Below are 280,259 nucleotides of genomic sequence, written 5' to 3' on the forward strand. Positions count from 1 at the left end.
CATGGTGTTATGAAGAAACGTGACACATTATTTCCAACAAAATTCCCTCCAAACATGTGGAGCATAAACTAATTTAGCTAAAAAAAAATCACCCGATGTCCTTCCTTTCGCATGCATAAAAAGATAACTTGATAGAATTATTTCTTGATGTTAAACTCATTCTCAAGGATTTGGGAAAGTATTTTGTATCACTCTCAGCCGTTATACGGCTTTAAGATGTTCAAAGGGGGATTCACTATTAAAGGATTGTGTATCGATTGAGAGCTGTGTGAGTGACAGGTGCAGTGCGCTCCTCTCTGGTCTTATTCATTGGTCGTTTAGCTCTTTGACTTGATGGTTCAAGAAATACTGAGGACTTGGAAAGTTGCTCAGTGCTGACCACCAGAGGCTCGTACCAAATGTTGACTCATCAAAGGCTCATCAATCACTTCCAAGAACTGTTCTGGGAATACTTGTTGCTTGTTGATAATGAATAGGTTCTTATAATTCGTGTTTGGGACAGGTTTAATTAGGCTTACAGTATCTTTAACACTATGAGTAACCACTATAGGGAACAAAGAAAATTGCTTTTAATTCGGGTGATTGAAAGAACAATGGAAAATTGACTTAATTGATTTATTTGTTACATCCATGAGACTTTTCCTTTGTGCAAGACACTTCCCATCACTAGAGGATGACTCACACCATCACATACCGGTATAGTATAAGGACCACTGAGTCATAGATGTTCACTGCTACTGAAAATGTTATCTCATGGCTTCCAATAATGTGATGAAGACAGATCATTGAACACAACAAATGACTCTGGATATGGTTAAACTGATTGAAGAAATCTGATTTAAACCTCCTTTGAATCACTTTAGTTACACATGTGCTAAATTAAAGCCATACATATACTCTATACATTTTATTGACTACATTGAGTACATTATTCATGACACGTTAACGACAGTATTGTACTTGTAGTAATTGTACTGAAGTGGGAGATCCAGTACAATGCAAAATGCACCACTGGTATTGATGGGTTTAAAAGGAATAGGAATGTAATACGAATTGTACTCTTGTGCCATTTTTTTTAACTCCTTCTTTGTATATATATTCATTAACATGCTTTTAAATATGTAGCTGTAAGTGTAAATGTGAAGGAAAGTTGGCTGCCGGTCATTGCAATAAATTTTTTTAGAGCAAAGATGGCCTATTTAAAGTGCCGCAGCAATCTCGTTGATGAGCTGTATCAGTTAATAGAGAAAGTGCAGGGTGTTTTGACCTCACTGGCTTTACTATAAGTCTGCTGCAACTTGGCTAAATTGTCTTAAATCTTCTTAAAATGAACTGACAAAGATAATGGCACTACTATTCTGGCATCAAAATTTGAGTCTCAAGGAGAAATTGAATGGCCTTTCACTGTTGAACTGAAATTGTAGATTAATAATGGCTCGTCAAAGGCATTGAACCATATTAGAACAAATTCTCTTGACAGGATTCTTATGAGTAGAACCTCAAAATCATTTATACCAGGTGGGGGCAGTCAAACTCTTTAAATGTGTACTGCAGCTTACTACACTCCACAAACTGCTTAGCTACATGTTCTTCAAGATTGGGGAGAGAGAATAGGATGCAAATGACAAATGGGGGCGTTTAATTCATAAGAACCAAAGAAGCTCTGAATGATGTGTCACACTTATTATTGGTTCATATTATGTTCTATCCAAACAGACCGGGCTCTAGTGTGCATTTAACTAATGATGAATTTACTTTTACTGTAAAGCCAGTTACAGCTCTCTGTTATTGTCTACAATCACACAATACCCTAAACATGAAAATGTAATAAATTCTTGTTTGATCTAAAATTACAGACACTTTTGATCCTCACACCTTGGTTGCTTCATATACATTGGCATCTTCCCCTGCTGCAACATGCCTCCACCCACACAAAGATAAGTCATCACTGTCTTGGGATAAAGCCCAGGCTTCTGATTCCAATACACTTCATCTCTCATTATAAAACCACTAAACAACTCAATGCTGAAGAAGTCGATGCAATATCAATTAAAACACAAACACAAAACACTTGACATTTGAAAAATATAAATAATTAGAACTTACTTGAATTGTTGTTGAAATGTGATTTAAAAAAAACACAACTCAACAACCAAGGGTATTTGATTTATTTTTTTTATTTTCTTCTCCATTTGGAAATTGCAGGGTCAATATTTTTTCATATATCACATTACTTGACATGATGCACCAAAATTTTTACTCTGTTTACAAGAACACACTATTAGAACACAAGGTTTCACAATGGATACACGACTGACGCTTGCCCATTGCACTTACAACAGTGAATGACAGATATTTTGCTTCATAATCCTAGTTTACTCTTCCTCTCTTTATGGATTATATCCATATTCTTGTACACCTCTGGATGGACTGACAAAGAACTTTGCTATTGTCACGGAGGTCTTTTTACAATCACAATATGTATAATAAAATCTCTATATTGACCGGATAAGCTTCTTAGTACAGAGTTTGTTCCACTGTTGAAAAGCTTCATTACATGTCAGCCAAATACACTATGCAATAATAATAATCATATCATCATCATCATCATTATAACCTCTTCATTATGATAATAAATATTCTTTTATTCACAAAAAGTTGGCAGCAATTACATCATGGGGATGCACATGTATTCAAAACAAACTGTACAGAAGAATGAGTATTTACATTAAGGATGTGTGTCTGTCTTTCTTTGTCACCACAGGTGGTTGTATCCCAGACATTTCGTTCACTTGCATTTTTAATTCCATTTTTTGCACATTTTATCCATGACAGCTCAGTCGGAGGCACTGTTCTCTATCCTTTAATAGTGCTACCAGTCAGGCTTGTGCTTTCGAGAAAATGACATCATGCCCTGATTTAGTGAACGACTGGCAAAAAACACTTTGCTCTTTAGTATTCTCTATGTTGGCCTTTGAAATTTCAAGGTTTGTTAGGAAAACCTTACATGAAAAACATGCCTCACTTCCGGATAGTATAAGTTCAAATCATGCACCTTTTAAAGATGGCTTGGCTGTTTTTAAGTGAACAATGAAATAGTCATTAGAAGCATTCCATTCACCCCACAGGATACACTGACACCAATATGTACAATGACACAGAGTTGATGGAAGTGCTAACCATCTGTATCACAGCTTCATAGCAGCATGAACAGCTACTGCAAGCCAAACAATGTGGAGCCCAGGTCAGCCAAGTGCACAGAAATTAGGGATTTGAGAACAGCCATACAAAAGCCAAGCAAAAAACTCCATGCTTCAAAGCAACATGATGGTTGACATTAACAAAACGTCAAAAACGACACAATTTACCCTTTGGCAACAAGTCCCACCAACTAGTGGGTGAGGGGTCAAAACATGCCACAGAAATTAAAACTAGTTACATATTTAATATTTAAAGTCGTACAGACAAGTTGTAAAGTAAAAGCGTTTTCAAGACCTATCCGAATGGTTTGAGCCTTGACGTTGTTGTCTAATGAACAGAATGATGATAATTAACTGTCTCAGGCTAAATCTTTTCCACGTTCAAAATGAGTCATTGCATAGAATATCTGATGTTTTAATTGCTTTCATATTGTCCTGTTATATATGGTAGGTGTTTGTTGAAATAGGCAGTGGAGCCAGCTTGAGAGAGAGAGTTGCAGAACATGGTCTGTGTATAAGTGAGAGAAAGTAACTTTACCTGTCTCTACATGCTTTTATGCCTTCAAACTTACATGCATGTGGGGGACTATGGTTGTAAACCCGCCAACAAACTGCATTACTGCTATTTATAGATCCAAGTGTTTCATATTCCCACCACTAATTTATAATCATTGTGCTATACAACATTATCTGCATGCTATTGCTTATAAAATAAACAAGCAAATGATCAAATGCAAGAAAACAATGATTTCAACAAAAAGTACAAACAAAGTGTCTCTTGAACATGATTCAAAAATACACAAATAACAAATTTACACAATTTGATTTGGTTTATGTACATACAATAATATACAGCTGTGTAAAAAGAAAAGTGTGACTATATGGACATTTTAAAACATAGGAGGTATACAAGTAAAACATACTGAATAAGGCTCTTCCATTCAGTGAGGCAAATCAAAAACAAAGGAAAACGTGTCCCAGATGAGCACTGGGACAAAAACAATGGCTTTGTGATGGCTAATAAAACGCCATGGCCACTCTTTCATTTGGTCCTCTCGATGTGGACAGCACATGTGTGGGCACACTGGTAGTAATCCCTTCCCCCAAACCTACAACTAATAACTAGTGGCATCTCAGAGATGAAAAAAGTAACAATACTTTCAGTCTCTCATTTGTGCGTGCATCCTGATATCCACATTTACACAATGCATTTACAGAAAAAAACAGAAAGGACAACATTCAAAAAGAGATTTTTCCCCTTAAATGGAATGTACCGTAGAGATCAGTAAAACCAAGCATTCATGAAGTGATGCCAGGCTTTGTCTTCATTGCCGTTATACACCTGTTGCAGGTGTGGGATGTCTTAGTAGTAATGGAAAAACCCATAAAATTGTTATTATATCTTCAGAAAACCTCAAGCTGCTATCCAGTCCCCTTGACAGATGTACAATCCCCATATATTCCAGTAGAGGGCATAATAAGGTACCCTTTGGCAAAAAAGATCATGCACGGCTGAGCACTTTCCTAATGTGCTCTGCCTCAAGTTGAAGACTCTTGCCATACAGCACTGTTAGAGACAGAGAGAAAGACATTTTATTAAAATGTATTACATGTATTATCTTCTCAACAAATGCAGGAAATGTATACATTTACAGAATACATTAAATATACATGTTTATTAATGGAAGCTGGCTTAACTTTCAAAGTGAGAGCAGACCCTGCTCCACTTACTCACAGTTGTCAATCCAAGCACCCTGGCAGTAATCCACTAAGCTGAGCAGGACAACCTTCCACTTTAAATCGGGTTTAGCTGCACATTACTCCAGGGAATCCCTCGACTGACCAAGACGTGCTGCTTGATTTCAATCAAGAGTCACAAGACCAGAGTAGCGTCATGTAACTGTGGGCATCATCAACTCAATATTAAATGAGTTGTGATACAGGGCAATGCTCTTAGATAGGCTGTCTATGGCTGCTGTGTGCGTGTGCATCATTGAACAGAATGAGTTGGTTTATTGTACCATGTAATGAAGGATGATGCTGACCCTGAGTCATGATTCTGTCCATGCCGTGAGCTGTCGCTACTAGTCTTCACATGTGAAATTAAAGCTAAACTATAGTTAAAGCTCCATGCTAATTATAGCACACAGCTTGCCCCAGATTATGTGTGAAGTCTAAATGCAAACTGTGTTGATCTTAGCGTTGATGTTTAGTGCAAGGTTCATGAACTAAAGCAAGGAAGGTATAAGAAAAAATACTCACTAGGTTGAACTGATTTGCTTCATAAATAATGTATATCTTATTTTCATTAGAGGACTAAGACTAAGAGAGTTGAGTTCATAATGATGACATCTGACAAGCCAAAATGTCATGCCTAATCAAATAACCACAGAGGACAGAGGATCTGACAGAGCACTGTACCCATTTCTCATTGCCCACTTTCATTTGCATTTCTCACTGTTTAAAATGCTAAAATAAATACTTAAATTAGAATTACATAAGGTCCACTTACCTTTTAGTCTGTTGGCTTCTCTGCTGATGTTGTCAAATGATTTAATTATCTTCAATTGTTTCCATTGTCAGGGGAATTCTTGATTCCAGCTCTGTTCAATACAAAGGTAATAGAGAAATAATGCCAGCTGTTGATGTTGTTCAACTAATTTGACATGAACTCTAAGGTATATTTTGAATAAAACAATTTCATATATGCACACTCACTGATGAATTCAGAAGTATTTAACTTGATGCTTGAGATTATAATTTTTAAGGTTTTTCCAGTACAAAGTCGGTGTTCATGTTATTGAATATGCTGAAAAGAAAGCATGAATGGTCAACTGTTAGTATCCCTTTCAAAATATATTTCAGAAAAGCTAAACATAAACATACAGTCACTTGCCTTTAACTATTCACTTCACCACAAAGAAGTGAACTTCTTTCCAAGGCCAGACAAGGCTAGATAAAAAAGAAAACAAAATCAAACCACAATTACAAATTACAATAGATTGCTTTTTCTTGTTGCTACAATAATTATGGTCCTACCATCCCCTAGTTTCCCAGCCTGCTCTGCGGCCCCTCCTTGCAAGATCTTAGTCAGGACATTATCTCCTTCGGCTGGAGCCTGTCCTGCCGCAGCAATGCCAATACCTCCAGGTTTACTGCCAATGCCAACCGGAGCAGCTTTGGAGCCTGTAAAGAACATTGCAATCAGTTCATCAAAATCAACTACATGTTAACAGACAAACAAAACGTACCAATGCCTGTTAGAGGAGGAGTAGCTATCTTGGTTGGCTGTGGTGCTGGTGGGCCCATCATCGTTTTAGAACCTATTACGCTCGGTGGGAGAGTAGAATCCATTTTGGTCTGAAATCGATTAAAAACTTCAAAGATGGCAACTTTAAAATTTTCATTTAAAATTATTTTTTGTGTCTAAGATTTCCTGATTCATGTATATAAACATTTATAGTTTAGGTGTGTGTAAATTACACATCATCTTTGGATAGGTTTTATACATGAACTAAATTATTTTTACAAGATCTTTCTCATATTTGTATTACCGCAGTGGAAGTTGGTGGTCCTGTTGCCATTCCAATGCCAGGTTGCCTCCCTGGAGCTGAGGCTGGTGTAGGTTTGGGTTGTTGTGCTCCTCCTGGTCCTGCAGTGGCCATTGTCCGTCCGTGCTGCATCGGGGGCTGTTGCTGCTGCTGTTGTTGCGGTTGTTGTTGCTGTTGTTGTTGTTGTAGTTGTTGTTGTTGCTGTTGCTGTTGTTGTTGTTGTTGTTGTTGTTGTTGTTGTTGTTGGGCGCTCTGTTGTGGTGGTGGTGTGCCATCTGTTGATTCAGGTCCAGGATGTCTACCAGCCTGCGGTCCAGCCCGCTGCTGACCTGGAGCTGTCTGCTGCTGTGGATGCTGTTCCTTGGGCCCTGGTGCATTGGGGTCTTGTCTCCTGGATGGTGGACGGTCTCCTTGTGTTCTTTGCCCCCTCCCATGATGATGTCCTGTGGGTGAATCTCGTGAAAAGTCGCCTGAGTTTCGTGGGCTTCCGGTGGAGGTACGGGAGTCTGGGTGGGCCCTCCTCTGCACCCCTGAAGAGGTCCTGCCTTCAACGCGGGCAGATGGATCTTTGGTGTGGGTTCGGGAAGAACGGGATGACCTGGGATCCTCTGACGTGTGGCGGGATGAGCTGTGTCTCCCAGAGCTGCCGCTGTGATGACGATGTTCCCGTGTCGAAGTGTGGCGCTGTTGGTTGTGTTCATCTGGACCATATTCCTCAGGGGGTTCATCATAGTCATGGTAGGTGTGCTTACCGCGTCTACCTGTGGATGAATGTCCACTACTGCCATGATGTTTTGAGCGTGCTTCTCGTGGTTTCTCAAACCAGTCCGTCTCCTCTTGGCCCAAATGATAGGCTTTTAAATCAAACAAAATATCAACAGTCAGTCTTTTTGTATAGGGTAGGATTAGCATGCAGATTGAAGGCATGCATATTGGAAACCATGCAGATTGTAGAGCCAAGCACATCACTATGTGAACAGGCAAACTTCTATACAAATAGCATGCAAAATAGTAAAAAAGATGTTGCTGTTTTTAGTTATAAAAAGTAATCCACAAAATCATAATACACAATAAATGCAAAAAAAAATAGTTGAAGAAAGAAAGAGATATTTATGCTTCTTAATACTGTACATTTGGCATGCAGTGTTGTCACAGATGGCACGAGGCAGGATAAACGAATTAGCACCAGTTACCTTCACTGTCAGAAACTGCACAGTGCATGTCATCTACAAGGTAAGGATCATCAGGTTTATAGACATGACTTCTAGGAAGATCTTTTTTGTGATGGTCTTGAACATCTGGCAGTGAATGGCTCGAACCATACTGGTTTCTAGCGTCATAGGCATCAGCTGCAGCAGAGCTCCTGCCTATGCCAACAGGTTTCCCTACAGGACTGAGAGGACTTTCCTCTTCTGAATTTTGGCTACGCATTGGAGGTCTTCCACTACGACTGCTTCTTTGAGAGCGCTCCATTGCATCTCTTTCATAGGATTTACTTCTGTGGCCTGCGCTATCTCTTGATGAAATCTTGTCCATACCATACCCAGTGGACCTGGACCTTCCAGCTGTGTACATGTGATCCTCCTCCTCCAGTCCCTCTCGACTTGTCCCATAGTATTTCTGCTGATCATAAGAATGCCTTTTCCCATAAGTACCATCTTCCTGCCCTTTCTTGGACCTGGTCACTACTGTACAGCTGCCTCCTGTTGATGTTGTCATGGTGTAAGAAGCTAGATCAGATTCAACATCTCGCGCTTCTTCTATTGGGGAGAATTTAGAAATCTTCTGTTCCATTCCTTGTTTTCTGTGCTTACTTCTTTTTGAAGAAACTCCAGGGGTGAGATTCTTGGGTGTTGTTTTATGGCTTCCAGAGCCACCTCTTGTTCCATGTTTATAGTCATCATAGTAATAGGAGGAGCTCCCACTTACTGTTGTACTGGTACGACTATCAGCAGTACCTGTTGGTCTGCCATAAGCATCCAGGGTCTCCTCTTCAGGCCTTCCATAAGCAGGACCATTCTCAGAACGATAACGTACACCCGTGGGATGTCCAAGTGCATCAGTAGTTTGACCAGTATTGTCTTTTGTCAATTCACTTATGTCATCTATCATAACATAGTTTCGAGGAATATTCTGCTCCAGATTGGAAGTGTACATCCCATCTGTGCCATATGTGTTCATTGGATTTTCATTAGAGTGAACCAGGCCAGGCTCAGGGGGGCGGTATTGTCCATAAGCATTACTGTACATAGAGCCATAGCTGCTGTCAGGTGCAGATGTGGCCACTGACACTGCAGGGTTACTGATCACTTCATAGTTAGTGGGGTGTTTTTGCTCTAGATCAGCCAAAGATGTCTGTCGGGGTCTTTGATGAACAGTAAGAATGTCAGCTTGTTGTTGGTAAGGGAGACCAGGTTGGAAGGGACTACTTGGATAAGGAAGGCTTTGACCAGGCATTGGTTGGCCAGAAGGATGGAATCCCTGGTGGTTATGTTGCTGCATACCAAGATCTGTATGATACGAAGACTGACCATAGCCACGGGAGGAATAACCTGCTTGATTTGGATACAGTGGTCCTGTAGGGGGATGGGGTTGAAACGTTCCAGGTTGGGGAGCTGAAGTTGGATAAGGATGAGTTTGGAACCCATAGGCAGAGGCTGGTGGCTGAACTGACGACTGACTTTGAGAATAGGGGTACGACATGTAAGAGGATGTTGAGGAATACTGGGAAGTTGCATTGGGGTCATTAGTAAACTGGCTGAGTGGTGCTGTGCTGGGTCTAGTCAGAAGGCCATTAGGATCAAAAGTTCCAGTTGCAGCAGCCATCCTCAGGTTATTGAGCTCACTGTCCGACATGTAGTCTCGAGCATCACCCATACATCTAAGATAAGCCAGCTCCCTTCTTTCCCTATCCTTTACCATTGTTTCTTTGCGCTGTGTTATGCCAAGCTCCAAACAACGGAGCTTGGCATCAATTTCTTTTTCTTCTTCCTCCAGTTCGGCCTGTTGCTTACGAAGCTTGGATGACTCTTGCTCTACTGCTTTGAGCTCATGTAGTAGCCCAGCTTTAATAACCCCCTGGGCAGAGCGTGGCAGAACTCTCTGGGACATGCTAGGGGAGCTGTACATTTGTGCTGGAGTGACAATAGGCAGTGGGCTCTCCTCTGGAGGCGGACTGGGGAGAGTTCTCTTCACTTTCTTCATCAGAGCGTTCTGCTGCTGCTGCAGAGAGACCATCTGTTGAGAAAGGCGCAGACAGTCTGCATTATGTACATTGAGTAAGTTATTACTGCACACTGTTGTGTGTGCACTGTACAGTGCACAGTGCACACACAACAGTTGGCTTATTTACTGAACATAGAGTAGTTGATTGACAATAAATTAATAAAAGTAGGGCTGTAGTCGACTAAAGAAATTCTTGGTTGTCAAAACTATCAAGTATTTCCATGTATCTGACCCAAAATGCAAACAACTGGAGTCCATGCAAAAACTATTTATACAGAAAAGTGTATTTTTATATTATAGATATTTAAGTTATATTAAACTCACAATTCACGCAATTCTACCGAGCCTATTCAACCCTTTAATGGGCTATTAGTCTCCCCTTTAGCCCATTAAAGGGTTGAATAGGCTCAGTAGATACCTAGAGGGTAAGTTTCTGTTGAAACAAACAACTCTTTCCTCTTTAGGAAGGCGCCTCCCAATGGGCTGGACTTACCACAGAATAGTATAAATATCGGAGTTCTCGACCTAAATTCTTTTATTGACAATGACTCTTGGATGAGAGTCGAAACGTCTATTTTTTCTAACTGAGTCCAGATGACTACAACTGAAGCTTTTTCTACTATGGAACACGCCTGGACGAATGAGGGATTACACCGATGTATTTTGTGTAGTTAATATAGTTATTCTCAGTTCTTACCTGACTGTTGGACAATGCTTGTTGATGGTATGGAGAAAATCTGTTCTTGGTTGGATCTTCTGATGTGGGGCTGAGAGGTTTGGGATCTGACATGGACCGCTGTACACTTTTAATGGGTCTTGGTAGTGACTGATGGCGCTGGGGTGATTCCGTTGTAAAGGCTTTCTGCTGAGGAGTGACGTGGGCCTTGTTGAGTTTCTCCTGCGATGCAAATGTGGTCTCCAACATACGATGTGGAGACAGAGGAGACACTGGTGAGTAGAGTACCTGGGGAGACTTGGGTGGCTGACGTGCATCATGCTGTTGATAGCTGATGTCCAGAGGGTCCGGCTTTCTCCTCTCAAATGTTGCCACCCCTTGGAGTCTTGGAGAGGCCGCTTCAGCTGTGTTTGCTCCAACCATGTGGAGGCTTGTGGAGTAGGGACTGATGGTTGTAGGTACACTGAGCTGAGGTGCAACTACACCCTGAGACTGTGATTCTGGCTCCGTTTGACAAGCCAAACTTTCTCCTTTGTGTGTTCTCTCGGGAGCAGCTATATAATGTAAAAGGTCAACTTTTGATGTCTCTGCCATTGTAATATGGATTGCAGGAGAAATCCTGCCAAGCTGGTCTGCTTCAGTTTGACATGAGGAATCGTTTGTGGTCTGAATAGCTATACTGGAAGAAACAGATTTACTTTCCATGCTGGATTCAGAGTGCTTTGATGCTCGTGATCGCCTTCGCCTTACTGGTTGTTGATCCCAGTCTCCTTGGTCCTCTTCATCCGTTTGAACACTGCAGTCTGCGATGCGCCTTGTTCGTCTACGCCGGTTCATAAATCTATCCTCTCCGTCTTCATCATCTGTTTGTACACAACTGTCAGTTATCTTCTTAACAGAGTCCTCCTCTGTACCATCCCTAAGTCGAGGCATAGAATTTTGTTTTCTCATAAGCTTTGAGTCAACTTGTTTGTCACTGCTTCTTAGTGACATTTCAGATGCAGAAGTTTGAATTGGCCGACCAGCAACTAATGCTTGCACCACCTGACCATCTTGCCAAAACTGAACACTCTGACCTTCTTGTTGAATGACTCTGCCAGTGTGATCACAAATAATAAAACCATGCGGTGCCCCTCCAACAACTCCTTGTAGGGCTCCTTGTGCCGATGTGGCTGCTGCAGCAGCAGCTGCAGAGGCTGCTGCTGCCTCCGCTGCAGCAACAGCAGCAGCAGTTTCCACAGCGGCGGTCTTTTGCCGTTTCTGCTCCTCCAGCTGCTGCTGGAGCTGATGCTGCAAGGACTGGATTTGTTCAAGCTGCATACGCTGCTGTGCCAGTTGTTCTCTTTGCATAATGAGTTGTGTTTCACGCTCTGATTGCTGCTGCTGCAATACTTGTTGTTTGATTGTTTGAAGTTCTTGAATTTCACGCTGAACAATTAACTGTTCTTTTTCTCTGTGCCTCTGAAGCTCCACGCGATCTCTTTCAAGTTCCTCGTGTAACCGCTGCTGGCGTAATTTCTCCAGTTCAACTCGTTCTCGCTCTAGCTGCAGTATATGCTCTTGCTGTTGACTCATTTTCTCATCCTCCTTTCCTTTTGGTATTTCAGCAGGAGGAGAAAGTTTATTAGTTGGAGTACCAGTGGCTGCTATTTGAGGCTGGCTTGTTTGTTCACTTGTAGATGGAACTTGACACTGTGTCAAAGATAGTGGTTCTGTTTGAACTGGTTGGATTGAAGCAGGTTGGCCCTGAGCTACAAGAGGAGCTGCATGAGAGGTAAGGTGAGTTGCCTGTTGATCAGCTGTAGCCTGGAGACCAGGGGATGAAACTTTGTGTACTCTGTGGGCTGCAGGTGGAGAAGGTGAAACTGGTGCATTTATTTTGGTAGTGTCTGGTGTTGACTGTTTTCCAAGGTACATTGGTGTTTCTTGAGGCATGGTATTTGTAATAGCTTCTGGAGTAGCTGATGATGTATACTGGTTAAAATATTGTCCTTGCGTGGGATTAGGCATTCTAGGAGTTACTTGAGGTAACCTTGTGAGGCTAGCCAGTGGTACTGCAGTTACACCTGCAGGGTATGGTCGGTATATGCCTCCGGACATGGTCCGGATGACGGGGGCTGGCTGGGTGGTAATAGGCAATGTAGAAGCTATAGGGGTGTTAATGGTGGAATACATCATACCATCACCACCTCTTACAGCTGCTGGGTACATTGCACATAGACTTGCTTGTCTAGCATTAATCAAATTTGTTAGGGCTTGGCTATTTGGTGTTGGTCTTCCATCTGGCCCGTATAATAGAGTGGCTCTTATTGATGCCAAACTCTGCTGGAGATTTAATCTTCCTAAGGAACCACCTCGTCCTACTCCATATGGGACCAATTCAGTGCTGTGTCTGTATCTTCCCATGTGGTCTGCTGTATTAAGAGCGGCACACATGCGACTTATCTCTCGTGCAGTTGTGGCACTGTATTGGGCAAGATTTGAGTCCTGGGACCCAGATAGGTTTTGTGCATTGTAGTTATAATCAGAACTGATATTAGACAAAGAGCCATATCTGCGAAGTGGTAGAGAGGAGGTTGAATAATCTTGACGCAAGTCTGTGAAGGAGCCATATTGTGCACCCATGCCAAGGTATCCACTGTCATATGGCTGATTCATGCCCGTAAGATCAACTGCTGCCCCTCCTTGCACCCTACCTGGGTGTTGACTGCCATCTGTCATTGAAGGTAAGTTGGTATCAGACATGGAGGGTTGAATTCTAGCCAGGGCAAGTACAGGTGGTTGATATGTTTTGTGTTCTTCTGTCATTGCTGTTGAAACTTGCTGTTGTTGCTGGCCTATACTTAAATGTATAGGTGATTGATTAGGGGTATGGGCAGGATTTTTGTCTGCTGTGTTTTGCCCAAATGTTCCTGAGCAGGAGCCAGCAAATGGTAACTTGTAAACAACATCACAACAGGCTGCTTGGTTCTCTGGTTTAAGCTGCCCAGTGAGATCCAAGACCTGGGGAGGGGGCTCTTCTTGCTTTATTAGTTGAGCAATTGTGGTACTTTGTGATGCACCGCCCTCATCAAGTTGTACCATCATGACATGAGATTTTCCGGTGGACAGGTTTATTGCTGTTGGCTTGTTTTTCAGTTCTAAGGCAACTCCACCATAGATTTCTTGGGGAGCCGTGGTTACAGCTCCAGACACTGAATGTGGGATTGTTGGTCTAGTTATGGCACTTACTTTCTCTACCGTTTGACCACTACCTGTTTGACTCACTACAAGATCTTTTGTCATTATCACTGGTGGTACTTGATTTGCTAAATTGTACCGAGCAAAGGAAGTGTGATGTTGGTGTTGCTGAAGCTGTTGTTCCAGAAGTTGTTGCTGTTGAAGGAGTTTTTGTTGCTGTAACTGTAACTGCTGTTGTTGTAGACCTAGATTCTCAAGGCAAGCATCGATTTTAGGTATAGATGGGTCAGTGATTGGGGATTTACTTTGACTCAAACATACAGCTGAGCCAACACCTTGCCCCAAGTCAACACGATTTTGCAAAGGATCTCCATATATAACTGGTGTCTTTGATGGGGACATGAACACAACACCGGCCACAGTAACACTAACAGTTGTAGGTGTAGATACTGAAACATATGGCTGTTCTTGTGCGTTTAAATTCATAATAAGAGGCTGTACAGCAGTATGTCGACCAGAAGGCTGTTCCACTCCTCCAGAGTATCGCCTTGTATCAGAAGCTAAAGATGTCAAGTCCATTCCCTGATCCGTCATTATGATTGGAGCAGACCGTATTGGGGCTCTCAGATCCACCACATTTGAACTTGAAGAGCATGCAACGTTTTCCATTGAAGTTGATTCACGATCATTTATAGTGCTAATGCCAACATTTACTGAATGTTTAGAAGAGCCTGTGGGTGGAAGATGAGTGCTATACAAGGTTTTATAATTGGCTTGTGTAGGGGATGACAATGGAGAAGTGGAAGAATTTACAGTCTGTGGCCTGGCAGAGCTGGTTGTTTCAGAAGCCAATGTTATGACCATTACTGGAGACTCCTGAGAGGACTGCTGGCGGGCAAGCCTTGGTGACATTGCTCTTTGAGGTGATTGTGTTGCTGCAGCTGAAGGGCAACCAGGCACTGAGGGCAACTGTCTGCCACTCAAAGGCCGGACAGATGGTGCATGTGTTGGGCTTTGGGCTGGGGAAGTAGTGGGCGATATGGGAGGACTGGGACCTTTGAATAGGGAGAAGACCTTGGAGGTGAGGGAAGATGAGGCAGGTTCTGGTGCTGTTTGTGCAGCCCTTTGTGGACCACTTTGTCTTGTCGTGGAGGGTTGAACTTTTGTTGTGGACACTCCAACAACACCTTCGATTTTGGCACTTTGAGTCATTATCCGGTTTTGTGTTTCTTTTGACAGCTGTCCGGCTGGGATTCTAGGGTCTGTTGAGGAGAATGAGACTGGAGCTGAAATCTGTGTAGGACTGGAGCCCGGAGTTAATGCACCACCAGGTTCGAGAGTGAACTTGCTTTCAGTTCCTTTCTGGTGAATCGTTTGCCCTTGTCTTTGCATAAACTGAGCTTTTCTCATCATCTCTTCATAGACCTCTTCAGCACTTTTGAGCGTTTTATCTGGTGGTGACACTGCAGTCTTTTCTGTGGGTGAGTAGAGTGTTGTTAAAGTTGGAAGGTTGTACTCATTACCAGATGTATACCTCTTTCCAGCAATCACCTCAAAGCCCTCAGCCTCAGAGTCCATTGAAGGGGAGTATTCAGAACATGAGGATCGGTGAAGTTCTTCCATCTCAGCAGCTTGTCGTAACTCTTCTGTTGGTGATGCATCCTCAATTGGAGAGAGGTTACTGGGAGGAGTTTTAGATCTTTCCCTGCGTCTCTGTGCCCGCAGCTCCTCCTTGTCTCGTTTGGCTTTCCGAGCTGTACTCCTGATTCTTTGCTGTTCTAAATCCCTCATTTGTTCTTGTTCTCTGAGAAGTTCTTCCTCCTCCCTAAGCTCGTCTTCTTCAGATGAGTCTTCAATAGTGGGGAGCAATGGACCATGGGAGCGGTGTCTTGCCTTTCTCTGCTGCTTTGCCTCCTCTAGTCTTGCTCTACGACTTGGACTGCTGTCACTGTCATCCTCCATTGAAGATACAGATGTGGGGGAGGTCCCAGAGGTGTAGCTGGGTGTAGTGGCAGGCAGAGTGGATGAATAGTCTCCCTTGGACCTCTCCTCTGGCGAACCAGTCAGGCTTTCCATTTCAAGCTCTGGCTCTCTTAAGTCATGCTCAGTGCTAATTTCAATATCACTATGGTTATAACTGTTAGTATTATTGAGCTCAATTGTCTTGAATCTTCTGAGGCCGCCTTGAGCCATTAAACCGTCTTCCTCTGTCCTAGCTTCTGCTGCCTTGGGGTCATCTTCAAAGCTGTTTGACTGGTGAGATAATTTTCGTCGCTCTTTACCCTGATCAGCACTGCTTTTGTGGATTCTTTTGGCTTTCTGCGTTCCATATTCTTCCGTTTCATCTTCATCAGCACTCATCTCCATGATTTGCCTCCTCATGTATTCTTCATCAGTAAGGTCTTTGTGTGACTTCTTCTGTCTGACTGGTAGCGGCGAGAGACCACTTTCACTGCTGTCTTCCACATAATCATGTCGAAGTTTGCAGCTTAGGTCATCTTCTGATTCATCTCTCGCTCCATCATCTTCTGGACTGTAGTCTCCCACAGATAGGGAGTGGGGCCTGTTCTTCATCTCTGGCTCCAGTAAAGGCTTCATAGAGCTCTCCAGTTTGGTGATATCTGAGGGCACTGAGGCATTGAGTTTAATGCCTTCCTCCTGGATTCGGCCCGTGATCTCACCCAGGGAGCCAGAGATGCCATCTGAAGAGTAGCCCGTGTCACTCAAACTCTGTGTACTTGATTTAGTGTAGTCCTGAAAAAGAAGAAAAAAGAAAAACTGTGTTAGAAAAGAAAAAAGGTCAATTCCCTTAACCAGTGGTTCTCAAATTTCCATAAACGGTGTTTAGTGTGTTTCGTTAAAAAGGTAACTTGTATAATGTAAATGGATGCATATTAGGCACACAAGCGTGCTTCTGACTGTTTTGGTCACTCAAATCACTTCATCACATCTGTGTGATGTGATGAAGTGTGATGTGACTGAAACTAGATAGACTGAACTGAAACTGAACTGAACTGATATGTAAATAATAGTTTTACAGAAAAAAAAAGAGAACTACTGATCAAGACAAGATTCATCACAAAATTGAATATCATATACACTTCCAACCACTTAAAAGCAAAATCAATCACATTATTTATTTATTATTTGTTAAGTCTAAGAACACATAAGTCAACATCTTTTTATTTAACTCTAAGAATGAGTAAACCTTTAAGTGGTTAATATACATAAATTGAATGTAACATTCAAGACATTTACAAAAAGATACATTTTTGGGTGCATGCATTCTCCATCAGATTCTTTGAACCATTTTAGAAAAGTGACCATGCTATGAATGCTTCAAAAGTCATCATGTGGAGTGGAGTCACGCTGAACAGACAAAAAATAAACTATATTTCACAAACTTTTTTTTTTCAAGTTAAGTGAAGATTGATGATGATGATGATGATGATGGTGGTGATGGCAATTAAATGAAAACAAAAATAAAAACTCTCAGAGAATGTGAGCAAAAAAAAAAACGTTTTTGCACAAAAGTGTAAAAAAAGACTATAAAAAAAAAAAAGACAAACAATCAAAAGGATGAATCGACAGGTGATATTTGCCGGTAGCTCACTTGGTGTCTTGACATCTGTGTATCTTCATCAATTTTGGTGTCTTTTGGTGAAGTGACTGGCTCTGCCATTGTCTTCTTTGGTGGAGTCTTGACATCTTCTTTTGAGGGTTTACTACTGGCTTTAGTAGTCTTCTCCTGACCCTGGGGAGGTTTACGGGTTTGACTATTGCATGTGGTTTTGGACTGAGCAGGGGTAGTTTTGTATGGAGCTGTCTTCTGAGGAGCCACTTTCCCAGAGGCAGGGGAAGCCTTTGCACCAGAGGGCTGAGCAGGAGCCTTAGCTGGACCTTTAGCTGGGCCTGGGCCTTTCACTTGAGAAGTGGGCTGGGCTTTAACTTGGTCTGGAGTTTTACTCTGAGAAGGGGGCTGTGAAGTTCCCTTACTCTGAGCAGGGGATTGTGTTGTGCCCTTGGTCTGGGTGGGAGCCTGTGTTGTGCCCTTGGTCTGGGCGGGGGGCTGTGTTGTGCCCTTGGTCTGGGCGGGGGGCTGTGTTGTGCCCTTGGTCTGGGCGGGGGGCTGTGTTGTGCCCTTGGTCTGGGTGAGGGTCTGTGTTGTGCCCTTGGTCTGGGCGGGGGGCAGGGAAGAAGGTTTAGATTGAGGAGAAGCTTTACTCTGAGAGGAGACTTGGCTGGACCCCTTAGTCTGTGGGGCACTTACTTGGTGACCCGGAGCTTTCTGTTGGTGAGGAGCTGTGGGCCTAAGCCCTGAGGCCTGAGTGGGGATTTGCTTCACAGGTGGATGTTGATTGGCTGGAGCAGGATGTCGTGGTGACCCCATCGGCTGTGGAACAGGCGTAGGAAGATCTCCCAAACTTCCTGAGAGTGCCCTCTGCGTCTGGCAGTTCAAGCAGAGCCATTCTTTCTTCTGAAACACAAATTATGACAGATCAATATTAGTGAGACAAAAAGTTATTTTAAGTTGTAATTTTAAAACGGTCTGTCAGACTGTGTTGCATGTTTCCATTGTTTAAAACCATGAAAGTGATTTTTGAGCTCAGTAGCCTAGACAAAACTGATGCAGAAGCTTCCCATGTGGAAGGCAATATTATTCAATATTTTATTTTAAAATAACAATATATCATCATCATCATCATCATCATATGTATTCCTTATATTAAGTACACAAAAGAGTAAAACATTATACATCCAAAGTGTTGCCATCTTCTGATGCACAATATAAAATATAAAATACAGAAATGCAATTTGCTGCTAGTAGACAAATCTAATGAGGAAAACAATGTAATAATTGTATTTTTTAGTTATTTCTCACCTTTTGAACCAAAACTCAATAAACCTTTCTCACAAGGGACAGTGACATGCTGGTGGAGCCATTATGCTGCCAAACAGACAGACTTGCTTTGTTTTTATCTCTATCAAGTGCTTCACTGAGGAGCTATATATAAACAGGTGTAGTCTCTGAAATGGCCATCTGTGCCATTCTTTCAAATGGAAAAAAGTCTGTCTCTAACCAGTTTCCAGAGTGTTTATAGCACCACAAGACACTTTTCACCCTCTCCAAGATATGCTACTATTAAGGTGGTTCATATGGGACATGAGATTCTACTGAAATTAAACTTAGAATTATAGATGACTTACATGAACTTTAAATATATATATTAATTGGCTAGGACAGTATAGCATAAAATGGAGGGGAAAAGCAGCAAAATTGTCAGAGTCAGGAATTGACTAGCACAGAGCCTGGCAGATGTGCTGCTGCATAGACCACATGACCACAAGGCAGCACTATTTTACCATTTTATAATCTTTACCTGAATTAAAAGAATATTTAGGATGTTGAATATTACTGTTTCTTAACTTGACTTTGACTTTATATATAACTAATTGGTTAGTGTTTTATTTACATTTTTGTAAGTCGAGGATAAACACACAAATGTTTCTTATATTTTGCTTTAGCGATGTGGGGAGTACTCCTGAATCAGCATAACATCTCACAGTGGGTGATGGGGAGAGAGCGATGAGGTCAAAGCAGAGCTGGGAGTAGCAAATTATTCACGAAGAGTACTTAAGCTTGTACAGCGCGCAGCAACTCCACATTCACAATGTGAAGAGGCTGTGGTGTTGTCCATGTAAAAGAGGACCCTCCCTGCACCTCTGGGCCATTCTGTATCCTGCTTTCACTGCAACAATCACTCAATGAATCACAACCACCAGTCCTCACTTAAGCAACACATATTAAGTAGGCATTTATTTCATTCCATTTTCTTGACTATATTTTTATAAAGGTGGCTTTTTTTTCTTCTTTTTTTAATACAAGCACAAGATCAGATGTGTTGCTTGGTGACCAATTCAAATTGGTGCATAATATATGATTGCAAATACACAAACACTTATCTGTTTGCCAAGGAATGCTTCACCAAATGTTCTTGCGCAACAAAAGCATGGCAATCAGAACCTGATATGAATGCTTAATAAAAAACGTTGCACCCTACGACTGCTCCTGTTACTGCTCAAGGCTGACTGTGCTCGGACTATGGCACCAGTGTACAGACGAAACATGTTCAGGGGTTTATTTTGTCAGCAGTAACATCGGTGGAGATTTAACACTGCTATTAAGCCTGACTCTGATCTGAACTTGTGACAAGACATCTCCTTATGGAATCTTTCTATTAATAATCCCGTCTGATTCTTCCAACTGATAAAAAATATTACAAAGTGCGATTTGTATGATCTTACATCAGTTCATACTTGTGATAAAATATTCGAACAATAATGGTTTGATTTTCTCTCTATGCAAGAAAATAGACTTATTTTATATTTCACACAATAACATTTTACTATACATACAGTACAACCAATCAACTCACTTGACTCTATCTCAACTATGGGCAAAGAAACATGGCAAACAAAGACACACACACTTGATTAATGTACTTTACAACATAGAACAATATTTTTTTTAACACTTAGTTACTAATTAAAGCAGTTAACCATACATGTAAGCAGAACATTTATTGGTATATCTACTTGAACATCTTTTTTAGTCTTAGTTTAACTGTTTATATTGGGAATCAGTGTTTAACATGCCACTTTACTCTATTTCTAATGCAGACTATTCATTTTCAGAAAGGTTTGCGTCTGTGCTCTTGGGTAAGATATTAATTCTTGCACATTTCCAAATCCATCTGTTAACATTAACAGTGGGCCCAGCTCGCCTCCGACGGTCCCTCATCTGCCTGAAGAGTGGGTCCAGCTCGACTCAGTCGGTCCCTCATCTGAAGAGTGGGTCCAGCTCGACTCAGTCGGTCCCTCATCTGAAGAGTGGGTCCAGTTCGCCTCAGTCGGTCCCTCATCTGAAGAGTGGGTCCAGTTCGCCTCAGTCGGTCCCTCATCTGCCTGAAGAGTGGGTCCAGCTCCAGTCTCCTCGTGTCCGTCTGTCCGTCTGTGAGAGTCGGATCTCTCCTTCACTGGAACTCCTCCAGGTTTCTACGCTTTTTTCCCAAAGATGTTTTTTTGTAGTTTTTCCTGGCCGAGAAGGAGAGTCTAAGGACAGAGGACCCTGGGACATCGTCCCTCGCCACCACAGACATTGTCTGACTCCCTCGCCACCACAGACATTGTCTGACTTCATCGCCACCACAGACATTGTTGATTCATTTCTCCCTGTGGCCCTCAGAGGCAACTGTTGTTGTGATTTTGGGCCTTACAAAAATAAATTGATTTGATTTGATTTGAACATGATGAGTGTAGCTAACTGGAACAGCTCCGTTTGCATCAAAAAGCTAGCATTTGAACAAACAAGCTGTTTGTCAGAAGTGTTGTGTGTCTGTTTATTTTGACAATGTCCTGGAGGAGTGTTCAAAAAGCAGGTGAAGAGTGTTGGGCAGGTTCTTAAAAGTGGTTATATAATATGGATGTCTATAACTCCATCTTGTCGCCATTTCCTTCTCAAAATAATGAGATTGAGCACTGCTGGTTAGTGCTGGGGTAAAGGTCACACAAACTGATGCTGGTATCATAGAGACCAGTGACAAATAAAAGGCCTGATCACTGACAGGATGTCTACTTGTATCATATCAGAGCAAGCATAAACCAATAACACACTAGACAAGCCAAAATGGATTAGATTGGCAAATGACAAAAAATAAATAAAAGCATTCAATATTGTGTTCAATAGTCTGGCAAAACCCTATATTCTTTTCTTTTGGCGATGTCTGCCTTTTTCAGCTTGTGAACAAAAAGTTGCATTTAGTCACCTAATCCAGACTTTTTTTATTTATTAATTTTAACATATCTGTCTTAATCCGTATGATGAAAAAGTAGTAGTTCTCATGTAGTGTTTCTATATGTTATTCACAAGAGGGGACAGACAAAATGGCCTCATGTTGTTTTCACCTAAAGTAGGCCAATCTGACAATGTAATTGGAATTATATAATGAATCCTAATTTGGTTCATATTTAGTTGTACTCTATTCAGAAATGGTCTATTCCTCAAAAATTACCAATGTGTCCTAAGTTAAAAGATTCCAGGATAAAATTTCAAAATAAGACGCTTGTATTTCAGTGGGCTTTCTTTACCTATGCATCAAGTAGAATTTAAATATCTGTAAATGAAATAAGACAGGAGCGCATATAACAAGGCTCCAATATATTCCAACCATTTTTACTTTTTATATTATGGGCAACCTGATGGCTCAAATTTATTTTTAGTTGCTGTGATGTGTTTTCTGTTTGTTAAGCTTCAAATGCTGTGTGTTGTATTACAAACCAACTAATATTCACTGAGAAATGAGTCTCATTGCAGCGAGACCCACGATTCAAAAGACAACCGGCGTGGGTAAATATCTATTTTTACAACGTGGACACCTGCAGCTTACTGACTTTCTTGTTTCTTTGTAAATGTTGTTGGTATATGGGTGCCGACAGCATAAAACACAGTGCGACAGCATAAAATACAGAAGCAATACAGCATGTTCTTTAGATTAGTTATTCTAGCATAATGATTGTAAAAGTGTTGCAATTTCTACTTCCTATGACCTTTTTTTCTAAACAAATTCAGTGAAAAGTAGGTCTACATCAATGGTCCACATAGCTTAATAAGGAATCATGGGATAGCCTATATACTGTATAGCTGGAGAGAGATTGTCCCAATGGACTTTATTATCCTGTCAAGATCTCACAGTGCTCTGAAACCGGTCCAACATCAAGATATAAATTAATTCTATAAAAGATATGTTATTAAAATCTGTGACCATTAATTAACCAAAGGTGTGCTACAAAGCTGCCAATAGAGGGAGCCAAAGAGTGGAGAATTTGAAAGACCCATGGGAGCACACACCCACACAATAGCATGAAGGAACAGAATGTTAATCAAGAACAGACTGTTATCTGTGAACTTTTTAAACAATCTTTTGTCGAATGGACTGCAACTTTAACCTTAAGCACTTAACTGTTTTATTTTCTGTCTCACATTTGCAGTTCATCAACAATGTACTACAGTATGTGACCAAATCGAAAACCTATTTGTAGTGTTGTCTGTCAGTCAAGCACAGTGAGAGCCTTTCCTCCCACATGACAGCACGGTCAGAGGAAGACCACAAGCAGAGATCCAGAAATGTCACCTGTCATTAAACGCACCACTAAGATGATTTACTATCTTTTTTCAGAAGCTCCATCATGCTATTACTAAGATTAAAGAGGCAAATTTGGAGGGCTGGTTGATTTCAGTTTCATTGATAAATTCACATGTACATGTAGTTGTAGTTTTTCCTGGCCGAGAAGGAGAGTCTAAGGACAGAGGACCCTGGGACATCGTCCCTCGCCACCACAGACATTGTCTGACTTCATCGCCACCACAGACATTGTTGATTCATTTCTCCCTGTGGCCCTCAGAGGCAACTGTTGTTGTGATTTTGGGCCTTACAAAAATAAATTGATTTGATTTGATTTGACAATGAAATATTCCACAAAAAAGAAATTGGAATGTGGACCATTTTCAGTATAAAATGATACTACACTAGACATCAATGATGATTTTATCCATGTAACATTGTGCTAATGTGCTAATTTGATCCCTTTTTTCCAATCCAGTGTTATAAACTGCATGGCCATAACTGGTCAGCAATATTGTAAAATAAATAAATAACGTACCAATTATTAGTTATAATTAAATGTTTCGAGTTTAATTTTAATTCTTTACCAGAAAACACATACAATATATACACCAACTTAGTGTGAAAATATGGCCATTTAAACTAACCAAATCACATTTGAATTGTATTAAAGAATTAGAGTTCTACAGTATATTCTTTATTTTAAATACCAGTATTCCAAACATTTGATTATCATCTAAATAAAGGTATTTCTATCTAACTTTCAGAGTACCAAACCGTCAGCTGTAGCAAGGGGTTAAATAGAAAGTACATGACAACAGCAGCAAAAGACTACCACAGTCCAACATTTGCAGCTCTTCAGAAGCTCTAATGAGGCATACAACAGCACAGGTCAGGAAAATTTGTCAGCAGTGAAGGTTAGGGAGCCACCGGGTCAGCCTATATTATTAATGACCGAGTGCACACAGGAATGATGCCAAGCAAGCATGTGTGAGCCGTTGACAGTGAGGTGAGCGTGGGAGGACCTCTGCAATAGGGAAACACCTGGTCAATACTGCTGCTGCCGCTAAATGCAAGCGAATGTACTGCTGCTATTATCTAATTACTAACACATACTCACAGTGCAAAGTGGTGCTCGATGCAGTGATGTTACAAAATCTAACCATCAGCATTATTCATATTACAACATGGAGTGTGCCAAAAGCGCAGTGGAGAGCTGGGCACATATCCCAGTGTCCCGGGACGAGCTGTTGTGTGTCACTGAGATGAAAGCGGGCAGTAAGAGTAAGCAGGTATGTAGGGCAATCCCACGGGTCTACTCCTTCAATGGGGACACGTGTGCAGGACTGTGGATTAGAGAGGAAATGAAGGATCATCCACTGAGCAAGTTCGCAAGTGGCGCTTGCTCAGTGTATGACTGCTGAACAGCAGTCATACAGGTTTTGATATTCAGGTATGTTAGCCCCGCAAATGTAATGATACCAACCTAAAAACTCCTCCAAACGTTATTAAATGTAATGTAATAAACACATAAACTATTAATTTCCCACAAACATAATAGTCATTTACCACCACAAATGTAATAATCAAATTTCGTGGGTCCAGGTCCTGCAAATGTAAGAACTTCCCACAAATGTAATAATACAATGTTCATAGAGAATTTAGAACAAATAGATACCAATTATAATATATTATAAGCTATTAATATTTCACGTTGTTATCGTAACATTAAGCGAGCTGAAGGACGAGAATCGTTGGAAATCACGAAAATCAAGATGTAAAACAAGAATAAACATGCCCATCTGGTATCATAAATTAGAACTCAGTAAGCTCTAATGTTGAGCCCCAAAAATATATATCTTTAATGACGGTGCTACCTAAATATCAAATTAAATGGGGCCAATGGGATCCCAGACAGAATAAAAGTCCCAGTAAAAATCTGAAACATGGCCAGAAATCATGTCATGACATTGTAAAATTGTATTATGACCCTAACCTTCGGGTAAGTTGGCTATTTTAGATCAAACCCGAAACCGACAAAAGCCCACACCAGCATACTTTTGATCTCTCTTTTTTTTTTTTTTTTAATCATTTTGTAATCATTTTGCTAATCAATTAGATTAGGAATTATTCTTTTGATTGATCGAGTAGTTGTTTAGGACACAAAAGTAACATGATGAAAAGATTTTTACTAAATTTGACAAGATTTTTTATTTATTTTATTATTTTAGGACATAGCATTGGAAGAACCAGATGCAAAGTTTTAAGTGTATGTAGCAGAATATGCTAATTTTCAACACCTGGACCCAATTTAGAGTTGCCAATTTTACCTAACACATGCATGTCTTTGGACGGTGGGAGGAGCCGGAGAACCCGGAGAGAACCCACGGTAACACGGGGAGAACATGCAGACTCCACCCAGAGAGATCATGTGATGTTGGTCTGGTCCGGGAATCGAACCCACGATGTCCTTCTTGGGAGGCAAGAGCGCTAACCGCCTTTGCCACCGTGCACCCCATATTGTATTTAAATTGTTTAATTAATTTAAACGTTATGACTGTGTATACATTAAAAAATACATTAAAAAATCTCACCCTCCACGGGTGGTCTCATCTGTTTTTCTAAGCTCAGGTCCTCTACCAGAGGCCTGGGAGCTTGAGGGTTCTGCGTGGTCTCTTTGCTGTTCCTAGCACTGCACTTTTCTGGACTGAGATTAGTTTCCAGGGATCTGTTGTAGCCACTCCTCCAGTTTGGGGGTCACTGCCCTGAGTGCTCCCATGACCACGGGCACCACTTTCGCCTTCACCTTCCATGCCTTCTCCAGCTCTTCTCTGAGCCCTTGGCATTTCTCGAGTTTCTCGTGTTCCTTTTTCCTGATGTTGCCATCACTTGGTATTGCCATGTCAACCACAACAGCTTTCTTCTGCTGTTTATCCACCACCACAATGTCTGGTTGGTTTCCATTACCATTCTGTCAGTCTGTATCTGGAAGTCCCACAGATGACAGTGTCTGATACCTGCATGCTCAGACATTGATGGCTGTTGGATAACTTTTTTTAACCCTGATCCTCTGTCTCATTTCACTTTTAGCTTTAATAGTGTCTGTGCAGATCACTGGTCCTCCCACAGAGAGTGCTACAAGACAGCAGTGTGTCATGTGACAACAGTGTGTGTGTCTGCTGTCCCTCGGAGGCTGCTGCTCAAGCTCAGGTCATGAATTCTGACCTTTATTTACTTATTCTGTCAACTCCCATTTGTTTCAACAGAAGCAACGGGTGCCATGTTTTAGCCAGGCCCACAAAAGCTGACCGCTGGTGATGAGGATGTTCTAAGATATAAATAATGACCCTGGCTATAGCTGCACATACAGATGATCCCGCCGGGCCTTCGTTCTGGAGACCTGTCTCTGAGCCCTCTGGATACAGTGTGCAGAGTGTCACAGCAGTAAAGAGGTGCTGTTTATAGAAGCCCCCCTGTGTGGAGGAAATCACTGGAGAGAACTTATAAAACAGCAACCTGATCCAAGACCCAGGGGGTGAACCTGGCCTTTTGAAAAATTTACCCAGCAAACATGTATTTTGGTTTTAGATTTAAGAATAAAGTAGAGTGAAAAATGTATAGACATGAACAAGAACAAGTCTTTGACAAAGAAGCTGCTTCAATAACTGGACTGAAAAGTAAATTGTACTCTATTTGGTTTGATTATTTTTTAGCATCTTCATGGTGACATTGTGCCTAACCCAGCTTTGAGCAACCGTAAATAAAACGTTTTAAGTAAAATTGGGTTACTCAGCATATTTCTTTATCAAAACCACATTTTACTCTGACAATTCTGAAAGTATACTTATATATATACTTATATACTTATGCTCATCTTTTACAAGATCTTCAATACTTTTACTTAAGCATTTTTTTTTTATTGTGATAAGTAACAAATTGATTTCTTCTTCCACCACTGGCTGTATGTGCAACTGTCCATTGATCCTCATTAGCTTTATACTACTTTGTCCCCTTCTTCTACTTGGACTGGTCAACCCATCTACAGCCTGTGGATAAAATGAAAGACCCTTGCTGCATCCTAATTACACTATTGCATCCCTCCATTTCACACTGGTGCACCTTAACAGGATTTGATTAACATCTGACTGGTGGATAATGAGACTGCGAATTCCACAGCAGCTCAATGAGATTTAGCTGAATGAATGCATTTGTCCGACAGTACGGCTGGCAGCGGCATCAAACAGAAGACGTTGGCGCAAGAGGTAATTTGCTGGGGATGAAAACAGGGATGAAAGAGTGCAATTGCCATAGAGAAAGAAAAATACCTCCTAAAAACAAGGCATAACAAAGTCAAAACAAAAGTCAAAAGCACACATCTGGCAAAATCAAAGCATTTACACAGCGCTGTCAGCTCATAATGCTCCTGAGAGGGTAATCTATGACTGCCCGAGACATCCAGTGTTGCTCACATTTATCTTAGAGAGAATGACCTACTGAAGTTGAACCTTATTGCAGAGTCACAAGTTAATTTGCACACAGTTAGTGGATATATAATGTTGAAGGTGGCTAAGTGTTAGTCAGGTGGTTTATTGCCGCTGTCCCTTGTATGCATGTTTCCACTTTTATCGGAGTATTATACGTAAATAGACAGAACATTGGTGTGGGTGGAAAAATAATGGGACAAAGTCAAATTCAACTTTTTATGGTAGTGATTATGTCGCTTACCACTGTGTCTTAGGCCTTAACTTCCATTTAAGGCATGTCATTGTCATTGTTGCAAGTTTTAACAACAAAACTCAGATGAAGGGTACGTCCTAAGCTTCTGCACTTAACAAATCTGCACATGTTTTCCTCCAGAAATGATGTGTAAGGCAGCCAAAGAACTGCCTTACACATCATTTACAAACCCCCATAAAAGTCATTTTTCATAATTGTATTTTTGATTCTCCTGACCCTGCCACAGAGCTTCTGCGGCTGACCTGTAGCGACATGTACTACATAAAATGATTGTGACCTTGGCTTGAATCCAGCTTAAGTCAATTTGCTGTGTGTCATTCACCTCTCTATCCTTCGACATTCCATCTTCTACCTGCACCATCAATGTTATCAACACTCAGCAGTTGGCCTGTGCTAACAATCACAGAAATCAGAACTTCTATCAACAATATTCATTTCCCAGTATATACAAATATGTGCAGATATATTAATATTATTATTTATTATTATTTTATTTATTTATAAAGGGAAAAAACACAACTTTATTACACGAGCACCCTGTCAATACAAAACACAAACAGCAACAGAATATTTAGTAACACAATCAATGAAAGAAAATGTATAAAAGGAGGAAGTGTCCTCCTTGTCCTCCTTTGTTGCTATATAGTAGACTTTAAATAATATTACTTTTGTAGCCGTTGTGAACATTTAACCTGTTTATGATTTTCTGTCCCAACCAAAGCTCCACTTGAAGCAGTCTTCTGGTGAGCATTTTCACTGAAGGAAGACGTGGGAGGGCCTTTCTGCCTGAGTGAAAAAGTTGTCAGGCTGTATTTTTCTACTGCCGTTCTGGTCTTAAAGCAGCAGACATGACTCTCACAACTAGGATTACTCTGGACACAACCATAATCATTACAATCACAACTTCACGAGGGTAAATCAACACAAAAAATATAGACTATACCACATCTTAAACAGGAAGTAAAAAAATGTCCAAACCAGGAAAATGCATTTTGTCAGCCGTAGAGATGACAGAGACCACCCATGTTATTCCAACGAGAAAATCACCACATCTCTGAAATTTAACATCCTTACACTTTATACTTTTACTAACTCGTCCTAGGGTGTTAACCCAATTAACCTGACATTTGGTGAGACTCATCTTCAGGAGTGGAGCATTAAAAGTTATCCAAAGTTTTCTATAAAAAATGATGATCATTGTGCGGCACAGCCTCAAACTTTTCCCAAAATATTGAAATTTACAGTACACAATAATGCCCCTATTTGTAAAGCAAAGGGGAGAAGGTCTAATAGCGCCACGGATTCGGCATTAAGTGTAATAAAAGGAGGAAAATTGAGGCGCGTTAGCCCTCTTCTTGCGGGGCGGTGGCGGGCCGGTGGCGGGCTAGTGGTGTGGTGGCGTATTATTATTAGTAAGATCCATTTGGAAACAATGGGCAAATTATGCAGTGTTTTGCTCCTTATTTCTAACAGTGACAAACAGCACTACAAACAGTTGGACATAAATAGGCTACAGCGATGACAATTTGAGATTTCATATATTTTAAGTTATGTAGCCTAACAACAGCATGATAGTTTCTTTTTATCACATGTGGACAAAAAGGAATAAATAAATAAATAAGAAAAACTCTGAGGGCCCATTGGTGGGCCCACCTCACTTCAGATCAGACGCTCCAGACACTCTGCTGCATTAGTTCAGGTGATACTTATTTTTCTAAATATGCAAATGGATTTTTGTGGGCTCCGTAATGAACTCGCCATTCCTGTTTCTATCTATTTTCATGATTCAAGTATCCTGCCCCTTGTCCCTTTGACAAATGTTTTGTGTTTGTAGAGGGCATAACCCATACTGTACTAATACAAGCATTAGGGAATATTGAATGCCTGAGGTGGTGCATGCTGGAGATGAGGAGGCTGAAGTGATGTGATGAGGCCTAGTTGGAGAGGAGGGCCGCTTGCTCAAACTACCGCTGCTCTTCTCACATTGAGATGGACACATCACTGCGGACTAGCCCGGACTAGCCCATGAGCAGAGCAGTTAGCATAGCAACCAGACCATGAAGATGATGACTTCTGAAGAGGTGATTAAGCCCCCTTGTATAGGCTTCAAAGCACAGTGGCTCATAAGGTGGGATAAGAAGGGCAGCAGAAAATAGAAGAAATGAACGAGTAATTCAAGTTCAATATGGCCACTGTGCAGCTCAGATGGTAATTCATCAAAGGGGTGATATTGCTACAGGAGCAGCCTTGGTTCTGGGATGGGTCGAGGTCGAGTTCAAAGACATCACCTGAAAAATGAACACTTGCCCGTGGTGCACAGAAGCAAATTCAAATAAAAGCATATTGTAACCTCCAAAACACATTTTTACATGTAACTGAGTTATGGGAGGTACTTTTCTGTGGTGTCTGCTACTTGTCTTCATGGAGATGTTATTGCATTTGCCAGGAATTGAACTAGCTCCATGAAGGGAAGCATGATGCAACGACAAGTTACAGGTCAGATCTTTTTTTTTTTTAGCAATTCCAACCCCTTTGATTTGATTAAATGCAAGATAGTTCAGTGCCATAGTGAGGAACATCCAGGCAAAGCTTTGGCTTTCACAAGTTTACTTAATTTCATTTTTACTTTGATTATAACTATTTTATTAATTCATTTAATGTAATATTTTTGTTTCTAAAATGCCTTTGATTGGCTAGCAAATGTTTGTGTTTTGCACTAAACCCTTAGCTTTCCCTTAAAGATTTGCTGTGAATGGATTTATTTTTGTGAAAAAAATGGAGCTCCTCTTGATACAACCCTCTTCGTTTATTTGGACTTTGGAGGGGTTGCGTTATGGCTTTTAGACACCTATTGTCCTTTCTTCCTGCGTGTAACTGCCTCTTCAGTGTCACCTTTGACCTTTATGAAACGCGGCCAATCATTGGTGAGGTTCCATCTGTGCAGAATGATGACACATAAATACTGCTAGGGCTGTACATAACATATAATTTGTAAACAACATACTGTATTTTTAGACACTAGGAAGGGAGATTGCCTCTAGAATTTGAATTATATCACAACTTATGGCTTGATATAGTCCACAGCCTGTTGTGTTGTTAAATCATACTCTTGTCTCTCAGGACACTCATCTGTGTAGGTGGATGTTGGCAGTTGCAAGCTCGTATCAAACTCAAGGGGATCGCTCAAGTCCCTTGTCCAGGATTAGAGCCTGTCACAGCTATTAGCTCCCACAACACCCCCCACCACTTCATACTTCTAAATACACCTCACTCTTGTACTCGCTTTAGCCCGTTGTTTGCTGAAAAATCAACAAAAAGCAGACTGAATTAGGATGGCTCAGTAACCATGTAGCAACGTCAAGCGCTTGTGATTCAACCAGAAGTAATTGCCAATTCAATCAATGTGTCAACAGCGGGCCGCCTCAGACTAATGCATGCAGACACGAGGCGGAGGGATGCAAACGAATGCAGTGAAACATGTGAGTGGAGATTGTACTTGTGAATGTTCGAGTGAATATACGCCTTATAGAGTCTGCTGTAGTGTAAGAAACGACCTGTCAGAGAAAGATGAAGTGCACCTCAGCTGTCACCAGTCCAAAATTACTGATCGGAGCAAGAACACACTTGGAAAAGACCGCAAGAAATCAAGTTCAAGCCAGTAAAAAAATATAGTTCTGCCCTTGGAATAAAATGATTTTTATAGCAAAGCAAGTCCGGATCTAAGAATCACAGAATCACAGTCACAGAATCTAAGTAGAAGTCAGGAAAAGCTGAATTGTGTGCGTGTGACTCCAATACAAATGTGTAACATTATGGCCACTGACAGGTGCAGTGAGTGTCGATGATGATCCCTTCTTCATGGCACCTGCTAGTGGTTGATTTAAGACAGCAGCTTTTTGCCCTTGAAGGTGATGTTTTAGAAGAACTAGAAAAATATGAGTTTGACAGGATTCAAATTGTGAAAACGACTAAAAAACTTATTCAAATTCCTTCCTGGGATTTCATGATATAACATTTGAGTGATTATTGTGAGAAGAAACATTTTACAATTATTACATGAGATAATTAATTTCCTTTATTTCCATTCATTGCAAGCCATATAAAGTCAGTCAAATTAATTATTTTGTCCCATAAAGAGTCTTATTATGTTTCCGTAAAGATTAAACAGAAAAGACTAATCTGAGCTGCCAACAATTATCATGATTCTGATTTATTAGTCCTTACAATTATATTGTGACCTGAATAATTACTTTTATTGATTAACTGAATAATCTTTGCATTCCTAATTCCAACTGACAAGCTTTGTTGCACTCCATTAAAAATATACATAATGACCAATACCAATGATGCAGGTGGTCTTATTTTGCCAGTATGACAGTAGGACATATCTAATAGAAGAACACAAAAGTCTAAAACAGCTCGATGTATGACAATCACAATTATTTACACGGCAGAGGAAGAGGCTTCAGCTCCGAGTTTGTGGGTGTCTGTGATCGTGCAGCACCAGGAGCAGCCAGGCCCAGCGCACCGCGGCAGGCGGTGGAAACACAAAGCCCAGGGCCATCTGGCTTTATCCATGGAGGTCCTGAGGGAGCCTGTGCCAGTCTTCAGAAAACACTTCCAGTGGGTTCAAGAACGAGACGGACTTGTTCCTCTTTATTTAGCACAATGTAGGCAGCTCTCTGTGGAGCTGTGATGACGCAACAGCTCTCACGTGTCGGACATATGTCAACACTGACTGCAATTAGATCAAAATGCTTTTCTAGTGCATTTGTAGTGTCACAGTGGAATGGATTTGATACAGATTGATTAAGCACCGGGGAAATCATTTGGAATTTGGACTTTACCTAACTATATTTTATATAATCTATATGCACTGTACATAATCATAGTCAGAGCCACTTATTGAAAATAATAATGTTGTAGCCTTATGTTTTTGCTCTACCTGCACAGTCTGTATACCGGTATTTAGGACAAAGGTCCTTAATAATCATCTTAGTAAATTTTGAATAATTCAGTCTGTTTACAATTACACTTAGAACATGTTACAATATACTACTAGTCAAAATATAGGGCTGTTCTTATGGTGAATACAGTGTTATAACATGTATATATATATATATATATATATATATATATATATATATATATATATATATATATATATGTATATATATGAAAAATATAGGTGGAAACCAGCCATTTAATTGTTGTTTATGCCCAGCTAGTGCACAGTGATATTTAAAGGCATTTGGCTCATTAGTTTAGCAGAGACACAAAGAAAAGCTTTAGTGTCTGTTTGAGGAACATCAAAGTGCAGCAGTATGGAGCTGCTGCAGACTAAGTTACAGATGGTGGAAGGTCTCTCTGCACACACTGACTGTAGCTGCAGAGCATAAAGCAGAATGAAGCCCTGACAGTGCCTCTGTGTGGGCGTCACATGCCCGACCTGTAGGTGCACGGCTAGAATGCACTGAAATCAAAATAATAAACAGAAAAGCTTAGATTGCGGAAAAAAACTGTTATGACAGACTTGACCTTGCATATTTAAAATGTAATTAACATTATTTGTCAAACTATTAAATACTGCTAAATGTGGGCAGTGGAGGTAAAACTGGCTTAATGTTTGGTAAGTAGTAGTAGACATTAGACAGTAGACATTAAAATTGCTCATCATTTTTGTTATCATGTGTCATTCCCCAGTTTGAGTCATTTATCATGTCTTGTCTGACTATGTTGTTTTCATTATTTTACAAGCCAGAAAATGGTTAGAAATTATATCTGTCAGTTAGTCTTATAGTTTGCCAGTAATTTAAGTTAGTTAATCATGTATCATATTAGTGCTACCAAAATAGTGCTACATCAATTTTATGTAGCACTATTTTGGTTCCTCAAAAACGCTTCACATTGCATTATTCATTCAGTCCACACTCTCCGGTGGTAAGCGACTATTGGAGTCGCATCTTCCCTGGGGTAGACTGACAGATGCGAGGCGGCCAATCTGTGCCTTCGGCCTCGCCGACCACCACCAACACCTGACCCATACAAGGAAAAGTGGGTATAGTGTCTTGCCTAAGGACACAGCAACATTTCCTCTAGTCGCCCCACTGGTGTTCCAAGTACTAACCAGGCCCTGCCCTATTTAGCTTCTGAGAGCTGACTGGATCAGGCATGAACAAGCAGTTTGCCAAAAGGTTATTTTTTAAGATAAAGAATATAAAATGTTGTTCTTGTAATTACCAAACAAATTCAATATTTCACTCAAGTCGGTTGACCTCTGTGTTTCTCTGCTCTGATCTAATTGTGTTCGGATGTCAAAAATGCTAAAATGTTGTGTTTTCACAAATGTTGCGCGTATATTTAACGTTAAATAGTCTATACATGTTTAAAGTGAAATTGACTGCATATCAAATGTATTTTGTCTGTGTTATTAAAGAAGATGAGCTTGGGATGTTGGCATCACAGTATATTTGTATTACTGAGAACAAGATGCCTTTAATGTTAGGATACTTTGCATACAAACATGTCTGTGCAACACGGTTATACTGCATTTTTGTATACAAATTTAATATATGATTGGTCTTGACTTATTGACATATATATATACACATGATATCATACATATCCATGTTCTGTTTCCTATTTATTGTTTGGTAATTGGCCTTCTTATTGATTGACTGTTTCTACTACTGAGTGACAGAGCTATAGATATGAAAAAATTTGACCATTAACCCTTAAAAATTACAAGTCCAAAAACAACGCATTTATAGCTTTACTTTAATACAATTTGGTATCTGCCTTTTTGCCGGTCTCCACTCTGTACACACAGTCTTTTTAGTCACTATTTACTGACAGTAATTGGATAATTTAGTGGACGAGAATGACGCCATCGTTGATCTGGTACAGTATGTTCAGAAGTACAGCATGTGCCATAGTTACATATCCACAATATGCATTCAAATAGACTGACCTTACTTTCTCTGCAACACTCAGCATAAACTATTTATAATGCTCTTCCAGAGTCAATTATTGATGCACTATGTTTTCACTTCTTGCCTTTTTAGACACTTGAGAGAGAAATGTGGCTGTTTTCCTAATGACCATCCTGGGCCACAACCTAAAAGAACACTGGCAGCACACTGATGGTTTATGATGCAGTAGATCATAGAAATGGGGAGTGGGAAGGTGCTCCAGCCCCACCGTGGGAACAAAATGTCTGGTATGTGGGAAAATTGGCAATGGGAACAATAATGTTGTGGTGACACTGCTGGGAAAATAATGCATTGTGTCGGATCCTTCTCTCATTGTAATTAGCAAAGCCGTATGTATGCTAACAGCTAACACAGTCGGAAATTAATCTTCATCAGTGTTATGAGTGTGTCTCACCATGGAAAAGGTTTGTTTGCGTCAACACGCTGGGGATTTCTGTGGATGAACAGGTTATTTAAAGTTTGAGTGTACTATTTCTTACTGCAAATAATTACTAATGCATTTGCTAAATAGCACTTTTGTAAACGTTTTACTGCACAATTCAGTCCACATCTGCCACACCGACAGAAGCTAATATTTTCTATTAAAGTCCTGAATTTCAGTAACAAACCTTCATTGCCAAAGCCATCAGTGCTCTGAGGAGCTTCTATTTTTGTGTGAGAGAAGAGTGTGTCACAGAGCACAAGTAAAACAAATTTAGCGGAAAATAAAGCCAAGCCTTATGTTCCTTTTTTTTTTCTTTTTTTTTAAGATGTTCTTGTGTGGATTTGGTCGCTCAAGCCATGGCAATCCTGGTGAAGTATCTTTCCCAGGACAAAATGACAGAATGCGGTGGTCCGAACTAGCATCATATATTGGTGAGAATAGGTTCTTACCACATCGCAACTGCAGTCTATAGTAGCAAAACACTTTGATATTCCCTGAGTAAATGAGAATGTAACATAATGTAATAGTCAAATTGAGTAGCTAGAAGCAAGATGGCTGTGACAGAGTCTCCAAAACTGCAGCTCTTTGGACAATTGAAGAAGCATTTATCAACATGGATAAGGCCATGTGGGTCTGATTGATATTGCTGTAAAAATATGATGAAACAGTCCTAAATCTGACTCACTGATCACACTGTAAAAAACATTGATTAAGGGTCATTTATTTGTTTTCACTTCTTCTCTTTCTGCCAGTTTATACCTGGGGCGTAAGGCCCAATACTTATTAGCAAAAAAAACTAGGATAAACATAGACAACAAATCAACAGTTACATCGATTTCTAATGAGAACACCATAGTAAAATATAGTAATAATAAAGTAATTCTGGGGAGTACGGATGATTAACAAGTTATTTGAATATCATTAAAAAGTGTAAATTTGCCAAAACAAAAACTGTAATTAGCATAGCTCTGGATGCTAACAGCTAACACAGAATTTAATAATTATAGTTAACTAGGGTTGAGAGGAAAATATCTCTTTATATAACATGTTTAGGGAATACTGGTGACTAACAGGTTATGGGAAAATAGTTTCCACACAGGGCATGCCATTTATTTGAGGTGTCTGGTGACTGGAAACTAAAGAATATCTCTTGTTCTATTTACCAGCAGTCTTTCTCTGAACAGCAGGCACAAAAACATGCCAAGCAAACAGAAACAGTGAAGGAAAATATTTCCGACTAATGCTGCTTATTTAGTAAATTATTTATTGTCTAGGTCTATTTTTGCGGACTTTCTGATGTGAGATGCCTTAAGGGACACATTGTAAGTACCAAGTCTGTGCTTCAGCCTGTAAAATGACATGTTTTGCATATCAGAAGCGGTCTAACCTTTACTGCTTTCTCTATTACTTTAATTAATCTGTCATTACAAATAGATGATTAATATAGTAAAAACATACAGTATAGGTTTGCTGACACTTGAGAATGAGAAGAACTTAAAAACAGTCATATAATAAAATGAATTGCACCACTGTGTGTAATTTAATAAACATAAATGTGTTAGTAATTGCAGATCACAGTTTACTGTAAGTGGACTGCACTTTAGGTTTTCAGTATAGATTTGTTTATTTTCGTGTTTTTACACAGTTCTCACCAAACTCAGAACCAACCTAAAGGATAGAGGAAAAAAGACTGTATGTTTTCAAATCCATCAGAGCAATAAATAACATTAAAATGTGATTAAATTATGATCACATATTATCATACATTCCAGGCAATACAAGAATGTAGATGGCGGACTAGAAAAGTTACATAGGTCTAGTGCACATTTGATTTACACAATAAATACAGACTTTTCACAATGTAATTGGATGAACTCTGTAGATTCAACACTTTAATATTAGCATACAAATTCCTGGCGTCCCTGACCTTGACACAGGCTGTTAGGAGCAGCACCATTAGAAATGGTTAATGCCTAATGGAATACGGGTTTAAACGTACACGATGACATGAATCCTTACAAACAAAAATAAACTAAATAAACTATTTGATTTTTCCAAAATGATCTAATATCCATTGTAGGCCATTACAATCAGTCTCCTATCATTCATTTTCAGCAAGCTTTTTCCTCACAATAATAATCAAAAAAATAAATAGTAATAGTCCTTATGTCACTGCTGTGATAAAACCTTGAGTTCAAAATCACTTAAGTAGGTAGCAGACCGGAACATGAATGGATGGAAAGAGCCAGCCATAAGGAAAAATGCGGACGATGAGAAAGAATGTACCAAGCATCCAAGCATCACACCGAGCACTCAATCCAAAGCACAAAGCCTCACGCTCTCTGCAAATTGTTGTTACCCATTCCACTGCCACAACGTCAACACACAACGACAATAGCTCACACCAACCTGATATAATACTGTATGTCCCCTTTAAGAAAAGTTTGGAACGCATTATATGTGTTACTTCTAAAAAACATTTTAAAACAAGACACAGTTTACTTCAACCTGATTATAATTTAGTAGTTTTGTGGTTTACATACATAAATGTGTTATTCTGGAAGCTGTATTTCTGTGCTGTAAAACTCATCTAGTTTTAACAACCAACATTTTGACAGCTACTTTTAGAACTTAAATGGAAGTATTTTGAATTATATGATCTACTTTAACCACCTCTGACAGGAAGAAGATGCCTGACTAACATTGAATATGTGGGAATGGCCTGTGTGACAACAAGATCCCTACAAAGACAAGGCTGGCCATAAAGAGACAGCGCTCCACAGAAAGCTGTTATTAGTGCTATCATTCAGTGGGATGCATTTGCATAATTAAACCCTGTTATTGCTCGAGTCAGGGACAAATGTCTCCTCCTGATTCTTGAGTGCCACGGCAGAGAACATAAAAGACAGCAGCCTCGTCTGACCTCCGTGTATGACGAGTCAATGTTAACATTATTACATTTGACTTGAAAAGCTTCCTGCTGCACATGGTACGTCTGTGCTAGCTCAGGGGCTAACACTCACCATTTGAATTAATGTCCAGCTAACTATATCAATGACAGAAAAACTGTGTGTGGTTCTCAAACTGTGGTCCAGGTATACATGTGATGAGATGCAGGAATATTGTGGCCACATCCAGTTGTAATTTAGCTGGAGGCAATTTTAATTTACTTTTTGATTGAAGTCACATCGTGTTCTTGGTTTAGTCATTCTACATTTTGAAAGCCCAACCTCCTCTGATCTCAGAACAGAAGCTTTAGGGTTGGGCCTGGTTGGTACTGGGATGGGAGATCGCAATTCCTTATTCACTTTTTGTTCGAGTACTCATACATTTTGCACTCAGAATTATGAGCACTAGGAATCAATCTGTTGACTATGGTAGTATTTCATCAATTAAGACAATTGTATTTTCTTGTTTTAGGATATTGATGTCTAAAATCCAAAATATTATATTATATAAGGTGTACTTACAAAGATTTTTTTTCTATTGAAATATGATTCAGTTTCATCTTCTAGTGAAGTTCTAGATAGTTCTACATCATTCATAGTATAATTAATAAAGTGTAACTAGTATAACTAGTATAACTACCAGGACCAATAAGTCCTGGTTTTAGTTTATATATTCTCGCTTTAATTCTCGCTTTTGTTCAACCCTTTGCGCTTAGGGGGCTATTTTTCCAAAAACGCTTGAATCCTGAACCCTTTGGAGTACAAACAATTAGCTGGAGCCTTTGTGAAGATGAGACTCTGTAGTTTTTGGACTCTAATTATAAGTAAAAACAAGCTCGGCACAGAGGAATTTGGGTTTTAAATTCCACCTAGGTTTTCTTTGTAAAATATATGAATGGTAAAGCTGGTTCCTGTAGGGATCGGCTGATTGACACTAATATGTGCATTTGTTGGTTTTTTTACCATTCTTTTTTGAAAGCTGAAGGTAAATTAACTAAAAATGAGTCTTAGGGACTTGCAATGACAAAAAAATGTCCAAGCAGAATCCATATAAAAGTCCTATTCATTTTAATTGTATTATTTATATTTATGTACAACATATCAACAGCAGAAACTTCCCTTATAGAAGATGGTGGACAAAGTGGAATAAATAAATAAAAAGTCCAATGTCCCATGCGTGGGGCGCGCTAAGTGCAAGGCCAAATGGCATTCTTTCCCTTTTTTTGATAAATGATATAATAAAATATGTATTTCCGGGGTAGACTTCACAAACAAAGGGGAACAAACGGCAGATGTGATTTAAGGGCAGTTCCTAGACTTCAGAAATGCTGTAACAAGATATTGACTGACATTGAAAACAAACAACAACTAAAGTCAGGTCAATACCCAGAATGCAGCTGATCTACACAGCAATACCACAACAAATGTCAAACATTAAGAACTCATAAGAATTCACCTAAGTGCACTATCTGACTTATGACCCAACATTTAAAAAAAAAAAAATCTTCACACTGAAGATGAATGACTCAATGACTCATGGAATCAAATTACTTGAATATTTCAAACTTGCAAAATGGCAGATTATAGTTCTCCATTTCAGCACGCTCACAGAAAAAATTTAATTATAGGCATCAAATTATGATAGAATGTTATAGTGTTAAATAATAGTTGGCTCTTAGTGAATATCAAAAAACACACAAAAGCCCCAAGAGAAAGCACCCGTTTCATATTAATTTTATAGTGTAATCTATAGTCATATAATTAACAGAAAGCTCTGTTCTGTGCACAACTGTAATTTGAAAAACGTATATAATCCAAGGATATCAATATTAAATGCAATAAAACAGCCTCTTACCTCAACTATATGAGGGGTGGGGTTGAAGCCACACATGTTGCACACTTGGGCGTGGCACTGTGTGCACATGTTGTAGTTGGGCGCCTCTGCTGTGCTGCCCACATTTAGCGCCGTCTTACACAGAGGACAACACACTTTGTCTTTAGCCTCTTGTGGCGGGGGCTGCTGCTGCTGTTTTTGCTGGGGGCCCCTGGGTGCTTGTTGAGGGCCTGGTGCTTTCCCAGCCAATGACCCAGTACTTGGGCTGGGTTTGGGGGCAGGTTTGGGGGATTGCTGTTGTTGGGGTTCAATCGTCTCAATGGTTTCTGATATGAGATTGCTGGCTTGGTTTAACAGAGACGCACCGAAGCCAAACAATTTCCCAAAAGTCTGCTCTGGTGGAGGGGGTTGCCGTGACGGTGAGCTCCCCGCACTCCGGGTTTGGTTCTGTCGAGGGGCGTGTGGCTGGTGGGCCGGGGAGTTGCGAGATAGGTCTGGTTGAGAGGGTGCCTTCGCCATGTTAGCGGGGAGCCTTATTTGCTGCTGCTGCTGCTGCTGCTGTTGTTGTTGTTGTTGTTGTTGTTGTTGTTGTTGTTGTTGTTGTTGTTGTTGTTGTTGTTGTTGTTGTTGTTGTTGTTGTTGTTGCTGCTGCTGCTGCTGCTGCTGCTGCTGTAGTTGGGGTTTGGGGCTGGGTTGCATCTGTGTTTGGGGGGGCGGTTGAGATTGGGGTGCAGGATGTGATGGGACGTCCGATTTGGCTGCTGAAGGAGAGTGGAGAGACTGCTGACTCTTGGAGCGCGGTGTGTTCATGTCCATCCCCATGGCTCGCTGCATCTGACAGTTAAGACACAGCCACTCTTGCACCTATAAAAACAGACAAAAATACACATTAGACAAAAGGTCAAGGAGTTATCTATCTCTATTTGCAATTCTGCTACCAATTGTCCTACTTCTACATGAAAATACAGCTAAAAGCCCAGGAGAATAACATGGCCATACATTAGTGAATAAGAAGACCTACAATATAGAATGAGGATGTTGGCGTGATCCCTCATTTGTCCAGGAGTGTTAGGGTTATGAGGATATTCATGTTCCAAATCTATGTTACAATACTAGGAATTTTGTAAATTTACAAATACAAGTTCATTTCGACATTCTGTTTGCTGTTGGCTATACAATACACGATTTATAGAATAGAAAAAGATCACATATTAGTTCTATTCTACTCAGACGACAAGATTAATATTCTTAAGAAATTGCATAATTTTTGCAAATCTCTTAATTCTCTTTAATTCATTCTGATTTCAGTCAGTTCTTATTTGTTAATTTTTTTGGAAAAAGCTTGATAGCTTGCAGATCAATTCTTCATCAAACATAAATAAATACTCTAATATGAATAATAATAAAACTTAAGCAGCCTGTCCAATGTTTTCTGTGTATTTCCCATGTTATATTTCGCTCTCATTACAGACACATCCACCACTCCTGTCTCCTCTCTCCTCCTGTTGTCTTTCCTTCACATTTCCTCAGTCCTGCTCTTTTCAAATATGAAGCTGAAAGTGACAAAGCAGCACCAGTGACTTTGTGTTACTGTATGGTTTGTCGTAATTGCAATCCTGGTGCTCTGACAGCTGCCACGCCATTGTAGTTCACTGTAGTCCTGCTCATTACATAACAATGTGATGCATTATAAATGTGGTCAGAGAAAACCTTTCAGGGTGTGGGCTGTGATGGATGTCCAGGGCACAAAGATTATTTAAGTTGGACCTGTAATATGTAGGGTTATAATTTTCTCAGCTAAGAAGTATATAAGAGTTTGCAGAAAGAAAAGACAATTATTAAAAAACAAACATGTCTTCACTCCTGGTGTGGACTCAAAAGTCTCTGTGGGTCTGAGGCTGTGGAATTGATCCACAAACAAAGCCTCAATGCTGCACTCCATACCACAAAATGGCCTTCACAATATCTGCCACACAGACAAGTAAAGTGTGCATCATTCCCCTCTCATAGAATTTATCACCTTAACCAACTGCAAAACCATCCAAGGTTTAATATTATTGAGCCTTTCAATAGAGAATACTGCCATTGACTGGTTTGTTAAAAGTAGAACTATTTCAGTCAATTGAGCAACCTTACCGCTCCTCAGAGCTGACCTGTACCTTGACTTGGTGGCAACATTGCAGGCTAATAATGTTACTACATCTCCATGGTGGTGGACAAAATAGTGTACCTTTAAAATGTCCAGTAAAATTATGTTTTGTGCTGCCCGGTAGCACATAGTAGCACATGTGCAGCCGGCCACAGTGTTATGAGTCCAATAAAGCTTATGGGCCAAAATATATATGTATATATATTTCATTTAAAGGTAGTCAGTTGGTAGCTACTATATTGTCAAATTGAGTTAGACCCTAACCCAACACATTTACTCACACAATGTTGAATGAACTGAACTATAATAAATATGAGATATCAGAATCACATCAGAATCAGTTGTATTGCCATTGTTAGTGAACAATTCACAAACTAGCAACTTGCTTCAGCGTTAAGGTGCAACATGAAACAGTGTATAATAATATTGATAGTAAAAAAGTATATACTATGCTAAAATAAGATAAAAAGGGCATGCAAAAAATGTGTAATGCAAGTGATTTAAATACAATGTATATATGAGATCAGAACGATGCAAACTGGCAGTGCAAAAGAGTGGTATAAGAGGTATAGGTAAAGTATTATTTACATGTTGTGATTTTTGAGTTGCAAAAATGAAATTGAATTGAAAATTGAATGTAATATTAAAGTGAAGCATTATTTACATTAATGAATTAAGTAACAAGTGTTATTAAGGTGGTATGAAGTATAGCAATATAGACATGATGTATGCGGTTATCTACGGTGTTAATACTTGTAGTACCGCTGTTTGGAGTATTTCTAAAGAAAAGGATGAAGGGTCTACTGCTTTAAGTTACTATGCTTGAAGGATTGACAAGAGCGTTTAAGTAATGTGAGTGTGTCTGGAAGTGCATTAGCCACACCCAAACACGAGCAGCTGAGTAACAACACTATTCTAGCTGCAATTCTTCTACTGAATATACTTTATCATCCGGACACAACCAAAGTGTTTAATTTTTATACCCATGCAATGTTAAGCAACAGCCTGTCCGTCATTATAGTAGCAGAGTGAGAACTGGTCGAAGGCTTGTCTTGCTTTTCACTGTCAATCAAAGGCAAACTGAGAAGCTGGGAGCAGAGGTGCACCCGGGGGACAGGCAGCGTATTTGTGGACAGTGAGATAAGAAACACAACACTACAACACTGGAGCCTTTATCCAATCACAGCGCCACGAGTGCCACCTCCTCATGCGGTCATGATTATTGACCTTGATTGTCTTTGTTTTTTTCTTTGAGGAAATTACAGTTGCTCTAATCAAGTTATGCATATTGGTTAAACGCAAAGAGGAAAAACAGAGAAGGCAGCTACAGAGAGAGAGAGAGAAGAGAGAGAACTGCGATTCATCAATATCAGTGACTCTCCTCTGCCGTAACCTGTCCCTGGCTACGTCACCCACGTTACCAGGAAATCATGTGGAAATGTGAAATCGTATCATAAAAACACACATACTGCCATTTCTCCTCAAGGGGTTGTACAATGCAATGTATTAAATGTAATACTTTGTCATAAGTGCAGCAAATTGTACGTATGTTCATTTGGCAAACTGATTTTTTTTTTGTGCTAGACTATATTGCTCAAGCATAATTATTTATCTATATTATTAGGCCCGAGCGCCACAAGCTGGCGAGAGGCCTATTAGTCTCGTAAGGCCGTAGCACGGCTGCGAACGTGCGCACGAAATCGAGCGCGAAGCGCTCGCCCACTTCCAAACACTCACTAACGCACTCCTCCACTCATGCACGCCCCGTGCATACTAATTAGTAGTAGGAAAATGGAACATTACCGTTGTAAACGGGCGAAGCCCGTGCAAAAGTGCGCACTAAACGAGCACTTTACATTCGCGGTCGTCATCCCCATATAAAGCACTCATTTGCGCTCACGAGTAGTAGCTCACGAATACGTTCCCCATCTCTTGCATGTTCCGTGCATATAAGCATGTAATGCAAAAATTGAACATTATTACTGTATAGAGGGCCAAAAACACAAAGTGGGCGGAGCCCACTCAAAATTAACGAAAGTACCCGTCAGTGATCAGGGACCCACACCATGAGGTAGGAAAGCGCGAGCGCTTTCCGAAAATGTATAGTTTATGATATTTGAAAAATGGGAAACATTGTTTTCGCATCAGAATATTTAGGCCCGAGCCCCAGCAGGGCGGAGGGCCTATTGCTCCCGCAATGCTGCCGAAGGCAGCATTGCAACTGTCTGACCAAACATGCGGGCGCAGCCCGCATGTTTGGTACCCCGTCGGGGTACCAAACCCGTCGGTTTGGTACCCCGTCCTGCTATGACAGAAATAGTCAACAATTAGTGAATGGGCGTAGCCCATTCACTAATTGTTGACAACAGCAGCGCGAACCCTCCTGGCATCGTCCCGTACGCGAGAATCCATGCCGCAGGCATGGGCCATGCTTGTATCTGCTCAAATCAATGGAAGTCTATGGGGAGAGGGCGGGGCATCCCGACGGAATAGGGACTGACGAGCGCGTAAGCGCTCGTAATGATGATTCCACCCCATGGCGGCATCGGGAAGGCTTAGAGCTTTCAAACGATGTATAATTTGTTGTTACAGTGAAAACGGCTATATTGCTTTTGCTAAAAATATTATTAGGCCCGAGCCCCAGCAGGGCGGAGGGCCTATTGCTCCCGCAACGCTGCCGAAGGCAGCGTTGCAACTGTCTGACCAAACATGCGGGCGCAGCCCGCATGTTTGGTACCCCGTCGCCCCTGGCAAGTACAGTGAACTAGCCCATGCCGAAGGCATGGATCATGCATACTTACTCCTGCTATGACAGAAAAAAATGCTTGTATCTGCTCAAATCAATGGAAGTCTATGGGGAGTGGGCGGGGCATTCCGACGGAATAGGGAGTGACGAGCGCGTAAGCGCTCGTAATGATGATTCCACCCCATGGCGGCATCGGGAAGGCTTAGAGCTTTCAAACGCTCTACGCCCATTCACTAATTGTTGACAACAGCAGCGCGAAGCGCTGCATTCCTTCAAAAACCCTCCTGGCATCGTCCCGTATGCGAGAATCCATGCCGAAGGCATGGGCCATGCTTGTATCTGCTCAAATCAATGGAAGTCTATGGGGAGTGGGTGGGGCATCCCGACGGAATAGGGAGTGACGAGCGCGTAAGCGCTCGTAATGATGATTCCACCCCATGGCGGCATCGGGAAGGCTTAGAGCTTTCAAACGATGTATAATTTGTTGTTATAGTGGAAACGGCTATATTGTTTTTGCTAAAAATATTATTATTTTTATTAGGCCCGAGCGCCACAAGCTGGCGAGAGGCCTATTAATCTCGTAAGGCCGTGCGAAGCACGGCTGCGAAAGTGCGCACGTAGTGCGCACGAAATCGAGCGCGAAGCGCTCGCCCACTTCCAAACACTCACTAACGCACTCCTCCACTCATGCACGCCCCGTGCATACTAATTAGTTGTAGGAAAATGGAACATTACCGTTGTAAACGGGCGAAGCCCGTGCAAAAGTTCGCACTAAACGAGCACTTTACATTGGGATGACGACCGCGAAGCGGTCGTCATCCCCATATAAAGCACTCATTTGCGCTAAGTAGCTCACGAATACGTTCCCCATCTCTTGCATGTTCCGTGCATATAAGCATGTAATGCAAAAATTGAACATTATTACTGTATAGAGGGCCAAAAACACAAAGTGGGCGGAGCCCACTCAAAATTATCGAAAGTACCCGTCAGTGACCAGGGACCCACACCATGAGGTAGGAAAGCGCGAGCGCTTTCCGAAAATGTATAGTTTATGATATTTGAAAAATGGGAAACATTGTTTTCGCATCGGAATATTATTCTTTCTTTCTTTCTTTCTTTCTTTCTTCTTCTTCTCGGGACCAACCCCCCTATTTTTCACCCAGTGAACATTGACGAAAAGTCACAAAAATTTGCACACCTCTAAAAATCGTGCCTCTCTACATTCTGGCTATTTCCCTTTTCTAAAATAAAAAATATTGGCGCGTCAGCGCCACCAAATGTACCAAAAATGCATTGAGAGATGGGAAATGACCCAAAAAAAATCTGATCGTAGAATCATGAAATTTGGCGCAGAGGTAGATGGTGACAAGAGAAGTAAAAAATATTATTACGGCAACGCCGTCCCCCGAACCAAATGTCGGCCATATTGCTTCAAAAATGGCTAAACATGACTTCGGAGTCTTTCCAAACGTCGTACTTTTGCGAACTCCTCCCAGGGCGTTGGCCCTAAAAAGCTGAAATTTGGTGAAAATGCTACTGAGGAGTGGGACATCAAAAGTTATCCAAATTACATTGATACCTCTCACGGTCTCTGTGCGGCGAAGCCGCAAACTGTAACTAAAATTTCAGAAATCTCCCATATTTAAAATTTCTGCCGTTTGCGCAGATAAAGTCCGAATTGCGTCAAATTAGAATCAGTTGTTAAACTCTTTGCCCTAAACCTACTTGAAGTGAAATAAATTCATTTGGCGCCACAGCGCCCCCTACAGATTTTATATGGAGGTTAAATGTTTAGTTTTGCGAAATTATATGAAATTTGACACACAACTCAATTTTAGCATCCCCATCAAAAAAGTCAATGAGACCCATGTCATAATTGTTATGGCGTTGCCGTAACGATGACCGAAACCTCCCATGTTATTCCAATGGGGCCAGAACATGTTTACACTTTAGACTTTCACAAACTCCTCCCAGGGCGTCAGCCCTATTAACCTGAAATTTGGTGAGACTCATCTTCAGGACCATCAAAAGTTATCCACATTTTCATTCAAAGAGTCACGGTGTCTGTGCGGCAAAGCCGCACATTTTGCCAAGAATTCAAAATAAAATTGCTTTTTGATGGTAAAACAAAGGGGAGAACATGTGACAGCGTCACAGATTCAGCAGTAGGCGTGATAAAAGGACAATTGGGGCGCGTTAGCGCCCCCTCCTCTTGCGGCGTGGCGGCGGTGTGGCGGCGGCGTGGCGAGGGCCGATCATTGCCGCTTGCGGCTATATTTTTTATTATTTTTCTTGTTCTTCTGCTTTTCGAGCTCTAATTTGACCCCCTGAACATGCTCAAAAACTCACCAAACTTTGCCCAAAATTCAGAATCGGCGAAAAATTTTATTTTTTCTGGGCCATTTATTTTTTCGTTAAAAAATGGCGCGACAGCGCCACCGACAAAAGTCAAAATACATTGCGCCTATGGGAGACGCCCCGAGGTCAACTTTGGCGTAAAGCTACGAAATTCGGGACACGCATTCCTCTCGTGAGGACGAACAAAAAAAATTATTGTGGCCACGCCCCCAGACTTACCCTATGGCCGCCATCTTCCTTTGAAAATGAAAATACGCTGTGTTAGTCATTTTGTTCACGTCAAACTTTGACGAACTCCTCCTAGGGCGTTTTGCCCACCGACTTCAAAATCGCCGGACGTCCTCTGGACAAGTGGGGCATCTAAAGTTATTCAATTTTTTGAGATACCTTTAACGGTCTGTGTGCGGCGCAGCCGCAAAGTTGGACAACTTATTTTGGAATATTGCAGATCTAAAAATTGCTCCCATTTGATCAAAACCAGTCCGATTAGGACCAAATTTGAATCAGTTGTTAAACTTTCTAGTTTGGACCAGTTTAGGCTGACAAAATTGAAATGGCCGTGATAGCGCCCCCTACAGAGTGACCTTTGAATTAACATTGAAGGTCAAAAATTAGTTTTACCAAAATTGTCTAAACTTTACCCAAAATTCTATTTTGCCGTCCCGATCACAAAAGCCAATCACAAAAATGCCTAAATTTTTACGGCGTAGTCGTAGCGATGACAGAAACCTCCCATGTTATCCCTATGGGAAAACCGCAAAATCTCTCAAATTACCACATTTTTATGTTTTACACTTCAACGAACTCCTCCTAGTGCGTTTTGCCCACCAACCTCAAAATCGGTGTACGTCCTCTAGACAAGTGGTGCATCTAAAGTTATCCAAATTTTAAGGATAACTTTTACGGTCTCTGTGCGACGGAGCCGCAAACGTTTCCCAGAATTCTGACTATTTGGCCTTCAGAGTGGCCTATAAACAATAGAGTTTTTCCAAATGACATGACATTTTGCACTAAATTCTAATTTGCCATCCTGATCATACAAGTATGAGAGCCAAAGTCATATTTTGTACGGCGTAACCGTAGCGTTGACAGAAACATCCCATGTTATCCTTATGGGAAAATCGTAGAATCGCTCAAATCACCACATTTTTACACTTCACACTTTAACAAACTCCTCCTAGGGCGATTGTCCGATCAAGCTCATATTTGGGGAAAATCATCTACACAAGCGGGCCATCAAAAGGTATCCATATTTTGATTCTAAGTGCTACGGTCTCTGTGTGGCGGACCCGCAAATATATGTCAGAAATGGGAAAACAGCGAAATCTCTAAAATGACCACATTTTCACGCTTCACACTTTCACCAACTCCTCCTAGGCCGATTGCCCGATCAAGCTCATATTTGGGGAAATCATCTACACAAATGGGGCATCAAAAGTTATCCATATTTTGATTTTAAGTGCTACGGTCTCTGTGCCGTGGAGCTGCAAATATACTGTCACAAATGGGAAAAACGCCAAATCCTTGAAATGTTCACATTTATGCTTCACACTTTAATGAACTCCTCCGTGGGCAAAAGCTCGATCAAGCTCATATTTGGGAAAAATAATCTACACAAGCGGAGCATCAAAAGTTATCCATATTTTTATTCCAAGTGTCACGGTCTCTGTGCGCTGGAGCTGCACATTTGACCGACATTTGTGTTCATTTGCACTGGTTAAGCACAGCATTGTACATGTCCAATGTGTCGCTGTCTTAGTTCTTAGACAATTGCGTTAGCGCCATCTCTGTAAAATGCAGAGAGCAGAGTCTGAAGGCCGGCGGCCCGCGAGGGCCGTTGGATGCCGCTTGCGGCTTTAATATTCTTTCTTTCTTCTTCTCGGGACCAACCCCCCTATTTTTCACCCAGTGAACATTGACGAAAAGTCACAAAAATTTGCACACCTCTAAAAATCGTGCCTCTCTACATTCTGGCTATTTCCCTTTTCTAAAATAAAAAAAATTGGCGCGTCAGCGCCCCCAAATGTACCAAAAATGCATTGAGAGATGGGAAATGACCCAAAAAAAATCTGATCGTAGAATCATGAAATTTGGCGCAGAGGTAGATGGTGACAAGAGAAGTAAAAAATATTATTACGGCAACGCCGTCCGCCCAACCAAATGTCGGCCATATTGCTTCAAAAATGGCTAAACATGACTTTGGAGTTTTTCCAAACGTCGTACTTTTACGAACTCCTCCCAGGGCGTTGGCCCTAAAAAGCTGAAATTTGGTGAAAATGCTACTGAGGAGTGGGACATCAAAAGTTATCCAAATTACATTGATACCTCTCACGGTCTCTGTGCGGCGAAGCCGCAAACTGTAGCTAGAATTTCAGAAATCTCCCATATTTAAAATTTCTGCCGTTTGCGCAGATAAAGTCCGAATTGCGTCAAATTAGAATCAGTTGTTAAACTCTTTGCCCTAAACCTACTTGAAGTGAAATAAATTAATTTGGAGCCACAGCGCCCCCTACAGATTTTATATGGAGGTTAAATGTTTAGTTTTGCGAAATTTTATGAAATTTGACACACAACTCAATTTTGGCCTCCCCATCAAAAAAGTCAATGAGACCCATGTCATAATTGTTATGGCGTTGCCGTAGCAATGACCAAAACCTCCCTTGTTATTCCAATGGGGAAATCGCCAGAACATGTTTACACTTTAGACTTTCACAAACTCCTCCCAGGGCATTAGCCCTATTAACCTGAAATTTGGTGAGGCTCATCTTCAGGGGTGGATCATCAAAAGTTATCCACATTTTTATTCAAAGAGTCACGGTGTCTGTGCGGCAAAGCCGCACATTTTGCCAAGAATTCAAAATAAAATTGCTTTTTGATGGTAAAACAAAGGGGAGAAGATGTGACAGCGTCACAGATTCAGCAGTAGGCGTAATAAAAGGACAATTGGGGCGCGTTAGCGCCCCCTCCTCTTGCGGCGTGGCGGCGGCGTGGCGAGGGCCGATCATTGCCGCTTGCGGCTATATTTATTATTATTTTTCTTGTTCTTCATCGCTTTGAACTCTAATTTGACCCCCTGAACATGCTCAAAAACTCACCAAACTTTGCCCAAAATTCAGAATCGGCGAAAAATTTTGTTTTTTCTGGGCCATTTTTTTTTTCGTTAAAAAATGGCGCGACAGCGCCACCGACAAAAGTCAAAATACATTGCGCCTATGGGAGACGCCCAGAGGTCAACTTTGGCGTAGAGCTACGAAATTCGGAACACACATTCCTCTCGTGAGGACAAAAAAAAAATATTATTGTGGCCACGCCCCCAGATTTACCCTATGGCCGCCATCTTCCTTTGAAAATGAAAACACGCTGTGTTAGCCATTTTGTTCACGTCAAACTTTGACGAACTCCTCCTAGGGCGTTTTGCCCACTGACTTCAAAATCGGCGTACGTCCTCTGGACAAGTGGGGCATCTTAAGTTATCCAATTTTTTGAGATACCTTTTACAGTCTGTGTGCGGCGCAGCCGCAAAGTTGGACAACTTATTTTGGAATATTGCAGATCTAAAAATTGCTCCCATTTGATCAAAACCAGTCCGATTAGGACCAAATTTGAATCAGTTGTTAAACTTTCTAGTTTGGACCAGTTTATGATGACAAAATTGAAATGGCCGCGATAGCGCCCCCTACAGAGTGACCTTTAAATTAACATTGAAGGTCAAAAATTAGTTTTACCAAAATTGTCTAAACTTTACCCAAAATTCTATTTTGCCGTCCCGATCACAAAAGCCAATCAGACAAATGCCTTAATTTTTACGGCGTAGTCGTAGCGATGACAGAAACATCCCATGTTATCCCTATGGGAAAACCACAAAATCTCTCAAATTACCACATTTTTATGTTTCACACTTTAACGAACTCCTCCTAGTGTGTTTTGCCCACCAACCTCAAAATCGGTGTACGTCCCCTAGACAAGTGGGGCATCTAAAGTTATCCAAATTTTAAGGATAATTTTTACGGTCTCTGTGCGACGGAGCCGCAAACGTTTCCCAGAATTCTGACTATTTGGCCTTCAGAGTAGCCTATAAACAATAGAGTTTTTCCAAATGACATGACATTTTGCACACAATTCTCATTTGCCATCCCCAAAATAAAAGTATGGGAGCCAAAGTCATATTTGGTAAAGCGTAGCCGTAGCGATGACAGAAACATCCCATGTTATCCCTATGGGGAAACCGCAAAATCTCTCAAATGACCACATTTTTACACTTCACACTTTAACAAACTCCTCCTAGGGCGATTACCCGATCAAGTTCATATTTGGAGAATATCATCTACACAAGCGGGGCATCAAAAGTTATCCATATTTTGATTCTAAGTGCTACGGTCTCTGTGCGGTAGAGCCGCAAATATATGTCACAAATGGGAAAAACGCCAAATCCTTGAAATGTTCACATTTACGCTTCACACTTTAATGAACTCCTCTGTGGGCAATAGCTCGATCAAGTTCATATTTGGGGAAAATAATCTACACAAGCGGAGCATCAAAAGTTATCCATATTTTTATTCCAAGTGTCACGGTCTCTGTGCGCTGGAGCTGCACATTTGACCAACATTTGTGTTCATTTGCACTGGTTAAGCACAGCATTGTACATGTCCAATGTGTCGCTGTCTTAGTTCTTAGACAATTACGTTAGCGCCAACTCTGTAAAATGCAGAGAGCAGAGTCGGAAGGCCGGCGGCCCGCGAGGGCCGTTGGATGCCGCTTGCGGCTTTAATTTTTCTTGTTCTTCTTCGGCGCTTTGATCTCTAATTTGACCCCCTGAACATGCTCAAAAACTCACCAAACTTTGCCCAAAATTCAGAATCGGCGAAAAATTTTATTTTTTCTGGGCCATTTTTTTTTTCGTTAAAAAATGGCGCGACAGCGCCACCGACAAAAGTCAAAATACATTGCGCCTATGGGAGACGCCCCGAGGTCAACTTTGGCGTAAAGCTACGAAATTCGGAACACGCATTCCTCTCGTGAGGACAAACAAAAAAAATCATTGTAGCCACGCCCCCAGACTTACCCTATGGCCGCCATCTTCCTTTGAAAATGAAAACACGCTGTGTTAGCCATTTTGTTCACGTCAAACTTTGACGAACTCCTCCTAGGGCGTTTTGCCCACCAACTTCAAAATCGGCGGACGTCCTCTGGACAAGTGGGGCATCTAAAGTTATCCAATTTTTTGAGATACCTTTTACGGTCTGTGTGCGGCGCAGCCGCAAAGTTGGACAACTTATTTTGGAATATTGCAGATCTAAAAATTGCTCCCATTTGATCAAAACCAGTCCGATTAGGACCAAATTTGAATCAGTTGTTAAACTTTCTAGTTTGGACCAGTTTAGGCTGACAAAATTGAAATGGCCGCGATAGCGCCCCCTACAGAGTGACCTTTAAATTAACATTGAAGGTCAAAAATTAGTTTTACCAAAATTGTCTAAACTTTACCCAAAATTCTATTTTGCCGTCCCGATCACAAAAGCCAATCACAAAAATGCCTAAATTTTTACGGCGTAGTCGTAGCGATGACAGAAACCTCCCATGTTATCCCTATGGGAAAACCACAAAATCTCTCAAATTACCACATTTTTATGTTTTACACTTTAACGAAGTCCTCCTAGTGCGTTTTGCCCACCAACCTCTAAATCGCTGTACGTCCTCTAGACATGTGGGGCATCTAAAGATATCCAAATTTTAAGGATAACTTTTACGGTCTCTGTGCGACGGAGCCGCAAACGTTTCCCAGAATTCTGACTATTTGGCCTTCAGAGTGGCCTATAAACAATAGAGTTTTTCCAAATGACATGATATTTTGAACAAAATTCTAATTTGCCATCCTGATCATAAAAGTATGAGAGCCAAAGTCATATTTTGTACGGCGTAACCGTAGCGATGACAGAAATATCCCATGTTATCCTTATGGGAAAATTGCAGAATCGCTCAAATCACCACATTTTTACGCTTCACACTTTAATGAACTCCTCCTAGTGCGATTGTCCGATCAAGTTCATATTTGGAGAATATCATCTACACAAGCGGGGCATCAAAACTTGTCCATATTTTGATTCTAAGTGCTACGGTCTCTGTGTGGCGGACCCGCAAATTTATGTCAGAAATGGGAAAACAGCGAAATCTCTAAAATGACCACATTTTTACGCTTCACACTTTAACGAACTCCTCCTAGGGCAATAGCTCGATCAAGCTCATATTTGGGGAGAATCATCTACACAAGCGGGGCATCAAAAGTTAGTCATATTTTGATTTTAAGTGGTACGGTCTTTGTGCCGTGGAGCTGCAAATATACTGTCACAAATGGGAAAACCGCCAAATCCTTGAAATGTTCACATTTACGCTTCACACTTTAACAAACTCCTCCCTGGGCAATAGCTCGATCAAGCTTTACTTTGGGAAATATCATCTACACAAGCGGGGCAGCAAAAGTTATCCATATTTTTATTCCAAGTGCTACGGTCTCTGTGCGGCGGCGCAGCAAATTTGACTGACACTTGTGTTGATTTGCACTGGATTGGCCATGTCCAATGTGTCGCCGTCTGTCAAGTTCTTTTTTAATTCAACACAATAAGGGCGCCATCTTTATCAAGTCGAAAGCGCAGAGTCGGAAGGCCGGCGGCCTGCGAGGGCCGTTGGATGCCGCTTGCGGCTTTAATCTTCTTTCTTTCTTCTTTCTTTCTTTCTTCTCGGGACCAACCCCCCTATTTTTCACCCAGTGAACATTGACGAAAAGTCACAAAAATTTGCACACCTCTAAAAATCGTGCCTCTCTACATTCTGGCTATTTCCCTTTTCTAAAATAAAAAAAATTGGCGCGTCAGCGCCCCCAAATGTACCAAAAATGCATTGAGAGATAGGAAATGACCCCAAAAAAATCTGATTGTAGAATCATGAAATTTGGCGCAGAGGTAGATGGTGACAAGAGAGGTAAAAAATATTATCACGGCAACACCGTCCGCCCAACCAAATGTCGGCCATATTGCTTCAAAAATGGCTAAGCATGACTCGAGAGTTTTTTCAAACGTTGTACTTTTACGAACTCCTCCCAGGGCGTTGGCCCTAAAAAGCTGAAATTTGGTGAAAATGCTACTGAGGAGTGGGACATCAAAAGTTATTCAAATTACATTGATACCTGTCACGGTCTCTGAGCGGCGAAGCCGCAAACTGTAGGTAGAATTTCAGAAATCTCCCAAATTTAACATTTCTGCCGTTTGCGCAGATAAAGTCCGAATTGCGTCAAATTAGAATCAATTGTTAAACTCTTTGCCCTAAACCTACTTGAAGTGAAATAAATTAATTTGGCACCACAGCGCCCCCTACAGATTTTATATGGAGGTTAAATGTTTAGTTTTGCGAAATTATATGAAATTTGACACACAACTCAATTTTGGCATCCCGATCAAAAAAGTCAATGAGACCCATGCCATAATTGTTATGGTTTTGCCGTAGCGATGACCAAAACCTCCCATGTTATTCCAATGGGGAAATCGCCAGAACATGTTTACACTTTAGACTTTCATGAACTCCTCTTAGGGCGTTAGCCCTATTAACCTGAAATTTGGTGAGACTCATCTTCAGGGGTGGACCATCAAAAGATATCCACATTTTTATTCAAAGAGTCACGGTGTCTGTGCGGCAAAGCCGCACAATTTGCCAAATTGTCTTGCAGCGTGGCGGCGGCGTGGCGAGGGCCGATCATTGCCGCTTGCGGCTATATTTATTATCATTATTATTAGATGTGGGTTTTGAATTGGTCATCAATAAATTAATTTGAACTCTTTTTTTTTTACAGCAAAAGAGTTACTTACTTTCCCACTTAATGATTTTACGGGCCATGTTATGATGCAAAGGTCACCGGGGCCGGAGCCCACGGTTGTGCAGGAAGTCAGTGTGTGCCAACAGGATGCACCAAGAACCTGCTCCAGAAATAGACCTTTAGCAGCAGGGACCACAGAGTATTGGACCCATATCAAACTACCATTGCATTTACGTGTGGACTACATGCAACACGAGAGAACTCATTCAGTTATTACTCCATAACAAGCTAAATTCCAGCATTTGTTGAAACATTTGGTGTTGAATGTATTAATGAAATGTTAATAAATATTGAGATGATCAAAGAACTGTTTTCAATGTTAGTATTCCACCTGAACTCAGAGCTATGTATTTGAGCCTCAAAACTCCTGCCATGGACACCATAAATGGATACCTTTGGAGCATACTTTATGAAAAAACAGACTGCGCCAACAATCAAAGATTGAACCGACACTGGAATTGACATTCAAAATATTTAAAAAATCAAAGTTCAAATTTGACAGACTTTGGACTAAATGTGACAAATATGCAAGACTACATGGTTGTTACTATGTTTGTATGTTCTCTGTTGTTCTGTTATATTACACTGGTGCTCAAGTCCCTTTTTTTCTTCAATGCACTCCCTTTTTGATTCTATATATCTTGTTTTTATTATTGTTCATCGTTACATGTTGCACCGAATCACCAAAGCAAGCACCAATGTTTGTGAATTTTGTTTGTTGACAATGGCAATAAACCTTTTCTGATTCTGATACTGGCTCACTGTCGAGTTTAGAATCAAATGTAAAATTCTCCTCCTGATTTACAAAGCCATAAATGACATGGCCCCATTCTACCTCAAAGAGGCTATAGCACCATATCATCCAAACAGAGCACTTTGCGCTTTTCAGTAGCAATACACAAAATGACACTTAACAATTATAACCTTTCAGTCAACTTTCATACATATAAACAGTTAGTCCTCCATTTTCTTTGATCCGTCCTTTTTTACCAGTCACATCCAGCTGCAAAAGATAAAGCACTGCCTTTCTTAGACTTATCGACAGCAGAGGCTTTCCCTGGAAAGCAACTGTGTGAGGATCAAACATCCAGCTTGAATGGATTGTATTTCCAAAGTGAGGGTAAAAAAGCAGCTGTGTCCACCTGCAGCTCACACTGCAGCATCCCCATCACCACAGCAGCTAACACAGGAAACTGAGCACTACACTTTAGGACCCAGGACGGTGGGAACAAAGCGCTTTGTCAAATCCTTGCAAATTACCCTAAAATACATTGATATTCCTGGCCATGCTTTTGTCCTGCCTCTTTCTCTTCTGTCAGTGTCTTCATACTAAGTACAGAGACATTTTACAAGCAACTAACATCTATACCATTTAGCAGGTGAGTAATACATGGATTTAAAATACTAAATGCTAAAGTGAGAATCTAATTTGAATTCCTGGTCGACTGTCAGGTGTGCCGAGACGGTTACCACCAATGCCGAGTGCTGACGACAGTGAGACGTAATGCAGAGTGGCCGTGCATGAGATTGAATTTGGACCAGTGCAGAACAGGGACAGCTCATAATGAATGCCTTTACAATGTAATGCAGGCAGTGCGCCTCTGCTGCAGCAACAGACAGATTTTATTAGACTTTATGTGCAACTGTGTCACTGAGCCCATTACTGGAAATAACACAGTGGTAAATATTATAAGAAAACATTACATAGACTCAATTACCCAAGAACTGAATAAAAGTGTTACTATTTAATGAGCGCTCCTGTCAACACATTTAGCAGATGTTTTTTATTGCAGCAAAGAAAAACATTTATAATAAACACTGCATATTTCTTAAGCGTAATTACATCTGGTTAGAATTGTAGCATAACAAAATGTGCAGCTTCTGGCTAGTCCCAAACAGTTGTACCTTGCCGTACAACTACAAAGTAAAGTAAGTACATTTTATTTGTATGGCGCTTTTCATAGACATATAGTCATATAGGTAGTCAAGTGCTTCACACAATATATATATATATATTTTTAAAAATACAATAAAATATACAAGATTCAGTTTTGGAAGCTGAGCCAGTAAAGCTAAAAAGTTTTTTTTTTTAAAGTGAGTATTTAGATGCTTTTTAGAGACTGAATCCAAACAATGCAGGAATAGATAGAGTTCATTCTAAAGTGGAGGTGCGACAGCTTAACAAGATCGGCCTCTTCCTGTTTTAAAAGTTCGAGGGATCAGCAGCAAATTCTACCCAGGGGACCTGAGGCAATAGTGTTTGATCAGGTCAGCTACAAACACGAGGCCTGCCGAAAGGTCAAAACCAAGATTTTGAAGTGGACACGATACATAACAGGGAGCTAATGAACATGTTAGGTGTGTAATAAAAACATGGTTTTAGGTGGCAGTCCTTTGTGCCTGAACATTTAAAAATAGATGCTTTGGTGTGTAGGTAGAATTCCAAAAATGGGAAGCACAAATGTAAATGTGTTGATGTTATGGGCTAACCACCAGTGTCCCAGATTTTGTTCTCTGTGCAAAATCGTCTTCTGGTAGAATATGCAAAATTCGTTAAGTAGTGTCTCAGCTGGATTCCTGACCCACTTCATTCTGTTTGTCCACTTGAGTTGTTGTTCCATTTTGGAGAAAGGGGTCTATAAGCGTTTTTTGCACTGGATCTAAACACTGATGATTTATTGATTGGTCCAAATCTGCAACTCATTCTTTGAAAAAGCATGTAGAAAGAAAGTCAGTTCTGAGTTACTTAGTTCATATCTCTTTATAATGGAGTTGTCGAAGGCAGTAAACCATGTGTTATGGTTCAAGCTAAGATCGATAAATTAGACAGCGAACTCTAACAGCCTACAAAGTGGTTTTCTAATGCACTTGTTTTGAAAGAACGAAGCTAGAAGAAAAGATGGCAAAAGGTTATATAAACTGGGCACAAACTTGATCAAATAATCTCTCCAACACATGAATAAGTGTAGTTCATGTTGTATAATATTTATCTTTAACTTGAAAAGTACTGGGTCATAATTCTACATGAAAAATGTGAAACTGTAGTTTGGGCCACACTACAATAGCTCCTTCTATCAACGTCTGGCTCCGACTCAGGCATTAAATCTATCAAGTGCAACTGTAAAATAACAAGCACCTTTTTCTGTCGAAGCTCTTCTGCAGACTCATTGTGTAGGAGTTATTTGTGTCATTGTTTGCAAACTAGACATTTTAGGTAATATTTCAGATTAAACATCACCATTGAAATGTTTCCACAAGGAGTTTTCCAACAATAATTTTTATGCCCTCAATACGCTTTATTTGTGTTGCTTTGTTGCTTTTGTGGTCAGGTCATTAGACCAAAATGTGGCCAAAGTGGAGACTTTGGGAGAGTTTCGTTTTGGTATAGGTTTGGAATTAGTACCGTTGCAATAACTGCACAGTCCTCCAGCTGCATGCAAAAATTCCATGTTTTTTATTAGGAAGACGTTAGGTCTTAAAGGCGGTATGGACGATTTTTCTATGATTTGAGAACGCAGGCGGAAGTGCGCATGCGCACTCCCCCGTGTGGCCCGATACAACACACACGTACGTTTGTTTATTAGCACAACGGAGCGCATCGCATCGCTCGTCTCCCGTAGATTTCTGTCCACTTCTACGTCAGCTCAAACTGTCTTTCTCCGTCTTCATTTTGCCCCGTACACTGAGGGAACTATATTATGATAGATCCATGCGCTTAGGCACGCGGAAACATGGGGACGAGCCTGACGCGGCTGCAGGTGAGCGGTAGGTGCGTTTTATGATTGATACGTGGCAGGACAAATGATTTATCCACGCCACGAGGAAATATGATAAAAAATTTGCTGAAAAAAATCGTCCATACCACCTTTAATATCTGCAGCCTGCATTAAAGGAAGGTCATTGAGTTAGTTTCCTTGTTTTTCATACAAAACAATTACTAAAGTTTTCATCATGGTTAGGCCTTATATAAGAGAGTTTGTCAATCCTGCTACTTTTCAAGGTGAGACATACAACACACACACACGCGCACACACACACACACTCACACACACACGCACGCACACACACGCACACACACACACTCACACACACACACACGCACACACACGCACACACACACACACACACTCACACACACACGCACACACACACACACACACACACTTTCACACAATCTTCACTCTATATCTGTGTTGTGACTGTGGTTTAAAAATGTCAGGCAGATGTTCACATGAAACTGGTGACGTTAATGTATACTCTGTCTCTGTCTCTCTGTCTCTCACTTTCTCTCTCTGTCTCTCTCTCTCTCTCTCTTTCTCTCTCTCTCTCTCTCTCTTTCTCTCTCTCTCTTTCTCTCTCTCTCTTTCTCTCTCTCTCTCTCTCTCTCTCTCTCTCTCTCTCTCTCTCTCTCTCTCTCTCTCTCTCTCTCTCTCTCTCTCTCTCTCTCTCTCTCTCTCTCTCTCGCTCAGCTGTGGCTTTTCAGACCCGTCACTGCAGCAGGGTGTAAGGCCTATAAATAGCCTCTGGACCAATTATAAAGCAGATGTTTGCCCGTATGATAGTGGCAGAGGCTACAGTGTCTGTGGTCTTTTCTCTGTTTCTCCTCAGCTCTTGTTATCTCTGCTCTGCACTAATGAAAGCCTTCAGTGCACATTAGTAATACAGTCAGTAAATGTTATTACACAATACAGTACTGTGCAAACCTAGACAGTTTTGTGCAGAGAGGCTGAATAAAGGAGGGTTTCTCAATGTAGAAACATGTTCTGTCAGGCATTTGTAAAGAGAGTCTGAGCGGGACTCGAGCATTAGTACCGGTAGTGTTGTCGCATGATACTTGTACCAATTTAGATTCCGCAATAACTCCATAACTCTTGAGTATCTATTTTATTAGAATTTTAGTATTAATTTTGGCTTTAGTCGACAAAAGACATACTCCCTCAAAATGTGTCTCTATATCTGACCTAAACTGCACTGATAAGATGACAAGACATACACACGATTATAAATATTTATATCAAAGTATACTTCTGTAAAAACACACAAATCACTCCCAAATCTCAAACCAACTCACTCCACGTCTTCTCTTTTCTGCTGTGAACCATATAAATTACTATAGTTCCAATAAAATAATAAGTCAACTGTGCTGCCTTGTGGTTGAATAGTTAAGGCGGCAGCACACATGCCAAGCGCCATGTGCAGCTGGCCGCAGCGTGTCCTCCCTTCGCTCTCATCCCCATTTCATGCTCAACTGTCCTGTTTAATAAAGCCTACGGGCCAAAATATCCCTAAAAAAATATACATGAATAATAATAATTAGTCAGCTGACAAAAATGTTAGTTGACTAAGACTCCATCGACCAATTAATAGACTAAACTAAAGTAACTTAAGATTTTTTTTTTGACAACTCTTATGATCAATATGGTGCAAAATCCTTGGACTACACAGTGAATTGGAGGCAAAGCAAAAAAAAAGGTATTTCCTTGAAACATGAATGATATTTTTAAATATGTTTTATGAAAAATAACTAAATTGAAGCATTAAATTAAAGTCCATAGATTTTTTCACAGTAGCGACACCGTGATGTGGCAAAATTCAATTCCGAAGCCAAGGAAGCAGATCTTAGTTTTCAATGACACTTTGAAAGGCAGCTCACCTTCTCGCTTGACTGACAGACTCAAAACACGTTGCGACACACAAACACCAATTTGTTGCTATAGCAGTTTTCTCCTCTGCAAATTGCATTTACCCACACCTCCATGTTCAGCACTGTCTCAACCTGCCTTTCAACTATTTTTACACTTCATTACTTCTAGACAGACGCAGAAACATTGCACAGCTTTTGCCAACATAGAACTTTGCTATCCAGACAATCAGTAATGAGTAGTGTTATGATTTTGTTGTCGTACACAATTTAGCGATTGTGTATATTGACAATAACACCATGACCAAACATCATAGAAATTCTTCAGATTCTTCCATTTCCACTATCCAATACATTCTTCTGATATGTGACCAGCTTTTATGAAATCACACTTTCTGAACAATGTTGTAAGACCAAACGTGACCAACTGATGATTAAGCACTTTACATTTAGACTTACGTTTAGGAGTGTAGATTGAACTGAAATTACTTAACTTTGCTTCTAAAAAGGTCAGGATTATGTGAGGATTAAACAGTTCAAACACACTTTTTCTTCTCGATACATGCAATACCATCTTTAAATGTCAATAAACATCAAATAACCTGAGCTTTAGCTCATTCTCAAACTCATCCCGATTGATCATGTATTACGTGTTGCTTAATGTATGTTATTGCACTTGGTTGTATAGCACTTTGACATTTTAGAGTTCTGTGGTTGAAGTGGCAATATTAATCTCTTCAAAAACACATTCATAAAAACGTTGGAGGATCAGTCATAGTAAACATCATTGGTATAAATAACTTGTTCTGGATAAGAGAAAATACATATATCTGTATCAAGTACATTTTTGTAATGATTAATTATGTTTTTACAGGTTTTGATTTTGATTTTAATGCATCTTTTCCTATTATATAAAGCACTTTGTGTACAAATTGGACTCTACACATAAACTTGCCTTGTCTTGTTGTATCTGGTAAGTTTTGTGCTCACAAAAGTGCTGATGGGCTAAAACTGCATTGATATTGTTTTGATTTGTATTGAAGTTTTAAGCGAGCCAACAGCTTTTCCAATGTGTTTGTTGCTTATTTGTATTAATTAGTTATACAGACTTCAATCAATCAATCCTGCGCTCCCAAAAACATACTGGTTCAGTATATCAAATCCTGCCCTCGCTTCATTATCACGGACATTCGCGGCCTTCATCACTTCTGCGATAGGTGATAAGGTTGTGTTGGATACACAAAGTGGGTTATGGGGCTAAATCGCCTGCTCTCCAGGGGCAGAACTCTATCTCTCCCTGTGTGTGTCTCATATACTCTCTCTATCACTCACCAATAACGTCCACCTCTGCTCCTCTCTGCTGCTACGCTCGCCTCCACACACAGCCTGTCCAGATCTGTTCTCGCTACACGTTCATGTCTTTGTCTTCAAGTGACCAAAATACCTCTTAAGAAAGGTGACAATATGCATGTGACAATATGCTATTTTAGTGAAATTGATTGTTGTTAACATGTCTTTAAACGTATTAGTTGAGGTCAGACACAGCAGGTGAATAGGAAAAAAAAAAATCTTAAATAAAAAGAAATGCGATCTGTCAAAATCTTAAGTACAAGATTGCAAAGTCTGGTCTGTGTAGGTGATTCTTTAAGTGGTAATATTTATGCCCCTTTACAAAGAAAAATTTATTTTAATAAAATGGAAGATCAAGTTACAATGTCCCATAGAAATCTATGGACTACTGTGGATTCAATGGGAGCAGATTGGACAATGTTGTTTCCACACGAGCCTATAGTTTGGGAGGGTCTTACCTTTAATTATCAGACAAATTCAAAATGTCTGTAAAGCTTTACTCCACAAGGTGCAGAAATATGTTTTTATTTTTTGATTAGCTCTTTTTGTGGCATTTTTTACTCAATATTCTCAATAAACTTAATATTCATATCTTCAAAACAGCCTTCACAATATCATATGCATTTCGATCTATTGCCCACCTCGAAGTTTGATTACTCAGGTCACAGTATAAACTAAAAAAATATTATTGTGACAATTTTAGAAGCAAAAATGAATTATTTAATTTCAATCTATACTCTTAAATGTAAACCTGAATGTAAAAAAAGAAAAAGCTTTTAGAACTGGTTGTTTATGTAATATTTGATATGTATTATTAACGTGATTTTTCTTCTCACAATAACTATGTATCACTAATCATACATCCCTATTGGTCAGCCACTGGCATGTTCTAAATGTTTTAACCAATCACAGTGAAGCGTGAACATTCAGAAACAGCAGAGGGCTTAAGTTACCTCTACCTTATACAGGAATTGTCTTCAAGTCTGTAAAAAATAATAATTTTGGTTATATTGTGAGGCTTAATAATTTTGATTAGATTTGCTATTTGTGTTTTAACAGATTTCAGTTCAACGTTCACATTTTGAACACGTCCAGGGGCATTGGCCTTATAGAGAGTCAGAAATATGAACTTATATTTTGGGAACCTTTAAACCTTTTCTACGACGGATCACTCCTGGACGAATCAAGTATTAGATGGTAAAGGTCTGAACTACAGGGTTAGTAGGTTTTGTACATATTAAGACACCATATATTCTTCTGAAATAATTGCAGTTGTTGTGATTTGCTGCTCATAACCATTCAAATTCCGAGCGTGATATATCTTGCAGCCCCACCATATTACATATATGTACAAACCTTCTTAAACAATCATAGTTATTTATACTATTGTTTTTTCCATCCAGCTTAACTGAAACGCCATCCCAGCTGCGATTTGGACCATGACTCACCAAACTTGATCTGGAACGTTGTGACAGATGACATAGCCCACTTGACAGTCACAGTGAAGCATAACCTTATTCAAATTAGACTGGAGATTTATTTCAGCGAGGCAAAGGCAGCAGTCTTGGCTATAGGAGGGATGACTGGTCAGATGCAAAGGAATAACTGATGAGGTGAGGTTGCATTAGTTATGATGGGACCGTGTGTGCTTTGAGTCATCTCAGTGACTGCACAAAATACTTGTTCAGATGTGATGGTGAGAGTGTGTATCATCATGACATCATATACTTACATACCAGAACCATTGCAAATCAAAGCCGTGTACAGTAAAATCAATTAAACACAGCATAGTGCCGGTCTGGCTTGTTAACTTCATTTAATTTTGTCCAATAATAGTTCCAGTTCAAACCTCAGCTAACTTTCATATTTTAACTCAATCATTTTATCTAAGCAGTCCATTTGATTATTCCAAATACTCCATTGTCATTAGACAAAATGAGATTTATACGTGTCTTGTTTTCGTTCTGGTTGGGTCCAAGTGTAGTTGTGACTTGGTTGGGTCCTGGTCTAGTCTTGGTTTAGTTCTGGTTTTGATGTGGTGCATGTGGAAGTTGAGCACAGCCAAAGAGAATCAACATATATCAAAACCACTGTCTCTAAACTGCACATCACTGCCGGCTTTGCCAAACTCTTGTTCAATAACTAATAGCTGCTATTGCCCAGAAAATAATTTAATCAGCCAACGCAATTGTTCACACCCCTCTCTCCTACGCTCATGCAGGACATCAAGCAATAAAACCCTGAAACACAACCTACAGACAGAAATCAGAAAAACAATTATGTAGACATTATTAAACACATGACACATGACAGAAACGTGTCACTCTTACACTGACACCACATTGAAACTAGAACGAAACTAGGACTAAATCCAGAACGTGGACTACATCAGGGCTAAACCAGGACTAAAACAGGATTAAACTGCGCTCAAACCGAGACCAATCAAGTGCAAGTGTGAATGCACCCCCAAGGGCTGTAAAACCAATTACCACAACACAATTCCACTCTGGCACCTAATATATATTTATATGACTGTAATGTTCAAATGTCGTATGCACTAGACCTTGCAGTGTGCTTCATATTCTGCTAAGAACCAGCGCTGAGCCTGGGGAATTTGTGTATGAAAAATTACTGCAAGATACTGGTGTCTTCTAAGCTGCTCTTAGTGTTACTAAGGAGCTGCAGTACACTTGGGATACAGTGAATATCAGCAAATATGCAATGATCTGTAGTACTGCCAATTTCAAATTACCGGTAGTAATTTTGTATTTGGCAGCATGGCCAAATCAAATATTAAGGCAAAACTGTACTGCTGAAAAGAACATTACTTATGAAAAGAAAAAGAAAAGGCACATTTTGTATGAACACAATTTTTTTAGGTCAAAAATAATTCATTTTTGACCTAAAAAAAGATTCACCAATTTTGCCAATCCCAATGTTTACTTATTCCATTCAGTAAATACTGAGATAATATTGCTATATTTCCTGTTGAAAAGTAATAGTAATAGAAAGGTTGAAGATTATGAGTGTTCTAAATAATAAAGTTAGTTGTCAAATCAAATCAAATCAATTTATTTTTGTAAGGCCCAAAATCACAACAACAGTTGCCTCTGAGGGCCACAGGGAGAAATGAATCAACAATGTCTGTGGTGGCGATGAAGTCAGACAATGTCTGTGGTGGCGAGGGACGATGTCCCAGGGTCCTCTGTCCTTAGACTCTCCTTCTCGGCCAGGAAAAACTACAAAAAAAACCCTCTTTGGGAAAAAAGCGTAGAAACCTGGAGGAGTTCCAGTGAAGGAGAGATCCGACTCTCACAGACGGACAACCCCGTCTCCATGAGATCACTGACAATGTAGTTATGATCTAGTAATTTTAACATCTCCAAGTAGGGTGGACAATATATTAGATTTTAGATGATATCATGAATTTGTTATTTCAACTACGTGAGCGGAACTATTCTGTTCCGTGAGCGGAATAGTTCCGCTCACGTTTTCCTCTTTTTCCCATGTATCGCCACTTCCGTTGTAATCGCAAAGTAGATTGATTTGTGTGATGTTAATGTCACCAACAAGTCAAAAATGCACCCTTGGCGGCTTGATAACGGCTTTTTTGTCTGTGGAGAACTTATTTCTTTTGAGGTCGGCAGCTCTATGTTAACTAATACAACCGGAAGAAGGATTACGTAGTATGGCGGCGCCCAGACGGGCTTCAAAAAGAGCTGATTAAAAATGAAAATGTAAAAAAGCCATGTTATAAAGATTCAAAGGGTATACAATTATATTTCTGAACTGTTATGAATAATTTTACAAACATTTCCCATTTGTCTTATAATTAAACCTCATCTAATCAACATGTTTCTATGGGATTGATATAATATCTTCTGAATATTGCTATAAGGATATCATTATTTTTGTCAATATTGTCCACCCCTATCTGCAGCTGTTTCTTGGCTTAGTGCTGGTTTTTTTTTTTGTTTTTTTTTTACCTAAATGCAGTACTTTGACTTTGCTCTCTGGTAAATATATTCTGATGCACACAAATTCTTGTCCAGAGCCTTGTAACATATTCCACACATCAAAACATCCAAAACACATCAAAACCCCTTTACGTCAGTCCAGTCTTTAAACTTGATTGTTTTCCCTCGCTTGACCTGCTGAAAGAGCTCTGTGTTTACCTCAGTCAGGTGCGGGTTCGGGTTGAAGCCACACTGGCTGCACACCATGGAGCGACACTGCGTGCAGGTGTTGGCGCTGGGCTTGTTGTCCCCGTTGCCCATCAGGTCTGTGGTTTTGCAGACAGGGCACAGTTTGCTGCTGGGCATTGGGGCGATTTGAGGCACAGAGTAGGGCGAGGAGGGTGCGCTGCGGTCCGGCGACACTGAGGGGGACTTCCCTGTCCTGCTGCCGGCTGCGTCCACCTGTAGAGTCATGCGGGACTTTTGGTCAGTCCCGTGTGAGGCCAGTCTGTCTCCTGTCCCCTGGTGGTCACTGTGAATGGCAGCTTTCGGCCCGGGCTCAGACGGTGACGCTCTGTGAAGATGACACAAGGGGGAAGATCAGGATAAGTACAATCTTTAGGTATTTGTACTTTACTTTTACTTTAAATGTTACAGTGAATGCTTTAGCCTTTCACTTTTACTACATTTGAGAGCAGGTATCCTTACTTTCTACTCCACTACATTTTTAAAAAGGACTACAAGTAAAACTAAATTTCTGTATGGTTTGAGAGGTTATTTTTAGCATGTTTATGATGTTATCCTGCGTAAAGGTTATTAATTCAAGTCTTGGCTTTGAGCAAATAAACAATAAAGTCTAGAAACAGTGATTTCGTCTGTAAATATTCCCCAGCAGGACGTCTTCAAATGGCTTCAGTTTAGCTTTATCCGGGTAAAATGGACATAGACTAATCAATTACCAAAATAATCCTTAGTTACAGCCCTTATCAAATAACACAAACCCATACTTCAGTACTTTTACTTAAGTAGATTTTAAAATATAATACTTTCTCTTTGTAAATTTGTTTACTTTTTCTGCCACTGATACAACACAAACAGTAAATCAGGTGACAGGATTTGTTAATTTGTTCAAACATGTGACTATCATTAATTTAAAATATTCATATGTGTTTCAATATAAATTAACCACACAATACTAGAAGTAATGTATTTACCCCTGAATATACACAGTGACCAACATCATACAGAAGGCTCAGTTGCTCATTCATTAAGTTAAATTATCTTTTCCTCACCTCAAAAAACACTTCCAAAATGGCATAATATTGGCTTGACTGGGAAAATAAGCTGCAGATAAAATAAGGGAACATTGCTAATTCAAGGCTATTCTCTTGTGCTCATAAGCTTATTTTTACCACTGCAGTAAACATATTACAGAGCTTTTACACATAATAAATTTAGATTAATTAATTTAAATTCATGGACTATTACAAATTGCACCTGTTTTATAGAAAAACGCATCTATAGAGAATACATTGGCGCTCATAGTGTGATATCAGACTTCTCAAAAAGCCGGCTAACAGAGACAAATGCTGAATATTTTATATAGCCTCTATCAGTTTTCTCTGAAGTGCTTCTCAAGGCTGGTTTCCATTCTTTGAAACTGTTCTGGCCACATCTTTGACTTTAGTAAAGAACGATTATCAGACCAAATTTATTTACGGACATTTTAGTCACATTTGGGCTCTGAACACCTGCGTCGATTGAAGCTCAGGGCTTGTTTTGTTGTCCCGTGTTGACATTCAAAAGCACCTCCACCTGTGCGCTCAAGTGAAACAAATGTAACAAATGTAAATAGAGCATGGGAGCTATTGTGAGTCATTGCAGATAACTGGAGCTGTTCCACGCCTGCCTCTCTGCTTGACTCGACGCACGATGCCTTCATGAGCTACAAGGAAAAACTGCACATTTCAAACCAGGACTGGCACATGTGAAAGTCTGCGCTGTCCCAATGCTGCGAGAACTGACAACTGACATAACAGATCAATGTTACTACAGTATTATTAGTCCAGTAGAAGTGTTGTCTTGGGTATTGATATTATAGACAAATCTTAACTCTTAAATGTTTCTCTTTTCCTCAATTTAAAGTTTTTGTAAGTAACCAATAAATAGTTAATAAAGGTTGTTAGATGCATAATTGTGGTTGTCAAAAAATCAATACCCAGATACTAGTCGATATTAACAGTAGTATCAAAACTAGATAGTCATTTGAGGTGGTTTTATTACTAAAATAAATCATATAAATAGGACAAAATTGGTCCTTCTCTTTCTATCTGAAGACGTATTCTATTCCCCTTAGTATCAATAGTTATTTTGATACCATTTGCCTTAGTATCAAAAGTTGATTGTTTTAAAAGGGTTTTAAATGTTAGTACACTAGACATTAACTATATCAATAAAATGTTTGTTACAATTTATGTTAATGTATTTTAGTTATTCGAATACATGTTGATAACAAAGCAGCAGTACATGTCTCAGCAGAAATACTCTCTAAGTTCAAATGTGATTTACATCTATAAACACTACGACCGACAATAGGCATAGACTGCACAGCACACAGAGTGATGCACAGCACAACCTAAATACATCTGATTGCTGACAAATGTCTTTCAAATATGTCCCTTGGTACAGAAAAAGAGATCTGATATCCACAGATGTATGGCTTTAATGGAGATACTATATGTCTCTCTGTATTGATTGAACTGCTGTTCACTGGAAATGAAACTGGGTGTGAAAGTGATCCGGCTGCTTCCGTTTTAAAGGTCAGGGTTTGTATCAGGCTTTCACATGCACCATTTGTTCATCATGTTTAGTTGCCTGAAGAAACTGCTGCTAAAATGACAATTCTTGGTCAAAAGATAAACCGTAAAAAGTTATAGAAACTTTTGATTATGTGAGTCTTATGAGTACACTCACCAGAAGACATATGGTTTACACTTTGCAGAAGTATTGATTGTGCAGAAAGTGGTAATTGTAGTATTTCAGAAGAGGGTAACATATAAATTACCAGTAAAATGTCAACACTAAAAACAACTAAAACTTTTTTTTTGTTTAGGCACATTTCTGTTGGATTGCAAAAAAAGCTTCTCTATTACTCAAGGGTGTGTTGAGTACTTTTTTCTCCATGTACCATTATCACTGATAGAAAAAGGAAATATAATTTACATTTTAACAGGGTCAATTGAACTGTGTCCTGTGGTTCTATGAATGTGAGACAAGATCAGTCGAAGGTTTGCACAAGAGCAATCATGTGGAGCCGTGAATTTCTATTACTTCCAGAGAAAATTACAAGAATTTAATTTCAATTAGTTAAATTACTAAAAACTATCTCGACTTCAAAACTATTTTAAAGAAGCACTATGAAAATTTACTCATGGAGGTTCCACGACCTGGTAGTCTCCATGGAAATGTTTTTGCCCTGTCTGGAATATTCCACTGTATGGCATAACAATTATGCTTCTCCATGGAGACAAGGCCACGTTACAGGTTGTCTTTCAAGATATAACCTTTTTAGCTATAAAAGAAAATCTATAATTTAATTAACAAATGCAAGAAAGAGTGATTGATCCTCCAGCAGAAAAGTTACATATCGCTGGCCTCAGCATAACAGCCTAAGTTGTTTTGTCCCAGTCTACTCTTCAGACCCGCTACATCTGATTCTGTGGGTGACATTGGCTCAGACCACAGACCATCAGAAAACACTTCCAAGTCATCTTTATGATATGTTCTATTTTCCCAAAAACCTTGAAAAATTACTTTTATGCTATGAAGCGTGACAATGGTACCTTTAATTTGACCCTGAAAAACAATGAACTGAAATACTATAACTTATTCAATGCTTGGATGGGAGAGGACACATAGAGCAGCAAATCACAAACAGACTGGGAGAAAACTTACATTGAATAAAACAGCCCTGCAAATGAGTTGCAGGGAGCTCAAACTTTAAACCCTGTAATTCACATTAGGAACGTCACACGAAGGTAACGTTAGATACATTTGAATAAACCACTTAAAATGTGACAGAGGTGTTGATTTATTGTCACCATCTCGCTGTCACACTGGAGCGGCTGGAGCAATTGTACTAAATCTTCAAACAAAATGAGAAACCGCATTGTTTATGGTTGTTGGATAAAAGCATACATTTAATAAAACATTTGTGTCCAAGGAAACACAATAAACTGCAAATGTATGCTTTTCTCCCAAAAGTATTGAAATGCTATATGTCAAAACAGTACCAAAGATATTTCACATAACCCTGCACATCCTCTCCTCTCAGGATTTAAGTCTTCTTTCACTACATCCATAAATCTCCTCTTTGGGCTCCCCCCTCCTTCCAGTATGTTTATTATCTGTCCTTTGTGCATGCCCAAAAAGCATATCAATCTGGCTTCTTTGACTTTATCTCCAAAAGAGCTGTACCTGTGATGTTCTGCTGTATTCCTTCCCATCCTCCGCAATAAGAGAAAACCTGCTACATCCCGATTAATTCTTGTCTTTTCCCACAATACTGTCTTTATACCTTTCATATAACAGGTCGACGACATAACATAAACAGTAAAAGGAAATAAGACTATGCACATTGTTGGATAAAGAAGTCTCTATTTAAAAAAAAGTCAAATGCGAGATGTACGTAACAGCTTCTAAACTTGACAGCTGTTCTTTACGTGACGGTTGACTGTATTCAGCCCTAATGTCAGGCTATACATAAAGGATGGCGATGGATAGATTCTGTACATATGCGTTGTGCTCAGGATGTTAGCTGCTTTTCTTGCTGAAGATGAATAAAATATATGTCCAAGCTGTTTTTCATCGTACATAATGTTACGGTTGCATTTACGAGATAGAAAGATTGTCACTGAAAACAAAGCCTGAACCTAGTCTCTAGAATTGAAAAGCGACATGCTAATTGTCACTTACTCTTGAGATAATGATTATTAAATAAATTACAACATAGCTTTGAATGTATTGTAATAAATAGAATTATTAACACTTTTTGTTAAATCATAACCTCTTCATTTTTCTGTTGAAGGTTGTGGCTGACTTCAGGGATGACAATTGTCCAAGCTTGGTAAAGGCCTAAACTGATGGACATCCATTCACTTTCCCGTTCATTACAGGCACTATAGATTCACCAGTGCATGCAGTTGCACAATCCACTCGTGGATTCCCTCAACCCTTTGCTGAATAGAAGATCTCATAGTGGCCTATTCATTATAGTGGCTAGGGCCCATGAGCTTTTAATGTACACTATCAATATAGACCACATGATGGACACTGTGAAACTCCAAAGATGGCCGCCCCAAAGCAATATACATTAACAGTGCTGAAAAGCTTGCACACGTTATCAACAAAAAAACACATTTGATTAATTTGAGGCATAGGCTGGATCTTTGATGGTGTATTACAGTAGAAGATTTTCATTATGTTAGAGAATGGAATATCAGCATCAGGAGTGCAGGAGTGGTAGATGCAGTGCTTCTGAATACCATGCTCTAAAGCCAGAGTAGTTATTGTCCGATTTGCTCACACTGTAATGTCATACCCACAAACTATACAATATTTCATCACATTTTTTCATATGTTGCAGTAGTATTCTAGGGATTTGCTTTCAACCAAAGAGACATTATCTTATCGTATGAAGACGAGTAGGCCTAATATTGGACCCATTAATAAGAGAAATTCCCAGCACATTACATTGGAGCAGGGATACATGAGCTGTGGTGTAACTTCTTCTCACTACACACAGCGTGTGTCACGGTGCACTACGCAGCAGACGCATCACGGGGACGGACTCTCACTCTATCACTGAATTCAAAAATCATGATGAAAGATAGGATAACTGTAATGTGTGGGCTATTCCTATCAACAGACAATCTACCCTGCGTCAAGACTCTAGGCTGCATTTCAGTCGAGTAAAAGGTGCATCATGTCCATTCATGCTTTATCTGGCGCTGCCTTTGCGCACACACACCGTAACAAACGTGGAAATCCCGTTTGTAACCAACATCGGCTCTTATTTAGTATAATCGGCCGCGTATTATATTTGACTGTGACCTCGGCTGATGAGGAATGAACAGTGGTTTCTACCTTTAAGCGACAAAGGTGTCAAAAACTGCGAAAATTGTGTTGACAGGGATATTGAAATAAATAATTCAAGTCTATCTCCGTGCAGCGGGGTGAGCCTCCTAACGCTGTGCAGCTGGAGCCAAACTGAGCCCTGCTCCTGCTTTTACACTTGTGTGTTTTGGAGGAAAAGCGCCCAATAGACAGAGCTACCTGTTAATCCCTAGGCCGGGTGCAGCCCCACTTCCACCAGCTGGCGCTCCGTTACTGGGCTTGGTGAGCTGTCCAGAGTCCGCTGGTGCTGAAATGGAAGCCCCCGCTGAAGGCACGGCGGGCCCGGCCTGTCCCGCCTGTGCCTCCCCCTCCATGCTCGCCTCGTTCCCCATCGTGTCGGGGTTGTTCTCGACGCTGAGAAACGGTGTCGAAGATGGTTGTACAGCGGTTACAAAAACTCAGATGACACTCAGCGTTTCTCCCCTTCCGCCATCATCGCTTACAATCCAGCATCCCGCACAGAGCACGCGCACTGAAGGAGAGGCTGAAGGAGCGCGCTGACGCACAGGGTGGGAACAGTGCGTGCGCGCTCACAACGCTTGCTTCAACGAACAGTGCTACAAACCCTCCGCGGCCCCTGACTGAAGACCACTGGGACCTCACAGCTTCAATCGGATTCTTTTACTCCCTCAGTCTTTGTGGGACAGGCTACAGCGCTGTATAAAATACTGCTACTGGTATTGTTGCAGTTTTATCACAATAACATGGTTTATTAACTATTGTTACATATTAAATCCTCATGTACTGTGAAAACAACTTGTGCATGACCTGAATGAAATGTTTGTGCTCCTGGTTATTACAGTCGAGCCGAGGCAATTATGGCTGATCTCGATCTGCAGTCGAGTCCTGCAGGTGTGAGATGCATTGCTCACCCTAGTGTACAAAAGGTGTCACAACAGTAACATTTTTAAAAACCTCTTTAAAAAAACATTAAACATTGTTAAATGCATAGAACATAATATGTATGTTTATACAAAGACAAGTCAAATCCAGCCATGATTATAATATGCTTTAATGCAACATGAAATGACATGAACAAATAAGAGCTCAAAATCCAGCGGGCCAGAGAACGGATACATATGTACATAACATACAACTGTACAGAAAAAAAAAAAAATCAATGTTTAAGTCTGATGACATAACCTGAAATTTGAACAGGTTTGATAAGTTTTAAAAATACCTTAACAGGATTATACATCATAGCTTTAATAGCTGACAGTGAATAATGCAATATTATATACATTTACCATCGTAATGTGAATGTACCTGAAGTGACAGACAACTGAACTACAAAAACACTGGAAATAAATGTCCTTCATTGGCACCTGGAACTAGTTTGAACAAACATAAAAACATTTAATTTTATTAATTACAATGTAATCAAGATAGTTTTGTGCCACAAATGAGGGTGAGTTGTTAAGTGGAGAGAAAGTTGTACCCAAGCTGAAGGTCCTTTGCCCACAAAGAAACCGACCAAGTACATAGCATGACAGAGGCCATCTATTGTTACACTTTAGATACAGCACCACCAGGATTTATCTTGAATAGTTACTGTCTTTTGGCTTTATAAGGACGAGAGCGTTTCCTGCGGTCAGGCTTTCTTTGTTTGTGTAAACGTCCGATACTTACGCCTTGCCTCCGCCGCACTGAAATGTTCTGTTCCACAAGGCTAGCCAACATTCCTATGGAAGAAAATTAACAAATAAGATATTTACATCGAATTTAAATTGCGGTAGAAAAGCACTACAAAAATCAATAGTCACATCTGTGGTACGACTGAAAATCTAATACAATTTGTCTTATCAAATGAAAGAATGAGTAGAGCAGAGCTTACCTTCTTGGGCCAGCATTGATATAAAGGTACAGATAAATTCATCATAATTGTGAGTTCTCCTCTGATCATCAATCTAAAAAAACAACAACAACATAAAACCCCCAAAACATATTTCCTTTCATATTTTTACAGATATTGGTTAGAAAAAAGTACTCACTTTGTATTTCTTTCTTTTTTCAACTTCCTCCTTCAGGTACACCTCGTAATTTGCTATGTCAGCCTCAACACACTTTAGCAGTGCAAGCAGCTCCTACAAGATACACACAGCAAAATAAATGTTTATTTTTTAATTTGGACATAGCAGAGAGAAAAACATTTCACTATTATATACCGTATATGGCGGACTAATTGTACTTACTTTGGGGGAATATTTATCTCTGGAGGGCTTGGGGGTCGCTATTATCTCATTGAGGTTTTCATGGCTGGGTTTCTCCTCCTTCTCCTCTTTGACTTCCTCTTCCTTCACCTCCACAGATGGACCTTCATCTGGAGATATATCTTCTTTCTTTTCAACAGCAACAATGGCTGCTTGTTCTTTATCTTTTATCTTCTTTGGAGTGCATAGCTGCTTTGTCACATCTGCAGCCAAATCCCCTAAAATGTAATAAAAATAAATCACAATTATCTAGAAATCAGCAGTAGCATTTTAAACATAGATAGTACAAACTGTATGTCAGAAATTATCAAGTCATTCTATATTCAAAATGTGGTCTTTTATAGGATTTATGCATCTTTTCATGGCTTCTCTAAATTAATAATTTCCAATTGGGAATGATAAAGTGATATCTTATTCTAAATGATGGGCCCCTCTTGTCTAAAATAGTTAACAGAATTTGAAAAGCAAGCAGCAGAAAAGTTGCTGTACTGAAATCGTTTTAAAATCAATTCAACACTGTGCTGCCCAGTGGTTGAGAGGTTGGGGAGACGGCACACGTGCCAGGCTCCATGTACGGTGAGTTCAAATCCCAGTTCTGACAATTTTCTGCATGTCCTCCCTTCTCTCTCATCCCCATTTCATGCTCAGCTATCCTGTCTAATAACGACTACAGGTCCAAATAAAAAGTCCTTCACATAAAAAAAAAAAAATCTATTCTACACAAATAATTTTATACACACACTTGAATTAACTCTGAAATCTATTAATGAATTTGACAAGTCAACATAATTATTGTGGCTCTTCTTGTTTACTGACCAGATGGCGGGAGAGCGTACATAACTCCATCCTCCTGTAGTTGCAACAGGGCTATGCTGACAGAAGGACCCAGATCTCGTACGGCACGATTATGTCTTGAGTCTAGCCTCAGCAGCTCATCTTCACCAAAAAGCACTCGTGACAAATGGGACGCAACTGGACTAGAAGGACGTGTGGCAGCTTGGGAGCGAGCAGGCGAGCGCAGAGGCGAGTTAAAAGCGCTGCCAATCTCAGAGGCAGTGTCAGTACTTTCGTTGCTCGGTGTTGGGGAAGGCTGAGAGGCGGATGTGATGGAGATGCCCCCAGTGCGTCCTTCTGTGCGAACTGAAAGGGGTGTATTTAAAGCATCTTTCTTCTGAGCCTCTTTCTTTAGCTTTTCAGCCAAGACGTTGAGGGCAAGTTGACTTTCCATTCCAGTGGTAACTCTCCCTGTTCTTGACCGGAGACTCTGCTTCCTTCTAAACCTACTAAAAAAGTAAAGGCATCATGAAGTAGCAGTAAATTAATCTTATTTCAATAACTTTTATAGCACAGACCTATTGGATGTGCCAGTAGAACCTGTAACTGCCTCCTCCTCATCTTCATAGTCGTCTTCATCATCAGAGTATGAGGGCTGTGGAGGGCCAGAAACCCGAGTGCGACCAGCAGCAAGGTCCTCCTCTTCCTATCACAGGAATACGTGGAATACAGATGGTAAGAGTCAGAAGAAATAAATCCACTGTAAACAGACAAAGCCTTGAGAACCAATCTCTGTTCTACCTGCATTGGAGACTTTGCATAGTTGTGATTGTCCAGGAAAGCAGGTAGGCGTTGTACAATGGGGCATGAACTAGTCACTCCTCCTACAGGGGTGGCAGGTTTGGCCATGACTTTAAAACTTCCTGAAGAACTTGGGGCATCTTTGGAATCGTCCATTGTGTCTAGACAAATATATTAGCTAAAACAGCAGTCCTTTTTCATCAAATGGATTAATTTAGAAGTGATGTTACCTGATGCAGTTTGATCACCTCCTTGGGAGGCAGAAGGCTGGACATCAGCCTCTTTCTTGACTGTAGCTGTGACTTCTTCCGGAGAAGTAGAAACCGGCTGTTTTTTTTCATGAGCAGGTTCCGTCTGTGTTAGCTGAATCATCTAAAATATTAATTATTTCCATTAACATACAATATAATTATAGGGGATAGGGATTAAGAATGCATCAGTCAATGTTTAATATCTGTATGTACATTTACCACTAGTAACCAGATTAAAAAATATGTTTTAGTGTTTATCAAATGTTCTCACCTTTTGTAAACCCTCCAGGACAGTCTGACGATTCCTTTTAAGAATTTCAAGTTTAGACTCATATTTGATTCTGCGGTCAGGTACAACTGCCATCAGGTTGAAGCGGATGTCATGATATGGCTCACTGGGAAAGAAGATGTAACAACTTGAAAATGACAGCACTGACATTTTTTAAAAAGAAAACACACAGCAGTTAAGTGATTTTAGGCTCACCCTGCAGTGGCCAGTCCAATCCTCTCCATGATAACTCGCCGTGCTTTATCAGTCCATTCCTCATCCTCTCCCCAGGGACCTGTTTTTTTAAAAGTATAAAAACCATAGTCTTAACACCAAGTCTATACATAGGTATTGATATAATATTGATTTCCAAATAGCATTAGTTCTTGCCATGGTCAATAGGGTATGCCTTGAGCCCATCCAGCTCAAACAGGCGGTCTTTTATGGGCACATAGCTGACAAAGTGAAAAGCTTCCATGGTCCGCACTGTACTGATCCCATTTTGTTTCTCAGGCAGATGCCTTGGCTCTGGTCTTTAAGACAAAATGAGTATGTGAAAATGAACTAAATACACACTAGGCACTACATGTCCTGAAATAGAACAGCGGTTTGCTTTGCTGTAACCAACCTTGCATGGCTGTTGTGTGCTCTGGCAAGCTCTGGGGCATTTCCTATTGCATATCCTTTGCTCTGGAAAAAAAGGGATGGATGCATGAATAGGAGTAAGACAGGTGAATACGGCATATTTTAAGATGGGTCTAGTACAGTCTTACCTCTGGACTGAAACCTTTTGTGAAAGCTTTTATTCGACTAAGTGTTATGCCCAGTTCAACACCACTGCAGTTTAGAAGCACACTCAATAAAGCATGGGTGGCACATGAGTTAGGGATAAGCTGTTTGTAAAAACACATTTTAAAAGTCTTAGATGCTTCACTTCTTATTTTGTAATGACATTGTATGATTGAGTGTAAGAAATAACTTGTTTTTCACCTGATGAGCAAAGAACATGTCATTAACAATGTCTTCATCAATAACAGAGGTCTCATCAACTAAAGTGTTTACTTTTCTTCTTGAGCGCCGTTCCTCAATCCATTTGAACAAAAAGATGAAGCCATATACAGGACTGAAAGTAGCACATCAGTTTTGTTGTAACACATAATGTATAGAATTTAGATACATAATTTGGATTGACTTGGATTGGGTTGATGTAGACAGAATCATATTCTTGTGAGTTTACAGTCACAAACCTTTGACATTTGCTTTGTAGGTCATATATTTCTTCTACTTGAACTCCCTTGACACCTAGTAAAACACAAAGTTAATTTAAACAAATCGGGAATTTTATTCAACCATGTGAGCAATTTTCAACTTACCAAAATCCTCCACAAGAAGCGTGAACAACCCTAAAATTAAAGGAAATAAACAAAATAAACGTAAGTAAGAGCAGCAGGAGAACTTGACCCAAAAAATAAAAATAAAATTATACTATATTATATTTTTTAAAAACCCGTTCATCTTAATTTTAATCCCAACTGACAGCATAGGTAACAGGACCTGCAAACGATGTTCACCTTGCTTCGTTTATCAGTATTTGGATTTCAAAATCAATCATGTAGAGCGGCTCTGTCTTGAGCTAGCGTTTGTTAGCTGAGGATATTTCTCACCTGGATCACTCTCTAGTTCAAGCCACCCCTTATTCATTTTGAGAATGTTGTAGTCAAACGACTAGGATGGTTTCCAGTCCATATCCAGCGAAAGGTTGGAGAAAATTATTGAGAATGCAGCGTCCATTCAGGGCAGACTAACAGAGCTCAAGATAAACACAAAAGGCATAATTGGTCGCATGCATACTACGTCATCAATAGGGGACTTGCGTGCACAAAACAATGTAGACAACAGCAGAATAATTGTGACAAAAAATTAACTAAGTGGAGAGTAAAGCGATATTTATTCATATACATTGAACACAACAGTTTTCACAGTGCACCTCAAAGTAGGTTAAACCATGATCTTAGAGGAGATACCGCACCCTACAACTATTCATCCAGGCTCTCTCCACTTTATGACACTACCAGCAAAAGTTAAAAAATTAAGCAGAATATCGATAATTGCTATTTTGTGTCTGATAGATTCTAATAATTATTATGTGAATATGTACAGCACTTTACTAAATCGTGTTTAGCCATTTCATTCGTACCCGGAACATTTGGGGTTTCCTCAGTTGTGGGGGAGCGTGTTTATCGTTGCACTGGAAAATTAGAATTTAGCAGCCTTTATCATTTTATTTACCTCGATGCTGTTGGATTAAACGATGGTTTTCGTGTGTACCCCTGGTCAGGTTTCATAGAGATTCCAGTGTAGACGTATGTATGGTAAGTTTTCACAACATTCACTTGTTTTGGTGTAAGAAACGCGCCCTGAAGACTAGCTAGCATTGTAATTTGTGTTAGCGTTAGCTCGTATCTGCTACACATTCGGCATAATATATATATCAATAAAGAAATTCCTTTATATCCACTGGACATAATCAAATTATTCGCGTCTAAATCATTTCTTAAATTCGCCTATGTGTTTTATGGGCCATTTAAGGTTTGTGGGCATTACGTGAACGTTTACAATGTCTGTGATAAATACAAGGCAGGTACTTAACTACTGTATGTAGTAGAGTCAGTGGAGCTGTACTAGCGTTGCTTTTTCATGTGCATTTGTTTAACATGGTGAAGCATAATGAACTAGTTAGTACGCTGTGAAACTAAATGTAAATCTCTGCTGTCCTTTTTGGTTTGGCTAAAGATTAGTGTCCTTTTCATCAGTTTTTGAAACATTAACTGGGCAGGCTGTGCTGTTAAGTTTAAGTGAAGTTAAAAGCGTTTGTCTTTCTCTTGCCATGTCTTCAGCACTCATGAAGATGTGTAGGTAATAGTCTCTCAGCCCTGCATGACACCATGTCTGAAGAGGCTCATTCAGAGAGTGACCTGGACACCAACCCCAGTGAAGAGGAAGATTTTGAAAATGAGGAAGAGGAGGAAAATGATGACCTGGACGATGATGAGGATGAAAACGATGGAGATGATGAGGATGACAGTGTTGGTAAGATGGGACTGATTAAAGTTAAAATGTTTGGTCTGTATTTTTTGGTCTGATCAAATGTTTGTGACATTTTTCAGAGCGGCCTTCAAGTTCTCAGAGCCAACCAGAATCTTCTGAGTCACTAACATCGGAGCCTCCATCTCAACCTCCATCACAGCCAACTTCGCGGCCTCCCTCCAGACCCGAGTCCCGGTGTCAACCTCCAAGCCCAGAAAACTCAAATGAGAACAAAACACCATCAACAAAAACAAAGAAAGTGAAGTCTTCAAGTAAATCAAAATCTACTAAGTCTCCAAAAAGCTCAAAGTCCACCAAACTATCAAAGCCTTCCAACATGAGGAAAAACATCAGGTACATTTTTCTGATCTGTATCTATGTGGTGTACTTTTCTTGCTAACATATTTATTTGTGTTTTGAAGAAAATTGTTGAAAGAGGACCAGCTGGAGGCTGGTACAAAGACTGCTCAGCAGGAAGAGATGGAAAGACGAAAACGTCTGGAGCAGCAGAGGAAGGACTTTCCTTCAGCAGCCCTAGCTGTTGCAGATTCTCAACTAGGTAACTAATTCTCAGCATGCTGTCTCTGTTTGAAGTCATTGTGGTATTTTTGTTACACTTTGTAATCAATTTATTGAATTTCACACATTTAGATCCCTCACTCTTCTCAGCAGAAGAAACATCTGCAATTTTAGGAGAAGTGTCTCAGTTGGTTCCTGATCTTCTAAGCAAGGAAGATGTAATATGTCTGGATAGTAGTGGTGAAGAAGATGAGGATTTAGAGTCAAAGTTGCCTGTACTTGCTGTCAGAGATGGTGATTATTATTATTATGAATCTTATTTGTGGTTTGCGATATATATTGTCCTGTCCCTAAGGTCTAATAAAGTCTTATTTCACAGATGTTATAGAGCTCAGTTCTGGGGATGAGGATTCTTTCCAGATCAGCAGTGAGTCTACTGAGGAGGATGCAGATGCCACTGGTTCAGAGGAGAGCAGTGGAGCTCACATCAACGATGCAGTGAACCTACCTGACGCTCAGGGACGAGTCCTGGTCAACATAAATCACCCTGTAGAAGAAAAAGACATATTTCTTGCTCCACAACTTGCAAGGGCTGTCAAACCACATCAGGTATTGTTATTTCATCAATGTTTACGGTTTTATTTTGTTAATTCCATTCTGTTCTGAATTTTTACTTTTCACATTGTAGATTGGAGGAATAAGATTTCTTTATGATAATCTTATTGAATCTCTGGAGCGGTATAAGACCAGCAGTGGCTTTGGCTGCATCCTCGCTCACAGCATGGGACTGGGAAAGACGCTGCAGGTCATTTCGTTTGTTGACATTTTGCTGAAGAATACTGAGGCCCATACTGTTCTGGCCATTGTCCCTGTAAGTAGGCAGCCATACACATTTTCTTTTACTGCTATTTATTCACCTTATTTGTAATTACTTGTTTGTCCTTATTATAGGTGAACACGCTTCAGAATTGGCTGTCTGAGTTCAACCTATGGCTCCCTCCTCAAGAGGCCCTTAGTCCTGACACTGATCCTGCCATTTTTGCTGGCCGACCATTCAAAGTTCACATTTTAAATGATGAGCATAAGTAAGCATGCTTTTTTATTCTTTTAAGATATTTTTAATTTAATATATCAATCATACTTTTACTCTCTAGAACAACAGTCGCAAGGGCCAAAGTTGTAGAGGACTGGTCAAAAGATGGAGGTGTTTTGCTGATGGGTTACGAGATGTACCGGCTCTTGTCTATGAAAAAGAGTTTTGTGATGGGAAAGAAAAGGAAGTCAAAGAAGCCAGTGGGTCCAATCATCATTGACCTGGATGAGGAAGACCGACAACAAGAACTGATGAAAAGTCAGTAATATATTTATTCTTTCATATTTCTTTCTTCCTTTTCTGATTCTAACTTTTATACCTCTCAGGCATAGAAAAGGCAATAGCGCGACCTGGCCCAGATGTGGTGATATGTGATGAGGGACATAGAATCAAGAACTACCACGCAAGCACTTCACAAGCCCTTAAAAACATCAGGTCTCGCCGGAGGGTGGTTCTGACTGGATATCCACTCCAGAACAATCTCATAGAGTACTGGTGCATGGTGGACTTTGTCAGGCCAGACTTTTTAGGTACACGGCAGGAATTCAGCAATATGTTCGAAAGGCCCATTCTGAACGGGCAGTGTGTGGACAGCACTCCTCAAGACGTTCGATTAATGCGCTACCGCAGCCATGTTCTCTACAGTCTGCTCGAGGGCTTTGTACAGAGGTAATTATTTTAAGGGATTTTAGAAATGTTAATCCAGAATACATAAATATGAATATCACCTTCTTCTGGTTCAGACGAGGTCATGATGTGCTGCGCGATCAACTGCCTCACAAAGAGGAGCATGTCATTTTGGTCCGACTGACTCCTATTCAGAGGGCACTATACACAGAGTTCATGAAACGTTTCAGAGAAGCAGGAAACAGCGGGTGGCTTGGGCTAAATCCTCTCAAAGCTTTTTGTGTATGCTGCAAGGTGAGATTTTCTGTTTATTGCCGAGTATAAGGCCAGTTGTCGGCTCCTAAAATAAAATTATGGACCCATTATTTTCTTTTGCTTATCTCTATACCCTTTCAGATTTGGAATCATCCGGATGTCCTTTATGAGGCCCTGCAGAAAGAGAATCAGGCCAACGATCAGGACTTAGACCTTGATGACATTACGAATAACCCTCGCTGCTCTGCTCCCGCTGGCCTTAAAGCCAAAGTTGCGGATTCAAGCAAAGGGATTGGCAACAGCAACTTGCCACCTCTGAATCCTTCACAGGACAGATCAAATCAAGTGATCACCTATGAATGGGTATGTTAGAACAGTATACTAATTTGATTTGAATTTTTGTACACATTTTTTACACCAGCATCTGTTGACTTGTCTTAGGCTAAGGACATTATGTCGAATTACCAAACTGGAGTCCTGGACAATTCTGCTAAGATGCTTCTACTGTTCTGTTTGATTGATGAAAGTGTACAAAGACGAGACAAGATATTGGTCTTCAGGTTTGTTTCCTTTTTTTCCTCTGCTTTGATCATTAAATATGAATAATCACTGATTTAAAAATACTTTTTGTTTTATTTCATGACTATTTTAATTGCTTTTTCCAGCCAAAGCTTGTCTACTCTGTCTCTTATTGAGGACAACTTAGCTCAAAGACCCATGCCAGCAGACGTCTGCCCTGCTGATGGCCTGAACCACAACTGGGTTCGCAATCTCAACTACTACAGTGAGTCAATTGAAAATAAATATACATTACATGACTGTAAAACACCTTACACCCAGTCCTCATTCCCAGTTTGAATTGGGGCTTCGGAGGTAATTTTGATTTTGTTTGTAGGATTGGATGGTAGTACGTCTGCTACTGAGAGAGAACGCCTCATCAATCAGTTTAATGATCCTGAGAACACCACAACCTGGGTGTTCCTCCTGTCTACACGGTACACATACATATACACCACATAAACATAGCAAACATATTTTGTAGTCACTATATGAATTCCATATTGTAACTTTAGGGCTGGCTGCTTGGGTGTTAATCTGATTGGAGCGAACAGAGTTGTTGTGTTTGATGCCTCATGGAACCCCTGTCATGACGCTCAAGCAGTGTGTCGAGTGTATCGGTACGGTCAGAAAAAACCCTGCCACATTTACCGCCTCGTCTGTGATTTCACTTTGGAGAAGAAGATTTATGACCGACAGGTTTCCAAACAGGGGATGTCTGGTAATGTCTAACTTTTACTATAACCGCCTGTGCAATAAGTTCCAGGTAAATGTATTGTATTATTATTATTAAGGTTTTTTATGCTGTAGATCGTGTGGTGGATGACCTAAACCCAGTTCTCAACTTCACTCGTAAGGAGGTGGAGTCTTTGTTGCACTTTGTTGAGGAAGAGCCTTTGAGCAAAAAAATGTCTCTTGAATCCAAAGAAGAGCTTGAGTTGGTGTTGTTCCAGGCCTGTCATCTGCATCCACACCTCATCACTAAGGTACAGCATGAACACTGAACATTCATGCAGTTGGAGATTTTGCCTTGTTATAAATTGGCAACAAAAATTTGTTTTGGGGTAGCATACCGGTAGTTATATTTATTGAAATATTATATGAACATAAAAGGTCATGTAGTAATGTTGTTGCTGTTACAAAGCAAAACAGATGTAACGCAGAGTTCAACTTTGGTAGAATTTGTTTTTTTAATATATTTTGTTTCAACAGCCACCTTTTCAACACGAGTCTCTGCTGGTGGACCGCAAGGAATCCAAACTGACCAAAGCAGAAAAAAGGGCAGCAAAGAAGAGCTATGAGGATGAGAAACGAGCTTCAGTGCCTTATTCTCGTCCCTCATACGCTTCATATTATCCTAACAGTGATCAAGCGCTTGCAAATATACCTGCTTTTAACCAACGGGGTTGGTAAGTTTGCGTCAAAAAAGTTAGTAGACCTAACTCATATCAACTACTACAATCTTCTACCAACAGATCCTACACCAACAGTTAACAATGTGCAAATAAAGAGCCTATTTTCTATATTTATTAGGGCTGGACAAGTGAACATTTGTCATTATGTCAATACACTAGCACTAGCAATATGCAAATCTCACAGTATGATATTATCACAAGGTTAATTTCACAGTACAATATTTATTTCAATATTGTAGAGCGTCTTAACAGAATTCTAAATATGTTACTTTTTCCGTTTAAAATACCCTGACAAGCCTTTGGTGCAAATAATTTCTGTCTTTTTTTATATTTTTAAATAGAAAAAAAAGTGCTTAACATTTATTTCGTAATGTTTCCTACTCTGAATTGGAGCAAAGGATTATAGTCTGTAGTTCTTTTTGGGTTTTTTTTAGCTGTTGCTACAACAAAGCGATATTTAAGCAAAAAACAGTTTATGTGACAAAGGTGAGAGTTAGGGATGAGTTACAGGTTTAAAAGCGTACTTCCAGTTTCACTGTGGGAAAATTGGCTACCCCAGCTTTAAGTTCTCATTTTCAAGAGGGAGTTATTGACCATAAAACCAGTACTTTCACATTAACACACTTAAACTGTAACAATAGCCTGTAGTTAGCCATGCATGAGCATAGGCTTAGTAAAAGATCCAGGAATTCTCGGGGAAACAGCTGACTGAATCCTTCAAATGCTAAACAGGCCACGTATAATATATTTTATAATAAAAATCTGTGCTATTATTTAGTAATTGATCAGAAGCAATACACAGACTCCTCTGCACGTCAAATATGCAGTATTTATTTCGTAATTCAAATTGAGAGATTGACTTCTTTCCTAGCCAAGTAAAAACTGCACAACACTGGGTGAACTTTAATATTTTTACGGTAAAATAACGAGCTATTTAGAAGCCAAAATACAACACATTTGTCTGTTGCCCTTTGTTATTGTTCATAATTTAAAAGTTTGAATTGCTGCCCAGCACTAATATTTACCAATGTGAACTTTGTACTTTCAGGCGACCAATGTTGAGGCCGGATGAGAAGCCAGTTGCCAGTGTTCGGCCGATTCAGTCAACCCCGATCCCCATGATGCCTCGCCAGGTCGGGATGGGTCTGCCTGGCTCCAGTGGCGGCATCCCAGTTAACTTCCTGCAGAAAGCTGGCGTTTCTGTGCAGAGAATAGTCACAACAACAGGCAAGGCACACTTTCTTTTATAATGCACAAATATTGTATGTTTTTTGTTTATTAATTGTAGCCATTTTGCCTTTATTTTCAGATATTGTAATACCAGGAGCAAACAGTGCCACGGAAGTTCAAGCTAGAATCAGTGCTGGAGAGAGCATTCATGTTATAAGAGGGTCTAAAGGTTGTAAAAGTAATACAGTAATTACATACATCACCCATATAACATGTTAACTGCTGTTAAAATAACCCTTTTTTTTTTACCATAGGCACTTACATCAGAACTCATGATGGAAGGATTTTTGCCGTCCGATCAGGAAAGATTAGCCGCCCTCCAGTTGCAGTGGCTGCGGTTTCAAGAGGTTGGTGTACATTACTCTCTATGTAAACAGTGTTTTTTCTGAGATTAGTTTAGATACAGTAAGGATTGTGGGATTGCATAATTGCATCAGTCTAATCCACATTTAGACATAAGAATTTATTTTAAACACCAACTATGTTTAGTGAAATGCCATTGTTTTAGATATTTTTTTGGATTGTGGCAACAGTTGTCTATTGCTAAAGGTTTAGTTGTTTGAAGTTCCATATACTGTACACTGAGAAGGTTATGCTTGTGCTCCCACAGAACCACAGGGTTCTCTTATGCAGCCGGTTACGAATGGGTGCTCGTCACCTGTGGAGCAGTCTCATCGCTCCCCGAGCAGAGAGCTGCGACGCGACTCTCCCCTGAGCTCTGACCTGATCAGGGAGCTGAGTGGTTTCTCTGCCACGGGCAGAGACTCTTCTGGGCTCAGGAACGAACTACTGTCCCCGTCCGATCCTGTGTCTGGTCCCGTATCAGGAGTTCACAACCAGAACAACCAAACAACAGACCTCAACAGACCACTGAGTGAGGAACTCCTGAGCTCCGCTCTAGACATGCATGGAATAAAACGCAAAAACACTGATCCACAAAGCAACATGTACAGCACTGGGAAACGCACCTCTGCTACAACACGCTTTCCTGGATTTAACATGGGCTCCAGTGGACTAAGTTTTCCCCCAATGCCACTAAACTCGTCCTCTCTATTAGGGAACCTTGGACACATGAGTCATCCTCTACTGATGGGTAGAAGTGGGGGATCTTCCTTTCTTCAGAACCCTGGACAAAACATGGGTGACCTTCAGACCTTGTTCCCAGGTTCCACAGGCTCGGACATGCTCAGGCAGCCTGCCACAGGGAACGGGCATCTCCAGACCCCTTCGTCCTCAATTTTCTCCTCCACCTCCAACACCATTCCCTCCACGGCAACATCTTCCCCACTGTCATCTAGTTCACTGCCTCCCTATCTGATGAACCCCAACATGACGGGATTGCTTACTTCTGGATTTCCTCCTCTTAACTACAGTCAGTCCTTGCTTCCCGAGTCTAGGATGCTCTCCACACCACTGCTCTCTGGCTCAGGGAGTCTTTCTACTTCTATCCCAGGCCCCTCTTCGTCCAGTTATCTTTCTCATTTCAGTAACCCCACCTCCAGTCTGCTGGGGGCAGCTCTGACGCACCCCGACAGGCACCACAGTGCAGAGAATGGGGGCAGTAGTTCAGATGATGACGTTATAGAGGTTATTGGACAATAGGAGGACCATTTGGTAACTCTTTACAATAAATTAACCCAGTAAAATGGTAAGGGCATCTAAAATAATGCACAGTTGATGGGAAATCAATTAAGTATTTTACTTGTAAAACGCATATAATGTTTGAATTCAAGCATTAACTGTGATGAATGTTGTTATGCCTCACAAGTCAATTCTTTCAAATTCAGTAAAGATCATACAGTGGCTTTAAATGGATGTTTGAAAAATGTAACACTTTATGTGATTCACTTTAATTTAAATTACTTAATGGTAAATGGTTTTAATCTCCACCAATATTCACATTTGAAGATGCACCTACACATTTTTGCTGCGTCATCAAATATGAACTGCAACCAAAAGTAGTTTTCCAAATAACAGATGTGACAAAATGTCAACACTAAATTATCTATTACTAAAACACACAAAACAGGTCTTGGTTTAAAATAAAACTTGTGTAGCTTTATAAAACGTAAGTTGTATTCGTCTAGGTTGTATGTAATTGTATTTGGAGCCAGGTTATTTGGCATAGAGGGACCAGCTGTATCTTTCCAGGGTTTTGTAAGCACAGCTTCTCCTGTTACAATTTGTAAATGTCTTATATAACAATTTGTTTTAGTTTTGTTCAGATGTCATTAGAGAGTTTCTATGGTGACTCTTGCACATGAATTCATGGTGTGTTAGTGATCAAATATGTAATATAGTAAACAAACAAAAAACCAAAGCAACTTATCTTTCTATTGGAGAAAATCATAGCAATTCAATAGATATTGTTGCAACCCAGTTAAAATATTGAGGGAATTACAAGTTAATATGTTAATACTTTGTAAATAGCAGCCATTATCGTTGTTTATAATGCAAGTTAATCATGTTAAATGTGTAGATTTTGGTTGGAGGGGTGATATGGCTTGTAATGACAGCCCAACCCCACTTATAGATTTAGTTTTCTCTAAAATGAATGTATTTAGCCATCGTAACCTATGGATTGGGACATAGTCTTGACTATTCTAGCCTTAAATCTCAAAGGGTACGCCTCCTTGTTTCTTTTCTATATCTGTGGGACAAGCTACTGAGCATTGAGATAGTTCTGAACTCAAAATGATTGAGATTTAGCAAGGAGGAAAGAAAACCATCATTTTCAGAAACATTTTGAACAAATATGTAATCTGTTATACCACTGGTACGGCCTATGTTTTCAAAAATCTAAAGTTGTAGCTGCCTGCCATCAAAACACCATTACATTCAAACACCACTCGTGACTGTGTTCAGCTGGTGGTGTGGTGGCCTTACCAAACTAACAGTGCCATTTTGTGGTAGTGTTTCACCTTTTCGAAGCAGTGCAGTGTTGTAGCTTCTGTCCGTGGCGTCACGTGCCGGTCTGCGATGCTTAGAGAGGTCTGTAGGTCGTTGCTGTTCTCGGTAGCATTGTGTTTCTGTGTAGTGTGACTTAGACAAGTTACTTTTCCTCGTACAGTGGAATAGCCTTTAGGAAAACACTGGAGAATTATTCAAAAACCATTCCCACACACGCAACTAATTTTGTACAAATACTTTAGTTCCAGATCTGTTTAGTTTGTACTGGCATCTCCTGTAACTTTTATATCAAGGATGTCCCCAGATTACTTAAGCATGTCTGCAGATTTTGTGATGAGATTTGACAGTAGTGATATTTGAAAATGTATCTGCTTGCGAACTGTAAAGACATTAAATGTCCTCAACCTTATTTTTGGCCTTCATAGACTAAGTTGGACAAGCTCTAAAACACAATGCTTTTTCTTGTACCATTGTCACTTACTGTTGTATGTTTTATAGTAAACTGTCTTTTTTAAAGTGTTTTTTATAACTTTTAATTGGTGTTTGTTCACCTGTATCTCTGTTTCTTCAGATATTTATTTTGATTGCAAAGTTAGTAATGACATTTCTATCATGTTTACTTTGAATCATGCAGACAAAATTATCGATACTCTAACACAGTCTAGGTCAGTGTAGGATTATACTGTTATCAATATAATTTTGACAATAAACGCCATCCTATTGCAATCACACTGTATTAAGCATTTTTATTTATTTTAAGTACACGTAATTTCCATAGCACAATAGAAATTCCCTGAAAACATCATTGCACATAATTCGATGAGTCCATAGTGACAAACGAAAAGTAAAAATCACAAGTGTTGGTGATCATTTTTGGTTAGTTTTCAGGACTGTAGTCTCTTTTTTGCAGTGTATGTGCGGGAGACTTGGTCCATGATGACTAGTGCGGAGAGCGCAGGGCAGAGTGCTGACAAGTACCAGGTGTAACTGCTGACAGACCCAGTGAACCAGGCCGAGCAGAGGCCAAGCAGTAGACTGCCACAGCCGAGCAGGTAGGTGACGAGTCCTGACGCTGCGTGGTACCTCTTCAGTTTGGCCAGAGACCAGCTTTTGGCCAGACCGTGGTAAATGAGCGGTACAGCTGCCAGGGACTGCAGTCCAACCACACATACAGTGATCAAGCCGAGTAAGCCATGCCAGGAGGAGAAGTGGGGTTTACCGTTCAAATGTTTGTTATAGGCAATGACTGCAAGGCCCACAACAGCACAGGTCACACACAGAACCTGCAGGGCCCAGTGAATACGACCTTTGGTTTTATGTGTAAACTTCCTCAAAGGGGAGCCGTGTGGGGAGAAGAGGAGGATGGCCTCAGTCATGAAGAAGGAAAACTATGGGATGTGGAGAAGGGTAGAAGAGAGTTTGTCAATAAAACAGAAATGAATAATTTAAGTACATATGACAGGTTAGACCACAACTTTCCCTAAAATGTAGTGAACGTGATTATATTTATGATTTTAGAAAAAAAAAATTCCTTTTTTTCTTCAGTTCTGCAATTTTGGTGACTTGGTTGAACAGCCGATGTGATTGTCCCCGTCCTGATATGGTATTTTTTTGCATGTTTGTAACTCTTAAATGGTTCAGATCATCAACAAAAAATAAGTAAAAATAATCAAAGACAACACAAGGAAAACACAAAATGCAGTTTTTAGATGGTGTTTTTTTTTATAATTAGGGAAAATAAACCTACATGGCCTTATGTGCCTCCAAAACCTAATAACTGGTTTGGCCACCCTCAGCAGCAACAACTGCAATCAAGTGTTTGTGATCATTTGCAATGAGTATTACAGCGCTGTAGAGGAATTCTGGCCCACTCATCTTTGCAGAATTGTTGTAATTCAGCCACATTGAAGGGTTTTCGTTTATGAACAGCCTTTTTAAGGTCATGCCACAGCATCTCCAGAGGATTCAGGTTAGGACTTTGATTTTTCTTCAGTCATTCATAGGTGGACTTGCTGCTGTTTTGGATCATTGTCCTGCTGCTGAGCCCAAGTTTTCTTCAGCTTATGAGGTTATGAACAGAGTGCCGGACATTCTCCTTCAGGATTTTATGGTGGACAGCAAAATTCATTTTCCATTATTCCGTTTAAAAGTAAAAAGTATAAGATAAGATATTCCTTTATTGTCCCACATGGGGAAATTTCATTGGTGCAACGCAGGTAGATACAGAGGTAGATGCAGTCTATGCCTATTGTCGGTCGTAGTGTTTATAGATGTAAATCACATTTTAACTTAGAGTATTTCTGCTGAGACATGTACTGCTGCTTTGTTATCAACATGTATTCGAATAACTAAAATACATTAACATAAATTGTAACAAACATTTTATTGATATAGTTAATGTCTAGTGTACTAACATTTAAAACCCTTTTAAAACAATCAACTTTTGATACTAAGGCAAATGGTATCAAAATAACTATTGATACTAAGGGGAATAGAATACGTCTTCAGATAGAAAGAGAAGGACCAATTTTGTCCTATTTATATGATTTATTTTAGTAATAAAACCACCTCAAATGACTATCTAGTTTTGATACTACTGTTAATATCGACTAGTATCTGGGTATTGATTTTTTGACAACCACAATTATGCATCTAACAACCTTTATTAACTATTTATTGGTTACTTACAAAAACTTTAAATTGAGGAAAAGAGAAACATTTAAGAGTTAAGATTTGTCTATAATATCAATACCCAAGACAACACTTCTACTGGACTAATAATACTGTAGTAACATTGATCTGTTATGTCAGTTGTCAGTTCTCGCAGCATTGGGACAGCGCAGACTTTCACATGTGCCAGTCCTGGTTTGAAATGTGCAGTTTTTCCTTGTAGCTCATGAAGGCATCGTGCGTCGAGTCAAGCAGAGAGGCAGGCGTGGAACAGCTCCAGTTATCTGCAATGACTCACAATAGCTCCCATGCTCTATTTACATTTGTTACATTTGTTTCACTTGAGCGCACAGGTGGAGGTGCTTTTGAATGTCAACACGGGACAACAAAACAAGCCCTGAGCTTCAATCGACGCAGGTGTTCAGAGCCCAAATGTGACTAAAATGTCCGTAAATAAATTTGGTCTGATAATCGTTCTTTACTAAAGTCAAAGATGTGGCCAGAACAGTTTCAAAGAATGGAAACCAGCCTTGAGAAGCACTTCAGAGAAAACTGATAGAGGCTATATAAAATATTCAGCATTTGTCTCTGTTAGCCGGCTTTTTGAGAAGTCTGATATCACACTATGAGCGCCAATGTATTCTCTATAGATGCGTTTTTCTATAAAACAGGTGCAATTTGTAATAGTCCATGAATTTAAATTAATTAATCTAAATTTATTATGTGTAAAAGCTCTGTAATATGTTTACTGCAGTGGTAAAAATAAGCTTATGAGCACAAGAGAATAGCCTTGAATTAGCAATGTTCCCTTATTTTATCTGCAGCTTATTTTCCCAGTCAAGCCAATATTATGCCATTTTGGAAGTGTTTTTTGAGGTGAGGAAAAGATAATTTAACTTAATGAATGAGCAACTGAGCCTTCTGTATGATGTTGGTCACTGTGTATATTCAGGGGTAAATACATTACTTCTAGTATTGTGTGGTTAATTTATATTGAAACACATATGAATATTTTAAATTAATGATAGTCACATGTTTGAACAAATTAACAAATCCTGTCACCTGATTTACTGTTTGTGTTGTATCAGTGGCAGAAAAAGTAAACAAATTTACAAAGAGAAAGTATTATATTTTAAAATCTACTTAAGTAAAAGTACTGAAGTATGGGTTTGTGTTATTTGATAAGGGCTGTAACTAAGGATTATTTTGGTAATTGATTAGTCTATGTCCATTTTACCCGGATAAAGCTAAACTGAAGCCATTTGAAGACGTCCTGCTGGGGAATATTTAAAAAACAGATCACTTATAGGAAGTCTGAAAAACACTTTCAGTAGAAGATCTCCTATAAATAAAAACTCCCATAGACAAATAAATAAATAAATACCATTGCATGTGATCACGACAGTAATTGCACATGAATATGTGTCATGACGGCACATAGATTGCACATATCTAGACCATCACACAACCATCACCATATTTTACCATTAGTATGATGGTTCTTTTTCTGAAATGATGTTATTTTTCTGAAATGGTGTTGTTTTCCTATGTTTCCAATGTTTGTGAATTCTGTTCATTGACAATGGCAATAAACCTTTTCTGATTCTGATTCTGGGGTTTTTACACCAGATGATATGGAACATAGACATTCCCAAATTTTCAACTTTTGTCTCATCAGTCCACAGAGTATTTTCCCAAAAGTCTTGGGGATCATCAAGGTATTTATACAATTTAGACGCGCCTTTGAGATCCGCATTGGTTTTTGTCTTGAAACTCTGCCATGCAGGCCACTTTTGCCATGGAGTCATGAACACTGACCTAACTGAGGCAACTGAGACCTGCAGTTCTTTGGATGTTGCTGTGGGGTCTTTTGTGACCTCTTGGATGAGTCATGGGTCTTGGGCTCCTGTGCTCTTGGGGTAATCCTGGGAAGGTTCACCACTGTTCCATGTTTTCGCCCATGTCACTGTGGTTCGCTGGAGTCCCAAAACTTTAGAAATGGCTTTATACCCTTTTCCAGACTGATAGCTCTAAATTAAATTCTTTCTCGTTTGTTCCTGAATTTCTTTAGCTCTCAGCATGTTTTCTAGCTTTTGATGATCTTTTGGTCCACATCACTTTGTGGCAGTAATCAGGCCTGAGTGTGGCAGAGAAATTGAACTGAGGTGTGAGAAACAAAAAGGTAAGTTTTAACAGGGGGAAAATACTTTTTTACGCCATTTAGGTTTGGATTTTGTTTTCCAATATAATAAAAACCTTCATTTAAAAACTGAATTTTGTGTTTCCTTGTGTTGTCTTTGACTAATATTTAAATCTGTTTGACAATCTGAAACATTTACATGTGACAAAGATGCAACAAAAAGAAAAAGCCTAAATTCATATAGATTGCACAGTAGTTATAATTTCACAGATAATACCTGATAATATTTTGTTTTGTTAAATGATTGTTTGAACTGTGAGGTTGCATGTAAATTCTCTCAAAGTGATAAGGTTTAGGGTAAAGGGTAAGGTTACTTCTGTCCCTACGGACCTGAGCATTTTGGATGGAATGTCACTTATTGACTACAGAGAAATTCTATACTTTTCTTTTTCCTTCACAAACTACGACTTGACTGATTTCAAACGATGATAAATATTTACTACAGGCACTAGCAAATAAAGTAGCAATTTAAAAAACATGAGAGCATATGCACTTGAAACAATATAGTGTATAGATGTACTTACAGCAAGTGTCATCAGAAAAGGGTGCCATGAAAACAAACCTGTACCAACACATAGATATTATTAAAAACAACTTACAAAAACACTTATGAGGAGTGTGGCACTCACTTGAACCCGGTCGAGACACGAATACAAGGAAAGCAGTGAAGGCTATGCAGAGGACGTGTGTCAGCGCTGCGGCCACGGACCTTGTACATGTGTAGAGTCTCGCCTCGGGCTCGGTCTCTTTCCCTTGGGCCATGTTTACATGAATATGACTGAAAAGGACCGATGCTCTTTGCAGGTTTTACAACAAACCTGAAACTGCCGCGTTCAGCAGCTTTACTCACCTGAAGTGAACTCGACACTTCAGCAAAGATGCTCAAGACGTGGCGTATTTCAGAGAAATAAGCAACTTTTCTCAATCCAGTTAATCAGTTCCCTGTCAAATACGCGTCCTATTATAATAGCTATATAAGTGAAATGTACTAAATTTCAAGCTTTTTTCCGTGATAGTCACAACCATTGCTCAATGGTCACAACCCGTGGTTTTTGCATAACCAACGGTGCATTTCCGCTGAATTAAAGTACAACTTCCGGTTTTTTTAAACGCTATAAGGTTAAGACTTCAACGAGCTGTTTAAATTAAGAAATAATCGGGAAATAAAAAACATCAATGTTAATTTTATTACTACTATTGCGTGTATGACAAGTTTGTGTGTTTTTACCAGATATAAGTACATTTAAACACGTATGATGTTTTGTCTCGTATTTTGAAAGAAAAGCGTGATTACACACAAGCGTGTGTTGACACGCCTTCTGCTGACGCTTTAAAAGGATATCTCACTGTGGCCCGGGGGCCAAAGCCGGCAATGTCCATCTCTAGAAAGGCGTTTACAGACAGTCGTTGTTGTATCTTGGCCGAAATAAAGTAGAACAACATCTCAATTTCCGTCGTGTATTTTAATCACAACTTTCACAGGTACATGCGGAGCATCACTTGCTCGAGAACTGGTGACAACATGCATACTAAAGGCAAGTGCGCCCTCTATTGGGGAGCACTAATAATGACACTCTATTGCACACAACACATTCACATTAAGAGGAGCAGAATATAGCACATACAATTCTCTAGTGCAATATACCACAGTCGTCTAACATATGTTTACATATTTACATTTAGATTTATATAAAGGTAAAAGCAGACAAAACGTATGTCATCACATAGGCTTTTAGTGTGTATGTCTGATTTCTCTTAAAAGCCTCCTAAGGTTCCTGTTTAACCTCCCCAGTACTGGTCTGGTTTCAGCTCAGGCCCAAAGAGTTCCAGAGTTTGGTGCCCTGGACAAAGAAAGTTGCGTTTCACATTCCCATTTGCAACTTCTCGAGTGATGGAACACATCCTGTCTTCTTGGCTCTCAAGTTTCTTGGCCTAAATTATCAAACACAGTCATTTTAACTGTTTTTCCTTTAATTTAGGCTACCTTTGTAAACCAATTTTAGTGTATCCAATTGAGGTTCTAAGCCTGAATAAAGTGCAAATCTGCATAGACAACCCATTTAATTAGTCTATGACCCTCAATAAGCCCTCTGCCCTTCTGTGTTTCAATATATTTGGACACCCCTGCTTTAAACGTGCACACAAAAATACATGCAGCAACTGTCATACTTATGGAAAATATGCTATTATAGCATATTTTCAATGTCTATAGGCCTTCTTTATTCCTCAGCCAGTTAACTAAATAGATTCTTGAGTGGTTAGTTGTTCATCGATCATTGTGCTCCAATAACTCTGTATTAGGCTTGTGACTGCAGCCATAGAGGCAAAGGGGCATGTACTCTTACTAGCAGCAGTTAGTGAGCATCATTTTTTTTTTCAACAAACTCTGCCCAATGCTCTATCCCCGCTCCATATTGGCTAGACTATGTAGACCAACAATAACAATCAATGTACAGCCTTAAAATGAATGACAGCCTGTGTTTCTGTGGCATGTGGCCTGCTCTGTTTGGTCAAAGCTAAATAAATAATACAGCCTGCACCCATGAGCCTGAGGAATTGAGTGATTTCCAATTCAGATTGTGTTTACTGTGAAGTGCAGTTGTCTATGCCATGTGGCCTACATATATTGTAGTGAAAAAACAAAACATCAAAATGGATGATCCCATGTCAACATGCTTATCATTTTGTTGTATAATTATACAAAGAAAACAAAAGAATGAATAAGGCATCATTATCCTATATGATTATCCTCTGTGTGATGCATCCTACATCCATAAACCTTGTCTTCAACCTTCAGGAGCCTCTGCCAACAATACATTAATTGTCTCATGAGTCTAAAAAAGAATAAATAGCGGAAATGCAGTGATCTTAGCCTATGTAACTTTGATGAAGACATATTGTAGCCGGCTCAAAAACACACTTTCTAAACTGAATGTGTGGGGGACAGAGGGCTTTCCTGTGTGATGTCTCTCTGGGATGGTTAACAGCGGATTAGAGATAATCCCATACTCACAATGTGCATGCGCAAACTCCGGGGCGAGCAAAGAGCGACTCCACTGAACCGTCCCAAAGCGCACATTTTAATCCGGGACAGAACATAAGAAACAGCAAGGTAAGTGCATGTTATTTTATGAGGATGTTTTTGTGGGCTCAATTGTCTGTTGTCGTCATTGTTGTTGTTGGGACCTCAGAGTCCATCGACCCCTTTTCAAAGTGTTGTCAGTCCCGTCCTGTCCCGTTAGTAGATTTCCAGATAACGAGTCCCCGATCTGTACGTTTTAAGGGCCATCGGCAGCAGGTTCCGTGTTCATAAAGTTACTGGTTCTCCTACAATGGTTGCTTGTCCCGTAGATCATTTCGCCGGGCTGTGACCCACTTGGCAAAGAGCGCTCCGGGTTGTTCAAATTCAAGTCACAATGCGGTTTTCTCACACAGTATGAACACTATAGTTCCCTCTATAGACTACACTTGTCACATATAGAGACTTATGCGTTGCTATTCTGGCTAAACAATTTTACTTGAAAGCAAAATAGTAGTAAGAGTTGAATCTTGAATGTATTGACACGTGCATACAGTCAGTGACATGATTTTACAAATAAACATGCCAATGATGCTGCTGTTTGGATTGCATACTGGGATGGTGATGTCATGAGAAGCCAGTTATATTCCTGTGTAGACATTAAAAAAAAGAAATGTCAACGGGAATTATTATATGCACAAATGTTGAACTTAAAGTGACACGTTCTCATGTTTTTCTAATTATTACTTTGATGAATAGTTACCATGGGGATTATCCAACCAAACATAGTTTCACTTAAGTCAAGTTGCAGTTTGTGTAGAAAAATGTAAAAATAAAAGTTTGAAATTACAGAAAGTAGTGCTGACTTCTAAAACAAAATCTTGGCGTCTATGTCATCAATGAGCGACACTACAAAAATGTAGGGACAATATATACATGAAACTGACATGCATCAGGTATTATTAATCGTAACTATTTATATAGAGATTTTGGCCCTTGTTTGCTGTATGGTTGCTAGGTAACCGTTGTGAAATTACCTCTACATCACCTGCTGCTCATGACCAGGAATAACATTATAAACCTCACCAAAATTGTCAAACTGGGAAAAAGGGGAGACATTTTTTGTGGTCATTTTCACAACATTTTAGTGAAATGTGTTGTCTTAAACTGTCATATGCACTTTAATCAAATGTAATAAAGGTTTGGGGCTATCCAACCAGCATTTGCCCCATCCATCTCATGCACAGTACTTTGTGTTTATTATTTCCAATGTCCTTTTTTTCTTGTATAGTTTGTTACTATCTGTAGTACTGTTTAGGGCATTGCCACTGCACACCCTGTAAGCTCAACTAAACTTACCCGGCGACATTTTTCAGCCTGTGAGTAAAGCGATTCGCTTTCATTATTCTCAGTGCTAAATGTGTATCCCGCAGAAGCATATGGACGGCCCGTACGCAGCTGACATGTGGATGCTACTGTCCAGTCTAAGATGTCTAAATGTGAGTTGATTGAGCTCCAGGACCTCAGCGTGAACGATCCCATTGAACTAGCTGCTCCAGGGACACACCACACACCCGCACCCACGGTTCTACCCACGGGACCGTCCAGCTACTCCCATGTGGTGCGCCTGGTGGGGGACAGAGTCAGTATTGAAACCGCGCTCTCAGAAAAGACAGGACTAGGACACGACTTCCTGCCCTTCAGACAGACACATCCCACCTGGTGTGATCTTTGTGGGGACTTCATCTGGGGGCTTTACAAACAACAGAGTTTCCGCTGCTCTAGTAAGTACTTCATGGTTAATTATTTATTATTTATTTCTTCAGATGAAGTTGGTGACATTGGTTGGTCTGTTTCTTTGTTTGTTTGTTTGTTTGTTTGTTCATAGTAAGTCTATTTGTGCATTGTACCCAGTAAGCCTATTTCTATCTTATAATAAATGTTTTCTTCAATGCATGACCTATTTTTATTCTATACATGTTGTTTTTATTATCGCTCCTCATTGTATGTTGCACTGAATCACCAAAGCAAGTTCCTATGTTTGACAATGGCAATAAACCTTTTCTGATTCTGATATAAATTCAAAACCAAATATGTCTTTTCAATGGCCTCAAAATATCACCTATAAACAGGAAGATGCAACTCATGAATACAATACATGTTATACAGGGTCTATGATAAACAGCAGCCAAAACTGTGAAGCTATAATATGACAAAGGAGGCTATACGTTTTTCATTTAAGATAAAAGGGGATGCTTTGTAATCTGTAGGAAGTTCTGGCCAGTGTCATGTTGAAATGCTCTGGAAGCTACTTTTTGTCTGTTTTTTAGTAAGTAATTTCTCATGTGGAGAGCCTGATATTCATGTGGTAGTTCAAAAGATGTAATATTTTGTATATAAATTGCTATTGAGACAGATAGCCATAGCTTGAAATCCATGAAAAGAGCATCAAGCAATTATTAATTTGCTTGAATCTTAGATATACTATAGCATTGAGATTAGAGATAGACCAATATATCGGATATCGGCCTTGAATCGCCTACATAGGCCGATATTTTGGTTCATCTGACCACATGACTAAAGGAAAGATCATTTAGCTTTACTTGAACACAGCAGTGAACTAGGGCTGTGGATAAGTTTAAGATAAGATAAGATAAGATATTCCTTTATTGTCCCACATGGGGAAATTTCATTGGTGCAACGCAGGTAGATACAGAGGCAGATACAGAAGAACAGATCACTTATAGGAAGTCTGAAAAACACTTTCAGTAGAAGATCTATAAATAAATAAAAACTCCCATAGACAAATAAATAAATAAATACATAAATATCATTGCATGTGATCATGACAGTAATTGCACATGAATTTCACAGTAATTTCACAGTAATTGCACATGAATTCCAACAGCAATTGCACATATGACAGAATTGCACATCAGTATTAGGTTAGGTCAGTATTGCGAGTGTTCAGTACTAACAGTTTTTGTTATAAAGTCTGACAGCAGCAGGAAGGAAAGACCTGCGAAACCTTTCCTTCACACAGCGAGGGTGGATCAGTCTCTCACTGAAGCTGCTCTCCAGAGCGGAGAGCGTGTCCTGCAGGGGGTGACACTCATGGTCCAGCATAGATGTGAGTTTAGCCAGGACCCTCCTGTCCCCCACCTCCTGCACCGAGTCCAGAGCACAGCCCAGGACGGAGCTGGACTTCTTGATGACTCTGTCCAGCCTCTTCCTCTCCCTCTCTGTGATGCTGCTGCTCCAGCAGGCCACACCATACAGGAGGGCTGATGCCACCACAGAGTCGTAGAAGGTCTTCAGGAGTGGCCCTGTCACTCCAAAAGACCTGAGTCTCCTCAGGAGGTAGAGCCGACTCTGGCTCTTCCTGTACAGTGCGTCTGTGTTATGAGTCCAGTCCAGTTTGTGGTTCAGATGAACACCCAGGTACTTGTATGAGTCCACTCTCTCAATGTCCCGTCCCTGGATGTTCACAGGTGAGGGGGCAGTGGGGTGGCGTCTGCGGAAATCCACCACCATCTCCTTGGTCTTCCCCACGTTGATGAGGAGGTGGTTCCACTGGCACCAGTCCACAAAGTCCTGCTCCAGTCCTCTGTACTCCGCGTCATCGTCGTCCGTGATGAGTCAGATGATGGCAGAGTCGTCAGAGAACTTCTGCAGGACACAGCTGTCCGTGTCATGTCTGAAGTCTGCAGTGTAAAGGGTGACGAGAAAGGGCGCGAGGACAGTGCCCTGGGGCGCCCCCACACTGCAGGTCCGAGTGTCAGACACACAGTTCCGGGCTCTCACAAACTGGGGTCGGTCTGTGAGGTAGTCCAGGATCCACTCTGCCAGGTCATACTCCACACCAGCCGTCTCCAGCTTGTCCCTCAGGAGCAGCGGCTGGATGGTGTTGAAGGCGCTGGAAAGATCGAAGAACAGAATCCTCACAGAGCTGCCAGGCTTTTCCAGGTGAGAGAGAGAGCGGTGCAGCAGGGAGATGACGGCGTCCTCCACTCCGATGCCAGACCGATATGCAAACTGCAGCGGGTCCATGGCTGAGCTCACGGTGGAGCGGAGGTGGTCCAGGACTAGCCTCTCCAGTGTCTTCATCAGGTGGGAAGTGAGAGCCACTGGCCTGAAGCTGTTGAGGTCTTTGGGGCGCGGTGTCTTAGGCACAGGTACCAGACAGGAGGTCTTCCAGACCTGTGGTACCACCCTCAGCTTCAGGCTCATGTTGAAGACATGCTCCAGAACTCCACACAGTTCATCTGCGCAGGACTTAAGGAGCCTGGGGCTGATGCCGTCAGGTCCTGCTGCCTTCCTCACTTTAATCCTCTTCAGCTCACTCCTCACCTGTGCTGCTGTGACAGTCAGTGGTTGGCAGGGGGACCGTGTGCTGGGGGGATGGGTGAGTCCAGGCGAAGTGGGGAGCTGATGGTCCGGGGCAGATAAGCGAAGAGGAACAGATGCAGGGCATTGTCCAGCTGTGGAAGAGGGAGCATGCAGCTGTGCAGGGGGAGGGGCGGGTGACCGATCAAACCTCAAGAAGTGAGCATTTAAATCATTCACCCACTGTAGATTCCCCTCTGTCTGGGCAGGGGAGATTTTGAAGCCTGAGATGGTTTTCAGGCTCCTCCACACTCCCTGAATGTTCTTCTGCTGCAGCTGCTCCTCCATCCTCCTCTTGTAGCCGGCTTCAGCCTGCCTGATCTTCCTCCTCAGCTCCTTCTGCACAGTCCTCAGCTCCTCCTTGTTCCCTGACCTGAAGGCTCTACAATCAATCGCATACACGAAACCTTTCTACAAACATCTGTTCTCTGCACATTTGGGAGCGATATTCTAACGATGACCTCTGACCCCTGACCCTTTTAAATCTCTGTGTTTCAGAATGCAGCTTCACTTGTCACCACCGCTGTCGCCCATTCATCCAACTGGACTGCTGCACGGACAGAGGGGCCCCCCCACACAAGCCGGGCTCTCCTGGTGATTGCTTTGAATCCGACACAAATGTGGTAGGAATACAGTATAATTGCCATTTCCCTTCATGCCATTTTATGTATTATTGACTTAAATTTGAAAGACGTGGCCAAGTTCGATGAACACAGGAGCAAACGTCACTGCGCCATATGTTGATGTTTTATTGCCACTTCAAGGAAAGTGACAAGACAATGACTAATGTTGTAGAAACCCTTGGGGGAGCCTCAGCAGCGCTTTAACAATACCACATCTGTGCTTAAATTAGGTAAAATAAACCAACCATAAAATAAAAAAACATTATCTTTGTGGCATTTTTATTATATGGGAGGAGCCAGAGGACCGCAGATGAGTTTGTTTGGTCTGGTGTCGTCATTTGAGCCATTTCTGAGTCTATTGCAGTTTGTATTTAAGGATAACATTTTAGGAATCAAACCATGTTGTGCCAAGGCTGTGGAATAAAATTTACATTGAAGGTACCGGTATGGTGCATTCAATTTATGATATTGTTGTGCCTTTTCTTTATTTCTACTCGACATCTAATTTTAATTGGTTTTAATTTGTTGTAATTTGTTTTTAGGATGAAAAGATTGAAAGGGGTCAACAGGATTTAAGTCATGCAGAGATTCAGCAGATGATTACAGAGTACAATTCTCAGACCAACAACAATCTTCAAATGGTCATCGTGAGTATCCGGTTCAGGCCTTTGCTTTTGCGTTGATTTATCTTTCTATTTTGGAAATTTGCATTGTTGTATTTAAATGTTTTCTTTGTGTCAGTTAGAAATGTTAAAAAAACAATTTCTCTAACCTTATCTTACCTTACCGTAACTAACTTCTTATCATTGGAAACGTGAAAAGATTGTATTTGTTTGTATATTTCATCACGTTTTCTTTTATCTTCCTGTGTCTTGCAGCAGAAAGATGGCTCTTACACAGGTTTTATCAAGGTGCACTTCCAGTTGGTCCGTCCAATCTCTCTGCCCCCGCCTCAGGGTTTGTGTCCTCTTGACTGTCAGTGGGACAAGAAGACGAGGCGGCGAACGTCTTTCTATCTTCCCAAAGACATTGCTAAACACCTTCACATAAGTTCTCAAACACAAGTCCAAGAAGTCATCGTAGCCTTGCTCAACAAGTTCACTGTAGTGGACAACCCAGCAAAGTTTGCCTTGTTTGAACGGACTGAGAGACAAAACCAGGGTAGGGTAATTTATCAATTTACAAATGACAGGAATCATTCTGAAACCATGAATAATTGTCATTCATTTTAGTGTTTATAAGGAAATTGTCACAGGATGAACAGCCCCTGTACTTGCGTTTGTGTGCTGGCCCCAGTGAAAAGGTCCTGAGTCTGGTTTTGAAAGAGAATGAGACTGGGGAAGTCGATGTAAGCGATTCCTTTTTCAAGAATTATTGTATTCAATTAGATATAGATTTTCTGGAACTGTGGAAAATGTAAATAAATGGTGTTATCTGCTTACTTTACAGTGGTATGCTTTCAGCTTTCCTGAATTGTGCAACTTCCTGAGATTCCTGCAGCGTGAAGAAGAGGAGCATGTTCGACAAATTGTGAAGCGCTACACTCTCGCCCGAGACAGGATGGTGCACGCCTTAACTAAGTTCAAAAGGCAGTGATTTCTTAGATGTCCATAAGAACACATATTGGAAGATAAAGTGTTATTAATCTGAAAGAGATTGTAAATATATGTCTACAATTAGAGAAGAATATTTTCAGTAAACGAAAATAAAGGACTATGTGCCTAATAAGACTTATGTCTCTGCCGTCTGAGCCGCTGATGCTGTATTTTTATTTATCTTTGGGGCTGTTTGATTCAATCACTGTCAAGCATATAAGGCAGGTTTGAGTGAGTAGTGGTATTAATTATGTAATAATATTCACTTTAACATAGCACATCAGTTGTGTTATTAAACAATTCAAGTGTTGATTTTGTCTCTTCACTTTCTGGTCTTATTCTGTTTTTTATTTAAAATAAAACAAAGTGTAACTAATTGACACTATGGGAGCCTTTCTTTGAACTTAACATGCAAAACCAGGGGCCTAAAGTGTGCGGTCTTGAGTTTCCAAGTTAAGTTTATGATTAACAAATCAACAACTTGATATGTCCAGTCCCCAAAAAAACAAACAAACAACAACACTTTCAGAGATGAGTAAGATATTACAAGAAAAAAATCCAGTGAAATTCCAGTGTTGTAACACATATTAGGTACAGAAACAGATTAGGCACAGAAGTATAATAATAAAAAACGATAACTTATATTAAAGGAAGAAGGGAATCTGAGCCTAGAGATGAGCAAATTATAGTATGTTTTAGGAAGTTTGTGTTTTGTCCACACGTACATTTTGAGTAAATTATCAACGTAAAGCTTTATAAATGAAACCCAAGGCTTTCTGTACAACAGTTTGAGGACGGTGCGTCCACCGGGCAGCGCTAGTACTCGGTTTGTTCATCTTTCCAACAGCAGAAGAAGTAGGGTTAGCAGACCAACGTTAGCTTTAGCCTTTTACCTCAACATTGACACAAAACACAAACTATTGATCTGTGCTCGTTTGATGACAGCGGCTCAGGTTTGTTTTCATTGGCTCTATTTGAAGCACCCGTGTGTATTATCTGGGTCGTAATTGATCATCTGATTTAGCTGATTGCTAAATGATATTTTATGTTCACAGCAACTGCACAGCTAAAGCTAACAGTTTAGTGCTATTTGTCTCGGGCCAAAGCTAGTTTTAAGGACGCGCAATGTCGTAACCACTCTGGTTATCAAGCTTTCTGAAAAAACACGTTCTTTGGACTCTTCGTCTGAAAACTACTCACCAGACGCACTTTTCACAATTCCTATTCTGATTCTTTGCTCGCCACTGATGTGGCCATTAATTAAAGATAAACTTCATGTTGTTACACGTACCCGCTTTGGGAACAAGTCCCATTTTTGTCGGAATTTTCTTGCTGTCCAGTTGTCTTAATCAATGTAAGAAAATGAACTGTCGTCTCACTTTTGCTTGTATCTTTTTCAGGTGTCACTTTATTAATCTAATGCATTCGGACTGTTGCACTACATCAGCAGTTTGATAACCAAGAAAATAATGTGCTGCAGCTGAAGATGGGAGGTAGTGGCTCCAAATCCAAGGGATTTTGGCCTTTTTCTGGCTCAGGCAGTGGTGATGATCCAGCCAGAGACGGAAATGAACAGACATTGTCAAGATTTAAAAGTTTTCAGGGTGCAACACCTTTTGTATTTACTAGATGCAGGTAAGAACAAGTGGCAACCCTTTCCTTCTTATAAACGGACCCATTCACTTTTATATTATTGATATGTTTTTTTCATTGTTGCATGTTGTCATTGTTTTGCCCCTTTTATGGTATAACCCTCAAATTAATTCAGTACTGACCGATGAGATTTTTGTTTTGCACAGATTGCCTTTGCTAGTTCTACAGCAGATGGCAACAAAGCTATTTTTGTGCTACACAATTCAGCTGACTCAGCTTCTCACAGATCTCTTTAGAGAGTTAAATGTGTTGAATGATAAAGCATTTTCTATTTTCAAACATCCGGCTTTGTCTTTTGTGGCATAAATGCTTTGTGGTTGAATTTGAACAAAAAGTAGATATTTATATATATATGTGTGTATTTTAATTGCAGCTCCATGTTCTTTGATGAAGACGGAGACTTGGCTCATGAGTTTTATGAGGAGACAATTGTGACAAAGAATGGCCGAAAAAAAGCCAAACTCAAACGAGTTCTAAAGAATCTTTCGCCTCAGGTAAGAAAATTCTCTAATAATCATTGACTCCTGTCAAAATTGTTGTTCTTAAAAACTTGTCTTTATGTTTCCAACAGGGAATTATTAAGATGGAACACCCATGCATCCATGTAGATTTCCCAATTGTCATTTGTGAAGCTTGACATGGCGGAGTCTCATAATAAGAGCGACTGTGTCCACGCTGTCCCGTGGTCTACAGAAGACTGACCACCTTTTGAGAATCATGATTTTTCTGGCATTTCTGAAGTCCCTATGCAGACAGGCTGATGCTGTGTTTTAAGCCTCTGCATGTGATCTGTTTTGGCTTGTGCTGTTAGACACACCATTGGTCATCTGTGACTAACTTAAAGTGTGCCAAGTGTTGAGTTTACAGATATTTCATGGTCTGTATGCATGCAGGCTTGTTCAGAGTGAAGAGGGCAGAGTAGAATTCAGCAATCATGCAATGTTGAGTAAATGAAATCTGTCTGGGCTGAAGAATTTGAGAAGTAACCTAGATTTTGGTCACTTTTGTGAATTATGTTCGTATGCATGATAGAAAATGAAGGACTTTACAATCACTGGTCCACAAAGTGAACTGTGATGTTGAATGAACTGACTTAGGTAGCCTCAGCTTGACCAGTGTAAACAATCAGCAATCGTGAGCAGCCAGTGTCAAATGAGAAATCATGTTCTTTCTTTGCAGCTTTGACATGTTTCACCTTTTTAATTTATTCATTTTTTTAATTACATTATGAAACACTAAAGTGTGAGTGGTTATTTTTGATGATTTTTACTTACTTATGTTTGGTTTGACAACACAAAGTAGATATGGTACAGAAAGTGGCATTACCTCAGGAGATTAACTTGAATATCTCCATGGCAAAGGAATGAGACTGCCCAACCCAAATGGTCAAAACATACGATTCAATTTATTTTTGTAACGCCCAAAATCACAACACCGCGTCAGAGGGCGACAGTGAAACAAAAACATGTTCTGATATTTGTGTAGGCTAAATGCATTAATTGTATCTACCAATATGCTCATCAGAAACGAATCTCTAGGTTTACATCTTTTTGAATATGTATTTCCTGTGTATGTCTCCCTTTAACTTCCGTTGTTAAAGCAAAAAATATTACACATTCAATGGAAATGATGAGTTTGCACAATCTAAAAGCATGCAGGGAAGTTACGGTCAGGAGCGGCTTCTGAAGAAACGCGGATTGTGCATTTCCTTTCAATTGTAATCTATCCAGCTAAGATTGCTTTCTTAATACTGTTTGATTTTCATCTTAAAATGTGCGTCTAAAACGCTCAAGCTATATTTATGTTTTAGATCACGCGAATATTTAGCTGATTTTAAACCAAAAGAATTGTGGAACAAACCAAGTGTCTTGGTGGAGAGCGATATTATAACCCCTACATTTATACTTTTAACGTGCAATATTTTAGTTCTTTTGGAATGCAAGATAACATATTTTGTGCTTTTAACGAACATGTATCAACATTCAAACAAAAAAAAAAGTATATTATATGTAGTATTTTCAGCGTACGCCCCCCCCCCCCCCCCCCCCCCTCACCCGGAAATGAACTGGTCCAGTTGCTTCACACCTCATGATTTTCTCAATCGTACTTTTTGCTGATACTTCCATGTTTTCGCTGCAATCCTTACCAAAAGTTCAAATCTTTAGCATGGTTTGGCGGGTTTTACACTTTTAATCTCATGGCACTGCGATGGATAAATCGGGCATCATATATGTTTTATTTGTCCATCTCCAGATTGTCTGAGGAAACTTGTGCCACCACGACGGAACAGGTCAGAGATAGAAACGTTTTAGCTTCATAGCACATAGCCTATTGAAAGTAGGAATAATGTTTATTCTATGGGAAAAACGTTATCTTAATATCGTAAAATTGTTCTGATCTAACGCTATATACGTGGAGGGGGGTCAACAAACGCAACAACCATCTTATTTTGGGCCACAGATTGAATATGAACTGTTGATCCAGAAATGTTAGAGAACGACTATATAGTGTGTCTGAAAAGTATTCTTTCTAACCAAACTGTTTTATAGGGAAGGGAGATTGTGAGCATCCATGGCGCTATTTCTCACCATTGTGGCCCTCCTGTCTTGTCCATGGATCGTTGTCCTGTGCTCAGCTGACCCTAAGCAGACAAGATGGCCATTATATTCAAAGAAGCCTCTTATTCTGGTCTGGAACGCACCCACAGAGGACTGTACCCCTCGTCACGGTGTAACTCTGTCATTGGATCAGTTTTATATTGTTGCATCTCCAAATGAAGGCTTTGTTCGACAAAACCTCACAATCTTTTACAAGGAGCGCCTTGGTTTGTATCCTCATTATGAGCGAGGAGGGACACCAGTCAATGAAGGGCTGCCACAACTGGCCAACATCACTCAACACTATGAAAAGATGCCTGAGGGGGTGCAGAAGTACATAAGGGAGCCAGAGGCAAAAGGACTGGCTGTCATTGACTGGGAAGAGTGGCGGCCTCTTTGGATCCGAAATTGGGACATCAAAGATATCTATCGAAATAAGTCCAGAGAAATGGTCACACAGAAGAATCCAACAATGAGCCCTGAACAAGTGTCCAGAGTGGCTCAAAAAGAGTTTGAACTTTCCGCTCGTAAATTCATGCTTGAAACTCTAAAATATGCCAAAAATTTGAGGCCCAATCAACTGTGGGGCTTTTATTTGTTTCCGGACTGTTACAACCATGATTATAGAAGTGGTCTTGAAAACTACACTGGCCGTTGTCCCCCCCTGGAGGTGTCCCGCAATGACCAGCTCAACTGGCTGTGGAAGGAATGCACTGCACTTTTCCCCTCCATTTATATGGGCCCAGTCCTGAATTCAACCAAATACGGACGGCTTTTTGTGAGAAACCGTGTGAAGGAGGCAATGCGTGTGGCTTCTGTTGGAGAAGGTTTAACACGACCAGTTTTTGTTTACACCAGGCCCACGTACATTGGTCAGACGACCCCTCTCTCTGAGGTCTGTGATTTTGATCTTAGTTTAATGTATAAAAATGCTAAATTGACTGTTTCTTTGAAACTGTTTTGTAGATGGATCTGGTCTCCACTATTGGGGAAAGTGTTGCTCTGGGAGCAGCTGGTGTTATATTCTGGGGAGACACGTCTTATGCCAGTAATGCTGTAAGTTCCATGCTTAATGTCTACGTTTACGTAACTTCCTTGACACTGACTACATTTTGTCTGATTTTCTAGGCCAGCTGTTCTAGTCTAAATGAGTATCTTAAGGGCGCTTTAGGACGTTACCTTCTGAATGTGTCTACAGCAGCAGAAGTTTGCAGTGAGAGCCTGTGTAAGTCTCGTGGTCGCTGCCTTCGGAAAGTGCCTGACCAGGACGTCTATCTGCACCTTAACCCCTCGAGCCACAGCATCGTCAGTCTATCTAGACCTAACGGCCAGTTAAAGGTGAGCGGAGTGACAGGAAAGGCTGAGCTGACACACTTCCGCACACATTTCCAGTGCCAGTGCTATACCGGGTACAGAGGAGAGGGCTGCACTCAGAGAGCGAGAGGACGGAACAAAGCCTCCTCTGTGATGTGGGTCTGGCATCTCTGCCTCTTGCTTCCTCTAGGACTCCTCACTCTGCTGCACTGAATATGTTCACAAAGGCTAACAATGTATGTACAACCATGTATTGGGCTACAAAATATGGCTGTGCCAGTTTAATTCTGATTCTTATTCAGTGATTTTCACAATTTAGTTTTTTAAAGCCAGCTGTCATTATTTTTGGACAGCTAATCAATTAATAATTCAAAAGTATTTTTGTACTATACTTTGTGCTTTTACAAAACTATTTGTCTATTAAGGATTATTAGGAATCATTTTTCATCAAGTTAAGTCATGTTGTTGTTTACATTATTATTTGAAATGCTTAATTCATTGTATTTAAGATAAGATAAGATATTCCTTTATTGTCCCACATGGGGAAATTTCATTGGTGCAACGCAGGTAGATACAGAGGTAGATACAGAAGAACAGATCACTTATAGGAAGTCTGAAAAACACTTTCAGTAGAAGATCTCCTACAAATAAAAACTCCCATAGACAAATAAATAAATACATAAATACCATTGCATGTGATCATGACAGTAATTGCACATGAATATGTGTCACGACAGCACATAGATTGCACATGAATTTCACAGTAATTGCACAGTAATTGCACATATGACAGAGTTGCACATCAGTATTAGGTTAGGTCAGTATTGCGAGTGTTCAGTACTAACAGTTTTTGTTACAAAGTCTGACAGCAGCAGGAAGGAAAGACCTACGGAACCTTTCCTTCACACATCGAGGGTGGATCAGTCTCTCACTGAAGCTGCTCTCCAGAGCGGACAGAGTGTCCTGCAGGGGGTGAGACTCATGGTCCAGCATAGATGTGAATCTAGCCAGGACCCTCCTGTCCCCCACCTCCTGCACCGAGTCCAGAGCACAGCCCAGGACGGAGCTGGACTTCTTGATGACTCTGTCCAGCCTCTTCCTCTCCCTCTCTGTGATGCTGCTGCTCCAGCAGGCCACACCGTACAGGAGGGCTGATGCCACCACAGAGTCGTAGAAGGTCTTCAGGAGTGGCCCTGTCACTCCAAAAGACCTGAGTCTCCTCAGGAGGTAGAGCCGACTCTGGCTCTTCCTGTACAGTGCGTCCGTGTTATGAGTCCAGTCCAGTTTGTGGTTCAGATGAACACCCAGGTACTTGTACTTGAGTCCACTCTCTCAATGTCCCGTCCCTGGATGTTCACTGGTGAGGGGGCAGTGGGGTGGCGTCTGCGGAAATCCACCACCATCTCCTTGGTCTTCCCCGCGTTGATGAGGAGGTGGTTCCGCTGACACCAGTCCACAAAGTCCTGCGCCAGTCCTCTGTAGTCTGCAGTGTAAAGGGTGAAGAGAAAGGGCGCGAGGACAGTGCCCTGGGGCGCCCCCACACTGCAGGTCCGAGTGTCAGACACACAGTCCCGGGCTCTCACAAACTGGGGTCGGTCTGTGAGGTAGTCCAGGATCCACTCTGCCAGGTCATACTCCACACCAGCCGTCTCCAGCTTGTCCCTCAGAAGCAGCAGCTGATGGTGTTGAAGGCGCTGGAAAGATCGAAGAACAGAATCCTCACAGAGCTGCCAGGCTTTTCCAGGTGAGAGAGAGAGCGGTGCAGCAGGGAGATGACAGCGTCCTCCACTCCGATGCCAGACCGATATGCAAACTGCAGCGGGTCCATGGCTGAGCTCACGGTGGAGCGGAGGTGGTCCAGGACTAGCCGCTCCAGTGTCTTCATCAGGTTGGAAGTGAGAGCCACTGGCCTGAAGCTGTTGAGATCTTTGGGGCGCGGTGTCTTAGGCACAGGTACCAGAGAGGAGGTCTTCCAGACCTGTGGTACCACCCTCAGCTTCAGGCTCATGTTGAAGACATGCTCCAGAACTCCACACAGTTCATCTGCGCAGGACTTAAGGAGCCTGGGGCTGATGCCATCAGGTCCTGCTGCCTTCCTCACTTTAATCCTCTTCAGCTCACTCCTCACCTGTGCTGCTGTGACAGTCAGTGGTTGGCAGGGGGACCGTGTGCTGGGGGGATGGGTGAGTCCAGGCGAAGTGGGGAGCTGATGGTCCGGGGCAGATAAGCGAAGAGGAACAGATGCAGGGCATTGTCCAGCTGTGGAAGAGGGAGCATGCAGCTGTGCAGGGGGAGGGGCGGGTGACCGATCAAACCTCAAGAAGTGAGCATTTAAATCATTCCACCCACTGTAGATCCCCCTCTGTCTGGGCAGGGGGGATTTTGAAGCCCGAGATGGTTTTCAGGCTCCTCCACACTCCCTGAATGTTCTTCTGCTGCAGCTGCTCCTCCATCCTCCTCCTGTAGCAGGCCTCAGCCTGCCTGATCTTCCTCCTCAGCTCCTTCTGCACAGTCCTCAGCTCCTCCTTGTTCCCTGACCTGAAGGCTCTCTTCTTCTCCTTCAGCAGAGCCTTCAGTTCACGGGTAATCCATGGCTTGTTGTTTGGAAAACACCGCACCGTCCGGGAGGGAACAATGTTCTCAAAACAGAAGTTGATGTAGTCCGTGATGCACTCTGTGATGGTGTTGATGTCCTCCCCATGTGGGTCATAAAGCTCAGTCCAGACAGTGGTGCTGAAGCAGTCCCTCAGAGCCTCCTCGCTCTCAGCAGACCACATCCTCACCTCACGGGACACCACAGGCTGCCTGCGCACGATGGGTTCATACACAGGCCTCAGATGTACAAGGTTGTGGTCCGAGCTGCCCAGGGGAGGGAGGGGGGAAGAGGAATAAGCCTCCTTGGTGTTGGCAAAAAACAAGTCCAATGTTCTATTCTCTCTGGTGGGGCAGGTAACATACTGGGTGTATGTTGGTAGAACAGAAGAGGGAGAAGCGTGGTTAATGTCACCAGAGATGAGGAAGAGAGCCTGTGGATGCTGTGTTTGCAGCCTACAAGTGCAGGAGAGCAGTGCTTCACAAGCATCTTCAGCATTGGCAGACGGGGCCACATAGACTGCAATCAAAATCACATGTGAGAACTCCCGGGGCTGATAATATGGCCTCATGCCAATAGCCAATAGTTCAATATCCCTGTTACATAGCTGCTCCTTCACTGTGCAGTGTTCGGGTTTGGACCAGCTCGTGTTCACATACACCGCCAGACCTCCACCTCTTTTCTTCTCGGATTCTCTCGTTCTGTCCGCCCGCAGCAGATGAAAATTGTCCAAACCTACAATAGTCTGGCATTTCTGCTGTTAACCAGGTCTCTGTGAAAATCAAGACGCTGCTGTCCCTATAAATCCTCTGGGACCGCATGAGGCTCGCTATTTCCGTCATTGTATTTTGAAGGGACCTCACGTTACCCATGACTACGGCGGGAACCGACTTCCTGTTTGTCCCTCTCTTCTCTCGGAGTTTACGTCCAGCCCGTCTGCTTCGTTGCGTTTTCCTTAGGATGTCCGCCGGGATAACGTGACGATCTCCGGGTAAGACGACAGTTCTCCGCAGTTTCATGAGTTCCTCCTTTGTATAAACGCGGTACGGCGCCGGCCGGGGGGCGGGGCCGGAGCCGGGGGACTCAGAGCCAAAACACATCGCAACGACACGACGAAAACACTCAATCCAGCCGAATAAAGTCAAAACAAGTTAATTTAAAGCGATTCCAGTGCGTGTCCCGACCGTTCGTGAAGTTCCTCTTTCATATAAACGTGTATATAAACGTGTACCGACGACACGCCGTACTTCAGCGGCGGCCGGAGGGCGCGCGGGGGGGGGGGCTGGTGGGCTCGCTCGGAGCTAGCTCACGTCACAACAACACAACGAACGCAACGAAAAACGCTCAAATCCAGCCGAAAAAAGTCAAAAACAGTTGAATTAAAAAACTATTCCAGCGCGTGTCCCTATCGTACAGTAAAGTAGAAAAAATATACTAACTATATTTACAAAATATAGGAAATAAAGCACAATAAGTGTGAGAAAGAAGAGAGAGCGTTTACACCGGGCTGCCAGCTGTACCAGCGCCTTATGACGTATTTGCTAAATCCCTTATTTGCTAAATCCTTATTTGCTAAATCTTATGACGTATTTGCTAAATCCCTGGCAATGGCACTGTTTACATGAATTGTTTGTACATAATCTTACTCTGGTTGTGTTTTAATAATGACATGCACAATAATATTTTTTCCCGTATTGTATTTTGTTTTACTTTGTCGACAACAATTACTTTGTGGCGGTTAATTCTGCAAAGCCAAACTAGACAATGTTATTTTTGTACTTTGATTTGCATGATTGGAATCATCAGTATTGTAAAAAAAAATACATATATATGTATATATCTGCACTTTTCTATTTGGTTTTGTGGGACCTTGACTACCTTTTTCAGTTCTATTCCTTACTGTGAATATGTAGATGGATGTGTTCCTCTTTTGGCCAAAACACAAACATTTTAACACCCAAGGGGAATTTAACATGCCAAATAGGCCTACAGATCTCTTATATCAGGTAAAGGGCCTTTAGGTACAGTTATTTGTTATCTCTATTCATGTTAGAAGTATTTGGAAGTGTTTTGTTGAACAGATTTCATTTCAATATTTCAATTCATCATAGTGTTAACTTATTCTCAAAATGTATGTGATATAAGTTGTGTTCAAATACATTTAAAAGTGTGTACTTTAAAACAAACAAAAAAACAAACAAACTAATTTACATTTGCTTGAATAAATTACAGTTACCTTGACTGACTAAATTGGTAGTAAGGGTTTAGGATTTAGAGGGGTTGCTTTGGATATTATATTTTGTGACGTTGTACTTAACAAGGGAGGTACATTGTATACTATATAAGGTGCAGAAAAATAATTTTAGATTGATTAATTAAAATAATAACCAAAGTATAAGTAGTTCTTCAGGAGTATGTTTTTCATGTTTGTTTTAGTATCTCTAGTCGTCCTTGGAACTTTAATGTATGTCACATTTTTTTGTTATACATATTTTGTATGAAACTCATAATAAAATGATTCTAAAACAAGTTTATTAATGTGGAACCGATAGTATCATAGATCCATGATGTGAAATGAATCATTTATCAACCGGAAATGACGCATCACCCGTTGTTGTGTGTAACACAAAATATGTTCCGTTGGGGAATAACGAGACTCCATCGTCACTGGACTCGTCCTACAGAAATGCCTTCACAACAGAGCTATTCTCTAAAATCATTGACATGTGACACAACCTAGTCATTCATTTAATTACTCCATTTTAGTTCCAGATGTGCATGTTTTAACTCTTCCGGGCTGTTGCTACTGCAGAGTTGATCATTTTCAGGACCGCTGTTGCAGGAGACATGACGGATGACGCCACTGCCATTTCTCTCTCACAGTAACCGCTAAGATTCTGTCTTCACTGTGGTGGTAAGTCCTTTAGTCATTAATACACTGCAAAACCGTTTGTTTTACAAATAACAAATTATGTTTGTTATTACTTGTTTGCTGAATGGGTTAGTGTTGTATTCTGGTTGTTAAAAGGAATTCTGTGTTGCAAGTGCAAAATTCATATTGGATTTTGTTAATTTATGTTCAATAACTAATTACATGTAATGTAACCACTGATTAGGGACGGAATTTTATGTTAATATGACTTAAATTATGTTGAGTTGCATATTTTGTAATGCTTAACAAAACGTATATATATATACATACATATATATGGGGTAAAAGGGTTAGTTTATGATACTTAGATTTTGGGCATAGATTTAGGTAAGCACAGATCAGTTAAGGTAAACACCTAACCTACATCGTCGAGTACAGCAGGCATACATGGATCAAAATGGATTTTCAATTGTATTATTATTTTTTATTTACCGGTACATTATTTGTAATGGGATAGGCGACACATTCCCTCCCATAAAGTCTGTATACTGCAGCGATCTGGACAAAAAGATGTGACACGCTCTTTTATCATCATTATCTGTCTTTATGGAAAGAATACAATTGATTATTTTGATACATTTATTAACAGATATTTTCCCAGAGCCCTTGCAATGAATTTCCTGCGCAATCGTCTTGTTGTTCTGGGCTTGGTTCTGCTGGCCACTTTGCTGCTTTATCTGCTGCTGCCAGCCATTCGCCAAGGCAGCATGGAGCCTTCACTGGAGGCACAGAAGATGGGACTCTCGGCCACCTCTCCTCCACTAGTGCCGAGCGTTAATGTGTCTATTCGCACTGGACAACTGCCTGGAGACCCCCCCTTGTTCTTTAGAGAGGCATTACCTGTAGATGCTGCTGGTCGGCAAATATTACCTAGGTGGGTGACTATAAGGCAAAATTATCTATTTATTGTGCGTGGTAAAGATTTGCCGGTTAAAATACTGATGTTTTTGCATGAAGGTTACAGATTGTTATGCTGCATGGCCAGGCCTTCACCTCCAAAACATGGGAAGAACTAGGAACCATGTCCATACTGGCTACTCATGGATATCAGACTCTGGCTGTGGATCTGCCAGGTACAATATTTCCTTAAAGCTTATGCTTTTTTAAGGTACTTAGTATTGGATCGTAACAAATAGATCATGATTTTACATTTTGTTCATTGTAAAAAAAAAATAAAAAAATGTATCCCTTAGTTATAGAAATACTGTAGGTCCATTGACTTCCTGTTCAAAACTGCAGAATTGATAAGCTCTTCATAGTGACATTTCACCTTAACAAACAATGGATTGTTATATGCGTGTTCTTATTTTAGAGTATGTTCAGATTAGTAGTATTTTTCAAATGATCACAAGTAATTACAGTGTTGTGGGAGGGTATAGGAAGTATCTTCTGAGCACTCGAGCTTCAGTTGCAGGACAATACAGGATTACACAAATATGCAGGAATCAATCTATCATTCGAAATAAACCTTTGTGTACACAAATGAAGACACGTAACAAGGTTAAGCTCATACAAGTAGATTTTGCATTGATAATATGTCCCCTTTAAATGGTGCTTTAAAGAAATAAAACCAGGGCGAAACTGTCTTTCCATTCACTGTTATGATTGTGCATTTTTTTTGTATAACAAGCAAAAGTGGGAATGAATCATGGATCTATTATATATATATTAGCAGTTAACTGGTATACAATAATTCTATGCTAATTGTTCAAGTTGTTTGTTTGACATCAAATAATCAGGCGCTATTACAGTTTTGCCAGCACTGCTAATGACACCTACAGTCATTGTTTTTTTCTTGCAATCTACTGAAAAGGTAAGATTTGTAGTAATAAAATTATTACTCCTAATAACACAACTAACTATTCAACAACTATTGACATCTGATTTGCAGCAGTAAGTTTTTTTAAATATTTGTAATTATATATTTATGAAGTGGAGCACATCCTTGTGGTTGAAAGGATATTTACACCCACAGGTCTGAATTGGAGCTGAAAGAACAAATTGATTATTGATTATTACTGTGTTGTAATGTAGTCATTGAATAATTGTCAAAATTCAAAATATGCCAAGTCCTGGGAGAAGATGACAGTAATTATATTAAACCGACACAGGCGGAAACATGTATATTAGTGTTGTGGATGAAAATAACTAAATTTGGGCTGTAAATCTTATTTTTCAAGATGTCCTCAAACGGCATCACTTTAGCTTCATCTGGGCCACATTTAATCAAACAAATAACCGTTAGAATAATTGATTAGTAATCGTAGGTTGCAGCCCTAGTCTGAAGGTATATTTACACTTTGTGCTTAGGAATTGATTTTATGTTTTAAAAGTTGTATTTTTGGTATTAAATGTATGCTTTTGTTGTGTATGTTCCCCCCTCCCCCCGAAGGTTATGGAAAATCACCGGATTCAGAGTCCCTGAAAACAGACCAGAGTCGGGTGGACCTTCTCTCTCGGTTCATGGAGTCTTTGGGGGTCAGGTATGCGGTGCTTGTGAGCCCCTCCATGAGTGGACACTACTCCATCCCATTCCTCATGAAGAACAGCGCAAAACTACAAGCATTTATTCCTATAGCACCTGTCGGAACTAGAAGTTATACTCCACAACAGTACCAAAATATCCAGGTAACAAAATGGTTGATGTATGTATAATGCTCCAGTGACTTTATAGAAACATATTGAAACAACTTTTTCTTGTTTACAGACTCCAACTCTGATTGTGTTTGGGGCCTTGGACACAAATCTGGGTGCACAGTCGCACAAAAACCTGCTGCAGCTTCCACATGCCTCTGTGCTTAAGCTGGAAGGAGCTCGTCACGCCTGCTACATGGACAAGCCCAAAGAGTTTCACCAGGGACTGATCGACTTCCTCAGAAATGTTTAAATGAGGTTGAAGTGTGTAAATATGAGCATGGATAAAAATAACCGAAGCTGTTGACATAGTAAAGAGAGACTGTGTACAGTTCACGTGGAGGGAGGTACCATCTGTTACACAGCACTTAATATTTCCAGTGCTAACTAAACCTACATTTGCAAACCATCTCTTTAAAATAACTCAAGGCTTTTTATTGGTTTTGTGACTTCATTGTGTTCCTGCATGGTAAAGACAAAATGACATGTAACTTATTATAAATATGTATTTGAAAATTAGGCATTATTCTTTGCGGTCCAGCAGATTTTATATTATTGTCTTTGGTGAGTCCTTCCCCATGTTCACATAAGATAGTATGGTTCTAACGCCCTGAACAAAAGAATATGCAAAAAAAGATGACATGCTTATTTCTGTGTATTGATTGCAGATACATGCTTTTTATTTATTGTGTGATTGTGTGATTCAATTAAAAGTGTGAGGTATATTCTTAAATCTACTTTTAAAAGAAAACATGTAAACAACACTTTCATGAGCTTTTAATCATGTTGTAACAATGTTCTAACTTAGTCAAAGTGATATTACAATTGATTCTTGGATGATTAAGTATTGTCCTGCATATTAATGCTCAGGACATTTTTATTTTGTTGTTTGCCTACCCCTTTTCCCGCCCACTGCTCTATACTTAGTTAAATAATTTAAAAAATAAATTAAAAAAAAGTCTGGGTCATAATTGTAGGGGTTAAAAAAATGGCCACCCAACTATAAATGAACAATGAAACAAATGAAAATCTGGTGAAACGGTACTTTGAAGAGGCGGGGCTTTATCAGTGTTTCTATCATTCAGCCGTTTTAGATCAATATTACAGCATACAATAGACAAAATGTAAACGTATGACCTATGTATGTTATATTTTAAAACTAAAAACCCAAACATGCTTAATATTCCTTATTTAACAATCACTACAAAGTATTTTATTGTGAAACACCGGAAATAGCTGGACCTCACAGCTGACTTCGCCTGAGCTGCAGTCAACGAGGTGAGTTCTTTTTACGGTCATAATAACCAGTATTTATTCCACTGGCTGATACTCGTGCTGCTTTAGTAAAGCATTTCGTTACAGTGTCACCAGGCCGCGTTAAAGCTGTGCGTGGAGGCTAAAGTTGTAATAAATATACTTTTTGCTAGCTGTCAACACATCCATGGTCATAACGTATTGTAACGTTGTGTGGTTTTCCAGCGCGTTATAATATGCAGAAATCCGATTCCCCAGCAGTCAAATGTGCAAAGCAGATTCGTATGTTTGTATCCGAACGCCTCCTAAACATGACAGCCTTCAATGCCGGCTTTTTGCTGAATCTGTATTGTGTTTTGTCTGTGTGTGTTTTGCAGCTGCCTGTCGTCATGCTGCCTGACAAAGAGCCGGGCAGTGGGAGCAGCTCTTCCCCAGGAGAAGAGCCCTCAGTCGGCCTGTTCAGACAGTACCTCCGTCTCAAAACTGTCCACCCGGAACCGGACTATGGTCAGGGAGACACTACCAACATGACCCTCTCTTTTAGCAATGCGTGCATGTAAAAGACACTGAAAGAGGGCACTGTCACTTCTGTTATCATTTATCAAAGTCTACATTTTATCTTGGGATCAGACGAAGGCCTATCGCTTATTCCTGGTCTTTGATAGAGACTAAAGTTATTGTTCATTGTTTTAAAAGCTTTAGACTCCATTTGTGGCACAAACTTGCTTTTAATATCGCCTGCGTTAATCTGGAGATGGACACTTTGCATTATTGGTCATGTCCAAAAAGATATTCACTGGTTTAAAACACATTACAGCTGATACCGTTTCTTGCTTGTATAAAACTTGACTTGGAGGTGAAATAATAAGAAAATATAGTAAAGATGTTAAATGTTAAAATCATAAGCATTCATAAGTTTCTTTTCACATTTTAATTTGGTTTATTCATTGACAGATGTGGCGCTTCAGTTTCTGGACAGAATTGCAAAAGAACTGGACCTGCCTATAAAGAAGATTGAGGTCTGTGTATAAAACAACAATAAAGTAGACTTAAATCACTGACTGGTGAAATGAATAAAGGGAAAAATTATTTACTTTTGTGTTCACCAACTGTATGTGTTTGAAGTAAAATTATTAATTTTTTCTGAGGATTTGAATTAATTAGACGAGAGCTAATAAGTTAAAAGTTAAGCAAAAGAGTTTTATGCAGGTATTCCACATGGCATGTTACATGTTTATAACAGTGTTATATCTGACTGTCTGCTAATATTCTAAGGCATTTTTTTTCCTTTTCCCTCCAGGTATTTCCTGGCAGAGTGGTGACCATCATGACCTGGGAGGGAACCAACCCCAAACTGAAGTCCATCTTACTGAACTCCCACACAGATGTGGTCCCTGTTTTCCCGGTATGATGCATCACCTTGTCAAATAATGTGTGCATCCTGTCATTTCCTATCGTAGGCATTGGAAAAAATAGATTTGATATCAATTTCTTCTCCAGGAACATTGGAAATATGATGCTTTCAGTGCTTTCAAAGATGCAGAGGGCAACATTTATGCCCGTGGATCACAGGACATGAAATGTGTGACTATACAGTGGGTACAAACTGAATTGATAACTTGTAGCATCACATGTAAATGTTATTAGCACCACTGTAGATCCAGCTGAGCAGACCTCCGTCGACTGTTTTTATTACCGTTTTAACGGCATTTATTTGACTTTTCTTATTTGCAGATACATTGAAGCCATCAGAAAACTGAAGGCCAAGGGACACAAATTAGCACGAACAGTGCATTTGATGTTTGTTCCTGGTAAGAAGTGTCCATTTTTGTTTGCAAGCATAAAAGTTGTCTAGACTAGAGAGTGCAGAAAACTGTTAGTCTATTGACCTTATTCCGCCCCTTCTTCTTCCGTTGTAATCTCACTTCTGGTCCAGCGGAAAATTTGTTGGTTTAAATGGAGAATGAGGAAAAAGTCTCACCTCTAAAACATGCTATAAAGTAGATTGATTTGTGTAAAATATCCAATGTTAATGTCACCAACAAGTCAAAAATGCACCGATTCCCTTGGCGTCCTGAAAACGACTTTTGTGTCTGTGGAGAACTTATTTTCTCTCGAGGTCGGCAGCTCTATGTTAACTAATACAACCGGAAGAAGGATTTTTTTGGAATGGCAGTGCCCAGACGGGCCTCTGGAATAAGATGAATAGAAAATATTTTGATCGAACATATTAGTGATGAGTACATCAGAGAGACAGCAGGTGTTTTAGATGTTATATTTACTGTGAGGAGGTAAAAAGAGCGACCAAATTACGGATTTATAGTATAGTACTGAAAGCTGTTGCTACTTGACAGCAACAGAATGATATGGAAGTCTGGTTCTTTGGCGTCACTTTAACTCGCCAAGACCACAAATTATGAATCAGAACTAATTAGCTATTGAGCTGCTTCTACACAGTGACAGTTGGCAGCAGATTTTTGTCCAGATTTGTATAATTTGGCAGAAAAATTCAGCTAACTAACAAACTGTATTTTTTTCTAGATGAAGAAGTTGGGGGCCATAAAGGGATGGAAACATTCGTGAACCATGAAGAGTTTCGCAAACTAAACATTGGCTTTGCGCTTGACGAGGGTAAATAAATAACTGGCACTTTATTTCTTGGAAGTTAATGTGTAGGAGTAGGTTTCACAAAACATCTAGAAGAAAGGCCATCTTGCATTTTTAACAGGTCAACAGTAAACATTGGGAAGTGCTAAACGTTGGAAAATGTCTGCCCTAGCATAATGGCTTGTAGGCCTGTATAATTGATCACTATCAAATTGAAATGGCAATTATTAAGGTCCTGCTTATCAAATATTAAAATATCCTGTCCTGTATTAATTTGGCTGATAATTTTAGTTTCTTAATGAAATGTTATTCCTCTAGTGTTTAATATGTACATTCTGCTGTAAATTGCAAATGTAAGCACACACTAAAAAACCTAAACAAGCCATTAGGGCTGCACCTTTTTGATGTCTGTGTGAACTTTGAACTCTGACACACCGTTATTAAGTGTCTACATTGTTAATATGTAAATAATTACAGTGGTCAAGTAGATGAAAGAAGACATTTTTATTCACTCAAAAGCAACTCTTCTCGAGTAGCTTTGCCCTCTGCTAATTTGGTAATTAAAGGTGGTATGGACGATTTTTTTCAGCAAATTTTTTATCATATTTCCTCGTGGCATGGATAAATCATTTGTCCTGCCACGTATCAATCATAAAACGCACCTATCGCTCACCTGCAGCCGCGTCAGGCTGGTCCCCAAGTTTCCGCGTGCCTAAGCGCATGGATCTATCATAATATAGTTCCCTCAGTGTACGGGGCAAAATGAAGACGGAGAAAGACAGTTCGAGCTGACGCAGAAGTGGACAGAAATCTACGGGAGACGAGCGATGCGATGCGCTCCGTTTCACGTGTGTGTTGTATCAGTCCGCACGGGGAGTGCGCATGCGCACTTCCGCCTGCGTTCTCAAATCGCCGAAAAATCGTCCATACCGCCTTTAAATGCAAAATGCATTGAATGGATAAAGGTGACAAGAGAGCTGTAATGTGTTCGCCCACATATACTGTGTATAAACAAATTTAGCATCTGATTACAACATGTTTTACAAGCGTTATGCCTTCTCTTTTGATGTTGAATAGGTCTTGCCAACCCTACTGATGCCTTTACAGTTTTCTATGGAGAAAGAAATCCCTGGTGTAAGTGTGGCATTGCTTTTCATTGTCCTATGCACAGATTCTTGTGGCACCTGTACAATTTGGTTTGATTTCTTGTAGGGATCACTATCCACTGTCCAGGCAGTCCAGGGCATGGCTCAAGATTTGTAGAAAACACAGCGGCTGAGAAACTTGTATGTAGTCTCTCTTCAGATGACTAAAATGTGTTCATCATTACTTACCACTGCGTTTACCTTTCCAGCATCACATCATGAACTCCTTCCTGGGCTTTAGAGAAAAAGAGAAACACAGGTGAATATTTGTACTTTTTAATTTTGGGAATAATTGTTTCAAGACTCCGTGGAAACGGAACAAGAGAGGAAAATGTAAAGGGTCTTTTTGGGAGTTACAAGAGTTGTTGTTTGATATAAAGTCAGCAAATTTAGAATGAAATGGGCATGTACAGTGTAGAGGAATGGTAAACATACCGCGATGTGTAGAATGGTAGATTAACGTTCAGGATAGGTGCAGAAGGTTGTATCTCAAAATGCTGCCAGACAGAAATGGAACAACCTTGTGCTGGAAACTTTAAGATTTAGATGTATTTATTTAAAAAGGACAGTGCATATTAATTAACAATTTAAATATGCCAGAATTAGCCTATTGGCTACTTTCCATCTGTAATCCCTGGCAGGTCAGGACAGAAACAACATGTAACACATACACAGCACACACGTTCAATACAAATTACAACAATAGAGTTAAACAACACTTCAGAATCAATTATTACAGGCCTGGTTCTTCTTGAGCCAATGTTTGAGGTTTGTCTTAAATGTGCTCAATATCAGAGTGGCTGGGATGTTCCAGGTCTCTGAGCCTAGACTGACAGCTGACAGAAGGCTGTGCGTCTCAAAGGAACTGCACAATTACCTCGAGTAGAAGCTCTGTGTCACTTTCAGATCTGAATTTAATAAACTCATTCAACTAGGGATAAATAGAAATATTTCTTTGTATATTTGTCTGATACAGAAACGTCACTACATTCAAAGACATGTAGCTGTTAAATATCATTATCGGGATACTAAAACAACGAAAGATTTTTTTGTCAATATTGTCAACCCCTACGTTAAAAAAAAAAGTATACGGTATATATTTCTTGCAAACTGTCAATGTTTTTCCATGTTTGCTTGAGGCTAAATGATGTTTTAATGAACTGAGTTGGCTGTCAAAATGCCCATTCCTGGAAAAAAAAGATGCTTTTTGGATTAACAACAAGGCTGAAGCTATAATCTGCTTTCTGGGTCTAAGCATGTTTTAATTGGATAAATCCAATGAAAGTGACCTACTTGAGTTAGTTATGGTATTTTGCCAGGTGTTGTCGGATTATCACATTTTTATTGCAATTTTTATATTGGGAAAAACGGATCCAAAACATAAATGTAGATAATTCAAAGTAGCACCGACAACACCTAGACATATAAATACACATACAAGTGGACAAATATGTGACTTTTCTGGTGGAGGATCCGCCACATGCTTATCTCCATGGAGATGTTTTTTCCTGGAATTTTGCCAGTTTTTTCTCAGGACAGTATAAGATCTAGCTTCTCTATCCAACTCCTTCAGATTATAAATTGCTTTCAGATGGAAGTTGAAACGTCTTGATTTTGAAAACATGGTCTAGGTGACAACCTTTTGAACTTTTTTCTACGGTTTTGCTTGGAATGTTCCACAGTATAGCATTCAGATGATCTGTCTTGCATTATTTCATTGCAAGGGTGTTTTTATTGGACTTGAAAAACATTCTTATTGTGTCCCCACAGATCTGACCTGTAACTTCACTGTTAAGTACCACTTGCTTGTCTCCATGGAGTTAGATGTGTTTAATGCCATACTGTTGAACATTCTAGGCAAAGAAATAACATCTCCATGAACACAAGCTTGTGGCTGAAGTTGAATAGTGCGAGAATGATTATGTTGCCAGAAAAAAAGCATTATTTTCCTAAGATATTAAGAACATTGAACACATTACAATATTGCAGGCTGAATACCAGTGAGTGCCTTACTCTGGGGGATGTGACCACTGTGAATATGACCATGGTGAAAGGGGGCGTGGCCTACAATGTCATCCCTGCTGAAATGGATGTTAGCTTTGACCTAAGGATCCCGCCCACCGTAAATCTACAGGTCAGTGTAAATGGCGTAATAGAAAACAAAACATTTATACAGGTACATAACCTATTACTAACATACTATATTCAAGACTTTGTACTGTTTTCCCTCAGGAGTTTGAATGTCAAATCAAAAAGTGGTGTAAAGAAGCAGGGGAGGACGTCACCTATAAATTTGCTCAGGTAACCACTTGTGTGCTGTGCTAGAAATACCGTAAATAAGTACTGAATTTCCTCCACAAACAAAAACGATCCTGCTTTACTTTGCATAAAAAAGGCTAACCGTGGAGTTTAGCGCTGTAAAGACATGTTCTGAAATAAATTTGATTCTTTTATTAGTTCAGAGGCCTGTGTTTTCCTCAATTCTCCAGGACGTGTTTCAATGTGAACTTTGAACAGAATACTATTATTGAAACATAAATTGTAAATCTAATTGCTGTTGAAAATCTAATCGCAGTCTCAAAACATATTTAATGGTGCACTGTGTAACATTTCTGATAGGGTCCCCCCCCTTGGATTTTCCATAATATGGCATTGAACTTATCTCACCATTGTGATTTATTGCTGTCTGTTCTTTCTGTGAGCAGGCTCAACTCTCCACAGATCTGACCTGGCCCTGTGCCGTCACCTTGTCTTCATGGAGATATTTAAGCATACTCTACACAGTGCACCTTTAACACAATGAGTCATTTATTTTCAGAAACATATGGATCAGAAGGTGACCTCTACAGAAGACCATGATCCCTGGTGGAGTGCCTTTAGTGCCACCTGCAAAGAAATGTGAGTATCCTGGACACGTCATTCTGAGGATTTAGTTTCTGGCCATCAAGAGCAGATGCATTACCGGTACATTTAAAAGTTTAGGATTTTGAAAAAAATATTATTTCAAATATTACTATAGTTATTTGAATTATAAGAGTTTTTCTTCAAGAGTGTTATCTGTTTTTATTATTTACTTCTGTACCTACTATGTGTTGCAACTCTGGAATTTCCCCATTGTGGGACAAATAAATCTTATGTTATTATTTATTTGTATTAAAGTAACATAGGATTGCAAATTCATATTCAACTGGTATACATTTGTTATTAGCCTGTTTGCAAATTCTGTTGAAAAGTAATGACTGGAAATTGAAAGTGCTTGTAACATACTTTAATTTATTGTGGAATTAAAAAATAAATGTAATAATATTTGATTTTGCAACAGGAACATGACATTGGAAAAGGAGATCTTTCCTGCTGCTACGGACAGTCGCTTCATCAGAGCGGTAAGTTCAATTCAGAGAGAAGCCTAAAACCATTAATACAATGGGTTAATGATGTTGAAATTGTTGGCAGATTGGTCTCCCGGCCATTGGGTTCTCTCCGATGAACCGGACCCCGATCCTGCTGCACGACCATAACGAGTTCCTGAATGAGCAGGTTTTTCTCAGAGGCATCAGCATCTACCAGAGACTCATCCCAGCGCTGGCCTCTGTCCCTGCTCTGCCTGACGAGAAGTAGAGCTCCGGTGACAACATCTCATTTAAAATAATATGATTTCACTTGAAAAGATTACCAAAGATTTAATTTTTTTGTGTGATTAAGAAGGAATAGCAGTGTTTGTGCTACAGTTTTACTTTCTCAGGATTTAGACACAGGGCCTGTATGCAGTGTTATATATATCCATTATAAGGGTTTCCACCAGATTGGAAATGACACTACTGTGAAAAATCTTCTTTCATTAATTTTTAATTACATTTTAAAAATATTTTATTATAATTCAAGTAATTTATCATTCAATAAATATATTTGTCCAGAACTGGGATTGGTAATTATTTGTCATACTAACAACAAGGGCACTTACGAACACACTATTGGTCGTCATGACTGCAGGATAGCACCAAACTTTTGTATCAATTCAGATTAAAAAATGTTTCAAAATAAGTTTTGAACAGTAACTTTTTTCATCCCAGTATTCACATTGGGCACCAGTCTGTTGTCACGAGTTTGTAGTTTATTCCAAATTGTTACACAGCTTCAAAGTAAAAATAAATATCTGTGTGTCTTAAATTTCACTGATTTAATTCAATATATAATGTTCTGAACACTCAGATCTGTGCGGTGTATGAAAGCATTCACACCACATATTGACTGCAGTCTAACTAATTCTGAGGGCTAAATCCAGTATTATGTTATTCCTTTGATTCATAATAAAAGGGTTTAGTTGCAGTGTTTACAGGAGCTAAAGGTTACCCTCCTCTACAGTTCAGCGCCCTTCGGATTTGTCGCCTAATTAACAGTGTGCTCTCTCTCTGAGGGGGATTGGCAGGAAGGCCGAGCAGTCAGTAATTAGGCTGCTCTCTCCCCGGGACACGACAGCAGCATTAATGCATGGGGCTGCCTGCCACATCCTTCCTCCCCAAGGAGTCACTAGAGGTGCAGTCATCCTGTCAGAACATCCATACGGTGCCCTGTAGCTGCTAAACCCTAAAAATATGTCACTGCGTGGATTTGAATACGTCAATGTCAATGTTCTTAGGGATTCATTAATGAGAATGTCATAAGTGAAGGTCCAATTCTTCTGCATTGCCTTCAAGGTCAAATTCAGGATTAGACTTTAGCATTATTTAGAAACACGGAGGTCATGCAGGTTAAGGTTAGTTCAAGGTCATAAACAATGCAATTAAATATTCAGGGCATATGGGCAGCTTGTACACTTAACATTAACTGTTTTTAAACTACATGTCTGCTGACATAGGGTATATTTAACTGCATACATTTTACATAAGATAAATGGCGAGGCACTTTTGCATTTCTTTAAATCCGCTTTTGTAATTTATTGAGTCATATGTCCTTCTGGAAATACTTGCACGAGGATGTGAATGGTAGTATTTTTCAAACCGATAGTGCAAGGAAATCTTCCAATGGAGCTTTTTGTTGTCAATTTTTTATTTGTATTTTTTTTTGTTTGGTAGGATTTTCTATTTTAGCAAAGGAAGGTCTTCGTTGGCTTTTAGACCTGGTACATATCAGTTCAGTTTAGTTGCCTTTTTTATGTAAAAAACACATTGTTAAGATCTGTGCAAAAGTTCAAAGTGCATTGTAAATATGCACAATAATGATAATGGGTTAAAAACACCAAACGTACGTTGATGTAAAATGTTTGAGAATCACTCTGCTGGGGAACTCTAGATAAGTATTGAAATGATCACATAGAATAGACTTTAGAAACAAGATTAATCTTGGTTTGTATATTATTGTTCTTGTAGTTTGTTGCTTGTGTCCACCTCTTGACCTGGTCTTTCTTACCCACAACAAAAACAACAACAACAACAACAACAACAACAACAACAACAACAACAACAACACCGCTGGCATCTCACCTGTCTATCCTCTCCTGTCACCTCATAATCCTCAGCTCCAGGTTTCAGACAGTTTCAAAAATAGAACTGACCAAATCACCATATTCCCCTGAACCTATGTTTATACGTCCGATTATACAATCTACTTTTCAGTCCACTGTCAGGCTGAACAATGATAAATGAGTTCATGATGATACAAAGGAAAATAGTCTTGCATCCACATAAAGGTAAACTCTTTTCTGATTTTGTAATTAAAAAGGGTAAAGGAGGAGTTTCGTGGCATAGCTCAATTGAATGTTATTAAATGCAATAATGATAGAGCATCAGCCCCACGTGGCTCTGCAGTGATCATCAAGCCCACTTTGCATCTGCGCGTGCGCGTGAGGGCGGGTGGGAGCATGTGTGTCGGTGTTGCCTGTGGGAGCGGGAGCGGGAGAGGGAGCGGGAGAGGAGTCTCTGCAGTGTCTTGGCAGCTGCATTAGTGCATCCACACAGCGGCGATGCCTCCTCGAGCGCTGCGTGCCTCCTCCGCGTCCACTTGACATTACACGCCGACATGAACTCCCCGCGGACCTGAACCGGACGAGGAGCGAGCGGACGTTTACGCAGCAGCCGTCAGCTTCGACGCGAGGACCACCCGGGGAAGCAGTGGTCCGGAGCGTGCGTTCACACCCCGAAAGCCCGTGACGAGATTTTTTAATGGAAAATGGCGATAGGCAAAAGGTCTTGCAGCTTCGTCTGCTTGCTATCTATTCAGATGTTCTTTCTTCTCAGCAGCGCGCCGTGGCCCGGAGCAGAGGGGCTTCTGTTCCCCCAACATTACACGTAAGTAACGCACAGGGACAGAGCACAGCGGGTCACAACTTGGGTCTTGTCCACTCGACTTTGGTGTCAAGAAATCTCTCGATCTCAATCAGCCCTGCTCTTATGTAATTTGGTTGCATCAACACAAACGCGGGGTATTGTTGCCCTGTGTTGTGTTGAACTACTGTCCACAGAGAGAGCCGGACTCATTCTAAATAAGACAATTATGGCATTCAAACTCTTAACTATAAATTGGTTTTGCCACTTGTACTTTCCTGTAGCACTCGCTCATTCACTCATAGAACAACTGCTGTTAGATCCTATTGTCAGGGGAAATGGCACACAAAGCCAGGTTGGTGCAGTCTTGGAGGTGTTATCCCATTAGATTGAAGAACCTGTAGGTTTAATATAGTTTTATAAGCAGACGATGTTTCCATGGACACCGCAAGGCCCCAGCATCATTTTGAATTGTTTAACTCTTTGTCCTAATCTCCAAAAACGGGGGGGGAATTACGACAAGAATAACCAACTTCTCCTCTCAAAATGTTGTTGTAGGTTTGAAAAACAAAAGCATTAACTTTTTGTTCACATGGTAAATTTTTTGAAAAAGGAATTAACAATAAACGGCTATTAGATCTTTAAATAAATCAGTGTTTGCAGCATTTGATAGAGAATTATTTCTACCAAATCAACTGTAATAAGGATGGTCTTTCACAACCCAAAGTTTTTGGTTTGGGCCTTAACTGATCCACAAACTAGTTCATCCTGTTTGATTGTTTGAAACTATTCTGGTACAGATGTGGATATTCTTTGTTCACTGATTTGCTTTGGCTGTTGTTAAAGCAGCAGCAGCAGCAGCAGCAGCAGCAGCAGCAGCAGCAGCATGCAGCAGCAGCAGCAGCAGCAGCAGCAGCATGCAGCAGCAGCAGCATGCAGCAGCAGCATGCAGCAGCAGCATGCAGCAGCAGCAGCAGCAGCAGCATGCAGCAGCAGCATGCAGCAGCAGCATGCAGCAGCAGCAGCAGCATGCAGCAGCAGCAGCAGCATGCAGCAGCAGCAGCATGCAGCAGCAGCATGCAGCAGCAGCAGCAGCAGCAGCATGCAGCAGCAGCAGCATGCAGCAGCAGCATGCAGCAGCAGCAGCAGCAGCAGCAGCAGCAGCATGCAGCAGCAGCAGCAGCAGCAGCAGCAGCATGCAGCATCAGCAGCAGCAGCAGCAGCAGCAGCAGCAGCAGCAGCAGCAGCAGCATGCAGCAGCAGCAGCAGCAGCAGCATGCAGCAGCAGCAGCATGCAGCAGCAGCATGCAGCAGCAGCAGCAGCAGCAGCAGCAGCAGCAGCAGCAGCAGCAGCAGCATGCAGCAGCAGCAGCAGCAGCATGCAGCAGCAGCAGCATGCAGCAGCAGCATGCAGCAGCAGCAGTCTTCTTTTATTCCCATAGCCTAGTGTCACAATCTGTCTGTAATACTCCTGCTGCATATTGTCCACACAGATTTCAATCATCTCCATAATCTCTTATCTTGCCCCTTTTTGACAGATTGTAATGGGCTGTATGCTTAGGTCATGTTTATCAGTGATCCCTGGCTGTTGTCTAAGTCCACTCGCGGCTGTGCTTGGGGAGAACCGTGGTCCAGATGGTCTCTTTCTCTCCTCCACACCCTCGGAAATCTGCCAATCACTACTGGGGGGTTTCATGTGTTGTAGTCTATATTTACACACTAAATATTTTTCTCTCAACGTTCCCGCCATGTTGGGCTAGAACACTGTCTTTTTTGCTTTAAGTGCATGCTAAACGAAGATGAGACGACGCGCTATGAAGCAACAGCATCTTTTTCCAATTAAGAATTAATACGGCTGCACGGATTTATCCAGCTTCGGTAGCGTTAACACCACTCTTCTGCTCTCATCCCCTGTCCGCAGATAGAGACGGATAAATAATGCAGTGATGTAGATGACTTCAGCGTTGTAAGATCAGATTATTGCAAACTCTAGTCATAGAACTGCAATGTATCTTGACTACAATATTACACTTATCTGCAATGCTAGAATAATTTACACCGATGGGAAAAATCGATAGAACAAAGAGTAGGATGTGGAAGTTCATATTTGTAGTTTGAGAATTAGAACAAGAAAAGCCTTTATTTGGAGATTGAGTCAACAAAAAGACACCCAGATACTGTAAATACTGAAGCTAGATACTTTTGACAAAGAATCATTACTTAAAAAAGCAATGATATCAAATAATTAAGAAGAAAAAATTAACAAAATTGCCTTTCCTGAATAGTTTTATGTAGTAGAGTTAAAGACGAAGGCTACATAATATAAATGTTGTGTTGAAAATGAAAATGTCTGTTATTATTATGATGGTATTGAAATCAGGATCCGTACAGGTTCTTTAAAGGGTTCTTTTTTCAGAACAGAGTTTTTAGTTTTTTCATACCGGACAGTTTCGACTGCTCACTCATCTTCTTCAGAGTTGTCATGCGTCTTGTCTGCTGATCTGCACAGCTTTCGACGCGCTATCTACAGTATCCTGGTGTGAGAGAGTAAAAAGGCCCCTTTGTCCTGGTTTATAGTCCCGTGGGTTTCGGTCGGCCTCTTCATTTTCATGTTCTAATCTTATTGTTTTATTGTTTTATTAGTATCCCCATTAGCCACCCATTTAATGGGTTAGGGTTAGGGTTATTCTTCCTGGGGTTTGCATTACATTACTTATCTAAAAAAAACAGAATATTGAAATGAACATTTCTCTGACTTTGTAACACATTTATTTGGTCATTTGCAGTAATTGTAATGTTAATTTCTTCTTAAGTTTATGTTTAACTTCAATTGTACTTGCAGAAGTGGGGCGCTGATTCCATTGAGATCTGGCTCTATAAAACACATTTGATTTGATAGAATTTGTCTTTGAGCAAGGAAGTTTAAGGTTTCAACCTATTTTAGAATGTTTGCGTTGTGACGACACTAATTTAGTGTTTGTATTCATTTATATGATGAATGAAATGCATGTTTTATTCCTCATAAATGCGGTTCCAGCCTGGCACCGCTCCCTGTGTCTTTGCTGAATATGGGTCATGTACAGCTGTTGTACCACGGCCCTGTCCCCTGGGTCTGCTAGTGGAGAGAGCCTCTTCATCTCTCGGTGGACTTGGGCGGCAAAAACACCCCAGTCAACTTATGGAAGGCAGAAAGGGCTAAAATGGTGTTTAGGATTTGGCATAGTAATGCCTGCTCGTTGTTGTCCTAACCCTTTTACATGTATTTTTAGATCATTGACATTGGATGTACACTACACACAATAAAATGCATTGAATGCATATTTGATAAACGAAAATGATAAAGGCTAAGAGGCCGTTTGCTCTCATATCAATATTGCAGTAGGACATACTGCAATCCCACTTGTTCATATAGTGGTTTGTTATTGTGTGTTCATCTCATTGGAATGTATCTGGTCTCAAACGGCATCTGACCTTCTGTGGTCTGAACCATTGCATCACACTTCTAAGTAAGTAAATTTTATTTATATAGCACCTTTCAGACAGAGGTCACAAAGTGCTTCACAAAATACAGAATAAAACAATAAAAACACAAAAAACTTACAGTGAACAATACATATACAACAATATACAGTAAAATCAGTCCGTAAAACAAGTGCATTTAAAAGGCTTGACTAAATAAAAAGGTTTTAAGCTGACCCTTAAAAGCAGTAACTGAGTCCAGTGACCGTAGGGAGAACGGAAGATCGTTCCAGAGTCTGGGGGCAACAGCCTGGAAGGATCTGTCTCCTCTGGTCCGAAAACGGGTGCGAGGAACCAGCAACAGTTTCTGGTCCAAGGACCTTAGTGAGCGAGAGGGAGCGTATGGTTTAATCAGATCGCTGATGTACGATGGGACCTGACCATTTAAAGCTCTAAAAGTTAAAACAAGAATTTTAAACTGTATCCGGTAGGAGACCGGCAGCCAGTGAAGGGCTTTAAGAATGGGTGAAATGTGGGCCCTTCTATTTGTGCGGGTCAAGATCCTCGCTGCAGAGTTCTGTACCAGCTGCAGACGAGAGAGTTCCTTCTTGTTAAGACAGGAAAACAAGCTATTACAATAGTCTAAACGTGAAGACACAAATGCATGAATTATAACTTACAGGTCATTTTGAGACACAATTTTCCTGAGCTTAGAGATTTTCCTCAACTGAAAGAAACAGTTCCTCGTCAACAGCTTGGAGTGGTGCTCTAAAGACATGTCTTTGTCAAAGACAACACCCAAGTTTCTAAGACTTGGTTTAGCAGTCTGGCCTAAAACACCCAAGTACTGGTTTATCCCTGGAATGGCATCATCAGGGGCAATAATCAGAGTTTCTGTTTTGTCAGCATTTAGCTGCAAGGTGTCTGTCATGTCTATGTCTCTGTGTTGGCCCTGCGACAAGTTGGCCACTGTCCAGGATGTACCCCGCCTAAGGCCCGAAGTCACTGGGATAGGCTCCAGTCACCCGCGACCCCAAAAGGGAACAAGCGGTAGAAAATGGATGGATGGATGGAGTTTTTACTCAGCCATTGTTTTATTTGCACTAAACAACTGACCAATGATTTCAGCTTCTGGATCTCAGAAGGTTTAAAACAGCAATATAGCTGAATATCGTCAGCGAACAGGTGATAGGACACATCACTAAACTCTTTAATGATCATTCCCAGGGGAATTATATAAAGCAGAAATAAGACGGGACCCAAGACGGAGCCCTGAGGAACTCCACACAACAGATCAGCTGAGTCGGACATTATTTGGTTTGCAGCAACACTAAAGCTCCGACCGGATAAATATGAGGAAAACCAATGAAGAACTGACCCCGACAGTCCAATCAGGTCCCTCAGTCTGTTCAACAGGATATGATGGTCGACAGTGTCAAAGGCTGCAGACAAACAACAGAACTAGAACAGTGCATTTTCCAGAATCAGCAGACATCATAATGTCACTGGACACTTTCAACAATGCGGTTTCCGTAGAATGATGTTTGCGGAAACCAGATTGAAAAGAGTCGTGAATGTTTGACTGATCAAGGAAATCGGACAATTGTTCAGAGACCACCTTCTCTAGGATCTTGGACATGAACGGGAGCTTTGATATGGGTCTGAAACTTTTGGGGTCTGTCGCGTCCAAGTTTGTTTTTTTCAGTAAAGGCTCAACTATGGCATGTTTAAATGGACCAGGAAACACACCAGTAGAAAGAGAGAGATTTACCATTTTGGTAACCCAGGGGCCAATAACATCAAACATTTTGAGGAAGAGCCTGCAGGGAAGGGCATCTGATGTACAAGAGGAGGGTTTCATCTTGGTCACCAGAGCTGAGATGTCTTCTAGAGTGACAGGCTTAAAAGAAGACCAGTTTTGGGAAACAGGCTCCACAGAAACAGGTTTATCAGACAAAGGGAGTGGGATTTGGTCTTTGATCATCTTGATCTTATCGATAAAGAACCTGAGGAATTCATTGCTGTCAGCTTTGCAGGAAACAGGAGTCACTGCAGCTGAAGGACAAACCATAGAATGTATAGTGTCAAACAACACTTTGGGGTTTTTCTTGATCTTCAACTCTTCAACTCAAAACAAACCCATATTTTTTTATATTTATCATACAGTTATTTCATCTGGCTAATTTCATCTCTATTGTTCTCATTTTTAATCCTGAAGCCCAAATTGTTGTGTTTATTCCATCTTTGTCCTCTTATTTTACCTGAAATTATTGCTCTCTAAATCCTTGATCACCATAAGCCACATAGATATTGACTATCTTACAATTGCAAAGGTCTTTCCATGTGGCTCTGTTTAACTATCGGTTACAGTAGGTTAGGTACTGTGTGCTTGACATCTAATTATTTATAACACACACACACACACACACCATATCTTGTAACGATTCAGCAGTTCCCTATTTTACGACTGAAGGTTGCATAGTTGTATTTCTTGTTCAAAGGGGCTGTTTTCTGCTACTTCTCCCAACTCTTGTCACGGCTACGCCCGCCTTAGGCTCAAAAATATACTGCTTAAAAAAATAGTGTGCTTGTGAAAGGCACCACGAGACAGTGAATCATAACTTAATTGGGAGATATTTGTGTTAAAGTAGCACACAGCTTATCTTGACATCATTGGGGCTCCATTTTGGTCGATTTTGAAGCCCAAACTGCAGATAAAGCATTTGATGTCTGCATTATCTTGTCAGGAAGTGTTTCTAAAGGAAAATGGATAAGATGTTGTCGCTCTGATGAAACTGGCACTTCTTGAGGTGAGACTGTAAAGCGTGGCTGGTGCTAGATACATGGATAGCAGTGATAATGGATGGCCTCTCTGGGCACGCAAGAAAGTCAATGAACACTCTTTAGTTATTTATGGCTCTCTTCGCGGCTGCTTGTTTGGACACAAAAGATTAACAATGTTTGGGATTTGCAAACTAGTTATAACCATTGTATAAATAAATGTGTAAATTTTTGGAGAAAAAACCCGAAACAGTATGTACATACATTTATTGTTGTTTAATTTATGCCCTCTATTGTTTTAAGCTCAAGCACGATTTAATTCTAGTGTAGTTTTAGGTCTTGTTTAGATATGACATTATGAAAGCCATAAGATGAGGAATGAAAAGAAAAAGAGAATCGCTGTGTTGCAAATTTGCTCAAGCATAAATCACAAATGGCTTTAGGAAGTAATCTCTTAGTTCTCATGTTAAGACCCAGGATGGACAGATTGCTTGCTGCAAACACGTCCCTGATACACACTTCTCTTATCTGGACTTTACATTTAATCATGAAGAGCTATGATCCTGTTGAAAAAGCATGACGTCAATGCAAGATGACGTTTGCTTTAGAATTTACCTGCAGTTGTCAGATTTGTCCAAGGCATGATAAATAGTTGGATAACCTGAGCAGGTTTTTCATTTTGAAAGTAGTTTGACTTTGATGTGGTTTCTGATGTAAAGCAAGTCTAGCTTTTTCTGGAGTCACAGCAGCACTGTTGATGAGGAAGAGCATTATGTAAAAGATGCAGCATTTGTCTCTCTGTTTACATTGTATTGATAAGATGCCAAACTGTCTGTAAGATACTTAAAGACTCAGACAGCCACAAGGGGTCATTTTCTCTCATTTCAGCCAATCCAAATCCAACATAGATGGATAAGTCGCATCTGGAAAGTAAAACATGATCAATTAATACTCTGCGCATAAAGAGGCAGTTCATCCACTCCAATAATCAGTTTTGAAATGAATACTCTTTAAAAACAATTATTTTTCCAGGTTGCATGGGCACCAGACCCAAAATGACTTAATAATCTTCAAATTAGATATCATGTAATCTCACATATTAGAAGTCATGTTTTCAGTATGACTATGATTGTCCCAGATTGTATTTGTTTTACCCACGCGGTCTTATTGTGGGTCCACAGGGTGATGCACTGGGCCAGACGAATCGAGCAGGAGATAGACCGGGTTTTTCAGCAGATCACCGGCGAGCAGCAGCTTAAAGGGGTGAGTACAGCTGCGGCAGACACTGTTTCTCATTTTCTTTTCAATTCACTGCTGTCTGCAGATAGAAATGCAAAGGGCAGAGGGTCAGACCACAAAAAACAGACCATCTATATAGCTTCATAAAACATCCAAACAATTACAGATTGCCTTCAAAGCTGTGTTGTATTAGTGGTTGCTAGGATAAAAACAGACGATACAAACACTTGGGCTGTTGAACCCAATATGTTTTTAAGTTTACAGTTTTTAATAATAAGAGTCTTGAATTCTTTCACTGGCAAAACACAAGCCAATGTTTGGTTTTAGTTACACTGTTACATTCACTATCTACATTTACATTTCTTTTGACAGGAAGATTCTCATGGATAGAAGCTATGTTTTATTACAGACAGGAAAAGCTATTATCACTATTAATATACCCATTACCCACACATGGGCCAACACTGGCTCCAGCTCTCCACACTGTTGGGTATGTTTCTTTCCTTTTATAATACCGAAATAAGCTTTATATTTGAGATTTTATTGTAGAGAGGATTTTGAGATAGGGCCAACGCTTCCAGTATCCATAAGTAAAGTCGTTTTTTAAGAGTTTGGCAATGAGTAACAAGAGTTGGACTAAATATAACTTCCAGCTTCAATTTCTAATTTAGGATTTGTGGAGCCTGATGGAATAAAACTAAAGCATCATTGTCAAACTGTGGCCTGCTATATTTTTGGTGGATAATGTTAAGTATAAGAAATGTTTATACATGGTCACGTAAGCTATTTTCGGCTTTAATCGCATCGTCAATAAAAGCACTAAACACGCTAAACCCTTCTAAATGTGGTAATGTTTTCTAATGAGGATCTGTGGTTGTCAGTTGCCAAACAACTTTCCTACAAACAGTACCAGTTTATAGAATACCGCTTTACAAACACCAGAAGGGCCCATAGCATTTTGAGTAAGCCAGAAAGTTCTTTCTTCACTGTGAATAAATCACTTTCAGATGTATTGCACCTGTCTGTTCTCATTCTCTGTGCTACTCCTCATGTTGTTGGGGCTGAGTTTTTGAGGTTTCCTGGCCCTGATGGATGAGCTCAGGACAGGGCTGTTTGATGTCAGGGAGGAACCGCAGCACACGTCCACAGGCCTTACAGAGTGCTTTGTGTCTCCACCGTGACAAGCTGCTGATATAAAGTCAGAGCAAAGAGGTGGTGTATGTTGTTGCTGTGGCAGTCGTTTCTATAGATCATTTTTCCTACGATGCTCCTGCCGTTTGGAGCTCCCTTCAAGTGGACGTGAGGTTGGAATAATAAATAATTATACCATGGAACAGAACCAAGGAGAAAATAAAGAAGTATTACAGGATATTCAATGTCAAAAGATTATGGCACAATTAAAGGTTTAATTTTCAACTTAAGTCCAAACTTAATTTTTTCCAGTTATATTTACAGTCCAATCCTTGATTGTTGGTTCAGTTTATGTCATTCATTTCATTGTGATGGCCTTTCCCCCCTGCAGCCAGAAGTATGTTTCAAAGGTATTCATTCATGTGGGGCCTTTTTCTTTGCAGTTTGTGTGTTTTCTGTATTGTTTGTCTTTAATATTTTTGTATGTATAATGTTAGTCGTTATCTGATCCATACACATTCTAACAGACCTTTTATATAGCAAAGACACATTATTAAATCAAAATATCAAAACAATATTTAATCAATAATATACTTTATTCATAAGTATTATCTGTCCATAAGCCTTCAGTCATCATATTCCAACTTTTATTTGGTTGATAATATATCTAAATGTCTCAATGTGCAATATAAATTATAATTTGATTAATTTACTAAAATAATCATTGTCAATAGTTAGTCCGGCTTTTTTGGGGGGGTACATTATTATGTAAAACAATAATAATGTTACTGTTATGTAAGTGGTTTGTGTACCATAGGTGTGTGTGTGCGAATGAGACTGAAAACCTTTGGTGTATGTAAATGTTGAGGATGGAGCGTCGGGGAGAGAGAGGTCAGCATTTTATAGTCCACAGAACACACGGGGCCCTGGTGGTCCCGGAACCTCCCGCCGCTCCTCGGTTTAAAAATACATAATAAGATCTCTGGTCACATCAGGGGACAATTAGTTACAGCCCTAATGGTATTAAACTTCCCTAACATGCAGTTAACACCACCTGGTCAAGTTACATGTCAGATCTATGGAGAGGCGATCCCGCTCACAGTAAGAATGCTGTTTCAAGGTATTTTTGAGTGATAAAATCGTCTGTATTAAATAAATGTAGGATAGATATGTTTAACGCCGTACTGTGGAACAGTCCACGTAAAGCAACTTATCACATCGTCATAGAGACAAACAGTGACGGACCCTCCCCTAGATAATTTTTTTTATTGTTTTATGTCTTATGTCTATGTTTGTGAATTCTGTTCATTGACAATGGTAATAAACCATTTCTGATTCTGATTCTAAATTGCATACTTCTGTTGACCACGGATGTGGTTGTAATTTGCTTACTATAGTCTATCAATAGGTTTAATAGAATGGTAGTGAAATAAGTCTTAATTATTGACTTCTGTGTTAAACCCCTGGAGTTCGGAGCACGTGCCCTCTCAGTTTGTCACTGACAACAGATGGTCAGCCCACTCTCATTCAGGGCTAAATTAATCCTTGTGAAAAGACAATTAAAGACTTTTACATGCTTAGAGCGAATCTAGAAACATGTGTAATTGCAAGTTTGTAGGAATGTTTTTTTGATACAAATGATAATGTTTCATGTAGATTTATAGAAGCTATGAGACAATATTATTGTTTTAGCAGGGGCTTTTATCTCACAAGAGTACATTAATTAATTAATTCATTTATTTTTATCATTATTGTGTCTTGCATATACTGTATTTATACCCAGCCCTCCATGGGCTTGTACAAATTTCCCTCCTTTGAATTTGTTCTATAAATATTAGATCTATTTTTAAATCTTGATTTGTTTCCTTGTGTGTCATGACTCAACAATAGCATCACATTATTTAATCATGAGCTATGAGTCAACTTGGATTTGTGATCGGGTCTACACTCAGAGTGACGAACCCTGAGAAATGTAACATGTTATTGAGATTTACCAATCAATTGAAACAGCTTCAATTCAACATTCTCCTCTATAAACATGATCAGATCTTTGTTGGGTTCTTCAACACCACAGCAAATTATTTGGAACTGTAACTTGCGTTGCATTGTATTATATTTGTGGTTATCGAGTATAACAAATTATTATACTAACTACTATGGGCGTAAGTAATATTAGGGCTGGGCAGTATTGATTCTTTGCTAGTGTGGAGTAGATATTTTTTTCCTTGAAAATGTCATGGAATTAGACATGCACCGATGCTATTCCTTAACACATAGAGAACACAATTCAACTTAGAATATGAAACGACACAGAAACGTCAGACATTTGTATGGCATGCATGGGAGAAAATGCGGGGACTGTGTCAGCCAAGCCGTTGTAAGGAGCCTGGCTGACCCTCCTGCGTCTCACCCCCGCGTCTCACACTGTTTTTTCCCATGCTGGTTGGTTTTATTAGATATTCTGGAATAGGCGGGTCACATTTCTCATTGGTCAGCCTCACATCAAGGCACTTGGTATTTTTCCGTAGAGATAAAGCCTGCAAGGGGGGGTGCAACTCCCCCCCCCTCTGGGGCAACATCCTTTGGCCCATCTTTACGACCCCTTCACAAACAAATGCTGTCACACACCCGTTCTTCTCTTAGACTAATGATGCAGATAAAATATCACTATTATGCAGATAAAATACATCACAGAAATATACTCATATATTCACATTTTATCACAAAAACACAATAACTTTTCTCAACACTGGTCGATGTTGAATTGCTGTGTATTCATCGAGTAACTTTGGAACAGCACCGTATAAAACATCATGGGCAAACAAAGGTCATTAGATTTACTTTTTACATTAAATAATTGAACTGAAGTGATCCAGGAATCAATACAACATCAAGTCAGTTTGGTCTGTATTGGCCCCGATTTCGATTACCAGTGTCTGTATTTGTGATGACACTGGTCATACCTCGCTTTCTAAAGAGGCACCACGTCAATGATCTGGTGAAGGGTCCTCCACCTGCTTACCTCCATGGAGATGGGATTTTTTACCCTTGATGTTTGGCGATAAACTCGTCTACCTTTTATGGAGAAAGCAGGTGACGCCTCCAGGCCAACTTACAGGTCAGGTCTCTGGAGAGGCGTACCCTGCACACATTAGGAGTGCATGTATTTCAAGGTATTTTTTAGCAATAAATGTAAGCGAGACTAATTTAAGGGAATTTTGTAGAACTTTCAAGGAAAAGCAATGGCCTCTCCATGGAGATGAGCAGGTGTTGGACCCTTCACCAGAGAAGTTAGACTGTGTGTGTACTTTTAAATTCAGTGAGACTATTTTATTATTATTGTTATTAGGCCCGAGCGCCACAAGCTGGCGAGAGGCCTATTAATCTCGTAAGGCCGTGCGAAGCGCTCGCCCACTTCCAAACACTCACTAACACACTCCTCCACTCATGAACGCCCCGTGCATACTAATTAGTTGTAGGAAAATGGAACATTACCGTTGTAAACGGGCGAAGCCCGTGCAAAAGTTCGCACTAAACGAGCACTTTACATTGTAAAGTGCCCATATAAAGCACTCATTTGCGCTAAGTAGCTCACGAATACGTTCCCCATCTCTTGCATGTTCCGTGCATATAAGCATGTTATGCAAAAATTCAACATTATAACTGTATAGAGGGCCAAAAACACAAAGTGGGCGGAGTCCACTCAAAATTAACGAAAGTACCCTTCAGTGACCAGGGACCCACACCATGAGGTAGGAAAGCGCGAGCGCTTTCCTACCCCGTCGCCCCTGGCAAGTACAGTGAACTAGCCCATGCCGAAGGCATGGATCATGCATACTTACTCCTGCTATGACAGAAATAGTCAACAATTAGTGAATGGGCGTAGCCCATTCACTAATTGTTGACAACAGCAGCACGAAGCGCTGCATTCCTCCAAAAACCCTCCTGGCATCGTCCCGTACGCGAGAATCCATGCCGCAGGCATGGGCCATGCTTGTATCTGCTCAAATCAATGGAAGTCTATGGGGAGTGGGCGGGGCATCCCGACGGAATAGGGAGTGACGAGCGCGTAAGCGCTCGTAATGATGATTCCACCCCATGGCGGCATCGGGAAGGCTTAGAGCTTTCAAACGATGTATAATTAGGCCCGAGCGCCACAAGCTGGCGAGAGGCCTATTAATCTTGTAAGGCCGTGCGAAGCACGGCTGCGAAAGTGCGCACGTAGTGCGCACAAAATCGAGCGCGAAGCGCTCGCCCACTTCCAAACACTCACTAACGCACTCCTCCACTCATGCACGCCCCGTGCATACTAATTAGTTGTAGGAAAATGGAACATTACCGTTGTAAACGGGCGAAGCCCGTGCAAAAGTTCGCACTAAACGAGCACTTTACATTCGCGGTCGTCATCCCCATATAAAGCACTCATTTGCGCTAAGTAGCTCACGAATACGTTCCCCATCTCTTGCATGTTCCGTGCATATAAGCATGTAAGGCAAAAATTGAACATTATTACTGTATAGAGGGCCAAAAACACAAAGTGGGCGGAGCCCACTCAAAATTATCGAAAGTACCCGTCAGTGACCAGGGACCCACACCATGAGGTAGGAAAGCGCGAGCGCTTTCCGAAAATGTATAGTTTATGATATTTGAAAAATGGGAAACATTGTTTTCGCATCGGAATATTATTCTTTCTTTCTTTCTTTCTTCTTCTTCTCGGGACCAACCCCCCTATTTTTCACCCAGTGAACATTGACGAAAAGTCACAAAAATTTGCACGCCTCTAAAAATCGTGCCTCTCTACATTCTGGCTATTTCCCTTTTCTAAAATTAAAAAAATTGGCGCGTCAGCGCCCCCAAATGTACCAAAAATGCATTGAGAGATGGGAAATGACCCAAAAAAAATCTGATCGTAGAATCATGAAATTTGGCGCAGAGGTAGATGGTGACAAGAGAAGTAAAAAATATTATTACGGCAACGCCGTCCGCCCAACCAAATGTCGGCCATATTGCTTCAAAAATGGCTAAACATGACTTCGGAGTTTTTCCAAACGTCGTACTTTTACGAACTCCTCCCAGGGCGTTGGCCCTAAAAAGCTGAAATTTGGTGAAAATTCTACTGAGGAGTGGGACATCAAAAGTTATCCAAATTACATTGATACCTCTCACGGTCTCTGTGCGGCGAAGCCGCAAACTGTAGCTAGAATTTCAGAAATCTCCCATATTTAAAATTTCTGCCGTTTGCGCAGATAAAGTCCGAATTGCGTCAAATTAGAATCAGTTGTTAAACTCTTTGCCCTAAACCTACTTGAAGTGAAATAAATTCATTTGGCGCCACAGCGCCCCCTACAGATTTTATATGGAGGTTAAATGTTTAGTTTTGCGAAATTATATGAAATTTGACACACAACTCAATTTTAGCATCCCCATCAAAAAAGTCAATGACTCATGTCATAATTGTTATGGCGTTGCCGTAACGATGACCGAAACCTTTCATGTTATTCCAATGGGGAAATCGCCAGAACATGTTTACACTTTAGACTTTTACAAACTCCTCCCAGGGCGTCAGCCCTATTAACCTGAAATTTGGTGAGACTCATCTTCAAGACCATCAAAAGTTATCCACATTTTCATTCAAAGAGTCACGGTGTCTGTGCGGCAAAGCCGCACATTTTGCCAAGAATTCAAAATAAAATTGCTTTTTGATGGTAAAACAAAGGGGAGAAGATGTGACAGCGTCACAGATTCAGCAGTAGGCGTAATAAAAGGACAATTGGGGCGCGTTAGCGCCCCCTCCTCTTGCGGCGTGGCGGCGGTGTGGCGGCGGCGTGGCGGCGGCGTGGCGAGGGCCGATCATTGCCGCTTGCGGCTATATTTTGTTGTTATAGTGGAAACGGCTATATTGTTTTTGCTAAAAATATTATTATTATTAGGCCCGAGCCCCAGCAGGGGGAGGGCCTATTGCTCCCGCAACGCTGCCGAAGGCAGCGTTGCAACTGTCTGACCAAACATGCGGGCGCAGCCCGCATGTTTGGTACCCCGTCGCCCCTGGCAAGTACAGTGAACTAGCCCATGCCGAAGGCATGGATCATGCATACTTACTCCTGCTATGACAGAAATAGTCAACAATTTTGACTATTCACTAATTGTTGACAACAGCAGCGCGAAGCGCTGCATTCCTCCAAAAACCCTCCTGGCATCGTCCCGTACGCGAGAATCCATGCCGCAGGCATGGGCCATGCTTGTATCTGCTCAAATCAATGGAAGTCTATGGGGAGTGGGCGGGGCATCCCGACGGAATAGGGAGTGACGAGCGCGTAAGCGCTCGTAATGATGATTCCACCCCATGGCGGCATCGGGAAGGCTTAGAGCTTTCAAACGATGTATCATTTGTTGTTATAGTAAAAACGGCTATATTGTTTTTGCTAAAAATATTATTATTATTATTATTATTATTATTATTATTTTTCTTGTTCTTCTTCAGCGCTTTGATCTCTAATTTGACCCCCTGAACATGCTCAAAAACTCACCAAACTTTGCCCAAAATTCAGAATCGGCGAAAAATTTTATTTTTTCTGGGCCATTTTTTTTTTCGTTAAAAAATGGCGCGACAGCGCCACCGACAAAAGTCAAAATACATTGCGCCTATGGGAGACGCCCCGAGGTCAACTTTGGCGTAAAGCTACGAAATTCGGGACACGCATTCCTCTCGTGAGGATAAACAAAAAAAATCATTGTGGCCACGCCCCCAAACTTACCCTATGGCCGCCATCTTCCTTTGAAAATGAAAACAAGCTGAGTTAGCCATTTTGTTTACGTCAAACTTTGACGAACTCCTCCTAGGGCGTTTTGCCCACCGACTTCAAAATCGGCGTACGTCCTCTGGACAAGTGGGGCATCTAAAGTTATTCAATTTTTTTAGATACCTTTTACGGTCTGTGTGCGGCGCAGTCGCAAAGTTGGACAACTTATTTTGGAATATTGCAGGTCTAAAAATTGCTCCCATTTGATCAAAACCAGTCCGATTAGGACCAAATTTGAATCAGTTGTTAAACTTTCTAGTTTGGACCAGTTTAGGCTGACAAAATTGAAATGGCAGTGATAGCGCCCCCTACAGAGTGACCTTTAAATTAACATTGAAGGTCAAAAATTAGTTTTACCAAAATTGTCTAAACTTTACCCAAAATTCTATTTTGCCGTCCCGATCACAAAAGCCAATCACAAAAATGCCTAAATTTTTACGCCGTAGTCGTAGCGATGACAGAAACCTCCCATGTTATCCCTATGGGAAAACCACAAAATCTCTCAAATTACCACATTTTTATGTTTTACACTTTAACGAAGTCCTCCTAGTGCGTTTTGCCCACCAACCTCAAAATCGGTGTACGTCCTCTAGACAAGTGGTGTATCTAAAGTTATCCAAATTTTAAGGATAACTTTTACGGTCTTTGTGCGACGGAGCCGCAAACGTTTCCCAGAATTCTGACTATTTGGCCTTCAGAGTGGCCTATAAACAATAGAGTTTTTCCAAATGACATGATATTTTGAACGAAATTCTAATTTGCCATCCTGATCATACAAGTATGAGAGCCAAAGTCATATTTTGTACGGCGTAACCGTAGCGTTGACAGAAACATCCCATGTTATCCTTATGGGAAAATCGTAGAATCGCTCAAATCACCACATTTTTACGCTTCACACTTTAACAAACTCCTCCTAGGGCGATTGTCCGATCAAGTTCATATTTGGAGAATATCATCTACACAAGCGGGGCATCAAAACTTACCCATATTTTGATTCTAAGTGCTACGGTCTCTGTGTGGCGGACCCGCAAATATATGTCAGAAATGGGAAAACAGCGAAATCTCTAAAATCACCACATTTTTACGCTTCACACTTTAACGAACTCCTCCTATGCCGATTGCCCGATCAAGCTCATATTTGGGGAAAATCATCTACACAAACGGGGCATCAAAAGTTATCCATATTTTGATTTTAAGTGGTACGGTCTCTGTGCCGTGGAGCTGCAAATATACTGTCACAAATGGGAAAAACGCCAAATCCTTGAAATGTTCACATTTACGCTTCACACTTTAACAAACTCCTCCGTGGGCAATAGCTCGATCAAGCTTTACTTTGGGAAAAATTATCTACACAAGCGCGGCATCAAAAGTTATCCATATTTTTATTCCAAGTGCTACGGTCTCTGTGCGGCGGCGCAGCAAATTTGACTGACACTTGTGTTCATTTGCACTGGATTGGCCATGTCCAATGTGTCGCCGTCTGTCAAGTTCTTTTTTTATTCAACACACAATAAGGGCGCCATCTTTATCAAGTCGAAAGCGCAGAGTCGGAAGGCCGGCGGCCCGCGAGGGCCGTTGGATGCCGCTTGCGGCTTTAATTTTTCTTGTTCTTCATCGCTTTGAACTCTAATTTGACCCCCTGAACATGCTCAAAAACTCACCAAACTTTGCCCAAAATTCAGAATCGGCGAAAAATTTTGTTTTTTCTGGGCCATTTTTTTTTTCGTTAAAAAATGGCGCGACAGCGCCACCGACAAAAGTCAAAATACATTGCGCCTATGGGAGACGTCCCGAGGTCAACTTTGTCGTAGAGCTACAAAATTCGGAACACACATTCCTCTCGTGAGGACAAAAAAAAAATATTATTGTGGCCACGCCCCCAGATTTACCCTATGGCCGCCATCTTCCTTTGAAAATGAAAACACGCTGTGTTAGCCATTTTGTTCACGTCAAACTTTGACGAACTCCTCCTAGGGCGTTTTGCCCACCGACTTCAAAATCGGCGGACATCCTCTGGACAAGTGGGGCATCTAAAGTTATCCAATTTTTTGAGATACCTTTTACGGTCTGTGTGAGGCGCAGCCGCAAAGTTGGACAACTTATTTTGGAATATTGCAGGTCTAAAAATTGCTCCCATTTGATCAAAACCAGTCCGATTAGGACCAAATTTGAATCAGTTGTTAAACTTTCTAGTTTGGACCAGTTTAGGCTGACAAAATTGAAATGGCAGTGATAGCGCCCCCTACAGAGTGACCTTTAAATTAACATTGAAGGTCAAAAATTAGTTTTACCAAAATTGTCTAAACTTTACCCAAAATTCTATTTTGCCGTCCCGATCACAAAAGCCAATCACAAAAATGCCTAAATTTTTACGCCGTAGTCGTAGCGATGACAGAAACCTCCCATGTTATCCCTATGGGAAAACCACAAAATCTCTCAAATTACCACATTTTTATGTTTTACACTTTAACGAAGTCCTCCTAGTGCGTTTTGCCCACCAACCTCAAAATCGGTGTACGTCCTCTAGACAAGTGGTGTATCTAAAGTTATCCAAATTTTAAGGATAACTTTTACGGTCTTTGTGCGACGGAGCCGCAAACGTTTCCCAGAATTCTGACTATTTGGCCTTCAGAGTGGCCTATAAACAATAGAGTTTTTCCAAATGACATGATATTTTGAACAAAATTCTAATTTGCCATCCTGATCATAAAAGTATGAGAGCCAAAGTCATATTTTGTACGGCGTAACCGTAGCGTTGACAGAAACATCCCATGTTATCCTTATGGGAAAATCGTAGAATCGCTCAAATCACCACATTTTTACGCTTCACACTTTAATGAACTCCTCCTAGGGCGATTGTCCGATCAAGTTCATATTTGGAGAATATCATCTACACAAGCGGGGCATCAAAACTTACCCATATTTTGATTCTAAGTGCTACGGTCTCTGTGTGGCGGACCCGCAAATATATGTCAGAAATGGGAAAACAGCGAAATCTCTAAAATCACCACATTTTTACGCTTCACACTTTAACGAACTCCTCCTAGGCCGATTGCCCGATCAAGCTCATATTTGGGGAAAATCATCTACACAAACGGGGCATCAAAAGTTATCCATATTTTGATTTTAAGTGGTACGGTCTCTGTGCCGTGGAGCTGCAAATATACTGTCACAAATGGGAAAAACGCCAAATCCTTGAAATGTTCACATTTACGCTTCACACTTTAACAAACTCCTCCGTGGGCAATAGCTCGATCAAGCTTTACTTTGGGAAAAATCATCTACACAAGCGGGGCATCAAAAGGTATCCATATTTTTATTCCAAGTGCTACGGTCTCTGTGCGGCGGCGCAGCAAATTTGACTGACACTTGTGTTCATTTGCACTGGATTGGCCATGTCCAATGTGTCGCCGTCTGTCAAGTTCTTTTTTTATTCAAGACACAATAACGGCGCCATCTTTATCAAGTCAAAAGCGCAGAGTCGGAAGGCCGGCGGCCCGCGAGGGCCGTTGGATGCCGCTTGCGGCTTTAATTATTATTATTTTTCTTGTTCTTCATCGCTTTGAGCTCTAATTTGACCCCCTGAACATGCTCAAAAACTCACCAAACTTTACCCAAAATTCAAAATCGGCGAAAAATTTTGTTTTTTCTGGGCCATTTTTTTTTCCGTAAAACAATGGCGCGACAGCGCCACCGACAAAAGTCAAAATACATTGCGCCTATGGGAGACGCCCCGAGGTCAACTTTGTCGTAGAGCTACGAAATTCGGAACACGCATTCCTCTCGTGAGGACAAAAAACAAATATTATTGTGGCCACGCCCCCAGAATTACCCTATGCCCGCCATCTTCCTTTGAAAATGAAAACACGCTGTGTTAGCCATTTTGTTCACGTCAAACTTTGACGAACTCCTCCTAGGGCGTTTTGCCCACCGACTTCAAAATCGGCGGACGTCCTCTGGACAAGTGGGGCATCTAAAGTTATCCAATTTTTTGAGATACCTTTTACGGTCTGTGTGCGGCGCAGCCGCAAAGTTGGACAACTTATTTTGGGATATTGCAGATCTAAAAATTGTTCCCATTTGATCAAAACAAGTCCGATTAGGACCAAATTTGAATCAGTTGTTCAACTTTCTAGTTTGGACCAGTTTATGATGACAAAATTGAAATGGGCGCGATAGCGCCCCCTACAGAGTGACCTTTAAATTAACATTGAAGGTCAAAAATTAGTTTTACCAAAATTTTCTAAACTTTACCCAAAATTCTATTTTGGCGTCGCGATCAAAAAAGCCAATCAGACAAATGCCTTAATTTTTATGGCGTAGTCGTAGCGATGACATAAACCTCCCATGTTATCCCTATGGGAAAACCGCTAAATCTCTCGAATATCCACATTTTTATGTTTTACACTTTAACGAAGTCCTCCTAGTGCGTTTTGCCCACCGACCTCAAAATCGGTGTACGTCCTCTAGACAAGTGGGGCATCTAAAGTTATCCAAATTTTAAGGATAGCTTTTACGGTCTCTGTGCGACGGAGCCGCAAACGTTTCCCAGAATTCTGACTATTTGGCCTTCAGAGTGGCCTATAAACAATAGAGTTTTTCCAAATGACATGATATTTTGAACAAAATTCTAATTTGCCATCCTGATCACAAAAGTATGAGAGCCAAAGTCATATTTTGTACGGCGTAACCGTAGCGATGACAGAAACATCCCATGTTATCCTTATGGGAAAATCATAGAATTGCTCAAATCACCACATTTTTACGCTTCACACTTTAACGAACTCCTCCTAGGGCGATTGTCCGATCAAGTTCATATTTGGAGAATATCATCTACACAAGCGGGGCATCAAAACTTATCCATATTTTGATTCTAAGTGCTACGGTCTCTGTGTGGCGGACCCGCAAATATATGTCAGAAATGGGAAAACAGCGAAATCTCTGAAATGTTCACATTTACGCTTCACACTTTAACAAACTCCTCCTTGGGCAATAGCTCGATCAAGCTTTACTTTGGGAAAAATCATCTACACAAGCGCGGCATCAAAAGTTATCCATATTTTTATTCCAAGTGCTACGGTCTCTGTGCGGCGGCGCAGCAAATTTGACTGACACTTGTGTTGATTTGCACTGGATTGGCCATGTCAATTGTGTCGCCGTCTGTCAAGTTCTTTTTTTATTCAACACACAATAAGGGCGCCATCTTTATCAAGTCGAAAGCGCAGAGTCTGAAGGCCGGCGGCCCGCGAGGGCCGTTGGATGCCGCTTGCGGCTTTAATTCTTTCTTCTTTCTTCTTCTCGGGACCAACCCCCCTATTTTTCACCCAGTGAACATTGACGAAAAGTCACAAAAATTTGCACACCTCTAAAAATCGTGCCTCTCTACATTCTGGCTATTTCCCTTTTCTAAAATAAAAAAATTGGCGCGTCAGCGCCACCAAATGTACCAAAAATGCATTGAGAGATGGGAAATGACCCAAAAAAAATCTGATCGTAGAATCATGAAATTTGGCGCAGAGGTAGATGGTGACAAGAGAAGTAAAAAATATTATTACGGCAACGCCGTCCCCCCAACCAAATGTCGGCCATATTGCTTCAAAAATGGCTAAACATGACTTCGGAGTTTTTCCAAACGTCGTACTTTTACGAACTCCTCCCAGGGCGTTGGCCCTAAAAAGCTGAAATTTGGTGAAAATGCTACTGAGGAGTGGGACATCAAAAGTTATCCAAATTACATTGATACCTCTCACGGTCTCTGTGCGGCGAAGCCGCAAACTGTAGCTAGAATTTCAGAAATCTCCCATATTTAAAATTTCTGCCGTTTGCGCAGATAAAGTCCGAATTGCGTCAAATTAGAATCAGTTGTTAAACTCTTTGCCCTAAACCTACTTGAAGTGAAATAAATTCATTTGGCGCCACAGCGCCCCCTACAGATTTTATATGGAGGTTAAATGTTTAGTTTTGCGAAATTATATGAAATTTGATACACAACTCAATTTTGGCATCCCCATCAAAAAAGTCAATGAGACCCATGTCATAATTGTTATGGCGTTGCCGTAACGATGACCGAAACCTTCCATGTTATTCCAATGGGGAAATCGCCAGAACATGTTTACACTTTAGACTTTCACAAACTCCTCTTAGGGCGTCAGCCCTATTAACCTGAAATTTGGTGAGACTCATCTTCAGGGGTGGACCATCAAAAGTTATCCACATTTTTATTCTAAGAGTCACGGTGTCTGTGCGGCAAAGCCGCACATTTTGCCAAGAATTCAAAATAAAGTTGCTTTTTGATGGTAAAACAAAGGGGAGAAGATGTGACAGCGTCACAGATTCAGCAGTAGGCGTAATAAAAGGATAATTGGGGCGCGTTAGCGCCCCCTCCTCTTGCGGCGTGGCGGCGGTGTGGCGGCGGCGTGGCGAGGGCCGATCATTGCCGCTTGCGGCTATATTTATTGTTATTTTTCTACTGCTATTATTATATTTGGCAACAAAATAACACTGCACATTGAGTCTATAAAAGTTCCACTTAGTCCAAAGTATGTCAAAAAGACCACTCTCCATCCCTCAAATGCCAGCTAGAACTTCGCTACAGCCCTTGATAGTTGGCGCAGTTTGTGTCATCCATATTTTTGTCACGGCTTTCATCCCTGCAGCCAAAAATGCTCTAAAGGCATCCTATCATTGTATTCATAGCAGGAGTTTTGAGGCCCAAAAACATGCTTTTGAAGTCAAGTGGAATACTGAAAACTGTCTGCAATGCTTTGTCAATCTCTGTCCAATATTTAAGAACGATACAGTGAATGATAATGATGGGCCACTTGCCTGTGCATTGTGTGCACATTGTGTGCACTTTGACATGGTGTTAAAAAATATCGTGATATATATATTTCCAACAGAATTATTTCCAAACATGTGATTTTGTTCTCTTCCATTGAGAAGTACAAAATGACCTTCTCTTTCCCACTTCATTTTAATATAATTAATAGAGTAGCTGTTGACATTACTAATGCATTTATATAGTGTATATATTATTACCCTTGTAAATTCACATTTATATGCCTTAATACATATTTCAATCAGAGGATTAGTGGTCAACATCGCTTTGTATAATTTCGTGGTTGAGAAATGTCTTATTTGCAAGTACCTGTAAAAGACCTGTTTTTCTAAGTCAAAGGATTCAGATTCAGAAATCATCAATTGATTTCTCTCTGGTAAGGTCTGTGAGACCATTCTAACAGCCCATACCTTTCGGTTTTCCTTTAGACCCACATCTGCCTTCTAAATATGCTCCACTTTAGTCCTGTGTCTTTTTGGTCTGCGGTGTTCCCTCTGAGACATGTGTGTGAAGCTGGCCTCAGCCTCTGGTCAGTGCAGCAGCTTGTGTGATGTCTTCAGGTCCATTTATAGGATTAGGCCTGTCGCGCTGTTCGCTTCACCCTCAGTGTGGTCCCTCAGGAGCGGAGGGGGATGGCCTCATTCAAGACAAACTTTCTGGTTCACCGCCTGATGTTAAAAGGAATAGTATTTTAAATGACTATTTTGAGACGGTACTAAAGAGCCTTGGTGAACGATTTTGGTTAAATGAGTTCCTGACAAACATTGTGATTAGATTTGCAGTTTATATTCTGTTTTGTTTTAAACATGTCCAAGAGCATTACACTTTGTGATAAGAGTTAAGTTTGAACTGCTAAACTAATCTAAGAAAGTCTAAAGTACAACGTAATTAGGTTGTATACACAATAGGACAGGTCATTTTTATTGTTTATTTAAATAATTGCAGTCTTTGCAATTATCCCTTGGTGGTAAATATATAGTTAAGATTTTGCATAATTGAAAGTATATACAGAAACAAAGAATTTACCTTTTAAAGGAATGAATATGGAGCGATTTGTTTATGTGATATACAGTATTTTCCGGATTATAAGTCTTTTTTCATAGTTTTGGCCAGGGTGCGACTTATATTTATATAAGTCAGTGAGTTAAGTTGATCACATGTATTTTCAGATATCTGGTTTAATGTTACATTTATTAATTCAAAATTAATGTATAAATAACAAAAAGTCACCATATCAAAATTTTGACTAAATTTGGACTCACCCAGGACTAAACCAGGACTACAGCAAGACTCAAAATGTTTTACTAAAACTAAGACCTAAAAAGTCAACTGTGAACGAACACTTAGAAAGACATTTCTCTGAAGTTAATTGTGTGTCCCAATTGTAGTTTAGAGCCCTAAAAGCATCTTCAGAATGTTTATGTCAGCAGTTTGATATTCTCATTGTGGGATGTCTCTATAGTGAGACAGAATGCACAGGCCGGTTTGAAGCTTGTGAGAGAAAGTCGGATGGAGTTTACAGGAAGCCATTAGCAACACAGGAAATTAAAGATGGATTTCTGAATGCTATGCCAACTCAGCACAACACACTGAGGTTCACACTCCCCAGAAATCATTCCATCTGTTTCTTATGCTACTTCAGCACCTCACTTTAACTATAAATACAATACATGTACCATCAAACTAATATTTGATTGAACAAGTCTAGTAGCATTTGTGGTAAAACGGACATCATTTCTGTATTCTCCGTTGCATGATCATTTTATTGATTAAATAAAGAAGTGAAACAGCTATTTTTCATAATCGTTTTACAGATACTTGGATTTTTTAACATTTATACATTGAAATGCATTGTAAATTTGTTGTGGGATTACGTGTATTTTTGGGTATACTGTATTTTAAAGTTCTCACACTACAAAAATGTCTTGAATCAAAAAAAATGTCAGTGTTTTGTTCATGCTTTTACAGTTCATTAAAAAATGTCTCCTCACTATTGTTCTGTCTACAATGTGGCACAAAATGTCATAAAACTGGCACCTGTATTTGAAAAAATGAAAGTTGGGTATGTTTAAAACCATACATTTTAGACAAGCAGAAAAGTGACACAGTGCACCTTTAATCTACCGTAATTGTTTGTGTTACAGATTTATAATGAGGAACGGCGACAGTTTAGTGTGATCAAGAATCAACCCAGAAGAATTGTGGAAAAGGTGGCATTAGACATTGAAAGACTTCTCGCTAAAAAACGCAAAGCCCTGGATGTAAGTATGATGAAACTGTCCCCCCAACGGTCACTTTGGGAATGGCAATCGTTTGTAAAATGTGCAATGGAAATAAAGTGAATTGAATCAGATATACTGGCAGGTTATTGAGGATTCAAGTAATTTATCTTTTGGTGAAGCTACATTTGCAGATTTGAATTCACACAAAAAATTATGAAATAGATTACATCAAGCTAAATAACGTTACATAATCATAGTTATTAGCTTTTGTAAACAAACTAGAGTGTATATCTTATCTATCTCATGTCCAATGCTTTGGACATGCACTAAATCATTTCTTAAAAACTCAAAACGGATCCAATAATCAAAGCCAAAGCTTTCCATGTTTTTAGTAATTGATTAATTGCTTTTCTTTTGATAATCTGCAGTGGGTGAATTTATATATTACAGAACTATTGGAAGGAAAACGTATTGCAAACTACGGAAGCATCTAAAATCTCTTAGAACCACATACAAGCTCCACAAGATTTTCTCTGCTGAACAAAGATGTTTTTTTAGAGTATCTCTCTTACATCTGAGATGTAATAGTTCTTGGTGTTTCTAATCAATAAAGGAAAGAGTGTGTGTGTTTGTGCAGAGGTTAGCCAGTGAAGCGGAGCGGCTACAGCGGGAGCATCTGTGGAAGGACAGCATCAAGGTAACACAGTCAACAGCACTGAGCAATAGATGTATGTATTTATCACATTAAACTCTGTATTCACTCTCAATTCATGGAAACCTGCTTCATTTACTTCTGTGTAATGTACTGATCTCTTTAGATACAACACACTGAAAACACACCAACGTCGCTCACAAAACAAATGATTAATTTTACTTAATTATTTTACTTTTATTATTATATTTATTTATTTACATTTATACACTTTGTTCTTGTCATTTTAGAGACTACACTACATAATATAATATTATTGTTTAAACTCTAAATATGTCAGGCAGATACAATCATCTATATTCAGTCCATGTCAACTAAATAGGACACACAGCTGCTTCATCCAGCTCACTGCACTCAGCTGTTGTGTTGAGTTTTGCACATGTTTCCCTCACTATATCAACCCAATTTAGTTTGGGCCTAAATGACAGAGAGCTAGACATTCTTCTTATGTGGTCAAGTAGCAATCAGAAGTACCGGTAACTCACATACTGTTCACAAAAATTAAAGGAAGTGTTGTTTTGTCAAACTGAAGGTTCCCATTGATTTTCTATGGAGTTCCAGAGTTATACAGGAAATACATTTTTGTGAACAGTATTTTATCAGCAACACATTGGATAATGGAAATTTGGACACTCTAGTGGTAAAATGTTAGCATTTAAAAAAATACCTTCTCCGTTCCACTATTTCTACCATTTTCACTTAGAAAAAAGAACAATAACGCTTGAGATGAATAGCTTAGGCACATGTTCAGAAAGGTTATATTGACAGGGTTGTAGTATTTTCGTTGTAACTTTTATGTCGTAAACAGATCCAAAACAGTGCGCTATATTATGTCAAAATAGTTCTCGCGCTCAGAGAACAGATGGCAGCACTCAGCCCTCACACACTGATTCATCATGTGGCTACACAAAGCACAATGCACACATTTGGAGGAGCCAGCTTTGAAATATGAACATTTGGGGACTTTACGATCACAAATTTGTCACAAAAACATTTGTCACAAAACATTTGTCACTTAAACAGTCTTATTTATATCTACAAAGAGTTTGTAATAACCAGATGGTGTTTTGGATCTCCTAAAGGCCTTACTTAAAGGCTCACTATGTTACTCTTCTGGTGGGTCTACCATCTGCATTACTCTGGAGATGTGATTGTTTTGACTGGAATATTCCACAGTGAACAGTCACCTGCTTGTCTCCATGGAGATAGATTAGTTTTATGCCGTACTGTGGAACATCCTGGGCAAAGCAATAATTTTGAAATTTCCCCATGTGGGACAATAAAGGAATATCTTATCTTATCTTATTGCAACAAGCACCTGAAAAGTTAGGCTGATGTGTAAAGGATATATTAAGATGCAGATTGATCAAGCATAATACTTTTTTACTAGTTTAAAGTGGGAATTGTATGGGCAGATATTGAGGTGGAGAATTAAATATGAACTAACTTGTTTGAACATGTATCTGCAGGAGCTGGACATGGCGTACTATGACTCCAAGGCAGAGCTGGATTACGTGAGTGGCAATCTGTTAATGTGTTAAAATACTTAAGGCTAGATGCATTCACTTTTTTACAAGGTTAAAATCATCTGGAACTGTGGGAAATGGGCTAATCAAAACAATGTACAGTATTTTAATATTGAGCTGGCTTTATTTAGCTTTCAGTGATTTGCATTGGTTCATCAGCAGTGTTTATTCAGTTCATGTAGGTGCGGCCTTTTCTTTCTTTTGAATCTTTTGAAATCCAACCCATATTTATATTATTCACATTTTCTTTTTTACAATTTTTTAATATAACGTGCTTTTTATTGGTAATCAATCTTTGAAAATGTGGCATAAAGTAAAATTGGTCCAAATACAATCCCTATTTTGAACCCCATCAGCATGAGGCTGTGCTTTCTCATGACAGTATTCCATGGATGGAGAAGGAGAAGTAGAAAACCCCTCCCACATCAAGCTGGAGTTTGTTTACGACCCAAATTTCAAAAACAATGTCAACTACTCCCACACAGCTGTCCAGATCCCCACCGACATCTATAAAGGAGGTGAGTGGCGTTTAGGACCTCCGCTAGAGCCGGCTTTCAAATGACATCACAACATAAATGCATAGCACTGTATACATTTAGACTATTGTTGATGAGGAGAATATAGTTGAAATATTGCAAGTTCAAGGCTTAGTCACATATGTAAATGATGAGGTTCAACATTTTAGTTTTTATGTTTGTATTTAGCACCAGTGATTTTGAACGAGTTGAACTGGACTCAGGCACTGGAGAAAGTCTTTATGGAGAACAGCAGAGATGATCCATCTCTACTGTGGCAGGCTTTTGGAAGCGCCACCGGAGTCACGAGATACTATCCAGGTACAAAGATTTCTCTCAATATTATATATTATATAAGGCCTTAGTTATTTTTTTTACTTCGTTTACGGATCCGCCACACTTAGATTATTGATTTCTACAATATAAATAAAATGGATTATTATCTTTTTTTTTTTTTGTAACGTACCGCCGACAACGCAAAATAGCATTAAATTAAATGTAAGAAGCAGTATTAAGTCAAAAGATAAGAGTGCGTGAAGCAATCTCTCGCCAAACTCCTGCAGAAGTCTGACGGGGCTGTTCCGAGCTGCTCTGTCCCCTTTTGAAATTAGATTTATATTTCACCCGCCTGTGCAATATATTTCATTAAAAAATCCGTGAACCAAGTAATAAAATAAGCTAAAAGCCCTTCAAATTTACTGCATAAAGTTTTAGAGTGAAACAAAATGTTAATTCAACACTCTGATACTAATTCATACTAAACCTTGTATCAAAAACTACATATTTATTTGAATAGGTATCGTTACTGCAAAAAAATGCCACAAGCAGGACACATTTTGGCCTTTCCTGTTTTAAAATAGGACTACATGGTATTTTCTAAACTAGGACTACTGTACATGGCATTTTATGCACATGGTGTTTAAAATTGCATTGTTTAATCTAAAAAAAAGTGTTTGTTTTATTATTTTTGTTTTGAAATCCGTACTGAAGCTTTTTCCTCAGCATTGTAATTGAGTTTGAAGCTTGAAGTAACGAGACAATACTACTGCACTATTACTGTATTGTTGAATGGTTGCGTAAACATATAGAAATATTTTAGGCTAATTGCCCTTCTATTTCCACTCATTATCTGTTTGAAAAGACAAATCAAGTAATTTTTACAACATGTGTCAACTACGGCAAACTGAGCAAGTAATACAATTTACACAATTTAATCTGAATGAAACCCATGCTTTGTGCCTTTTTCTCAGCGACTCCATGGAAAGCCCCTGATAAGATCGACTTGTATGATGTCAGGCGCCGACCCTGGTACGCTGCATTGTTTCTGATTAAATATTGAATTATTTATTAGATTCATACTGTTACTATAATGCTATTTTATTCATAAACACAGGTACATCCAAGGCGCCTCATCTCCCAAAGACATGGTTATTCTTGTTGATGTGTGAGTACATTATTTTATTCCATTATTTTATCACAATTTACAAATCATAGCTTGATATTTTTCAATAAACTGAACCAAGGTCCACCAAAAAGTGCAAAAAAATTAGTACTTTGAGATTATATCAATCATTTAGCTTTAGGATCACATAATATAGGAACAAACACATTTCACACCTCGTCTTGGAACATGCTGGTGACTGTTGGCTCATACCACATGCTTTGATATGATATGAGCCCTCGATATGATTAAACTCCTTCAATTGCTTTAAAGTTTTGTATTATGCATTGCAACTTTTGGACACTAGAGCATTGGTATTTTACATTTTACAGCTTAAAAACTAACCTGGCTCACACCAGATTGATCTGTATCTCACTCTGAATTGAGTTCTTCACATGAATCAATCTGGGAAGGCTCTTGTCGAAAGCCGCCAGGACGTTAAAAAAATACCTCATGCTGATTGGTTGAAGCGTGCAATGGAAGAAGCAGAAAAATCTAAATTGTATTGAATCCAAAATTCAGAAAAGCACAGTGCTCCTTTTCATCCACAAATGTTCAAAGTGCCATTGTGTGCAGGTTTTTGAAAAACATAAATGTCTGTATTCCTCCTAAAATAGGCCAAAGTACTTTCTTTGGCACTGCCATGTTTGTTTTGGTTCGGGTTGTCTTGACTTCCGCCCAAACCACAATGCTGCTCTGTGATTGGTTCCAGTCCAGTCCCTAAAATGTGATTGGCCCATTTACCACTGGTGCGGACTGCAAACCAATCAGCCTTTCAAGATGGATTCTCAAGAGTTTGTGAACACACAAAATCCAAAACTGCTTGGACAAGTCAAATTTGGCCTGATCTTTTAAACTTTTTTAGACTTTTAAACCACCACATTGTCCTCTGTCGACACACTGAAGAGGGACGTTTTAGCAAGACTAAACACATTTGAGAGGCATCTTAGTGTAGACAATTTCAGTGCTAAAACGATCAAAATGAGTCTGGTGACGGTGTATTTACTTCCAAAAATACCTTATAACAACTTATACCTTTTATAGCAAAGACAATTTCTGATTTTCATCCATAAGGCGGCACAGTAGCACAGCGGTTAGTGCTCTCGCTTCACTGCATAGGTTTGATCCGGGTACTCTGGTTTTCCCTACCACTAGATTAGAAGCATGTACCCTGAAGCATGCCCCTCCCCTGAAAAAGAGACGCAACATCTCAGTGGGACTTTCCTGCTTTAAATAAAGGTCAATAAGACACTTCACTCGATAAGATTCTGTATCAAGACATCAATCATCATATTTCAACCTTTATTTGGTTGATAAGCAGTGTTCTCGCTGAGGGGTTTTAGCATGGAGGCCCGCCATGCTTCGGCTGGTCACCGCCATGCTCAAAAGATACCGCCAGGTATTAAGATCACGGCACGTAGGCGCTCTCTGCGCACGGCGCACGCAGCACGGCACTCGCACGGCGCTCGCACGCAAGGAGCGAAAATATATTAAGATTACTCGTTACTTGCAGCCCCAAGCGTCAAATAAAACCTCAAATGAATATGAAATTAATGCTTATTTCTTAGTGCTTTGCTTGTCATTTGCAATCACATGAAAATACACAATCATGGCCATGGTCTGTGTTTTGTGTCCAAAGTAATGTCCCTGTGGTGGTTTGTTTTTGTAAAATCTAAGGCCACTAGGGCAGCACTTCACCAAAAACATGTGACATACCTTCAAGACCGTCTCCATGGCAGCCACTACTCTACTTATAATGAGTCCTGACACAACGTTCCCATCTACTGTGTTAGCTTTGTGATAATGAATAGATCCAAGGCTTATTTTTCTAACCTACAAAAGTGGTCCAGGTAATCATAATCTCTCGGTCTGGCGTCTGGATGTCTTCTATTTGATACTGCGGCTTCTCTGACTTCCTTTTACCGTTCAAAGACATGCATAAGGATTTTTTGATTGATTGTCGATATTTGTTGTCTTGTTGTGGCCAATAACCAATATTTGCTGATGCCTTGAACAATTATTTTAAAGGATTTATAGTAGTTATTATATATAAAAGTTATAGTAAAGTTCACAAATGTACTTTTCACACTTCAAATAATAACGAGGCGTATTTATCTGGGATAGGCTATAAAATCATTTTGTTATTGTGTAAACATACAGCCGTTTTTCAGACAAAATGCTCTTCTAATTACATTTTCACTCATGGTCTATTTAAAAAAACAAATCTGATGCTGAGTGCAGAAAAAATATCAGTTCCAAAGCTTGTTTGATATCGGATATCGATACTGACATCTAGGGGAACCCATCGATATCACCAATATATAATATATAATCCATAATTGCTGTGTTTTGGAGTGACATAGCAATTTATATTTTATTTGAAAAGATATATATTTGGACCTGAATTGTAAAAAAAACTCTGTTTCAAATAGGTTTTCATTTGTTATTGGATAAGCAAACGGGAGAAATGGGCACGCATAGACATTTTAATGAGTATTCAGAAGCTCTTGTGTCTTGCTTACGCTGCATATTTTGTAGTTTTACGCTCGGGTGTAATAACTTGTTTTTCAGGAGTGGCAGTGTCAGTGGACTTACTCTGAAGCTGATCAAAGCCTCTGTCATGGAGATGCTGGACACTTTGTCAGATGACGATTATGTCAATGTGGCCAGGGTGAGAATTACAATTCATAAAATCTTGAGGTAAATTGTGCTTTGCGTTCTTTTATTTGCTGTCTTTTCTTGTTTTAGTTTAATGAGAAAGCTGAAGCTGTGGTCCCCTGCTTCAAACATCTTGTTCAGGCAAATGTCCGTAACAAAAAGATATTTAAAGAAGCCGTCCAGCAGATGCAAGCTAAAGGCACGACAGACTACAAATCTGGTTTTCATTTTGCCTTCAACCAGCTGTTAAATGTAAGTAACAATTGACACTATCAATATTATATTTAATTAATTCTAATTGTGCAGGATCTAGAAATAGAAACACAAAAATAGCGGCTAATAGGGTCCACACAAGCCTTATGCTCCCAAAAGCATAAGTTCACCACCACAGTGACGTATGCTGAAATACAGAGATGCACATAACTTAATGCATTTAGGAATTACGTTTAGGAATTGTGCAATATATAACATCTGCAACATTAATGGGTCCTGGCTACATTGTGAGATACAGTAGATATATCCACAGCCACATAAAATTATCCAATATATACACTATTTACACATTTACAACCTAAATCACTACTGAAAGACATCACTATATACAAACATATATACATTCTGTTCCAATGCAGAAGGATCTGGAATCAGACCTTAAACCTTTATCCTTTTGGCGTCCCATGGGTGGGACAGGCACATGTGTGCAACCACGTACTCATGTGCCATCACGCTCCCCAGTCGCAAAGCCTGACAATCTACACATCAAATTAAACCTTAAAGTCTCGCCTTTTTGAATATGTAATCCATTTTCACGTGCAACAATCACAGCCCAGATTACGCACAAGTCCCACCCTTGCTAAGATTACAGACCGTGTTTGACGCTACAGACAAACAGCCAATGGGTGGACGAGCACGAGGATGTGTAATATGTATGGGGTTTCTTCAAAAAGTTCCACTTTAGAGCCGTGCGATGGTTCTGTGCCCACATTACACTTGTTTTTGTCTATTTTTATTGTGATTTTGTATTAATTTATGGAATATGAATTTAGATAACATAGTATAGTGTCTCTGTGTAAAGAAATGGATTCCCTTAGTTGTAAGCTTTCAATAGAGCCCTCATTGATGTATGTAGGTTGAAGAAGTCAAAAGTGAAAAAATGTTTTCTAAATATGTCCAATTTGGACAAGGGAATGGTCCTTTTATCCAACGCCTGGATAAAGTATTACAAACAGTGTGGTAAAATACTTGTTTCTACCAATAACGATCTCACATTTGAAACTTAAGTGGCCAACTAGTTTTTGTAATGATATATAGTGTATTTCAGGAACATGTGTTTCCCTGCTTAGTTAATCCATCTGTTAAACACGCTCATTTAAAATCTGGCAGTAAGAATAACGTCTTTGGCAAATAAAATGTGCCTGTAAATGTCTTGGTTGAGGTTGAAGTATCATCGTTTTTTGTTTTTTTCATTGATTCAAATGTTTCCAATAAAAAAAACAATTTCATTAATCTTTTAGATGATATTACGCCCACCTCTAATTACATCTGCTTCAATCAATTTTGATTTCTTTGTAGAAAACAAATGTCCCTCGAGCAAATTGCAATAAGATAATCATGTTGTTCACTGACGGGGGAGAAGACAGGGCGCAAGACGTCTTCACCCAATACAACTGGCCCAACAAAACGGTATTGTAAATGGTGCTATAACCCAAATATTTGCAGCATGATTTAAATTGTTTTCTAATATGTTTTTCTTAATATTGTGTCCTATTTAGGTTAGAGTATTCACCTTTTCAGTCGGTCAACACAACTACGATGTCACTCCTTTGCAGTGGATTGCTTGTACTAATAAAGGTAATGAGAAGGCAAATTTGATTGTGATTAGCTTATTGGATTTAATGTATTACACTTTAATGTCCACATTTTAGTTTTTAAAATAAGTATTATAATGTTAAAGATTAAGCGTAAACACATTTGATAAGCTTTGTGGGGAAAATTCATGGCTATATTAAGAATGCATATACTGGAACCTTGTGCTGAGTCTATTAAAATTGATGAAGAGATTTAGAACCACCTCACGGGACCAAAACAAATAAATCAATCCCTAATGCGCCTGGTTTCCAAAACACTGGCAGTGATTACAGCTGTGTTGCCGCCAATTGTTTTATTTTTTAAGCAAACATCACAATGTGCTTGAGATTCATTGTTTTGTGCAGTGCAGTTAAGACAAATGTATGAAAGGTGTACTATGTAACTTTTCCGCCACCTGCTTGTCTCCATGGAGGCCGGTCCCTGAGGTCCTCAGAGTCCGAGATGGTTCATATGGCACTAACATGTCTGAGATGTACTTTGGTGCTAGGCCATGGAGAGACTTGTACACAAGCCACAGGAGCCAGTGCAGAGACCTGAGAACAGGACTAATAACAGTGCAGTTGAGGAGATTTGATCAAGGGATGGAATAATATTTGTTATTGCACTAAAATAAATTTGGCTTTTTAAAACGCTGCTAGATTAAGAGTAAATTGTAAGCCTTATTTTTTTTTCTCAAATGGCACTTATCTGATTTTACTCCTGCTGAATAATGTTACTGTATGATTGATAATGTTTTGTTTTGCCATCTTAAAATGACATCAGCTTCTTAGGAAAGTTGATGAAGTAGATGAATTCCGCAGTTTTCCACATACAGATCCTTTTGTTATTTAAGTCCCTTGAGTAAAATGTTGAATATTTATGATCTCGAGTCTTGTGTTCTAATAGGTCTCTCTCCCCCAATGTCTGTCTCTCTCTTTCTCTGTCTGCCCATCTTTCTCTGTCTCCTCTCTCTCCTCTCTCCTCTCTCTTCTATCTCTTTCTCTTTTCTCTGTGTTTGTCAGGTTACTATTTTGAGATCCGTTCCATCTGTGCGATCAGGATTAACACCCAGGTGGGTTAGATTCCTGTACCCAGCTCTCCTCTCCCGGTTGTTTGTACACACTTTTGTCCCCCATGGCCCCATGTTGTGGCTAGTGTTGAAGCTGCTTTTGCCTCATGTTCTGTTTTGTTGTGACAGGAGTACCTCGATGTGCTGGGGCGCCCCATGGTCCTCGCAGGCAGTGACGCAAAGCAAGTTCAGTGGACCAACGTCTATCAGGATGCTCTGGTGAGAAAGCAGTGGGAGTGAATTAAAAGCTGCACATATCCTGTACATAAGCAACAATTCTGCATCCTGCAATAAAAATATGATACATCCTTTTCGTCAACTATAAACGCCAAGTCAAACTGGGTTTAACCAAATTTAAGAAAAACAAATTTAAGAAAAAAAAGTTGTAAAGAAAAATCCAGACGCAGAGTCTAATCAATACTAAAACTAGTATCGGAACTAGTTACTGATTTACTCAAATCAGAGTCAAAGTCAATACTGGGGGGGAAACATAAATAAGATGAAATTTGGCCTTTCCTGAATAGTTTTCTTTTCCACAAACACATCATTTGGTGTACAAATGCACAAACAGACGGAACAAAAATAGACACATTACAAGTTCTACATAGTTCTACTAGTAAAAAAACACATGATAATTTCTTTATGGTATCAAAATAGTGTTAGTTAGTATAGAGAACCAAAGATCTGAACTACCGTAAATCACATTTGAGCAAACTGCACAAAATCATGAACATTTACACTTTTCAAACTACAATTTTGCAGTATGTAATGTGTTATGGGGTTGCCTTTTTTCAGGGTCTTGGATTGGTGGTGACTGGAACATTACCAGTATTTAACCTCACTATGGACGGAAACTCACAGGTACAAATATTTAAAAGCCCATAATGGATGACAGTTGTATACTAGCTGTGAATTATTGTTGTGTTGTCATTGTATTGTGTAGAATCAGCTGATCTTAGGTGTGATGGGAGTGGACGTGCATCTGGATGAGATCAAGCGTCTGACCCCGCGATACAACGTCAGTAATGACACACTAATCCACTGATTGGATAAACAACTGAAGTCATTACGCATTTTACTTCTCATCCCTTTGTTATTTTAAAAAGTTGGGCTGTATTTGATTAAAAAGTTCTTAACTCAATATTGCCATGTAGTAATATATTTTAATTAGCAGTGACAGGGATATTGGATGAACTTATAAATGCAATAGAAAATCGTCTATAATAAACGGATGTAACATATTAAATTTACTTTATTACACACACAGAATATATGACGAAATAGGCTTACATGATTTTAACTTTGGCTCTAAGCAATAACAGTAATATTACAACTAAAGCAAGCATGTATTTTGATGTATTTCTCACAGCTGGGAGCAAATGGATACATATTTGCTATTGATCCAAACGGGTACCTTCTGCTTCACCCTAATCTCCGACCTAAAGTGAGCTGTATTCCACATTCTTCCACGTTTTCAGTACTTTTCCTTTACCATGTTTTGATTTTGTTTTCATCAGCCTGTGAACCTGCCTGAGCCCGTCACTTTGGACTTCCTGGACGCCGAAGTGGAGGACGGCAACAAAGAGGATGTCAGTGCCCACTGCCAACTGTCTAAAAAAAAATATTGAAATTGAACAGTATAATTTCAGGCAGTTTGTGTTCTTAGGTTTAGTGAATACCGGCTTTTACCAGGTCATTGAGTAGTACCATGTTTCAAAACCGCACTTCGTTGCCGTTGTGATCCGTCTGTTCTCTGCTCGTCTCCATGGAGATGTTATTCCTTTGCCTGTGAAATTTATCACCAGGGAGACAATCAGATGACATTTTTAAACGTATATATTTCAGAAATAAAAATGTGAAAAACGTTTTGAACAAGCACGATAGATTTTATGCCATACCGTAGAGCATTCCAAGTGTGATTACCCAATTTGAGTCGGTGCTGAATTTGCGTCAAAATTAAAAGGGCACAAATGTTGGTCTCTAATTATGTGTGGACCAACTACATCTAACATGTTATACATATCTTTAATCTTTAAACTGACAAGACAACTGTTTAACCGTTTCTGAGAAATAGTCAAGCTACTGACTAGCACGATTGACACAAATTTAGGCAAATGGCTCAAATTGAGGAATGACATCAAGCAAAGTAATAGCATCTCCCTGGAGACAAGCAGGTAGCGGACGTTCTACCTGAAAAGTTACACAGTGCACCCTTAAACTTCAGCCTGGCAATATAACTCGTGTGGTCTTTAGTTTACTCTCAAACAGCTTGTGGATTACATTGTGACTAAATTCATGTTTTCTAGATTCGGAGACAAATGATTGATGGACGCCCGGGTGAACTGCAAATCAAAACACTTCTAAAGTCAATTGATGAGGCAAGTCATAAATTAAGAAATAATTGAAGGTCAACTTTGATATGTTAGGTTTAAATCTACTAAAGATTAAAAAAACCAACTAAAGATTAAAACTATATAAATATGTACTGTTATTGTTTGTAGCTATACATTGATGAAGTGTACAGAGGCTATACCTGGGCTCCAATTAATGGTACAGATTACAGGTTAGTGAATACAAATATCTGTTGTTTTTTAGTGGAATAAAATGTAATCTTCCTGTTGTTTTTGGTTCTTGTCTTGACTGTGCCTGCTGTGATGGCACCCTCTGCAGCCTGGGTCTGGTACTACCGCCTTACAACGAATACTACATCAAAGCTGACCTCAGTGACGTGATGCTCCAGCTTCAGTGTAAGTGTGCAATAATAGTAAAGAGCAGCATTATAAAACAACTTTGCATACACGTAAATGCCTTTTCTCTATCCTATTTGGACTTGCAAACGTGTGCTCAATTTTCAGTACTTGTTTCCTTGTGTGTACCTCAGATATGCAGTCGTTGCTCCCCAGTTCGTACGAGTCTTCGGGACACGTGTTTTTGGCCCCGAGGTGAGCATAAACCGCCTCAGCATTTTTACAGTCGACAGTGCATTTTCTCAAGAATTTCTCATGTTTTCAGGGAATACTGCAAACGTCTGCATCTCTCCGACAACAACACACAGTTCCTGCAGAGCTTTCTCTCTCTCATCATCGACATCTCGCCTGAGTCGGATGAGTGTGAGTGAGAATAATCTATATATTAAGCAATTAGCAATTTTGTGGTGATGTTTATTTCAGTGTTTGAGGGAGTTGTGTTCTTTAAACGGATATATGAAGGAAGAAAGGAATTGAAGAACAGGTCCATCTATGAAGTTGATGGACCTGATGAAAGGTAGCACTTTGCTGCACAGTAATGGTATGCAATTTCATGGTACTAAAAGTGTAACTGAATTGTAATTACGTGATAATTACGCATGGAAATTGGACACTATCATTCTACTTTCTGTCATAATATATACCGTTTATCACAATTTGTATGTTATACAGAGTATAAAAACTGTCAATTACAAGGAAAGATGCTTAATATTTTCTTGGTAATTATATGGAAACATGACGGAAAAGTATATTATCGGTAGTTACCATAATATTTCTACGCTATTAACATGCTATTACTGCACTGTAAAGTAAAGTGCGAGCAAAGTAAAAGCATTTTACTTACTACGTAACATTGTGCCATAGATATAGTGATTAAAAGCACAGAGTCAAGTTCAAATGTGTTAATATTTTTAAAATAAACTGAAACATTGGATGTGTGGTTTTGTTTGTATCTCAGGTGACCAAGACCTCATCCATAACTTGATCTTGGATTCAAGGATCATTGGGCAGCTGGCTTCACGAGTGTGGAAGAACAAAGACCTCAACTCGTACGTTTGCATCATTCAGCAGCATTTTAAAACACTTTACAGCGCAAATGTGACTTTTAACATTTGTATTGTTGCAGGTATGGATTCTTAGCAGTGTTTGCATCTACAGACGGAGGAATAACTCGAGTGTTTCCTAATATGTGAGTCATAATTTTGCAGAAATTACTGTTACTGACACATTTTTAGTAACGGTTGAGAATACCTCTTGAAAATTGTCAATAAAATAGTGAAAGTAAATAAAGTAATACAAATTGATAATTGTAACCAATCCAGACCAGTTGGAATTCAACAAATTCAATAGCAGTTTAGGCCTGTCTGACTTGTTGACAATACATATTCTATCTATTGCTGTAAAATGAAATAATGGCAACCGATCACATCTGTGTCACAGCGCTGCCGACTTGTGGGATGAGGATCCAGAGCCGTTCAATTCAAATTTCTACAGAAGAAGCCTGGACAACAAGGGGTACATGTTTAGAGCCCCGCTACGATCCTGTGAGTTTTTTTGAAGAATGCAATGTCAAATTTCACAATACAACAAAACATATTTAATGCGATGTCCCTCAACAGCTGTGGACGACATGATGGGTGGGGAAAATGGCACTGTTGGTATTCTGGTCAGCTCGGGCGTACAGGTTAATATAGGGGGGAAAATGCTCAAGCCTGCAGGTAAAAGTACTGAAAGGATTATTGTGACGTGTTTTTTATCCAAAACTAATACCGAGAATGTCTTTAGTGGTGGGAGTGAAGTTGGATCTGGAAGCCTGGGTGGATAAGTTCAAGATCTTAGCCAGTAATGTGTCCGACGAACGACAAGGTTCACACAAAGTACGAAACAAAACCTAACGATGACTTTTGATGCTTAAAGTTTCCATTGATCACACTGTCTACTGTCTCTGTTGTACATGCAGTGTGGACCGTCCTGGATCTGTGAAATGGACTGTGAAGCCAACACAGATGTAAGACTAGTTTTGAAAGATTAACTAACAGTTCATTTTAGGGATTTGCAATTAAGTATAATTTATTTTTGCATTAGCCTATTATTTCTTCCTGAAAACCTATATTCTACAAAAGCAGTTGAGAAGAGATGTAGATACTAAATCAGAAGTACGGTAGTCATAAAAAACATTAAATGCTTGGATTTTTTTTTTGTATGGTTTGATGGATTACACAAGTCCTGCGACAAGTTGGCCACTGTCCAGGGTGTACCCCGCCTAAGGCCCGAAGTCACTGGGATAGGCTCCAGTCACCCGCGACCCCGAAAGGGAACAAGCGGTAGAAGATGGATGGATGGATGGATGGATGGATGGATGGATTACACAGAATAGCTAGAACAGGGTTGTGGTTGTTGTTGTTGTTGTTGTTGTTGTTGTTGTTGTTTTTTAATTTTTTTTCAGAAATCAGAAATTCACAAATATAGGGATTTGTTTTGGTGTTAATGTGCAACATACAACAATGAATAATAAGAATAATAGAGGTAGAAGAAGTATATCAAATAATGCATGCATAAATTAAGAGAGTTTACTAATAAAATAAAAATAAAGTTGGTCTCACTATGAACACGACATTTACAGATGGTTTTACTTGTTACCCCGAGACCCGAATAATACTTTTAGTACATGTTTCTTTATTTTCTTAATAAATGTCAGCTTTTTCCGTTACATTTACTTTATAAGAGTCAAATGACCCCACAAAAATATAAATCAGGTGGTATTTCAGAGGGTTGAATTTGAGCTATTTAATATTTCTATTACGTATATATAATAATTAAAGCACGTGTTTCCTTTTTTGAGGGACCGAGTGGACTTGCTACTAGCTATTTTATTTTTGTATTATGTTACATTTATTTTTTCATTTTTATTCACAATGCTTTTTATCCTCAGGATCTATTGTGTTATCTCATTGATGACGGTGGCTTTCTGGTCATGTCCAATCAGAGGGACCACTGGAAAAAGGTTTGTCTGTTAAGTACTTGTCTATCCACAGTGTGGCGCTGTTTGACCCGGGCACTTCACATTGTTGTCTTTCTTAAAACAGATGGGGCTTTTCTTTGGAGACGTGGACCCTTATCTCATGTACGCTCTCTTCAACAACTCCATCTACTTTCGGAGGCAGTCGTTTCAGTATCAGTCCGCATGCGAACCGATCAGCAGCAGCCACACAGGGGCAGCACCGAGGCGATTTTTTGTGGTGAGACTCAACAGCAGAGTTTGTCGAGAGATCTGACATGACATTACAGCCGCACATCCCATAATAGTGCTTATAAAGAACTCTTGCTCATCCTTTGAACCAGTTATAATGGACCAGTGCACACTGGGACACTTCAGAGGAGCTGCAGTTTTGGAAATGCTCTCACCAATTGTCGATGGATGAGACACAAATTCAATGAGACTTGACCCAATATTGGGGCCACAAATAATTGTTTTTGGCCCGTAGGCTTTATTGGACAGGACAGCTCAGTGTGAAAGGGGAATGAGAGAGAAGGGAGGACATTCAGTAAGTTGTCAGAGCCGGGATTCAAACATGCAGCATTGTTTTCATAGTTTATTATATATACACATATAAATATATGTATATACATGTAGATTATTCTTTATAGATTATTTTACATGGTTATTGCACACATAGGCAAGGCACGTTTATTTGTAGACAGAGTATTTCAAAGTGCTTTACACAACAGATAAAGATGCAATAGAATAATGACAAGAAATCTTGTTGAAGATTATAACCATCCCACTTGTGCATGTCCCACGGGTGGGACGTCCTAAGCATAACATAGCAAGCCAATTTGGTCTTATAGTTCTGATGTAGATGAAGACTATTCTAGAATATTAGTTTCCGTATCAACACTTTGCATCTAGTTTCAATTCTACCTTTTGCGTTTAAGTGGCTGGTCAGGGTAATATCAAGTAGTATCTGGTACTTGCTATTTCCTAAACCTCAGTTGTAGTTGATTTATTTTTGTCTTTTCAGTCCATGTAGGGTTTTTATGTCTCTTGTTCTTTGCAGCCGTCTGTAGCTGACCTGCTGAGCTTGGCCTGGTGGACCTCCACAGTGGCATGGTGAGACTGCGTAACATTCAGAACTAAAGATCACTGCTGCACTAAGTGTTCCCATCAACAATTTTAACAGTGTCCAAAATGTGCACATCAATCAGGCACCTGTTGTTTTTCTTTATTTGTTACAGCCCAGTGCGCTGCCACATTTTATATCAACGATATATCCAAACATCATGTAATGTTTTTTTACAGGTCTGTGATTCAGCAGCTCTTATATGGACTGGCCTACAATAGCTGGATTTATCAAGGTAAAATATATATTTAGTAATAAGAATTTAGTCATCAGAATATGATTATAGATTATGACGGTGTAAACCCTCATTTGTCCAGGAGCGTTCCATAGTAGAAAAAGATTCAGTTGTAGTCGTTTTTGCTATACTATAACTGAATCTTTTTCTACTGTTTAAGATTAATTTAAAAACAAAGATGAAGTACTCAGACAAATCAGATTTTTAGGGGTTACTGTAGTTTTTCCTCTGTGAATCAAAAATAATCATATTAGAAACACTGAACAACAAAATCATCCTATTGCACAACTTTTACAACGTTTACAGAAGGGAACACAAAAAAAGGAAACACAAGATGATAAACAAAACAAATAAAACATGCATTTTATATACTTCTCTTTCTATAATTGCTACCTTTATTAAAAATGTCTAAAGTGAAATGCCTGTCTTCTAGATGACTTGCTGGTGGATGGTTTTGAGGCAAAGACAAGCAGCTGTGTGACTATCCAGAGCCAGTTCTACTTCACTAACACCACAAACATGTACAATGTGCTTCAGGACTGTGGCAACTGCTCCCGGTGCGTTCTGCCTTGTTTTAGCTGTTTATTCTCTACGTTATCAAAGAGATTTCACTTACACACTTTACATTGATCACTTAACTGGTTATTACTAGATGCTCGATGTAACTTTTCTGGTGATCTTATTATTTAAAAAAGACACAAGAAACATGGTTATTCAGTGTTTATGAGCAAAACATTTGTGCAAATCTGATATTTAGCATTGGTATTTTGCATTCCAAACAACTAATCAATTAATCGAAAGAAGAACTGTTAGATTAATCAATTAGTAGAAAAGTTACAGAAAAGTTACTTAGTGCAAATTAGTGTCATCAATTGGGTCGTATAAGGTTCTTTACTGACCCCTGGTGGTTGGACATAATATTTTTTTGCCTTGTCCTTGAGCATTGAAGTCTTGCTAGGTTTCTTTTTTTGTTGACAAATTACTCTTCTTAAATGCATTTTTGACTAGATTTTGTACATGTCGTGTGCAGTGACGTGATAGTAATAGTATTGATATCATCTGGTTGCAGGTTGATCCATGCGAAGAGAATAGAAAACACCAATCTTTTGTTTGTGGTGGCAGAGACTCTGCCCTGTACGTCGTGTGAGATCGAGAGGTTAATGCTGGTCCGCACCGAGTGTATCCTTCAAAGTCATAAGCTATGTTTTGAATTGACTTCATATGTGCTGACACCGGACAGGTTCATCCATCACCATGACAGGTTCTTAGACATCTTCTCTAACTCAGAATGAACAGTTCGGGAGGAAAATCCATGCGAAGTCCTAAGCAACGCACGCTATCGAAAAGGCCCCACGTCCTGCTTTGACTACAGTGCCTTAGTAAGAGCAATACAAATCTACTGACTAAATCCACAAAACGCAAGATGGTTTCCAAAGTAGTTCCATAATACAATAAATATTCCCAGTTATCAGGAATGTCGTGAACAGCAAAATCAAATAACAGGAGTACACCATAAAACAATACATATTATGTTAAATAATTCCATAAATATTAAAGTCTGTAAGCCTGTTTTTGCTCAATTTTACATAATGATAATTGATAATAATTTTGTTTTTTCAGGAGAACACATCCGAGTGTGGAAGGGCCCATTTTCTGCAACCCTCTATTGGACTCCTGTTGGTTCAGCTCACTCTGCCTCTCCTCTATCTCAGACTATAGCCAACCTCTCATTCTACACAAGGTTTAGGCTCAGATCTACTTATCAACTCAAAGAAATATTTTGATTTTACAGTAAATTTGCCTTACAGCTTTTGTATTGGTCTGGAGTGAGTGTTGAAGCATGAACTGACATTGAAGCTTTGTAGCGTTGTTGCTCTTTGTTTTGTTGTTTTGCCTATAGATTTTATTGGCCAGGATAAATGTAAGCATGAAATGGGGTGAAGAGTGGGGAGAGACATTCAATGACTGGTTGGAATCAGGGTGAATGTTTTCAAAATGGAGTGTACCTTACTATAAGCAGAAAGTCACAAAATTTGGCTGCATGTTTGATGTTGCTTTTTAAGTTTAGCTCAGTAATTGTATTCCTTTTTATTTTTGCATGCAGCACAATGTTGAAGCTTTACACCACAGTAGATCTGGGCCTTAACGTAACATTTTCTTCAATGTCCTTTCATCTGAGTTTGACCTTTGCCAGTGCTTTGAAGTCTATATAGGACCCGGATTCTTTCAAATGTACACTTAGTGATCCCAATTAGTTAAATGTTACCAGAGCACTTTGACATAAAACCATGGTTTAAAATGCCAATATTTGACCTTAGGGAAGCTTCATATGAGACATACTATGACATATTTCTGTTTCTAAAACATTGTAGTTTTAGAGAAATTTAACTTTTGAATTTAAAAAATGCTTCCATAGAGACATGCTTTGGTCCTCTGTATTGGCAATGTTGTAGAATTTAGTTGCATTTAAGGCTTGATGCGACAAATCAGTGTTTTGTGCAACAGAGCTAACGTTGAGTAATAATAATGTTTTGCCAAGTTGTACATGTAAAGTATTTTAGCATTTGCAAAGACCAAGTCAGTGTAAGACCAAATCAGAGTTAGTTTGCAAAGACAGAACATAACCATATATTTAGTTTTTAAACAAATTTTACCTTCATGAGCAATGAGCATTAACAGTTTTATGTCTCTGTAGGCAAACTCCTATTGCTCCTATACATATGTAAACTAATTTACTGCTGGAAATCCCTCTGTCCTTGTTTGTATTAGCCCTATTTGAATAATGCACTTATGTGTGTTTGTATGCCTGTGTATGAGGAATGTAGCTTCTGGACAGCTTCAGTGAAACCAATGCATTTGTTACTAATATGTGATGCTTGACATAACTGTCTTTTTGAACCTGTTAAATCACTGTAGGGGATGCTTTAACTTTTAACTTTCTATATCTCTGCTGTTAAGAATATAGAGACCTAAAGGCTCTAAATGCACAAAAATTTAGATTAAACCTTGATGTGAAAATATGAAAAAGAACCCCCAGAATGCAGCACAACTTGATTCAGATTTTTCTCAATGTTATAATATTAAAGAGACATATTTATTATTATTATTATTATTATTATTATTAATTTTATTTTTTAAATTATTATTACTATTTACTTAAAATGGTTTTCCCTCATCATTGTTCAGAGATGCACTGATGTTGGCTCATGCATGTTTGAGTAACCTTGTACTCATTCAAGGTTTGAGTGCTATGATATTTTCTGTTGCTTGCTACCATCAACTATGTTAAAGAGTATTAAGAGTGGGAATTTTCTGTTCACTTTTGAGCAGAAAATCAATGGTCCCATTTCTATTATAAGGCTGTTTTAGATCAATATTGCAATGAACAAAATGTGAAATACTAATCTACATCTGCGTATTACTAAACATCCGAAAAAGCACAATATGTCTTCTTTAAGTTTAGAAATTGTTAAACCTTTTTTTCCCTTTTAAATATACCCAAACACTTGAATATTAGTTGATCTAAATAAAAGGTTATGCACAATATTGCGGCATCTTCCTACAGTGATTTAACATCCCTGATGTCATTATCCTTTGAGGTTAATCTACAGAGAGAAGTGATAATATTTTGAAAACCTATTTTTAGAAACTCTTTGTAAAAAAAAAAAAAAAAAAAGCTGTTTTCTCCATCTGCCTGGTGTCTTCCCAGCAGTGCCTTGTCGCACTCATTATAATGGCACGAACACTGGGGCCAAAAACAAACACTCTTTACAGACTGAATTTTAGGGTTGCCTCAGCCTGAAGAAATCTGCTGAAGTAATGGGAAAAACACAAACTTAAAGTGTCCTCAGAGCACTGAAGAGCCAGTGTCCTGCCTTTTCTTCACAGTGTGCGGACATTATTACCCTGCTGCCCTTGTGCTACGTGTTGTTTGTTTCACAATGTGGCTGGGCCTGGTCTAAGCTCTTACTGTATGTTCGTCTCTAACTGCACACATTGACTCTATTATGTATTTGAAACATTTTCCTTCAGGATCGAATGAATGTTTAAAGTACCATTATTGTGGATCTTTACGAAGCATGATAGTTACTCCGGATCAACACCTGGAAGACGTCATTAAGTTCAGTGTTAACTTACTGCAAGTCCATTAGGTAATATTGGGCTGTCATAAACTGTTTACTAGCCACAAATGCTGTGGTCAAAATTATCCTTGGAGTAGTTTAGTCTGAATTGACAATTTACTTGCATGATATTTTACAGACAAGTGTACATAGGCTGTCGTTTACATTCCCTTCATATCACACATTGTCCAGGACATGGGAGAAGTATGGTGGCCCAAAAGGACAAAAGGAGAGAAGTAAAATTAATTTGAGAGTTTGACTTCAATGAAGCCTTTTGAATGTGTATTTTAGGTCTTGCTGCAAGTAAAGCACAGAAATGTTATAAGCAACATACTGCCTGAATAATATCTGTTGTATTAAAACACACATTGGAGTGGAAACGGTTGCATTTGAACACTACAGTAGGTCTATGGCAGTGGCATGTAATTGGCTTTTTTATGATTGATGAATTAAGGTCTTGGTGTTTCTTCATAAAGTTGAGTTATTTATACTTTTTTCTTTGAATATTGTAAGTACTTCTTTCAATAGATCGAAAGTGAATGTGGTTGGAGCATTACTGGTACAGTTTAGCCACATTTTACATCAAACAAAAATGCTAAAGCTTCTACGCCTGTCTTTTTATTGGGTCTAAATAAGAATGTTTTGGCTGTAACTTTGCTTTTAATTTTGCTGATGTTGTTTACTCTGAACAGTTTCTTCTCTTTGTGCCAGTCTCAATGCCACCTCATTTTTGTACAGAAGATGTGAAGCTGTTAACAAAAGAAGGCTATCTTTGTAAAGATTTTGTCAGTCATATTCAAAATGGATATTTAGATGTTTATATCTTTGGTGATTAAATACTATTCATATTTTTCACTTCAGCTCTGAATCCTTATTTCCGTCTATGGTTGTCCCATGTGCATTTACTTTATTATTTATGTTACAATATTACTTTTGCACATTTTTATCAATTACTTTAAAAGTAAACAAAGTTTCCAGTAACCACACAAACACAAAATAAATTTAGCTACATTTTTACAGGATTACTTTTAGTTAGCGATGTAGAAGACGTATCCTGACTAGAATGTACATATAGAGCAAGCAAAATTCCTCTTTATTTTTTTTAATAAGGTATTAATATATTAAATCTTCAAACCAGGTAAACAGAAGAGACTGAATCTGTGACTGTTTTCTGTCTTTAAGATTAAGTTGCTGATTAGAACATGAACTCAGCTTGAATCACACAAAAACAGAAAAACAAAGCTATTCTTTTACTTACTCATTGTATTCACAGTGCTAAGCAAATTTAAAATAGGTGATTTAATAAGAAATAATATTGGGGCTTAACGATAGCCCAACATCTAGAATTTAGATTGACAGTAACCTGAAAGACCCACTGACTCAGGAAAGTTTGCTTTGTCTTTTGAACAATTGCCCCAATACATTAGACAATCAAAAACAATCAGTGGTGTGACCATTGGACATTAATTGCCTGCTGTGCGAGTGATGAAAATTCCATATGTCCGGATGCAAACTGAATATTGAAAATTCAATTCAATTTCAATTCAATTTATTTTTGTAATGGCAAAATCACAACAGCAGTTTCTTCAAAGGGCGATAATGAACAGATTAAACAATGTTCATACTCCCAGCATCCTGTGTTAGACACATTTCCCAAGGTCTCCTGTCCTAAGACCCTCCTCCTCGGTCAGGAAAAACTACCAAACCGCTTCAGAGAATAGATGGGAATGATCTGGAGAGAGCTAAATAAGGTTTGTACCAAACCACACAGACCTGTCTGGAACACAAATGTATAAAATTGTGTTTTAACCAGATTGTAAAAGAAAATCTTAAATGAAAAATGAAACAAAATAACGCTAGTCCTCATGCACATCTCCAAGGAGAAGCACAAAATCTCATGTTTGGAAAAGATTCTGTAAAAAAGTATCCCTGTATTTTATGTAACACCATTGCAGCTTTAGGACACTGGTGAAAATAAATGTTTTCATGTTTGAAAGTGTGTGTGTGTGTGTGTGTGTGTGTGTGTGTGTGTGTGTGTGTGTGTGTGTGTGTGTGTGTGTGTGTGTGTGTGTGTGTGTGTGTGTGTGTGTGTGTGTGTGTGTGTGTGTGTGTGTGTGTGTGTGTGTGTGTGCGTGTGTGTGCGTGCGTGCGTGCGTGCGTGCGTGCGTGCGTGCGTGCGTGCCTTTATGGAGATTGTATTGTTATGCCTGAAATGTTCCACCGTATGGCATTAAACTTGTTTCTAGCCAAGGTGGTCAGTGAAAACATTTACCTCCCTCAATCATCATGCTGCTTGTAGACATTGGAAAGTAATAATAACATTTCTGACATAGACATCATTACTGCATACTTATGAGACACCTATCTATATATAATGGCCTGTGTTTCTGTCGCACTCTCACTGTTGCTAAATCTGACACTCACTGCCAGCTATCCGTCCTATGCTATTCATGCAAACCAAGTGTCCATTATCTAATTCGAGGAGACAGTGCTACTGACCGAGCCAGCTGTCAAAGGATTAAAACTGTGAATTTTGGACAGATTGACAAGGAGCATAGGGGGCCTGGAGTTATCCGTAGTGCCTGCGCGCATTTGTTAGTTATGTCAGTCAGTACAATATCAAACAGTAGGCACAGGTCCACACAGGAAAGATGATAGGTGCATGGCTACTTTTGAAAGTCACCCAAATCTCTAGAGGGAGTGAAGTGTTGTTTTAGCTCTCCTAAAACCTCCTCCAGCTGCTCCTTTTCGGTTACGAGAAACAATCCCTCCAGCAGGGCATTGTGCCTTGTGATGTGGCTTAGAGAGAATTTTACTGATCTGATTTAGCCGTGATATCAGTGGAAATATGTTTGGCACAGCTCTTTACATTGTTCTAATATTAAGTTTATCTAGCTGGCCCTCACAGTTTCACCTCTCACTACTTGACAATAGCAGACACTGGACAGACAATGGTGTGGGGACTGAGGCACATACTGCATCCTTTAGGGACTCTGTCTAGAGAGTATGTAAGTACTTCAACTTCATACAATTTTCTATGGAATAAGGTGTTGAGTTTAGCAATTGATTCAAGAATACAATATGTATTATGATGTATTGTAATATTTGTAATGTTGTGTGACTGTGTTTACTAATATTGGGGCATTCTGATCCTTTATAATTGGTAACAAATGCTCATACATACAGTTGCTTGGTGGTGATAAAGATTGACATTTTCTGAGCGTCAAACATATTCAGAATATCTCCAAAAGGCAATTAGAATACAAAAATGACTGTATTATTTTTGACTGTTTACAAAAGGATGCATTTAGCAGAAGTTCTCAATAGAAGTGTCATTCACAAGGCCACTGATAAAGCAGACAGGTGCGACTGAGATTAGAGGTGTGACTAAGCAGCTGTCAGTGCTTTCCCAGAGAGGAAATATCAAGTAATTCAATTTAAAAGGATCCTAATTCACTTGAAAGATTAGGGAATTTATTTGTCTTTGCTGTCGGGAGAAGTTTTGCTGAGCTATTCCTATTTCTTTCAGTCTCGAGCATTTATTGTATTTTTAGCTGTAGTACAATTGAGAGTGTAATTTAACACGATCAGCACTGTTAATTGAATCTTGGAATATGGGAATCACAAAACTGAAAGTAGACAGCAATTGACAGGCAAAAAGCGTTTATTAAAGTAGTACTACAATGGCGAGAGGTTTGCAAACCAAAATCATATTATTATTGATCTTTATTTGCGTCTCACACAGCAGACTATTCTTCAGCATCCTTAGCCTAAAACAAAGAAACAGATCAAATATCATTTTAGTTTAAAATAAATCTATAACATAATCCTTTGAATGTGTTTCCTTACCCTTCCGAACTCACGACTCTTGGCCCTCATCTTGTTGACCTGAGACTCTGCAATGTCAGCACGCTCCTGAGCCTCCTCCAGTTCATGCTGCACCTTCCTCAGACGGGACATGTGAGTGTTGGCCTGCTCCTCCTGTACAAACCGAAAGAAAATAATGTTTGACCATAACCTTGGAACAACTTAAAGTACCGGTAAACATTTTACACTTTTATACTCACAGCTTCTTCCGACTGTCTCTTGTATGCTTTGACTTTCAGTTGCAATTTGTCCACCAGATCCTGCAGCCGGTTAATATTTTTCTTGTCTTCTTCAGTCTACAATTTGAGAATCACAGTGAGAAGATATTTTCTCAGGTTCTTCTATGGGGTCCATCAACTGTACATTATGTCCTGTACCTGATAACTCAGTTCCTTCACTCTCCTCTCATATTTACGGAGCCCTTTGACAGCATCAGCCCCTCTTCGTTGCTCGGCATCAACCTCTGACTCCAGCTCACGCACCTAATTATAAAGTATTTTATTTTCTTGTTCTTATGTCTGACTTTGCATAATAACAAAAGTGTATTGTTAATCCTTACCCTAGCCTCGAGTTTCTGGAGCTGCTTTTTGCCGCCCTTCATGGCCAGGTTCTCAGCCTCATCAAGACGATGCTGCAGGTCTTTCACAGTCACCTCCAGGTTCTTCTTCATCCTCTCCAGGTGAGAACTGGTGTCCTGCTCCTTCTTCAGCTCCTCTGCCATCATGGCAGCCTACAATACATTTACAATTCATGAACGTTGTTTCAAAAACAAAGGTGAGTCTTTTAAATAAAGTTTGTTTTACACTCACGTCAGTGATAGCCTTCTTAGCCTTGTCCTCAGCATTTCTAGATTCCTGGACTGCATCCTCTACTTCTCCTTGAATCTGGATTAAATCTGTTTCCAACTTCTTCTTTGTGTTGATTAAACTGGTGTTCTAAAGAAGAAATAGTTTGAATTTATACATGGATCCTCATTGATTGGAAAATATGTAATAAACAGAATGTTTTTATACCTGAGAGTGGAGGAGCCCCACGCGCTCGCTGGCGTCCACCAGCTCTTGTTCAGCCACTTTGCGGCTTCTCTCAGTTTGCTCCAGAGCGGCTCTGAGCTCCTCAATCTCAGCCAGCATGAGGTTGTTTCTACGCTCCACCATGGCCACCTGCTCCTTCATTTCATCTTGACCCCTGAGGGCCTCGTCAAGGTGCAGTTGTGCATCCTGTGGAAGACACAGTAACTTTATATAATGCAGTGTGACTGTTTTCACTTGAACAGATCTAGCACAAGCACCTTGAGCTGGCCCTGCACGTTCCTCAGTTGTTTCTGTGCTTCAGCAGCCTGCCGATTGGCGTGGCTCAACTGAACCTCCATCTCATTCAGGTCTCCCTCCATCTTCTTCTTGATTCTAAGGGCATCGTTTCGGCTCCTGATCTCAGAGTCCAAAGTGCTCTGCATTGTCTCAATGACTCTCTGGCTGTTCCTCTTGATCTGCTCAATCTCTTCATCTTTTTCTGCCAGCTTCCTGTCAATTTCACCCTTGACCTGAGTCAGTTCAAGCTGAACTCGGAGGATCTTGGACTCCTCATGCTCTAATGTGGCCTGTAAATAAATCAAATAATCTTCAATCAGAAAACATTGCAAAATCTAGAAAGAATTTTTTTTTTTTGATGATCTGTTCTTACCTCAGCCTCCTCAAGTGCAGTCTGGATTTCTGTTTTCTCATTTTCCACAGTCTTTTTTCCTTTCTCAAGCTCATGAATAGTCTTACCCGTCTCACCAAGTTGTTCGGTGATATCTGAGATTTCCTCTGTAAGTTAAATTACCATATTAAATCAATTATGTTTTAAAATCTATGTTGCAGTTATTTGACAATTCAAACAAAAGTAGAAAAAATTAAGTAGGAAGGAATATAAATTGTGGCCATACGTTGCAGGTTTTTGTTCTCTCTCTTTAGAGTCTCCAGATGGTCCAGAGCCTCCTCATAGGAGTTCTTTAACTTAAACATCTCAGTGCTAAGAGATCGAGCTTCTTTCTGAGCTCCCTCCAGTTCTGCCTGGCTCTCTTCATACTTCTGTTTCCACTCTGCAAGGACCTAAAACATTCACAAATCTGTCACTCATATCTGTTTTGCAAAAGTGCCCAATTCAGAACATCAGTAGGAACCCAACCTTATCAAAGTTTCTTTGCTTTTTGTCCAGGTTAGCGGCGAGAGCATTAGCTCTTTCCACATCAATCATCAGGTCTTCCACTTCACCCTGAAGCCTCTGCTTTGTCTTTTCCAGAGAGGCACATTTTGCATTCACAGCCTCAATGGATTCCTCTGCATCCTGGAGACGTTGGGCCAGCTTTTTCCTTTAAAGAAAGATTCATTCAAACATTAGGATAAGATGAAATGCCTGTGGCTGGACAATCTCACTGACTCACTTGGCTTCCTCCAGCTCCTCAGTGCGCTGAATGGCATCAGTCTCATATTTGGTTCTCCACTGAGCCACCTCACTGTTTGCCTTGGACAGTGCGCGCTGCAGCTCAGCCTTGGCCTCCTGCTCTTCCTCATACTGTTCTCTGAGCAGGTCACAGTCATGACGGGACGATTGCAGGCCGTGTGCCAGGGCATTCTTTGCCTATGATATTTTGTTATTAAATTACAAATGAATCATACAGTGCTGCTTTTTGCCATTGCAGAAGTATTGTACCTTAACTTCTTCTTCAATATGCCTCTTCAGCTCCTCAATCTGCTGAGTGTAAGCCTGTTTGCCTCTAGTTAGCTGAGATACCAGGGCTTCCTTTTCCTCCAGCTGGCGTGACACTTCACCTTTGTGTAGATTAGTAGAGTATTATTATTACATTAATGCTATAGAATAGTGAGTACTATTGTTTTGTCAATTATTTTCGTCTGGCATTACAGCATATAGGGGAGTATGTCTCACCAGATTCAGTTTGAAGCCTGGCTCTGTGTGTGCTTATATCATTCAGCTGACGAACATTTTCATCATTTTTGGATTTTATCTCACTCAGCTGATCCTCTAACGTTCGGCACATTTTTTCAAGATTTGTCTAATAGAAGACAAAAAAACATTACCAAATGATGACGAATGAAGAATCAGCCCTTAAATTGTGTCACTCACTTTAGATTTAGCAACAGCCTCCATGTTGCTTGTAAGGTCGTCAATCTCCATCTTATATTCACTTTTCTCCTTCTCTAGTTTCTGCTTGACCCTCTGGAGGTTGTCGATCTGCTCTCCCAGTTCAGCAACACTGTCAGCCTGCTTCTTGCGCAGAGCAGCAGAAGTTGACTCGTGCTGCAGAGTGGACTCTTCTAAATCTCTCCGCAGCTTTTGAAACTCTGCCTCACGTTTCTTGTTCATTTCAATCTGAGCGGAAGTGGCTCCACCAGCTTCTTCCAGCCTCTCACTGATCTCTTCCAGTTCCCTGGAGAGATCTGAGCGCTGTTTTTCTACTTTTGCCCGAGCAGCGCGCTCAGCCTCGATTTCCTCCTCCAGCTCCTCAATACGAGCCTGAAACAGAATGTGACAATAATACAGTTTTTGAAAATAATAACAAATGCATGAATTATTTTTTTTAATCACTGAGATGTTGTTTACCTGAAGCTCCTTTATTTTTTTCTGTAACTGGATTCCCATCGACTGCTCATCTTCTATCTTACCCAGGAGCTGGCTGATTTCAAAGTCTTTCCTGGAAAACAGGAAAACTCGTCAGCAGCTATCGCAATGTGGGTCAAAAAAGTTAACTAAATATATGTTAATCATACTTCTTAATTTTCTCCTCAGACTGCTGCTTGTCATTCTCCAGATCCATTAAGGATTCTTGAGCAAGTTTAAGATCTCCTTCAAGTTTTCTCTTTGCTCTCTCCAGATCCATGCGGAGCTTCTTTTCTTGCTCCAGAGAACCTTCAAGCTATCATAACAGAAACAACCATTGCTTACACTTTACAGCATTTTGACCATTTGAAATCACTATATATTGTTTAAAAGCTACTACGTACATCATCAACCTGCTGCTCCAGCTTGGTCTTGGCCTTGGTCAGAGTGTTGACTTTGTCTTCCTCTGCCTGAAGGTCATCAAGGGTCTGCTGATGGGCCTCTTGGAGGGCCTTTTTCTCCTTGGTAAGTTTGACGATTGTTTCATCCTGAGAGGCCAGCTCCTCTGTGAGGTTTTTGACCTGTAAAATAGAAAGATGAATATGCATTCATACTTTTACATCACCTTTTGAGTACAATCTAAACCTTGTTCTCCGTGGCATGTTTCTCCTTCTCCACTTTGGCCAACGTGAGCTCCAAGTCGTCAATGTCTTTTTTCAACTCGGAGCATTCGTCCTCCAACTTCCTCTTCTTTGCTGTCAGCTCAGCGTTGATCTCCTCCTCATCCTCCAGTCTCTCAGACGTCTCTTTGACTTTGGCCTCCAGCTGAATTTTGGATTTGATCAGCTGCTCACATCTTTCCTCTGCATCTGAAAGGGTTTCACTTTCCTAAAAAAAAACGGCAACCAATTGATAATAATAATGTTGATTCTTTGAGGTCTTCACCCTCTTAAAAAATTTAAAGTGTAAAATGTTGCATTTGATTCATCAGATGCATTTGATACTTACAGACTGCACTTGCAATGCCAAGTCGTTCTTCTCTTGGAGAAGAGTAACCATTTTCTCTTCCAGCTCTTTCTTTTTGGCCAACGCCTTTGCCAGTTCCTCCTTGGTCTTTTCAAAGTCCTCTTTCATATGGGCCATTTCCTTTTCAGTTTCTGCACTTTTCAGAAGAGGCTTGATTTTGAAGTACAACTTCATCCATGGCCAGGTTTTGACATTCATGAATGAGCGTATGTTGTACTGAATGGAGTAAACGGCCTCTCTGCAGAAGACAAATATATACTTTTGAAACGCTCACAAAAATATAACAAACATAAAGGCATGGATTATTTTACCTCCTTTCCATCATCTTGACAAACTCTCGCCTCATGAGGAAGCCTCTGCAGAGAGCCTGAGTCATAGTGACCAACTCTGCCAACTTCTCATCTCTCATCTCCTCCAGTGTACCAAGAAGACCAGCTTTGAAAAACACCTATAGTGACACAGCACAACTAATAATAAGGATACCGGTGTACACAGTACAAGTGAGCTTTTATAATATAAACTACATGATACCTTTGTATGTCCAAATTTGTACTGAGTGTGGTCGACATCAATAGAGCCCAGGAGTTTCTCTGAGGCCTTTTTGTTGTCAATAAACTGTCCCTCTGGGATGACACTGGCATTCAATACTTTGTATCTGAAACATGTATGGGTTCAGTTTTTATTATTATTTGTTTTTTCAATAAATCAATAAATCATTAAAAACAATTTTGAACTACCTCTGCTTGAAGTCTCCATAGAGGACTCTGCTGGGAAAGCCCTTTCTGCAGATGCGGATTCCCTCCAACACTCCATTACACCTCAACTGGTGGATGACCAGGAAGTTCTCCATCAGACCTATGGATTAAATTGTTGTTATGACCAAACATATTACAAAACTTCTCAGCAGCCACACAGCACCTACCAGGGGTCTTTGATTCATTGGGAATCAAGCAACGTACAAAATGGGGGTGGGTACACCTCAAATTTGTCATGAGTTTTCCCAAGTTCTCCTAAAAAGTTATATGAGAAACATTTGAATACATAATACATTTGAGTTAACAGTGATTGATTTTATCTATTCTTACTGACCCTGAACAATGCCGAGACGGTCTGGAAGGAGCCACCCTTCTTCTTTCCTCCTTTCTTTGCGGCACCAGCATCAGCTGTTTATATTCACACCCAGTAAATAAAAGCAATAATAAAGCTTTTTGATAAGGTGATGTTAAGATCTTACCATCACTTCCGGCATGAGATGCATACAGAAGGGCCAACAGCTTGACCGAGGACTTCTGATAGAGCTGAACCACTGAGTCGTTCAGAGGGTCTTTGTTCTTATCCAGCCAGCCCGTCACGTTGTAGTCCACAGTGCCAGCATAGTGCACCAAAGCAAAGTGGGCCTCAGCTTTACCCTTCGCTGGCTTTGGTTTCTCAAAGGACTTGGTTTTACCAAGATGCTGGTCATACAGTTTGTTTTTGAAGGTAGTGTCTGATGCCTTTGGAAACATACACTCCTCTTCAAGGATGGAGAAGATTCCCATTGGCTGGTAACACAGTAATGATGTAATGATGCAATGTAAAGTATGTAAAAGCTTTAGTATTATTATTTAATGAAATACCTTCTCAATAAGCTCAATGCAGGCAGCCAAGTCCATACCAAAGTCAATGAACTCCCATTCAATGCCTTCTTTCTTGTACTCTTCTTGCTCCAGGACAAACATGTGGTGGTTGAAAAACTGTTGCAATTTTTCATTTGTGAAGTTGATGCACAGCTGCTCCAAACTGTTATACTAGAAGGCAATCAAAAGTATATTTTAGGGAAAAAATACAACTTTGCTATAGATTATAGGCAATGTGTGTGTTCAAAATAATCTTACATCAAAGATTTCAAAACCGGCAATATCCAGGACTCCAATGAAATAGCTCCTTGACTGTTTTGTATCCAGCATTTCATTGATGCGGACAACCATCCACAGGAACATTTTCTCATAGACTGACTTGCACAGAGCGCTCACAGAGTTGTTGACCTGTAATTTGTGATCAAGACACACATATATGGATGTGCAGATATGAACTCAATAATCTCAAATGCAGATGTACTTATAATGTACCTGTGGCACAGTTTGACCCTTTGTAACAAACTCATTTCCGACTTTTACTCTGGGATAGCAGAGAGCTTTCAGCAGGTCAGCGGAGTTCAGGCCCATCAGATATGAGATTTTATCAGCGACTAATGAAAATAATAAAAAATGAAGTAGCAAAATAAAAAGACCATTTCATAAAGGGGCAGAGTTGTATCAAAAGTGTTATAGTCACCTTCTGTGCCGTCAGGCTCGGCCTGTTCTTCTCGCTGCTTCTGCTTGAACTTCATACTCCCATGATGCATCACAGCACCAGTCAGTTTGTAGATGCTAGCCTTCTCTTCAGCAGTGAAGCCAAGGATGTCAATGGCAGTCTGAACAGTTAGTATTCATTAATTAGATTTTGTTAAACAAACCAAAAAATACATTCAAAAATCTTATCTCACATCAGTGGCAATGAATTCTTCAACGTCATCGATACTCTTCACAGTGATTTCTCCCATACTGATCATGGGAAAGTCATAAGGGTTTGTGGTGATCAGAAGAGCCTCTGTGAGAAGAACATATACTAAAGTGTAATGATACCCTCTCATAGACAATGTACCAGTATAATCTAAAAGTTTCCCTCACCAATAAGTTCAGGTTTGTGTCCTGTGGCCAGCTGGTAGAAGATGTGGTAGCTCCTCTCAGCAGACAGCTGGTAGGTCACTCGAGACTTCTCCAGTAGATCTGTAAAACAGTAACAATGTGTCAGGATTGGGTTGTATAAAAAACCTTAAATCTGTATGCAGAGTCTCACATGTTTCAATATCAGCTGAAGCTAACTTTCCAGTCGTCCCAAAATGAATTCTGATGAATTTACCCTAAAAGGCAAATTATACATTTAAATACAACTATTAATCAAAAGCATTTATTCATGGAATGACCATGTTATTATTAACTGCTACTAAAATAATTAAAACAAGTCGCTGTCACTGTGAACTTAAAATGAATCAAAGCACTTACAAAACGAGATGAGTTGTCGTTCCTCACAGTTTTGGCATTACCATAAGCTTCCAGCAGTGGGTTTGCTGCAATGATTTGATCTTCTAGCGACCCCTGTGTATAATCATACATTTAGAAGCACTTCAACTGTGTTGCTATCATATTCTTAAGTTACACACCTTCATCTTGCCTTGAACAGCAGTCTCTGCCTTCTTTCCTCCAGCCACTGCGATTGTCGCAAAGTACTGGATGACACGTTTGGTATTGACAGTCTTTCCAGCTCCGGATTCTCCGCTACCAAAAATCATTGTCATTAATATCATTATTTAACTTATTTATCTTATGACTTCTTTGCAAAGCATGAATTTTCTTATACAATGGAGAAAACTATGAAAACTCACGTGATCAGGATGGACTGGTTTTCCCTGTCTGTAAGATATCATGCATTTCTGAGTAATGGGATGTTGTAAACTGTAAATACCTTTTTCACAGAATAAATAATACCTTGGAGCATGAACTGATAGGCGTTGTCAGAGATGGAGAAGATGTGGGGTGGAGCCTCCACTCTCTTCTTCCCTCTGTATCCTGACACAACCACTGAATCATACACTGGGAGCCACTTGTAGGGGTTCACAGTCACGCAGAACAGCCCCGAGTAAGTCTGTCAGGACCAACAGCAAAAACAGAGATAAGACGAGTAGAAGTTTCTTGTTTATGAAGTGACAGCTTCACTCACGTAGATCATCCACGCTGCATAACGCTCTTTGAGGTTATAGAGCACAGAAGGCTCACTCAGGTGGGTCATCATGGCCATGTCCTCGATCTTATCATACTTTGGAGGGTTCATGGGGAAGATTTCGGTGTCTTTCACATTGAGAGTCTACAACGAGATCAATAACGAATAATTATATCAGAAATCAATAAATCAAAGAATATTTTCATAAGTTTTCATCTGTATTGTTTTAATTTGACTATGCCAATACATTACGTGTATGAAATTGTATGACTGTTAGGTTATGTGCCAGTATTTCTAAATAAAGTATTAGACTTCACACTGTAGTTCCTGTCTCACCTTCCCACAGAGTGTGTCGACGGTGGCTTTTCCTCCCTCTCTCTTGGTGAGTTTCCCCTTCAGGTACATCTCTTTGGGCTCAGTCACAAAGTAAGCTGTTTTAGCATCAAATGGGGTGGTCTGAGCCTCTATCCGCTCTCGTTCTGGCTTCCGGAGGTATACGGCCGCCGGGCCAAAGCACTCCATTTCCGCATCTCCCATTGTGGCACTTTACTGCAGGTAAGTCAATGAAATGATTAATAAGTTTAATAAGTAATTGGTTACTATTTTTTCTTTATAATATTTCTGCATATTAGGTTTTCAAATAAGATCAGCAACAGAGTAATGAAGAATACATTTTGAAGCAGGGTTTCTTCTATCACATTTTACAAGCTGCCTTGTAATTGTCATATTTAAATATTGATGAGCATTATGCTGATTAAACATTACATTGGCAATAAAACAAATTTCTGTTCGACAAGACTTACAATGCAACGTTTAAAAAAATGTATTATAGTTCAAATTGCCAGTGGATTTATCTTACCTTGTTCCCTCCCTCTGGATATGAACAGTGGTTGATGGTGTGATGCTGAAAGATATTAAACAAATTCCTCGCATTAATAAGTGAAATCAAAAAGTAAAAATAAAAACACTTGCAGCAGTCAAAAGTCCCAGCATTAACAAACACACGATCCCCAGCTTTGAGTCTGTGGGGTCTGCCTGGCACTGAGTGGTCATGCCCTGCATTGTTCCATAAGCTTCAGGATTTTCTTCTGCTAATAAAAGACTGTAACTCACTCACCTTGAGTCGAAGCCTGTTGGTCCTTGGAGTCTGCGCTTCATTCTTATATAGAGAGATCAGTGTACAGTCAGCACAAATGTTGCTCTTTATATGGGCATGTCATTTTTCATACCACATACTCCTTCTCCTTCATCTTATTGCCCCGCCGAAGACGTTCCCTGTAACTGCTCCAACAATAAAAGTTTGTGAATAAAATTACTCCAAAAACAATGTTGTATGTTGTTGTTGTATGTATCTATTTTAATTGTTGACAAATTATTATTTAAATGTACGAAATGTTTATGGGTGATTAGAGGCTATTACTATGAAAAGCGCAGGTTTTTTTTTTTTCATTAATAGACTAACTTAACTTAAACTATTATAATAAATAAAAAAACAGCTTGCTGATGTATTGTTTTCTCTATAGGTAATGTGTCAGGAATGTTTCTGTTCTTATTTTCTACTACAATACCATTTTAATTAAAAGTGACAAATGTTTTTTAAAAGAACCTCTGGTGCCAAGCAACAGTACAGCATTGAGGTGAAGACAGGTTTAAAAGAATATAGATAGATCCCAGTCTTTTGTTTTCCTGAATCACATATTGGTTATAGGGGCACAGACATTGTTTCAGTCTTTGGCCTAATCTCCTTAATGCACCTTGGCACTGCACAGGTTCTGGCTTCAGCTGTGGAGAAGCTCTCATAGGTCACTGATATTCTATTGCAGAGGCCTTGCAAGACTTTCCTTTTACGAAGCAGAAGACTTGGACCAACCAGTTGCTAATCTAAGACCCTGTGGAAAAGATTATATTTTATTATTCTAGTGACACTAGTGGAGGTCTGTATTTTGTAAAACCCCAAAGTTAATTAGATCTGTTCCAAAATTAGGAATGATAACAGCACTGAGAAGAATATTCTTCATGATAGTAGATATGTGCTCAAAGGTATAGGCCTAAGAAAGGAGGATTTAGTTGAATATCATGATATTTTATATGATTTGATTTATTGACTTTTATATATTTGTTTGTTTAACTTGTATATATTTGTTTGTTTAACTTTTATATATTTTATATTAGTATTTCTCCGTTCATATAAATACATTCAGACCATGCTGGATATCTTAACCTTAAACAAAACTGTAATAATTATTCTAGTAAAAACAGCCATATCTCATTTGCCAAAATATGATAAATGGGATTATTTACAACACAAGTTATGAGAGATTCTCAGCTTTTGAAAAACAGAAAAAAAAACACTGAAAAGAATCCTGAAAATCTGTCCTCTCTTTTTAGCACATTTTGAATTTAACTTTTAAAGTTAAATCCAACATTTGACGCCATCAACAATCCACCTGTTGCCTCTTCGTGCTTTAAATATTATATGTGAACTTTGAAATGGGTTAAGTAACATAAATATTAGTAAAATAGTAAAATAAATAACATGATTTAATGTCATGTTGAAAGGGAGACAGAGTTGACATTGAGTTTAATTCAATTTAATTATTTACAGCTACGTATTGCATTTATTTATTTTTTGTATGTATTTTATAACATTAAATAGAAAAATCTATATTGTGAGATATTTTGAAACTTAGGTTTTCATAAAAGTGTAAAATTACAGTTTAAGTTTCAGATATTCTTCAAAAGATACATTACAATTTACATTATTAGTTGGATTGGAATAAATAAAACTCTATGTATGTTTAAGTGTCTGACGGATCAGAGCATTGGGAAATATTTAATCAGAACCTGTTCCTTTGTATAGCTTGGAGCTTACTTTACAAAGATTTAACACTCCTGAATGTGGAATGTTTTTAAAAGAGAAACATTTGTCCCAACTCTAAAAATTGTCAATACATTTGATCAGACAACAGCCCATAGTTATTTACAGCATATATTAATACTATTTTACATTATTTTATTCTAATTATAATGTTTATTAACACACCTTTTTTGCCTGTATTTTGTGCCATGTGCCACTACTTGACAGTATAATATAATTTTAGTATAGTAGTAATTTTCTATAACTAAGAAAAGTAAAAGCCTTTGATGGTTACCATGTCTGACCCTTGGTGTCAGTGGACCAGGAAATGTCTGGAGAGCGTCTGTGTCAGGTTTCATGTGATTGACAGCGGTCTTAATCTGGGGGCTTAGTTTAGCTCAGACTGCTGCACAAGAGAAGAATGCCACATTTTCTTTAGTATTTATGGGCTCTTTGTGATAACATTGTCACAGCACCTGCATTGACTATCTTTTGTGTTCATATTCATTCATCCGTGTTCTACCAAATATGTATAGAAAATGTAGAAATTGGCTGTTGGTTTTATCTGTAATTGCAACATGTTGCTATTAGGGATGTCGCAATATAAAATGTTTTTGACGATAAACGATTATTGTGTGAAAAAACATCACAGTTTAACAATTATTTGCGATTATTGAGACAGGGAAATATTTAATTGTCTTTCTATTCCATTGTTTTACATACAAGTTTGTGACCGGCTTTACCAAAATAAAGTTAGATGTGACAAAAATGCCCAGATAAAAAAAGTTTTTTACCGATACATTTAGGTCTATTTTTTGGATGCTAAATTCAAATAAAAATACTCAATTTTGCTTCTAAAATTGTCACGATCATTATTTTTTGGTTCTTACGATTATATTGTCAATTAACCTATTAATTGTGATATCCCTAGTTGCTATATCCAAAACTGTGTGTATAACATAAATTATGTAAATAAATAAAAAATAAATGAAAATTGTTTTCTTTGTGGATAAGATGGAGTCATGTTCAGAACCATAAAGGACAAGTGCATTGTTTATGTAGCTTAGCATGTCTTTGTTCAATATACAGGCCAGAGTTATGTAGTACTGTCCTTTAAGTCACTGAAATGGTGAAGTAAGATTATTATAATATTTCTGTAATTATTGTAGCATATATTGAAGGCCCGAAGGCTCCAGTCACCCGAGACCCCGAAAGGGAACAAGCGATAGAAAATGGATGGATGGATATTGACTTATTTTTGTAATGCTATTAAGGCATCACCACCAATATTTTTATTGTTGTAACAATAAGGAACGATAATATTATCCAGGCAGTAATAATTAAGTTCATACAGTTGCATTTCCCATTTCCTCCAAAAGTCAAAGGTTTTGAAGGTACAGACAGCTTTATATTAAGGTCACCTGCTTTTGTGTCATCAGGCAAACTGCCAGGAATGCTCTGAATGTTTTTCCTTTTGTCCCAGCAGTACATACATCCAGATTCATAAACAGTTTGTTATGTAGACTGTAAACTGCATGAATGTCCCTCACAGCCACATTGTCTAACAGAGACTCTGCAGTGAACAGGTGATTAAGTTTGTGTCTCCAGTTTTCTCTGGCACAATACTTGCGGTGTCTCGAGGGCATGGGTGATATTTTTAAACCCTTTCTTTAAAAGGCCTTGTTGTGGAGAGTGTCCTGACAGATGAACTGAAGACATGGCCCGATTTGCGGATTGACCTTCCCTAAGTCGATTGTTTGTTCCTCTCTGCTCAGTAAGAAAGGGATCGAGTTATATGATGCCTGGTAGTTTGCATACTTTCCTTGTTGAAAGATGATGCCAAACTGAGATGAACAGTGGGCATTAGCAGTGGAATACTTAGGACTTCACACCCGGCTGTATGGGTCTGTATATTCAATCAAAATGTGACACTCGATAGTCTCCTTTGTGCTACTGGGTTTGCTTATTAGGAAGAAATACAAATATAGCAGTCTCCTCCACAATGTTCTCTAAGAGGTCAGCTGCCTCCAAGTCTTATTTTGGGACACCCTTTGATATAAAACACATTATTCCTTGGTGGTCTTGGATTATCAAAAGGTCACTTCTATTTACTCAACAAGACAGGGGTCCCGTTTGGGATGGAGCGATACAAAGGCAGGACGTCAGTGTAGCAAAGTCCAATTTTGGTCTTCCACATCGATTATTTGATCATGAATTGTTATTGTATAGCCTGGATGTTATTTTATTTTTTATATATATATGAAAACACAACGACATACGTACGTAAATGTACAACGACCTAAATTAACAATTATTTATCTAGTAAAGTTGAAGCTGAGTTGGTTCATGCTCTCTGAACAGTGGTTTGTGGTTGCAGCAATGTCTCCACTTACATCTAACTACATGTTGACATAATGAGCACACGTGCTTAAGAGACACATGAACAACTGTAAGGGCACCAGACTGTCAGTAACATTATCACCACAAGCCAAAGATTTACAGTTGTGGTAACCTTAAGGTCTTTCCAGCAACTGTGAATGGTTCAATTTACATGCCCGTTACCTTCAGTTTAACTCCCCTAAAGGTGTGAAGTTTTAAATGTATTTTTCTCAAAACAATGAAACATAAAGACATGTTTGAAAATTAAAGGCTCATATTTATTGTTTCACACAGTCAAAAAGCACATATTTTATGACTTTTTCCTTCTTGTATTTTGTAAGTTTTCAGCTTACTCCTCGGCATCTTTACCCTTTAAAATTAAATAAAAAACCATCAGTAATTTCTTCAGACAAAAGCATTAGTATCATATCAATAGCATACTGCACTACATTACCCTGACAAAGTCGCGGCTCTTGGCCCTGAGCTTGTTGACCTGGCCTTCGGCGATATCAGCGCGCTCCTGAGCCTCCTCCAGCTCGTGTTGGACTTTCCTGTATCTGGACAGGTGGGTGTTGGCCTGCTCCTCCTTCAAATTGTAGAAAACAAGTCTTATTAGTCATACACTGAGCAGCCGCATGTATCACATGCCTTTGCACTTACAGCCTCCTCCGACTGCCGCTTGTATGATTTCACTTTGAGCTGCAATTTGTCCACCAGATCCTGGAGGCGAGCAATGTTCTTCTTGTCCTCCTCAGTCTGAAGGCGATCACATTACAGACTGTGTAAGACTAAAAACTGATTCCAACTGTATCCTTTTTAAATTGTTGATCAAAATAAACAAGCATGAAGCAGAAGTCAAACACAGCAATTGAGGTCTACATAACCACACCTAGTGATGACTATTTATAGCAGACATCTTCAAAATGTGTTTCAGTAGGTCAAGCAAGTCTTAAGATGGTTCTTCATGCCCTCTAGAGGTATCAAGCACACTCTACATCCACTTAACCAATGTTAGTTTTAAAATAAAAATATCTAATAATCTCTGCTAATGCAATTGTTGCATGTACCTGGTAAGAGAGTTCCTTCACTCTACGTTCATATTTGCGAACACCTTTAATAGCCTCTGCTCCTCTTTTTTGTTCAGCATCAACTTCAGATTCCAACTCCCGAACCTAATCAATGATGATTTATTATATTCAACATGATCTTATAATATTTCTCGTATTATGTTTTGTCAATTGTAGAATCCTTACCCTAGCCTCGAGTTTCTGGAGCTGCTTTTTGCCGCCCTTCATGGCCAGGTTCTCAGCCTCATCAAGACGATGCTGCAGGTCTTTCACAGTCACCTCCAGGTTCTTCTTCATCCTCTCCAGGTGAGAACTGGTGTCCTGCTCCTTCTTCAGCTCCTCTGCCATCATGGCAGCCTATTATGTCATCACATAAAATAAACAATAATATTTTATGTCCAGAAAAAAGCATTATTAGGTTAAAAAATGCAACAAACTTACGTCAGTGATTGCCTTTTTGGCCTTTTCTTCAGCATTTCTTGCCTCCTGCATTGCATCCTCCACTTCACCTTGGATCTGAGCAAGATCAGCTTCAAGCTTCCTTTTTGTGTTGATAAGATTAGTATTCTGGAAGTAGGTAGGAATAATAATTTTACCATCTGGAGTATTACTCGTACTGCAGGGGTGTAAAGATACATACATTGATAAAACACATTGATTGATTCATATAGTTCTCAGTCTGTGATATATTTAAAACATAATCAGCACATTCACATTTGACTAACCCTATACAAGGACATCCTTTCCTCTGTATGGGATATTGAATATTTGTAGTACAGTAATATCATATTGCAAGCTGTTATATCAGTTTATGTTTCAAAATTGCTATACTATTACCTGAGAGTGGAGGAGCCCCACGCGCTCGCTGGCGTCCACCAGCTCTTGTTCAGCCACTTTGCGGCTTCTCTCAGTTTGCTCCAGAGCGGCTCTGAGCTCCTCAATCTCAGCCAGCATGAGGTTGTTTCTACGCTCCACCATGGCCACCTGCTCCTTCATTTCATCTTGACCCCTGAGGGCCTCGTCAAGGTGCAGTTGTGCATCCTGTGGAAGACACAGTAACTTTATATAATGCAGTGTGACTGTTTTCACTTGAACAGATCTAGCACAAGCACCTTGAGCTGGCCCTGCACGTTCCTCAGTTGTTTCTGTGCTTCAGCAGCCTGCCGATTGGCGTGGCTCAACTGAACCTCCATCTCATTCAGGTCTCCCTCCATCTTCTTCTTGATTCTAAGGGCATCGTTTCGGCTCCTGATCTCAGAGTCCAAAGTGCTCTGCATTGTCTCAATGACTCTCTGGCTGTTCCTCTTGATCTGCTCAATCTCTTCATCTTTTTCTGCCAGCTTCCTGTCGATTTCACCCTTGACCTGAGTCAGTTCAAGCTGAACTCGGAGGATCTTGGACTCCTCATGCTCCAATGTAGCCTACAAAGTTAAATGTAGTTGAGTAGTTGAGTTTGAACAGACCCTCAGATTATATATTTACAATGAAGATGTAGACATTTATCACCTCTGCCTCCTCCAAGGCGGTTTGGATTTCTGTTTTCTCACTCTCTGCTGACTTCTTACCCTTTTCCAGTTCATGTATTGTTTTTCCTGATTCACCAAGGTGTTCAGACAAATCTGAGATTTCCTCTGAGAGTTAAAGAGAAATTCACATTATAAATTAATGATATAAATATATTTATATAATATATGTAATAAAGCCATAATGTAACATATGCTTTGTAGTGGCCATACGTTGCAGGTTTTTGTTCTCTCTCTTTAGAGTCTCCAGATGGTCCAGAGCCTCCTCATAGGAGTTCTTTAACTTAAACATCTCAGTGCTAAGAGATCGAACGTCTTTCTGAGCTCCCTCCAGTTCTGCCTGGCTCTCTTCATACTTCTGTTTCCACTCTGCAAGGACCTAAAACATTCACAAATCTGTCACTCATATCTGTTTTGCAAAAGTGCCCAATTCAGAACATCAGTAGGAACCCAACCTTATCAAAGTTTCTTTGCTTTTTGTCCAGGTTAGCGGCGAGAGCATTAGCTCTTTCCACATCAATCATCAGGTCTTCCACTTCACCCTGAAGCCTCTGCTTTGTCTTTTCCAGAGAGGCACATTTTGCATTCACAGCCTCAATGGATTCCTCTGCATCCTGGAGACGTTGGGCCAGCTTTTTCCTTTAAAGAAAGATTCATTCAAACATTAGGATAAGATGAAATGCCTGTGGCTGGACAATCTCACTGACTCACTTGGCTTCCTCCAGCTCCTCAGTGCGCTGAATGGCATCAGTCTCATATTTGGTTCTCCACTGAGCCACCTCACTGTTTGCCTTGGACAGTGCGCGCTGCAGCTCAGCCTTGGCCTCCTGCTCTTCCTCATACTGTTCTCTGAGCAGGTCACAGTCATGACGGGACGATTGCAGGCCGTGTGCCAGGGCATTCTTTGCCTGAATAAAAGCACAAATCATAGGTTTGCAATTCTCTCAAATGTATTTAATTTATACTGTATGCCATACTTTAACTTCCTCCTCAAGGTGTCTTTTGAGCTCCTCAATTTGATGGATGTAAGCCTGTTTGCCTCTTGTAAGCTGGGAAACAAGAGATTCTTTTTCTTCAAGATGACGACCAATCTCACCTGGTGAACATGATAAATACATAAAAAAGGTTATTTATGTTACATGCTTAATGTAACTACAAACTTGTTATGTCACACTTACCATTTTCTGTCAACAGTCTTGCTCTTTGGGTATTAATATCATTTAACGAACGCACATGCTCATCATTCTTGGACTTGATTTCACTTAGCTGATCTTCAAGTGACCGGCACATTTTCTCCAAATTGCCCTTAAAACCAATTGAGTATAATGTAAAATTACACGTACAAGTACCTAAATATATTTTACAACAACATTTACTTTAGATTTAGCAACAGCCTCCATGTTGCTTGTAAGGTCGTCAATCTCCATCTTATATTCACTTTTCTCCTTCTCTAGTTTCTGCTTGACCCTCTGGAGGTTGTCGATCTGCTCTCCCAGTTCAGCAACACTGTCAGCCTGCTTCTTGCGCAGAGCAGCAGAAGTTGCCTCGTGCTGCAGAGTGGACTCTTCTAAATCTCTCCGCAGCTTTTGAAACTCTGCCTCACGTTTCTTGTTCATTTCAATTTGAACTGAAGTGGCTCCACCAGCTTCTTCCAGCCTCTCACTGATCTCTTCCAGTTCCCTGGAGAGATCTGAGCGCTGTTTTTCTACTTTTGCCCGAGCAGCGCGCTCAGCCTCGATTTCCTCCTCCAGCTCCTCAATACGAGCCTGATGGCACATATCCCAGCATAGTTTACAATAACAATGGGGATGGTCATGACTTTAAACAGTTCATAGGAGACTCACCTGTAGCTCTTTGATTTTCTTTTGAAGCTGTACTTCAATTGCTTGTTCATCTTCAATTTTACTAAGAAGCTGGCTCATCTCAAAGTCTCTCCTTGAAAAGGAGTTTTAAAATCCAATTAGAAAAATAATCATCATCATCATCATCATTATAATCATCATCAATTAAGATATTTGTGAATCCTTACTTCTTATTTTTTTCATCAGACTGCTGCTTGTCATTCTCCAGATCCATGATGGTTTCATGGGCCAGTTTAAGATCTCCTTCAAGTTTTCTTTTGCTTCTTTCAAGATCCATGCGGAGCTTCTTTTCTTGCTCCAGAGAACCTTCAAGCTATCATAACCAAAATGCAACAAAGACTAAGTAATTTATGAACTCAACATGAATCATAATGGAGATAGGGTTCTCTAATGACGTACATCATCAACCTGCTGCTCCAGCTTGGCTTTAGCCTTAGTCAGAGTATTGACTTTGTCTTCCTCTGCCTGAAGGTCATCAAGGGTCTGCTGATGGGCCTCTTGGAGGGCCTTTTTCTCCTTGGTAAGCTTGACAATGGCTTCATCAAGAGAGGTCATCTCCTCTGTGAGGTTTTTTACCTAAAAATAATGGGTGTTTTAATGCACAATATGCACGTAATCCCAAGTGTTTGGCGCACAGATATGCAGTGCATTGCTGGTTAAATTTGTATAATAACTTACCTTGTTCTCCGTGGCATGTTTCTCCTTCTCCACTTTGGCCAACGTGAGCTCCAAGTCGTCAATGTCTTTTTTCAACTCGGAGCATTCGTCCTCCAACTTCCTCTTCTTTGCTGTCAGCTCAGCGTTGATCTCCTCCTCATCCTCCAGTCTCTCAGACGTCTCTTTGACTTTGGCCTCCAGCTGAATTTTGGATTTGATCAGCTGCTCACATCTTTCCTCAGCATCTGAAAGGGTTTCACCTTCCTAAAAGACCACCATAAAAAAGATGATAGATAATAATAAATAAGACAATTCCGGACAGTGGTAATATCTTGTATGTCTCGGACTATATATTTCCAAAACACCATGGTTAAACAAACTTCCATTTTAATGCATCAGAATACAAAAATCTTGGTAAGTGCAAACATAAGTGTCTGTCCCTGACAGCGGCGACCCCAGTGTACTACACGGTGATGGAGGAGGTAAGAACTGCACCATTATCTGGGCCGGAAGTTGGGATTTTTTTGAAGTCTCCTGAAGAATCATCTCCACTGTATTCTTACCATCATCTGCACTCAGCTTTTGTATCTTAGTGTGTGAGAGCATGATATGATATAACTTCAGGACTATGTCAGAACCACAATCCTGTGGTAATTAAGTCCATCGGAAATGATGGAGAAAGACTTTAAACTGACATGACTCCAAAGATGTTAGGGAGTCACCACATTTTTACAGTGTCAAACTAACAACAGACTTGTTCTGCAATGTACTTTGCCACCCAACTTTAAGTTTCAATATTGAAAACATGAGTGTTTATAATATACTTACAGACTGCACTTGCAATGCCAAGTCATTCTTCTCTTGGAGAAGAGTAACCATTTTCTCTTCCAGCTCTTTCTTTTTGGCCAAAGCTTTTTCAAGATCCTGTTTGGTCTTTTCAAAGTCCTCTTTCATTTGGGCCATTTCCTTTTCAGTTTCTGCACTTTTCAAAAGAGGCTTGATTTTGAAGTACAGCTTCATCCATGGCCAGGTTTTGACATTCATAAATGAGCGGATGTTGTACTGAATGGAGTAAATGGATTCCCTGAAACAAAAAGATAGATTTACATTTAATACGATTCAGCTACTTTGGTTGAATATTATAGAATCATTTTTCAAATCCTACCTCCTCTGCATCATCTTCATGAACTCCTTTCTCATGACATAACCCCTGCAGAGAGCCTGAGTCATTGTGACCAGCTGAACCAACTTCTCATCTCTCATCTCCTCCAGTGTACCCAGAAGCCCGGCTTTGAAAAACACCTATATTGACACAACACAACTAATAATAAGGATACCGGTGTACACAGTACAAGTGAGCTTGTATAATATAAACTACATGATACCTTTGTATGTCCAAATTTGTACTGAGTGTGGTCGACATCAATAGAGCCCAGGAGTTTCTCTGAGGCCTTTTTGTTGTCAATAAACTGTCCCTCTGGGATGACACTGGCATTCAATACTTTGTATCTGAAACATGTATGGGTTCAGTTTTTATTATTTGATTTATCAATAAATCAATAAATCAAAGAAAAAAGTTAACTACCTCTGCTTGAAGTCTCCATAGAGGACTCTGCTGGGAAAGCCCTTTCTGCAGATGCGGATTCCCTCCAACACTCCATTACACCTCAACTGGTGGATGACCAGGAAGTTCTCCATCAGACCTAAAAACACAATATATATTATCACATGAGAATACTATTGCTACTTATGGGTTTTCTCAGTAATCATGTATTAGGCCTACCTGGAGTCTTTGACTCATTTGGAATCAAACAGCGCACAAAATGTGGATGAGTGCATCTTAAGTTGGACATCAATTTGCCAAGATTTTCCTGAAAGATTTCATAATATTATTATTGGCTAAATACTAACGTATTAAATGTAAGAAATATATTTTACTTACCCTAAACAGAGCTGACACGGTCTGAAATGAGCCACCTTTTTTCTTGCCACCTTTTTTTCCACCTCCCTCAGCTGTGGCATAAAAAAGACCAAATAAGCACAAATAATAACTTTTAATTAAACACAGAACTTATGATAAATATACATATTATTGTATCACAATAAGCACAAACGTCTAAAAAAAATTGTAATTTAATGATGATGATGACATTTCTAGAAATTACTGTTCTGAAGTTTACCTTCAGTTCCGGCATGAGATGCATACAGAAGGGCCAACAGCTTGATTGGGGACTTCTGATAGAGCTGAACCACTGAGTCGTTCAGAGGGTCTTTGTTCTTATCCAGCCAGCCCGTCACGTTGTAGTCCACAGTGCCAGCATAGTGCACCAAAGCAAAGTGGGCGTCAGCTTTACCCTTCGCTGGCTTTGGTTTCTCAAAGGACTTGTTTTTACCAAGATGCTGGTCATACAGTTTGTTTTTGAAGGTAGTGTCTGATGCCTTTGGAAACATACACTCCTCTTCAAGGATGGAGAAGATTCCCATTGGCTGGTAACACAGTAATGATGTAATGATGCAATGTAAAGTATGTAAAAGCTTTAGTATTATTATTTAATGAAATACCTTCTCAATAAGCTCAATGCAGGCAGCCAAGTCCATACCAAAGTCAATGAACTCCCATTCAATGCCTTCTTTCTTGTACTCTTCTTGCTCCAGGACAAACATGTGGTGGTTGAAAAACTGTTGCAATTTTTCATTTGTGAAGTTGATGCACAGCTGCTCCAAACTGTTATACTAGAAACAAATATAATGTTTTTTGTTTTGTTTTTTAATTCAACCTGGCTGAATAATTTCAACAATATGTATGTTCAACACTATCTTACATCAAAGATTTCAAAACCGGCAATATCCAGGACTCCAATGAAAAAGTTCCTTGGTTGTTTTGTATCCAGCATTTCATTGATGCGGACAACCATCCACAGGAACATTTTCTCATAGACTGACTTGCACAGAGCGCTCACAGCATTGTTGACCTAAAAATAAAACCATCTTATTATGTAATATTATAATCATTAAAAAGTATAAACATACACTTGCAGAGTTCAGAGTTACCTGAGGAACTGTCTGGCCCTTAACCACCATTTCATTGCCAACCTTGACTCTTGGAGAACACAAAGCCTTGAGCATGTCAGCAGAGTTTAGGCCCATAAGGTAAGCTATTTTATCAGCCACTAATGGTTTGGGGGAAAACAAACAAACAAACAAACAAACAAACAAACAAACAAACACGTATGTAAGAATAAAACAACTAACACTAAACAATATAATGACATAGAGCTTACCTTCTGTGCCGTCAGGCTCGGCCTGTTCCTCTCGTTGCTTCTGCTTAAACTTCATGTTCCCATGATGCATCACAGCACCAGTCAGTTTGTAGATGCCAAATTTTTCCTCAGCAGTGAACCCCAGAATATCGATGGCAGTCTGCTTAAAAATACCAGGTTAATGTGCTTCATAGGAAGTGATGAAAACAGATTTTTGTGCATTTTCTCACATCAGTAGCGATGAATTCTTCAACATCATTGATACTCTTGACTGTGATTTCTCCCATACTGATCATGGGAAAGTCATAGGGGTTTGTGGTGATCAGAAGAGCATCTGAAAATAATTCAAAATCAATTTGTGGTGAATTATAAACAAACTAATTTGAATTATTGTGACAATATCTGACCTAGAAGTTCAGGTTTGTGTCCTGTGGCCAGCTGGTAGAAGATGTGGTAGCTCCTCTCAGCAGACAGCTGGAAGGTCACTCGAGACTTCTCCAGTAGATCTGTAAAACAGTAACAATGTGTCAGGATTGGGTTGTATAAAAAACCTTAAATCTGTATGCAGAGTCTCACATGTTTCAATATCAGCTGAAGCTAACTTTCCAGTCGTCCCAAAATGAATTCTGATGAATTTACCCTATTGAATAGAAATACAAAATGTATTAAAATGAAAAACATGATTTGTAATTTGTTTGCATACAAATGACCCTTACAAAACGAGATGAGTTGTCGTTCCTCACAGTTTTGGCATTACCATAAGCTTCCAGCAGTGGGTTTGCTGCAATGATTTGATCTTCTAGCGACCCCTGTGTATAATCATACATTTAGAAGCACTTCAACTGTGTTGCTATCATATTCTTAAGTTACACACCTTCATCTTGCCTTGAACAGCAGTCTCTGCCTTCTTTCCTCCAGCCACTGCGATTGTCGCAAAGTACTGGATGACACGTTTGGTATTGACAGTCTTTCCAGCTCCGGATTCTCCGCTACCAAAAATCATTGTCATTAATATCATTATTTAATCATTTATCTTATGACTTCTTTGCAAAGCATGAATTTTCTTATACAATGGAGAAAACTATGAAAACTCACGTGATCAGGATGGACTGGTTTTCCTTGTCTGTAAGATATCATGCATTTCTGAGTAATGGGATGTTGTAAACTGTAAATACCTTTTTCACAGAATAAATAATACCTTGGAGCATGAACTGATAGGCGTTGTCAGAGATGGAGAAGATGTGGGGTGGAGCCTCCACTCTCTTCTTCCCTCTGTATCCTGACACAACCACTGAATCATACACTGGGAGCCACTTGTAGGGGTTCACAGTCACGCAGAACAGCCCCGAGTAAGTCTGTCAGGACCAACAGCAAAAACAGAGATAAGACGAGTAGAAGTTTCTTGTTTATGAAGTGACAGCTTCACTCACGTAGATCATCCACGCTGCATAACGCTCTTTGAGGTTATAGAGCACAGAAGGCTCACTCAGGTGGGTCATCATGGCCATGTCCTCGATCTTATCATACTTTGGAGGGTTCATGGGGAAGATTTCATCCTCCTTTACAGTCAGAGTCTGAAATGGATAAAATAAAATTGCAGTTGCATAAGATGGCGAAATTTCATTATTATGCAAAAGTTAGAGGCCTACCTTTCCACCCTGAACTTCAACAGTAGCTTTGCCACCGTCCCTCTTTGTAAGTTTTCCCTTAAGATACATCTCTTTGGGCTCAGTCACAAAGAAGGCTGTCTTTGCATCAAAGGGAGTGTTCTGAGCCTCAATCCGCTCCCGCTCTGGTTTGCGAAGATATATGGCCGCAGGGCCAAAACACTCCATTTCCGGGTCTCCAGGCATGATGTCCCTTTAGTGTAGGAAACCTGTAAGTATACATAGGATATAAATGTATAGCATAAAAATAATATAATAATATTAACCCTAACCCAATAATAATTGATAATAATTGATAATAACATCAATGTACAAGTAATTATTTAGCTGTTTTAAAGCATTTAAATGAATGCATGGTAGGCAATACCTACCTAAGCCAAACTCTATCTGCAACACTGAAAAAAGAAAATGGGAAAATCAGATTCCTGGAAAAATATCAGATGGTAGAAGCAAAGGTTTTGTCCTTGCCCCGTAAAAAACAAAAACAAAAAGAACAATTTGAGACTTACCTTTGTTGGCAGCCTGTCAGTCCAACACTTTGGAGCAGCATAGCAGGGGTTCTTTTATAGCAAAGATTTAGCCCACCACCCATAACAAGCCCTCCTGTTTAGGGCATAGGGCTCCTTTAGACAAATGGTGTCAGATGGCATGTGGGCCTCATCCACACAACTGGTGTCATAATAGCCTCTATTATCATTAAACAATCATTAGAGGAAATACTACACCACAAAACACAAATCGGCAAACTAACTGTTATGTCCACCATTTAGAGTACTGTATATGAGAGCGCAAGACAGAATCAATAGGTTTTTGTAGCATATTATTGTAGCGACAAAATATTAGTCATGATCAAGTTTAGACATAGCCAAGTGTTTAGCGGAGGTTATTTTAAAACTCCATTATAGGGCATTACCATTGCGCCTTTGCTGAAAAAGAAAGCTGAAACCAAAGATGATATTCTCCTGGGGTGCGATTAAGTTCCGATAAATGAGGATATTTAATATGTCTGGCCTTTTACTATCATCATATTAGGGCCTAAAGCAAATATAGCCATGAGCTTTTGAATTCCCTAGTCTGTTATTTTTGCAATTGTTGACAAATTCATTGCACGGTTCTGTTGATTAACACCACATTTAGTTGGGGATCATATTACAAGGACCTTTGGTCCTTCCTTTGCAATACAACTTGTTGATCAGTAAGGCTGGTTTTACATTTTTTACTTTTAATTAAAAGATTGTAAGTATAGAGTATTTTTAGTATATTTAGTTTTGTTGACTTCATAATTTCTCTTGGACACCACTGGTGTAGCTGAAATCATGCAAGAAACTCTTTATAAAACAGTGTCGCATTACTGGGAAGTAGTTATTTATGTAAATTACAGTTACAAACAAAATATGCAGTGCTTAGGAAGAGAATGTAACCTTCATCTTAATGAAGGTTGAATGTGCTAAAAAAAAAGAGAAGATAACTCTTATCCAGTCATTCTCTTGAGTGTTGTGTTTGCAGATCTATACATCAATATATAGCAGACATAATTTAATATCTGGACATGGAGAATGGAGAAAGTGTTTTAAATACACTTTGCTTTCACAATGATGACCAATGAATGAAATGACAATACCAGACCACTTCTTTACATTGGAATATTGAAACATAAAACTGTCAGTGTGGCATAAAAAATGTTTAATGTTGAGTATTTAGATAAAACGAGAACATTATTTTCTCGTTCAAGTTTTAACGTGAACATTGTTTGCTCAAATCCCTAGATGCAAAGGGCAAATCACAGGGGCGCAATCTGTTGACAATCTGCAGGAAAAGCCAGGTGCTTCATTCCATTAAAAAGGTTGCATATTGAAATGCAGTGTAGGTTGGAACGTTTGAAAAATTGCTGAAAGCAACATGTATGTACAATTCTCATTTCCATGCGCGTTCAAGGGTGACATTGACAACAGGCGGGCCTTTAATCCCACAGATTGCGCACCAGATTACGCAGTGCTTTTAGGGGCACCACCAGCCTGACCGGGCAGTTTGGATTGAATGACAGAATTGGCTATTTGTGGAGCAGCTGTATTGTTCTTTTTACCATTAAACGTGGAGCATATACAGTCGGCCTACTGTCTTTAGTTATCATTTAAACTAACTCTAGGACTCCAAAGCGAGTTAAAAATGCACTCGGGATCCACTGTACACAGACGCAGACAAATGAGGGGCAAAGCTGGGACTGGTGTGCATTCCACATCAGTATTCATCAATCCACAAGGAGCAAAAACAGTCTTTAGATGATGAAAATCTGCATCAGGCGAAAGCCAAGCAAAAGTGGTTCAACTTCTTACAAATGTCTAAATCATGTTTTCATAAATGCAACAGAAAGCATCAATAGTTTGCAGCCTGTACTGTTTATAGAGCCTTGATCTGATCTGCAGAATTACAAGAGAAGAGCTGCGAGTGACTGCGAGAGCATGGGCGGAGCAAGGAAATTTAGGGACTGTGGGGGATGGGATGTAATTTGATTATATCTAAAATGCACCAGAATACAGGAAATTATATCATCTCCAGACCCCTTTAGGATTGTGATTCAACCAATATATAAAATGTAATTAAATAGCCTATATAGAGAGAGAGAGAGAGAGAGAGAGAGAGGGAGAGAGAGGGAGAGAGAGAGAGAGAGAGAGAGAGAGAGAGAGAGAGAAAAGAGAGAGAGAGAGAGAGAGAGAGAGAGAGAGAGAGAGAGAGAGAGAGAGAGAGAGAGAGAGAGAGAGAGAGAGAGAGAGAGAGAGAGAGAGAGAGAGAGAGAGAGAGAGAGAGAGAGAGAGAGAGAGAGAGAGAGAGAGAGAGAGAGAGAGAGAGAGAGAGAGAGAGAGAGAGAGAGAGAGAGAGAGAGAGAGAGAGAGAGAGAGAGAGAGAGAGAGAGATTTAGAAATATCATTGGTATTTTTTAACAAGTTCGAAGGGGGTTGGGGGTGTGGGGGCACCACTGAGCATTTCTGCTTAGGGAACCCAAATGGCTAGCAGCTCCAACACATTCACAAAATAAAATTAAAATGTTCTGGTTTTAAAACAATACTTTTGACAAAAAACCCTGAAAAAATATTTACCGTTCAGTTCTACGTTTCCATAGCTGAGCCACAGAACAGGTTGTTATTATAAATAGTAAAACAGATTAGGTGGCATAAGATGCGGCAGTAAAATGTGACTACTAAATACATTCTTGTAATACCAGTTTGAAACAAGTAGCAAATATGGCAAAACTATAGAGCAGAACATGGGGCATAAACAAATTTCACATAATCATTTTTAATGTGATGGGGCCCAACATTACCATAAAGAAAAAAATCAAACCTCTAAAAAAACTGTCTGATTTCAGTCTCACATAGTAGGAATTCACCGGTAGTGATAAGTTGTAATTCAGCAAAACAAAGAAGTTGAGAAGGGACTAACTCCTGCTGCATGTTGACGCCTTCACAACTTGAGGGTCCCTCTGGTGTTTATAAGATGTCAGTGACCTCCTTAATGTTTACACATTCAAGATGGTCTTTAGCGCTCCTTGGAAGTGACAGCCCTATTTATAAACCAGCAGTGCTCTCTGGCGTAAATCTTTAGTGTCACTCTAAACTGTTGTTGAATTAATACTAATGTTTTAATACATTTTTATTTTGTTATCATGTCAAATATCAGATTAGTATACAAGCCAGGTTCACTGTTTGTGTGGGTTTGAGTCTGGATAAATTAAGAAATACAATGTAAGTCATGGTTGAAGGATAGAGGAGATAAAAATAATACGAGCTATAGGGTCCTGAGGCCATATGGATTCATTGCGAGAGCCGAGTGGTGTATGGATAATCCTGTCCTATAACTCCAAAGTCACCTCACACTTTCTTACCTCACAACCTAATCCCATGAGTTTACGGATGAAAAAGGTCAAGCCATCCAGGCCACCATCTATGGAGAACTAATTTTAACATTTACGAGACCATTAAGCAGACACACAAATGGAGAACAACCATAAAAAAGGTTTGTTATATATGAATGTTAGAGCTACACATATAAAAAATTAAATAAATTTACTAAAAATGAATGTTTGACACAAATTATTATTTTTAGTTCAGTCTGCAAGCAATGCCCTGAATTATTTGACTCAACAAGTGAACAATAGATAAGATAAAGACATGTACTTACGATGGATGTTACTACTTGTATGTATCCAAGACTGGAATGTTACTCAACAATCACTTTGGTTTGTTATCTACAAGCAGTTGTTGCTGCTTGACAAATGAAGAAAGGGACAGAGGGAGATCAAAGACCATAAAAACACAATAAGCCTCTTGGGCGTTCGGTATTTGCCTTGTGGCTTGACCATCAACACAAGGCTGTAGCTATATTTGAGTTTTGTCCTACTATGACTGCGCAGTGATCGTTTAACAAATATTTATTGACGACAGAAGCTCATTATATCATAGTATAATCACTTTAGGTATTGGTCATCTTATTTGCTGAAGTTCACAAATTTTCTAATAGAAACATTTCTCAAGACCTATCCCAAATATTTGCACTGCATTGTTATGACCATTTGAGGTTATTTTTAAACGAAAAAACACCAAATACTTATCTTAAAGGAAGCTGAACTGGCATCCGTAACTCAGTGGATCTAGATTTAGGGATTGTCTCAGTCCCTCTTGTGTATCCCTTAAGTGCAAGAATAAAAGCAGCTGTTGGCACTGTTGTGGGGAATAATCCCCTGGCAATCCTTTCTTTTCTTCAAAGCTCTTTGGCATGCATTTCATTTTTAACAATTTCTGACCTGTAAAGACTCTGAAACTGTATATCAGTGACTTTTTAAAACTTCTCCAAAGGATTGCGAGGGAAAGGGTTGAGCCAGGCGCATAAAGTAGCATTAGTCACACTTTTGGATTGTCCATAACCACTGAAAAATGTATTTTTAAGGACAGATTGTCACCTGCGTCATGTTCTCTTAGAAAAAATAAATAAAAAATAAGATCACATGGAAGAAAAATACAAACATATACAATTACAACTCAAACCAAATATTATTCAGAAACAATAAAAAAGGTTGCTAACAAATGTGAGAAAACCTAGAATGCATCTATCCATTTACTTGTTAGAAAATGAATGCTTCATGTGGTCAGGCACAAAAGACATCTAATGAGTGACAGTTCAGAGATAAGGCACAATGCCAGACAATGCCCAAACTGAGCTGCTGCATGTGATTGGCTCCTTGTACTGTATAAAAAGACAGCAACATAACCTTAACCAAGGACAATAAACCAGCAAAGGTGAGTTTCTCTGCAAGACAACGATTGAGACCATTCACATCTCACAATTAAAATTTAATCTGTTTCAGAGTGAACTGAAGGTTGCCAGGAAAAAAAAAAACAGCTCAGTGGGTGTCCTACAGGTAATTACAAACTATTGCACAGTAAAAGAAGAACATGTATTGACCAAACAGTTGTTTTTTTATTTACAGTAAAGCAGCACAATGGGAGATGCGGAAATGGAGTGCTTTGGCCCGGCGGCCGTATACCTCCGGAAGCCAGAACGAGAGCGGATAGAGGCTCAGACCACCCCATTTGATGCTAAAACAGCTTACTTTGTGACTGAGCCCAAAGAGATGTACCTGAAGGGGAAAATCACCAAGAGAGAGGGAGGAAAAGCCACCGTCGACACACTCTGTGGGAAGGTGAGACATTGAACTATTCAAGCAATGAACCTATGATCTTTTATGAAATAATCTATTTAAAAAGTCAATAAATAAAGCAAAAAAAGAACAGATTTAAAATACTTAGTGTTTTTTGCAGACTCTGACTGTAAAGGAGGATGAAATCTTCCCCATGAACCCTCCAAAGTATGATAAGATCGAGGACATGGCCATGATGACCCACCTGAGTGAGCCTTCTGTGCTCTATAACCTCAAAGAGCGTTATGCAGCGTGGATGATCTACGTGAGTGAAGCTGTCACTTCATAAACAAGAAACTTCTACTCGTCTTATCTCTGTTTTTGCTGTTGGTCCTGACAGACTTACTCGGGGCTGTTCTGCGTGACTGTGAACCCCTACAAGTGGCTCCCAGTGTATGATTCAGTGGTTGTGTCAGGATACAGAGGGAAGAAGAGAGTGGAGGCTCCACCCCACATCTTCTCCATCTCTGACAACGCCTATCAGTTCATGCTCCAAGGTATTATTTATTCTGTGAAAAAGGTATTTACAGTTTACAACATCCCATTACTCAGAAATGCATGATATCTTACAGACAGGGAAAACCAGTCCATCCTGATCACGTGAGTTTTCATAGTTTTCTCCATTGTATAAGAAAATTCATGCTTTGCAAAGAAGTCATAAGATAAATAAGTTAAATAATGATATTAATGACAATGATTTTTGGTAGCGGAGAATCCGGAGCTGGAAAGACTGTCAATACCAAACGTGTCATCCAGTACTTTGCGACAATCGCAGTGGCTGGAGGAAAGAAGGCAGAGACTGCTGTTCAAGGCAAGATGAAGGTGTGTAACTTAAGAATATGATAGCAACACAGTTGAAGTGCTTCTAAATGTATGATTATACACAGGGGTCGCTAGAAGATCAAATCATTGCAGCAAACCCACTGCTGGAAGCTTATGGTAATGCCAAAACTGTGAGGAACGACAACTCATCTCGTTTTGTAAGTGCTTTGATTCATTTTAAGTTCACAGTGACAGCGACTTGTTTTAATTATTTTAGTAGCAGTTAATAATAACATGGTCATTCCATGAATAAATGCTTTCGATTAATAGTTGTATCTAAATGTATAATTTGCCTTTTAGGGTAAATTCATCAGAATTCATTTTGGGACGACTGGAAAGTTAGCTTCAGCTGATATTGAAACATGTGAGACTCTGCATACAGATTTAAGGTTTTTTATACAACCCAATCCTGACACATTGTTACTGTTTTACAGATCTACTGGAGAAGTCTCGAGTGACCTACCAGCTGTCTGCTGAGAGGAGCTACCACATCTTCTACCAGCTGGCCACAGGACACAAACCTGAACTTATTGGTGAGGGAAACTTTTAGATTATACTGGTACATTTTTAGTACTTTCTTGTAATCAATTGTTATTTTTGCTTCTCACAGAGGCTCTTTTGATCACAACCAATCCCTATGACTATCCCATGATCAGTCATGGAGAAATCACTGTGAAGAGTATTGATGATGTCGAAGAATTCATCGCCACTGATGTATGCACCTATCTTTTTTGACGGATATCAAAATGATTTTGTGAAATATCTATTTATTTATTTCCTTATTTATTTGCTTTTACTTGGTCTACCATCAAAGACTGCCATTGACATCCTTGGTTTCACTGCTGAAGAGAAGGCTAGCATGTACAAACTGACTGGTGCTGTGATGCATCATGGGAACATGAAGTTCAAGCAGAAGCAGCGAGAAGAACAGGCCGAGCCTGACGGCACAGAGGGTAATATGATTGTTAAAGAATATTTGTGTATAAAACAAAGTAAACAGATCTTTAATGTTTATCTTTTCAGTGGCTGATAAAATTGCCTACCTCATGGGTCTTAACTCAGCTGATTTACTGAAAGCACTCTGCTATCCAAGAGTAAAAGTTGGGAATGAGTATGTGACCAAAGGTCAAACAGTTCCACAGGTAGGAAACAAAAATGGCTGCTTTCAAACTAGACGGATACAGAAGAATACAGAACACTAAATGTTATGTATGCACTGTATATCATGAAGGTCAACAACTCTGTGAGCGCTCTGTGCAAGTCAGTCTATGAGAAAATGTTCCTGTGGATGGTTGTCCGCATCAATGAAATGCTGGATACAAAACAGTCAAGGAGCTATTTCATTGGAGTCCTGGATATTGCCGGTTTTGAAATCTTTGATGTAAGATTATTTTGAACACACACATTGCCTATAATCTATAGCAAAGTTGTGTTTTTCCCTAAAATATACTTTTGATTGCCTTCTAGTATAACAGTTTGGAGCAGCTGTGCATCAACTTCACAAATGAAAAATTGCAACAGTTTTTCAACCACCACATGTTTGTCCTGGAGCAAGAAGAGTACAAGAAAGAAGGCATTGAATGGGAGTTCATTGACTTTGGTATGGACTTGGCTGCCTGCATTGAGCTTATTGAGAAGGTATTTCATTAAATAATAATACTAAAGCTTTTACATACTTTACATTGCATCATTACATCATTACTGTGTTACCAGCCAATGGGAATCTTCTCCATCCTTGAAGAGGAGTGTATGTTTCCAAAGGCAACAGACACTACCTTCAAAAACAAACTGTATGACCAGCATCTTGGTAAAAGTGCTCCATTCCAAAAACCCAAGGTTGTCAAAGGCAAAGCTGAAGCCAATTTCTCCCTGGTGCACTATGCTGGCACTGTGGACTACAACGTGACGGGCTGGCTGGATAAGAACAAAGACCCTCTGAACGACTCAGTGGTTCAGCTCTATCAGAAGTCTCCAGCCAAGCTGTTGGCCTTTCTGTATGCATCTCATGCCGGAAGTGATGGTAAACAATATTGTGAATGTTGTGTGTAAGAAATGATCAAAAAATACATTTCATCATAAAACATGTTCTGTTAACATGTATAAAAGAGCACCCGGTGTATTTATTTCCACATGTTTATGTCTCAGCTGAAGGAGGAGGTGCAAAAAAAGGTGGCAAGAAAAAGGGTGGTTCATTTCAGACTGTTTCAGCTCTGTTCAGGGTAAGTTTTAAATTCATAGTTTTACTTTATTTTTGTATGTTAAGAAATAATAGCAATGCTACATTTTCAGGAAAACCTGGGCAAGTTGATGACAAACTTAAGATGCACTCATCCACATTTTGTCCGCTGTTTGATTCCAAATGAGTCAAAGACTCCAGGTTGGCTGAAAAAGATAGCAATAAAGGAAATTGCCAAAGGGATTCTATGAGAGAATAACAAAATGATCTTATTAGGTCTGATGGAGAACTTCCTGGTCATCCACCAGTTGAGGTGTAATGGAGTGTTGGAGGGAATCCGCATCTGCAGAAAGGGCTTTCCCAGCAGAGTCCTCTATGCAGACTTCAAGCAGAGGTAGTTAAAAAAAATGTATGATTTCTTGAAAAGCCAAATAACAATAAAAACTGAACACCTATATATGTTTTAGATACAAAGTATTGAATGCCAGTGTCATCCCAGAGGGACAGTTTATTGACAACAAAAAGGCCTCAGAGAAACTCCTGGGCTCTATCAACGTCGACCACACTCAGTACAAATTTGGACATACAAAGGTAGAAAAGAAGAAAAAAAAATAGAATGCAGCATTTTAAAATATTGAGGTAACAGAAAGGTGTGTTTCAGGTGTTCTTCAAAGCTGGATTGCTGGGCTTACTGGAGGAAATGCGAGATGATAAACTTGCTATTTTAGTGACTATGACTCAGGCTTTATGTAGAGGTTTCCTTATGAGGAGAGAGTTTGTTAAAATGATGGAGCGCAGGTATGTGTAATTCACATTTGGCTTATATTTGAAATGTTACATTTTTACTGAGATAAAATTCAAAGATTCTATAACTCTGTTTAGGGAAGCCATTTTTGCCGTTCAGTACAACATCCGCTCATTTATGAATGTCAAAACCTGGCCATGGATGAAGCTGTACTTCAAGATCAAGCCTCTTCTAAAAAGTGCAGAAACTGAAAAGGAAATGGCCCAAATGAAGGAGCATTTTGAGAAAACCAAGGTGGACCTTGCAAAAGCTTTGGCTAAAAAGAAAGAGCTGGAAGAGAAAATGGTTACTCTTCTCCAAGAGAGGAATGACTTGGCGATGCAAGTGCAGTCTGTAAGTATGCAATATTTTGAATGTATTTTTTGAATGTGCGACCAATAATATTACTGACAGCACATTACGTACCGCCCCTAACACAATTAGGAAGGTGAAAACCTTTCAGATGCAGAGGAAAGATGTGAGCAGCTGATCAAATCCAAAATTCAGCTGGAGGCCAAAGTCAAAGAGACGTCTGAGAGACTGGAGGATGAGGAGGAGATCAACGCTGAGCTGACAGCAAAGAAGAGGAAGTTGGAGGACGAATGCTCCGAGTTGAAAAAAGACATTGACGACTTGGAGCTCACGTTGGCCAAAGTGGAGAAGGAGAAACATGCCACGGAGAACAAGGTTTAGATTGTACTCAAAAGGTGATGTAAAAGTATGAATGCATATTCATCTTTCTATTTTACAGGTCAAAAACCTCACAGAGGAGCTGGCCTCTCAGGATGAAACAATCGTCAAACTTACCAAGGAGAAAAAGGCCCTCCAAGAGGCCCATCAGCAGACCCTTGATGACCTTCAGGCAGAGGAAGACAAAGTCAACACTCTGACCAAGGCCAAGACCAAGCTGGAGCAGCAGGTTGATGATGTACGTCATTAGAGAACCCTATCTCCATTATGATTCATGTTGAGTTCATAAATTACTTAGTCTTTGTTGCATTTTGGTTATGATAGCTTGAAGGTTCTCTGGAGCAAGAAAAGAAGCTCCGCATGGATCTTGAAAGAAGCAAAAGAAAACTTGAAGGAGATCTTAAACTGGCCCATGAAACCATCATGGATCTGGAGAATGACAAGCAGCAGTCTGATGAAAAAATTAAGAAGTAAGGATTCACAAATATCTTAATTGATGATGATTATAATGATGATGATGATGATGATGATTATTTTTCTAATTGGATTTTAAAACTCCTTTTCAAGGAGAGACTTTGAGATGAGCCAGCTTCTTAGTAAAATTGAAGATGAACAAGCAATTGAAGTACAGCTTCAAAAGAAAATCAAAGAGCTACAGGTGAGTCTCCTATGAACTGTTTAAAGTCATGACCATCCCCATTGTTATTGTAAACTATGCTGGGATATGTGCCATCAGGCTCGTATTGAGGAGCTGGAGGAGGAAATCGAGGCTGAGCGCGCTGCTCGGGCAAAAGTAGAAAAACAGCGCTCAGATCTCTCCAGGGAACTGGAAGAGATCAGTGAGAGGCTGGAAGAAGCTGGTGGAGCCACTTCAGTTCAAATTGAAATGAACAAGAAACGTGAGGCAGAGTTTCAAAAGCTGCGGAGAGATTTAGAAGAGTCCACTCTGCAGCACGAGGCAACTTCTGCTGCTCTGCGCAAGAAGCAGGCTGACAGTGTTGCTGAACTGGGAGAGCAGATCGACAACCTCCAGAGGGTCAAGCAGAAACTAGAGAAGGAGAAAAGTGAATATAAGATGGAGATTGATGACCTTACAAGCAACATGGAGGCTGTTGCAAAAGCTAAAGTGCTCATTTTATTATTGCAGCCATTCAGTGGTATATAGTAAACTAATAACTTCAGTAATTATTGTTACTTAATTTCAGATTAATCTTGAAAAAATGTGTCGCAGTCTTGAGGATCAACTCAGTGAGATGAAATCCAAAAATGACCAAAATGTACGACAACTAAATGACATTGGAGTTCATAAAGCTAGACTGCAGACTGAACATGGTATTTTTGTCATTTAAAAGGCTTTTCAATTTGTAGTGAATTCTACTTTAAAGAGGTTGTCTTACGTATTAAATAAATCTTTATTTTCCAATAGGTGAAATCAGTCGCCAGCTGGACGAAAAAGATGCTTTGATTTCACAACTGACCAGAAATAAACAGGCTTACACTCAGCAGATTGAGGAGCTGAAGAGGCATTTTGAGGAAGAAGTTAAGGTACCTCTACAGTGGTAAAAATGAACACTGAAGAAATTAATTTGCAATTTACTAAAAATGTATCATAGGCAAAGAATGCCCTGGCACACGGCCTGCAATCGTCCCGTCATGACTGTGACCTGCTCAGAGAACAGTATGAGGAAGAGCAGGAGGCCAAGGCTGAGCTGCAGCGCGCACTGTCCAAGGCAAACAGTGAGGTGGCTCAGTGGAGAACCAAATATGAGACTGATGCCATTCAGCGCACTGAGGAGCTGGAGGAAGCCAAGTGAGTCAGTGAGATTGTCCAGCCACAGGCATTTCATCTTATCCTAATGTTTGAATGAATCTTTCTTTAAAGGAAAAAGCTGGCCCAACGTCTCCAGGATGCAGAGGAATCCATTGAGGCTGTGAATGCAAAATGTGCCTCTCTGGAAAAGACAAAGCAGAGGCTTCAGGGTGAAGTGGAAGACCTGATGATTGATGTGGAAAGAGCTAATGCTCTCGCCGCTAACCTGGACAAAAAGCAAAGAAACTTTGATAAGGTTGGGTTCCTACTGATGTTCTGAATTGGGCACTTTTGCAAAACAGATATGAGTGACAGATTTGTGAATGTTTTAGGTCCTTGCAGAGTGGAAACAGAAGTATGAAGAGAGCCAGGCAGAACTGGAGGGAGCTCAGAAAGACGTTCGATCTCTTAGCACTGAGATGTTTAAGTTAAAGAACTCCTATGAGGAGGCTCTGGACCATCTGGAGACTCTAAAGAGAGAGAACAAAAACCTGCAACGTACGCACATTTTGTCCTATTGTATTTCCTAATGGAACAATTAGAACTGTTTTAACTCAACCCTTTTATTGCAGAGGAAATTTCAGACCTCACTGAGCAGATAGGTGAAAGTGGAAAAAACATTCATGAACTGGAAAAAGGGAAAAAGATTGTAGAAATAGAGAAGTCAGAATTACAGACTTCACTTGAAGAAGCTGAGGTATGATCTATATTCAGATATCTAAATACAATATATACAACAATAATCTTTTATCTTTATTCTGCACAGGCCACTTTAGAGCATGAGGAGTCCAAGATCCTCCGAGTTCAGCTTGAACTGACTCAGGTCAAGGGTGAAATCGACAGGAAGCTGGCAGAAAAAGATGAAGAGATTGAGCAGATCAAGAGGAACAGCCAGAGAGTCATTGAGACAATGCAGAGCACTTTGGACTCTGAGATCAGGAGCCGAAACGATGCCCTTAGAATCAAGAAGAAGATGGAGGGAGACCTGAATGAGATGGAGGTTCAGTTGAGCCACGCCAATCGGCAGGCTGCTGAAGCACAGAAACAACTGAGGAACGTGCAGGGCCAGCTCAAGGTGCTTGTGCTAGATCTGTTCAAGTGAAAACAGTCACACTGCATTATATAAAGTTACTGTGTCTTCCACAGGATGCACAACTGCACCTTGACGAGGCCCTCAGGGGTCAAGATGAAATGAAGGAGCAGGTGGCCATGGTGGAGCGTAGAAACAACCTCATGCTGGCTGAGATTGAGGAGCTCAGAGCCGCTCTGGAGCAAACTGAGAGAAGCCGCAAAGTGGCTGAACAAGAGCTGGTGGACGCCAGCGAGCGCGTGGGGCTCCTCCACTCTCAGGTATAAAAACATTCTGTTTATTACATATTTTCCAATCAATGAGGATCCATGTATAAATTCAAACTATTTCTTCTTTAGAACACCAGTTTAATCAACACAAAGAAGAAGTTAGATGCAGATTTAATCCAGATTCAAGGAGAAGTAGAGGATGCAGTCCAGGAATCTAGAAATGCTGATGAGAAAGCCAAGAAGGCTATCACTGACGTGAGTGTAAAACAAACTTTATTTAAAAGACTCACCTTTGTTTTTGAAACAACGTTCATGAATTGTAAATGTATTGTAGGCTGCCATGATGGCAGAGGAGCTGAAGAAGGAGCAGGACACCAGTTCTCACCTGGAGAGGATGAAGAAGAACCTGGAGGTGACTGTGAAAGACCTGCAGCATCGTCTTGATGAGGCTGAGAACCTGGCCATGAAGGGCGGCAAAAAGCAGCTCCAGAAACTCGAGGCTAGGGTAAGGGAAAGATTAAAGTGGTCCCTATAGAACACTTCCTCATTAAAACCTAACAAACATTAATTTGCTTGTTTTCATTAAAAGGTCAGAGAATTAGAGAGTGAAGTTGATTCTGAGCAAAGACGCAGTGCTGAAGCCATAAAAGGAGTGCGAAAGTTTGAAAGACGAGTTAAGGAACTGACCTACCAGGTGAATTTTATTTTGCACAAGTTAAAACAGCAATTTTACATAGTTGTAATACAAAGATATTATATGTTTATTTCTGATTCCCCCATACACTTAGACTGAGGAAGACAAGAAAAACATCAGCCGACTTCAAGATTTGGTAGACAAGCTTCAGTTGAAAGTAAAAGCATATAAAAGACAATCTGAAGAAGCAGTAAGTAAACGTGCATTATTATTTCCCAGTTTAATGGATTGGTCCATGTTTGACTAAACTGTGAATAATGACAGGAGGAGTCCGCCAACACTAACCTGGCCAGACACAGGAAGGTGCAGCATGAGTTGGAGGAGGCTCAGGAGCGCGCTGACATTGCTGAATCCCAGGTTAACAAGCTGAGGGCCAGGAGCCGCGAAATTGTCAGGGTAACTAAAACAACCAAGCACAACCATATTTAAGTTTTCCTTAACATTGCTCTTAATACAACTTACATTTTCTGTTTTTAGACAAAAGAAGCAGAAGAGTGAAGAGAGAAAAACCCTGGATATAAAGATACATTAACTAGATGTTCATAAAATATGCATATCTTGTTATCTGGTAAACTATAAGTTGAATAAAAACACATTGGAAGCATCGTTTTGTGTTACTAATTCATCTTCTAATCAGCAACAATATTGTCTGGTGTACTAGGCTGCAATTAGGCATAAAAGTTGCAGGTAGGATTTATATTCTGGTTTCTTTGCTGTTTTAAAGAAAAGGTATAGCCAAAGAATTTAGTAAACACAAAGCTAATAAAAAGATATTATGAAACAGTAAAGCAACCCTTTCTCTTTTGTTGGGACCTTTGGAGCCACTTTTTTTTTTTTTTATCATGTTCACACTAAATATGGAGGATTCTTGATGATACACAAAACATATACTTTCCAAAAAGTAAAAAAAAGAAAAAGAAAAAAAACTATCTTGGTCATTATAACATTATTTACAAATGTATCCTCTTTATCCCACAGTTATTTCGCCTTTTATGGGACTGTGACATGGAACTATGATATTATCATGGTCTTTGGGTGCCAAGGCAGGTAGTCTAGATTAGATTTAGCAGGTAGGTGTCCTGGCACATATCTGATCTAGGCTATCAAATATTAGTTAGAGTTAATATAGTTTAGAATGAGAATTAGATTTAGTATTTCAAATCTGCATTGGTTTAACACAAGGCTAGCTGAAGGTTCTGTGGTGTGTTATGTCACAATACGTGATAACGCCATTATTTTGTGAAATGATTGTTATCAGTTGCATTTTACTTCCTGTAATTTTCCACCTTTGTTTTTCAGTTATTGATGACTATGATTATATGACTTGTTGCTATGCCAACAGTCATAACTACAAAAACAACGACTGTCATATGCACTTTAATATTTGCGCAGCTGCCAATACAAAAATAGCCACTATTCTTCTTCGTCTAAATTTCTTTTTTTTACACTAGAGGGCAGCATTGCACTGAGTGTAGTAATATGTTGTTATTGCGTTTGTCAAGCATTACAACAACAACACGAATATTGCTGCAAGTGTAGGCCAAAAACCGATCCTAGTCAAAGTTATCAGTCCCAGTGCGCAGTGCGCTTCGCTCCTCGTCCTGCTCCTGCTCCTGCTCCTGCTTCTTTTGTTGCTTCTGCTTCTGCAGCTGCAGTGTGCACCGGGAGTGAGTGTGCACCGGGAGTGTGCACCGGGAGTGAGTGTGCACCGGGAGTGAGTGTGCACCGGGAGTGTGCACCGGGAGTGAGTGTTCACCGGGAGTGAGTGTGCACCGGGAGTGAGTGTGCACCGGGAGTGAGTGTGCACCGGGAGTGTGCACCGGGAGTGTGCACAGCACCAGACACTGAGCTGTGGTCTCTGCCGGGAGCCCCGACATGCACTGGACACGGTTTGTGTTCGCCTGAATGCGCAGCACGACGGCAGCTTCATTCACTGCGGGGAAAAGAAGCCCATAGTGGATCCGCTATGGTTGGCTCATGCGTGTTTTGATGGTCTAAACCATCGGATTCTGTTCGAATGGACTTTTCTAACGGGGAAGTTGCAGTCGCGTTGCAGCTCTGTTCATTACAATGCCTGGTGCCCAGAGCCGGCAGGATGGTCAAGCAGCGGCTACATCCAGGAGCGCGACCTTGCCGCTCAACGCGCAGACCGAGCGCCTGTGCAACAAAACCAGCATTTGCTCTCGGTCCTATTTTGTGGTTGTAATGGTGTTTTTTCACGTATACATAATTAATGTAATAGCACTGTTGTTCTACGTGCACTACAGCAGCGGGCAAGAAGATGACAGCCGAAGTCGTGACTCTCAGGACACTGACCACTCGCGCATTACCTCCAGAGATGCGCTATCAAAAGTTGAATACCAACGTGATTTTTCACTTCCAAGAATCGAGGGCATTAGGGTGAGTTATAATGAAAATGTGTAATTAACAGTTTTTAAGCAAAGTTACAAAAATATTTCAAACTACTTCAGCTGCCATCCACCTAATTAATAGGCTAATTCTGTTTGTTTGTTTTTTAGGTTGGACATGTCCAGAAGGTGTCACTGACAGCAGGAAAAGACCATCTCATGCGGACACTCAGTATGAAGCCTCTTCTATTCGGTAAGATTCACAGAAAACTAGTAATCAAACTAAACTATAGCCTCCATATCTACAACACAACCTATGTATCATCATCATCCCAAACAACAGTATTGATTACTAAGTTTTAGTTCCTATGATTGGAGCAATGCCTCAGTCATCCAGGGTTTTTTATTTACACAATCATATTTTTAGAAGTAGTCATTTCAACATACACATATAGTTTATGATAACTTTCTGCAAGCTTAATCATTTTTATTTTATTCTTATCAAAATTTTGCAGAAATCCCAGAATTTTTGTCTGAGGATGAATGCCAAGTTGTAATGCAGTTGGCTCAACTAAAAGGTTTAATGGAAAGCCAGCTCATGGTTCAGGGAGACCATGAAGAATTGGTTAAAGAGCTGAACCTTAGCCCAGAGGAGATCTTCAACCTTCTGGACATAAACCAGGATGGACAGTTACAACATACCGAGGTGTTTGCATCTTAGTCTCGACGGGAGTTTGATTCTAACTTGTTTACTTTTATTTGTTTTGGTCATTTTTGTGTCACAGATACTAACGCACTCTCGAGTGAGGGATGGCATTTGGTTAACACCAGATATTTTGAGAGAAATATATGCAGGTCTCAAAGCTGACATAAATGGCGATGGTATGAGCTTATAGAATAGCTTTATTTTTTTATTTCTTTAAAGGTCAGAAGATTAATAAACTAAGTAATCATATTTTGAGTATGTTGCATTAGGTTTGCTGAGTATAGAGGAATTTAGACTACTGAGCAGTGATGCCTTCCAGCGCTTCCTGCAGCAACAAGGAGTCAAGAAGAGTCAGCTGGTGAGAAACAGCCGACATACATGGCTTTACCAGGGCGAAGGCGCACACAAGGTCCTTCAAGATATCAAAGAGAGGTCAGAAACATTCAGTTCATCATATGTACAATACTTCTAGTTCAATACTTAAGACCGCACTTGTTTTTATTCAGAGTAATCCGACTAACTCGGCTCCCACCTGCCTTAGTTGACCTGAGTGAGCCTTTGCAAGTGGTTCGTTATGAAGAGGGCGGGCATTACCACGCCCATCACGACAGTGGGCCAGTTTACCCTGAAACGGCCTGTACACACACCCGACTAGCAGCAAACACTTCCACTCCTTTTGAAACATCCTGCAGGTGAGACCACTGAAGTCAGAAAAACTATTCAAAGTTCAAGTCTGCAGTTCATTGCCGACTGTTGTATGGTAAATTGTGGGGTAATTAGGGCATCTTAGTTGTCAGGGTTTGCACAGCTGAAATACTGTATTAGTCGGATGTAGTGTACAAACATGTGTTCATCATTGTATGTGTGTTTGTCTCATACATGTGCGTGTCAATCTTGAAATCTGTGTTGCACTTAGGTACATCACAGTTCTCTTCTACTTGAACTCTGTTGAAGGGGGCGGGGAGACTGCATTCCCTGTGGCAGATAACAGGACCTATGATGAAGTGGTGCGTAGTCCTAGGGCAAGATATGATTGATTGTTTCCCAGCTAAAGTAGTGTGTAAATACTGTGCATGTCATTATCAGTTATCCGTCTTAACTCACCTGTTTGAGCCTGGCAATAACAATACTGTCTCCTTGTTATGTGTTTCAGTCATTGATACAGAATGATGTCGACCTTTTGGATACCAGGAGGAACTGTGACAAGAGTAACCTAAGAGTAAAACCATCAAAAGGGATGGCTGTTTTCTGGTACAACTATCTTTCAGATGGAAAAGGTAGGACTAGACATAAGTCCCATTACAATAACTCAACAATCATTTCCACATCATTGAATCATGCCATCTCTGCCTGCAGGCTGGGTGGGGGAGCAGGATGAATATGCTCTCCATGGTGGATGTGTGGTCACCCATGGCACTAAGTGGGTTGCTAATAAATGGATCAACATCGATCCAGATTACCAGAGGCAGGCTCGGTATCAGCAGCTGGTCTCACAGCAGCCGGAGCACAGTGACGATGATAGTTCAACAGCATCTCCTGACACTCATAGTTCCAACATCCACCAAGACTTGTAGCATACCTAAAACTTTCTGCAACTTTCCTGTGCACAATGTCATTGCTATCTGTTGTGGCCAGTATGTAGAGACAAATCAGGGAAAGGAATCACAGTAGGTTTATGCAAGTACTTTGTATTATTTATTAAAGTCTGCCAGGAGAGGAATAACTTTTTTATTATTTTTGGAATGCATTGTAAACTTTTGAACTTGAGACACAGAAAAACCTGCATGCATATTTGCACTGAGAAATAATTGCACCATTTCCTGAAAATAGACTATGCATGTTGCCTTGTCTTACACTTATTTTGGATCTTTAAATTTGAGGCAAACAGATTTTTCCTGCAAGATTGTTGTCATAAATAATATGGTAGAAAAGCTTTTTAATTAAAGTATAGTTTTTTATACACTCATATAACATGTTCATGTTTTGGAGAAAAAAATCCACCAATAAAATAATGAAGTTATATTTAGTAGTTTGTTTGTTTGTTTGTTTATTTATTAAAAGAAGTAAAATAATGAGCAAAAATACAAAGAACAGTGTTGCTTAGTGGAATAAAACGTAAAAAGCTTATTTCAAATTTCCTCATCAACCAGGTTAAAGCTTTGTGCTGATACAGGAGTCCTGAAATAAAACAAAGCCATATAATTTATATAGCTTGGAGGGAAAATATTTCAAGCAGTCATTAAAATATGTCATCAGTTACATACCAAAGATGGTTCATATCCACTGATAGTTCTTGTCTCGTGATGATTCAGACAGAAAAGTACAGCATCATGAACAGTGGCAAAAAGGTTCTTCTTTGTTATGGATTCGGAGAAAAAACACCCTCTTTCTAACTGCTCCACCACAGATGCTATATGCAAAATACATGCTTTTATCACCAAGAATCTCAAAGCCAAAAATATGTGTTACTTACTCTGACACCCTGCCAAGTAAATATCCACATCAATCTCACTGAAGTCTTGAAAAATCTGTTTGGAACATAAAATGAGTGTACATAATGTACTCTTCATCTTTGTAAAATGGAACACTTACATTTTGTATTGTTTTGATGGCCACTGTATCAATGAAGTTAGCTGTGGACAAGTCTAGAATAATAGAGTGGATATCCCAAGTCCACTTTCCCAGAGAGCCCAGAGATACCCTCTCCAGGTCCTGACTCAGTGTGTCCTCACTGCTGGAGCCCAGAGTGGTGGTGTCTCCATCCGGCAACTCAGAGAGCCAGCCCAAGCTAGTGTTTTCTGGATCTGCTCCTCCCTTTAGGTACTCCCATCTGCAATGACCGTCTGGAGTCCTTGGAGTGGTTGGTATTACAAACACAGTGCCATTTTCTCTCTCTGTAATTTTCTGTTCTCCAGTCCGTATGTTATCCAAGTCTATGTCTCTCCATTGTCCAACCTCCTCCTCCACAGAAAACACAGGGGCACCAGCCAGCTGCTCAGCTGCCCTCCGGGTGCGTCTCTTCTGAGTAATCAGTGAAGGAGATGATTCAGTATGAAGACATGCTCTGTTTGGCATACTACGCATGTAGTGCAACACGAATAGTACAATTATAATCGTATAGAAAAACTAGAGGTGAAGTTCAACACATTTTTTAAGAATGCAATGATAAATTATACATAATACCTCTTTTATGGCTTGCCTTTTAGCTCGTCTTTCTGCCCTTCTTTCTCTGCGCCTTTGTTTCGCCTCCTGTCTCTTCTTGTAGATGATCATTTTACTGATGTCAAGTCCACTCTTGTACAAGAAGCAATTCAGATTTTTTCTAAAGTGTTCCATTTCTTTAAAAAAAAGCACACATTTCTGAACTAACCTTTTCTTTCAGAGCTTCAAGGTATAAATCTGCATTGGCAAAATAGACAGTAGCAGATGAGTGGAATATTGTAATACCAGGGATCTCACTTGCCTGAAAATATATCAAACTTCTCAAAAGAAGTCTTTCAAATTGTGTCATATTCATGGCTGCATCTTACCTGATTATGAGATTCAATATCCACATACACATCAGTACCTCGAATGTTTCCCAAAATAGAATATGTTGGCCTTAGTAAAGATAAAATGAAAAGCACATTATAATAATATTGCACAGCTACTGCACTACTACCATTAATTTTTCAACTGGACTGCAATATAGGCTTACATTTGAGTTCTGATAATGATGCTAAGAAGAGCAAATGCAATAGAAGCTGCCAAGCCCAAATCCAGATTGAGGAGGAGAGTTGATACTAAAGTGACCAACCATATCAACTAGACAACAAGAAAAAATATGTATTTTTATACACTTGATGCAGTATGTCTTAATGTATGTAATACATATATTTTTATCACCAAATCAATCTTGCTTCTTTTCCACAGAGTTGCAATGTCAGCCAATTGCTTGAACATACTCTTGAGATTAACAAGAACAACAGCTGCAAGGACCGCCTATAACAGGCACATGTGTGTTGATTGTGAACAAACAAATACAAATCAAGGAAATTTCATCTTGCTTTCATTCAGTTATTACCTTTGGGAGTTCCTGGAACAAAGGGCCAAGCTTCATTATGGTAACCAATACAATCACAGCTGAGGCCAAACTAGCCATCTTCAAAAGCACCAAAAAACATGGCATGTGTTACATGGCAATGCAGTAATGAATGGCAATGCTGTTTTTACCTGTGTTTTTCCGCCGGTGCTCTCCTGTATAAGACTTCTGGACATAGATGGACAAACAGCAAAGCACCCAAAGAAGCCGCCACCCATATTACTCAAACCTAGTGCCAGCAGCTCCTACAACGATTAAACAACAACACTGATAAAGCTAGTAAATATAAAGTATTATATAATAATGTTAGGTTACATAAAGTAGTTTGGGTTTACCTGATTACTGTCCACCTTGTATCCATGTTTCAGTGCAAATGTTTTTCCAAGTGAAATAGAAATTGCATAACCAACAATGGCTATGGCAAATGCATCACCAATGACATGTCTAAACAGACTCACATCTGGCAAGTTTGGAGGACTAAGACTAAAACACACATACATAACACAGTAAAGTGTTCAGCGCATAAAAGGTGTATGCAATTTGGGTAATTTTTATATATATATATATATATATATATATATATATATATATATATATATATATATATATATGCATTGCTTGCACATCCAATGTGAAGCAAAATAGCTTCTCACCCACTGGGGATCTCTCCAACAACTGAAATTGTGTAGTTGCTGCTCAAATGTGAATAGGAGGATATCAATGTTGCACTCACAATCTAAAAAATAACACAAACTTAGTTAGTAGTTCATCAATAAATAATGAGAAGTACCGGTAGTTGTTCTCATGAGTAAAGTGGAAATAATTATTAGCCACACTGCAGTGCAGTAGCACTACACGAAAGCTGAGTCGGTACTTTTTTCCACTGTGTTCATGCTTTTTTTGGTCCCAAGGGTGAACACCTTGTACAGACGAGGTAATGTGGTAACATTGAAGAAAGTGAGAGGAAAGTGTGTCCCTGTGTGAACTGACTGTGATGAGTTCCACTGGAATTGGCACTGGCAGCTTCGGGCGCAGGAAGATGTTGAGCTCTTTGGCTACAACAAGACACACTATAGATACAGCACTGACCACGAGAGTCGGCAAATGAGTCTGAGGGAGCAGGAGGCATATATGTCCAAATGTCTGAAAAACAGTATTTTAATGCAAGTGATTTACATTCTAAAAATAATCAGGGATAAATAACATTAAACATTACTCACATACACAAGTGATAGTGGTCCACTGAATCGTTTTGGTGATATTCCAAAGATGTATTTTATTTGCCCAATCACAGCATGAACAGCAGCAGCAGTGGTGTAGGCTCGCACCAGAGGTTCAGCCAGGTAAGTTCCGACAAAGCCAAATTTAACCATCCCAAGCATCACCTACAAATGAATGCAGATAGTATCCATCATACTTGTCAGAAGAATAAAGATAATATGCCACGTCTTTTACAGACCTGAATTAGTCCACAAAGTACTGTGGTAGCAGCTGCCACCTGGACTCGATACAAGTCTTGAGCTGTGATATTGACTGTTGTGATGTTTGTACCATTATTAATCACAAATGAAGAGTCTGGAGCAAGTGTTTCTGTTACGCTTCCAACCATTATACTTAGTACAGTGAATGTTCCTGTTAAAAATGTGTTGTTAATAATATTACTATTATTCTTGTTATGGTTCTTTAATTTTGTTTAAATGCAAAGATTTAGCATCTAAACATCTTTAATCTAAATATTTTGCAAAGAGTTTCATTTATCTGATATTTATAAACTATTCTTTTAAAAAAAAAAAAAAAACATTGCTTTTTAAAAAGTCAGTTACCTATGGAAATATGGCGTGATGTTCCAAAAAATAAGTAGATCAGTGATGGATAGAAGGAGCTGTAGAGCCCAAAAACAGGAGGTAAGGAGGCTAACAAGGCATAAGCCATACCTACAGAATAGAAAATGTGTTTATTTCAAAAGCAGGCATTCTTTACTTATTTTGTCTTCTAGGTAACGTTCAAAAAATGTTAAGACACCAAGAAAAAAAATTAGCCCTACCTTGTGGCAAGTGCATGATACCAACACTGATGCCAGAGATTAAATCAGGCATACCATAGTCCCAAAGTGAGTACTTAGGAAACCAATACAACACAGGGAAGCTGCTCAGGGCCCATCTCTTCAGTCTAGGGACGGAGCAGCTGAAACATTTTTAATAATTATAATAATAATAATAAATATAGCCGCAAGCGGCAATGATCGGCCCTCGCCACGCTGCCGTCGCCACGCCGCAAGAGGAGGGGGGCCCAATTGTCCTTTTATTACGCCTACTGCTGAATCTGTGACGCTGTCACATCTTCTCCCCTTTGTTTTACCATCAAAAAGCAATTTTATTTTGAATTCTTGGCAAAACATTTCAGGTTAATAGGGCTAAAGCCCTGGGAGGAGTTCGTGAAAGTCTAAAGTGTAAACATGTTCTGGCGATTTCCCCATTGGAATAACATGGAAGGTTTTGGTCATCGCTACGGCAAAGCCATAACAATTATGACATGGGTCCCATTGACTTTTTTGATGGGGATTCTAAAATTGAGTTGTTTGTCAAATTTCATATAATTTCGCAAAACTAAACATTTAACCTCCATATAAAATCTGTAGGGGGCACTGTGGCGCCAAATTAATTTATTTCACTTCAAGTTGGTTTAGGGCAAAGAGTTTAACAACTGATTCTAATTTGACGCAATTCGGACTTTATCTGCGCAAACGGCAGAAATGTTAAATTTGGGAGATTTCTGAAATTCTAGCTAAAGAGACCGTGAGAGGTATCAATGTAATTTGAATAACTTTTGATGTCCCACTCCTCAGTAGCATTTTCACCAAATTTCAGCTTTTTAGGGCCAACGCCCTGGGAGGAGTTCGTAAAAGTAAGACGTTTGGAAAAACTACAGAGTCATGCTTAGCCATTTTTGAAGCAATATGGCCGACATTTGGTTGGGGGGACGGCGGTGCCGTAATAATATTTTTTACTTCTCTTGTCACCATCTACGTCTGCGCCAAATTTCATGATTCTACGATCAGATTTTTCCCATCTCTCAATGCCTTTTTGGAACATTTGGGGAATCTGACGCGCCAATTTTTTTTTTTTTATTTTAGAAAAGGGAAATAGCCAGAATGTAGAGAGGCACGATTTTTAGAGGTGTGCAAATTTTTGTGACTTTTCGTCAATGTTCACTGGGTGAAAAATAGGGGGGTTGGTCCCGAGAAGAAGAAGAAGAAGAAGAAGAAGAAGAAGAAGAAGAAGAAGAAGAAGAAGAAGAAGAAGAAGAAGAAGAAGAAGAAGAAGAAGAAGAAGAAGAAGAAGAAGAAGAAGAAGAAGAAGAAGAAGAAGAAGAAGAAGAAGAAGAAGAAGAAGAAGAAGAAGAAGAAGAAAGAAATAAGAATATTCTGATGCGAAAACAATGTTTCCCATTTTTCAAATATCATAAACTATACATTTTCGGAAAGCGCTCGCGCTTTCCTACCTCATGGTGTGGGTCCCTGGTCACTGACGGGTACTTTCGTTAATTTTGAGTGGGCTCCGCCCTCTTTGTGTTTTTGGCCCTCTATACAGTAATAATGTTCAATTTTTGCATTACATGCTTATATGCACGGAACATGCAAGAGATGGGGAACGTATTCGTGAGCTACTTAGTGCAAATGAGTGCTTTATATGGGGATGACGACCGCTTCGCGGTCGTCATCTCAATGTAAAGTGCTCGTTTAGTGCGCACTTTTGCACGGGCTTCGCCCGTTTACAACGGTAATGTTCCATTTTCCTGCTACTAATTATTATGCACGGGGCGTGCGTGAGTGAAGGAGTGCGTTAGTGAGTGTTTGGAAGTGGGCGAGCGCTTCGCGCTCGATTTCGTGCGCACTTTCGCAGCCGTGCTTTGCACGGCCTTACGAGATTAATAGGCCTCTCGCCAGCTTGTGGCGCTCGGGCCTAATAATAATAATAATAATAATAGTAAATAAATATATGTTTTAAGGTTAAGAAACATGAGACAAAGGTAAAAATCAAGATTATCTTACCGTAAAGAATCTTTCAATTTATCGGCAAATGGAGGATGTGTTTCAGAGTAGCTTTTTCTGTGTGCTACCTCCTCTAGTCTTTCCTCATTGAGAACTTGTCTTTCAACTCTGTATTTACCAAACTTATGTGAATCCATGATGTCCCATTAAAGGCAAGTGGTTTTTGCATGCCAATATATATATCATCATGTCTTTAATCATTTACTTTTGTTAGGAAGTGTTCTAAAGACTGACGGCTGCCTGACAAGATCATTTCTGCTGCACTTGCTGTTCCATTGACCGCTAAAACTAGTGAACCATGAAACACACTTTGATTTTGCTCAATCAGGGAAAGTTGTACTAGGAAGGGTTTTCAGGTCAGGAGAATATTTCATCACTGGCTTCCCCCATAGGTCACCCTGTCTATACTAACCAGGCAACATGTTAAAATTACATTTAGGAAAACCTGGGTATACTATTCAAAAGATGTATTCATTGTGCTTTTGACTGAACAGCCACAATTTAAAACATCTTAAGGAGGATTTACTACAATTAAAACTCTATACTTTACATGTTGCATAGACCCATTTGGAGCATGGTCACTTTAAGACAGAGCTCATGAAATCTGATTCTAAGCAGGGAGCTGTTGTGTTCATACTATTGCCTAATGCAAGTTACTGGCTTATACAAGAACACAACAAAGATTGCTGCAAATACAAGTGCAAAATAATAGAAAAACCTTATTTCATCACTTTAAACAGATGGTTATTGATGTTTATAAGCCAGCATTGCTCTGATCTTGAACTACTGTGACCTATAAAAATCTCTACCAAAACACCGTCTATTTTTGGACAGTAGCTCAGAGGGCACTGAGGCGGGGGCACATATCTTGGTCTCTAGTCTATGCTCAGTAACTTAGCAAAGGGACCCACCGTGTATAGTCATAAAAACAAGAGGAAAACACAAATGTTTTTACCATCTGAAGATCTACAGTGGATTTAATTTTGACCAGTCTAAAGTCTAAAAACCGGTAAGGTTTAAATGTGAAACGTTTTAGATGAAATACATGTGTTAAGAGGAGTTGAACATTTCCCTTAGTGGTTTACTCTATTGTCTTTGTTTTTCTTAGCACAAAAAATATATAAACATTTTTATTTTCATTTTAATTTCTATATATTATACATAAGTTCTAACATATTTATTTGAACTATTCTATAATTTTTTTCCAAACCTTTCCCATTTCTCTGTACAACAGCCAGTTCAAGTTCTTAAGCTCTGAATACATGGATCTCACATGCAAGCATGGCGTGGTGCTGATGGACCAGCTGAGGAGGATGAGAGAGACTGAACATCTGACAGATGTGGTGTTGGTGGCTGAGGGCATCAGCTTCCCTTGCCACAGGGTTGTGCTCTCAGCCTTCAGCCCATACTTTCATGTCATGTTCACATGTGGGCTTCGGGAGTGCCACAACAAAGAGGTCTTCCTGAGGGACACCCCAGCAGACAGCCTGGCTCTTCTCTTGAACTACATGTACTGTGCGGATCTGCCTCTCACTAACGACAACGTACAAGGCATTGCTGTTGCCTCCTTTCTGTTACAGATGGATGATGTTTTTAATCGCTGTCGGCAGCACATGACAGAGAACATGGATGCCTCCAACTGCCTGGGTGTGTATTACTTTGCTCGTGACCTTGGTGCAGAAGAATTGGCTGACCGTGCACATCATTACCTGAAGCAGCACTTTGTTGAAGTATGTCAAAATGAAGAGGTCCTTGAGCTAGAGGCCCATCAGCTCGGTAATCTCATCTCATCAGATGATCTCAATGTTTCCAGAGAAGAAACCATCTTAGATTTGGTTCTTCGCTGGGTAAACCATGGCAGTCTGTTGGATGAGGAATTAAGAGCCCGACATCTCCCAGAGCTGCTGAGAAGAGTGCGACTGCCTCTCATAAATCCAGATTATTTAAGAGCAAGTATGAAGAGGAACACAGCTCTATTGGCTGATGCTGAATGTCTAGAGATGTTGAATATGGCTTTGGATGTCACAGAAATGCATCCATGTGCTGCACCACGAAAGCTGAAGCTGAGGTATGGGATGGAGACCACAGACCTGCTGCTTTGTGTGGGCAATGACAGTGATGGGATTAGGTCAAGATATGGCAACTACTGCGAGCGCAGTTTTTGCTTTGCTCCATCTACAAATCGAATTTATTATATGACCTCACCCTGCTATGGAGACGCTCTGGGACACGTTGGTGCTGGGGTTGTGACGGAACAAAATGTCATTATTGTGTCAGGAGAGGCAAATGTCCGCAAGATGGCTCGGCAAAAAGACATACATGTTGAGATTTTCAGGTATGTCCCTTAAATGTATTTATTTTTATGTATGTATTTATTTGACAGGGACAATGCAATCATACAAATATTTGCAAAGTTCATACTGTGACAACTACTGATAATGTGTTCTTACAGATATAAAGTTGAGGCACAAGGAAGCTGGGAGCGGATTACATCTGCAGAGTACCGTGATTCCTACGGTTTAGCTTCCCTGGGGGACACTCTTTATCTAGTGGGCGGGTTAATGAAGTTGAAGAACCATTTTCTCATCACTAACTGTGTCCAGCGCTGGTCCCTGCAGGGGGGTCCTTGGCGCAGCGCAGCACCTCTACCCCTTCCTTTGGCCTATCACAGTGTGGTAAAGATGAATGAGCGCCTTTATGTAATAGGTGGTCGAACTCCACAGGTAATTAAATTATTCTTTATTTTATTTTTTACACACTAGGCATGCTTAGTTTTTATTTTACCGTACAGTCGTATCGTCTGGATGATGAGCCTGACCGCCTCAGTAACCGCCTCTTGGAGTTTGACCCCAACACAAACAGGTGGACGGAACTAGCTCCAATGAAGTACTCAAAGTATCGCTGTGCTGCTGTGGTAGTCAATGGTGAAATATATGTGATGGGTAAGATTGATTAGACCATGTACAATAGGTAAAACTCTACAAACATATGTTCACCTTTTCTTTCATATTTACAGGAGGCATAGGGTGTGAAGGTCTAGACCGAGGACAATCCCGTCACTGTCTTGATACTGTGGAGATATATAACCCTGATGGAGACTTCTGGAAAGAGGGCCCTCGACTTCCATGTCCCCAGCTTTCCCTGCGTACCAATGCTTCAAATGCAGGAGTGGTGGGTGGCAAAATTTATATCTGTGGATACTACAGTGGAGCAGGTAAGAACCAGCTTGTGAATAACATGTATTATCATATGTTTAATAAATCCCAATTGATTCACTTGGGACTTATTAAACTTAAGTAAAACTGGGACTTTTCATTTCTTCTTTCACTTTAACTTTGTTCAGATCGGCATGATGATATTACAAAGGACATTTTGGAGCTGGATCCAAAGGAGAAGCGGTGGTCAGTGGTGGCTCGCCGCACTCTAATGCATAGTAACTATGACGTGTGCCTTGTAGCAAAGCTCAACCCAAGAGGACTCATGTCCCCACCAGCAGACCTACTTAAACAATGACACTTGAGTCACACTTTCACGTGTAATGAGTGAGTTTGAAGCTAACTAATCTGGTGTTTATAAAGAATGTAATCAGGGTTTTGTTCCAAAAATATATAATTAATAATAATAAGATCTACAATATACATTTACAATGTGCTGTAAATATTTGGGTTTTAGTATGTGTGTTTGTTTTGTATAGTGATGAATTTAGACTTATAGCTTTTGGAAGATGATATTTATTGGATCAGTACTTCAAATGTAAAATGTTATAATAAATATTGGCAATAAATTATATCCATGTAGGAAGACCTGTTTACAGTGGACAATGTTACAATACTTTCAATTAATTTAAACTTTAAATCCAGCTTAAATAACACAAAACTATGGTCATTGTGTCTGTAATTTATTCTTCTTGATTCAATCTCTAGTCCAAATCAAACAACTGCCACAGGCCTCCAGGTTGTGCTGAGGCCTCTGTCCTGTCCAGGATGGGGTCGATCCCGTTCAAACAGGCTGAGCTGTTGCTGTCCTGGGACCAGCAAGTCAGAGGGGTGATGAAACTCTTGCTCTCAATTTTGTTGTGACACTCGGACTGAGGCAACTTGTTACAGCTCAGGAGAGAGGGACTGTTTTCCTTAAGGACCATAGACTTGCTGTTCTGAGCCATCACTAGAGGGCGCTTTTTCCGTCGCACTGAGAGTCTTTTGGGTTTCCTCTTAGCCACACTCATTCTGTTCTCCTTTGATGCATCTGCTTTACACATAACAACAGACCGTGTGCTCTCCAGTTGGTTTTCTTGCAAACTTACAGGCAAAGAGTGCATAAGACTAGGTGAGGTCTGAATGAAGCTATCCATTAATGTCACTGGGCAGTGTTTGGGTGAATCCTTGGAGACTAAAGCTCTCAGCAGCTTAAGGGCTTCTCCAAGCATATCTCGTTCTGTTTGCTGGTCCTTTTTGAGGCCATCCACATTGGTCATTAATCTTAGCATAGAGCAGGCGAGAGAAGAGGTGGCCTAAACATTGGAAACATGTTACAAACCACGATTCAAAAAATGTATGCCTATGCATTAACTTTACAGACCTTTTCCATCTTGCTCTCTAATTCTGTCACCGTCTCTTTTTGTGAATTTACTTCATTCAGTAAGGTCTGTAGCTGCAGGGAAATGTCACTCTGGAGGCTTATTAGGTTATTCTGCACTGAGAAGGTTAACATACTTATAACCAACAACCTTAGATCAACATTTGCCTTTTGTACAACAGTGCCATCTAGAGGGTAAATAGAGCAGTCACACTTACGTGTTGAAGCAAACTGTTCCATCTTTTCAAGGATTGTGTAACAAACTGCACTATTTTTCTCCGTGCCAGTAGCAAGTTGGTGAATCTAAAAACGGTGTACATATATAAGTAATAAAGCTGACAAACGACAATTGAAATTTATGATTATAAACTTTGCTTTTATTCTTACACTTACTTTGTTAAGAGTTTCTCGAATATGTATACAATCATTGACTAAAGTCTCACTGCAAAAGAAGCATTTATTGGTAAATTATTTAAATATTAATCTTAATCTGCTTTACATTTGGAATCTGAATTTACAGTATTTTATATCAATCATAATATAAGTCTTATACCTGTCAGAATTTTCCTTAGTCTTCCTCTTGTCCTCTTCAAATTTGTCTAGCAGGCTAAAAAATTTCCCTTTATCTTTAGTTTCTCCAAATAGAAGAGGTTTACTTTGGTAAGTCCGTAGAAGAGTTGAGTCACTTTCCTAACAAAAAGAGTATAGAGTAAAGGACTTCTTTCATACGGCATAAATCTAATGATCTAAATACAGCATGTTTGTTTTAAAAAGACCAAAGGCCCATATCGAAATTAATTTGTATTTAAATGTAGCCAAAGAGAAAAGTAGCACTTAAAAGACATATTATGCTTTTTTTAGGAACTGATTATTGAACTACCACCTAAGTAGATCACCTTTTTATATGTTTTACTGTAAAACACAATATTGATCTAAAACGGCTTAGTAACAGATCAATTTACTTCCTGTTCAAAACAACTGAACTGATAAACTCTGCCTCTTCATAGTGAGATTTCACTGTAACAAGCAGCGAATTGTTATTTACAAGTGGCTACATAACATTTTAGAACCATAAATGAGTCCCACCTAATTTTTCAAATAATCACAAAGAAGTACAAGCATGTGTGCAGGGATAGGGGGTAGGAGAATACAGCAATTTCTGAGTTAGATTTTGCATAATATTTAATTTAAGGATTGCAAATGCATCCTTTAGAGTGAATGCTTCCTAATAGTTAGTAGTAGTTAGGAGTTTGAATCCGGCTTGTGACGGTTTGCTGCATGTCGTTCTCCGGTCTCGACCCCATTTCAATATATATACTTTTGACAGAATGTGAGCAAGTATTTATCAGGAATACAGGTTCTATTGTAAATAGTAGTGGGAACATTTGATTAAAGTATTCTCAAAAATTAGGTTTGTCCCAAGTATGGTACAATAACAACGTTAAACTATCTAGGGATGCATAGTTTGAAAAATGACCAACCACAGACAATTCAGAGGCACAAAACTCTAAAACTATAATTTTATTTCCAATAAACTCTGAAACTATAATCATGACATGTTGTGCTTACCTCCTGAGATTGTGTTGAGTTCCATGAAGACAAACTCAATGACTGAGAAGCAGCTTGAGAATTTTCAGGCCAAAACTGAGAGCCAAAGAAAAGCTGTGAATCTGTTATGTTGGAGTATCCATTGGCATTAGTGGTCCTATCAATAGAAACCAACAAAAGTTTATATTAGTGTGGCTACAAGGCAAAGGTTAATTGTCTACTTTTTTTTTTTTTTTTGCCAGTTTCTGTGAAATAAGGTTTATTTTCATTTGTATACCTGTTTCCAGTTGGTATATTCATCATCTCTGTCAAATTCCTCATGTGATTCATTTTCACAATTTCTGAAAAACACACCCAAATGTAGAAGCAATTTACGCACAACAGACACAAAATGTTGACAGTTTAAACTATATATTTTCTTAAAATAAATGTGTCATCAGGTATTATTATTTGTCAAGTCATAACTATTGTTATAGATAGGTTACAGGTAACAGTTGTGGAATTACCTCTACATATGTCACATCTCTAAGTAAACGTAAAAAAAAAAAATATATCACCATGTTCACTAGTAAAATGTGTAGTCTAGCTTGGCATATGCACTTTAAACTTCCTCATAACAAGGTCCTGACCTTCACTGTAACCCTATTTTTTATCTATTAGTTTGTCTAACAGGGACAATGTATATTCATATACATTTCTGTACGTGTACTAGATTTATAACCAAAAGAGTAATTTTTCACCTGCTGTCCCAGGACAAATGTTAAACACTAATCCCTAAAAGCATCAATATTAGAATACATACAATGGTAAGCTGTACAGAGTATACAATAAAAGACAAAGACATGGTATGGTTAAAAGTTAAAAGTATACATTACTGACGAAGAATTTTCTACAAAGTGTTAACTGTAACAAAATGTCCTTTAATGTTGGGACATAGAACATATTAAACAAATACATCTAACACGTGTGGGAACATGAGAGCTGATCCACTCTAAAAAGTATTATAATTACAGTATCATTCACTAATGTACTTGTCATTAACGTTCTCTTACTGTCTATTCCTACAGCTAACGTCATTTGTTATTGAACATTTGCTTCAAATGAGTTAACTTCACAGCTGACTTGCTAAAGTTAAAATAGAAGATGCCTAGAAATTGTTGGTACCGAAAATCGCTAAATTGCTATGTCATTTTAATCATTCAATACTGGATTCAACTATGAATTGTAAATATGTGAACAGGTGTATAAACACTTACAGTTTTACGAGAAGATTTTGGCTGAGCCCGTAAATGTTCTGCTGCACTTTATCATTTCCCGCCACCTGAAGTAAGTGATCTGATGCTGTGCAAGAGAAGCTAGAGATACACTGAATCCTCGTGTCAATTGAAGCGGCCATCTTGTGATTGTAAGGCAGCAAAAATCTAAATAATAATGTTAAAAAACATTTGTTCTATTTATAGTCTGACTTCAGACTAATGCACTTACACCAAATTCACCTTTCATTGTATTTTTTAGTGCCAATAGGTATGGATTATGTGAAAAAAGTGCTTTTGTTTTCTTACATACACTGTATAGCAATAACATGACACGACTGTGCTGTATTCAAACTATGTATTTATACAACCCTACAGGTTACGTTCGTCTATCCTTTATTGTGAAATACAACCCCGGAAGTACATACGCCAAACCGAAGCAGGTGGCTACTCCATGGGCCACTCTCGCGACAGTTTTTTGGTTTGTTTTTTGTCACCCTAAACACAAATGATTGTCAGGTGAATGTAAATTGGTGTTCGGCTGTGTCTGATACCACGCTGGAGTCTGGACGGGTCAACGCCTAGCTGCTATTTGGCTGGTAAGTTGTATTTATATGTACGTGCTTGTAGCGAGCTGCTCTTGCTGCTGTCAACACATAAAACGAGTAACAGGTTGCGTTTAATCAAAACACCTTCACGATTATATCACTGATCCTTGACAGGAACAGTTGGGGTTTCATGTGATAAAGGACAGTCGTATGTTTATCTCTTGTTGTTTAAGGGAGTTTATTATGTGGGTATATTGCCTCCACATTTTGTCACGTGGATTTGAAATGTATCCACTAATAATAAAAGGCCATCACTCATTGTTGCTGAAGTTAGACATAATGCTACACAACCACTAAACGCACATTTGCATAGTAGCTTAGCACAGCACCTTCACCAACCTGTCGAACCAGTCAGGCATGTGTCTCTTGAGACTTAACTAGTCTTTGTGAATCAGTCTTCTTCACATTTTTCCTGTGTTTCTCCTCTTACTTCTAGGGTTATAGCATGGCTTTGTCATTTCTTTTAGTCTTGGCTGCTACAGTGATTCTTATTCGACCAGAGACACCTGTAACCAAGGTTAGGCTGTTAGATAATCATTTTATCTGCGCAATTCCTGTGAAGGATTTACTGATTTAATAATTTGTTAATTATTTTTTTAAGGCTTTACACCAAAATTCTTTGGAGTGTTGCAGTGACAAGCAACAGAAACTTAACAGCACTTGTTCAAATGACACTCACTGTGAACCAGGTAACCGCGACTGCAGATAGTACAGGCCACAACTTTTCCACAATTTTTTATTTTTTTTTTGCAATTAACATGTTTGCCAAATATTGTAACCTAAGCAATAAGCTCTTGTGAATATTAGATGTCATTAAATGATATCCTTCCCCAGGATGCTTTCTGCGGGTCCTGGAGAACGGCAACACTGTTTGCATTTTCTGTGACACTGCAGCTGTGGATTTGGAGAACATAACAACCTGCACCTACAGTAAATACTCAAAACATTGCAGTGTTATTACTGATTGTGTTTGTTGAAGTGTGTTCACAATTTGTCATCTTTTCAAAGACTACACAGTGGAGCGAAAGAATCACACCACAGTCACTACAGTCATTCCTAAAATTGGTAAGTTAACTAATAAGACGGTAGTTTACAAACATCACACCAAGTAAGACAATGTTTGGCCACTAGACCTATTATATAAATGAAGTCTAAAACAGGACTATTTTAGTTAATTGGGGCTAAACCAGGTATAAAATAGTTGTATTACTATTTCTAAACAAGAACTAACCCAAAAGAGGTCTAAGAAACATTACGTGTCTCACTGCTGTTCTTCTTTCTCTACATTTTTGAATGAAGCATGGTGGTTTACCTGTGGTTAATTTCCGTTGTGGTTGTGAACAGGAGGACCGGGCGTGGCAGCTTCTCTTCTTCTTGGGACGTTATTAATCAGCTTATTCCTCATTCTGTCAGTTGCCTCCTTTTTTTACCTCAAACGTTCCAATCGACTCCCAAGCATTTTCTATCGACGCAACAAAGGTATAGCTTCAAAAACACAAAAATACTGTCCCATTAACAAATAAGGGTATACTTACTTCTACCATTCCTTCTGTTTTATAGCTTTTATATTCCAGCCAAGTGAGACCGTAAGTGCTTTTAAAAATTATGCCAAGACATTGCTTGAAAATGATTATCTAACATTTAAATTGTATGTTTTGATTTTTTTTAGGCAGTTATGATACCATCCACATCAGGTATGTTCTTAAAAGTGAATCCTAGTCAACCAAAAGCTGTTCCAATTAAAAATCAGTGATATCAATTAGAACCACTAATCATCAGATCTCAGAACAGGGTTGGGCTGTCACTGGGATGGTAAATGTGGGACAACGGCTGGAAATTATCCCACCCCTACTGTCCCGACCAAATAAAGATAGATTTGACAGTGCTAAAAACGTCTCTCTTTTGGAGTTTTGCTAAAGTTTTATTTCTTTCTTTTAGCGAGAAAGACGAGATATGTCCGGAGAGAGCGGCCATCAGCATCTTCTACTCGGAACAGTGCCTCCGTTTCTTCGGCAGCAACTACACAAGCTTAACCTGTAGAGGGAGCTGGAGACCTCAGGACAGATGTAGGGGCACATTTTAATAATTACACTAACCCTTCAATCAAACAGTATAACTTAAATTGCCAAATATACTGTTGCTGCTATTTCACTGCTATTATTGACTGTTAGTGTCCATAGCTGTGTTGTCAAATATGATTGGCTTAAGTGATTACATCATTACATGTATGTGTGTTTTTTTTGTAAAACCTATTGCTTTTAGTTGTGAAGAGTTAGCGAAAGTAGTCGTAAGAGTGGAAGCAGTAGACTTATTTTAAAGACGACTGGCTTGATCTTATCTGAAGAGCATCAAGAGTAAATTTACAGAGATGAAATACTGGTAGATTTCTGGACCTGGTTTTTATATGCAGGACATGTAATATTTATTTCCTAATTGCAATAATGCACTGAGTTTTTATGCAGGGTAAAAGAATGTGCTAGGCAGTTCTGAGATGTAGATATTGTTTTTATTGTTGCCTCTGAAACTGTTTTATTTATTTGATGTATCTTGGACACATTGGATAAGTGAATGTATTTTTTGTAACTGTAAAAAAACATCATGCGTAGCTGTAAGAATCATTCCATATGCAACAATACTGTGCTACATCAACATGGAAATTTTATCCGATTTCAGATCAGTGACACACACACACACACAGAATGTTTTGTTTTGTTTTAGTTTAATTTTGATATTCATGGTGGTAGCTGTATTCATATTTGATATCTGATAAAATACTAAACAATAATGCATTATCCTCTTTGTTTACAAATGTTAACATCATTGACTATGGAATCCATGTTGAAATTTGTTATTACTTTCACAGGAATTGAACACGTAAATACTTGTTTCCATTTTCTTATTTGATCATGTGCACCTGAAGCCCACAAACTGCTGAAAGCATTTTATAAATCAGTCTATTTATTTCACCAATGTTATTTATATCAGACTATCACAAAATGGTGCACTTTACCACAAGCTTAGATACTTGTGCACTTTGCCTAAAATATGTTGCCATAAAGTGTAATTAAGATCTATATTTATTGCTGCAATGGCAACGATTATAGTTGCACTTTGTATTACTTGACTAGTTTTTGCCAAATAAAGCTTTTGCCATTTTAGGCTTTTAGTGAGACTAATTAAACATTAGCCATTTGAATCTTCTCTTGCGGCCTTCTGTTAAATGTAAAGGCCATAGATCACCACAACACTAAAAGCCAATTTCCAAATCAAGTAAGCGCTGTGATCCATTTGTGCATTTTTCACTTCTTTTGTATATGTCTTTATATTATCATGAAGAAAATATATTGTAAAAGTATTGTTTGCAAAAAAATAAAGCTGTTTTCTATAAAGCTTATTGTTTGTGATCAATGTAATTGTCATCCTTTTTAGGTGTAACATGTTAGAATGACTTTGGTTCTGAGTTAAGGGTGTAGTTGGACAACTGACATACTGTTCAAGATGCAGCCAAACATTTTATCGGTAATAGTCATATATTAACTTTGCTAGAGTTATGTAAAAGTTATATACCTGCTCCTCAAAAATGACTTCTTTATTGGTCTTTGTTCTGATAATCAAGAGTGCTTGTGTTGGTCTGAAATGTCACACCTCCTCTGAGGGACGGCCGTCTGCATGTGACCCAGCAGCTCTATTTATATCAGCTGAGAGGCTCCGCTCTGACTTTGACAACACAGCGGAGCATGTCACTGCAGGGGACACACAACAGCCTTCAGGGTGGACATTTTGTCCTTGTGACAGAGGTATGTTTACAAACTTTACACTCTTTTTGTGTAAAAAAAAATTCAATTAAAGTAATGGATGTTTGGAAATTTAGATAAATGCCATGCGGATAATGTAAATTATTGTACCATTATTTGTATAAACATTCCCACATTACAAAATGTATAACAATGGAAGAAAACCAGAATAAATACAATGATTTGATTTGCCCGGTTTAAAGGATTAAGCTTTCTCAATCGAGGCTCTGCTCTGCGGCATGCAAAAAAAGGTTTATTGCCAAACCTTTTTATACCAAATAAAAGGTTACATTTTAATATTACGGCACCAGAAATATTCCTATACGCTGTAATATATAAGGGATTGTGGGTATATTATTCTGAAGGGAGCAGCATACCACAGTTGAGTTCTATGTCAGGTCAAGTTCATGCTTGGTTAAGCCTTGATTTCATATCAAAAGGCATTCAAGTTCAGTACTTTGTGTCACTCAGGGCTGTGTTTTCAATTTTAGCAAAAGTAATGACCTTATTTCTAGGAGTAAAGACCATGGAAGATCTTTGTCTCATGAAGCTTGTGACTCGTAAGCTCTAGCTGATAAAGTGAAGAGCCACATGAATTAAAATCAAACAAACAAACAAACAAACAAACAAACAGATGGTTGTACTTAATATAGCAAATCACCAAAGCAATGCCCATCTTTAATCTGCATGCCATATATAATTACCTAAATGTGTTTGTCCTTCAAGTCAGAGTTTCCTAACCAAGGGTAGTGAGCACTTGTCTGAGGGGAACGATTTAAGATTCAAAATAACGCTGGAAATTAATTTTAGTATTTGAAAACGCTTTTGTGAAAAATGTTTCCACCTGAATAAGGAAAGGCATGGCCGTAATTAAAACAGGAAAACATAAAATGGTCATTACTGGCAATAAACTACAAATTTATTCATGATTTATAATGACTAAAAATACACATGATGCTTAGGAGATACTCAAGACAAAAAAGGTTAGGAACCACTGCTTTAGGCATTAATCGGCAAATTGTTACTGCCATTTTAAACAAAACACTTAATCAGAAATTGTGTTTACATTTCCAGATGATGATGAAGATGATGTACAAGTGAAGGATCAAAATGGATGACTTGGATCATAGCATGAACATATCTGACCATGACTGGCTCAGCTTCTTGGAGGAGAGTGAAGAGTGCTGTCTAATCCAGGCTTCCCTGGCTCATCCCGACAGCTCTTGTCTTAGTGATGCCGATGAGCCAGACTTTACCACACAAACCTATGCACCTAAAAAAGTGCACAAAGCTGTAGAAGACCCTAAGGAACCTGGAGTTGCGGGAGAGGATGGTTCAATTTTTCAAAGTTCTTCTGCTGTGTGCGGTAAAGGAAGAAATGACCCACAATCTGAATCTAAGCCTGTTATGAAAGATGCTCTTGAGGGTGACTGTGTGACCGGTGTCAATGACAAACCACCTCAACAAACTATGCCTGTGGATAAAAAGAAGGAAAAAAAGATTCAAATCTCTAAAGTGGATTGCACGCACAACGGTGAAGCTAACATTGACATACTAAAACCAGGAAAATTACCTGAACAGATATTTTCAAACACAAATGCAGGGAGCTTGGAAACAGACATAATTACAAAATATGTTGAATCTTCTTGTAAAGGGGACAGCCTGGACCGTTTGGATAAAGAAAATACCAGTGAATCAATAAAAATAAAAAGTGAAAGTGCCCAAATACAACTAAATACTGACTTGAAATGCATTGGAGTTTCCTGTAAAAAGAGCATGTTCTCTTTAAAACATACTAGTGAACCAAAAGATATCAAATTTGACACTTGCAATGAAACCTCAAAACACAGCAAAACGTTAGACTCCATGTTCATTCAAGAGAAAGACAGAAATGTAAGTAGTGACAGCTCTCACACTAAACTAACAATGGCTTTGACGTGCCTTCAAGATTCTAGTATAGATGATTTAGACAACAGTAATTCAACAAAAGTCAAAAATAGTACTTGTGTAGAGAAAGGCTTTCAAATAGAAGTAAATATAGAAAGGACATGTCTCAAAGATTGTAGTAATGAGGAAGAATTCCAGAATATGGCAATAGAAAATTCCAAAACAGACACTTCCAACAATCTTGATACAATAAACCAAACCAGAAATTCATCCTCTTGGACCATTCAAGAGGACCACTCAAAGATGAACAGCTTGACATGTTTTGGAGCTTCTTGTAAAGATTTAACCTTAGAAAATGCAGTTGTAGACTTTGGCAAACCCACTGTTTGTCCAATTACATATCATACAAATAGTATTGAATCTGATGAATTTGCAGATTACGAGACCTTCTCGAATTCTAGTTATGATTCAGAAACGTACCATTCTGCTGCAGAATCCATGGAGGACCCCAGACATCTCTCCATGCACAATTCAACTTCTAATCCATCCATAACTATTAACGATGAGAGTTTAATAGACAGAGGAATCCTCTTTACAAAGAGATGTTTCAAACGAGATGACAGCCTGTCTCTCATAGAGTCATCCCAGATTGTTCCATCTGCTCAGGCCAGCGCTGACAACACGCCAAATGACAACTCAACATGTAGCAGTGGCACGGACAGCACTGCGCTCTGCATGTCTGTGGACACAACTACATTTGCAGACAATTCAGACTCTTTAGGAGAACGACCTGAATCCTTACCTCAACTAGACGTTTCTATGGAAAGTCCTGAGGCGTATGCAAACGCCACTGGGAACTCTCAGCCTGTGTTTGCCATCTCTGCTTTCTGGGATGAAATGGAAAAATTGACAATCAATGACATCTTGCAAATCAGAATGGGAAGATGCATGTTGCCTATTGAGGAAGCAATTATAACAGATGACGTTGAACCTACATGTAAAGATAATGCAAGTGCTGAAACAATTGATTTGATAAACCTCCCTGAAAGTGCTGTTTTGGACACATTGGATACAGCTGATAGTGACTATTGCACAAATCTAGATGAGTCCAAACTTGACAGTTCAAGTTGGGATTTCTCTACGTCAGATTGTGAAGAGGAATACTGGCAGTTTATCAATTTGAGTAGGAACACAAGCCCAGACCAAGATGACAAAGGTTACCCAAGTGAAAGCACGGATTACATCTCTACAGGTGACAAATCAGACGACATGGGGACACCTGTACCCTCTGAAGGCTGTTCTGGTCAAAACCTTTGTGATTCCACTGTTAGTACATATACGCTTGCTGTGCCACAACAGATTAGAAAAAATAAGAGTATGTATGATATTCACGCACCCAAGTCAACGGGGGATTTATCGTCACGCGCGTTTTGGGATCGGAGCAGCTGCATGTCTTTGGAGGAGCCTTTGCGAATGAATGATGGCTTTGAAGTAGAAGTAGTCACTCCAATCCCCAGAGTGTTTGAATACCTTTTTCATGATAACGAGGCAAAGTGTGAAGCGATGTCACTCAGTGTCTATGGGCTGCAGGGAAACTATGCCTCACCCATGACAGACTATACATTTTGTACAGCAACTAATGACCTGCCACCCATGCCCTACAGTGAGGGGCCAATCCCAATTTTCTCCTGCTCGCGTCCGACTGTAAGAGAACGGACATTTCCCAAACCCGGCTGCATTTTCTTAGGTACAAACTACACGACAATTAAAGATGTCTCTCCGATCAAAATAGTGTCTGAGTCTATTTTACGGGGAATGGATTGTACGCACGCTGACCGATCCTACAGCTTCTCCCAAGACTTAACCAGTTTGTACTCTGTCGAGAAGATTTGTTTTCTCGACAAAAGATCTGATGTATGGACAGATCAGGCTGAAGATGAGGAGAAGCCAGTTGATGCGACTGATTCAAACGTTCGTGTCTTCTCTGTGACACCCAAGATGTTTAAAGATGCAGCATTATGGAAGAATTCTATGGAGAAGAACCAAATGCCATCAAGTAAGATAAATTAACTACATATTTGAGTTCTAACTGAAACAATAACATACCAGATGCAATAACATCCTAGAAATTAAATATAGAGCCAATAAAAAGAAACCTAAAGTGCACAATTTACAATAATCAACTTACAAATTACAGTAGGTTATTCTTTGTTTTGTGGCTAAATAATTAAAGGTTAAGTAATCATAATAATAACTAAGATCACACCAAAAGCTTTATAACTAACTATTCTTGTAATTCTTTTTCAGATTATCAAAGTATATTTTCCACAATAAAGCAGTCGGATATGTGTTTAGTCTGCATTGCGTTTGCTTCATGGGTGCTGAAGTCCTCTGACCCTGAGGCAGCTGATGCCTGGAAAGCAGGTAAGATACAGCTACAGCTTTTAAAATGATTTGTAGCAAATATGTTTATATTAACGAATGTGTTCATTCTTATTCAGCCCTCCTTGCCAATGTGAGTGCACTGTCTGCAATCCAATATCTGCGACACTATATGAAGAAAAAGACTTCACTACAAGATGAGGGATGACAGGCACACAGTTTGGGTCCAGCTGCACCACAATGACTCAACATTCGATTCAGTCATACAGATGAGCAGAAAATAACCACAACAAGAAGCATCAGGTCACATCCACTTTACACTATATTTTGTGCTCATCTGAAGATTAAATACATTCACTGCATCATCTGGGTACTAGCATGTGAAGCTACTGGGAAACTGTAGTTAAGTTGATGTAGTTAATAGAAGTGAGAGTCAGGGGCAGTGTGAGGGCTGTGAGCTGCGTTGTAGTAGATTAAATATGTATGTGCAACGTAGGTGTGTGCTTAACATTTTTATCAGGATTATCGCAAAGGTTGAGCCGTATGCCAGAGCACGCGCCTGCGTTAGAGATTTACAGGAGCTTAGCACACATTTCCATGAAGAGACTGAAAAACAAACTGGAGTTCTCGTTCATTTCACTTTTTATTCTGTAAATAGTTAATAAACAAATTGTGATGGATTAGAACGGTGTATAGAATTTTTTATCAGAAATAAAAAGATTTTGTGCCAAAAGAGTAATTGCCAAAGTATTTATTCAAATAAATATGTGATGGATACACTTTTATACTATGTCCCATAAATATTAAATGTCTTTGCAGTCATTTAAATTCAATTAAAATGCCAAAAAGATTTTTTTTAATTAAACATTTTAGTCAATTCTGGTATTGGCCTCAAAATGACTTGACTCTAACAAATTAATTATGTCAGCTTATAATACTTTATGTAATAGCTTATGGTTTAATGATCTCGTGCTAAATTAAGGGAGCCACGGTTCACTTCTACTGCTATATGAATAAAACTCATTCATCTAATATTGTGAACATGTAATATTTACACTCTCAGAAACAAAGGATAAAAGCTTCAGTTAAAGTGTGAAAAGATATATATAAAACTTCAGGATTTACACAAATATTTAGCAGATTTAGAGTAAACCAACTTAGACAATGCTTTCTAAACCACAATGCACCTTGCTACTCTAGTTTAGTGGAAACAGACTGAATCATGCTAGGTACATTACCATCATCCAAACACTGATTTAAATGCCATTGATACAGTTGAAACAATTTTAAAACTATAGATATCTAAATTTAACCCCCAAAGTCGTACTGTTTTCATATCCTTTACTAAATATCATTATTTGTCACTTAGTTAGAAACTGTGAAACAGCTTGTGGAAATAACTGTCACTTTCAGATTCAGCATTAAATATGTTCAATGATTTGATAAAATTAGTAGAAAGAGTTGATATGAAAATCTCTGACAGACTTTGACAGTCTCAATAAGTGCTATACGAGGAATGCACATAACAATACAGTAAGGATTTTTCTTCTAAAATATATTAAAAGAAGATATTAACAAACATCCATTATTCTCTTACACTCTTATTAGGTACACAGTATTCTTTAGGGTACTAGTATAGGTTTATGAGCATGCACCACCTAATAGTTACGATGGCTTGTCACCTTCTTTCTTCAGACGACTTCATAAAAGAATAAAAAAATTGTGTTACAATGTGAAACACAGTATATTGTTAAATATCTTACATTTTAAACGTATTACCTTACCTGTAATAATCTTCCTGACTGGGTATAGGCCCACCGTGAAGGTGATGCCCATGTAACCACTGCTGCTCCATAGCCATCCTCTGCAACTCAGCAGACTGGGCATGCATGGCCTGGAGCTGGTGGGCAGCGGACATCTGTGGGATCGGACCCTGCAGCTCTCTTGGATATGCAGGTCCTGAAAAAAAGTTTAATCAAATGAATTACACAAAACTGGAAGTACTGCAGCACACACACATTAGAGTCACTAAAAACACTCACCAAACAATGGGTGCCTCAGCATCTCATGATCGTGAGGGAGGTCACTGAGTAGAGCATTTGGGATTGGTCCTCCATGAAAAGGAAATCTTGCCAGACGTGGCCCCGGTCCCATAGGATCCAGAGGATGAGGACTGGAACCTAAAAAGGATGATGAAGCAGACATTCAACTTTACTGCTGATTTATCACGAGAGTCTCCAAACACCGTTGCTGAGTAGAGGCAGACCTTGGCCGAGGGGGTCCTGCTGGTGCAGATGGAGGTGAGAGTGAATGTGCGAGTGCTGATGGTGATGCGGCGTCACATTGAGCATCTGTAGTCTGGTAGCTGGGTCAGTGGCCACTGAGGCCATCCTCTCAGCATGAAGGCGCTCTGCAGTAAGCCGCTCAGCGTAACTCAGCTCTGGTCGCAGCTGTGGTCCCACTAGTGCCATCCTCTCACGCTCCAGAAGCCCAGGATGAAAGGGGGCGAAGTGGTGAGGAGGCCCGGGAATATGAGGGAGAGCCAGAGCGCCGTGTCTGACAAAGTGCTCCATCGGGTTAGCGGACGGGTGCAGCGTCTCTAACTCAGGGGCCTTGACCTCATATCCAGGTTTCATCCTCTCGCGTAGCTCTCGCTCTCTCAGGTTTCTGAGCTCACGCTCCCGGAGGTTGGGATCAGTGCTGTACAGGCCGGCCATGTGGTAGGCGAGCAGGGGGTCTCCAGGGCTCAGCGACACATAGAAAGGATGGTTTCGATTTGTGGGAGACATAACGTGGGGTCGAGCGTATTCACTGAGTGTGCGCAGAGCGGGAGTATCAGGGCCAATGTACGGAGGGACCGCAGCAACAGTAGTGGGAGGCTGCTCAAAGGAGGGCCGTCCATGGGCTGTCATCTGAGCTTCACACATTCGGCTGTCATGAGAGGAACTAGAGGCTTTCTGCAGCCAAACAGAAAGTATACACATGTTAGAGTTATTATTTACTTCATCATAATATGTTTGTTTTAATGTACTCTGAAGACCACTCACCGCACTCCTGTCTACCTCTCTTTCCCTCTCCTTCTCTCGGTCCTTCTCCCGCTCACGTTCTTGTCGAGCACTGAGCTCCGTCTCTCTCCTGGACCTCTCCACCGCCTCCTCTCTCTTCTTGGCCAGCTTCGAGGATGACAGTGGAGTAAAGAAATAGTCTGTTCTTGCACAGGAGTTGTACCCACGATCCAGGTGTTTAATAAATCTGTAGAAAAACAAAGGATTTTTTTTTTTTAATGTATGTGGCATAATATAAATGAAAAGCTACAGATTGACATGTTACTCAGTTTTACAGAGTTTTAAGAAAATGAATATATTGTTGACAGTACAGTGTCATACCTAGCAGACTGGCTGGCGTGGCTAGCCATGTTAACCACAGTTGGCTCTGGGGAGGGGCTCCTAGGGGGAGGAGATGGGCTCTCTGGTTCTTCCAGCTCATCCAATGGCTCCTCCTTCACCTGAACCTGTGAGCTTATGGGGACCGAGGGTCGAAGCGGAGGAAGCGACGACTGAAGGCTCTGGATGGGGCTGATGGCAGATGCAGTTACAGATGTGATGGTGCTTGGTGCTGCAGGTAGATGAGGAACGCTCATGGTTTTGGCAGAAAGGTTCTGCACCTGAGAGATGACTGGCAGCTGGGTGGGCACAGGCTGTGGCATCATCTGCAGTGGAGGAGGGGCTGCCCCAGGGGGGTGCTGGTTAGGCAAAGAGCTGAGTGGCTTCAGAGCAGGAGGAGGAGGCAGGTTGGCAGGCATCTGTGGGTATGGGGCAGAAGGCGGATGTGGCATTTGTTTGTGTGAAGGAGGGATGGGTGTTGTGGGAGGGGGCTTGATCTGTGGTCCCGGTAAAGGACTCAGTGGACGCTGAGACTCTCTGTAGAAGATTGGTGCTCTCTGGGCTGGCTGTGGAGGTGGGGGTTGTGGGCTCCCCCTGTTTACTGCAGACGGGACCTGGAATGGTGCTGAGAGAGGAGGGTTCTGCCCCGATGGACCAGTCGCAGAGAGTGGAGCAGGCTGTGGATGGCTGTTGCAGGCAATGGTGGTCTGACTGGTGCCGGTCTGAATTGGCTCTGTCGATGGAGGTGGAGGACTGTGCACAGCAGTGGGGGGAGTCCTCTGAGGAGGAGGCGGAATGACAGCAGGCCCCTGAAATGGAACAGTGTGTGAAGCTGATGCATCACTGGCCAAAGAGGCGGCAGCTGGCTCTGACTGAGCGCCATTGGGCTGGGCAGAAGAGTCGGAGTCACTCTCGTTGCCCTGTTGAGGGCTGGGAATGCTGGGAGATGAGCTGCGGTTGTCCTGATCAATATCTTTGGTGTCACTGCTGCCATCATCTTGAGCACTGCGGCTTTCTGACGAGCTTTCCTCTTCAATCTCAGCCTCTCCCTCTGACCGGGAGCCCTGAGGATCCTGTGGGGGTTAAAAAAAAACAAAAAAAAACCTCAGCTAATATACTGTAGCATGTGACAGAAATTATTTTTAATTATTAGCTAAAATATTTGTATTAAACAATCTGAATCATCCCACCTGAGTCTTTGGCCTTTTAGCTGTGATTTTTTCTGACTCGTCAGGTGCAATCGCTGGGCTCTCCCTAACTCTTTTAGTTGACTTTGGTGACACAACCTCTTCCTTTATTTTCTACATAAATAAATAGAACATTTTACTTTCTCTTTTCATACAAGTAAAAATTACCAATTTAAACATTCTATTATCAGGACAAATTATTCACTTTTGTACCACATTAATAAAAGTAATATTATTTTATACAAATTAGCCAATCTGGCTCATATACAAGTTCTATGAGGAAGCATGTCCCTCTTTACCTTGTTTGCCCTCTTTGTGGAGTCGTTTTTATTGTCAGCAGCAGATGCTCTTGTAGCACAACCAGAATGACTGTTACGATCATCATTATTGGGGGAGCCAGTGATTCGCCTGTGGCCACTTCGTAAAGATGACATCTGCTGTCAAATTCATAACAAAAAAAACAACTTTAAATGTTAATATTTAATTAGGGTTGCACAATCACTGACAGCATTAAAATTATTCTTGAAACCAAAGCCTTCGGGCTTACAGGTGCTCTGCTCCGCCGCGTCCTCATGCCATGTTTGCTGTTCACCTCTTCTTCCTCCTTCACAGGTTTGAACATGTACAGGGAACCGCCTGATTTTTGAGCTGATGGAAGGCAGCCATGTTTGTTTTCATGTGTGCGACAACGTGTGCACAAAACAGAGCTGTTCTTGCCCCCCTGGTTCCAATCTTTTGAGTCTAATGAAAAAACATAAGGGAAAAGGTAAATTATTGCTTAGTGATGAGTGGATCCGTTTTTTTCTGACCCGCCATGTCGGATCTAAGTTAAAGGCAGTATGGACGATTTTTCGGCGATTTGTGCGGACTGATACAACACACACGTGCGTTTGTTTATTAGCACAACGGAGCGCATCGCATCGCTCGTCTCCCGTAGATTTCTGTCCACTTCTACGTCAGCTCAAACTGTCTTTCTCCGTCTTCATTTTGCCCCGTACACTGAGGGAACTATATTATGATAGATCCATGCGCTTAGGCACGCGGAAACGTGGGGACGAGCCTGACGCGGCTGCAGGTGAGCGGTAGGTGCGTTTTATGATTGATACGTGGCAGGACAAATGATTTATCCACGCCACGAGGAAATATGATAAAAAATTTGCTGAAAAAAATTGTCCATACCACCTTTAACATCTAAGCTGAACTTGTAAACTGGGCTTCAATTTTGCGACCCTAACCACACATTAAAATGCTTAATTTAAAGTCTAGCGCATCGCTGTAGCTGGTCTTCATATCTGCAATCATCTATGGTTTAATGTGGTAAACTGTTTATACCCAAATGCACTGTTCACGCTGGAGCATCATCTTTGAAATAACTTGTTCAAAACATTATTTATAATGTGACTGCCTCGTGCGCACAGAGTTTCACATGTTTTTTTTTCTATTTGGCCCAAAGCACATCGAGGAAGATTAAATTGCCCTCTTTACACTGTTAACATGGATATACAAATATCACTAAGTTATGAATCAGAGCTCCAAAGCATGCATTAGGTGAGACATAATGTGCATATGTTTACGGCATATAAAATTAAAGCTGAGGAGCGTTTCGACCCGACCCACCCGCACTCGCTGAACTTCTTCTCACTGAGTCATCCCCATTGGAACCACGTCAGCCCGCTCATCACTATTAACGTTACTAGGGAAAGTTGCAGATGTTGAGTGAAAGAGGTGTGAACATACTAGTTGTACCACAATGGCTGCAGCTCTTAACATCTTGCTCGCTGTCCTCACTATCAAGGTCATCCTCACTGGCTGAACTTGCTTCATCTAGAAAGAAATACATTTGTTTGAATAAGACGTCAACCTAATGACAAAAATCCATTCATGCATAATGGGAAACAAGTACATAATATGACTAACTTGAATAATTTTGTGATGGTGCATTTGAAGAAGCTACAGCAGAGCGTGTCTTGGCTTTGCGTGCAGATGGTTGGCGCCGCTGCTGTCGATAGGCTCTGGTTCCAGCGGCCTCAGGAGTCTTCTTCCAGTGGTAGTAAAAAGTGATTAGTTCGCCCTGTTTATAACAACATAATACTTAATAAATATCTTGAAAGAAATAACAACAGTTCTTTTTTCTAAATATTTTCTGTATAATGAAAAGACTGAAATTACTGTTTTCTTGCAGGGTAGAAAGTCTTTCCGAATGCGGAAGAAATTTTTCCCATATTGCCTGAGGCCTTTAATAAAACGTTTCTGTAAAGAAAATGTATATATGTATTATAATAACTATATATATTTATAAAATGTATTTTTTTTCCCCAAATTACATTTTTGTGTGTGCATTACCAGTGTACTAAGTGACCTACCACATCATCCTCTGACCAGTATTTTTCTATAAGTTTTGGCAGTGGCTTTTTAACGAGACGCTGGAGAGCCTTTGCAGCATCATAATGGCTTGCATGGAGCTATGATGGAATCAAATACATTTTTAATTTTTTTAATGGTTATTCATAGGAAATCAATATTGAGAACATATTTTAAACACCTTACCATGTTGAGTGCATTGAGTGTGGTATCATCACGAGAGGCTGCTAAGCATCCATCCTCAGTGGATCCACCATCACACATTCCTGCAAATGCTGCCATGCTCCTGTTATATGTGGAAAATACATTTTTAACATGGACATGAGTCACATGACTATTTAATCATGTAAAATGTAGCCTACTGTAAAGAGTAACAGACAGTTTAATACACAGCTACCCCAGTAAAGGTCTCACCTGGCCGCTCGGAGGTACATGAGCAGGTCACAGTCATTGACCCCTGGCGTCCACATGAGTTCCTCATTCTCAGTCTGTGGCTGTAAACAAGGCTGGGGCCGTGGCTGTAACTCTGGGAGCTTGGCCTGCAAATTTCACATACCGGTAATAACCATTTCTAATATCAAATTTGTGCTCTCATTTAGGACAAAAATATTTGTAATATGTAAGAATGACTTCTTTACCTGATGACTAGGCCCCACTCGTATCTCGCCTTGAGTGCTGTTCAGGCTCCTGCAATAGGAAAAAGATTTATATTTAATATATACTTTTACATACATATGAGTGAGTCTACTAGATGTGTATGTTATTATTGGATAACGAGCCCATGCATTAGATCATTAAGTGAACGCACAGCCTCCTCCAGTAGACAGAGGTCTCAGCGAGAACATCCCGCCTCCACAATCACCGACAGCCAATCTCAGCCGTGACCTGCGATGTTTCCTTTTATTACATGAATGAAACCCGACACTGGCTACCGCAAATGACTGTCAATCAATCACACTTGAGCTGCAAATTTTTTACGGTCACCATTACAGGAACAGTGTGTGCCGCTCCGTAATAACAGGTTGACGCTCGCAACGAAGCACAGTTCTCCAAAATGTGCAGAAATGCCTTTAAAATCATCGGTGTTAGCTTTCACAACATGTCGCTGACCTAACCTTGCTAGCTGCACATAGACGACCATGTAAATATACAGGTCAAGCCCAAAGACGACCCAATACTCCGTCTCCTCCAACGCGTAGCGCAATAATCCGGTGGCGCACGGTTTACTACACCACATTCGCGCGGATTATTCGTGCAGAGACACGGCAAAGTGAGCAATAACAACATCACAGTATGCATCCAAAGACAGATCGGCTAGCTGCTAACGAGACAGAAACGTAACGCGGCGATTTTATTTGGCTAGCGCGTTAGCCAGACACCAACTTCGTGACCACTGACGCGCCGCACATTAAACGTCTCCAAAGTGCCGTGACAAACCGCAAAAACGCGTCAAACGCACGACATACGGCGATAACAGCGGGTAACGAGTTGATTAAGTTACCTCCTTGGACTGAACAGGTCGTCCATGTCGAGAAGGGCTGTTTGGATGTGGCTTGTTGACACTACGCGGCGCAGTGGGCGATACGCGCACACACACAAACTATGCGAAGCCCCTATTACATGGCTATTCAAAATGGAGGCGGCGTAGCGGAGGCAGTCAGTCTATTTTCTCAGCGCAGTGACCTCAGCAGCAGCGGCAGCGGCGGCGGCAGCGGCGGCGGCAGCCACGGCCACTGCCTTCAAAGTTGTCTGGTGTTGTACATTACGGAGCATGTGCCGCGGATCAGCAGAAGCAGAAGCAGAAGCACTGGCTCTGCTCATCGGCCGCTGCACAGGCGTGAATCAAACACCTCACATACACCATTAAGCAGCGTTTTGTGAGCGATCGAAGGTGAAAGGCTGCAGTCGTAGAGTTAATTGCGCTATAAATGCACAATTAAACAAATGCGTGGGTAAATAAACAAAAGAGGCGAGTCTCTTTTTGCATCTGCATCTCTTTTCCCGTGCACAATATTCATAGTGTTACGAATGTCACGATTTGTAGATAAAGAGGAAGATGTTGTTAAATGTGAGATCAAAGGATGGACTTGATTTTTAGTTTTGGATCAATCCTAACTGACTACATAAACAAGGCTTACATTACATTTTATTTTATTAATGTTGTTATAGTTTTACATACCACCTCAGATTATGGTAAACGATCAAAGATAATAACTGCATATGATTTTTTTAATTATTACTATTGTTATTTTTTTAGCAATTGCAAATAAATACATGAATAAATTCACAATGTTATAGTTTTATACATGGGTGGAAAGTAATTAATCACAAAGTCTCACGTTACTGCAATTGGATAGATTTTTGAGGTAATTAATTGTACTTTTTTGAATAATTTTTAAATGTGTACTTGTACTTGTTATTGAGAATAATTTTAGTCATGTACTTGTAATTATTAGTTATATTTACAATCTCTATATCTACAAACACAAAACATCGCTGCATCGCCAGAGCTCAAAGAATGCTGATTGCAGCTTAAAACAACTGATTTCCACTTTAAACTGTTTATTTGAAGTTTTGTACAAAAGTCTGTTCTAAAATTATACTGACACCACACATTGACATTACTCTGAGTACTGTAATTGAGTGCATGTTTATTTTTTTACTTTTCAACTTTTACCTGAATGCAAATATTCAGTATTCTTTCCACAGCTGGTTTTGTATATTTTACACCTCAAATTGTAGAAAAATAGGGACTTTAAGCTCATCCTGCATTAACACTATGCTTTTTTATTAATTGTAAATAAATGAATACGTTGGCAAAATATTCTGCATCCAGTCACATTATTATTATAGTGTTACAAATATTACACTAATGGTCTCAATATAGGAAAGGGCAATCATTAATTACTTATTTAAATTACATTCGGCCAATCAAAAAGATCAGACACAGATGCAGAGGCTAAATGCATTTTATCCATCTAGTCATCACTGGTCCATGTTCATCGAAATTTATTACACAACAAATATGAAAGGCGTGAAATAGTCTGATTACTGTACAGTTAAGACAAAGTTATTACTAAGCTGACATACACTTTATTAATTATTATTATTTAATTTAGTTGATGGTTTGAAAAGTTGGTTACTTCTTATTTAATTTACATCAATGGTTTTCTGAAGTTCTTTCCAGCAAACTGGGCTTGATCTCCCAACTCCTCTTCAATCCTGTAAACATAGTTTGTATTATTTACAACAAGCTTTATTGAAAAAAACATTAACATTTTGTATGACTAGATTAATATTTATGATGAGATGTATTTAATTTCAATGTATTTATTCAAGGAAAAGTGGATCATTATGAACATTTAAACAAATGCAAATACACCAAATTTTAACCTTAGGCTAAATTCCATCTGCAGACCCCCTGCAGGTAAATGTTAATACTATTCACACAGACTGAACAGCTGGACAAAAACAGACAAGGATAGTGTCATGTTAGTACAAACATTCAACAGTAAATAAGATGATGAGTAACAAGAACAGACAATAAGAGCCCAATTCAACTGTATTGCACACGCACTTATATAGAAATAATTCATATACTCCTGATTCATATTGCCCTGATTCATATTGCACTAATTCATGTTGCACTAATTCCCACTGCATTTTAACCAGGAGCTAGGGTAGATGCTGTTGAGTGCTGTAAACACTTACCTGAGAATCTGGTTATATTTTGCCAAACGCTCTGATCGACAAGGAGCCCCAGTCTTGATCTGAAATGATTACATAAGTTGTTAATTGTTTATAAAAGCTTGCAAACAAATATGTTATCTTCATAACAAGCGGGACCAAGACAAAAAGGAAAATATGGCATTATGCACCTGCCCAGTGCATAATCCAACCACCAAATCTGCAATGAAGGTGTCCTCAGTTTCCCCAGAGCGATGGCTGACCATGACTCCCCAGCCGCTCTCCTGGGCCATCTTGCATCTGTGAAAGCACCAATGCTGCAACAAGTTACACTGGACCAATAATGCAATTAACGACATCATCAGCAAATTAGGAGTTGATAATAGGGACAAAAATGAAAATGATTATGCTTTGTATATGTATTTTGTGGTGATATTCAGATGTCATCCATCAAATGTGCCTGTTGTGGATAAAATTTTGCACAAAATAGAGATGGACTGTAGAAATGTCTCCCGCACATGTGTGAACAATCAGAAAGAATCTGTTAACTCCAATTAATTTATTTATTTATTAATAGCCCTAATTGAAATGTTTTTATTCTACAATACTGTATTTCATATTCAGATTTTGCATATCGCCAAAACATCCACGGCCAAATTATGCTTGTTTTTTCTTTTCTATCATCCCCACTTCTACAGCAGCATATATACCGCAATAAACGTGTGTAAATGTATGGCAACAATTTAACATGCCACTGAACATAGAGTTTGAGATATCGTATAACAAAGTATGGCCTTTTGTCCAATTGACTTACGCCTTCATAGATTCAGTTACGGTGCCGATCTGGTTGACTTTCAGCAGGAGGCAGTTGCAGGCCTTCTCCTCAACCGCCTTACAGATGCGGGAGGGGTTTGTCACAGTGAGGTCGTCTCCCACCACCTGTATGTTGGTGCTACCAGTGAAGTTAGACCACGCAGGCCAGTCATCCTGGTCAAAGGGATCCTCAATGGACACCACTAAAGGACAGTTAACGAAAAAAGAGTTACAACAATGCCATAACACTATGAGACACAGTACTGTGCCAAAACTGTGAGAAATATTGGTGGCTATTTTTTTTTGCTATTGCTTTTCATTATTTTGCTTGTGCATCTTTTCTCCATCAGTTTTTTCTAAGTAAGAAAGGCAACAAAGACAATTGTACTTTTTAGCATTCCATGCCTGGCAAAAATCCCACGTGTGATCAATTAGGACATAAAACTTTATTCTATAAATCACTGTGCGCTAGAAGGCAGATGATGATCCATGACGGGAAAGGAATGCTTTCCATATCTTAATAAATTGCTTATTAATATGAGATTGTTGATCACTGTGATTGATATACATCTCTTTAAACTGTAGCAAATATGAACTCACCTGGGTAATCTTTCACAAAGCTCTTGTAGAGGTCGGCGAGCTCATCAGGAGTGATATATCGGCTTGGATCATCTGGAGATTTGAAGTCTAGGTCATACTTTCCGTTCCTATAGAACTCAGAAGCAGCCACGTCCATGCCGATCACCACCTCTTTTGTGTAGCCTGCTTTGGCAATTGCCTCCTTTAGCAGCTCCAACGCTATGTATCAAGGCCAAAGAGTGAATTGAGAGTTATTCAACAACTGAATAGCTGAATAGCATCGTGCAAATGTCTCAAAGAAAGATTGAACTATATACGGTGAAGGCAGACCAGAAACAGACCTGGATTCAAATGTGGAAAAATGTATATTTTATATAAAGAGTATATTTATAAATGATAGAAAACATAAAATAACTAAAACTTTTGAGAGCGTTAGAGCGTGAAGTTAAGTATTTTATTGGGTCGGGTAATTGGCGAAAAAATTTTGTTTGTATTTTTCTTTATATTGATAATTAACAATTGTTATTTTGTTTTAAAATTAAAACAGAAAAATGTTATTAATTCCTCCTAAATCTTTTTTTTTTTTTTTTAATATGTAACCTTTATCTAACCAGGACAGTCCCACACTAATAGACGTGTCAATGTGATTACCATTTGATAATTAAATAATTAAAACAGTCATTTGATATTCACACCAAAGTTAATGTTTGTATATCCTGTACCTTCCTTGTTTTCCAAAATGTTCGGAGCAAAGCCACCCTCATCTCCAACATTGGTGGCATCTTGACCATACTTTTTCTTGATGACATTTTTGAGATTATGGTAGACCTCTGCGCCAATGCGCATGGCTTCTTTGAATGTTGTTGCTCCGATTGGCAGAATCATAAATTCCTGCATGGCCAGTTTGTTGCCTGCATGTGATCCACCATTGATCACATTGAAAGCCTGGACAATGAGATGTATGATGTTAGATGTTAGATTATTGCACTTGATGCTATGGTTAGGGTTAGGCTATGGCATTAAATATAACATCTTACAGGCACTGGCAAAATAACTTGTGGGTTTCCTGCCAGGTCAGCGATGTGGCGATACAGAGGAACACCTTTCTCTGCAGCGCCAGCCTTGCAGACAGCCAGAGACACGCCAAGAATTGCATTGGCTCCCAACTTGGCTGTTTTCCAATAATAAATATTTAAATGGTCAAAAGTGAAGAAGTGGTAGTAGTAGTAGTAGTAGTAGTAGTAGTAGTAGTAGTAGTAATAGGAGCAATATTAGCAGGAGTGGTCCTAGAAGCCGGAGTAATGGCACTTAAGTTGAAGAATCAAAAATAATTGAAGTGATTCATTGTAGTTGATTGATTGTTTACCTTTGTTTTCTGTGCCATCCAAGGCAAGCATCATCAGGTCAATAGTCTCTTGATCAACCACCGACACATTCTGAATACAAAAATTAAGAGTTGGAATTGCTTTAAACTATATATATTTATTTACTAAATTTGGTATTATATACGAAATATTTCTTACTTGACCCACAAGAAGAGGTGCAATTAGTGAATTGATGTTATGTACAGCTTGTGAAACTCCTGTTTTGAAAAGGAAACATTTGTGTGGTTAGAAAGTGCCACGCTGTGCTGTCCGGTGGTTGAGCGGTTTAGGCGGTAGCACACATGCAAGGCGGCTCCACATGCAGCCGGCCGCAGTGTCATGAGCTTGAATCCCAGCTCTGACAATTTACTTCTGTCCCATCCCCATTTCACTCTAAACTGTTCTGTCTAATAAAGTAAATAGTAAAAAATAATAAAATATGCCTAGCTTTACACAACACACTTAATTTCAGCAAGTTCAAACTGAGTAGTGTTACTGGTTAAAGTGCATTTCGATATGACTGAGTATATAAGCGAGAGACGCCTAATTCTATTTCGATGTTTTCACAATTTGTTGGATAAGATTTTATATGGCTGATACAAAAGTTCATTTGCATCGTTTGCAATGCCAGGAAATCTGCTAAAACGCTGAGAAAGAGAATGCATATTGTTTGTGTTGAGCTCTACTATAATCATGTAATTATAAAAAGTTAGACAAACCTTTTCCAAGATAGCGAGACTTGTCATTATCCCTGAGCTCCAAAGCTTCGTAAATACCTGTTGAAGCACCACTTGGTACAGCAGCCCTAAACAGACCTGGAAACAACATTTACCCAGACTGTTAATTAAAGGATTATATTTTTGAAATACCAAATGTTCTCTGTGGCCTACATTTCTACTTACCTCTTTCAGTGTATAGATCAACCTCAACAGTAGGATTTCCTCGAGAATCAAATATCTCTCGTGCATAAATCCCCAGAATGGACATGGTTTCGACCTTGAACACAGAATATACTACTTATTAGGCCTATTGCACCAATGCTAAAATTCACAATCCACACCAAGTCATTTAACATACAAATGCAACCTTTGTTAACATGAAAACTTACCTTGCTCAATGCTCTGTCTTCCTCAGATCTTTCTTACAAAAATATCCTGACCTAGCTGCAAGCTTACAGTGCTGTTAACAGACTTGCTGCAGCTCAATTGGATTAGGCCTCCTCATCTGATTAATCTCAGGGCTGGAGGAAGTAGACATTGCTGCATCTGTCAAAGCAGGGTTAAATTTGCAGAGACAAATTTACTCACAAGAAACTCACTCAAAATTTAAATAATAGCACAAAAAGAAATAATATTGGCTACTAAGATACATTTTACATGTTTATGAGTGAAGCTGGAAGAAAGTTTTATCTGCTCTTGTTATGTAAATCAAATTAAATGGCTTTATCTGTCTGAAATGCACGTTACCGCTGCCTGCTGGATATAGCACAAATAAAACAATTGTAAAACCAAAACCCATGGAACTATTTTTAATTACAGTCACCAAACAGAACAGCACGTCAGTAACACCTGTGTCCATTGAATACATATGGTTGTCAGGGCCGTAGCCAGGATTTCTATGGGGGGGTTCTTTTTGTGTCAAGGTGGACCTTTTTAGTATGATGAGGTAGATAACTTACATGTATACATATTATGGTTTATCACAAAAAAACAACAACAAATACACATAACAGTAGCTGGTTAAACAAATATCTGAACAAAGCTAACACTTCACGGATCATCCAACACTTTACTTCTGTTCTGGTCTGAGCAAGGACTCTTCCAGCTCCAGTCTCCTGGGGTGTTTCCTTGTGAACACGTTCACCACATGCTCAAGGTCAAACTGGAAGCCTTTGGGGTCCGGAGCTTTTTTGGCCGTTTTTGGGTACCTTCAATTTTGCCCTGATATACTACATTAAGAAATGTTTACCAGACCAATGTTGGGCATCTTTTTTTTCAGCACAACCTCACCTATATGATCAGTTAGTTAGTTTTTCACTTTGACATACTATTTCAACATACTGGACCTAAACACACACAGAAAACACAAAGTCCATCTAGACAAATTATGTTTTTTTTTCATTGTAAAACCCTCAAACATGCTCAACCAAGCGTTTAAAAAGGTTCAAACTGAACCACAAGGTGCAAATATGAACATATAAAAGTATTCTTGTGATATATACAAGCAATAAACCACTATTTACAATAAAATGTAGGTAAATCCTCAGGCATTTTTCTATTTGTGCTACTTCTCAAAACAGTTTCTGTCCAAAATGACACAGAGAGCCACATCACAGGCCTTGTACTTCCATGTGAGTGATGTTCAGAAGGAACTCTAAACCAGGTCCAACCCAGGTCTAACCCAGGTCCAACCCAGGTCTAAACCAGGACTAAACCAGGTCTAAACCAGGTCCAACCCAGGTCTAAACCAGGACTAAACCAGGTCCAACCCAGGTCTAAACCAGGACGAAACCAGGTCTAAACCAAGACTAAACCAGGTCTAAACCAGGTCCAACCCAGGTCTAAACCAGGACTAAACCAGGTCTAAACCAGGACTAAACCAGGACTAAACCAGGACTAACCCAGGACTAAACCAGGACTAAAGCAGGTCTAAACCAGGTCCAACCCAGGTCTAAACCAGGACTAAACCAGGTCTAAACCAGGACTAAACCAGGACTAAACCAGGACTAACCCAGGACTAAACCAGGACTAAAGCAGGTCTAAACCAGGTCCAACCCAGGACTAAACCAGGACTAAACCAGGTCCAACCCAGGTCTAAACCAGGACTAAACCAGGTCTAAACCAGGACTAAACCAGGACTAACCCAGGACTAAACCAGGACTAAACCAGGACTAAACCAGGACTAACCCAGGACTAAACCAGGACTAAAGCAGGACTAACCCAGGACTAAACCAGGACTAAAGCAGGTCAGACTATTTTAGTAATGACAAGACAGCGATTTCCCCCTGATTAGTTGACTAGTCAAATAATTATTTCTATCACATATTTAAACAATTATAGTTTGAAATATGGGGGCTGAAAAGGCTTCTAAATAAAGAATATTTATGAACAATCTGTATTATATGGAAGAAAAGACTAAATTGCTTCTGCAAAAGCTCATTAGTCAATTCTGATTAAATAATATTTGTTTCAATAACGTATATTTTAATGAACTGACGAAACCAGTCTTTTAATTTATTTTGTCTTTTTTTAATGACGAACAAAAGTCCACTGTGTTTGCAGAAGGGCTCTGTATATCTGTGCAGTAGAAGATAGTAGCAGCCAGCCAGCCTTTTAACTCCTCTGGGGGACTCTACTCTAAATTATTCCGGAAACATGTTATTATATTTATGAATCAAACAAATTTTACTGGACGCATTTAAACCCACTCCTACTTACATTTTTTGGTGAGCCCTTTTGATCGTTGCCAATGGTTCACACAACCCTGTCCACTAGGTGGCGATAATGCTCCGTGAGTTGGTGGCCAACCGCCAACAAAACCCAGAAGAAGAAGGAGTGGTTTTGTTTTGGAAATGAGCCGAATGAATTAATATACTACTGTACTGTATACTAAAACCGATTTCGCACCTTTCCGATTTACTTACGGCTCAATCAAAGTAGAAATCATGTCTGGGATTCCTCCAGATTCATGGCAGCCTTCCACGGTGGCTTTGGAGACCACGTAAGTGCGACGTGTTTCCCTCCTAGCTTACGTTAGCATCTGCATTTAGCATTGGGCACTTGGTTTCCTTTCATATAGACATGTTTAAAAAATCAATTATTATGTAGTTACAAAATATACAAATCGATTTGAAAGCGTTTAAATGTATTTGTATTATTTTCAGAATGGGAACCATCACAGTGGAGTTGTATTGGGATCATGCCCCAAATACCTGCAAGAACTTTGCTGAATTGTCCAGGAGGGGCTACTTTAATGGCACTAAGTTTCACAGAATAATAAAAGATTTCATGGTGCAAGGTGGAGACCCGACAGGAACAGGTAACCTTTGTTTTGTCATGAATATCTCGGTAAAGTAAAATGCATGCCTTATCTTATTTGATGTGGTTTCAGGTCGAGGAGGTGCTTCTATATTTGGCAAACAGTTTGAGGATGAATTGCATCCTCAGCTCAAATTTACAGGTGAGTTTGTTTTTAAATTCTATAATACATGGCTACACTAAACCACACCTTAATTTTGAGGGGTGTCCAAACTTTTGTCACAAAGGGTCTCATTTTGAAACGTATATAGAGTCTAGGGCCACAGACGACAATGACAATGAATTGAATAATTTGAAATGTTGCATTTGATGTAGTTTTGACGAGCCTCCACACCTGTAATAAGGCTTGGAAAATCTATATTAGTTCTGTATAACATCAAATTGGTTGCTTAATAGGTTATGACAGCAGAAATTGTCAATGTTTTGAGTAAAAACTACTCTTCTACTTCTAGTTGTTTGGACCATTTTAGCTGGAAGCCTGAGGGCCAACAAATATTGGTCTGAGGGCTGCAGTTTGCGATCCCTGACATAGACCAATGCATAACAGTTGTCAAATTGTCAAGTTGTCAAATGATAGCTAAAACTGGTTAACATGTGATGTATTCTGTAGGCGCTGGGATCCTGGCCATGGCTAATGCTGGTCCACACACCAATGGTAGTCAGTTTTTTCTCACTTTGGCCCCCAGTCAGTGGCTCGATGGGAAGCACACAATTTTTGGCAGAGTATATCAAGGGATGGGAGTCTTGAACCGTGTTGGGATGGTGGAGACCAACAGCCAAGACCGACCCGTGGATGATATACAAATACTTAGAGCTACTTTATCCTCCTAAACTTGTCTTTTGTATTTTCATATCTTTTTTAAATAAATAAATGTGTTGTGTGTGAAGCGCAAACAAAAACTTATTGGCCATAATCTTTATTGACCTATCACAGTAAATAACACTCTCTTGATACAAAACATGTTTTCTTCTTCCAGATTAAAAAACTAACAAAAGTTAGAATACAAAACATTTTAGTTTTACAGTGTTATAAAATATATAAATCTTGCAAAAGAAGGAAAAATTGTGTATAATAACAAAACAAGTTCAATGTTTCCAAACTTTGTTCAATGACAATGGGCAAATCTTTTTCTGATTCTGATATGACACAAGCAAACAATTTATGTATAAATCATAATGTGTAAAATGCTTTGTTGTGATATATATATTTAATACACTTTCCCCTAGTGAATTTAAGAAACATACAATTAATAATACTGTTTTATAAAAATTCCCTTAACCTTTTTTATTTATTTTTTAGATTTATTTTCTTCTCAAGTTTAAAATTCAAGTCTTCAGTTAATTTGTCTTCTACAAAAAATGAAAATTGAATTGTACAATTATGAAAATGTAATATCATTCTTTAGAGAGACAGGGATTGAGGCATATTTCTTTTGCCCTCACTGGAAGGTCATCCGCTGGCTTTGAGATTTTCTTGATCCGCTACAGGAAGATAGAAATTACAATAAATATATATGGTTATTGCAGGCATTTCTTTTTTTTTTAACCTTTCATGAAAGCTTCAAGTGAAAGAGAAATATAAAATATTTCCAAAATTACTTTGTTGAAATTGGAAAATGTAAGGTAATAAGACGTGGTTGGACTGAAACAAGCCTGGGGGCGCTCGTGTGACGTCACGTGAATGAGCTCTAGAGGCTTATGTATGTGCCTGGAGTGACACCGCCATCGGAAAAGCTTGTTTACACCGTATGGAAAAAAAGGATGGACTTTGAATCAAAGTTTTTTTATAAACAATAAAATGAAAGATGTCCCTTTTAAACTAAGCCATAGAAATTACCCCACTCACCCCATCAATTTATGCTAAGATATGTATAAATATATAAAATTTGAACATATAATTTTTGGTTTTCATGACACAAAAGTGGACTATAGTAAGAAAATGGCAATTAATTTAATTCTTATATTTGGCAAATTCTATATACATAAAAGTACATTTTCATCGTCGTTATTAAACTAAAATTTAATCATATTTGCTCACCATTTCCAAAAGTTTAAACCAAAAAGCCATTTCAAATGTTTTTGATGTATAATTTGTAACTGTAATTGTAATATGCCCCCCCCCCTGGCATAAATGTTTTGTTATAAAGAATTTTGACAATAAAAAAAACTAATAATAAATGTATGTGTCTGGAGATATTTTATTAGTGTTTTATTTATGTTTGCATTTTTAAGTAAATGCAATGTTAGAAATGTACTGACCTGCCAGAGAGTCCCTTTTCCATTGGCAAGTTTGCACACCATAATTATTGGGATCATAGCGAGGGAAGAGGTCGCAAGAAACCAGCCAATGCCATAGGCCCAACCGGGATACACATAAGAGTGATTGAAACGCAGAGGGCTGTATCTCAACAGCAAAAAGATTAAAGTCCCCTGAAATATACCGTAGACATACATATAAACATACAGTAAAATATATGTAAGTAAATATAGTCGTAATAAGTACATACACTACACATGGCAGGCGTTACATAAAGCCAGCAGTACTTCACCAGGGATACGGGTTTGTATCCGATCATATCTGCAATATTGTCAGAGAAACGTTGAGCTCCTACAAGAAGAAGAAAAAGGTTCAAACAAATAAGTGGTAATTATAACACAGTTGTGTGCAATGCAGACTTTATTCGAAGTATCTTACCATAAATCCAACCAATAACCGATGATTGTAAGATTGCCATCAAAAGTAACGTTGGTCCGCTGCACACATAGTGGTCAAAAATCTGAAAAAGGTATGCCCCACCCTGAAAGTACAGTGATAATTACATCTAATTCCACCATTATTCTTCTGTGTGACTGGCTGTCTAGTAGTGAATGAAGTGAACAGCCCACCTGTGACACTAGTGGCAAGCCGGTAAAAAAAGAAACGGCACAAATCAAAAGCAGTAGAAGCTCCCTGTAATAACCCTTTCTCATATGGGACGGGAACACATCTGTTAGCGATGTCACAATACTTTCCAGTCCCACAAACTGTTAATCAAACCGAAAAAAAAGACCAAAACATTTCACAATATGATCAAACAAACAGTAAAAATATGACTTGATAAGAGTTACATATCTTACCTGTCCATCAATGCCTAATAAGATAATCATTGTGAAGAAGCAGACGGCCCAGACCTGAGGCAAAGGCAGGAGAGTCACTGCTTGGGGATAGACAATGAACACAAGGCCTGGGCCTGCACACAATATTAATGTCAATATCAAAAGCAACATCAATCTACACACACACTTAACACCATTACACACAAATGTATTCTCTGCATTCTCCATACCTGAATCTGCTACTGATGCTATGTCAATGCCCTGCTTCTGGGACATGTATCCCAGGATAGAGAAGATGGCGAATCCAGAAATAAAGCTGGTTCCACTATTCAGTAGACAAAGGTAAAACGAATCTCTGCCAGTTAAGAACAAGTTATAATCAGATATCATTATTCAAAAAGCACCATTTGAAATATAATTGCAATACAATTTTACAAATTGAGATGAATTAACTGAATATCAATTAATTGCTCAGCCGTATGGTCAAGTCATTTGATTAGCAGGTTTTCTCTGAGTAATGTCCTCACTTGTAACAGTTGTTGTTGTACTTGTTATAGCTCCCTAGTGTGGTAAGTATTCCCAGACAAAGGGCATATGAATAAAATATTTGAGTCCCAGCATCCATCCAAACCTGTAAACCACAGATAATAGTTGTTATAATAGTTCTTATAATAATGTGTATTTATAAAATGTAACTCAGACCTGTGGGTCAGCGAGCCGGGAGGGATTAGGGTACAGATAGTATTTGATCCCATGCAGAGCTCCAGGAAGTGACATGCCTCTGATTAACAGCACAAACAACATGACGAAAGGGAAGGTGGCTGTGAAGTATGTGGCCTGGACAAAAACACATTTTTAATGCTTCCACAGTAACTTTACCTAAGTTCTAATTCACAGATCCTGCTCAAGCATGCATGAATGTCCTGATGCCAAGATTCAAACTTTAATGGAAAAAAAAATCACTCATGCCCTTAAGTGCCTCAGGCAAAGGGATGACTGTACTTGCATGCCTGTGATTATAAATATCTCAGAATCATCTCAATTTCCATTTAAAATTAGAGCATACCATATCAAACTACATACATTTGTCACGATTTATGAGTCATGCATATGTTTATTAAGAAAATATTCTGATTATTTATGCTCGAAACTTCAGATCTGTGAACCATGAGCCTCAGCTGGATTCAATCTGGACGGTGGTGAGTGTAAAGCTGAAACAGATGTTTGGTACCCAGTGACAGACAATGTTTTCAAACAATCCCCTCTTTGCAATGCAGCAGCTCCATCAATGGACAAATTTCCCTCAGAAACTAAACTAAATGCTTCAGGCTTCAAAGCACTCACAGGCTAGACTTTTCATTCACACAGTCTTGGTCCATTTGGCAGCAATTCAAATTTAGTCTTTTATAGGTTGCCCAGTCATTTTATCTTGTGGAATGCATAGACAATTGTTGGGTTGTTCTTACTTTTCCAGTGGAGCGTACTCCTTTCCAGACACAGAAGTAGCAGATAGTCCAGGACAGCAAAAGACACAGGCAGAGCTCCCACTGGATGTTCCCCATGTCCTCAATCCCAGACGAAATATTAAGCACACGCCTTCTGCAACAGCCAACATAAAGCTGAGATGTCACCTATGTTGGATGTGCTATAGTTCAAAAACTCTATCCTGAAAAGAAAGACAAAATCACAGCATGCTTGGGCACTAGGTGACTATCTCATTTAGCCACCAGGGGGCAGGGTGGAGAAGAGTCTATTTTAACGCACAAGCATCAGATACTGGGTGTTTGGATGACGAGAGGTCACACTGCTTTTACCTTTTACCGCTTTCATAGACCCGGGTGGGCAAGTTTCTTTGGTCTCGGAGCACCTACTTGAGCTGCATATTTCAAAAAGAATCCCTCCAAAGTTAGACTATATCCCGACAACATGGATATTGTAGGCTCTCCCGCACCCAGCAGCCACACAAGGTTAGGACTATACTGTCGCTACAAACACTTTATTTTGTGTGTGGAAAAAAACTAAAACGAACAGAAATTGGACACATTCCTCTCTGCAAGTTACCGCACCCTAGGTTGTCACCAGCCGATCAATATATACCACTCACATGTCATGCCTAAGATAAAGCATGATGTCTAAATACAGCACGATAATGTCAATAAATCATGAAGGAAGATCTCTTTTAGGTCTTTGGTTTTGCAATTTATGTGCATATTTGCCTGCCTTGACAAATGTAATACCATGCGAAGCAGAGACTCCCCTCTGGCATTTGACCTGGGTTCAGATCTGACTCAAGGCTATCAGCTGCAAGTTATTTCCCACCTGCTGCTTCCCTTCTGTATATACTCTGTCCATGAAGCCCAAAAATAACAACAGAAACATAAAAATCCGACTTACTGCCAAAACTCTATGACAGAGGATGAGGAGGTTCTGTTGTTTGTGTCATTGTAATCATTTAATACAACACAGGCATCTGAAACATCCACAAAAACGTATCCACAATAGAAAAACAGTAGTCTGCAGAGTCATGAAACATGATCGAGTTCAAATGTTTTTACTTGTATTCCAGGTGTTGTTGCAGACCGCCCATGGCAGCTCTCCAGAAAAGGATGAGAAAAGGTACAGGAAGGCCCAGGCTAAGATCACTATGTAGCTGATGCATCCATAAAATACAATAATTGCGCTTGCATATCCCATACCTGTGGGAAGACACACATAGGCCAGCGAAAAATACATTAAAATGCACATTTGATTATTAGTTACTTATTAGTTCTTATAAAAAATATATGCAATTAAATTCTAATACAACATGGAATGCTAATACTAATTCAGTAAAAATGAGTTAGACAGCTCTCACCTTCAAACAGAGGACAGATCTGCTTCCAGCACATGATGCCTCCCTGACTGGTGAATTGACCCAGTGACGTCTCCAGGACAAACAGAGGAAGGCCACAGGTCACCAAGAATAGGATGTACGGGATAAAGAAAGCACCTGCAGAACATAATTTTACTGATTACTAAATTCAGTTGGCTGTCAATCTCACCAATTTATAACAGATAACTGTCCAAAAAAGAAGTCACCACCAGGATTCAACTAAGCAAATAGGTCCTCTCCTACTGGATAACTGTTGTATGGGTGATGATCGTTCAGCTGCAACACAGTATTTAAACCCCAACTAATGTAGTGAGTGGCTTCTCATTTCTGAAACAACCACGTGGAAAGACAAATCCTGTGGTCATGGAAAAGATGTCAGTGTGTCAGAGAAGGGTCAAATCATGAGCATCAAGCAGAGAAAAGCGAGAGTGTTTGGGATGAGCTGGAGAAGGCTCTGTGCATCAATACAAGATCAAATGGTGAAAAATAATATTTTGATATTGCAGAAGCTTATTGAAACTGTGCTTGAAACTGGGAAACATATATAATAATATTATTATTATATATATTATGTTGGAAACCACAATACCTAAAAAAAACACATAATGTTGCAGAGCTCCACTGCTTTCACACTTATATTAGACATGTTTCTGTAGGACAGAAGAGGGACGCACTGTATAACAAGTACTTTATCTACCAAACATTTTAACTTTTTACAAAAATATTTGTAAAATGGACTTTCATGTGATTTTAGGTTACATGTACGTATGCGTTTGCAGACTAAGTTATAGACAAAGCTGGTGTTGGCATTAAAATGTTAATTGTAGCTTTGGTGTAGATTGAAAAAGGTAAGAAAGCGTTGGCACTTTTACAAATGTCTGCATTTGTTTTGTAATTTTGGAAACTTGACCTGTGCATCTATTGAAATTCATTCAGGGCAAAGTATTGCATTTTCTCATAATATTGAGCCATAATATAGTAATACAATCGACTGTGATTTTGTTTGTTTTGTTTTTTGCAATACTTCTTAAAATCAAATTACAATGCAATATATCGTTTATGGCAATATATTGAAATATACGGTAGATGCATATGCCCTTTGTATCATATCATGGTCATGTCTCACAAGTGTATAGTCCCAGCCTTACCCTTATACAGGTTTTCAGGTTGTTCCACAGGTCTTTTGTTTACTTTTTAAACATGTTGTTTTTAGCCAATACATTTCTATGAACCCTGTCCAAGGAGTACCCCACCTAAGATAAGATAAGATATTCCTTTATTGTCCCACATGGGGAAATTTCATTGGTGCAACGCAGGTATATACAGAGGTAGATACAGAAGAACAGATCACTTATAGGAAGTCTGAAAAACACTTTCAGTAGAAGATCTCCTATAAATAAATAAAAACTCCCATAGACAAATAAATAAATACATAAATACCATTGCATGTGATAACGACAGTAATTGCACATGAATATGTGTCACGACAGCACATAGATTGCACATGAATTTCACAGTAATTGCACATGAATTGCACATGAATTCCAACAGCAATTGCACATATGACAGAATTGCACATCAGTATTAGGTTAGGTCAGTATTGCGAGTGTTCAGTACTAACAGTTTTTGTTATAAAGTCTGACAGCAGCAGGAAGGAAAGACCTACGGAACCTTTCCTTCACACAGCGAGGGTGGATCAGTCTCTCACTGAAGCTGCTCTCCAGAGCGGACAGAGTGTCCTGCAGGGGGTGACACTCATGGTCCAGCATAGATGTGAATCTAGCCAGGACCCTCCTGTCCCCCACCTCCTGCACCGAGTCCAGAGCACAGCCCAGGACGGAGCTGGACTTCTTGATGACTCTGTCCAGCCTCTTCCTCTCCCTCTCTGTGATGCTGCTGCTCCAGCAGGCCACACCATACAGGAGCTGATGCCACCACAGAGTCGTAGAAGGTCTTCAGGAGTGGCCCTGTCACTCCAAAAGACCTGAGTCTCCTCAGGAGGTAGAGCCGACTCTGGCTCTTCCTGTACAGTGCGTCTGTGTTATGAGTCCAGTCCAGTTTGTGGTTCAGATGAACACCCAGGTACTTGTATGAGTCCACTCTCTCAATGTCCCGTCCCTGGATGTTCACTGGTGAGGGGGCAGTGGGGTGGCGTCTGCGGAAGTCCACCACCATCTCCTTGGTCTTCCCCGCGTTGATGAGGAGGTGGTTCCGCTGACACCAGTCCACAAAGTCCTGCGCCAGTCCTCTGTACTCCCCGTCATCGTCGTCCGTGATGAGTCCGATGATGGCAGAGTCGTCAGAGAACTTCTGCAGGACACAGCTGTCCGTGTCGTGTCTGAAGTCTGCAGTGTAAAGGGTGAAGAGAAAGGGCGCGAAGACAGTGCCCTGGGGCGCCCCCACACTGCAGGTCCGAGTGTCAGACACACAGTTTCGGGCTCTCACAAACTGGGGTCGGTCTGTGAGGTAGTCCAGGATCCACTCTGCCAGGTCATACTCCACACCAGCCGTCTCCAGCTTGTCCCTCAGGAGCAGCGACTGGATGGTGTTGAAGGCGCTGGAAAGATCGAAGAACAGAATCCTCACAGAGCTGCCAGGCTTTTCCAGGTGAGAGAGAGGGCGGTGCAGCAGGGAGATGACGTCCTCCACTCCGATGCCAGACCGATATGCAAACTGCAGCGGGTCCATGGCTGAGCTCACGGTGGAGCGGAGGTGGTCCAGGACCAGCCGCTCCAGTGTCTTCATCAGGTGGGACGTGAGAGCCACTGGCCTGAAGCTGTTGAGGTCTTTGGGGCGCGGTGTCTTAGGCACAGGTACCAGACAGGAGGTCTTCCAGACCTGTGGTACCACCCTCAGCTTCAGGCTCATGTTGAAGACATGCTCCATAACTCCACACAGTTCATCTGCGCAGGACTTAAGGAGCCTGGGGCTGATGCCGTCAGGTCCTGCTGCCTTCCTCACTTTAATCCTCTTCAGCTCACTCCTCACCTGTGCTGCTGTGACAGTCAGTGGTTGGCAGGGGGACTGTGTGCTGGGGGGATGGGTGAGTCCAGGTGAAGTGGGGAGCTGATGGTCCGGGGCAGATAAGCGAAGAGGAACAGGTGCAGGGCATTGTCCAGCTGTGGAAGAGGGAGCATGCAGCTGTGCAGGGGGAGGGGCGGGTGACCGTTCAAACCTCAAGAAGTGAGCATTTAAATCATTCACCCACTGTAGATCCCCCTCTGTCTGGGCAGGGGGGATTTTGAAGCCTGAGATGGTTTTCAGGCTTCTCCACACTCCCTGAATGTTCTTTTGCTGCAGCTGCTCCTCCATCCTCCTCTTGTAGCCGGCTTCAGCCTGCCTGATCTTCCTCCTCAGCTTTTTCTGCACAGTCCTCAGCTCCTCCTTGTTCCCTGACCTGAAGGCTCTCTTCTTCTCCTTCAGCAGAGCCTTCAGTTCACGGGTAATCCATGGCTTGTTGTTTGGAAAACACCGCACCGTCCGGGAGGGAACAATGTTCTCAAAACAGAAGTTGATGTAGTCCGTGATGCACTCTGTGATGGTGTTGATGTCCTCCCCATGTGGGTCATAAAGCTCAGTCCAGACAGTGGTGCTGAAGCAGTCCCTCAGAGCCTCCTCGCTCTCAGCAGACCACATCCTCACCTCACGGGACACCACAGGCTGCCTGCGCACGATGGGTTCAGACACAGGCCTCAGATGTACAAGGTTGTGGTCCGAGCTGCCCAGGGGAGGGAGGGGGGAAGAAGAATAAGCCTCCTTGGTGTTGGCAAAAAACAAGGCCTAAGGCCCCAAGTCACTGGGATAGGCTCAGTCATCCACAACCCCTAATGGGAACAAGCGGTAGAAAAACTCTAAACATTTTTGTACTCAAAAATAGCTGATTTTGCTTATAACGTTTGTTTTTTGGACATTCAATCCTGCGCTCCATTATTTCTGTCACGGGTCAGTTGGGAGCCAGACTTAAACAAACTGAAAAGACTACATATATATACAATTCACTCATTACAGACTAAGTCTAACATTTTACTTTTAATTTGCATGGAGTAAAAATGCTGTGCCATCATCCCACAAACACAGACCTCCACGAGCAAAAATGCTGGCGATGATGATTAAAAGGGTCCTCCCCGTGAGGCAAGACATTGTTATAGTTTGGTTGTTGTTTTTTTAGCAATAAGAGCAATACGTATTTACCATGAATTGTGCATGTGAAGCACTTTGGGCAACACAACACACTGCAGTTTGAAAATAATATATTGATGAGTTGGATTGGATGACCTCTACTATGCTAGCCACCCTCTATCGTCTGTCTTGGGTCTTTCTGGCTCTAGAGTCTATCATTCTCTAAATTTTGTGCAGCCCTGCAAGACAACTGCTGTCTATTTATTAAATTGAATTGAATACTAACAGGAAAATCACAGAAGGGATAATATACACAACAGCAAAACTTCACAATTATTACTATTCAGTGATGGAATAAATAACTTTTGCCATCATTCCATTATACATTTTTGGTGGCCAGCGCCTATGCCATCTGTTTTAATCCCAAAGCGGCATTAGCCAGTAATTTCAGAGATTAAATATAGACATATGCTATACAGATAACCTTTCACTATCACATTGAGACTTGTCAGTACAGTTATATGTATCTCTTTGAAGTGAATGTTCTTTACTTGTGTTCATCGCATGACTGTGTATACGGATTTATGTCTGGGATAACGGAACTAAACTGTAATGATACTGCAGAGATTGGACTATGTCAAACTGACCATGACATGTAGATAGCAGCTCTTTCAAAAATGATTGGACGTGGTACTACGTGTTTCAAACTACAAATTTAAACTTTGACACTTGAATTATGTACTAGGGACAATGCCGACAAACTCTAGTTCAAGTTTGTAGGTCAGTGTAATCCACAACATAAAACTTTTTAAAAGTATTCATCTGGACAGTTTTTTTTAATCAAGGCAATACAACTGCCAAATTCTTTAAGATTAAATAGAATCATATATTGTATGCAGTTCTTGCACATACATTGTTTACATGGAGCGAGTGCCTGGTGGTGAAGGGTCTGTCACCCATTTGATTGTACGGACCCTCACAAAGATCATAAAGCACATTTTACTGTTGGTTTTACAGAATTAATGTTTGTGTTAATGGTCCCATATGACCAAGCTGCCAAGTAAGAATAAAAAAGTATTTGGAGAAACGTCTCCTAAATGTTACTGAAATGAGTGAAATTAACTGATAATTAAACCTCTCTGGGTGTGTAGCATAATTGTTCAAGTCAGATGCACTTCCGGATGTTCCAGTGCTAATTACGCATGTGCAAGATAAAACCGTTCATAAAAAAGCCTGTTATTTAACCTGTTTGTTCCTGCCCCATCCTTTGTGTAACTCCTAACCTTACAAAACTCAAAAGTAACTTGTTATTGTATGCACGTACTTTTATCTGCATTGTCCCACACTGAGTTAACCTTGACAAAGCGCTCAATGAACAGAAATTTGAAGGATTTAGAGAAGAATGTGGTGGGGCTTTTTGGACAAAGAGACAAAGCAGATTATTTAGATTTCTACAGAATTCCTGTCCTGCCATGAGCATTGGCTCTCAGGACAACGCAGTTAAACACGTTTACTACCATCACTTTGATATATACTCATGGAGATGAGGTTTTAATCATCCTTATAACTTTACTCATAGCTAAGTTTTAAAAAAAATATTTCATTAACTTTCAGTCTGTGCATTAGTCATTATACAATTCAATGTCAAATTTTACAATATTAGAAATATAGAACGACAAAACTTGTATCCTGCATTTTGTATGTCACATATATTGTCACAAATTTATCAGTTCCACTTTAATAATTTTCTGAGACTCACCTCCTCCGTTCTTGTAGCAGAGATAGGGGAACCGCCACACGTTTCCCAATCCGATGACAGCTCCAGCCACAGACAGGATGAACTCAGTCTTGTTGGCCCATTTGCCTCGCTCCTCCAGAGGCTCCTTGGTTGGGAGAAGGTTACTTGCCATGGTACTGATGTGAGCTCTATGCACGAGGGTCAAGCTTGCATTGACGCTTGCAGAGTTTCACAACTAAAGTGTAGTAAGGAGGGGCATCCACTGGCACACTCTTACATGGAGCTTACCAAACAGCCAGTCAGACAAGTATTTAGTCCACAAGGGGGACCATGAGATGAGCAATGGAGAAGGGAGGGCGAAACTAAATTATACTCTGTGTGATTTAAGAGAACATGACCAGAGGGAAAGCTGTCTTCACACCTTTGAACATTTAACTGTCAAATATTACAGTGTAATACAATTTAACATTTTTTTTTATAGAGAGAGACTGTTTTATTTAACTAGTTATGCAGTTTTCCTCTAATTTGTAGAAAATATAAAACTTTAATAATCAGGAGTGATTCGACACCTGACATTGCCGGTGTGAAGTAACCAGACACTTGCAGTTTGAAGTATTTTATTTCAGTTGTGCTTACCATAATTAACTTGAGTACAATGTATTACGGAAGCATATTTTTTTAGGTGAGTATTGTGTCACCGTCTCTGCGGTGGTTAAAGTAGTAATTTCAAGACCACCAGCAGTTGGTGTAATGGTAATATTGTAGTTGAAAGCAGACAGATCTTTTTAGTAGTGGCTGTATGTAGTAAATCTGCATGCACCTTCATTGTAATAATGTAGTAAAAGCACAATACTTTGCACATACTTGAATTTAATTTTACTCAGGAAACAAACTGGTCTTTGTAACATACCAGTTCATGAAAAATAGTGAACCAGACAGGAATGTGAGCATTAATTAATTAGTCATCATTAACACTGAGAAGGCGTCAGACTGACAAGGTAAATGCTAGATTGCCAGTTAACACCTGAAGCAAAATTCATGTCAAACTCCCAGCAGCTGCATAACAGATTCTACAACATGCTGCTACATGAATCTGGTCACCAAGCCTTCATTAAGAAGTTACCAAAGTAAAAAAACAAAACAAAAAAATACTTCATCCGGCTATTAAGGAAATAATTTTATTACAACTACAGAAAGTACAGGAAATGCCATCCATCCATCCATCTTCTGCCGCTTTATCCGGGGCCGGGTCGCGGGGGCAGCAGTCTGAGCAGGGACTCCCAGACTTCCTCTCCCCAGACACTTCCTCTAACTCCTCCCGGGGGATCCCGAGGCGTTCCCAGGCCAGCCGAGAGACATAGTCTCTCGGCTGGCCTGGGTCTTCCCCGGGGCCTCTTCCCGGTGGGACATGCCTGAAACACCTCCCGAGGGAGGCGCCCAGGAGGCATCCGGAACAGATGCCCGAGCCACCTCAGCTGGCTCCTCTCGACGTGGAGGAGCAGCGGCTCTACTCCGAGCTCCCCCCGTGTGGCCGAGCTCCTCACCTTATCTCTAAGGGAGCGCCCAGCCACACGGCGGAGGAAACTCATTTCGACCGCTTGTATCCGCGATCTTGTTCTTTCGGTCACTACCCAAAGCTCATGACCATAGGTGAGGGTAGGAACGTAGACCGACCGGTAAATAGAGAGCTTTGCCTTTCGGCACCACAACGGTCCGATGCAGCGACTGCATCACTGCAGCCGCTGCACCGATCCGCCTGTCGATCTCACGCTCCATCCTTCCCTCACTCGTGAACAAGACCCCGAGATACTTGAACTCCTCCACTTGGGGCAAGGACACCCCACCCACCTGGAGAGGGCAAGCCACCTTTTTCCGGTCGAGAACCATGGCCTCGGATTTGGAGGTGCTGATTCTCATCCCAGCCGCTTCACACTCAGCTGCAAACCGTCCCAGTGCATGTTGCAGGTCCGGGTTTGATGGAGCCATCAGGACAACATCGTCTGCGAACAGCAGAGATGAGATCCTGTGGTCCCCGACCCCTGACTGCGCCTAGAAATTCTGTCCATAAAAATTATGAACAGAACCGGTGACAAAGGGCAGCCCTGGCGGAGTCCAACATGCACTGGGAACAGGTCTGACTTACTGCCGGCAATGCGAACACAGCTCCTGCTCCGGTCATACAGAGACCGGACAGCCCTGAGCAAAGGGCCCCGGACCCCGTACTCCCGGAGCACCCCCCAAAGGACACCCCGAGGGACACGGTCGAAAGCCTTCTCCAGATCCACAAAACACATATGGACTGGTTGGGCAAACTCCCATGAACCCTCGAGCACCCGATGGAGGGTATAGAGCTGGTCCAGTGTTCCACGACCGGGACGAAAACCACTCTGCTCCTCCTGAATCCGAGGTTCGACTATCGGTCGGATTCTCCTCTCCAGTACCTTGGAATAGACCTTACCCGGGAGGCTGAGGAGTGTGATCCCTCTGTAGTTGGAACACACCCTCCGGTCCCCCTTCGTGAACAGAGGGACCACCACCCCGGTCTGCCAGTCCAGAGGCACGGTCCCCGAACGCCACGCGATGTTGCAGAGACGTGTCAACCAAGACAGTTCTACAACATCCAGAGACTTTAGGTACTCAGGGCGGATCTCATCCACCCCCGGAGCCCTGCCACCGAGGAGTTTGCGAACAACCTCAGTGACTTCAGCTTGGGTGATGGATGAGCCAGCCTCTGAGTCCCCGGTCTCAGTCTCTACTTCCTCTTCGGAAGACGTGACTGAGGGATTAAGGAGATCCTCAAAGTATTCCTTCCACCGTCCGACGACATCCCCAGTCGAGGTCAGCAGGCCTCCACCCGCACCGTAAACGTTGTTGGTGAGGCACTGCTTCCCCCTTGCCTTGGGAGATCCTACCAGGGGCATGAAGCCCCCGACAACATAGCTCCCGGGATCATTCGGGCACTCAAACCCCTCCACCACGTTAAGGTGTCGGTTCAAGGAGAGGCACATGGCACAATTTGTTTGTTTACAATTTACCTCTGTCAATGTCACATGACGATCTGTATGACACAACCTTATGCTCTATTATCTGCAGAGTTATCATGGGCATAGCACATTAACTGCCACTTTACTACTGCTGCTGCTTCAAGTACTTGCTTAATTATTTCTACTACAATTTCAAAAACTACTATGGTACTAAATTAGGCCTCCAGTATCATCAGTACTTGTCTTGTGTTCACAGACAGTAGCCTGCACAGTAGCACCAGTGTGTGTGTAGTGAATGGCTGTGACGCTGGTGTTTTTCCACACTCCTGTTGAAGTCTGGCTCCACTGGGAAATGGACCATTGTTATGTTAACCCATGGCGTAGTTTGCCCACCTCCATTCAAGCAGTAAAGGTCAGTTGAGGAAAAAAAGCAACACTGAATCTCCTTTATGAACTTGATTTGCAGGATTTGGTTAAAGGCTGATAAAGTTGTAGTTCAATTAAATGAGTTTGTAATGCCCAAAATCACAAAAGTAGTTGCCTCAAGGGACAGTGAAAAACAGATATGTAGTTTTTGTGGTCATTGCCACCTGTTGATAGTCGTGTGTATTGAAAACATGGTTATGCAGTATTGCTTTGGCAGTATTGTCTGTAAAGACACTATAACATTTGTAGCAGTGGTAGTTCTACAGTATTGTAAGACAATGTAGTGGTAGTAATGAGTCACTCTTTTGTTCAAACAAGTAATAATTGTGATGTGCTCTTAATTGTGTAGTTTTTATCGGCCCCAGTTCAGGTCTATAAAAATCACCAGGCATTTAATTTAAATTAAAACTATTAGCCACAAATATACAATGCAAAATAAGCACTTCAATACTTATCAGCATTGTAAGAACAAAACATTTTATTGAAAGAACTAAATTAAAAACAAGTGTAAACGCGTATTCAATGCAAGAGATTGAACTCTTTGTCTCATCTGATGGAACAAAATAGTTAAAGTGCAGCATCATAGCTTATTCTATACATTTGGCAGCACTGAGCCAAGAAACCATCTATATTGTTAAGACATTGTACAGAGGAAGACTATGATTGCCTGCAAATATGATTCATATTTTATTACCTTCATATTTCACAACAATAATATATCCCTTCCCCTCTACAACTTGCAATCCACCTAACAAAATGTTGTATCATTATCAACCTATTTAAGCCGTCATTAAAATGTCTTTAAATGTATATGACAGGCTCTCATGTTTTTATATTTATTGTTTAGATTGGTAGGATAGTCCCTGTGGTAAATAGGTATCACAGTTTAACTCAGTCAAGTGACAGTTTGTAAATAAAAAAAGACAAATTTAAGTTGAAAATGACTGGAAGTAGTAGTAGTAGTCGTTGTGTTGCTTTTAATGGCAGTTGGCAGCTAACTGAAGAAGTCCATTTACTACCACCTACTGTAGTTATACGTCTTCAAAGTATGTGTTTTAAGCTATACCATTTCAGTTGGCCAACTGCCATTAAAAGTAACAGGGGAGGGAGGGAGAGGGAGAGGGAGAGGGAGAGGGAGAGGGAGAGGGAGGGAGAGGGAGAGGGAGAGGGAGAGGGAGAGGGAGAGGGAGAGGGAGAGGGAGAGGGAGAGGAGAGAGAGAGAGAGAGAGAGAGAGAGAGAGAGAGAGAGAGAGAGAGAGAGAGAGAGAGAGAGAGAATGATAGCTGAGTTCTAAAACAGGATCTCTTTGTGATGTCATCAATAAGCAAAACTAGTAGGTGACGGTAATGTAACGCTTGGATACAAACCACCATAAAACGAAGAAGAAGAAGAAGAAGAAGAAGAAGAAGAAGAAGAAGAAGAAGAAGAAGAAGAAGAAGAAGAAGAAGAAGAAGAAGAAGAAGAAGAAGAAGAAGACTTCCATCCATCCATTTTCTATATATCACATATTATGTGTCAAATCATAACTAGTGTGACATTTATATAGATTTTTGCCCTTGTTTATAATACCAGGTAACAGTTCTGCTGCCCATGTCTAACCAGGAAGTAAAATTATATGCCACCAAAAGTGTCGGAAAATATAAAATTTTGCAGGAAAATATTAAATATAATCCTGTTCACTACATTTTAGTGGAATGTGTAGTACAAACATAACACGTCATATGCACTTCACAATGTATCTGACATAGGTTGTGGTGATTTCATAAAAGTTGGTATAAATACCACACACTTCACGTTATTTAAAAGTACGTTAAAAATATTTTTACAGTATAAACTTCCCATTCAAAAATGTCTCTTATACCAAAAGTACAACAAACAAGTGAAAACTGTATAAAATAGAAATTGTCCTGGTAATGCAGAGTGTCAGACTTGAAGCTCCATCTCCACTGTGCGATTGTCCTTGACGTCCACAGGGGGCGCTTTCATGTCTGGGTTCAGGGGACATTGCTCGGGACCGCTCGTGCCCTGGCTCTTCACTTCAGGTCGACAAAGTTGCCTCAGATTCTGGGGAATAGTGTTAAATTAATTAACCATCAATAAGGCAAAAATAATGAACAGTGTGATGTGCAAGTCTTTGTATATTTTTTATGAAAGGTAGGAAGAGTAGCCAAAAATTGTAATCAAGTAAGAGATTATCCTTATTTTTTCATTCCTGTCTCTGAAACTGAAGAGAACATAAAAGTGAAATGTATACTAAATGAAAGAGCAACATCTCAGCATTCTTTGGTCTTTCCAGTCCATCTTTCTGTCTTACACAGACCGACTTATGAGTTCAAACACAGGATGCAGGCAGTGTGCCTCATAGCGGAGTAAGTTGTCACACCATATGAGACAGGTGTCACATTGCTCTTTATCAACAATTGAAAAAACTATAAAAATCAATAGTTACCGGTATATACTGTAGATTTTTTGCCTCCAGCTATACTTCTCTGGGCTGTAGCTGCAGGGACTTTTATAGAACAATAATACAATCTTTATCTAAATTCCTTGGAGAGTTAGTACAAAATATTGCATCTACATTTTACTTGTGACAATAAAAAATGCCTTTTCTGGAGATATCTTAAGTAAACAAAGATCAAAGTAGTTCATATTCAGGACAGACATACAAACCCTAAAAAACACACAACCCCAAAAACGACAAAATGATATCTCATGTAAGAATCAAATGGCGTGAAGACCTGTTACATTTAAGTGTTATTAATCAGTCTGTCCTCACCTTTTGAACACTAATATAAAACCTGTCATGTTGGAATGTGTGTTATATCACTTCCCTTTCTTTTCACCGCTGAGTTGCACGTATGTGAACAATTTCCACACAAAATATCATGCTCAAAAAATGTTATACCTGCAAAACGCTCCCTTTCATCTGAGTGAGTCTATAGATGATCCACAGTGGCACCAGGAGGACACAGAAGAGGCCCAGCGACCAGCCCAGAGAATAGGCCCAGGTCGGGTACACATAGGTTTTGTTGAACTTCAGAGGCTTGTATCGCACAATGGAGAAAAGGAAGGTTCCCTGCAAATAAAAACACAATTTAATCTGGTGAAAACCATTTACTTTATGTGTGTTTGTGACAAATTAAGCTTTTGCTGACCCAAGCCACAGCACTATTTGTTTTATTTGCAGTGATATCTTATTTTGGCTCGGGCAAATCTTTAGTCTCTTAGTTGTGGGCAGTCATTCGGGCTGCAAGATTATTCGATTTAATATCTGCAATATTGAACATTATACTTCGATAAAACAGAACATTAACATGTATAATAACATACAAAACAAACAATTGGAGTAACATAACGCCAGCAAATCTTCATCAGTGGTCCAGGGCGATAACCGATCATGTCTTCAATGTTATCGTAAAGGCGTTCACCCCCTGAAAGAAAAACAAACAGACAAAAAAGAGCTTGTAACTGTTGCACCGAGTATGAAAAAACAAACAAACCTTTTTTGTTTTCAAGCCATTTGAAACATTTCAACTCCTGCATTTTTTTTTTTTAATGAGTTTGGTTTGAGTGCACCTGTCTCCTTCAAGGCTGTTTGCAATCAGTTCACAGGGTTAAACTGTTAAGGGTTTAAGGGCTCCTGTGTCTTTACATTGTGCCCTTGTTCCCAGACAGACTCCTATTTTGATCCAGATTGACACTAACTACTCTTGAAGTGAAGTGCTTGAACCCTTTAGGCCCCATTTTTAGAGGCAAATTAAACACTTTGAGTGGACTAATACATTTAAGTTATTAAGTATTTTATGTGAGCCAACATGTCAATTCAAATTAGGTTTGAATAGTTGGCGTGTCTAACACTTGCTTACATATTAGGTATGTTACAAAAGGCATTTAAGCAGACAGATAGCCATCTCAAGCCAAGTATGAGATTTAAGTGACTTTACACACAACATGCAGATCTTGGTGCCAAATTTCAGTGTGAGAATCCTTGGGGGAAAAAAAGTAGAAATTACCCACCAACAAACTATTAAAAAATGTAATTAAAACGTTCTCATGCGTCTCCTAGGTCAGGAAAAACATAAAACAATGTTGTCAAATTCATTAAATCAAAGCAGTTTCTATAATCTTAAAGAAACATTTTTAAAAATTGCTGGTATTAAAGTGATCCACAATGCCATAAAATTGGCAGAGAATAATAATTTCATAGTATTTTTTTTCTATCGCTTTGAAACTAAAATGTGGCATACATCCCAAAACTTTCCACTCACAGATCAAAGATTCTGTTTATATAGGCAGAATTCACAAACATAGGAACTTGCTCTGGTGATATGGTGCAACATAAAACAATGAACGAGAAGAATAAATAAATCTACTATATGTGGCAGTAGGCCCTCATAACCCCTGACAGCCTATGGCCTGTGACCTGGGCCTTTAAAAGGAGGCTTCCTCACCTGCGCTGGCCCTTCTCGCCTCTGACGTCACCCGCCACCTGGGAGCAATGCAAGCGGCACGAGAACCGGAGCATTCGCTCTGATCGCCCCAAAAACACCCCAAAGTTTAGGCTTAAAGCCAGCGATCACACCAGCGTGTTAACTAGGTTGGTTTGCGCATCGTGCGCTCACCAAACCCTGCTCAAACCTTGTATGACTCGTGCCGCACGCTCCCCAGGTTTAACGCCCCGGTAAGCTGTCTCTTCCATAGATTTATATTATTATATTATATTTATATTGCTCTAATTTAGCACCGTTTGTAGTGCGTGACGTTATGTGCAGGCTTTGTGCGCCGGGATTCCTCCCAGCCGTGGCGCGCATAGTGCACAGATTCGAGCACCGGTATGTATCTCTTTTCCTCTCTCCCTCGCTTGTTGCGCACGGTTCTGGACATCCATCTGAGAGTTAATTTCCCAAAATATTGTACATTATAGGATTGGTAACCCCGCGGGTCTCTCCTCCGACCCAGAACGTCTCTCCTCCGACCCAGAACGTCTCTCCTCCGACCCAGAACGTCTCTCCTCCGACCCCAAACCCAGAACTTCCCTCCAAGTGCCCTTGGTGGGTTTGGGCACGTTCGCACCGGCCCCTTTCTACATTGACAGACTGTAACATATCAACGTTTGGAGTTTTCGAGTGTCGGCTCTGGCCCCCAGCTGGACTGTGGGACTGTACCGGGTCCCAGGCCTGCTGCTAAGGACCAGCGCCACCTCCTGGTAGGGTAATTGGGCTAAGTGCCTTAAGGGACAATCTGGGCTGCTGTTTTATTTTACTTTAGTTATTTCGGTGAATTGTTTAAATGTGTCTACTGTTTTAGAGGTGTGAATGTGTGAATGAGAGTAGTAGTAGTTTTATTATTAAAAATACCAATGTTTCATTTATCCTGTCTTTAGATTTAATAAATTTTGAACTGCTTTCCTATATCTGAGTCTCCTGGTCCACTAAAAGAATTTGCGCTTGCCTTACTTGTGTATGTGTCCCTGGCACCAATCCAGGGTGGCGTTGTTGGAAACTAATACAGTCAATAATTATTCATTTAACCCATAAATTGGAATTCATGTGGAAGACATCCACCTAAACATCATAGCCCTATCGTAGCCACAACATATAGGATAAAAATACAATTAGGCTTACTATGTGCACCAAATTTACAGATGAATTTACAGATTTACAGGCATCACCTTATATTCATTTTCAAGCCTTAACTCTTAAAACTAAAAAACTCGCCAAAAC

The 280,259-nt window shown here is 39.9% G+C and overlaps 24 protein-coding genes across 36 annotated transcripts in view; 13 read left to right on the forward strand and 11 right to left on the reverse strand.

Moving 5' to 3' along the window:
- Positions 1–5,723: 5,723 nt before the first annotated feature.
- On the reverse strand, positions 5,724–72,654 carry bsnb (bassoon (presynaptic cytomatrix protein) b). The gene is made up of 12 exons (XM_072452359.1): positions 72,347–72,654; positions 66,233–66,587; positions 39,971–40,813; positions 17,446–18,309; positions 10,674–16,586; positions 7,945–9,988; positions 6,755–7,605; positions 6,452–6,560; positions 6,240–6,386; positions 6,087–6,152; positions 5,919–6,009; positions 5,724–5,803 (listed from the first exon to the last, which is right to left on the reverse strand). Exons 1-10 carry the CDS (start codon positions 72,517–72,519, stop codon positions 6,112–6,114), a joined length of 11,340 nt encoding a protein of 3,779 aa, XP_072308460.1. The 5' UTR covers positions 72,520–72,654; the 3' UTR covers positions 5,724–5,803; positions 5,919–6,009; positions 6,087–6,111.
- Positions 72,655–73,184: 530 nt separating this feature from the next.
- Positions 73,185–78,349, reverse strand: bap1 (BRCA1 associated deubiquitinase 1). Of its 2 annotated transcripts, none has more exons than XM_072452368.1 (17): positions 78,156–78,349; positions 77,865–77,894; positions 77,739–77,793; positions 77,482–77,614; positions 77,265–77,384; positions 77,120–77,181; positions 76,882–77,024; positions 76,708–76,786; positions 76,495–76,618; positions 76,203–76,344; positions 75,973–76,133; positions 75,750–75,877; positions 75,214–75,677; positions 74,380–74,615; positions 74,179–74,271; positions 74,022–74,094; positions 73,185–73,869 (listed from the first exon to the last, which is right to left on the reverse strand). In XM_072452368.1, the coding sequence occupies exons 1-17, from the start codon at positions 78,190–78,192 to the stop codon at positions 73,736–73,738; spliced, it is 2,214 nt and encodes a 737-aa protein (XP_072308469.1). In that variant the 5' UTR covers positions 78,193–78,349; the 3' UTR covers positions 73,185–73,735. The 2 variants fall into 2 exon arrangements, with proteins under 2 accessions (XP_072308469.1, XP_072308468.1); XM_072452367.1 differs by having other exon boundaries at positions 75,214–75,680.
- Positions 78,350–79,377: 1,028 nt separating this feature from the next.
- rad54l2 (RAD54 like 2) lies at positions 79,378–88,911 on the forward strand. 2 transcript variants are annotated; one of them, XM_072452363.1, is made up of 21 exons: positions 79,378–79,581; positions 79,659–79,932; positions 80,001–80,137; positions 80,248–80,391; positions 80,477–80,706; positions 80,786–80,968; positions 81,049–81,182; positions 81,252–81,448; positions 81,517–81,859; positions 81,934–82,111; positions 82,214–82,435; positions 82,514–82,632; positions 82,738–82,856; positions 82,968–83,067; positions 83,146–83,351; positions 83,441–83,616; positions 83,843–84,039; positions 85,094–85,272; positions 85,355–85,444; positions 85,530–85,622; positions 85,886–88,911. In XM_072452363.1, exons 1-21 carry the CDS (start codon positions 79,437–79,439, stop codon positions 86,875–86,877), a joined length of 4,458 nt encoding a protein of 1,485 aa, XP_072308464.1. In that variant the 5' UTR covers positions 79,378–79,436; the 3' UTR covers positions 86,878–88,911. The 2 variants fall into 2 exon arrangements, with proteins under 2 accessions (XP_072308464.1, XP_072308465.1); XM_072452364.1 differs by having other exon boundaries at positions 80,251–80,391.
- A 5-nt stretch (positions 88,912–88,916) lies between these two features.
- On the reverse strand, positions 88,917–94,119 carry cyb561d2 (cytochrome b561 family, member D2). Its single transcript, XM_072452376.1, has 3 exons — positions 93,685–94,119; positions 93,580–93,617; positions 88,917–89,573 (listed from the first exon to the last, which is right to left on the reverse strand). Exons 1-3 carry the CDS (start codon positions 93,815–93,817, stop codon positions 89,070–89,072), a joined length of 675 nt encoding a protein of 224 aa, XP_072308477.1. The 5' UTR covers positions 93,818–94,119; the 3' UTR covers positions 88,917–89,069.
- Positions 94,120–96,010: 1,891 nt separating this feature from the next.
- rassf1 (Ras association domain family member 1) lies at positions 96,011–103,003 on the forward strand. Its single transcript, XM_072452372.1, has 7 exons — positions 96,011–96,167; positions 97,508–97,858; positions 100,959–101,083; positions 101,626–101,730; positions 101,962–102,244; positions 102,316–102,431; positions 102,533–103,003. The coding sequence occupies exons 2-7, from the start codon at positions 97,564–97,566 to the stop codon at positions 102,677–102,679; spliced, it is 1,071 nt and encodes a 356-aa protein (XP_072308473.1). The 5' UTR covers positions 96,011–96,167; positions 97,508–97,563; the 3' UTR covers positions 102,680–103,003.
- Positions 103,004–103,515: 512 nt separating this feature from the next.
- On the forward strand, positions 103,516–105,571 carry tusc2b (tumor suppressor 2, mitochondrial calcium regulator b). Its single transcript, XM_072452377.1, has 4 exons — positions 103,516–103,631; positions 104,079–104,313; positions 104,705–104,825; positions 104,903–105,571. Exons 2-4 carry the CDS (start codon positions 104,165–104,167, stop codon positions 104,966–104,968), a joined length of 336 nt encoding a protein of 111 aa, XP_072308478.1. The 5' UTR covers positions 103,516–103,631; positions 104,079–104,164; the 3' UTR covers positions 104,969–105,571.
- Positions 105,572–106,387: 816 nt separating this feature from the next.
- Positions 106,388–108,564, forward strand: hyal2b (hyaluronidase 2b). Its single transcript, XM_072452370.1, has 4 exons — positions 106,388–106,621; positions 106,881–107,823; positions 107,895–107,984; positions 108,057–108,564. Exons 2-4 carry the CDS (start codon positions 106,903–106,905, stop codon positions 108,453–108,455), a joined length of 1,410 nt encoding a protein of 469 aa, XP_072308471.1. The 5' UTR covers positions 106,388–106,621; positions 106,881–106,902; the 3' UTR covers positions 108,456–108,564.
- A 4,873-nt stretch (positions 108,565–113,437) lies between these two features.
- abhd14a (abhydrolase domain containing 14A) lies at positions 113,438–116,676 on the forward strand. 3 transcript variants are annotated; one of them, XM_072452374.1, is made up of 6 exons: positions 113,438–113,574; positions 113,664–113,749; positions 114,357–114,641; positions 114,725–114,840; positions 116,160–116,395; positions 116,475–116,676. In XM_072452374.1, the coding sequence occupies exons 3-6, from the start codon at positions 114,379–114,381 to the stop codon at positions 116,652–116,654; spliced, it is 795 nt and encodes a 264-aa protein (XP_072308475.1). In that variant the 5' UTR covers positions 113,438–113,574; positions 113,664–113,749; positions 114,357–114,378; the 3' UTR covers positions 116,655–116,676. The 3 variants fall into 3 exon arrangements, with proteins under 3 accessions (XP_072308475.1, XP_072308474.1, XP_072308476.1); XM_072452373.1 differs by having other exon boundaries at positions 113,452–113,574; positions 113,648–113,749; XM_072452375.1 differs by having other exon boundaries at positions 113,452–113,574; positions 113,648–113,749; positions 114,369–114,641.
- Positions 116,677–117,600: 924 nt separating this feature from the next.
- On the forward strand, positions 117,601–125,323 carry LOC140365808 (aminoacylase-1A-like). Its single transcript, XM_072452371.1, has 15 exons — positions 117,601–117,679; positions 118,033–118,162; positions 118,610–118,674; positions 118,956–119,060; positions 119,156–119,250; positions 119,390–119,466; positions 120,197–120,286; positions 121,340–121,396; positions 121,475–121,548; positions 121,617–121,666; positions 123,397–123,541; positions 123,640–123,708; positions 124,226–124,305; positions 124,730–124,790; positions 124,861–125,323. Exons 2-15 carry the CDS (start codon positions 118,045–118,047, stop codon positions 125,023–125,025), a joined length of 1,251 nt encoding a protein of 416 aa, XP_072308472.1. The 5' UTR covers positions 117,601–117,679; positions 118,033–118,044; the 3' UTR covers positions 125,026–125,323.
- A 1,935-nt stretch (positions 125,324–127,258) lies between these two features.
- LOC140365814 (voltage-dependent calcium channel subunit alpha-2/delta-2-like) lies at positions 127,259–173,990 on the forward strand. Its single transcript, XM_072452378.1, has 38 exons — positions 127,259–127,691; positions 135,089–135,170; positions 152,060–152,176; positions 152,775–152,834; positions 154,319–154,363; positions 154,758–154,893; positions 155,080–155,211; positions 156,141–156,198; positions 156,284–156,334; positions 158,903–159,002; positions 159,080–159,241; positions 160,562–160,672; positions 160,762–160,840; positions 161,860–161,909; positions 162,036–162,125; positions 162,702–162,767; positions 162,850–162,924; positions 163,276–163,350; positions 163,424–163,495; positions 164,213–164,284; positions 164,408–164,469; positions 164,577–164,653; positions 164,788–164,848; positions 164,919–165,016; positions 165,612–165,702; positions 165,780–165,842; positions 166,094–166,197; positions 166,273–166,371; positions 166,439–166,530; positions 166,614–166,661; positions 167,586–167,657; positions 167,740–167,892; positions 168,712–168,764; positions 168,954–169,009; positions 169,443–169,566; positions 170,079–170,188; positions 170,306–170,388; positions 170,630–173,990. The coding sequence occupies exons 1-38, from the start codon at positions 127,573–127,575 to the stop codon at positions 170,726–170,728; spliced, it is 3,297 nt and encodes a 1,098-aa protein (XP_072308479.1). The 5' UTR covers positions 127,259–127,572; the 3' UTR covers positions 170,729–173,990.
- A 2,786-nt stretch (positions 173,991–176,776) lies between these two features.
- Positions 176,777–186,425, reverse strand: LOC140365799 (myosin heavy chain, fast skeletal muscle). Its single transcript, XM_072452360.1, has 40 exons — positions 186,278–186,425; positions 185,755–185,967; positions 185,419–185,562; positions 185,187–185,343; positions 185,084–185,111; positions 184,862–184,976; positions 184,704–184,796; positions 184,498–184,561; positions 184,329–184,427; positions 184,145–184,248; positions 183,934–184,072; positions 183,729–183,847; positions 183,495–183,644; positions 183,237–183,407; positions 182,855–183,161; positions 182,710–182,783; positions 182,543–182,630; positions 182,358–182,475; positions 182,152–182,275; positions 181,932–182,068; positions 181,603–181,858; positions 181,240–181,482; positions 180,999–181,175; positions 180,765–180,910; positions 180,598–180,688; positions 180,121–180,510; positions 179,923–180,049; positions 179,689–179,807; positions 179,420–179,616; positions 179,164–179,347; positions 178,922–179,087; positions 178,678–178,802; positions 178,286–178,594; positions 178,011–178,214; positions 177,807–177,932; positions 177,557–177,727; positions 177,375–177,479; positions 177,198–177,293; positions 176,980–177,111; positions 176,777–176,900 (listed from the first exon to the last, which is right to left on the reverse strand). The coding sequence occupies exons 2-40, from the start codon at positions 185,953–185,955 to the stop codon at positions 176,880–176,882; spliced, it is 5,817 nt and encodes a 1,938-aa protein (XP_072308461.1). The 5' UTR covers positions 185,956–185,967; positions 186,278–186,425; the 3' UTR covers positions 176,777–176,879.
- A 4,485-nt stretch (positions 186,426–190,910) lies between these two features.
- Positions 190,911–200,899, reverse strand: LOC140365800 (myosin heavy chain, fast skeletal muscle-like). The gene is made up of 39 exons (XM_072452361.1): positions 200,673–200,899; positions 200,454–200,597; positions 200,222–200,378; positions 200,119–200,146; positions 199,898–200,012; positions 199,740–199,832; positions 199,600–199,663; positions 199,431–199,529; positions 199,254–199,357; positions 199,045–199,183; positions 198,815–198,933; positions 198,586–198,735; positions 198,326–198,496; positions 197,944–198,250; positions 197,706–197,776; positions 197,547–197,634; positions 197,349–197,466; positions 197,149–197,272; positions 196,929–197,065; positions 196,592–196,847; positions 195,785–196,027; positions 195,506–195,682; positions 195,274–195,419; positions 195,089–195,179; positions 194,621–195,010; positions 194,423–194,549; positions 194,222–194,340; positions 193,956–194,152; positions 193,700–193,883; positions 193,458–193,623; positions 193,228–193,352; positions 192,834–193,142; positions 192,559–192,762; positions 192,163–192,288; positions 191,908–192,078; positions 191,722–191,826; positions 191,315–191,410; positions 191,109–191,240; positions 190,911–191,024 (listed from the first exon to the last, which is right to left on the reverse strand). Exons 1-39 carry the CDS (start codon positions 200,874–200,876, stop codon positions 191,004–191,006), a joined length of 5,817 nt encoding a protein of 1,938 aa, XP_072308462.1. The 5' UTR covers positions 200,877–200,899; the 3' UTR covers positions 190,911–191,003.
- A 5,264-nt stretch (positions 200,900–206,163) lies between these two features.
- Positions 206,164–215,262, forward strand: LOC140365801 (myosin heavy chain, fast skeletal muscle-like). Its single transcript, XM_072452362.1, has 39 exons — positions 206,164–206,385; positions 206,504–206,647; positions 206,723–206,879; positions 206,955–206,982; positions 207,090–207,204; positions 207,270–207,362; positions 207,505–207,568; positions 207,639–207,737; positions 207,815–207,918; positions 208,019–208,157; positions 208,228–208,346; positions 208,436–208,585; positions 208,672–208,842; positions 208,918–209,224; positions 209,350–209,423; positions 209,494–209,581; positions 209,657–209,774; positions 209,848–209,971; positions 210,042–210,178; positions 210,263–210,518; positions 210,609–210,851; positions 210,916–211,092; positions 211,179–211,324; positions 211,422–211,512; positions 211,591–211,980; positions 212,060–212,186; positions 212,281–212,399; positions 212,468–212,664; positions 212,737–212,920; positions 212,997–213,162; positions 213,237–213,361; positions 213,431–213,739; positions 213,811–214,014; positions 214,093–214,218; positions 214,298–214,468; positions 214,553–214,657; positions 214,752–214,847; positions 214,922–215,053; positions 215,135–215,262. Exons 1-39 carry the CDS (start codon positions 206,185–206,187, stop codon positions 215,153–215,155), a joined length of 5,817 nt encoding a protein of 1,938 aa, XP_072308463.1. The 5' UTR covers positions 206,164–206,184; the 3' UTR covers positions 215,156–215,262.
- Positions 215,263–216,517: 1,255 nt separating this feature from the next.
- Positions 216,518–219,733, forward strand: p4htmb (prolyl 4-hydroxylase, transmembrane b). Its single transcript, XM_072452369.1, has 9 exons — positions 216,518–217,057; positions 217,177–217,258; positions 217,521–217,711; positions 217,791–217,887; positions 217,981–218,143; positions 218,218–218,403; positions 218,628–218,718; positions 218,865–218,988; positions 219,068–219,733. The coding sequence occupies exons 1-9, from the start codon at positions 216,728–216,730 to the stop codon at positions 219,283–219,285; spliced, it is 1,482 nt and encodes a 493-aa protein (XP_072308470.1). The 5' UTR covers positions 216,518–216,727; the 3' UTR covers positions 219,286–219,733.
- An 18-nt stretch (positions 219,734–219,751) lies between these two features.
- Positions 219,752–226,002, reverse strand: slc26a6l1 (solute carrier family 26 member 6, like 1). 2 transcript variants are annotated; one of them, XM_072452366.1, is made up of 19 exons: positions 225,844–226,002; positions 223,837–223,976; positions 223,616–223,726; positions 223,252–223,424; positions 223,013–223,177; positions 222,783–222,935; positions 222,446–222,528; positions 222,128–222,275; positions 221,924–222,037; positions 221,775–221,852; positions 221,597–221,692; positions 221,409–221,515; positions 221,242–221,311; positions 221,082–221,174; positions 220,895–221,005; positions 220,304–220,729; positions 220,185–220,239; positions 219,976–220,121; positions 219,752–219,889 (listed from the first exon to the last, which is right to left on the reverse strand). In XM_072452366.1, the coding sequence occupies exons 1-19, from the start codon at positions 225,978–225,980 to the stop codon at positions 219,863–219,865; spliced, it is 2,433 nt and encodes an 810-aa protein (XP_072308467.1). In that variant the 5' UTR covers positions 225,981–226,002; the 3' UTR covers positions 219,752–219,862. The 2 variants fall into 2 exon arrangements, with proteins under 2 accessions (XP_072308467.1, XP_072308466.1); XM_072452365.1 differs by having other exon boundaries at positions 220,304–220,732.
- Positions 226,003–226,708: 706 nt separating this feature from the next.
- Positions 226,709–229,428, forward strand: kbtbd12 (kelch repeat and BTB (POZ) domain containing 12). Its single transcript, XM_072452379.1, has 6 exons — positions 226,709–226,852; positions 227,078–228,178; positions 228,296–228,566; positions 228,635–228,785; positions 228,860–229,057; positions 229,187–229,428. Exons 2-6 carry the CDS (start codon positions 227,106–227,108, stop codon positions 229,354–229,356), a joined length of 1,863 nt encoding a protein of 620 aa, XP_072308480.1. The 5' UTR covers positions 226,709–226,852; positions 227,078–227,105; the 3' UTR covers positions 229,357–229,428.
- A 149-nt stretch (positions 229,429–229,577) lies between these two features.
- On the reverse strand, positions 229,578–232,312 carry ccdc36 (coiled-coil domain containing 36). 2 transcript variants are annotated; one of them, XM_072452381.1, is made up of 7 exons: positions 232,244–232,312; positions 231,988–232,123; positions 230,972–231,108; positions 230,812–230,860; positions 230,637–230,721; positions 230,422–230,537; positions 229,578–230,353 (listed from the first exon to the last, which is right to left on the reverse strand). In XM_072452381.1, exons 1-7 carry the CDS (start codon positions 232,294–232,296, stop codon positions 229,763–229,765), a joined length of 1,167 nt encoding a protein of 388 aa, XP_072308482.1. In that variant the 5' UTR covers positions 232,297–232,312; the 3' UTR covers positions 229,578–229,762. The 2 variants fall into 2 exon arrangements, with proteins under 2 accessions (XP_072308482.1, XP_072308481.1); XM_072452380.1 differs by having other exon boundaries at positions 230,422–230,721.
- Positions 232,313–233,694: 1,382 nt separating this feature from the next.
- Positions 233,695–236,476, forward strand: cunh1orf159 (chromosome unknown C1orf159 homolog). Its single transcript, XM_072452382.1, has 9 exons — positions 233,695–233,818; positions 234,264–234,344; positions 234,429–234,516; positions 234,662–234,757; positions 234,836–234,892; positions 235,172–235,306; positions 235,388–235,413; positions 235,497–235,521; positions 235,766–236,476. The coding sequence occupies exons 2-9, from the start codon at positions 234,273–234,275 to the stop codon at positions 235,858–235,860; spliced, it is 594 nt and encodes a 197-aa protein (XP_072308483.1). The 5' UTR covers positions 233,695–233,818; positions 234,264–234,272; the 3' UTR covers positions 235,861–236,476.
- A 1,059-nt stretch (positions 236,477–237,535) lies between these two features.
- Positions 237,536–243,850, forward strand: perm1b (PPARGC1 and ESRR induced regulator, muscle 1b). The gene is made up of 4 exons (XM_072452389.1): positions 237,536–237,624; positions 238,696–241,564; positions 241,816–241,932; positions 242,010–243,850. The coding sequence occupies exons 2-4, from the start codon at positions 238,732–238,734 to the stop codon at positions 242,096–242,098; spliced, it is 3,039 nt and encodes a 1,012-aa protein (XP_072308490.1). The 5' UTR covers positions 237,536–237,624; positions 238,696–238,731; the 3' UTR covers positions 242,099–243,850.
- rereb (arginine-glutamic acid dipeptide (RE) repeats b) lies at positions 242,627–250,535 on the reverse strand. Of its 6 annotated transcripts, none has more exons than XM_072452388.1 (17): positions 250,323–250,535; positions 249,460–249,508; positions 249,236–249,360; positions 249,008–249,107; positions 248,824–248,922; positions 248,630–248,710; positions 248,378–248,531; positions 248,198–248,284; positions 247,008–247,201; positions 246,760–246,894; positions 246,464–246,574; positions 245,277–246,346; positions 244,938–245,142; positions 244,157–244,847; positions 243,933–244,070; positions 243,675–243,849; positions 242,627–243,589 (listed from the first exon to the last, which is right to left on the reverse strand). In XM_072452388.1, exons 1-17 carry the CDS (start codon positions 250,346–250,348, stop codon positions 243,556–243,558), a joined length of 3,474 nt encoding a protein of 1,157 aa, XP_072308489.1. In that variant the 5' UTR covers positions 250,349–250,535; the 3' UTR covers positions 242,627–243,555. The 6 variants fall into 6 exon arrangements, with proteins under 6 accessions (XP_072308489.1, XP_072308488.1, XP_072308485.1 ...); XM_072452387.1 differs by having other exon boundaries at positions 246,760–246,897; positions 250,323–250,534; XM_072452384.1 differs by lacking the exon at positions 250,323–250,535 and adding an exon at positions 249,937–250,216.
- Positions 250,536–251,774: 1,239 nt separating this feature from the next.
- Positions 251,775–256,479, reverse strand: eno1b (enolase 1b, (alpha)). Its single transcript, XM_072452390.1, has 12 exons — positions 256,373–256,479; positions 256,167–256,260; positions 255,984–256,079; positions 255,424–255,482; positions 255,267–255,336; positions 254,938–255,071; positions 254,623–254,845; positions 253,922–254,119; positions 253,323–253,524; positions 252,700–252,808; positions 252,533–252,591; positions 251,775–252,043 (listed from the first exon to the last, which is right to left on the reverse strand). Exons 2-12 carry the CDS (start codon positions 256,249–256,251, stop codon positions 251,977–251,979), a joined length of 1,302 nt encoding a protein of 433 aa, XP_072308491.1. The 5' UTR covers positions 256,252–256,260; positions 256,373–256,479; the 3' UTR covers positions 251,775–251,976.
- Positions 256,480–258,787: 2,308 nt separating this feature from the next.
- On the forward strand, positions 258,788–260,165 carry ppil1 (peptidylprolyl isomerase (cyclophilin)-like 1). The gene is made up of 4 exons (XM_072452391.1): positions 258,788–258,984; positions 259,148–259,302; positions 259,375–259,443; positions 259,912–260,165. The coding sequence occupies exons 1-4, from the start codon at positions 258,929–258,931 to the stop codon at positions 260,130–260,132; spliced, it is 501 nt and encodes a 166-aa protein (XP_072308492.1). The 5' UTR covers positions 258,788–258,928; the 3' UTR covers positions 260,133–260,165.
- Positions 260,166–260,506: 341 nt separating this feature from the next.
- On the reverse strand, positions 260,507–271,384 carry slc6a11a (solute carrier family 6 member 11a). Its single transcript, XM_072452394.1, has 14 exons — positions 271,148–271,384; positions 265,252–265,386; positions 264,953–265,093; positions 264,792–264,867; positions 263,864–263,996; positions 263,100–263,234; positions 262,925–263,028; positions 262,628–262,752; positions 262,419–262,531; positions 262,188–262,325; positions 261,997–262,099; positions 261,809–261,909; positions 261,561–261,731; positions 260,507–260,783 (listed from the first exon to the last, which is right to left on the reverse strand). Exons 1-14 carry the CDS (start codon positions 271,296–271,298, stop codon positions 260,697–260,699), a joined length of 1,713 nt encoding a protein of 570 aa, XP_072308495.1. The 5' UTR covers positions 271,299–271,384; the 3' UTR covers positions 260,507–260,696.
- A 4,874-nt stretch (positions 271,385–276,258) lies between these two features.
- The window catches only part of LOC140365824 (sodium- and chloride-dependent GABA transporter 2-like), a 21,736-nt gene continuing 17,735 nt past the window's right edge, over positions 276,259–280,259 (reverse strand). Inside the window, exons 12-14 of one of the 2 annotated variants that reach the window (XM_072452393.1) lie at positions 277,867–277,967; positions 277,442–277,612; positions 276,259–276,600 (exon numbers count right to left, since the gene is read on the reverse strand). In XM_072452393.1, coding sequence (XP_072308494.1) covers positions 276,460–276,600; positions 277,442–277,612; positions 277,867–277,967 — 413 coding nt within the window. In that variant the 3' untranslated portion in view covers positions 276,259–276,459. The remainder of the gene's footprint in view (positions 276,601–277,441; positions 277,613–277,866; positions 277,968–280,259) is intronic. The other variant, XM_072452392.1, reaches the window with a different exon arrangement.

This window comes from Eucyclogobius newberryi, unplaced genomic scaffold (genome assembly GCF_026437365.1).
Source record: "Eucyclogobius newberryi isolate DKJ021-1_F unplaced genomic scaffold, fEucNew1.0.hap1 SCAF_19, whole genome shotgun sequence".
In the NCBI taxonomy this organism is placed as follows: Eukaryota; Metazoa; Chordata; class Actinopteri; order Gobiiformes; family Gobiidae; genus Eucyclogobius; species Eucyclogobius newberryi.

Excerpts from the sequence above, each read along its gene's own strand:
- abhd14a (XM_072452374.1), top strand. The coding sequence starts at position 114,379 with ATGAATTTCCTGCGCAATCGTCTTGTTGTTCTGGGCTTGGTTCTGCTG. Across the intron at positions 114,841-116,159 it reads TCTGGCTGTGGATCTGCCAG|GTTATGGAAAATCACCGGAT; the intron begins GTACAATATTTC and ends CTCCCCCCGAAG. Across the intron at positions 116,396-116,474 it reads AACAGTACCAAAATATCCAG|ACTCCAACTCTGATTGTGTT; the intron begins GTAACAAAATGG and ends TCTTGTTTACAG.
- hyal2b (XM_072452370.1), top strand. The coding sequence starts at position 106,903 with ATGGCGCTATTTCTCACCATTGTGGCCCTCCTGTCTTGTCCATGGATC. Across the intron at positions 107,824-107,894 it reads AGACGACCCCTCTCTCTGAG|ATGGATCTGGTCTCCACTAT; the intron begins GTCTGTGATTTT and ends ACTGTTTTGTAG. Across the intron at positions 107,985-108,056 it reads CGTCTTATGCCAGTAATGCT|GCCAGCTGTTCTAGTCTAAA; the intron begins GTAAGTTCCATG and ends CTGATTTTCTAG.
- LOC140365799 (XM_072452360.1), bottom strand. The coding sequence starts at position 185,955 with ATGGGAGATGCGGAAATGGAGTGCTTTGGCCCGGCGGCCGTATACCTC. Across the intron at positions 182,784-182,854 it reads ATCTCATGCCGGAAGTGATG|CTGATGCTGGTGCCGCAAAG; the intron begins GTAAGATCTTAA and ends GAATATAAACAG. Across the intron at positions 178,595-178,677 it reads CTGCACTTGAGGAGGCTGAG|GCCACATTAGAGCATGAGGA; the intron begins GTAAGAACAGAT and ends ATTTATTTACAG.
- ppil1 (XM_072452391.1), top strand. The coding sequence starts at position 258,929 with ATGTCTGGGATTCCTCCAGATTCATGGCAGCCTTCCACGGTGGCTTTG. Across the intron at positions 258,985-259,147 it reads ACGGTGGCTTTGGAGACCAC|AATGGGAACCATCACAGTGG; the intron begins GTAAGTGCGACG and ends TATTATTTTCAG. Across the intron at positions 259,303-259,374 it reads TGGAGACCCGACAGGAACAG|GTCGAGGAGGTGCTTCTATA; the intron begins GTAACCTTTGTT and ends ATGTGGTTTCAG.
- bsnb (XM_072452359.1), bottom strand. The coding sequence starts at position 72,519 with ATGGGGAACGAGGCGAGCATGGAGGGGGAGGCACAGGCGGGACAGGCC. Across the intron at positions 40,814-66,232 it reads CGAACCCGCACCTGACTGAG|GTGCAAGAGTGGCTGTGTCT; the intron begins GTAAACACAGAG and ends CTGTTTTTATAG. Across the intron at positions 7,606-7,944 it reads TGCAGTTTCTGACAGTGAAG|CCTATCATTTGGGCCAAGAG; the intron begins GTAACTGGTGCT and ends TTGATTTAAAAG.
- kbtbd12 (XM_072452379.1), top strand. The coding sequence starts at position 227,106 with ATGGATCTCACATGCAAGCATGGCGTGGTGCTGATGGACCAGCTGAGG. Across the intron at positions 228,567-228,634 it reads TAGGTGGTCGAACTCCACAG|TCGTATCGTCTGGATGATGA; the intron begins GTAATTAAATTA and ends TTTACCGTACAG. Across the intron at positions 229,058-229,186 it reads TGGATACTACAGTGGAGCAG|ATCGGCATGATGATATTACA; the intron begins GTAAGAACCAGC and ends AACTTTGTTCAG.
- slc26a6l1 (XM_072452365.1), bottom strand. The coding sequence starts at position 225,980 with ATGGATTCACATAAGTTTGGTAAATACAGAGTTGAAAGACAAGTTCTC. Across the intron at positions 223,178-223,251 it reads TACTTTGTGGACTAATTCAG|GTGATGCTTGGGATGGTTAA; the intron begins GTCTGTAAAAGA and ends ATTCATTTGTAG. Across the intron at positions 220,122-220,184 it reads TTACTTGGCAGGGTGTCAGA|CATCTGTGGTGGAGCAGTTA; the intron begins GTAAGTAACACA and ends TTTTGCATATAG.
- LOC140365801 (XM_072452362.1), top strand. The coding sequence starts at position 206,185 with ATGGGAGATGCGGAAATGGAGTGCTTTGGCCCGGCGGCCGTATACCTC. Across the intron at positions 208,158-208,227 it reads CGAGCCTGACGGCACAGAGG|TGGCTGATAAAATTGCCTAC; the intron begins GTAATATGATTG and ends TTATCTTTTCAG. Across the intron at positions 213,362-213,430 it reads CTTCACTTGAAGAAGCTGAG|GCCACTTTAGAGCATGAGGA; the intron begins GTATGATCTATA and ends TATTCTGCACAG.
- rereb (XM_072452383.1), bottom strand. The coding sequence starts at position 250,058 with ATGTGGTGTAGTAAACCGTGCGCCACCGGATTATTGCGCTACGCGTTG. Across the intron at positions 249,361-249,459 it reads GAGTGGGGCCTAGTCATCAG|GCCAAGCTCCCAGAGTTACA; the intron begins GTAAAGAAGTCA and ends TGAAATTTGCAG. Across the intron at positions 245,143-245,276 it reads CACGCCAGCCAGTCTGCTAG|ATTTATTAAACACCTGGATC; the intron begins GTATGACACTGT and ends GTTTTTCTACAG.
- tusc2b (XM_072452377.1), top strand. The coding sequence starts at position 104,165 with ATGGGAGGTAGTGGCTCCAAATCCAAGGGATTTTGGCCTTTTTCTGGC. Across the intron at positions 104,314-104,704 it reads TTTGTATTTACTAGATGCAG|CTCCATGTTCTTTGATGAAG; the intron begins GTAAGAACAAGT and ends TTTTAATTGCAG. Across the intron at positions 104,826-104,902 it reads TAAAGAATCTTTCGCCTCAG|GGAATTATTAAGATGGAACA; the intron begins GTAAGAAAATTC and ends TGTTTCCAACAG.
- ccdc36 (XM_072452380.1), bottom strand. The coding sequence starts at position 232,296 with ATGAATCACATGAGGAATTTGACAGAGATGATGAATATACCAACTGGA. Across the intron at positions 230,861-230,971 it reads ACTAAGGAAAATTCTGACAG|TGAGACTTTAGTCAATGATT; the intron begins GTATAAGACTTA and ends CTTCTTTTGCAG. Across the intron at positions 230,722-230,811 it reads TTCGAGAAACTCTTAACAAA|ATTCACCAACTTGCTACTGG; the intron begins GTAAGTGTAAGA and ends CACCGTTTTTAG.
- perm1b (XM_072452389.1), top strand. The coding sequence starts at position 238,732 with ATGGATGACTTGGATCATAGCATGAACATATCTGACCATGACTGGCTC. Across the intron at positions 241,565-241,815 it reads GAAGAACCAAATGCCATCAA|ATTATCAAAGTATATTTTCC; the intron begins GTAAGATAAATT and ends ATTCTTTTTCAG. Across the intron at positions 241,933-242,009 it reads AGCTGATGCCTGGAAAGCAG|CCCTCCTTGCCAATGTGAGT; the intron begins GTAAGATACAGC and ends ATTCTTATTCAG.
- p4htmb (XM_072452369.1), top strand. The coding sequence starts at position 216,728 with ATGCCTGGTGCCCAGAGCCGGCAGGATGGTCAAGCAGCGGCTACATCC. Across the intron at positions 218,404-218,627 it reads CCTTTTGAAACATCCTGCAG|GTACATCACAGTTCTCTTCT; the intron begins GTGAGACCACTG and ends TGTTGCACTTAG. Across the intron at positions 218,989-219,067 it reads CTATCTTTCAGATGGAAAAG|GCTGGGTGGGGGAGCAGGAT; the intron begins GTAGGACTAGAC and ends CTCTGCCTGCAG.
- rad54l2 (XM_072452363.1), top strand. The coding sequence starts at position 79,437 with ATGTCTGAAGAGGCTCATTCAGAGAGTGACCTGGACACCAACCCCAGT. Across the intron at positions 80,392-80,476 it reads TGTACTTGCTGTCAGAGATG|ATGTTATAGAGCTCAGTTCT; the intron begins GTGATTATTATT and ends CTTATTTCACAG. Across the intron at positions 82,633-82,737 it reads GACAAGATATTGGTCTTCAG|CCAAAGCTTGTCTACTCTGT; the intron begins GTTTGTTTCCTT and ends TGCTTTTTCCAG.
- rassf1 (XM_072452372.1), top strand. The coding sequence starts at position 97,564 with ATGTCTAAATGTGAGTTGATTGAGCTCCAGGACCTCAGCGTGAACGAT. Across the intron at positions 101,731-101,961 it reads ACAATCTTCAAATGGTCATC|CAGAAAGATGGCTCTTACAC; the intron begins GTGAGTATCCGG and ends TGTGTCTTGCAG. Across the intron at positions 102,432-102,532 it reads ATGAGACTGGGGAAGTCGAT|TGGTATGCTTTCAGCTTTCC; the intron begins GTAAGCGATTCC and ends CTTACTTTACAG.
- slc6a11a (XM_072452394.1), bottom strand. The coding sequence starts at position 271,298 with ATGGCAAGTAACCTTCTCCCAACCAAGGAGCCTCTGGAGGAGCGAGGC. Across the intron at positions 262,100-262,187 it reads GCTTGCCACTAGTGTCACAG|GGTGGGGCATACCTTTTTCA; the intron begins GTGGGCTGTTCA and ends CTGTACTTTCAG. Across the intron at positions 261,910-261,996 it reads GGTTATTGGTTGGATTTATG|GAGCTCAACGTTTCTCTGAC; the intron begins GTAAGATACTTC and ends TTCTTCTTGTAG.
- cyb561d2 (XM_072452376.1), bottom strand. The coding sequence starts at position 93,817 with ATGGCCCAAGGGAAAGAGACCGAGCCCGAGGCGAGACTCTACACATGT. Across the intron at positions 93,618-93,684 it reads CGTGTCTCGACCGGGTTCAA|GTTTGTTTTCATGGCACCCT; the intron begins GTGAGTGCCACA and ends GTGTTGGTACAG. Across the intron at positions 89,574-93,579 it reads CTTTTCTGATGACACTTGCT|TTTTCCTTCTTCATGACTGA; the intron begins GTAAGTACATCT and ends CACATCCCATAG.
- LOC140365800 (XM_072452361.1), bottom strand. The coding sequence starts at position 200,876 with ATGCCTGGAGACCCGGAAATGGAGTGTTTTGGCCCTGCGGCCATATAT. Across the intron at positions 197,467-197,546 it reads AAATGAGTCAAAGACTCCAG|GTCTGATGGAGAACTTCCTG; the intron begins GTAGGCCTAATA and ends TTGTGTTTTTAG. Across the intron at positions 192,079-192,162 it reads CCAAAAAGGCAATCACTGAC|GCTGCCATGATGGCAGAGGA; the intron begins GTAAGTTTGTTG and ends ATGACATAATAG.
- LOC140365814 (XM_072452378.1), top strand. The coding sequence starts at position 127,573 with ATGGCGATAGGCAAAAGGTCTTGCAGCTTCGTCTGCTTGCTATCTATT. Across the intron at positions 159,242-160,561 it reads CCTTCAACCAGCTGTTAAAT|AAAACAAATGTCCCTCGAGC; the intron begins GTAAGTAACAAT and ends ATTTCTTTGTAG. Across the intron at positions 167,893-168,711 it reads CACCGAGGCGATTTTTTGTG|CCGTCTGTAGCTGACCTGCT; the intron begins GTGAGACTCAAC and ends TGTTCTTTGCAG.
- LOC140365808 (XM_072452371.1), top strand. The coding sequence starts at position 118,045 with ATGCTGCCTGACAAAGAGCCGGGCAGTGGGAGCAGCTCTTCCCCAGGA. Across the intron at positions 119,061-119,155 it reads ATGTGGTCCCTGTTTTCCCG|GAACATTGGAAATATGATGC; the intron begins GTATGATGCATC and ends TTTCTTCTCCAG. Across the intron at positions 124,791-124,860 it reads ACAGTCGCTTCATCAGAGCG|ATTGGTCTCCCGGCCATTGG; the intron begins GTAAGTTCAATT and ends AATTGTTGGCAG.
- bap1 (XM_072452367.1), bottom strand. The coding sequence starts at position 78,192 with ATGAATAAGGGGTGGCTTGAACTAGAGAGTGATCCAG. Across the intron at positions 75,878-75,972 it reads ATGCAAAGTCTCCAATGCAG|GAAGAGGAGGACCTTGCTGC; the intron begins GTAGAACAGAGA and ends TTCCTGTGATAG. Across the intron at positions 75,681-75,749 it reads TCTACTGGCACATCCAATAG|TAGGTTTAGAAGGAAGCAGA; the intron begins GTCTGTGCTATA and ends TTACTTTTTTAG.
- eno1b (XM_072452390.1), bottom strand. The coding sequence starts at position 256,251 with ATGTCCATTCTGGGGATTTATGCACGAGAGATATTTGATTCTCGAGGA. Across the intron at positions 253,525-253,921 it reads CTTTGTGAAAGATTACCCAG|TGGTGTCCATTGAGGATCCC; the intron begins GTGAGTTCATAT and ends ACTGTCCTTTAG. Across the intron at positions 252,592-252,699 it reads TTGGATTATGCACTGGGCAG|ATCAAGACTGGGGCTCCTTG; the intron begins GTGCATAATGCC and ends TAATCATTTCAG.
- cunh1orf159 (XM_072452382.1), top strand. The coding sequence starts at position 234,273 with ATGGCTTTGTCATTTCTTTTAGTCTTGGCTGCTACAGTGATTCTTATT. Across the intron at positions 234,758-234,835 it reads CATAACAACCTGCACCTACA|ACTACACAGTGGAGCGAAAG; the intron begins GTAAATACTCAA and ends ATCTTTTCAAAG. Across the intron at positions 235,307-235,387 it reads TTTCTATCGACGCAACAAAG|CTTTTATATTCCAGCCAAGT; the intron begins GTATAGCTTCAA and ends TCTGTTTTATAG.